This window comes from Lynx canadensis, chromosome E3 (genome assembly GCF_007474595.2).
Source record: "Lynx canadensis isolate LIC74 chromosome E3, mLynCan4.pri.v2, whole genome shotgun sequence".
NCBI lineage: Eukaryota > Metazoa > Chordata > Mammalia > Carnivora > Felidae > Lynx > Lynx canadensis.
Genome location: NC_044318.1, coordinates 35,890,436 through 36,114,156, shown reverse-complemented (window position 1 = coordinate 36,114,156; position 223,721 = coordinate 35,890,436). Strand labels below are relative to the sequence as shown.

Below are 223,721 nucleotides of genomic sequence, written 5' to 3'. Positions count from 1 at the left end.
GCGGGGACGCGGCGGACCTGGGCGCCCCCCAAACGGACGTGGCTCGGGGAGAGCCTCGCGCGCGCGCCGCTACCCCTGCGGCACTCGTCCCTCGGCCTAGCGACCCAGCATTTAAGGACGCCGGAGCCAGCCGGGCGCCAGGTCGCAGACTTCATAAACTGCGTGACCGGGAGGGGAGAGTTTGAAACCTGGCTCCGGAAAAGGCCAGGCCCCTGTCCAGCCCGTCTGGACTGCGCCTCATCCAAGCACTGCACACTCCTTGGGGCAACTAGACCAGGTCTTGCTCCCCAGTGCCGGATCCATACTCCCCACCACTTACTGGATGTCTCCACGGCGAGAACTAATTAATTCAGCGCTGCAGCGCGCCTCTCCTTCGCGTCCCCGCTCCTCCCTGATGGTCCTGGGAGGACCTTCTCTGCTTTAAGGACCAGGCACTCCTACACTAACCTGAGTCCTTCCCATGGCCTAACCAAGCCCCACCCGCCCCACCTACCCTGGGACGGTGACCCGGACCCTCCCGGAGGCTACCTCCTCGCCACGCCCATTCCCTCAGTCTCCTTTCTGCTCCCCTCCTAGTCTTTACTCTCTTTTCAACCGTTATTTTTCTGTGACTTCCGTGATCATCCTTGATCTTGCAAAAACACATGTCAGACGTTGCTTCTGCCTCTTCTCGACCCACAGAACCGTCTAAACTCCTTCACCTGACACCGAAGCCCCGGTGGCCTTTCCTCTTGTGTGTGTCCCAGCCCGAAGAGACATCTTCCTACAAACACCCTATTCCTACATCTGCTTCTAGAAGCCCTGCTTGAACCCCCATCAGAATCTTACTGCTCCCCCTACAGACCACACAAATTTTTATGGTGGCACTTAATTCACTATTGTTATGGAAAGAAATCACTTGTGTGATTACAGTATCACCTGTGTGCTTGGAGCAGAACACTGAAGTCATTTGAGGACACAAAAAGGGGAAAGGTGAATTCCAAACCTCCAAAATTCAGTGCCCACTTTTGGGATTAACACCGCAACTTCCTGATGAAGAATGGTTATGGAATTTCACCTTTGTGGCCCTTTCAACACTAATAAGAGGTCTGCGAGAGCAGGAGGGCCATAGGCATGGACGCAGTAATTTACTTGCCTTCCCCAAATGACTTTCAGATGATTAAATACAGAAGAAGGAATTAAAGAGCCAGATCCTTAATATTCACCTAAGTCTTGTGGTAGTTCAAACTGCTACCCTTGGAAGTCACAGGAGACGTTTGCCTTCTAATTTCATTTTCCGTTTTGCATTCCGTTGACAAGCTGCCCCACAGCCCTCCTCTTAATACAGTACCTGAGCAACTTAGATAGGAAAGGGGGCTTTTTACAACACCACCCCTTAGCGTTCTCTACCAGACAGGCTCTTGTGGGCAGGGTTACTGACCCCTCTCCACCCTCCTATGTGCCTTGAAAGCAGAGGGCTTTTTCCTCCAAAGAGTTTGAGTCCCGATTATTATAACAGACTGACAACATAAGTGGAGAGGTTGCAAGGGATATTAGGAAGTCCATGAGCTGGTCTGTAACTGAGATAGTAAGCCAAACTGCCCCAGAAACTTGTTTTCTTCCACAAAGTGAGTGCTATTTGGAGATTTCACTTTGCCTCAGTGTTGACAAACTGTGTGACCTACAGAGATTACTTAGCCTGTTGCCTTTATCAAAACTGCCTTTATGCTGGAGGCAAACTCACCCCAAATGCCCCACCTCCCAATTCAGATAAAGAACAGAAAGTGTCCCAGTGATACATTAGATTTTGTGAGAACCTCCAGACACTTAGGGAGCCTATAGCGGGTGCTGTAAATGCCCCACCAGATCCCCTTTATCCCGCTGATGCACCCCTTACCCTCCCAGCTGCTGAGTGTTAGCTGCTATTAAGTCACAGCTGCCCCTTCTCTCACCAGCTGTTCCTGGCTGAAGGGGGAGCTGCCTCATGGGCAAGTTGACTCTGCCTCCCACCCCCCCCCAACCTTGCAGCCTACACCGGTGGCCTACTGACAAAGAGGTCCTGAAAGGCCTTGCCTCAAGTTGTGACCCAACTAGCGGTGCAGCGCAGGCTCCAGAGGTCCAGTCGGATCAGAAAGAGTTCATCTTCCACTACATTCCTGCTTGACTCCTTCCCTGCCCTCTTCCTTCCCTTTCCCTCCAGAGCACACCCTTCATATAGTACGTGCATCTGAATTCTGTTTCAAGCCTGGCTTAAGATGGCAGGTACCAGGAAAGGTCCCAGAAAGCAGAGTCTAAGGATAAGATTCCAGGTGACAGGTGAGACACTGGTCGCCATGAAGCTGTATAAAAATCCCACCCAGGGGAAGATGGGATGGGAGGTGGATAGAAGGGCATAGGCTGGCCTATTCAATCTCCCTGGTGTTTGGGAATGTGGGGAAAATAGTCATTGAAAGAACTGTGAAATTCGATGACTGGTCCTTTAAAGAAGGAGCATGGCAAGTCCTGGGCAGTTAGTCATCAATATAAAGCAAAGCATAAAAGCCAGAGAGATGTTTTAATGCCTTGTCGCAACCATCATCAGCAGTCAGAGGACAGGCAGTCCTGAGGACCAGGCCCAGGGATCCACTTAGAAGAAGCAGAACTATAAAGTGATGGACTCGGAGGGGTGCCTGGGTGGCTCAGTTGGTTAAGCGTCCAAATCTTGATTTTGGCTCAGGTCGTGATTTCTCGGTTTCGTAAGTTTGAGCCCTGCTTCCGGTTCTGCACAAGCATCATGGAGCCTGCTTGGGTTCTCTCTCTCTGCCCCTTCCCACTCACACTGTCTCTGTCTCTCTCAAAATAAATAATTGAAACTTTAAAATTAAAAAAAAGAAAGAAGTGATTGACTTCTCAGCCATGGTCGGTCTCCAACACCAAAGTCAGGGCTCAGATAAAGAAGAGGTAGAACACCAAGACTAGGGACGATAAGTTAACCACAATGAACTTCAGATTGCTCTGAACCCTTTGGGCTTTCAGCAGCGGCCCAGCCCAGCCCCCCAACCTAAAGACGAGGCAGAAGCCTCAAATGAGACAAGTACTCTACAATACAGTGCTTTCTTTAGGATCTGCCCACAGGCCCCGTGGCCACCAGACCGTCACTAAGGTTAGGTCTCAGTATGGCCCGATTGGATAAATGTTAGGCCTACTTAGGGAGGAGAGGAATGATACATTGAAGTAGCCAGGGCCTGGCTGATATATACCAGCAGGACCGTAAGTAATCCTGTAAATGGATCTCAAGGGGCTCGATCAAGAGGAGGGGAGCGGTAATAAGGGATATAGAGGCACCCTCCCACAATACTGATCTAACACTTTGTCAAGGGCCTCCAGTGGCCAGTACTGATACACTGTATGCATAGTACTTGGCAAAAAGAAGTGAGCCACACTAAGTCATGACACACCAAGAGTTCCATGGAAGATAGTGGAAGAAGGGCTCAACAGGCCGAGGGAAGTGCACATCGGAGAATGGATACTACCAACTGACTATCCTACGAGCTGAAAAGGCCCAGGGGGCACTTTGCTTAACAAGGCCAAGGGGGTGGGGGCACCGTCAGCTTGAAGAAACTCAGTGGTGGCTATCATCTGTAGGCCAGAGGAGGGATAGGATCCTAGAATGTCAGAGGCTGAATGGCAGCACTTACCCCTCAGAATCGAGGTGGGCATGAGTGGGCAGCAGGATCAGAGTGGCAGATACGAGCATCTGACTCGCAGGGATCCACGGAGGAGGCTAACAGATCATGGGGCAAGGTAGATGGGCAGTCAACAAAGACATACTACCTGCAATCAAAGGATATATATATGTAAAATCTGGATGTGCAGAAGGCTGAGGTCACCTGACTTTCCCAGTGGAAAGTGAAAATCACCATTTGATAAAAAAGAAGCCAGATCCATAGAAGTGTATACAATAGTGATTCTCCAAATCCTTCACCAAAGAAGGATTTAATTGGGTTTAAAGGATTGATTGGCCATTTAACCGGGTAACCATACACTGGGAGAGAGGAATACCTGGATATTTCTAAGCTGTTGGTTTAGAGAGACAATGAGGACAGATGGGAACCCAAAGCACCCCCAAAGCTCCTTTTTTGCTAAGAGAGTAGTAACATGTGGGGACAAGACACACATTGGATCTGTGGGCCCCAGTGGTCATTTCCCAAGTTTCCAAACTTAACATCCGAATGGTCATACTTCCAGGTTGACAGAACCCTCACATTGCTTCCTTGACCTGTAGAGTAAGAGCCAGTCTAGCAGAAAAAGCAAGGTGGAAGCCTTCACCCTCTCTTTGCCCTCTCTGGCCAAAAGAATAACTCTTCAGGGAATGGCTGAGAATATTAGTGCTGTACCTTATGGATATAAAGGCTGCAGGGCTATTGGTCTTTGTCACATGCCCATTTAACTCACCAGTCTGGCCCCTGAAAAAAACTGGATGAATCAGGGAGGATGACAATCGACCACTGCGAGTGTAACTATCAAGGACTCATCTAGCACCAACTTAATTCCACCACCCAGGCCGCCCTGTCCCTGGGAACTCCACACCCACAATAGAATGGAGTACTTAGAATCTCTCAATCTTTGCCCTACGCCCCTCGGAACAAACAAAACCAGGCCCTTTACCTCTTACGGCTTTTACTCACCATCACTATGAACAAAGAGGAAATAAGATAAACATGAAAAAAATGGAGTAGTCATAAAGCACATTCAAAAGAAGTACCTACAGTATTTTGACACAAAAAGAAGAAAAGAAAGAGTGCTCAGATGACACCATCAATAGACTTGTCCCTGCAGCCTGGGCTGAGATACAGTCATCACAGAGTGCTGTTTGGGGACAGACAGACTAGATATAAATTCCGGCTCCAGCTTTTATTTATTAGTTGAGTTCTTTGGTCTTGCTTTGGACTCTCGTGAAATGAAAGGCTTGTTTAACTTATCAAAGCCGACTTTATCCTAATGGATAATTAACACCCCCTCCCCCCAACCCAACATAAGATATTAAAGCCCAAAAGTTTTCAAGAAAAGATACATTTGACTTTCTGAGGACCACAGTCTCCTATGAAGGAAATCTGAGACTATGACTCAACAAATCTTAGACCAGGTTTATTTTGAGGTTAATAGATCCCAAGTCACTCCTTTATGTATTGCCAAAATATTAATTTAGAACCCAGAATAAACCATGCACTGGAGATACTGTATCTACTTTCCAGAGGCCATTCTGTTTAGAATACAGAGTTATACATAATTAGTTACTCCACATTATGACAATGCTCTAAATTAAGAAGGTAAAGTTTAGAGGCATTGGGAATAACCCTCCCAGTAGATGACATTCAGGAAAAATTTTATGAAGGTGGTGACACTGAAAATGGGTCCTTGAGGGTTGAATAGAACTTTTTACAGGCAAAAAAGGGATAGGAAAAGGATGCCAGGATTTGGTCATGATCTCACAGTTCATGGGTTTGAGCCCTGCATCGGGCTCTGTGCTGACAGCTCAGAGCCTGGAGCCTGCTTTGGATTCTGTGTCACCCCCTCTCTCTCCCTCTCCCCCACTCTCTCTATCTCTAAATAAATGTAAAAAAAAAAATTTAAGAACTCTGTTGACCTTGGAAATGTGCACAAATGAACACTGATAATACAGTTGATAGCAAGGAGAAGGTTCAATGTGTAACTTGATTCAGCAGACTAGGGGTTTCAAAGGAGAAACTGAGTGGTCTAATCAGGTCTAACTGGCTGGTTGAGGCTATAAGGAAAAATCTCACTTCCTAGATTTACAATGGAAATAAACACCTGTCCAATTCATGAACATGAATGCATGTTATCCTAAACAATGATTAAACACAGTCCTGGAAGTTTGCCCCCCACCCAACAAACCCCACAAGATATTTCAATCAGAATGGAGAAGACGTATCTTCATCTGTATACCGCAACTTGAAAAAAAGAGAAAATATGTGAGCCCCCTGAAGAGTTTTCAGAAAACTGGCTGATTAAAACATGAATATAAAAAAATCAATTGAATGTGAATTTACTTAATGCCATGGAATTGTACACTTGAAAATGGTTAAAATGATGAATATTTTTCGTTTATTATTTATTTGGGGGGGAAGGAGGGGCAGAGAGAGAGTGAGAATGAGAATCCCAGGCAGGCTCCACACGCAGCTCCGCGGGCTTAGTGTGACTCATTTCCACAAGCCTGGCTGAAATCAAGAGTCGGATGCTTAACCGACTGAGCCACCCAGGCACCCTGATAAATTTTGTGTACCGTTTTACCACAGTAAAAAAGCCAACCGGAATCTATATACTAGCAATATCTAATTAGAAAAATAACAAACATAATCATGGGGTTAGGGTTAGGCTAAGGCTTTAAAATGCTAAGGAATAAATAATAAACTTGAAAAATGTGCAGGGCCTAAAACTTATGATCAAGGGTCCTAAAGAAAGATTTTCCGAATGAAAAGATTTTCTGAGTGTACTTCAGTTTTTAAAGATTATAAGTACAACATGACTAATCCCAAAGAATTCTTTCCAGAACTCAATAAGATATCTATAGTATGAAGATCAAAATAAATTTATTTTTTTAATTTTTTAATGTTTATTTATTTTTGAGAGAGAGTGTGACTGGGGGACGGGCGTAGTGAGAGGGAGACACAGAATCTGAAGCAGGCTCCAAGCTGTCAGCACAGAGCCCAAAAAGGGGCTCAAACCCACAAACCATGAGATCATGACCTGAGCTGAAGTCGGATGCTTAACCGACTGAGCCACCCAGGCGCCCCAAGATTAAGATCAATTTACAAATGCAGTTAGTCCTAAAAGGACTCCCGTGGCACTTACTAAGATGTTTCAATATGCATCTGTGCAATCAAGCCATTCATTAATAAACCCCAAACTTAACTGTATATAGCTCCTATCTCTTGAAACAGTTCACACTTGCATTCATGCAGCAAATACCCACCTAACATCTACTCTGGAAGTCAGGGAGAGAAATGATGTGTTAGTCCCTGCCCTCAGTGAACTTTAGGGTGTTTATATAAAGCAGCTGTCAGCAACAAGTCCCAAAACTGCAGGAAGGAAATGTGGGGGGGGGGGGAATAATAGGATTGGGGGGGGCAGATCAGTAGGAAAGGAAGTTCAGAGTGGGCTTACCTGCAGCCCACCGAGACTGAGCCCTGCAGATTGAGTGGCAACGTGCAAGGTGAAATTAGTGGGGGCAATTCAGAGCAGAGAGACTCAGAGACAGAGATGGGAAGAGCGAGTCGAGAGAGGTAAGGCAAGGAAAGGGCGTGGAGCCTGACGCAGGGCTCAATCTCATGACAGTGAGCTCATGACCTGAGTCGAAATCAAGAGTCGGACGCTTAACCTACTGAGTCACCCAGGTGCCCCGTATTTCTTATTTTTCTAATCCTAATTCTAACTCACCCTGGTGAGTATTTGAAGGAAACTTTGTCAGAACTCTCAGGAAAATTTCTCACCATACGGCTGAACTTGGCAAAAGATGCCCCAGGAAGAAGGCCAAAAGTTTCTCTGTTCGGAAGAATGACAATGTCTGATGACAGACTCAAGTCTCCACAGAGTTTACAAAAGACAATACTACTAGTTGTTAACCATTAACCAGAGGTTATTATGTGCCAGACATTACTTCTAAAGATTTACACATGTTGATTTATTCAATCCTTGCAACTACCCCATGAGGTAGGTATTATAAGCATTTCCATTTTATGGGTGAGTTAAGTGAGGCAAAGAGAGGTTAACTAACTGGTTCAAGGTCATACAAGCTAATAAATGGAAGAAACCACATTCTTTTTTTTAACATTTATTTATTTTTGAGACAGGGAGAGGCAGAGCACGAACAGGGGAGGGTCAGAGAGAGGGAGACACAGAATATGAAGCAGGCTGTGGGCTCTGAGCTGTCAGCACAGAGCCCCACGCGGGGCTAGAACTCACGGACCTTGAGATCATGACCTGAGCCCAAGTCGGCCGCTTAACCGACTGAGCCACCCAGGCGCCCCGGAATCCACATTCTTAAAGCTCCAAGCCGACTCTGTCCTGGAGAACTCTCTGTAATGATGATAAAATCCTGTGCTAACAGAGTGGCCACTGGTCACCGGCAGTCGTGGACTACTTGAAACGTGGCATGGTATGCCTAAGGAGGAACTAGATTCAAATTTTATTTAATTTTAACTAATTTAAAATTTTTAACATGTATTCATTTTTGAGAGACAGAGAAAGACAGAGTGCGAGCGGGGGAGGGGCAGAGAGAGAGGGAGACACAGAATCCCAAGCAGGCTCCAGGCTCCGAGCCGTCAGCACAGAGCCTGACATGGGGCTCGAACCTGATCCGGAGTCAGAGGCTCAACGGACTGAGCCACCCAGGTACCTCTAAGCATTCAACTCTTGAACTTGGCTCAGGTCATGATCTCACGGTTTGTGAGATCGAGCCCCGCGTCAGCTTGGGATTCTCTCCCTCTGTCTCTGCCCCTCCCTGACTCATGTGCACGTGCTCGCTCTCTCTCTCTCTCTCTCTCTCTCTCTCAAAATCAATAAATAAACATTAAAAAAAACATACTGCAAGAAACAACTTAAGTGAGAGAACGTCTAAGACCATGAAATACATACAGCTCAGATGAAGGGAAGGGAGAAATCTGGTAAGAATTACAAAATGTGGACATCAGGGAGGAGAGGCCCGGCAAATACATGAAATACAACACAGACCGACCCTGCCTGGGATCACGGATTTTTTTTCTAGTCTTCAACCTACTCTTGTGGGCTCTGAATAAGCAGTCGGGACTAATGCTATCCAATAAAATATAAAGTGAGCCACATATGTATTTCTAAATTTTCTAGTAGTCACATTTAAAAAGGGTGTTTTTTTTAAGTGAGATTAATTTTAATAATATATTTGATTTAATCCAAAACACTCCAAATATTATCATCTTAACATGTGGTATGAGCCACATTTCAGGTTGGCAGTGACTAGCCTAGTGGATAGTAAAGGTCTGTAGAATACTAATTATCAGTTTAAAAAAGAAACTATTCTACATCACCTAGTGGGCAGAAGTTCCATAAGGCACATTATCCAGCGATAAAAGCAAGCCGCGGAACTCTCCATATATAAGAAACCCCAAAACTCTCTAAGCACTATATCTCGAGTTTCCATGATATTCAATAACTTAACAGAAACTCCTTAGAGATGGCTCCATTGGAGACTATCATCATATTTATAGAGCGTACCCAGGAATTTTTACTTCATTGCTTTTTTTTAAAGTGTGGTAAAATACAACGTAAAACCTCTTATTTGGACCATTTTAAAGATTTTTTATTTTGAAGCAATCTCTCTCTACCCAACATGGACCTCAAACTCACAACCCCAAGGTCAAGAGTGGTACACTCCACCGATCGAGCCAGCCACGCGCCCCTCATTTTGACCATTTTAAAGTGTGCAATTTAGTGACATTAGGTACATTCACAATGTTATGCAACTACCAACACTTACTAGTTCCGGGATTTTTTTTCACTACCCTAAAGTGGAAACCTCCTGCACATTAAGCAGTCACTCCCTGTTTTCTCCATACACCAGCCCCTGGCAACCATTATATCTGGCTTCTCTTATATCTTCATCTCTTATATCTGGCTTCTTTCACATAGCATGTTTTCCAGGTCTGTGCACACTGTGGAATATATCAGTATTTCATTCCCTTTTATGACTGCATCACATTCCATTATACGGACACAACACATTTTATTCATCCGTTCTTCTGTTGATAGACATTTGGGCTCTTTCTGCCTTTTGGGCGTCATGAACAGAGCAGCTATGACCCTTGTGTACAAGTTTTAGTTTGAACACCCTTTTTCAATTCTTTCGGGTGTGTGTGTACCTAGGAGTGGAATCTCTGGGTCATGTGGCCAGATCTGTGTTTAACTTATTGAGGAACCATTACGCCATTTTCCACAGTGACTGCACCAGTTTATATTCCCACCTGCAGCGTTTGAGGGCTCTGATTTCTTTGCATCCTTGCCAACACGTGTTATTTTCTTTATGCTTTTCCTAGTGGGCGTGAAGTGGCATCTCGTTGTGGTTTTGTATTTCCCTAATGATGTCGAGCATCTTTTCACAGGCTCATGAGCCATTGCATATCACCTTTGAAGAAATGTAAATTCAAGCCATTTGTCTATTTTTAAATTGGGTTATTTGTCTTTTTATCGTTGACTTGTAAGAGTCCTTTAAGCTGGCTACTAGACTCTTTTCAGACATGATTTGGAAATATTTTCTCTCACTCTGGGGTGATTGCTTTACTCTCTTGATAGTGTCCTTTAATGCACAAAAGTTATAAAATTTGAATGAAATCCAGTTTATTTTTTCTTTCTTGTTTGTGCTTTCGGTGTGGATTTTTTTTTTATACTCCCTTTATAATATTAAGGGTGTTCCCTTCTATTGTTTGTCTGATGGGTGTTTTTATCATGACACGATTTTAGATTTTGTCAAATGTTTTTTCTATATGATTTAAGAGGATCAGGAGATTGGGATCTTTTCACCTTCCTTTTCTTAATGTGGTATATTGCACTGATTGATTTTTCCGCTTGCTGACCCACCCTTGCATTCCTGAGATAAATCCTACTCAGTCACAAGTTTAATCATTGTAACATACTGCTGGATTCGGTTTGCGAGTTTTCTGTTGAGAATTTTCCCATTTATAGTCATAATGGATATTGGTCTGCAGGGTTTTTGTTTTTTGTTTCTTTTAATGTTTATTTAGTTTTGAGAGACAGAGAGAAACAGAACCCAAGCTGGGGAGGGGCAGAGAGAGAGGGAGACACAGAATCCGAAGCAGGCTCCAGGCTCCGAGCTGTCAGCACAGAGCCCAACGCGGGGCTCAAACCCACAAACCAAGAGATCATGACCCGAGCCAAAGTCAGATGCTTAACCGACTGAGCCACCCAGGCACCCCTGCAGGGTTGTTTTTTTTTTTTTTTTAAGTCTGTTTATTTATTTTAGAGAGACAGAGTGTGAGCAGGGGAGGGGCAGAGAGAGAGAGAGAGGAGAGAGAGAATCCCAAGCAGACTATGCATGGGGTCAGCACAGAGCCTGATACAGGGCTTGAACTCATGAAACTGTGAGATTATGACCTAAACTGAAATCAAAAGTTGGATGCTTAACTGACTGAGTCACCCAGGTGCCCCCAGTCTGCGGTTTTCTTGTGATGTTTTTTCTGGCTTAAGTATCAGGATAATGTTGGCCTTGTAAAATGACACAGAAAGTGTTTTCTCCTTTTCTATTTTTTCAAAGAGTTTGAGAAGTATTGGTGTTAATTCTTCTATAAATATTTTGTAGAATTCAGTGGTGAGGCCATCTTGTCCTGGACTTTCTTTGTTAGAAGGTTTTGTTTTGTTTTAAAATTTTTCAAAGTTTATTTATCTTGAGAAAGAAAGAGCATGAGCTGGGGAGGGGAAGAGAGAGGGAGAGAGAGAATTCCAAGCAGGCTCCACACTGTCAGTGCAGAGCCTGACACAGGGCTCAATCTTACAAACCATGAAATCATGACCTGAGCCGAAACCAAGAGGCAGATGCTTAACCAACTGAGCCACCCAGGTGCCCCATGTTGGAAGGTTTTGGATTATTGATTCAACTTCCTAAATTGTTATATACCACATTAATAGAACCACATGATCTTGTCAATTAATATAGGAAAAGCCTTTGACAAAATCCAATAGTCTTTCATTATAAAAACACTCAACTCAGATTTTCTATTTCTTTTTGAGGCAGTTTTGGGAGGTTGTATGTTTCTAATAATTTGTCCATTTCATCCATTTATGTATTTCATTGGTGTATAATTATTCATAGTATTCTCTTAAAACACTTTTCTTTTGTAGGGTCAGTAGTAAGATCCCCATTTTCAATTCTGATTTTATTAATGAATTCTCTTTTTTTCCTTAATCTAACTAAAGGTTTGTCAGTTTTATGAATCTTTTCAAATAACCAAATTTGATTTTATTGATTTTCTCTATTGTTCTAGTCACAATTTCATTTATTTTCACTTCTACCATTATATGTTTCCTTCCTCTCCTAACTTTGGACTTAGTTTGTGCTTCTTTTTCTAGTTCCTTAAAGTATAAGCTATTAATTTGAGATCTATCTATCTATATATATATACACAAATATATATATATACTTGTATATATACTTGTATATATACATATATACTTGTATATATACTTGTATATATACATATATACTTGTGTATATATACTTGTATATATACATATATACTTGTGTATATATATATATATATATATATATATATATATATATACACATACAGCTTGTTTTGGTTTTGTTTTTTTTTTTTTTTTAGGGGTGCCTGGGTGGCTCAGTTGATCGAGTGTCTGACTTTGACTTTGGCTCATGTCATGATCTCACTCATTCTCTCTCTCTCTCTCTCTCTCTCTCTCTCCCCCCTCCCCTGCCCTCTCTCTCAAAAATAAAAAAACAAAATAAAATATATATATATTTTTTATTGTTAACATATAAATTTTAAAGTTAATTTATTTTGAGAGAGAGGGGGGAGGAGGGGCAGAGAGGGAGGGAGAGAGAGAATCCCAAGCAGGCTCCACACTGTCAGCACAGAGCCCAACGCAGGGTTCAAACTCATGAACCATGAGATCATGACCTGAGCCGAAATCAAGAGTTGGACGCTTAACCCACTGAACCACTCAGATGCCCCAAGACCTTTCTTTTAAATATAGACATTATAGCGCTAAGTTTCTTTTTCCATTGCATGTCATAAGTTCTGATTGTTTTTGTTCATCTCCCAGTATTTTCTTATTTATTTTGTGATTCCTTCTATGACAAAATTGTTGTTTAAAAATGTATTGTTCAGGGGTGCCTGGGTAGCTCAGGTGACTGAGTGTCCAACTCTTGAATTTGGCTCAGGTCATCATGACTCCGGGTCAGGGGATGGTGCCCCATGTGAAGCTCCACACTGAGTGTGAGTCTGCATGGGATTCTCTCTCTTTCTGCCTCAGGCCCTCTCCCCCGCTCACGCACTCTCTTTCTCTCAAAAGAAACAAGAATGTATTGGGGTGCCTGGGTGACTCAGTTGGTTAAGCGTGCAACTTCGGCTCAGGTCATGATCTCATGTGTGGGTTCGAGCACTGCATCGGGCTCTGTGCTGACAGCTCGGAGCCTGGAGCCTGCTTCAGATTCTGTGTCTCCCTCTCTTTCTGCTCCTCCCCCTCTCATGCTCTGTCTCTTTCTGTCTCAAAAATAAATGTAAACATTAAAAAAAAAGAAACAAGGGGCGCCTGGGTGGCGCAGTCGGTTAAGCGTCCGACTTCAGCCAGGTCACGATCTCGCGGTCCGTGAGTTCGAGCCCCGCATCGGGCTCTGGGCTGATGGCTCAGAGCCTGGAGCCTGTTTCCGGTTCTGTGTCTCCCTCTCTCTCTGCCCCTCCCCCATTCATGCTCTGTCTCTCTCTGTCCCAAAAATAAATAAACGTTGAAAAAAAAAATTTTTTTAAATAAAAAAAAAAAAAGAAAGAAAGAAACAAGAATGTGTTGTTTATAAATAAAATTTAAAAAATATATATATTTTTTAAAAAGGGCACCTGGCTGGCTCAGTAGGAAGAGCATGCAACTCTTTATCTTGCAGTCGTAAGTTCAAGCCCCATGTTGGGTGTAGAGATTAGTTTAAAAAAATGATAATAAATGAACTTAAAAATATATTTAAAAGAAATATTATTGTTTAACTTATATATTTTGTGAATGCTCTAGTTTTCCTTCCAGATTTCTTGTTTCATTCTATTGTGGTCAGAGAAGATATTTTGTGTGATTCCAGTTCTGTTAAATTTATTGTGACTTAACATATAGTCTGCCCTGGGGTGCCTGGGTGGCTCAGTTGGTTGAGTGTCCAACTTTTAATTTTAGTTCAGGTTGTAGCCTCACAGTTGTGAGATTGAGCCCCTTGTGTAGGGTTCCGCTCAGTGTGGAGCCTGCTTGAGATTCTCTCTCCCTTTCCCTCTGCCCCTCACTTGCTCATACTTTCTGAAAAAAAACAAAAACAAAAACAAAAACAAAAAACAAAAAACATACAGTCTGTCCTGGAGAATGCTGACTTATAGTGTTGTTCACTTCCTTTATTTTTCTGCTGATCTTGTTTAGTTACTTTATTCATTATTAAAAGTGAGGTATTTAAGTCTCCAAACTATTATTGTTGAACTGTCTATTTCTCCATTCAGTTCTGTCAACTTTTTCTTCATATATTTGGGGGCTCTATGAGGTATGTATATAATTCTTATATCTTCTCAATGAATTCATCCTTTTATCAATATATAATACCCCTCTTTGTCTCTTGTAACAATTTTGACTTAAAGTCTACTTTACGCGATATTAATATAACCACTCCAGCTCTCTTTTGGCTATTATTAGCATAGAATATCTTTTTCATTTTTTGAAAATTTGAAAGGTAGAGGGTGGAGTTTTGTTGTTTGTTGTGGTTTTGTTTAAAAAATTTTTTTAATGTTTTATTATTTATTTTTGAGAGAGAGAGAGACAGAGCATGAGCAGGGGAGGGGCAGAGAGAGAGAGGGAGACACAGGATCTGAAGGAGGCTCCAGGCTCTGACCTGTCAGCACCAAGCCTGACACAGGGCTTGAACCCCAAACTGTAGGATCATGACCTGAGCCAAAGTTGGACGCTTAATTGACTGACCCACCCAGGCTCCCCTGTTGTTGTTTTTTAAATACCTTCTGCCAATCTCTGCCTTTTAATTGGAGAGCTTAACCCATTACATTTATTTATTTATTTATTTATTTACTTACTTATTTATTTATTTATTTATTTTATTTATTTATTTGAAAGAGAGAGAGAGCAAGGGAGGTATAGAGGGAGATAAAGAGAGAATCTCAAGCAAGCTCCACACTGAGGGCATTGACCTGGGATTATGACTTAAGCTGAAATCAAGAGTCGGATCTTCAACTGACTGAGTCACTCATGCACCCCAAACCCATTACATTTAGAATAAGGAAGAACTTATTTCTGCCATTTTTTATGTGTTTTCTGAATCCCGCATCTTTGTTGTTCTTCAATTTCTCCATTCCTGCCTTCTTTTGTGTTTAACCGATTGTAGTGTTCTGCTTTGATTCCTTTCTCATTTCTTTTTCTCTGTCTATATTTGTTTACTTGTGCTCTTAGTGGTTACTTGGAGGACTACAATGAAAATCTTAAACTTGTAACACCTTAGTTTGAATTACTACCAGCTTAGTTTTAAAGTACACAACACATTTGTTCTTATATATTGCCATCCCTGACCCTTTACAGGCCTACTGTCACTGATTCCTCTTTATACATAGTTTTCATGTTAACATAGATTTATAAATATTGTTTTATGCATCTGTCTTTTAAATAACATAGGAAAATGGAGGAGTCACAAACCAAAATAACAATAATAGTGGCTTTTATATTTACCTATGTAGTCATCTTTACTAGTGTTGTTTATTTCTTTGTATAGGCTTCAGGTTACTATCTAGTATCCTTTCATTTTGGTCTGTAGCACTCCCTTTAGCATTTATTTTTTTTTTAATGTTTATTTATTTTTGAGAGACAGAGAGACAAAGTGTGAGCAGAGGAGGAGCAGAGTGAGAGGGAGACACAGAATCTGAAGCAGGCTCCATGCTCTGAGCTGTCAGCACAAGGCCCAATGTGAGACTCGAACTCACGAACCATGAGATCTTGACCTGAGTTGAAGTTGGATTGCTTAACCAACCGAGCCACCCAGGTGACTCAGCATTTCTTTTTTTTAAAGATTTTTAAATTATTTTTAAGTAACCTCTATACCCAACATGGGACTCAAACTTACAACACTGAGATCACGAGTCACATGCTTCACCAACTGAGTAAGCCAGGATCCCCTCCTTTAGTATTTCTTGCAGAGAAGGTCTACTAGTAACAAACTCCTTCAGCTTTTGTTTCTTTGGGAATGTCTTAATTTCTCCTTCATTCTTGAAGGATAGTTTTCCTAGGTATAGAATTCTTCGTTGACAGTTTTCTTTTTTCAGTACTTTAAATATGTCACTCCACTGCCTGCTGGCCTCCACAGCTTCTGATGAAAAATCTATTGTTAATATTGCTAAAGATCCTTTGTAGGTTACAAGTTGCTTCTCTCCCTGTTTTCAAAATTCTTTTCATCCTTGTTTGATTATCCTGTGTCTTGGTGTATACCAATCTGTGTTTATTCTACTTGAGTTCACTGAGTTTCTTAAATATGTAGATTACTGTCTTTTTTTCAGATTTGGTAAGTTTTCAATAATTTTTTCTTCAAATATTCTTCCTGCACCTTTCCTCTCTCTTTTCTCCTTCTGGGACTCTCATGATGTATATGTTAGTCTGCTTCACAGTGTTCCACAGGGTGTTTCTCTGTTCCTTTTTTGTTCATTGTTGTCTCTTTCTGTTTCTCAGATAGGAACACTTTGCCAGACCAATTTTCACATTTGCTGATTCTTCCATCTGCTCAAATCTGCTGACCCCTTCTGCAAATTTTTCATTTCAGCTATTGTACTTTTAATCTCTGAAATCTCTATTTTCTTCCACTTTATAATGTCTATCTCTTTATTGATATTCCATATTTATTAAGACATCATCCTCTTGGTTTTCTTCAGCTTTGTGTGTGTGTGTGTGTGTGTGTGTGTGTGTGTGGTAGTTTCCTTTAGCTCTTGGAGCATATTTAAGACAGCTGCTTTAAAGTCTGTGTTTTCTCAGGGACAGTTTCTGTTTGTGGTATTTTGATTGTATAATTTAAAAAATTTTAGTTTCCATCCCCATTCCTGGCACAGGGTTCCTAAAACTCTTGTAATTTTCTAATTGATAAGAGCAGTAGGAGCATCTTTTGTTCTAATGAGGTGACTCTGGATAGGCTCCTGGATAGCTCTGAAAGGGAGCTGGTCACCTGAAAAACCAGGCCATGATTAGAACCTCGGGACAGGGCTGAAAGTGGAGTTAATGATAGATCATGCCCATATGAGGAAGCCTCCCTAAAATCCCAATAGTATGGGGCTCGGAGAGCTTCCAGGCTGGTGATGAACACATGTAAGTACCAGGATGGAGATGCACCCTAACTCCATGGGGACAGAAGATCCTCTAGAGTTCACTCTATGCATTTCTCCATCTGGCTGTTCATCTGTGTCCCTTATTATATCATTCAATAAACTGGTAAGTACAAGTGTTTCCCTGAGTTCTATGATCTGCTCTAACAAATAATTGAATCCAAGGTAGGGGGGTCACAAGAACATCTGATTTGTAGCCAAGTTGGACAGAAGTTGTGAATAACCTGGGGACCTGCTATCTCCAGATAGACAGTGTCAGAATGGAGTTAAATTGTGGAACACCCAGGTAGTGTCACGGAATTGCCTGGTGTGAGAATAAACTCAGTACATCTGGTGTCAGAAGTGTTGTCAGTGTGGCCATTGTATGAGAGTAAAGGAGAAACACAGTAAAGGAGTGATATGGATTTCCCCTATCCACTGTTCATTTTTTTGGTCCTGGGAATGGCCCATACTTTCTTGTATGTTTGCATGCTTCTACTTTTTCATTAAAAATTGGATATGTTGGGTGCCTGAGTGGCTCAGTCGGTTAAGCGTCTGACTTTGGCTCAGGTCATGATCTCATGGTTTGTGAGTTCAAGCCCCATGTCGGGCTCTGGGCTGACAGCTCAGAGCCTGGAGCCCGCTTCTGATTCTGTGTCTCCCTCTGTCTGCCCCTCCGCTGCTTGCACTCTGTCTCTCGCATTGTCTCAAAAATAAATAAACATTAATTTTTTTTAAAAAAATTGGATATGTTGAGTATTGTTTTAAAAAAAAGAAAGAAAGAAAAGAAAGAACAAAAGGCTCCCTAGTTCCTTGCAGTTTGGCTCTGTGTTGGGGCATTCCTTCAACAATTAGCCAGGCTGTTTACAACTCTGCCTCGGCCTTCACATCCTGATTATGCAGAGTCTAATGACCAGCCAGCAGTGAAAGCTTATGATCTTCCCAGGTCTTTGCTGAGCATGCATCCTGCCCTGGCCATGCACATGGATTTCTAGGTTGCCCAGTATATGACAGAGTTTTTCAAAGCCCTTTTCCCCAAAGTTTCTCACTTTACAGCTTTTTCTCCCCAGCGTTGTCTATTGTTTATCTCAACAGTTATTTTTTGCCCCGTTGGTGGCTTGTCCATTTGGTTTTCATTCTTTTCCAGTAACATCCTCCATGTAGCCATGGCCATCTTTCCACCCTGAGAGAGTTTTAGTTTTAGATTGGGAAGAACAAAGGCATGTCCCTTGTGTCAGTCCTTCAGGGGACCCACAGGCAAGTCAAAAAAGACCAACAGAATTCCTTCAGATCAAGGTCTCCTGAAATCTTGGACTAGATGCGCACATTGGGAATGCTGGCTGCCTTCAAGACTGTTGCTGTGGTCTTGGATGGGGTAAGGCTAAGTTAGAAGGCCAGAACTGAATCCAAGACTGATTCAGTGGTCTTTCTCATGGTTAAGCATTTGCTTGGTGACTGTAAACCAGTGACTATCTTCCAGAGTTTTTATAAAGTTGATTCTGACAGTTTTTGCCAGGATTTTCAGTGTTTTAGGGAGAGACAGCCCCTGGAGGTCCCTACCCTACCATTTTTGCTGACATCACTCTTAATAGGTTTTTTTAATGTCAATTTTTTGCTTGGGCATAATATATAAGTGGTGTTACATATGGAAAATATGAGAAACGTGGTCACTGGGGGGGGTCTTCAGAGAGTTTGAGAAGCACTAATCCCCAGTCTCTTGGTTATTCTAATACTCCATTTCCCCCCACTTTCTTGGGAAAATGGTGAAAACTATATATCAAGGTGACTTTGCATTGTTCTGTCATCCACACAGATGTTGGAATTGAGAGCAATCAATTGAGGAGGAGGATGGACAAAACACAGTTGGAGACTGTGTCCTTCCCATGAACATAAGGAGATGACAAGGGAGTCAGAAGACAAAAGCAGACAAAAGAGCAGTGATGTATAATGGAATGAGCTTTCAAATTAAGGACGCAAAACACAAAGAACCATATAACATCTCAAATTTAAAATAATTTATATCTACCAGGAACAAAGCCATAATGTGTGTTATTGCCATAATGATTAAATGTGGTTCTTGTGTTTTGGACCAATAAAGAAACACAAGAATAAAATAAGATGAGAGAGAGAGAGAGAGAGAATCAATATAATCAATAGAAGCCTGGTCAGAGTATAAAAGATTGGCTGATTAAAAAAGATACATATGTAAGCCAACTGTTCTCCATGAATTAATAAGAACAACTTAGAGCATGTTATGAGCAGTGACTCTCATCACAGTAGCTGAAAACAAAATAGCAAATAATAAATAACAAATTGAAATAACTTACAGGATGTAAATGAAGAACATGATCAAACATAACCAAGGGAGACTTGCTAAATGGTGGTGTTCTAACTCAATATTGAACTGGTACCATGTGGTTGGATTATAACTGTGATGAGACTGATTGCAAACGGATTCTTCCTGGAACATAATACATTGCTTATAAACTAAATATATAAGACCTGTTTAAGAAAATATTTATTTTGAGATACAGCAAGAGCAGGAGAGGGACAGAGAGAAGGGGAGAGAGAGAATCCCAAGCAGGCTCCACACTGTCAGTGCAGAGTCTGATGTGGGGCTTGCACTCACGAACTGTGAGATCATGACCTGAGCTGAAACCAAGTCAGATACTTAACTGACCGAGCCACTGATGTGTCCCAATATATAATACCCTTTAATTGGGTTACAAGCGTAGTGTAATGAATTACAAGAGGATTCCTTCTGGAAGTTAGTGAGACTGTTGTAAATGTTGTCTAGGCAAGTAACACATTAAATTATGAGTACAGCTATGTACTCTGGCCTTCTCTTCCCTTTCCCTCAACAGCTCATTCTTCCATTCATTCATCAATTTTCCATTTGGGCGTGTCCCTTGAGCATGCAAGAGTGTGTATGATACAGAGAAAAATGAGGAGCCCAGAGATGTATTTGGGGAGGAAAGAAGTGGAATTTGCTTCAAAAAAGTAATATCTACAATAAAGTGTACTAAGGGCTCTCGGGGGTGGGTACAAGCACTAGGGAAGTACAGAGTGGGGGGCACTAACATAGGGAGATGACAGGAGAGCTGTGAGGGTGGTGCTCTGGGCTGAATTGTGTCCTCCCAAAATGTTGGTGCCCTGACTCCCACTGCCTAAGAATGGGATCTTGTTTGGAGACAGGGTCTTTATAGAAGTAATCGAGTTAAAAAAAAAAATGATGTCCTTGGGGTGCCTGGGTGGCTCAGTCAGTTGAAGGCCCGACTCCATGCTGGGCATAGAGCCTGCTTGAGATTCTCTCTCTATCCCTATCCCTGTGCCCTTCCCCTCCTCTTTCTCTCTCTCAAAAAAAAAAAATCTAAAAAAAAAAAAAATGAGGTCCTTAAAGAGGGCCTTAATCCAATGACAGTGTTCTTATTAGAAAGGGAAATTTGGACCCAGATGCACACATGCAGGGAGAACACCATGTGAAAGTGAAGGCAGGGATTGGGGTGATGCTTTTACAGGCCAAGGGAATGCCAGTGATGGCCAGCAGGCCACCAGAAGCCAGGAGAGGGGCATGGACTCAGACCCTCCCTCACAGTCACGGAGGAACCAACCCTGTTCACACTCTAATCTTGGACTTCCAGCATCCAGAACTGGGAGAAGATTCATTTCTGCTGTTTAAGTGTCCCAGGCTGTGGTGATATGTTATGGCAGCCCTAGCAAACTAATAAAGGGAAGGAGGTAGTATGTTATGTACAAATGCAACAGGTCACATTTCATTACAGACCTAAAGAATAATAGAAAATCAGGAAGCGTCTGGGTGGCTCAGTCAGCTGAGCATCTGACTTTGGCTCAGGTCATGATCTCACTGCTCGTGAGTTTGAGCCCTGCATCGGGCTCTGTGCTGACAGCTCACAGCTCGGAGCCTGGAGCCTACTTCAGATTCTGTCTCTGTCTCTCTGCCCCTCCCCTGCCCACATTCTGTGTGTGTGTCTCTCTCAAATACAAATAAATATTAAAAGAAAAAGAAAAAGAAAATCAGATGAAGCAGGGGCTGGGGCAGGGGAGTGTTCTGGGCAGAAGGAACCAGATTTGCACTTATTAATCTGTTTTTAAATTTTCTGTATCTTATGATGTCTTGACATTTTAACAAGCTTGCTGGCCAGCAGAGACTGTCCCTCCCAGGCCTTGGCTAGCCAGTTCTTAGAGATAGCAAAGGGCTCCATCAATCAGTATAAACCAACCAATCCCACGTATACAGACCCAGCCACCTCCATATCGAATGGTCACATACAAGCCAATATTTCCTTGCCCCTAAAATCATCCCAGGGCCAGGTGCCAAGCCAACCCTATAGCCCAAAGCCTGCTGGAATGATTCCAACTAGCCAATCCCAAGCCACTTACTCTAAATAGAGTGGAAACCCCAGTAAAAGTTCTGACTCAGGCTCTCCCCCTCACCCCTGTCTTCTGCCACCTGACCAAAACCTGGTGCTTCCCCTGTGGCCCTGCATGGTATGTGGTGACCCCCTCTCTGGAACCTGTGAGTAGAAGAGATTTCTTCCTTCCAAGTCTCAGGTTTTGTTTCCTCCTGTGGCTGCATGACTTACACCCAACATTCGTGTTCTTTGGTTTCAAGGACAGGTGCAGGGGTGGGGAGAGAACCGGGGAGAAGGAAAACATAAGGTCTAACTCACCTTGATGAATGAGGAAGATACAAAATTAAACACTTGGAGAAGAAATCTTTCTGCCTAGATTCTAATGGCGAAAGGCCAATGAGGAGATGCTACCATCAGGATCAGAATATCTGGCTTGAGGGACATCAGCCAGTGGTGGCAAGAAGGATCAGCCTCCTAGGAGCAAAGACGAAGACATTGTTAGGAACAGTTATTAATACTAGCAAACAGTTGAGAGTTTCCTGTGCCCCAGGCACCTCTTCTATATGATTTGTTAACTCATTTACAACACAACTATGAAGTAGGTATAATTAGCATTTCCATTTTACAGATTAGAAGTTAATTACTTTGCTCATGATCTCACAATTAGTGTCAGGACATATATTCCTCAGCGTTGAACTGTGTGTGCACAGATTTACTGTAAGACTGAAAACGGGGGCTTGCGATGGGGATTTTCTTAGGTGGGCAGGACAGCATATGCAAAGGCTGAAATGAAAGACAGCGAGGGAAGAGAGAGCTCAGAGTGTAGATGATCTTAAAGAGTTGTTGCAGCAAATCCACATCTCTCTCTGGAAAATATCTCAGCTTAGTACAAATAAGGAGGACTACAGAGGTTTTGCTGTTACCAGAGTGGTTTCTCTGATCTCAACGTTGGCCATCAGTGTCTGTGGTGAGATGACGTCTCCTGGGCATAACTGCTTATGGGGTAATAAGGTAATAAATACATTAGAGCTAATAAAAGAATATATTAATAGTATCACTATTGTGATATTATTGTATACCAGGTATATCTTCTATATAATCTATATGAACTACACATGCTAACTCATTAATTATATTCAAAAACACTTTGAGGAAGGGAGAATTAGATGTCCCTTTTATAGGTACCAAAAAACTAAAAGGAAATGGCTTTAAATCAAATAAAACCACCAGGAAAATAAATGGGGTGGAGAGTAGTCAGAAAGGGAGTATCATGGGCAATACATCTCCCATCACTGCTGGGAGATCTGAAAATATTCTTCATCTGTGTCCTGTTATAGAAGCTCTGTATGTTAGTACTTAAAATGCAAGAATAAACAAGTTCTTGAAGTCAAATCATTTACTGAAAAAAGCAAGTTTTAGAACAATACATACAACATGTGGTAAGAATCCCAAAACTAAAGTCCAAACTATTATATGCTTTCTATGGGAACATGTCTGTGCATGTAAATGAATAGAAAAAGATTTGGGCAAACAGGAAGTGAAAAGCACTTAATTCTCCAAAGGGGGAAGATGGGACAGAGTCTAGTCAAATGGAACGTGACTCACACGGAATGTTTTATATATATTTTCCCAGAAGGGTTTACCTATTCCTTGCGTAATGATATTAATAAACATTTTGTTTTGAGAAGGCATGTGTTTGACTCTAGAAAAGCGCACCCTTAAGGCATTAGTGAGCATAACAGAGAAAATGCTTTGAGGTAGTTATAAAAGATGATAAAAGGGGCGCCTTGGTGGCTGAGTGGGCTGGGCGTCCAACTCTTGAGTTTGGCTCAGGTCATGATCTCATGGTTTGTGGGGTCCAGCCCCGAGTCCCAAGTCGAGCTCTGTGCTGAGAGCACAGAGCCTGCTTGGGATTCTCTCTCCCCCTCTCTCTGCTCCTCCCCCACTTGGGCACTTGCATGCACACTCTCTCAGAATAAACATTAAAAAAAAAAGGTGATGTACAATAAAAAAATTTATTTCTGCACTGTAAAATTTGAGAGGTTGGTTCTAGGATTTCTGGCCAGCAAGTTTGATATGTTTGCTCCGGGAGGAGCTACTTTATACAGCTAGCAGTTATGAGTAGGTACTGAGTAATCTGAAGTTCCTTTTTATAAATATGTCCTTACACTTTCATGTTAAGAACTTATTGGAAGGAGTCATTCCAGACATTAAAATGTTTTAAGTGTTCATCTGAGCAATAAAATCGTTCATGTACGCGTTTAATTGCAGGGTCCTCTTTATGAGTTTGCACACAAGTGAGAAAAAATGATGGGTCAGACAGCAGAATTCTTGCACTATTAGGTGAGGAGAGGAGAGGGATGTTAAGAGGACCTGAGAAAGGTGAGTAGGAAAGAACCAGGTGAAATGGGGGCTGGGCAGGCAGTGTGGAACACAGGTGGAACAGCACAGGTCCGGCTGAGGGTTTGGAGGCCCAGTGGCTAACTCAGCTCAGAAAAATATCCCAGAGTAAGCCCGGATAAAAAAAGAAGACCAAAGGAGAGACTACTCCTTGGACTCAGAGTTTCCCTGGTGGGGAGTTTGGTACTGTTAATAACCCTGTTTTACACTCAGGAAAATGAGGTAGGAGGTTAAGTAACTAGGTTAACACATCAGTACAAATCTAGCCTTGCCAGAGATCCCCAAATATTTCCTACTGTAGCCTAATGACTCCCCCAACAGCTCTGAATAAGCTGACTGAGAGACACCATGAAACAAAATGAAAACAATGAAGAATAGACCTACTTCAAGGCAGAGGGCTCTCAAAGAACCAGAGAGAAAAGTGAGTCGCAGAACAATATGTAAAGTTGCACCTTGTGAGGCAATTAAAACAGAAACCCTAAATAATATGTATTTTCTCTGGGGTTATGTGTATGTACAAATAAGCATAAAAATATAGAGGCATCTGTGTGGCTCAGTGGGTTAAGCCTTGGATTCTTGGTTTCTGTTCAGGTTGTGATCTCACAGTTCCTTGGATTGACCCTCGAGTTGGGCTCTGTGTTAACTGCACAGAGCTTACTTGGGATTCTCTCTCCCTCTCCCTCTGCCCCTCCCCTGCTGGCGTGCACTCTCTCTCAAAATAAATAAATGAACTTAAAAAATATATGTGTATATATACATATAAATATATTTGTACAGCCTGGGGCGCCTGGCTTGCTCAACTGTGGAGTATGCGGCTCTGGGTTAGGGGTTGTGAGTTAGTGCCCCGTGTTGGGTGTAGAGATTACTTAAACATAAAAAAATCTTGGAATATCTACATACTGGAGTTACATAGACAGTATGTAAGCAAATATATTTATTGGGATTTGTGTGTATATAAATACAATCATATACACGTTTTATATGTATAAAATTATCTATATTTTATGCATTTACATACATGCATATGTATATATGTGTACACACATACACCCACGCATATATGCTTACATTATTACCTGGCGTTTATGTTTTACTGTCTTACAATATGGCATTTTACATACTGATCCCCAACTTGTTTATATATGTGCGTTTGATAATGAAATAAAAATCAGGACGCTCAATTTATAAATTGCTTACTTCAGGGGAGGGGAGAAAAACCGAGACTGGGTGTAATGGCCAGCCGGAACTCTAGACCTTCTCGAGGACCGCCGAGAGGGGCGGCCGGGAGCTCAGGTTGGGGACCCCCGGCCTTGGCAGGAACCCAGAGTCCATGCCCCTTGGGCCTCAACACGAGACCAGCCCACCAGAGCGCCTGCGCGTGGGTTGCGCCTCTGCAGAACGAGCCCATCCTTACCTCCCAGGAGAGGCGAAGGGCGGAGTCTGCGGAAGGGCCCGCCCCCGCCAGCGGCGCGCGGGAGGCCGGGCGGGTCTTCCGCCTTGCGTGGGGCTACTTCCGGATCCGGTGGCGAAAGGCGCGAGGTCCGAGTGCGGCGGCGCTGGGCTGGCGGGCTGGCGGGCTGGCGGGCTGGCGGGCTGGCGGGCTGGCGGGCTGGCGGGCTGGCGGGCTGGCGGGCTGGCGGGCTGGCGGGCTGGCGGGCTGGCTCTGGGCGGGCGGTGGTAGGAAGTAGCTCCCGGCCCCGGGGGGAAGGGCTGGGACCCCAGGCGTGTTGGCTAGGGGTCAAGTTGGCTCTTCTTGTGGAGGGAACGGCTTGTGGACCAAGAGCAGGGTGTTGGAAGATGTGTGTGCAGCACACCTCAGTTAACCGTTGAAAAGAAGCTGTAACCGTCAGAAAATCTTCTCACCTTAAAGCAGGAGAGTAAAGGATGTCAGAGGCAGACACTCCCAACAGGCTCAGAGTTACTCTGATTTGGAAGATGATACTTAGCGCACGGCAGCTAGAATCCAGTCTCCCAGGAGCCAAGACTAAAGGAGCAGACCTAATCAAAGAAAATAACGCTACTGGGTGATAAAGAGTTGGCCGAAAATATGTCAGTGGGTTTAGTTCTCACCGCGATCCCAGAAAGTTAGGTGGTAGCAGAATCTTCTTGACAAAGGAACTGGGGCACAGGTTAAATACTGTGTTTAAAATCACAGCTGGTAGCGGCAGAAGTCCCTGTAAACGTTGAAATGGATACAGATGTTGTTTTTCAAGTTGTCTGTATTATGGACATATTGGAGAGGCCTAATTCCCCTGCAGCTTGGAGGATGGCTCAATTAACCACGGACCATCCAGTTATGGAATACTGTTGTCCTAACGTGGGAAGTTCCCCCAGGACATATTTTGGAATGGAGAACAAAATGCACTTTGCAGAACAATATGTATTTCGTCATTGTTTTAGGCAAAACCAGCTCCTCAAAACAGTGCTGCTTTAGTGTGGTAGACATCAATGGTAAGCGAATAGAAGAAAAACTGAATAAGCTATACTAAACTGATACAGTGACCAGGGGAGGGAAGGGGGCAGGGATTTATGGGAGTTATGGTAAAATAGTAGTTTATTCTCTCTTCTGGTTTTTGGACAGGGATGTAGTCAGAAAAACATGTATATGTTCCTTATATAATAATTTTAAAGTGACTAAAAATTACTGTTTTTTAAATTTATTTATTTAGAAAGAGAGAGTGGGGGGAGAGGGGCAGAGGGAGAAAGAGAATCCCAAGCAGGCCCCACGCTCAGCGCAGAGCCAGACATGGGGCTCGACCCCATGACCCTAGGACCATGACCTGAGCTGATATCAAGAGTTGGGCGCTCAACCACCACTAAAAATTACGTTTTTTATCCTTTGAACGCCCAGTCCATTATACATGGCATTTGAATAATTTGGGCGATAAAATGCACCATTAAAGGGTGAAGAATTGGGGGTTATGAGAATATGAATATAAAAATATTCTTGGGGAATCCCCAAAAAGGACATTAAAAGACATTTGAAACAGTGCAGTATTTCATTGTTTAGTCTCAAGGAGCTTACAAAACTTTACACCTGTTCTAGGTCGACATTACGTAGCTTATTGGATGGAAACCAAAAGCTGTTAATATCTGCTTTTTCAAATACGCATCCTGATATTTTTAGTTGAAATATATTTTAAAAGTTTATTTATTTGTTTTGAGAGAGAGAGAGGGTGCCATGAGGCTCTGCACTGTCATCCTGGAGCCCAGTGTGGGGCTCGAACTCATGAACTGCAAGATCATGACCTGAGCTAAGTCATTGCTTAACAAGCTAAGCCACCTAGGCACCCTTCAGTTGAAATATTTTATAGCAGAACTTTATAAAATGGGGATTTTTTTACTTACAAAGTTATTCATTTTAATATTATGAATGATGTGCTAAAATCTTAACAGTTTCAGAAACCTTTTTAAAAAATTGTTAAAAAGAAAAAACCCATCTCTTGCACATTGCCCTGGGGCTGAGACCCCCAAACCAAAAGACATAAGTCCCAGGATTGAAATGGGATTTTCAATGGGAAATGGGATCCACTCTAATTGGCAATAACCACTTTAAGTTGCCATTGAAAATGTAGCAGTTGACGTGAGGAATGTAAGAACCAATTTTGATTTGAAGATCCCTAGGTTACTCACTTTATTTGGGAAAGTAAAGAAGAAAGTAGAAATAGATGTAGTCACCTGAAAAGTCCCCTTTTCTTTGGGACTTCTGTCAAGTGGTTGGAAAGATCCCAGTAAGTTAGAGTTCTAATCCTGATGACGTCACAACCGTTGCTTGGTAGCAAACCAGCTCAACAATTTTTTTAAGATTTTATTTTTAATCTCTATACCCAACATGGGACTCAAACTCACAACCCTAAGATGAAGAGTCACATGTTCTATGACTGAGCCAGTCAGGCACCCCAGATAAACAGAATTTTCAAGAGGTGTTAGTTTAGGGCATTCCTCACCCTGATAAGATGCTAGAAGTCTAGTTTAGCATATGTATTCGTTGTTGCTGTGTAACAAATTATCCCCATGAAAACATACATTTTTCCCCACTGTTTCTGAGGGTCAGGAATCTGAGAGCAGTGTAGTTTGGTAGTTCTGGCTCAGTCCTCTTTTGGGTTGCAGACAAGCAGTTGTCCTGGGCAGTAGTCACCTGCCATCTCAGGATGGCAGCATCCCAAGGCATCTGGCTTGCTCAGGTGGTGGAGCGTGCAACTCTTGATCTCGGGGTTGTGAGTTCGAATTCCATGTTGGGTATGGAGATTACTTAAAAATAGTCTTTAAGGGGCACCTGGGTGGCTCAGTCAGTTAAGCTTCTGACTCTTGATTTCAGCTTAGTTCATGATCTCACGGTTCGTGGGTTCGAGCCTCGCATCAGGCTCCTGTGGAGCCTGCTTGGGATCCTCTCCCTCTCTCTGTGAGCCTCCCCCTCTTTGGCCCCTCTACCCTCTCAAAATAAATAAGCAAACTTTTTTTAAAAGTCTGGGAAAAAAAAAAAAAGATGGCAGGAGCGCCTGGGTGGCTCAGTCGGTTAGGCGTCCAACTTTGGCTCAGGTCATGATCTCAAGTTTGTGGGTTCGAGCTCCGCGTTGGGCTCTGTGCTGTCAGTTCAGAGCCTGGAGCCTGTTTCAGATTCTGCGTCTCCCTCTCTGTCCCTCCCCCACTCACACTGTCTCTGTCTCTCAAAAAATGAATAAACGTTAAAAAATTAAAAAAAAACAAACAAAAAAAAACCGATGGCAGTGTCCCATCTACTGGGGATGAAGAATCTGCTCCAAGTGCACTTCTGTATTGCTGGAAGGCCTCAGTTCCTCATCAGTTGGGCCTCAGTATTATGGCTGGTCACAACATGCCAGCTTGTTTCCCCCGAGTGAGAGATGAAGGAGAGAGAGCAAGATGGAAGCCACAGTGTCTTTTAAACTAATGAAGTTTCATATCATCTATTCTCTGTGTGCTGGTGATCCTACAGACCGACCTTAGTACAATGTGAGAGGGAACTTGAAAAGAGTATGAAGACCAGGCAGCAGAGATCATTGGACGCCATCTTGAAGGGCAACTTCTATGGTGTGGGGCCATTTTCCTGAACTCTCACTCCCATTGATAATTACCAGATACCTACAGGGTGCCTAAAGCTATAATAGAAATAAAGGAATTAGAAACAATGTAGAAATTGGGAGAATACAACACTGGTACAATTTCCTTACCATCCGATGAATGAGTCCTCAGGGAAGAAGATAAAACGTATACGGCCACAGTTTTACACAGCATACTAAACTCAGTATTAGTTACCTTGTATAATATTCTGAAATCTCTCTCTGTTGATCCATCCAGCTGGTTTTAATTACCCACTATATAAATGAGATATTTCTACGTTTTCCATCTTATTACTCCCAAACATGTATGGAAATGCCATTAAGTTTTTACTATTGAGGTTTATAGTACCTGTGTTGGGTAACCATAATATATAACATGATGATTAATAAAGGCAGTAGTGGAGGCTTCCTCTGATGATCCTGATCCTCCTCCAATTGAGAGAACTGACTTTGAAGTTCATGTGGATATTGATGGGAAAGCTTCATTCACATTAGGGAGCTTGATCCTGGGATTGGTAGAGGAGGGACTGGGTTGGCAATTTGTGCACACACCTACGTACACAAGTGGACAAATACAGACAGACACACACCTACACTACCCAAAAGAGGAAGTTCTACTCTGGAATGTGAACTGTTTTGTTTCATGGTTTCTGGAATTGTTTTTCTAGTTTGGATTAAATTGAAAGATGCACATGACTCTAGTAGCAAAAAGCACTGATAGTCCATGGCATGACGTGGCAACAGAGATACACACAATATTGCCTTGCATTCTTGTAATCAACTTTGAGAAAACCCATCCTTGCCATGAAGAAGTTTCCATCTCTTTAGAGAGTTTGTCTTTGCTTCACTGTGAGGGAAAAGCCATAATGCACCTGCAGTATAGGTGGAGAAGGTGGATGAAGGGGCCAGCTATGCAGCCAATGGCCAACAATTGTTAAGTCACTGAGATTTCTGTCCTCCTTGTGTGACTCCATCACTGCTCTAGAGGCTGTAACCTCAAGAACAATTTCCACCTATGCTCTGGCACTCTCTCATGAATGCTTAAGTCATGGGTCTTACATTTCTGTTCATTCACCAGTGTCATCCCATAGTCTACTGTGAGAGTGGTCCAAGCAGAGACTGGCAAGGAAGGCTGGAGTAACTCTTGAAAGGCCTTGTAAGCCACGCAGAGGAGTCTGAATTTTGTTCTAAATGCATTGGAAGGGCTGACCCATCATAAGACCCAACTGGCCCTCCTGCTTTCATCTTCAGTTAACTACTTTCATTTTGAGAAATATCTTTTGGCCTGGTACTGGGCCTTAGTAGAGACTGAATGCTTAAGTATGGGCCATCACATTACCATGTAACCTAAGCTGCTTTTCATGAAATGGGTGTTACCTGACCCACTAAGCCACAAAGTTGGGTGTGTGCAGAAGCACTCCATCATCAAATGGAAGATCATGCCCAAGTAGGCCCTGAATGTACAGATTCCATGAAGAAATGGCTCGAATGCCCATGGCTTCCACTTTTGCTATAATACCTTCTCTCTGCAAGCCTGCATGTATGGCTTCATGGGGGTAGTTCTCTATGACCAGAGCTTATACAGAGAGAGGGAAGACTTGGCCTTTGTTTATAGATGGTTCTGCACAATAGGCAAAGTGGACAGCTGCAGCACCTTGAATCTAGTTGAATCATAGTAACAGTTTTGTAATATTCATTTGCATATGTAATATGTTTATTTCCCTATTGATGTAATAAATAAGGGAGTCCAAAAGGAATCCAGCCCCAGAGGAATCTCTTTTTGGGGTGACCAGAAGTGTTCTAAAATCAGATAGCGTTGGGGCACGTGGGTGGCTCAGTCCATTGAGAGTCTTACTCTTGATTTCGGCTCAGGCCATGATTTCACGGTTTGTGAGATTGAGCCCCGTGTCTGGCTGTGTGCTGACAGCACAGAGCATTCTTGGGATTCTTCCTCTCCCTCTCTCCCTCTACCCCTCCCCTACTGGTTCTCTCTCTCTCTCTCTCTCTCTCTCTCTCTCTCTCTCTCTCTCTCTCAAAATAAATAAATAAACATTAAAAAAATATCAGATAGTGGTGATGGTGGCCCAACTCTGTGTATCTAAAAACCAGTAATTTGTACATTTGAAAATAATTTTAGAATGAGTTTTATGGTGTATAAATGATCTCAATAAAGCTGTCATAAAAACATAGCAATGAAAGATGACGTGGGAAAAAATCCTGACCCCAGATACAGCAGGTTGTGTGGCCTTAGGTGAGGTATTTATTTGAAAAGCTCTCTTTGCATCTATGTTTGCAACTATAAAATAGGATAATTACAGCACTTAGCTTGTAAATTTGTAATGAGGATTGAGTGAGTTAATATTTGTGAAAGCACAGAACAGGGTGAAGGAGTGGAATTGACACAGTGCTCAGTAAACATTGCAATTATTATTATTATTATTATTATTATTTTAATGTTCACTTATTTTTGAGAGGGAGAGAGACAGAGGATGAGTGGGCAAGGAGTAGAGAGGGAGGGAGACACAGAATCTGAAGCAGGCTCCAGGGTCTGAGCTGTCAGCACAGAGCCCTACGCGGGGCTCGAACTCATGAACTGTAATATCATGACCTGAGCCAAAGTTGAATGCTTAACCGACTGAACCACCTAAGCGCCCCTGCAATTATTATTTTGTTACTACCATCAAAAAAATCTCTGCGACCTATGCTGTGTTGTTTTCAATGCTCATGAGAAGACATGTAGACATACACATATATACGTATCCTTGGGCACATCTGGAAGTGTCTAAAGAAAACCTCAATGGAGATTAAATTACTGGATCTTGGGTATGAGTCATTTGACTTTACTCAATATCACTAAATAGCTCTTTAGTGATGTATGATAGCTCCTTTTCCTCCACATCCCCAACCACACTTGGTATGAAAGACTAATTTTGCAAAAATGACACTTTGAAATGATATTTCATTGTTTAATTTGCCTTTACCTGCCCCTGGTGAAAGTTGTGTGTCTTTTTCTATGTTTATTGGCAATTTGGGTTCCTGTCCAGTTAATTGCATATTTAATATTGCATGTTCATATGCTATATCATGTTTCTATTTTTTAATTTATAGGCAGTCCAGATATATTCTGGACAGAATAAAGGTTGACCCTCATGTTTTAGATATGGACAAATGGATGGATTGTGTGCTACCTAAATGAATGAAGAGAGGTAGTGGGAAACAAATTTTAGGAGAAGTATCGAGAGTTTGCTTTCAGAAATTTGAGATGCTTTCGAGTCGTCCAAGAGAAAAAGTCTGTGCTGCAGAGATACATTTGGGAGTTGTCAGCACACAGATAGTATGCAAAGTGATAGCAATGCATGTGGTTATCTCCTGAGAGAATGTGGGGTGACATGACAAGAGCAGAATTATGCTTTTGGAGGGGGAGAGTCCAGAAACTGATACTGAGATCGAGGGCTAGTAAGATAGAGAAAAACTCGAATTTTTCTAGAAAAACTAGATATCATGGAAGATAAGAGAGGAATGTGCTCCTGCCTAACCCCCCATTTTTGTAATGGCTGCATCAGGTTTCATTGCAAGGGTGTACCATAACTGCTCTTCTTGGAATTTGGATTTATTCCAGTGCTTTTCTATTATAAACTACACTTTGATGAACACTCTTATAGATTTATCTTTTTTCACCACTCTGATTATTTCCTTTGTATATACTCCTGCATGTAGGTTTAAGAGTATGCCTATTTAAAACTTTTCACTTTAAGTTGAACATGGTCTTCTAGAAATGTTGCTTTCATTTATATTCCTACCTGAATGGGTTTGCTGTTTTCTCCATTCTGGTGGTGGTGGAAAGTGGCAAGAACTCAATATTGCATACCAACTTTTTGATTGGTTGTAAAGTGTGCCATTGTAAGTGACTCAATCAATTACAGTGTCTTCTAGTCTATAACTAGTGTTGTGATTATTAAAGTTTAGCTGGATCATTTTGCTCATTTTTAACCTGTTCCTTAGAATAAATTTCTGAAAGCAGAATTGATGAGTCTAAAGTATTTGTATTTTTAAATTTGTGGATACATGGATAAATCAACAGGGCATGGAAAGAGGCATCCCTAATCTTTGGTGGGAGTTATTTGGAGAACCATACCCAAATTGCTTCTATCAGGTTGAATGCATCCTGTATGACTTTGTAAGAAAACTGTGCTCAAAATTCTTAAGCAATACCACTTTTACACATTGCACTCGGGTTGAGACTCAAAATCTGAAAGGCTTTTTAACCAACTGCATAATCTGATCTGAGAGCCAAAAACAAAAATTATTTCCAGCAGCATTGTGTTGGCAACCAAGTCATCAGAGACATCTCCAGAGGGCAGAGGATTTTTGAAGCTAAAAGCTTCAAATCACAGTCAATGCAGTGTGGCCATGGGATCACTTGGAAAAGGCAGCCTCAGGTTTGAAAGTATTTCCGTTCAAAGTTCAGTCTCAAAAGCAGCGAAATTTTTGCTAGGTTGGATTCAGTTTGGCATTTCCCTTTTTTGTTGTTGGTCTAACGGTTGACCAAAAGAGATTCAGTTCTTGTTGAGATAGGTCTTGTAGATGCTTTTGATTTTTTTTTTTTAAACACATGACAAATAGTATTGCATCCGCATTAAGTATGTATTTGGATTAGAATCTGCAGACACAGGATTTTAACACTAGCATCCGAGTCTTGGCGTGAGATGTCAACACCCTGCCTTGTGTGCGGGTACTAAGGTCTCTAGGGCGGCCGGGAACACAGGTAGAGGACCCCGGCGTAGCGAGAATCCAGCGCCCACATCCTACAGACCTCCGCGCGAGGACCAGCTCACTAGAGCGCCTGCGCCGAACCAGCCCATCCTTTCCCCCTGGAAAAGGGGAAGGGCGGAGCCTGAGGTAGGGCCCGCCCGCGCTGGCGGCGCGCGGGAGGCCGGGGCGGGTCTTCCGTCTTGCGAGGGGCTACTTCCGGATCCGGTGGCGGGGGCTGGTGCGGAGCGAGGCGGTGTGGTGCTAGCTGGCTGGCGGGCGGGCTGGGTAGCTGCCCGCGCGCTGCGGGCGATGCTGGGAGGCGGCTCCGGGGCCCGGGAGCGCGAGGCGGAGGGCGACGGGGCGGAGGCTGTTCCTGCGCCGCCTGCCATTGAGTTCCCGGCCGACGGCTCGGATCCCAAGTATGATGGTGAGCGACCCGGAATGCTGCGGCGGCCCTCTTCTTGCACCCATCCACCTTCATTCCCGAGCGGGCAGGGCTGCTGCGAGCAGCCCCGAGCTTCGCCGCAGCCCTGGGGCGAATTCGGCTGGACCCCGGCCCAGCGACGGGGGGCGGCGGGCGGGCGGCATGGGTAAGGTAAACATTTATTGAAACGAGCGTCCGCGACCCACTGGTTTGTTTACGTTTCTGTTCCGTGGTTTCCTCTTTGCGGACTCGAAGTCCTTGGTAAGGCTTCGCTCAGGCTGCTTTCCAGCTCTCGAGCCCTGTGGTTTGGTCAGACGTTGAGAGTGAGCTTTGTAAACTACTAGACGGAGATTTTGCGGACCTTATACGCTTAACAGTTTGGGTTAAGCGTTTTAATTTGTAGTTTCTCACTGATAGGGGAGCTGAAGACTTATAGTGGGGCCGTATGGAAATCACCCTTTTCTGTTTAAAGAAAAACAATGCCTCAAGGTTTTTGGGGGGTGAAGGACCTTTGGTTACTAGGAGATACAGGGTTAAGCCAGGCAAGTCATGTTATAGTGAGAGGTACTTAAAACATTGACTCTAACCACTTCAGAGTATCCACTATTTTATTGAAAGTTCTTAGGGTCTTTAATTACTACCAGTCGTTTTGGCAGTTTTTAAAATTAAATTGTGCTATCAGGAATGAATACATTGATTCAGGGAGGTTTTTAGTTTACGGTAGTTAGGATGATTACAGGGAATACATGCTCAGTTTAAGCATGAAGCAAGTATTAACATGTTGCAGTGGATTTGAAGGTGCAAGTCAAGTTGAAAAGATTCATTTGTTTCTAAAGTCCTTCGAACTTCACCCAAATACTGTCTATAATTCTTGACCCTAATGGAGACAAAAGCAGACTGCGGTGGTAATTTTAGTAGGTCCTTGACAGAATAGTTTTAAGAGAACTATTTTGTAATGAACCGATTTTTTCACATGAAACCTGGTCTACTAAGGCAGCACAATATTAGGTGAAGTGTTATGTCGGAGGAAAAGTCCCAGCTGTAAACATGCAAGCCTGTGTTATCTGTAACATTGTGATAAGGTTTTCTGCAAAGGAGAGATTATTTTTGAAGGGAGTGATCTTAGATAAGCTTTGGAAAACTTCTACTAGGTTACTAACAGTACTGTTGTGTTTACATATTGCCTTTTCTTCCAAAGAGGCCCAGAATATCCAGACATAATTTATCATTTTACGTGAAAAGTAAGGTCTATGGAAAATAGTTTCATTTTTTAGTAGACTTAGAAACAGAACTGTTACAGAATTTCTTGAAGGTCGTCTATATGATGTGAGGTGGTCACTCTGCCAGTTGATGGTAGAGTCAGAAAATTCAGAACCTAGATGTAACTCTATAACCTGTGTTCTTCAGCCGTCTGTTATGTGGGGACCAACTTTGATCAGTTACTGTATGCCCCCCCCTCCCCTGCCCCAGCATGCCCTAGAAGGAGAGCAACAGTAAGCCCATTGTCAGACTCACTGGTTTTCTTCTTTCATCTGACACAAGTTTTCCAGAATTTTTGGCTCAGATTAATCCTCCAGGTTCCTCCTTCATTTAATAATGGACCATTTATTAAGATCATACTTGTCTGAGGAGCCTGAAGTAGGTGATCCTTTTTTCTGTTTGTCTACTCACCTCCTACTTGGCAGAATTCTAGAACTCTAATTTACCTAGGAGCTCATACTATTTCTTATTCTTTTTTATAAGAGGACCCGACCTCATCTTTCCTATTACCCACTTAGATCTTCCTCTTCTACTTAACCAGGATTGAAGCGGGAAGCATTCAGTGTCAGCCTTCATTGCCTTTCAGTTTTACTCCTTCCTGCGTCTGAGTATTTGTCCACTGGTCTTTTTTATAGTTGCTATTTTCTTGATTTAGTTCATTTGACTCCACTGATCATTTTTTTTTTTTGTTTTGCTTTTTTTCTTATTAAAAAGTAGAACTTGGGGCACCTGGGTGGCTCAGTTGGTTGAGCGTCTGACTTTGGCTCAGGTCGTGATCTCGTGGTTCATGAGTTTGAGCCCTGCGTAGGGCTCTGTGCTGACAGCTCAGAGCTTGGATCCTGCTTTGGATTCTGTGTCTACCTCCCTCTCTGCCCCTCCCCCGCTCACGTTCTCTCTCTGTCTCTCAAAAATGAATAAATGTTAAAAAAAAAAAAGTAGAATTTAATTATTGTAGAAAATAGGAAAGTATGAGTATAGAGAAGCAGAAAACTCTCCTAACCATCATTTCATCATTGTTGACAATTATAGAAAAATTATAGAAAAACCTAAAGAAGAAAATTTAAAAACCACAATCTGATCACCCAGAGATTACTGTTTACATTTTGGCAAAGCTAGAGACAATTTATTCGATGACTTACATTTAAAACTATTGTCGGTCGGCGCCTGGGTGGCTCAGTTGGTTTATTGTCCGACTCCTGATTTTGGCTCAGGTCATGATCTCAAGGTTCGTGGGATTGAGCCCTGTGTCAGGCTCTGTGCTGGGCATGGAGCATACCTAAGATTTCTCTCCCTCTGCCCCTCTCTTGTGTGCGTGTGCTGTCTCTCTCTCTCTCAAAAAGTATTGTCAAAGATCTCAAAATGGGTTAAAGATTTCTGAGTTTGTCCAAATAGATAAACATTTAGAGAAATAATTCAGAAAAATTTAAGGAAATCAAGGAAAAAGGAGAAAGTCATCTGTACTCTCATCCCAGAGAACTCACTGCTAACAATTTAGTGTGTTCGTTTGCAAATATTAATGAGGGCTACTGTAAGCCAGGTGGATTCCTAGATAGTAAGATCCTAGATACTAAGGATCAAACAGGCAGACTGTAAAACAGCGTGTTCATTGTAATTTCATTTCTTGTACAAATTCTATTGATGTATGGTTGAAAACAGAAGGGGCAGAGATTTTGTCTGTTTTGTTCTTTCTATTGTATATATATATTTATATAGCTATGAAATAAATGCATTTTTATTTTTTTTAATTTTTAATGTTTATTTCTGAGACAGAGACAGAGCATGAGTGGGGAGGGGCAGAGAGAGAGGGATACAGAATCCAAAGTGGGCTCCAGTCTCTGAGCTGTCAGCACAGAGCCCGATGTGAGGCTCGAACTCACAAACTGTGAGATCATGACCTGAGCTGAAGTCGGTCGCTCAACTGACTGAGCCACCCAGGCGCCCCGAAATAAATGCATTTTTAAATTATGATCGTAGTATGGTAAACCTTTTACATTCTGCTTTTTATCTTTTTTTTTTTTTTTTTTTGTAATGCTCATTTCTTAGAGCAGGGAAAGGGCAGAGAGTGGGAGGGAGAGAATCCCAACCAGGCTCCTTGCTGTCAGCACGGAGCCCGACTCTGGGTGCGATCTCACCAACCATGAGATGATGACCTGAACCGAAATCAAGAGTCGGACACTTAACCAACTGAGCCACCCAGGCGCCCAACAAAAGTCTTTATTGATACCTGATTATTTCCTTAGACTACATGTACAGAAGTAGGATTTGTTGGGTTAAAAAAATAGGTTAAAAAAAAAAAGTTTTGGTACATTTTGATAAAATGATGACCAGAGAGGTTGTGTTAGTTCCTATGGAGCTATCTTGTCTCACCTTCATTAGTATTAGTGTTTTATAGCTTGCTCCTTTGACTGGATAATGGAGTAATCATGATTATCTTTTTATACACCATCGTTTCCAACAGCTGCATAATATTGTTATATATATATAACTTACCTAGCAGGTTTTCAGTATTCTAAACAGTGGTATGCTAAACATCTTATATATTTGTTGTGCCTTGTTTACTTATTTTCTTGGTAGATATTTCCAAAAACTAGAAGCGTGAGGCCAAATGTTTGCACATTTTGAATTCTGTATTTATTGCCAGAAGTTGCAAGCACTTTTACCCCCTTGTGATTGAAAGTGTTTGCTTTTCTGTATCCATAACAATACCATGCTTTAAGTTTTTTTTAATGTTTGTTTATTTTTGAGAGAGAGAGAGAGCGAGCAAGCGAGCACAAGTGGGGGAGGGTCAGAGAGAGAGTGAGACACAGAATCTGAAGCAGGCTTCCGGGTCTGAGCTGTCAGCACAGAGCCTGATGCAGGGCTCTAACTCACAAACTGCGAGATCATGACCTGAGCTGAAGTTGGACGCTTAACCAACTGAGCCGCCCAGGCACCTCTTCAGACTTTAAAAATAGTTACCAATCTGATGGCAAATTCTGGTACCATAGTTATTTTAATATGTATGTCATTAGTTACTAGTTAGCTTAAACCTATTTGAATTTTATCCGTGCTTCATTTTCTTACTAGCTTATAAGAGCTTTATATAAATTTATTATCTTTTCTTTTTCTTGTCATCTATAGTACAGATCTGTGTATTGTATCTGAATGTGTTATTCAAGTTTTAACTTTAAGATGTCTTTACATAGAGAAGTTTTTACATGGGCACATTTTTCATTCTTTCCCCGCCCCCATACTTGGTTAAGTTTTCTTTTAAAACGAATAGCACATCTGTGTATGCCGCAGGTGTTCTTTTGGTCTCCTTACAAGTCAGAGAGGAGATTGGTGATGAAGTCTGGACTTGGACACTGACTTCTCAAGGACCTTAATAGATTATAGAGGAGGGCAGAATAGAATATTTGAAATGGGGAGGATTTTTAGCAGGTGTAGGATGTATGGTCTCTTTCTGCAGGGCATTTCCAATTGAATGGGTCCACAGCTCTTGAGGGTTTGAGAGGTCTCATCTTTTCTCTAACGGCCCCTCTTAGAGTTTTCACTCCCATTAACGCCTCCATCCTCCTTTTCCTGGTGTTGTATAGTTGGTCAATCCATTTCTTTCTTGACATTTCTGGGACCTGTTCTTTCCTCCATGTTTTTTCTTTCATTTACTCCTTTACTGGGCTCTTGACTGTTGCACGCCCCTTCCCGTCTACATATTGCGTGTTTCCAGAGCAGTTTCCTCAAACATTTTTCCTTCTGACTGCTTTTGGCCTGTTCAGTAACATATTAAATAAAGAGTAAGTGAGAACTTACAACCCTCAACTTCAAGTGCCAACTCGTGCATCTGCTTGGTCTTGTGTAGTGGAAATAGGATGGGCTTTGGGCCCCTGGGTGGCTCAGTCGGTTGAGCGTCCGACTCTTGGTTTCAGCTCAAGGTCATGATCTCACAGTTGGTGAATTCGAGCTCCGTGTTGGGCTCTGCGCTAAGACCATGGAGCCTGCTTGGGATTCTCTCTCTCTCTCTCTCTCTCTCTCTCTCTCTCTCTCTCTCTCTTTCTCTGCCCCTCACCTTCTCACTCGCTATCTCTCAAAATAAATGAACTTTAAAAAAAAAGAAAAGGGAAAGAGGATGGGCTTGGGAGTTATTCTGACGTGTCTGCTTATAAGTTCCTTAACCTCTGAGATCTGTAAAGTGAGAACGGTAACACTTCCTTCCCACTGTTTTGTGAGGATTGAATGAGCTTGTGCACATGAAACACCTGGTGTAGACGTAGTGCATGCCCCAGGTGGTTTCCGTCCTTTCTCCCTTGCCCTCTTTCTGCTGCCAAACTCCCTTCTTTATGCCTAGGCCTCGGCTGTCCTCTCGAAGGAAAGAAGCCATCTCGTTCCCTCTCGTTTGCTTGAGTGTTGAGTTCTTCACCTACCTATTTCTGCCTTTGCACACCTCATTACTACCAAACTCCCCACCCCCCGCCCCCCACCCCCCAACCCCCCAATGGCATCCTTCTGCTAGTCTTCCAACTTCCAGAATTCAGCTCAAAACTCAGTTCCGGTAAGTCTGTCTTGATTAACCCCACTGGGCATAACTATTGTGTTTTATTTCCTTAAATGTAAATAGTTTGTGTTGCATTAATTAGATTCTGCTGTTTTGTCATTTTGAGATAGTGTACTGTTAACATTTTTTCCTCTTTTAATTTTTAGAATCTGATGTTCCAGCAGAACTCCAAGTGTTAAAAGGACCCCTACAACAGCCGACTTTCCCTTTTGCGGTTGCAAACCAACTGTTGCTTGTTTCTTTGCTGGAACACTTGAGCCATGTGCATGAACCAAACCCTCTTCGTTCAAGACAGGTGTTTAAATGTTAGTAAATCTTGCTAAATAAGCCTTGCAGAAATACTATGTTGTTTGATGTTGTGGGTCTGAGAAGCAGCTGGTATATAAACATTTGAAATAGGTATTAATAGTTTCTATTTCTTGAATGTATTTTATATTCTTCTTTGGGTAATTGCTAATGAATATTGTCATTGAGGAGCCCAAAAGATTAATAACCATATGATCGTGTGTATTTAAACAAATGAAAGATAGTTTTTTTGTTTCTATAACATGTTCCTTCATATAATTTTTTTTTTTCAACGTTTTTTTATTTATTTTGGGACAGAGAGAGACAGAGCATGAACGGGGGAGGGGCAGAGAGAGAGGGAGACACAGAATCGGAAACAGGCTCCAGGCTCTGAGCCATCAGCCCAGAGCCCGACGCGGGGCTCGAACTCACGGAGCGCGAGATCGTGACCTGGCTGAAGTCGGACGCTTAACCGACTGCGCCACCCAGGCGCCCCATCATTCTGAAGTAGTTCTTAACCAGAGCCCTGGAAGAGCTGCATGCCGTGTTGTTGAACAGGAAACTGTTTTCCTCTACGTGCTGGATACTTCTGACACCCAGTGTGTGGGTGTTTTCCCGTGCTGACCAGTTCTCTGAAACCAGCTGGGTGTCCTACAATTCAATTCAGTTCTGATACTACTTGGAGTTATTGTCAGTTCCCACAGGTTAAGGGCTCAGTCCCAGACTGCCTTCATTTTGGATGCCAGTTGGCAAGTAGTGGGTCCCCAGTGTCCTCAGGTTACCCGTACTTGTGTCCAACTTGGCTCTAAATCGTTCACTATAAAGGGTCGACCTCTCAGGTTTGATAATTTGCTATAATGGCTCACAGTAGTCGGGGAGACACTTCTGCTTACTGGTTGATTATACAGTAGAGGGCATGATAACAATACAGGTGAACAGCCAGATGAAGAGGCACATAGGAAGAGGACCGGTAGGATCCAGCGTATGGGAGCCTCTTTCTCCATGGAGATGGGGTGCATCACTCTGCTGGTAGGTGGATATGTTCACCCAGAAGCTCCCCAGATCCCGTACCTGAGGGGTTTGTATGGAGGCTTCGTCATGGTGGCATGATCAATGAACTCAATCTCCTGCTCTTCTCTCCCTGGAGAATGGAGGGGTGGAGCTGAAAGTTCCAAGCTTCTAACCATGGCTTGGTCTTGGTGGTGACCATTCCCCATTTGAAGCTCTCTGGGGGACCCTCAGTCGTCTCATCAGCGTAACAAAGACACTCATCACTCTGGAGATTCCAAGGGTGTTAGAAGCTCTTGTGTCAGGAACTGAGGTCGAAGACCAAATATTAGAACAAAAGATGCTCCTCGCCCCCTCAGCACTTGGGAAATCACAAGAATTTTAGGAGCTGTGTGAATTTTAGGAGATAAGACCAAGCATGTTTCTTATTATACCACAGTGGTTGAAATGTTTATTTTTATTTCTGCCATAGGTTATGTGTATGAGAAATTTGAGCCCCCCCCCCAAAAAAAAATAAAAATAAAAAAAGAAACTTGAGCTCAGAAGTGAGCAGAATTACGGGTTATAATGTTTCTGGTCCAGCTCATTGAGAGCATTGTGGCCTCTTTAATAGCTCCAACCAGCCACAGATTCTGAGGATCTTTTCTACCGAAAAAGTCTAAGTCTTGTTTAGTGTTAGGAATCCTCAGACTTACAGATACCTTTATGCCGTCTTAGAATGGAATGTTCTTAGTTAAAGGCAGATTATTATTTTGATGAGCTCGGTGGGACATGAAAAATGTACGCATGTACACTTATTTTTTTGAATGAGTGGTGGGGAGATGGGTTATACAAAAGCACGTGTTCTGTAGGCTCCGGAACATTGGTAGCTGGGGATTATTGTATTGAGCTCATTGAATAGAAAAGCAGGTTATAACCACCTTTAAGTAGTAATATTGTTCCTAATTAAAGCAAATCTGAATCTTGCTGATTTTAAGATATTTTTGAATTCCTTTTTAGGTGACTGAACTTTTATTTTTATTTATTTATTATTTATTTATATATTTTTTTAATGTTTATTTTTGAGACAGAGAGAGACAGAGCATGAGTGGGGGAGGGGGGGAGAGAGAGAGAGAGAGAGAGAGAGAGAGAGAGAGAGAGAGAGAGACACACACACACACACAGGATCCGAAGCAGGCTCCAGGCTCCGAGCCGTCAGCACAGAGCCTGATGTGGGGCTTGAACTCACAAACCGTGAGATCATGACCTGAACCGAAGTCGGACGCTTAACCGACTGAGCCACCCAGGCACCCTCACTTCCCCAGGTGACTGAACTTTTAAATAAAACATATTTAAAATGTTTTTGATGTTATTCAGTTAGTTAATAATCTAATGAAATTACCCATATAGAAAGAATATTGTCTATGGGGTGTGTGTGTGTGTGTGTGTTTATGAAAAAATAAAAGCCAAGCACTTCTGTAGAAACTTCTTTTTCTGAGGAGCCTCGTATTGTGACTTCAGACTTGACTTTCCCCCTGGTATTTGGTCTTGATGCACATGTGCTCTTTGTGGGTTAGAGAGGGTCCATAATTGAGAACAACTTTTGTTCTAATAACGTTTTCACTTTGCCTCTGTTCGGACCTCATTGCCTGTCAGCAAAAGGAGATGTGATGTGTTTGAATGTCAGAAGACTAGTAAATTTACATTTGTTTCTTGCCTTTTTAAAAGTAGCTTTGGGGCGCCTGGGTGGCGCAGTCGGTTAAGTGTCCGACTTCAGCCAGGTCACGATCTCGCGGTCCGTGAGTTCGAGCCCCGTGTCGGGCTCTGGGCTGATGGCTCAGAGCCTGGAGCCCGTTTCCGATTCTGTGTCTCCCTCTCTCTCTGCCCCTCCCCCGTTCATGCTCTGTCTCTCTCTGTCCCAAAAATATATAAACGTTGAAAAAAAAAATTAAAAAACAAAAAAACAAAAAACAGCTTAGTACTTTACCAACCATCCAGGCATGGTAAACAAGCAAGTGCTCAGTATCTAATAAGCAAATGTAGATGTGTTCCTGATCAATGAGTGATGGTTGTTCCTTCTCTATTAGAGGCTCAATATCCAAATTGTAATATGTAGAAAGATAACTTTTTTCTTACAGAGGTTTTGTTTTTTTTTTTAAATAGAGGATATTATTACTCTTTAGTCTCCTTAAAATTGTCATCTTATTGATGGCCTTTCTAATAATAGTTTTCCATGTTCTTTGTAGTGCTTTGTCAGACCTTTATCAAAATGGGACTGCTGTCTTCTTTTACCTGTAGTGATGAGTTTAGCTCACTGAGACTACATCACAACAGAGCTATTACTCATTTGATGAGGTCCGCCAAAGAGAGAGTTCGTCAGGTAAGCACTGAAATACACTTCATATATGACAAAAACATTTTAATTTCAAGAGAACTGTATTGTAAAGCATTATGAAGTCCTGATTATAATACGGGTTTATGAAAACGTTAACCTTAATTTATCCAACAAATATTTATTGAGTGACTACTATGTGTTAGGCTGGGATTCAGGCAGCAAACCAAATAGACAAAAACACCTGCCCTCATGGAGCTTATGTTCTTTTTTTTCTTTTGAGATTATGTTCTGATGAGGGGCAGTCAGCAGCAGCAACATAAAAATGTATAAAAATAAATAGGGTGTTACATGGTGGTAAGTGTTAAGGAGAAACAAAGCAGTGAAAGGGCTTAGAAAATGTGAGTTATATACAGAGTGGCCAGTTATTTAGGTGAGGAGCCCAAGTTGAGTATGAGCCGTGCACCTGTCTGGGGGAAGAGTGTCCAGGCAGAGAAACATTGATTCCCGAGGTGGCAGTGTGCTTGGCTCACTGGCAGCCATGTGGCTGGAGTATAGGCAAGGGGAGAGTATGGAAGAGGTAGGGAAGGACGGCAGCAAGATGGACAGATGGAGTAGGATCTTGAGACCGTTTTAACATCTTTGGTTTTTTTACTCCGAGTAGAATGGGAAGCATTACAGGATTTTGAGCCAAGGAGTGACATGATCTGACTTTCGTTTTAATGGACGCCCCCCCCCCCCCGCCCCCAGCTGCCGTGTTGAGAATAAATGGAGGGAGGCAAGGGTAGAAGCAGGGAGACAGGTGGTCATACAGGGACAGGAAGTGATGGTGGCTTGGAATGGGTGGTAGCAGTGGAGATGTGAGAGGTGGTCTGTTTCTGCATGTATTTTGAAGGCAAAGCTAGAGTTATTTGCTGATAGAACTCCTTGGTCAGTTCTCAACTTTGGCAGTGGATGGCAAGACTATAGCTTTTTAAGTAGTGATCTTTTGGTTAAGAGAGAAGTGTTTTCAACCGTAAACCCCTAGGTGATATTGAAAACACCAGAGTGTTTTTCTTTTTTTTTTTTTTTCTTTTTTTTTTTTAAATTTTTTTTTTTTTTTTCAGCGTTTATTTATTTTTGGGACAGAGAGAGACAGAGCATGAACGGGGGAGGGGCAGAGAGAGGGAGACACAGAACCGGAAACAGGCTCCAGGCTCCGAGCCATCAGCCCAGAGCCTGACGCGGGGCTCGAACCCACGGACCGCGAGATCGTGACCTGGCTGAAGTCGGACGCTTAACCGACTGCGCCACCCAGGCGCCCCACCAGAGTGTTTTTCTTTCTTGGAATGTCGTTTGAGCATTTGAGACTGTTAATGTGAATCTCACATGAATTTTGTGAGATTCCTCATTCCATGAACTTTTCAAAATGCTTTTAAAAGCAATTTTCTAATTTTAGGATCCTTGTGAGGATAATTCTCATATCCAGAAGATCAGGTATGTGTTAAATACTTCTGTGATTGTGCAAAGAGTAAGCTCTCCAAAAGAAATTAAGAACTTATCCTGAATTAATCAGAAATTAGTTTGGGGATTAAAAATAATGTAGTTCGGGTAATTTATGAAAATTAAAATCTTTGTTCTGAGAAAATAGTTACTGCTCCAAGATTTGTATTACTTCTCATTCCCACTCCCTCTTTTGTCCCCCCTCCACTCCTTTTTCTGTGTGGATTCCATAAGCCCCACCCTTTATTGAGGGCACTGACACCCGGTCTCTGTCAGCAGAACAACATTGAATTTTGGTTGGGTGTAGGAAATGCTAGTTTAAAATCTGTAATTGGTCTCATTAAGAAATTTAAATAGGTTTGTTACTGAGCTCAGCTAATCAACTGCTGCTTGTTAGTTATCCTTAGGATTCCTGCTTTAAAACGTTGATAATTTCTAATTGGAATGCTAATTACTGGTAACATACTTGATTACTTGATTAATGATCCCTTTCCTGTCTTTATTTTTTCCCCACTCGCTGTCTGTATTACATGTTGATTTGCTTAGCAAATATTTTCTTCCTAGAGAATGAAAAGTGTCATTTTGGCTCATCTTTTCAAATCATCATAATTTAGTGATAAGTAAGGTTTGGTAGGTTAATAATACAATGAACGTGAAATATCCTAGATGCTTGAATCTCTCGTGTTTTGATATTGATTGGTTGTTTGTATTTTGCTTTTAGATCAAGGGAAGTAGCCTTCGAAGCACAGACTTCACGTTACCTAAATGAATTTGAAGAGCTTGCTGTCTTAGGAAAAGGTGGATACGGAAGAGTGTACAAGGTTGCTTCCCACATCCTTGTTTTGACCTCCTACTCTGAATAAGTGCATTTTGAGAAGTTGTTCTCGTGATTATTATTTAAAGCGCTCAAAGGAAATTCCTAGAAATCATGTAGGCTTACTCTTCGTTGAGATCTGTCATTTACGGGGAAGTCAGCAGGTTTTAACCTTTTCCTAACCATACTGGTGGTTTAGGCAGATTCCGGAAACTATTAATTTTCTTGAAAACGTATCATTGAAGAAAGTTGTGGTATTGTATTTTGGGCCTTACATAGTTTTTTTTGCTAACATTCCCATTTTTCAGACCTAGAGTCTCTAGGAGTTGGAGTCTCACTGCAGTTTGGAAGCTTCTAGTCTGGCTGGCTATGGCCGACTTCCCTGAACTCTTTACTATTAAAGAGGAGGCTTGTCTTTCGCTTAATTTTATCTCTCTAGCTAGTTTGGATCGTGAGCTCAGGTTACAATAACTTTCTCTGTTGGTATTTAATGGCACAATGTACTTTCTCTTTCCCTCTACTTTTTAGGTCAGGAATAAATTAGATGGTCAGTATTATGCAATTAAAAAAATCCTGATTAATGGTGCAACTAAAACAGATTGTATGAAGGTATGGTTTTTTAAGTGTATTTGTTTTGAATAGTTGAGTGTTTAAGTCCTTTTGAAAGAGTTATGTGTGTGTGTGTATTTGGCAAATACTAGATGATATGGGGGCTTTTGGGGGGGAGGGGTTTAAGTTATTTAAATTCCAGTTAACATGCAGTGTTATATTAGTACCATATAGTGGTTCCACAGTCCCATACATCACCTGGTGCTCATTAGGCTCTGATAGTTATTTATTTTTTATTAAAAAAATTTTTTTTAAATTAATACTAGGTGTTGTGGATTGCCGAATTTACTGAGTGGGTTACAGTAAAACAAACATCAAAACTAAATTTTTATTTGACTTAATTTTCTTTTAAGTTTATTTTGAGAGAGAGAGAGAGGAGAGAGAGAGAAAGTACGAGTGAGGGAAGGGCAGAGAGAGTGGGGGGAGAGAGAGAGAGAGAGAGAGAGAGAGAGAAAATCCCAAGCAGGCTCTGCACTGTCAGGGCAGAGCCCAGTGCAGGGCTCGATCTTACCAACTGTGAGACCATGACCTGAGCCCAAACTAAGAGTCAGACTCTCAACCGACTGAGCCACCCAGGTGTCCCTGACATAATTTTTTATAGACGCTCCTGATTGACCACATTTCAGGAGTGTTGCTGGGGAAATTAATTTTTAAAGTAAATCATTCATATACAGTATAGCTTGTTATGAAAATTTGAGTTCAGTTCAGGTTCTGGTCTTCCCCCGACATGTTGTATGGTCCTGGGCAAATGACATAGTCCTCTAAGCCACTTCTGTCTCCTGTCCTTGACGTAGTGACTGCAGTGGTTTTATTTACCTTCAGGGACTGGATTTACTCATAGCGTATGTGCTGCCGAAGCAAGCACTGGACTTACTGGTAGTAGTAAAATGAAAGAATGAATATAAATGGGCTCGGTAAAGTGTGAAGCACTCGGTACATGCACGTTATTTTGTCGCTGTAACAATTCCATTTGTCTCAATAATACTATGATTATCTTAACGTAGTTTAGATTTCCTGTTCAGATGGATTTCGGTTGTTTTGCTCTGAAACAAGTGGTATTTTGGTACGATGGACAGTTAGTCAGCTGTCCGTGAAAGCCAGATCTAAGTGTGTTTCCTCTGTAGGTACTGCGGGAAGTGAAGGTCCTGGCCGGCCTTCAGCATCCTAGTATAGTGGGCTACCACACTGCTTGGATAGAACATGTTCACGTGGCCCAAACACAAGGTAAGCAGGTACACACGATGTAGCTGAAGGGTTGGCAAACTTCGGCCCGTGGGCCAGACTCGGCCCACCCCCATTTTTGTGCATCCCCTGAGCGGAGGGTGTTTTCTTACATTTTTAAATAGTTTAAAAGCGATCAAAAGACGACTATTTTGTGAAAGTTACCTGAAATTCACATTTCACATCAATGAGCAAAGTTAGGTAGGCCACCGGCTCATTCATTTGTGTATTGTCTGTGGCTGCTTTTTTTTTTTTTTTTTTTTTTTTTTTTTTTTTTTTTTTCAACGTTTATTTTATTTTTGGGACAGAGAGAGACAGAGCATGAACGGGGGAGGGGCAGAGAGAGAGGGAGACACAGATTCGGAAACAGGCTCCAGGCTCTGAGCCATCAGCCCAGAGCCTGACGCGGGGCTCGAACTCCCGGACCGCGAGATCGTGACCTGGCTGAAGTCGGACGCTTAACCGACTGCGCCACCCAGGCGCCCCTGTCTGTGGCTGCTTTTGCACCACAACAGCAGAGCCCAGTAGTTGGGGCCGAGTCCTGGAAGACCCACAGAACCTACAGCAGTAACTCTCGGGTCTTCTGCAGGAAGTTTGCTCCCCGCTACCCCTTTTGGGCATAGTTGAATAGCTCTGTTTCTACAATTCCTAAAAAATGAGCCAGGCATTTGAATACGCTTATTATATTTTGCTAGAAGGTATTGACATTTTTAGACTTGTGGTCCCATTTGCTATTATTTTATTTATTAAAAAACTTTTTTTTTAATGTTTATTTGTTTTTGAGAGAGAGAGAGAGAGAGAGAGAGAGAGAGAGAGAGAGAGGGCAAGCAGGGGAGGGGCAGAGAGAGAGGGAGACACAGTATCTCAAGCAGGCTCCAGGGTCTGAGCTGTCAACACGGAGCTCTACATGGGGCTCGAACCCACGAGCTGCGAGATCATGATCTGAGCCGAAGTCGGACACGCAACCGACTGAGCCACCCAGGTGCCCCTCATTTGGTGTTATTTTAGCTCTGCCTTTGACTATGACTTAGAAAGCTAGGCTGCTTGAAGATATGTTTTTGTTTTTGTCTGACAGATAGAATTTCTATTCAGTTGCCATCTCTGGAAGTGATCTCCGACGAGGACGACGACAGGTGTGTGCACTGGTGTTTAGTTTGGCCGGTTAAGGTATAACCTGCCCTGGGTTGTCTGTCTTTTTCCTCATTTTCATTACAAAATGTTAAATTGTTTCCTCCTCTCAGCCATTTCTTGTCAGTGTTTTCAGTAAATGTTGCTCCTAGAGAGATTTGATGCCATTTGCTTCAGGAGTTTCCCAGTCAAGATTCTGAGGGCTTGAGGGGACAGCTGAGTTACTCTTTATCTTTTTTTTACGTTGGTTTTTAGCTTTACTGTTTTTTTTTTCCTTCCAGAAATCAATATGTTAAAACTGATGAAAGTAACAGCTCATCCATTATCTTCGCCGAGCTCACCTCAGAGAAAGAAAAGTCCTTAGAAGAATCTGGCATTGAAAATCAGAATAACAGATTGGTGAATTACACCACCAATGCAGTTACAAGAGACGCCAGTGAATTTGAATCATCCGGTTTACTCCAGGGAAATGGTTTGGCCGATTTGCCTTCCAGATCGATCGTCGAACATCAGCTGCCACTTAGGCATCATTCCGACTTAGAAGAGAATTTCGCATCCACTGAGGAATCTTCGGAAAACTTAAGTTTGTTGGGGCAGACGGGGGTAGGTAACTTTCCCAGAACCTACCGATAATTTGATGCTCACCCATAGCAATTATGTCAAGGACCGTGACTAGCTGTAGCCTCTCCCTGCCCCTGCTGACTGCTCACCTTGCCCTCCTCCGTCTCCCCTCTCGCCCTTCATCTGCTTTGGTCAGCCTCTCCCCTCCACGTTCCCCCGCCTGTGGCCCTTGTGTTGGGTCTTCCCTCCTTTGCTTAGTTAGCTCCTACCACTCCTTTTCTGGCCTTCTCTAGATCTTCTCATTTGTGCCCCCTGGAGCTGGAAGCATCATTCACACTTTTTGTGTTGTGTGTTAGCATCATGCTGTACACATATGTTTATGCATAAAGGTTTTCTGTATTTTGGAACGTGACTTTAGGAGAGAGGAGAGGAGAGATCCCCAAGTCCATTTTCAGGACACTTATTAGGGTCACACTTACATGTCAGTGAGACTCCTGCATACTCTCACTGGTGTTGAGAATTCGTATTTAAAAAAAAACAAAACAAATCTTAAACATTAACAGAATCTATATACAGTCCGCATGCTGGGATTACAGAGCTGTATGCCATCTGTATGTATGTAGAATTAATTCTCGTTGTCCAGGACCATGTGGCTCTGTGCATGTGCTTTTCACGAAACACAAAACTTTGAGCAGAGTCCTCCAAATCCAAAGGAGTTGCGTGTGAAGGACTGTTCATCAAAACCATTTTGGGGCGCCTGGGTGGCGCAGCCGGTTAGGCATCCGACATCAGCCAGGTCACGATCTCACGGTCCGTGAGTTCGAGCCCCGCGTTGGGCTCTGGGCTGATGGCTCAGAGCCTGGAGCCCGTTTCCGATTCTGTGTCTCCCTCTCTCTCTGCCCCTCCCCCGTTCATGCTCTGTCTCTCTCTGTCCCAAAAATAAATAAACGTTGAAAAAAAAATTAAAAAAAAAAAAAAAAACCATTTCATTTCCCTGTATTACATTTGGGGGATTTTCCTCGGCACCTAAATGGGCTCTAGGAAGCTTAATTTTTGCTTACCTTTTCCTTGAACAAGTTATTTATGGACCCGGTGAAGCCACCACAGTGCATATACCTTGAGGTATACAGAGAGTAGAATACCACACAGCCATTCTTTGACATGGTGTCTTAGCTTTGGAAACTGTTTGTGTTGTGAGCAGACCACATAGCCTCAGCCCCCGTGCCTCCGTGTCCCATTCAGGAGCTGCTCCCATTCTCCTACCGGGCCTACCCCTGCCCCCTTGGGTTATGACACACCGTTTTCGGTATTCCTTTATTTCTCTGTCTCCTTCACTAGACCCTGGGGCTTCTTGGGCAGACACGTGCTTGTCGTCTCTTTCCTGAGCACTTAGCCCCCGTGCTTGGCCTAGAGTAGGCAGGTGAGTATCTGTTGACTGAGTGATAGGAGCAAATCGTGCACAGGTGGGAGCCAGCTGTGTCGCCCCCCAGGTGCAGTACCACCTGATGCTGCACATCCAGATGCAGCTGTGCCAGCTCTCACTGTGGGACTGGATAGTCGAGAGAAACCAGCGGGGCCAGGAGTACGTGGACGAATCTGCATGTGAGTACCATATGTATCTGGAAACATTGGGCTGGGAAATCAAGACATGGGCGGTCTTCCACTGTAGGAACTACCTCCGTGTGCTTTAGGGGAACTACCTCCAGGTGCTTTAGGGGAAAAACATCACCTTTTTAACATAAAGAAACAATGGTGCTTATTTCAACATTTTTTAAGAATGGAGGTCTATAAAAAGAGAGACGTGGTTTGTTGATACCTAAGCAGTAATACGCTAGAATTCAGGTTAATGCTTTTGGGCAAAAAAGGTCTTTTAGAATTTTTGCAAGGAAATTTGAACATTTGTGTTATTTTTTGGAACATGACACTGTGATACTCTTGCAAAATTACACGCTTAAAGAAATCGTTACAGAAGGGTAGGGGGTGAAAAGTTTGTCTCTCTGAAGATCCAGATCCCCTTCCTTCCTCTGTAGTTAGATATCCTCTAGAAATACTCCGTCAGGTTAGTAATTTCTAAAATTACCATCACACTGGTTCTCAACTTGTGCCGCACATTAGAATCACCTAGGGAGCTTTCAAAAAGGTGTCGTTGATGAGAAAGAATAACTTTAAGGTGGAGTAAGCCAACCAACATGACTTTGGCTGGTGTTCAAGGTCAGCATCTGCAGTGAAAACTCCTATTCATAGTGTGTGCCCTTCAGAAGGGGTGATGAGAGGGGCATTGTGTGTCTGGAGTCTTTCTCCCCAAAACCCATAATGCCATCTAGTTGTAAGAAGACATCAAACAAATCTCTGTCTGAGCATGTTCTACGAAGTGTCTGACCAGTACTTCTCAAAACTGTCATGGTCGTCATAAATAGGAAAAGTCTAAGGAACTGTCACAGACCCGAGGAGCCTCGTGAGACATGACAACTAAATGTAATATGGTGTCCTGGACGGAGTCCTAGAACAGAGAAGGGACATTCAGTAAGAACTAAGGAAGTCTGAATAGTTTGTGGGCTTGTATCAGTATTTGTGCATTATTGTGACAAATGTACCATACTAATGTAGGTGTTATTAAAGGGAAACTGGGTGTGGGGTAAGTGGGAGCCATACTATCATCTCCATTTCTCTGTAGATCTAACATTGTTTTAACAAGTAAAGTCTGTTTTTTTAAAAAGGCTGTTGTCTGAGACCACACAGTAATTTTTACATAATTGGTATTGGGATAGGGTTTGGCCTTTGGTGTTTATTTGAAAATTCTCTTGTCGATTCTAATGTATATTCCGTTACCAAAATTGGGGACACAAGAGACTGGGTTTTAAGTAAAGCCTCAGCTAAATACTGAGTATTAATCATTTGCTGTTCACTCCTGATGACACTGTCACCCTTTATTTGGTCTAAAATACAGGTCATTTAACCCACCCAGAATCTTAGATTAGCTTCCAGTGAAGGCAGAAACATAATGCCTCCCTCAAACATTCGAACTCGACGGCAAACTCGACGTTCGCCGCTTCTTTGGTTTACCATGTAATCAGAACCTGGCACGCTTTTCTCAGTTCAGTCGTGGCAAGGAATAGGCAGGGCGTTTTCAGTGCCCTGTTGGGTTGTATCCGTTGCTGCACAGGCATCATAGTGCTATATGCAGATGTTTCTACAAGAAGAATGGCTTATTAAAGTCTGTATGGAGTTGTTGATCTTTCAACTTCCGTTTGGAAAATAAGTAAGGCGTCCCTCATGATGTATGGGATGTCTCCGATTTACACCATCCAGGACAGTAAGCTACCATCCAGGACAATGAAAACAGGGCAAGACCGTGTATGGTATAGCTAGCTAGCACGATACATATTTTTCTTCTAAAAATACTTTCAAATACAAAGGTTTTACTTTGTAGTACTCTGGCACCATGTGCGTTCCTTCCTGTCGCATGTAGTTTTACAGGAGCCATTCCCAACAGTCCAGAAGCGATAGACCCCGGTTTGTATCCTGCCTCTAGCACTCACTGGCCATAAGGCTTGGGTCAATTCAGGGGGCTGTTCTCTGCCTGTTTCCTCCCCTGTGAAATGTGGATCGGCCCATGTGATCGGGTTTGAGGAGTGAAGCAGTCGGTGTGAAGGGTGCGGTGCTGAGGGAACGGAAAGTGTTCTCCCTGGATCGGGCCCGTGTGCGGCACCGAACCCTCTAGCTGGGGCCCGAGATGGGCACCTCTTACCGACAGACCCAAGGAAGGTAGTTGTTCCAAGGCTGTGAAAGCCCCAAAGCCCTCCTTCATCCTTGCGGACAGGAGGTCGTGGCCTCGGTGTGAGGGGTGCTGGTAGTAGAGGTGCTTGTGAGTGGTACCCTTGTGTACACACCCACGCACACACCCACGCACACAGTGTTCTGTCTTCTCAAGCACTGGGCTAAGGACTTGAGCTTCCTGAGGTACATGCCAGCTGGTGCAAAAGGGGAGCGTGGGGTAGGTGAGCTGCGTAACGACGTAGGCTCATCCAGGAGAAGGGAGCCTGTCTCGTGTTGTGCTTGAAAGTAAGCAGTCTGTTTAAGGTTTACGGTGGCTGACAAGAGAAAAGCTATTAAGTTCTCATTACGGTATTCACCGAAATAGCTTAGCTGGAAAACTCCAGGATTTTTGTCTTTATCAATTTCTGTTTTAGTCCTACAGAACTTTCCCACCCTCTAAAGTTAGGTGTTGGGGCGCCTGGGTGGCGCAGTCGGTTAAGCGTCCGACTTCAGCCAGGTCACGATCTCGCGATCCGTGAGTTCGAGCCCCGTGTCGGGCTCTGGGCTGATGGCTCAGAGCCTGGAGCCTGTTTCCGATTCTGTGTCTCCCTCTCTCTCTGCCCCTCCCCCGTTCATGCTCTGTCTCTCTCTGTCCCAAAAATAAATAAACGTTGGAAAAAAAAAGAATATTTAAAGTTAGGTGTTATATCATCATGGTAATAGATGAATTATTTACTTTTCCCTATACTTCATTTTTCATTTGTTAGTCAATTTTGGAAACTGCAGCATTGCAAACGTCCACATAATGGAAGCTCACTCCTCAAGCTAGCCTAATGTATCTGGTTTTTTATTACATTATTTGTAACAGTGTCTCTAATCCGCAGTGGGTTTAGGACACCAAATTTATTAGCTGTGAGGGATGTCAGGGGTCGAAGAAGATTTAAACCTAACTTAATCTAGCCGCCTGATGCCTGAAGAATGGTTTGCAAGGTAATTAATACAGGGGCTCTTGAGTGAAATTAGTGACACCAATTCTATTCACTAGGGTGCTGGTTTGTGGTGGTTTCTGAGCCACCTGAGGAGCCCTTCTTGTCTAATTTCTAGCCATTTTGGAATGTTGATTTTGTTGAAAATCTGAATGATGTTAATGTGTTTAATGTATTTAGAACTATGTAACATTGAGATGGTAATGTAATGAGTAAAAAGACAATTAGAGAAATAAAACTTCCTCTTTTACTTGAAGGTCCCTATGTCATGGCCAGTGTTGCAACAAAAATTTTTCAAGAAGTGGTGGAAGGTGTGTTTTACATACACAACATGGGAATTGTACACAGAGATCTGAAGGTAAGTGGAGAGGCTGAGTCATTGAAAGCGGCAGTAATTTCGTATCAGGGAGGACGTGGCATTGGTTCTTTGAATTAGATGGAATTATGTATCCTCTTTCATTTATCTAGAGGATTGTCATTATTTTTATGTAAATCATCATCCTATAGGTCCCGAACTTTAGATTGAATTTAAAGGCAGTGATCTTTGGGCATTTGAAAATTCTCCCTGGAGGATTAGTACTGGTTTTCCAGGTAGTAAGTGTGCGGAGTACTAATATAATTGAGGACATTAAATGTATTTAATGCGGACAAAAATTCTCATAGATTATTGCAGCCTTAGAGGTAAAATCTGTTTCTATAATTGTGTATCTTCAAGGGAATTTAATATGGCCAATTTTTTTCTGCTGTTTAAAAAATCTATGCTTATCCTGATTTTTAATCACAACAGGCTATCAAGAAAGAACACGTTTACCTCTTTGGCAGAAGAGTTTTAAGTGGCTTATTTTTGAACAAAAAGTTAAATTGTGGAAAATGTATTTAAAAGAGTATTTGGGAACAAAAAAGTTAACGTGCAGATCATTTTATTTTTTGAAAAAGTTTAGGAACCAAACGGTTTGTACATCCGGGATGTGCAAGCTGATGGGTTCAGTGTTGCCCGGGTATGTGTTCTTAGCCAGAAACCGCGCGGTGAGTTACTGAAATTCCGTGGCCTGTGCCACTTGGGGGTGCTGTTTCAGGAGGTAAGCTAAGTCATGAAAGCCATATACAGAATGCCACATCTTCGCGGGGAGAAGTCGCTTCAAGTGCCCTTTGTACTTGTCACCATAAATATTCCTGAGGTTCCTTTTGCAGATGTCCTGTAGGGATAAGGGTCTTCGAGATAGCTTTATGAGGGTTTCCCTTAAGAGGTGGAATTCTGGCAGCGTGATTCCCGCAGGTAGAATTCCATGGTTATCGGTCAGTCTCAAAGGATAAGAGCGATGAAGTAGCCTGGCCAGGAGCTCCGTGTCCCTTACGTTGGAACTGCGCTGAAGATACATGTAGATGGGAGACTCCCCGTTTCTTGTTAATAGGTTGACATTTGCTTCAAATTCGAGCAAGAGATTGATAATTGCCTCTCTGCCTCCAAAACACGCCTCATGGATAGCCGTTTGACCTTCGTGGTCCCGGGCATTCACTTGGGCTCCGTGAATTAGCAGTAAACGGATGCAGTTCACGCCCGCGGCCAGCGTTCGGCCTGCTTTGCTCGACGCCGTGCACACCGCCAGCTTAAGGGCCGTGTTCCCAGTGGAGGAGATGACGCAGTTAACATCTGCTCCGCAGGCAATTAGTGTTTCCATCATCTCCTTGTTGAGCATGTCTGCAGCCGTGTGAAGGGGCGTCATGCTGGATTCATTAACGGCATTGATGTGGGCACCATTTTGGGCTAAAATGGAGAGCACTGGATAGGTCCCGTAGGTTATGGCCAGGTGGAGGGGAGAGTGTTTGCTGCTGTTGTCTACCCGAGCGTTGACTTGGGCTCCGTGTTCGCACAAAATGCGGAGACATGTTACGGCATTGTTCTGAATGTCTGTCAGGATCCTTTGTATTCTGTTCCCCGGTTTTGTCCACGTGGTAGAAGTGATCGGCCAGTGCAGCAGCATCAGGTGAAGTGTGGTCAGGCCTCTTGTGTCCCTAAAATAGTTATTCATCACAGATTATACTGTACCCACGAATGTCTGCGCTATATCCACAAGTATCTACACTGTATCCACGAATATCTATGCTGTATCAACGAATGTCTACGCTATATCCGTGAATACCTACATTGTATCTACACGAAGAATTAGTGCTCAAGAAGGGAATGTCTATTTGAAGTAATTCTCAACTACTTGGAAGAAGCGTTTGGAAATCTGCATGGCCGTTTAGTCCTCGGGGTATCACGGTGTTTTGGGGGGACAGGGTGCTGTGCGTCACAGCATTGGAGGGGCCTAGCTTCCTACAGCAGTTTCAGTTTTGTTACCCCTGCTGGGACTGGCCTCTCCGAGGCTGTATGTTAGTTAATCCTGTGCCCCAGGACCTCACACGGTGCTGTGGTTTAGCAGCCACGCGGGAGAGTTCCGTGGGCCTGGGTGTGACCTGGTCTTACCGCAGAGCTGAGCCGAACCGGGCCAGAACCCCCGCCGACGTGGCTCTTCGTGGCCCTGCATCTGCTCCCCGCGTGTGGGGAGGTGGAACAGAAGACGAGTCGAATCTGGAGACCCACAGCCCCCAGTTAGTGAAACCAGTTGGTCTTCACTCCCTGCGCCAACTCAGGTGCAGCCAGGGTTTTACAGCGGCCCCCGTGCGCCCCTCTGCTGAGGTCTCTCCGGGTGGCCTCCAAACTTGCTTTATTTGGCAGAGAAAAGGGGAGGCTTATTATGAATAGCTGACCGATCTGCTGAGATTTGGAAATGACTTTCCCGTTCGCGTGTATTTACGTAGCGTAAGGCCCCAGGCTAGGGAGGGATAGGGTAAAACAGTCTCTGCCCTTGCAGGCCTGACAGTCTGGCACGAAAGGCGTTTCAGTAGCTAGGCCAGAATTACCTGTGGGGAGAGTTCTAAGAGTTATGAGGGCCCACGGGGGCGGCCTGTGGTGGAAGGGTCGGAAAGGGTGCACCGAGGGGCCGCTGTGGAGGAGGGGGCGCGTTGGTGACGTCCAGTCGTGGAAGGACAGCGCGAGGGTCTGCAGAGCTGGGCAGGGGTGCGCAGGGGTGCGGGGGGAGCCACACAGGTTGGGGGGCTCTTCTGGAGCATAGTGAGGATTTGGGGCTTTACTTGGTTGTAATGTTATGGGGCCAAGAAGGTGTTGCTTCACTAGGTAGTATTTATCGGGCACTTAGTGCCTGGCATTGGTCTAGGTGGTGAAGACGGGTTGAGGAGCCACACAAGCTTCTCTTTTGTGAAGCGTACTTTCTAGGGGTGGGTGATAAAAAGAAAATCCGTTGTCTGTTTCTGTTTACTTATTTTTCACCCTAGCTTAGGGTGTTAAACTCCTTGAGGGCTGCAACCAGGACTTAACACATTTTCCACAGCATCATTGCTGAGCGCTTAATTCTCAGGATGCTTTCAGTGGGCTGCCTGGTGTGTATTCCTGCGTTTCGGCCAGTTTTTCAGAGGCTCTCATCTAGTCAGTAAGGAAACGGGCTCATTCGAGACCTAGGATTTTGTAGTCCATGACACCGAAGGATGGGTGAGTCCGGACGTGACCGGGAAGGGTAACCCAAGTCATGCGTCTCCTCACTTAGAAGTGATCCCCGTCGAGTTACCTTACTTCGGGGTCAGCGCCATGTTCTAGCAAACAGAGCAAACTTTGCGCCTTGCGGTGTTTGGCAGCCAGATGAATGGGGATGATGGACTGCGTCTGTTTCGGGGGAGAAACCGAAATACGTTACAAGGAGCCCTGTGCAGGGAGAAGTGGCCATTGTGTCAGCCTGCTGTTTTGGAGGAAATACATGTATTTAGTATCTCAGTTCGGTATTTTTTCTGGTATGTGCATGGAAATTTTCCTTCCTTTTGACTGTTTTAAAGGACCCCAAACCAGTGAGTTTCTTATTATAAAACCTGTGTTTTACATAAACGCAGATTTACCAAGGCAACAGAAATCACTTACTGAAAGCTTTGGAAGTTGATTCTTGTGGGGAGCTCACAGGGGAAAGTTAACGGTAACTGCTACTAAGTCACTTTGTCCTTAAATTAACCTGCAGGGTGATTCACAAGTGCGGTTTTGTGTTTTTTCCTACTTTGCCAGAGTTATAGTCTCAGGAGTAACACCCACATTTCCGGGGTCTCAGAGAGAAGGTAGCGTGTGTCCTGTGACTCGCCGAGCTGTTTATGCCGGTTCTTAAAATGCCAGTGGCTTCACAGTGTGACAGCAGGATGAGGGAAGAAGGTGGGGTAAGGGAGAGGGTGACTTTTTGAAAAAATAACTATAAAGGTAATTGTATAAAAATGTAGAAAATGATAAAGCACATGTAAAAAGGGGAAAAGTAATCCCTTCACACAGCTGTCATCACCACATCTGGGAGGATGGCATCAGCGTTGTGCCAACCAAATGCATTCTAGTCCTTTCGCGTGTCCGTGTGCGTGTGGTAACTGGTGGGGGGGGGGTGGCACGTCGACTTAGGAGGGCCTGCTCTGGCCATGCGGTGTGCTGGGGGTGACCCGTGGGGCTGCGGGTGTGGTGGGGCCTCGAGGAGCCCGCGCGAATTAGGTGGTGGGCCTTCAGAGAAGCATGTCTTTTCCCTACAGGTGGCTGAGCAGAAAGTGGGGGGGGGGGTGGTACCTGGTTCAGGAGGAGTCGGTAGCTGGTGGAGTTGGCCTGAATGGTCATGGGCTGGTTGACGGGGTGGCTTCTCAGGAGCACCCGGATGGCCGCACAGTCCTCCCTCATGATGGCCTCGTAGAGCCTGATGTGGAGGGCCGCGGCTGGGCCTTCTTCCAGGGGCTTGGCCCCGTCGGCCACCAGCTCCCTGCTGCCTCTCTTGGTTATGTTTCCCATGAGCAAAACTTCAAAGAGTAGGGACTTGGAAGTTCAGGGGACACTTGTGACAGAATTGGTCAGTTTTAGTCTCATTATGACCCCTTCAGTTCCATTCTAGAACTGTGAAGGCTTGTATCTGTGAACAAGGTTCACTTTTCTATCAGGCTCAACTTCTTAAAGCTTTGTTGTTAGGTCATACAGTGGCAGATAGAAACATGGTTTGGGGACTTTTTTCAGTCACAAAAACATAGCCAAATTATCATCGCGTACGTGAGATCATTTCTGCGTTATTCTCCATTCGGCGATAGTTAAAAAAAAAAAAAAAGAACAAAGCTAACATAGGAATTTATAGGTGCAAATAAAAAATTAAAATTATTACATTTAAAGTAAGAAAAGCCAACTTTTAACCTAAATACGTTTTTTGTTTTGAGTAGAAAGCCTCCTCCCCTCAGTGTGGGCGCAGGTCTGTGCTGGCACAGGACTAGTTCCATTGGGAGAAGTTTTGGGTCTGCACCAGTTGCTGAAATAGAGCTGAATGCGTCCCTTCACAGTCGCAGCCCTGGCTTAACAGAAAAGAATCATCCAGGAGCTTTTTACAAATATGAAAATGTTCTCATTAAAAAAAGAAATCTGGGGCGCCTGGGTGGCTCAATTGGTTGAGCGTCCGACTTCGGCTCAGGTCATGGTCTTGCGGTCTGTGAGTTCGAGCCCTGCATGGGGCTCTGTGCTGACAGCACGGAGTCTGCTTGGGATTCGTTCTCTCTCTTTCTCTCTCTGCCCCTCCCCTGCTTGCTCTTGCTCTCTCTCTGTCTCTCAAAATAAAAAAATAAACTTAAAAAGAAAATCAGTCTTTGGCTTGTTGGAGAAGATGATAGTTTTTAAAAGCTTCTCAGGGAATTCTGACGCTCGGCTGACCAGTTGTGAACAAAGTGTGCTCTGTGTTAGTGGTTCTCAAACTTGGAGTAACACGGGGACTTCTATTACTATTTTTTTGTTTATTTATTTTGAGAGAGTGTGGGGCGGGGGGAGGGGCAGAGAGAGCGAATCCCAAGCAGGCTCTGTGCTGCCAGCCTGGAGCCCAATGCAGGGCTTGAACTCATGAACCGTGAGATCATGACCTGAGCTGAAATCAAGAGATGGACACTCAACCAACTGAGCCACCAAGGCACCCCAACATGGAGAACTTTAAATAATACTGCTGCCTGCGTGCACCCCCAAGAATTCTGATTTTATTGGTCTGTGGAATTGCTTGGATATTGGGATTTTTTTTTAAAGCTCCTTGGTGATTCTAATGTGCACTTGAGTTTTAGAACCACTGCTCTAATTTTTCATTTTTGAGGGGCTCCCTGCTCCTGAGTTGAAAACTCTTAATGTCTATGCATTTTTACAATTTGTTTAAGAACACCAAGGAATTGTTCTGTTTGTTTACAGCCTAGAAATATTTTTCTTCATGGCCCTGATCAGCAAGTAAAAATAGGTGACTTTGGTCTGGCCTGCACAGACATCATTCAGAAGAACACAGACTGGATCGATAGAGATGGGAAGAGTAAGTTTATTTTGGTTGTGTTCTTTTCTTTCTATCTTTTTTTTTTTTTTTTTTTTTTTGGCATTAAGGAAAAAAGAGGCATGATTGAACTTGTGGATATATTTTTACAAATGTTAGAGATACAGTGCAGGTGGGGGAGGGGCAGAGAGAGGAGGAGACACAGAATCCAAAGCGGGCTCCAAGGCTCCGAGCTGTCAGCACAGAGCCCGACGCGGGGCTCGAGCCCACGAACCACGAGATCATGACCTGAGCCGAAGTCGGACACTTAACCGCCTGAGCCACCCAGGTGCCCCTGCGCTTAAAGAGAATCACAAAGACTTAATATAATAGCAAAAGTAAGATAAAAACAAAAAGCAACCATCGTTCCTTTGGGCGCTACAGTGCCCTGCTCCGAGTCCGTGTTCTTTAGTGTAGACGGTGTGAACTCTGCAGCGTTTAAATGTCTGGCTTTTCCGATCGTAGGAATGCCCACGCACACTTCCAGAGTGGGTACCTGTCTGTACGCCTCCCCTGAGCAGTTGGAAGGATCCGAGTATGATGCCAAGGTAGTATTCGCTGCCTTTCTCCCTTTTGTTAGACGGAGTCTGCGGTCGTGAGTAGCAGAAGCGCAGATAAATGCGATGGCCGCTCTCGTGCAGAGGAACCGGGGAGATAACTGAGCAGGGTACCTTGTCTGTTACATCAAACTGTCAGAACAGGAAACCTAGCTTTTCAGCAGAGTCTGACGGCACTGACTTTTAGGCTACTTTACCGCTTATAAATCCGTGGGTGTCATAAATTATTTTTGAAATGAGCCTTCCCTTTAGAATGTCACTGTTAACCTCAGGATGCTAGAATTCGTAGAAGCCTGTTTTAGCCTGCCTTCCTTCTGTTTTCTCAAAAAAATTCTAAATAACGCTACAGGGAACTGTGGTTCTTGATTCCCTTTGAAGTAGAATGAAGATACTGAAGGGTTTCAGTCCGTTTTGTTCCTCGAAGGAATGTCAAAGTAAATCCATTTCTCAGAATAACAGCCTAATAGATTTTCTTTCTTTTGATGAATCATTCAGCTTTTTAGGGACTAGGAGTAAACTGTCAGAAAAAACCATGGCTGTTCCTAAAATCCTATCTGGCAAAGACTTTTCTCTAGAAAAACTCTTTCAGGCAAAGTAACACGTTTCCTGCAGCCTGTTGGACTTCCCCAGAGTGCTTAACTATGTCTAGAGGCAGAGGGGGCACCACCGGCGCAGGCCGCAGGGACACTGTGACCCCGGTAGCTGGGACCAGCCCTCGTGGGCTCACGCCTCTCGCTCTGGCTGCTCCAAGCCTGGATTTGCAGGGAAGTGATAGAGTGGTGGTGACTGTGGGTGCTGGGGGTTACCCTGCCCCTCGCCCGGCTGTCCATCCTTTGTGCCCGTGGATGCCCCTTTTTGCCGTTTAGAGACAAGGATTGCGACAGTACCAGTCACCTCTCCCTCAGGGCCGTTGCTGCAGGTGGCAGACACATGCTGCTGTGAGGGGGGAGTCCGCCCACTAGGTTTCCTTCCTCGTGAGGTCTGTGAACCATCCTTCCTTACAAAGGATGGTGTACTGAAATGGAACGGATACTCTCTCCCTGTGTGTTTCACCACTAAATTCCCTTTCCTCTGCTTTCTCCAGTCAGATATGTATAGCTTGGGTGTGATCCTGCTGGAGCTCTTTCAGCCGTTCGGAACAGAAATGGAGCGAGTGCAAGTTTTAACAGGCTTAAGAACTGGTCAGATACCTGAATCCCTCAGTAAGAGGTGTCCTGTACAAGCCAAGTATATCCAGCTCTTAACTAGAAAGAACGCATCTCAGAGACCGTCTGCTGTTCAGCTGCTGCAAAGTGAACTTTTCCAAAATTCTGCAAACGTATGTATATATGTATTTTCTTCATTCTTTTTTTTTTTAAAGTAAACTCTGCCCAACGTGGAGACTCAAACTCACAACCCCAAGATGAAGAGTCATGCGCTCCACTCCACTGACTGAGCCAGTCAGGTGCCCCTTGTATATGGATTTTTTTTTTTTTTTTCCCAACGTTTATTTATTTTTGGGACAGAGAGAGACAGAGCATGAACGGGGGAGGGGCAGAGAGAGAGGGAGACACAACAGAATCGGAAACAGGCTCCAGGCTCCGAGCCATCAGCCCAGAGCCTGACGCGGGGCTCAAACTCCCGGACCGCGAGATCGTGACCTGGCTGAAGTCGGACGCTTAACAGACTGCGCCACCCAGGCGCCCCTGGATTTTTAATACTGGGGAAAATATGAAGCTTAAAATAGAATTTGAGTTGTGAATCTGATTTCACGAGGAACAGTTGAGCTTAGAATAAAGTTTGTGGGAGCCAGACATTTAAACTCCTTCCCAGAGTTCCCAGTAACACACTTTTCATAGTCCAAGAAGCGAGGTGACCACTGCCGACCGTCTACCGTAAACATGTAATTGTAGGCTGTGCTTTTTAGCCCCATCTTGCTAAGTCAGAAGGCTTTCTTTTTCTTTCCAACCCTGACGTATAACCTTTTCTAAATGATTATAACACACCTACTAGTAAAAAGGAGCACCTGGCAAAGGGTGAAAGCAGGAATTCGTGGGGGGAGGCGGAGGGACGGTGGCAGAGACCGCCTTAGCCCGTCTACGATCCTTCTGCATGCAGGTGTGTGTCTGGTTCTCAGTTTTGTGATCGCCCCAGGACACCCCCCTTCCTTTCCTCCTTCCAGACATGTTACAGAGCCAAGCACCGTCCCTGGTCTGCATGTACCGGAGAAACATCCGTTCTGTTTCTCTAGAAACTTTCTGAGGTTTAACGAAAGCTTGATTCAAAGATACATTCGCAGATCCTCTAGCGCTTTGCTCCTCCAGGTGTGGGGGAGGGCTGGTGAGAATGCACAGGGTCTTGGGCTCCACCCCAGACGTGCCGAGTCAGAATCCGCATTTAACAAGACACCCCGAGTGAGTTGCACACCCTGTGCTGGAGCAGTATTGCATTCACTGCCCTGGTCCTCACGGTGCAGTCTCCAGGCAAGCAGCATAAAATCCTCAGGAACCTGCTAGAATTCTCAGGCCCTCTCTGGTGCCCTGACCTAGTCCGAGAGAAGTCCCGGGGAGGGCGAGGGAGCAGCGGTCTGTGCTTAACACACACCTGAAGTGGCTCTGATGCACGCTAGTCTGGGAACTATTTGTGCCATCTGTTTAGTGAATCTGTTTCCTATTTAAGGCTTACTAATTTTCAAGTAAAACCGTGAATTTCACTGGCTTGAATGATAAACAGGTGGGTGTAGTACTTTGCCGAGTCTTTGAAAATAGCAGATGTGGTTATTAAATTTATCTCCTCCTCCCATTTAAGTCAGATATTAGATGGGGCGCCTGGGTGGCTCAGTCAGTTAAGCGTCTACCTTCAGCTCGGGTCATGATCTCACAGTTCGTGGGTTTGAGCCCCGCATCGGGCTCTGTGCTGACAGCTCAGAGCCTGGAATTCTTTATAATATAGCCTACACATGCCTATAGAGATAAAATTTGTACATACAGGCAGTCATTGCTTTGCGTGGTCATACAGACTAAAAATGACCATGCTGAGCTCAAACCATGCAAATGGATGTTAGTAGTCAGTGGGAAGTTACAGTTGTTCCGTGACCTTTAAAAATGTTTCTCAGAGAGGCACCCACATGGCCCAGTCTGTTAAGCATCTGACTTTGGCTCAGGTCATGATCTTGTGGTAAGTTTGAGCCCCGCATCCAGCTCTGTGCTGACAGCTCGGAGCCTGGAGCCTGCTTCAGATTCTGTGTCTCCCTCTCTCTCTGTCCCTCCCCTGCTCATGTTCTCTCACTCACTCTTTCTCAAAAATAGTAAAAAATTGTTTTTAAATAAAAATGTTTCTCCAAACATTAAAACTTGTCAGTTTCAGATGTACATGGAAACAAAGCCAGTTGTAAAACTAGTATTTAGTGCACTGTGATTAAGAAAGTGTTCAGGAGTGGCGTGAACAGCGCCTGCTGCCATCTCCTAAGTAGAATTTAGGATACAGAATGAACGTCTTTTCTATGCCTTGGTGCCTTGTATATTCCTTTTCTTTTTTTTCTTTAATATGTATGTATTTAAAAAAAATTTTTTTAATATTTATTTTTGAGAGAGACAGAGCACGAGGGGGGGCAGGGGCAGAGAGAGAGGGAGACACAGATTCCGAAGCAGGCTCTGAGCTGTGAGCTGTGAGCATAGAGCCCGATGCAGGGCTTGAACTCACAGACTGTGAGATCGTGACCTGAGCTGAAGTCGGACGCCTAACCGACTGAGCCATCCAGGTGCCCCAGTGTTTATGTATGTTTTTTTTTTTTTAAATTTTTTTTTTTTTTTTTTTTCAACGTTTATTTATTTTTGGGACAGAGACAGAGCATGAATGGGGGAGGGGCAGAGAGAGAGGGAGACACAGAATCGGAAACAGGCTCCAGGCTCTGAGCCATCAGCCCAAAGCCTGACGCGGGGCTCGAACTCACGGACCGCGAGATCGTGACCTGGCTGAAGTCGGACGCTCAACCGACTGCGCCACCCAGGCGCCCCAATATGTATGTTTGAAAGAGTGCACACACACAAGTGGGGAAGGAGCAGGGGGAGTTGGGGACAGAGTTTCTGAAGTGGGCTCTGTGCTGACAGCAGAGAGCCTGATGCTGGGCTTGAACTCGTGAACCGTGAGATCCTACCCAAGCTGAAGTCGGACGCTTAACCGACTGAGCCACCCAGGTGCCCCTAGCTGTACACTCCTAAGTTTGGATTGGCTCCCAACATTTTATCCTTTGCACTTCCAGTGTTGTGAAATATCTCCCAAGGGTTTTTCGGCATGAATTTTGCTGTTACTTTCCCTGGGACATCTTCGTCCTTTTCCTCGTTTACGTTAAGTCATCTTCCTGGGCCCTGGGGCTGCGCGTCGCGTCTGTCTGGTGGCGGCAGGAGCAGCAGCCCCACAGCCAGCTGTTTCTTCTCGAACGTCACTGAGGTGTGATATGGTTTCCCCTCCAGCATCATCGCTTCTCGTTAGCTTGGGGCACTCCTCTCTTGGTTGGCTGGTTCCGTTTTCAGTTTTTCATTTCATTTCATTTCTTTAAAAAGATCTTAATTTTTTTGAATGTTTACCTATTTTTGAGAGAGAGACAGACTGCAAGTGGGGGAAGGGCAGAGAGTGGGGGAGACACAGAATCTAAAGCAGGCTCCAGGCTCGGAGCTGTCAGCACAGAGCCTGATGCGGGACCGGACCCCATGAACTGTGAGATCATGACACAAGCTGAAGTCGGATGCTTAAACCAGCTGAGCCACCAGGGGACCCAGTTATTCATTTTTAAAGACTGTCTCATGGGTTTGTCACTGGGGACGAGTAGGCAACACAACCACACACATTGGCAGTACTGACGCAGTGAACCAAGCACTGACAGTCAGAGTGATGCTTGGCCCCTGGTCGTACATCGTGGACTGAGGTGCTGACAGTTGCGGTTACGCAACAGTGGGAACTTCCCCCTCGAACACGTTGCTGGGTGCCTGGCGCTGCTTCCCTAGCCTTGGTAACTGGAATTCAGGCCCACCGGAAGCATGCGGAGGGAGGAATGCCTGGATGTTTAAAATGGAGGAAGCCGTTTTAATGGAGCTTAGAATGTTCTTCTTACAGGTTAACCTCACTCTACAGATGAAAATAGTAGAGCAAGAAAAAGAAATTGAAGAACTGAAGAAGCAGCTGAGTCTCCTTTCTCAGGACAGAAGGGCTAAGGACGACACCAAGGACGGGAGTGTGCCTGTCTCGCCTTCATCAGGCTCTGTAAATGTGAACTTGGACTTCTAATCCTTCAGTCAACTGGAATGTAAATTTTTAGTCTTTATTAGGGTATGGATGGTATACTTGTATTTAGTGAACCTGTACAAGACTTATTAAAGTTGTAGAAGTTCCCCCAAACTGCTTTTCCTTAAGGCATTCTTCCACAAGCCAGCATTCTGGACTGAAGCCTTCTCTAAACTAAACCTATTTTCTTGCCCTTGTCCTTGTCTATGAGTTCCTGGTTTTTAATATCACGGTCTCTCCAGTCTCTGAAAGCAGAGATTTAGACACGGGCTCAATTTGTTCTCCTTTGAGCTCTGCCTGTCGACCACCAAGCCCTCCTCTGGAACCTTCTGCACAGATCTGGGTTTGTGCCTATCCCATCACTGCCCACGCCCAGGCCTGCACGCTCGCCGGACTTGATCTCTGCCGGTCTTCCTCCCCCTTCCGTGCCATTGCTGCCAGTTAATTACCAGGAAGACATCTGTGCAGATCACTCCCTGGCTCAGAAGCTCCTGCTGGCTGTCTGCTGCCTCTGAGATACAGCTTCAGCTTCTTGGCATTACAGTGTGCATCACCCAGCCTTTCTGTTCCCTTCACCTTCAGCTCGGCATCCTTCCAAAACCACGCCCTTCTTGAGCTTTGTGCCTCTTCCCCCAAATGATCTGAATGGTCTCACGGTAGCTCTGGGATGTGTGTTCCTGTTCTCCTCCCCGCCCTGTTCCCACGGGGCGCTCCTTTGCTCCCACAGGGCCGCCTCCCGGCCAACCTATGTTCCCCAAAGGCAGCCATGGGATGTGTTCACTGCATCCCAGAAACGTCTGCCACGTAGCCTGCAGCCATCCTGGTATATTGCACACAATGTTGCTGACTTTTAAATAAAAGGAAAACCATAAATTATGATACCTTTATTTATTCTAGACAACTGAGCTAAGCAGACTTTGATTTTAGTACAAGTCCTTTACCCCCAACAGGCAGGAAACAGCACCATTCATGAAGTCAGCCTTTTACAGGTACCGAAATTCACTGCAGGAGCTTGAGCGCAGTGTTGAAGGGGGCCAGGTTCTCACACGCCCTCATCCACTTCTGCACGTTGGCCGGCACTGTCATGCTGCCGCCTCCCGTCTGCTGGAGCACGGACCACAGCACCACATCTGCCACAGTGAGTTCATTCCCAACCAGCCAGGGGCTCTTGCCAAGAGCGGAGTTCATGGAGCGGAACACAGCGGCTTTTTCTTTACTGCTTCCCTCTTTTAGCTGAAAAACCGCTATATCTACCCAGCTATCTATGAGGGTTAAATTCACAGCATTCTGCTTCTGGCCAAACAGAGAGAACAGAAACCGGGCGATGTTCCCTTCTCCTTCGATGGGACACATCGTTTGGACGCTGAACTTCATCTGCGTCTTCGGCACTGAAGGGAGAAAAGCACACCATGTAATGGCCATGAGAGGAGCCCTCAGAAGGAAGTGCCTGAACGATGGGGAAGGGGATTTGCCAGTTGTGAACTGGTGGCAAGGGAAAGGGGTTTCAAGATCACGATTTTAGCCTGTCTCCAAAAAGTGCACTTTCCAAGAGAGTTTAAACCGGATGGGTAGAGAACGTAAACTCTGTTGAAAGAGTAAGCGTTTCTGGTATTTGATTATGATGGTTTTCAAGCTAGAAAGGCCCTCAGACCATCTACTCCAACCCCTGTGCCTAACAATTTGCAGGATGAGGACTGGTCACCAGGAGTCCCACGTGCCACGCTGGGAGCTCCGTCTACCTTCACGAGGGCTCCTTACGGGTTGCTGAGGCGGCGAGGGGGTTCTGGATGAACAGTGCTCACTCCACTACCATATAAACGTAACCAGGAGAGGGATACATCAGAGGGACGGCGAAGAAAGGACAGCCTGCCACCCTTTCCAGGCTATTTGAAAAGATAACACTGATGTCCCTGTAATACGTCTGGAAATGGGAGGTCAAGGTGGCCAAGACTGCCCTTTCTCTCCTGCTCTAGCTGGTCAGACAGGATCCTCCCTAAAACCGCTGTCAGAGACGCTAACCTTCCTAGAGGAAGGAGGACATCTTTGCCTCAAGGTTCATCTGTGCTCCTTTTCTAGAACTACCTGACATGCTTCCTAGACTTTGAGAGAATTTGACCTGATAGCAAGTCATGGTCCTGGCCCCTTAGGAAAGGCACGGTGCACGGCTCAGTCCAGGGCGCGTGAGCCCAGCCCAGGGCCGTCTGCTTACCATTCTTCCAAATTAGAGTAAAACCCAGCTGATACTCGTGACGGGGCTGTTTTTTGGTCTGGTCGCCAAAGCACTTGAGGAGGTTTTCTGGCACACTCTTAACTGCAGAGTGCGTGTGAACGGTGGACAGGACCCTGTAGTGGTCACACAGGAGCCTGTGCAGCACGAGCAGGGACAGGGGAGGGGAGGCAGGGTTTGCGTTGATCACGATGTCTTTCAGCGCCCCGTAATCCTGCGGGAGAAACCCAAACATGAGGAACGTTAACAGCAACTTGATTGTATGTAATTGTACCAGGAGCCGTTCTTAGGGCCTGACCAGGGTTATTTAACTGGGTCCTCGACGCCCACGAAGAAGGTCCTGCTCTCACCCCATCTCACAGCTGAGGAAGCTAGTTCTGGGGGGCAGATGACCCACCAGGCCCACAGCTCGGTAAGAAGTGGAGCAGGGACGGGAGCCGACTGCAGCCCCTTCACCTCTGCACTGCTGGCCCTCGACACCGTGAAATCAGGAAAACGACCCATGAAGAATGACACCACTGGGGCAGCAGGGTGGCTCTGCTGGTTGAGCACGTGGCTCATGATTTTGACTCAGGTTGTGATCTTGCAGTCGGTGGGACTGAGTCCCACATCAGGCTCTGCGCTGACTGTGCAGAGCCTGCTTGGGATTCCCTCTCTCCCTCTCTCTGCCCCTGCCCTGCCTGTGGGCGTGCTCTCAAAATAAATACAGGTAAAAAAAATAATGGCACTACTATTTGTTCCTAAGTTATTGAAGGAAAAAAAACCCCCACACACGCAATTACTCCATTTACTGAATCTTTCCAACACCAGACCGCCTGACAGGACAGTTTCTATGTCAATTTGTGTGTGAGTTACGTGTCAATAGCAAGTCCCCCGAAAAAGGGCACAGTTCCAAATGTCCTTGGTGACGGCAAGTGGGCAAAGTCTAAAAAACTAGGTGTTAACTGAAGTGCTATGAAGTGCTAAAATGTACTGCTTTTAGATGCAGACTTTATGCATTCATTTTAATTTTCTTTTTGAGAGAGAATGGGCACGTGTGCAGGAGGGGCAGAGACAGGGAGAGGGAATCCCAAGCAGGCTCCACACCCAGTGCCTTGGAGCCCTAAATGGGGCTCGATTTCATGATCGTGAGATCATGAGCTGAGCTGAAATCAAGGGTCAGAAGCTTAAGCAACTGAGCCACCCAGACGCCCCTCCCTCCTTTTTTATTTTAGAGAGAGTGGGCACAAGCAGGGCAGAGGGAGAGAGAGAGAGATTCTTAAGCAGGCTCCACACAGCACAGAGCCAAATGCAGGGCTCGATCCCATGACCCTGGGATCATAACCTGAGCCAAACTCAAAAGCTGCACACTCAACAGACTGAACCACCTAGGAGGCCCATGTTATAATGAATGAACTCTTACAACACTCTGGAGGCCAAGTTCCTCGGCTTTCTGTACATAGCCTGCCACAATCTGGCCAAGAGTCTTGCCCCTCCTGACCGAAGCCTGTCACGTCAACCTACGATGAATGCGCTGCAATTCTCTGAACAGCATCACTTGACGCTGTGCCTTCTGAGGTAACAAAATTCACCTTATGCACCATGTGCCCTGGGAAGCCTTCCCAGCACCCTGACGCACTGGCACAGCTGTGTGTGATCGCCCACTCATCAACCCGACTGGCTCCCTGAGGAGCCTGGCTGGGTCTCTGGGTGCTCAGTGCAGGCAGACATACCGGATGAGGAAAGAACCCGAGCGCAGAGGTCCTGAGTTACCGGGACGCGCTGCGACCACACCTTCACGTGTTCACGCTTCCCCGAGAGCTCCACGTCTATCACCGATTCCAGAGGACGGGATTAGCAGACGTTCTTGGGACACCCTTTTTGTGCCCTCAATAAACACCACTTTGAAATGAGATTCTTTCTCTGCGTATCAGACTGTCACCTAAGCTAGCTAAACCCTGCAGACTGATCACTAAAGGCGGTGCGCGCAACTTAATTCTAAGACCGCAAACTGAATGTAACAAAAGACACTTGACATGTGAGACTGTGGCTGGGCAGCCGACACTCTGAAGTCCAGGCTGCTGTCAGGGTCAGGATGGACTTACGTGAACCGGAGAAATGCTCAGGTGGCCTAAGGTCTGTTTCTCCAGGCTCGGAGGCTGTGAATGACACCCACCTCCGGCCTGCGTCACACGTGGCATGGAATGGCGGGAGCTGTGACCGGACTCCTTTCCTTGCCTAAGGATGTTCCCAGCTCTTCTCCACCGGGTCTGAGAAGTCAAGCAGCTTTAGTGCTTGCCCTGGCTTTGCTCATAGCTCACAAATCTTGTTTTGTGCACAGGCACAATCATTGAGGGGAGAAAAAAAAAAGAACATGCTCCTTGTACCCACCTCTGAGAACTAGAAAACCAAAGCTTGAATCACACGAGCACGACTTTCTGGCACTCAAAGCAGCCGAGCATGCTGATGTTCTTTAGCTCTCCAGGTGAACTTACCTTTCCGAGCACTGAGTTTAAGTCCAACGCGCTGGTCGAGAAAGCAGCAGGCTCGTCAGCTTGGATTATGTTGGTTACGTCCACGTCTGCGTCTGGTGTCTGAATCATCTTCGAGAGGCCGTCAACCGCAGCTTTCAATTCATAGAGACGTTTTAAAATATCATCTTGGCGGGACTCAAGGGCTTGCAGAGATGGGTCAGACTCTTCCTAAACAAACCAACATCAACACGTTCAGCTCCTCTAACGTCACAGCAGCATTTACATTTGATCCTTTGTCTTCTGCTGAGTTCCATGAATTCATCAATACCCCCCCACCTCTGAAAAGAATTAAAATGAAGTAGCAGAATCATCTCATTTTCCAATAGGTCCTGCAAATCGATCCACAAATGTTTCAAAACAAATAAAGAATGTGACTGAAAGCCATTCTGAAATTGTAGGACTATATTTCAGGTAATTTAAGAACAGAGGAGAATGATGGATGAACATAAATTTTATTTATTCTCAGTATCAAATTAGTTCAAAATACTTTGCTTCAACAAACAGAAAAAGATGGGGGGGGGGTGGCAATGAGAATGTAACTGAGAAATTTATACAAATAGAGAAAATGGAGAAGCAGGCTCAACACAAAGTGTCATTGGCTTGGAAAGGTATGTCCATGGAGTCAGATGATCTATTCCCCACATCGTTCTTAAGGCAATGCTGGCACTCTCTTAGAGTCATCCAGAACTTTTTCACACTAACATCCTTTACTCACTGAATCTTTGCATTTTTCTTGCCTGGTATAGTCACTGCTACACAGTGAGTAACCAATAACATTCACTGAGGAATAAATCTCAAACCTCTACAGGCTTACTTTAAAAAGCACTAACAATCCTCTCAATAAAGTCACATCGTACAACCTATTTCCAGATTCACGATCTCTCATAACGGATAATCCATTTTGAGCTGAGAGAAGAGTATGTTAAGCAAGAAGAAAATGCTCGTAACTAGAAAGAATAGTCAATACGGCAGTGACCTTGACATGACTGTAAACGTGCACTCACGATGCACTGTATTTTGTGTGCTGGTAAGCCTGATGTTCTCAGGAACTTTTCTTCCTCGCACAGCCACTCCTAACACTGCCCTCGCACAGATCTAGTTCATCACCAGGTGAGGTCCATTTCCTGGAGTTCATCGGCTTCTAAGCTTTCCTCAGCTGTCACTGCCCAAGTTGAAGACACCACTTTCACCTAGCCTGCTTCCACTGGTCACCTTGCTCCCATTGGGGTCACCCTTCCAATCCGTCCCTAACATGGCAGAGAGATTAAAACAAATGTTGATCCGGTCACCCCACCTCCATGTTAACCTCTTAGGCTCTTTGCCTAAAAAACAAAGCCCTTAAGAAATAGTCTGCATTGGAGCACCTGGGTGGGTCAGTCGGTTGAGCGTCCGACTCCAGCTCAGGTCATGGTCTCACGCTTCATGAGTTCGAGACCTGCATCAGTGAAGAGCCCACTTTGGAACCTCTGTCCCTCTCTCTCAAAAATACACATTAAGAAAGAAAGAGACAGAGAGAGAAAGCAAGCCAGCCAGCCAGCCTGTCTGACTTGTCCTCTGGGTACTTCTCACATATTGCTCCCCCTGGAGCCGTGCTCTACCTATGCTGCCCTTCGGGTCCCTAAAACACACCGTGTCCCCACCTACCACAGGGCTCCCTCTATCTGCAACACTCTCTCTTCTCCTAGACCTTAATCTGCACTTTCTCGCCTCCCCTAGCCTGCCACTCTGGTTTAAGCTCCAACAGCAAAGAAACGTAAGATAATTGGCTTGCGGGTGGAGCAAAGAAGAACAAAGACTTCAGTGTGCCAATTAAATAATTAGGGGCTGACTAGAAAGAAGTCTGAATTCAAGATGTGTGACAGGCACGGCAACTCCTGTGTAACGTCCTTGTGTTCTTCAATGATAGTCCTCGAGTGCTCTCCCAGTTTCTTTTAATCAGCCTTATTGGTGCACTGTGTGTGCACAATCGTGCTCCTTTCTACCTTTCTACACACGGCAGCAGGGTGTCCTTGACGAGCCAGGGCAGAGAAGCATCTATTGTGTTCACCGCGCCAGTCAACACACCGAAGACGGTCCGAAGACTGACTGGGAGCCCCACTCAGCTTGATTTCACGCCTCCTGGGGTGAGGAATGAGGAAGTGCTCACAGTCTGCTTTACCTATGCCATTTTGCTGGCCTGTGGCTTGTTTTCCCGCTCGGATTAGCCTGTGACTCGGCATGTTTATCCGTTTTATTTTAGATGTATTTTAGAAGCGGTTTATTCTTTGTGTTGCTCCCGTTTACCTTGGAGATGCTTGATTTCTAATTCTCTGTCTACACTGTTGTCCTGAGCTTAAGAAGTGGGGCTGGCTGGCTTCTAAGTTAGAGGTTCACAGTTAAAAGTCCAAGGAAGTTAAGCAGCACACCAAGAAGAAAAAAAAAAAAAAAAAGACTTGGTCTCAAATGAGACAGTGGCACTCCCAACTCTGGGTCTGGGTTTTGTTTTTAATTCCCTGCAACTGTCCTGTGTCCAGTGACGGGCATTGGATCATGGTGCTATTTCTGTCCTAGCTCCCTAGTGAGACAACTGTGTCACCATTTTCCAGCTAACCTAACCACCCGCCTTCCAATCTAGGCAGAAGACTATTAAAACAAATTGAAGGATAACTCTCCCCGGGAGAACAAAAGTTACCTGTTCACTCATCTTCAGTCAGAATGGAGGGAAGGTGTCTCCTGTTGGAAACCTAAGAAGTGTATCTGCGGCCCATAAAAAACAAAACAAAAAACACGAAAGACTTGGGCAGAGGCTTTGGAAAAGAGACGACGAGAATGGCCAGCCCTCAGGAAAAGGCGCTCCACTGATCCAGAAATCTGGAAAACCCGAACTGAAAGGACACCAGGCTCCCGCGGTCCACCCGCCCGCGCTGGGGAGGGTGCCAGCGCCAGGAGCTCGGTGCCCACCGCCGGGGCGCACACGCCGCTTAGGGAGGCGGTGCACCCGGTGCAGGTGCAGGCGGTCCAGTCCCAGGGCGAGCACGCACACCCCAGGCCTGCTCGCGCGCGACAGCGGCCGCTGCGGACCCGCTGCCCGCGATCCCGAGGCAAGCCTGCGGGAGGCGGCACGACAGCGACGCGGCGGCTTGGGGACGCAGGCTTAGGGCGCAGGGACCGCGGAAGTCGGCGCTGACAACGTTAACCAGGGTGGCGGGGACACCGGGGTTCGCCTAAGGATTCCTCAAAATTAACATTTACGTGCTCCTCACTTTGCTGTGGCCAAAATTTGGTAACAAAAAACCTTAAGTAGCCATAAGCGGGAAAAAGAGATACAAGAGGATTAGAGCTTTTAATAGACAAAAGCAGGTACAGAGAACTGGCGGGAGCGCGAAGCCGGGCCTCCACCACTCCCCACTGCAGCTTGTCGGATCTCAGGGCTCCAGCCGGAGGAGACCCGACCCTTAGCCCCTCACCCCCGACTGACCCGGCCAAGGCGCCTGCGCACTGGGCGGAAGACCCGGGGATGTGACTTCGCGCTTGCGCACTGCAAAAGGGTGGAAAACGTACGCACGGGGCGGGTGGGGGCGGGGAGGGACGCGCGCTCCTACCTGCACGTGGCCTGAGTCCGGCGCTGGACTGCCGGTTCTGCCGTGCACGTTGGGGAGCCGGTACATGCAGGTGGGAAGCTCTACACGGAGAGATGCGCTGCCCTCGTGATAGGGCTTTACCTGGTACATCGGCATCGTGGGAACCAAAGGACGGAAAGTGGCAGATGAGGGACACGAACGCTGAGAAACCGTCCGAGACGACGACAGACTGCGGCCACGTCCTTTCCGATCCGGCTGCGGCCTTTCGGGAAAGCGCAGTCCGTATGGTCTAATTGGCCCGCGCCCTCTTACGTCACGGCCTCGACCTTTTACACAACCAATCAGCAAGAAGGAGGTGTGGGAATCGTCGGCTGCCCTATCCGGAAGGGGCGGAGCACAGTGTCGGAAGCGGCCAATGGGCAGCCGGGAGGCCGAGCCTCCGTGGGAGCGGCGGCGGCGGGAACTGTCCCGAGTCCCGGAGGTGGGTCACACTCTGGATCCATGGAGCTAGCCGAAGGGCCAAGGTGAGAGGTGCTTGCAGTGTCCCCTCGCGGTCGCTCTCCCTGAGGTCCACGGCGTTCCAGATTCCTGGAATGGAATGGAAGGAGGACGCAGCGTTGGGCGAGCCGGCGCGGAGGCCCCGGAGCGGGCCCCCCTACCTGCTGCCCTTTGGGTTCGGCGGGAGCATCCGGTCGGCTCCCTGCAGACTCTGCTCGGACGCCGCCACACGTCCCTGGACTGGAAGCCGGAGCACGAAGTGCCTGGAGACTGAATTCATTTTTTCTCTGCCTGGTTTCTTTCTTTTCTTTTTTTGAAAATTGAGGTTATTTTGGGGAGGCTTCAAGGCAAATGCTAATTTGCATAGCCGCACCGTTTTTTGAAAATGCAGAACTTTTGTATCTCTTTGAGTATGTCATTGCTGGTTAGTAAACTGCATGCAGTTCAGAGCGGCGAATCTTCAGCTAGCACTGTTGAATTCAGTGTCAGCTTCCTGAACCCAGATTCGCGGTCTGTGTTTAAATGTTTCATCCCCAGTCCTCAAAATAAATATCAGAAGTGGACTTGTTAGCCTATGGTGTGTTGCCAAGTAAATAAGTTTAAGAGATACTTCTTTCCATTTTATATTGTCATCTGCAGTTTCCACATTTAAGAGAAACCTGAGCGAAATTTTTTTCAAGGTAGAATGAAGAGTAAAGATGTTTGTTCCCTTTATCTTATAAGAGTTTATCGAAGGTCTGCTGTGTGTTAGATGCTGTGGGAGAAGACCCAAAGATTTCTCTCCCATGGAGGCTTCTGGGTTCTGTTACATCCACATTATCAATTAAACTGCTTACAAGAAATTGCTAAATCAACGAACATAAGGAATACGTTCTTGGGATGACAGGAGTTTGCCAGGCAGAGGAGGAAGAGGGGAGCAGTCTAGACCAAAAGATTTGTATGTGTGTCTAAAACAGCTTGTGATATTCAGGAAACAGTTTGCTATTACTAGAATGTAAGGGAGTTAGTGAAGGGAGAGGATTGGAGAGAATGAGAGAAAAGTAGACTGGGGTCCAGTTAGAACGAGATTTTAAACTTAATATAGGAGACAGTGGGACGCTAGTAGATTTTTCAAAAAATTTTTTTCCTAAAGTTTATGTATTTTTTTTTTAGCACTCTGTATGCCCAAGGTGGGACTTGAACCCAGAACCACAAGATCAGAAGTCCCATGCACCTCCGACTGAGCCAGCCAGGTGCCCCAACAGTAGTAGATTTTTCAGCAGAGAAATTATTTGGCCAGATTAATGATTTTTAAACTGATGGTTTCATGGAAGGTGGATTGGAGTAGGGAGAAAGTGGAAACAGATTGGTTGGGAAACTCTTAAAGCAAGTATAGCAAGAACTTTGGGGGAGTCTTTACTACGGCAGCAGCAAGCAGCCTGGATTGGGAGTGGAGATTGAAAGGCTTCTTTGGGAGCAGTAATAGAACCAGTACCCAGTTTCTAAGATGGTTTTGATTTTAACATAAACGCTGTGTATTGCCCACCATACTTGTGGTTTTTCAAATCGTGTGAGAAATGTTGTTTTCACTTTTCGGAAGAAGATCCCATTGTTGCCAAAGATTATTGACCTGTAGCTTTAAGGGTACATGTGTCTCCTCTGTGTAGATCCTAGTATAATAAATTTCTAAATACCCATTACATTTGAAGTATCTATTCAGATTTTTTGACAAATGTGTAAGGATCGTAGAACAACGTTTATATTTAAGAATATGCTCAAGGGATATGTTAATATAATAAATGAACATGTTAGATACATTGATTATTAACAGAGATGAATCATTTCCCGCAGTTAAAACCAGGATGAAAATACATAAATGCATACTTGCTTTGTTTCTTGTAACTGGTGTCTTTAGTACAGAACTTGCTAAGGCCATCAAGCCTATCGATCGGAGGTCAGTCCATCAGATTTGTTCTGGACAAGTAGTACTGAGTCTAAGTACTGCTGTGAAGGAGTTGGTAGAAAATAGTGTGGATGCCGGTGCCACTAATATTGGTAAGTTTAGAAGAGTTTTAAGCCACAGGAAATAATCAGTTTATACTGTATTATTCAAGAAACATTTGTGATTGTAATAAGACAACCAGATGTTGATATACTGAGAAATTACTATGTTTTAAACTTAAATTTAGCATCTTTTATGTGCCTAGGTAGGTAGTAATAATAAAAGCAGTTAACTTTTATTGTGTTCTTACTAGTGCCACACAGCTGTTGCTAATCTGCCGAATAACCGTATGAGATAGGAATTTTTATCACTACTATATTCATTTTATAGAACAGAAAATGAAGTCACGGGAATTTACTTTGAGGTCATAGAGCTAGGAAAATGTGATTCCAGGAAGTCTGATTGCAGAGCCTTTTTTCCATAATGACTCTTGAAATTATCCTTTTGAAAGAAAGGTAGAAAGGAAGGAAAGAAAGAAAAGAGAAAACTATTTTATCTGGGTTAGTAAATTGCCAAGAAGTCCTTTTAAAGAAAATGAAATACACAAAATGACAGTAGTACATTTAAGTAAGTGTAATTATGACTCTAATTTGTATTACATAAGTTATAAGTAATGTGAGTATAAAGGCTTTTTTACATGGATCAAATAATTTGTTAAACTTTTTAGATCTAAGGCTCAAAGACTATGGGGTGGATCTCATTGAAGTTTCAGACAATGGATGTGGGGTAGAAGAAGAAAACTTTGAAGGCTTAAGTAAGTGGAGTTTTTCTAATCTTTTTTTTTTTTTTTTTTTTTTTTTTTTGTGTTTTACTTATGTTTTGAAAGAGAGACAGAGTACGAGTGAGGAGGGGCAGAGAGAGAGAGGGAGACACAGAATCAAAGCAGGCTCCTGGCTCCGAGCTGTCAGCACAGAGCCCGACGCAGGGCTCGAACTCACGAGATGTGAGATCATGACCTGAGCTGGAGTTTGATGCTTAACGGACAGGCACCCAGGTGCCTCTAGTCCTATTTTTAAATATTTGAGCAAAATGTTTCCAAACTTTGAGTAACACTGTCTTAGGAAACACAAAAACAGCTTTTTAAAACCAGTTGCTTTGGTAGGTGTGGTATTTACTCAGGGGTATATCCCTTGAAATATTTTTGGTCTTACTGTGTACCTCTCTTTCAGCTCTGAAACATCACACTTCTAAGATTCAAGACTTTGGTGACCTAACTCAGGTTGAAACTTTTGGCTTTCGGGGGGAAGCTCTGAGTTCACTTTGTGCACTGAGGTGATAACAATATTTTTATCCACTAACTTGACCCCTTACGAAAATCTCTCTGAACCTGAAAACGTGGGGTTAGAATCATTGTTGTTTATACTTCTCCATGCTGAGTGTCTCAACTTCAGACTTCCACATTTTTTTTTATCTTACTGCCAATCTAAGTGGTAATACTTCCGAAATGTAAGCAATGAAATGAAATAGTATTGTAAAAGAATTATTACCCTTGTTAAAGCAGTAACTTCTCAATTTTAAAATGGCACGTAGATAATAAGTTACAGATGTGTTGGTTTTGATTTATTTCAGTGTTTAGGAAAAAATTTAACCGAAATGCCTATCATATATAACAGAGTCTAGGTTTTTATGAATAATTACTTACGCATTGGAACTATAATATTTTTTGGATCCTTGTTAAAAGTTTTGTTAAACCAGTAGGAATAATACTGAGAAATAAATCTTTATTTGTTAATATGTAAGCTGTGAGACCTTTTATTTTGCCGCTTAACCATAAAAACAAGTATCAAAGCTTTCATCAAAACAAAGCATTTATAGAACTCTCTGTCTTACTATTAGGCGCCAAGATTTAGATTCTATGATGACCCCTCACCCATACAAACTTTCTCGATTATCTCAGAAGGATCAGCATTTTTTCAGGAGAGGTTTTAGAGAACAGAAGTGGGAGAATGAGCATGTGATGTCCAGCACCTGTCAGTGTCTGACCGTGTCGCACCTGCTCTCTCTCACAGCGATGTGACTATTTCTACCTGCCACGCATCCGCGAAGGTCGGGACTCGGCTTGTGTTTGATCACAATGGGAAAATCGTCCAGAAAACCCCCCACCCACGACCCAGAGGGACAACGGTCAGTGTGCAGCAGCTATTTTATACACTCCCTGTGCGCCATAAGGAGTTTCAAAGGAATATTAAAAAGGTACGTTAGGGGCATCTGGGTGGCTCAGTCGGTTAAGTGTCTGACTTGGGCTCAGGTCACAGTCTCGCGGTTCATGAGTTCGAGCCCCAAGTCAAGCTCTGTGCTGACAGCTTGGAGCCTGGAGCCTGCTTTGGATTCTGTGTCTCCCTGTCTCTCTGCCCCTCCCTTGTTCGTGCTCTCTTTCTCTCAAAGGTAGATGAACATTAAAAAAAGAAAAATGTACAGTAAATTCAGAACCCCAGCCTCTGAGAGCATTGATACACATGTAGTGAGAGATCTGCCGCACTAATGTGCACTGAAATTACCTCTTCAGATGATTCTCTTCCCTGAGTTTTTTGGGGCGTGCTTAGTTTGTCTTTTCCTGACCAAAGACTGAGCTTGAGGTTGAGGTATCCTCTCTTTTTTTCTTGGGGAAAAAAAAAAAAAAAGTCATTAAATCATATTTATTAGGTGTTCTAACATGGGAATGAATTCTTTAAGAAGTAACCTTTTTCATTCTGTCTGTAGTTTTTAATAAGATGTTTTTCTCGGTTTCCTGAAAAATGAAGTGTTACAACTTTTATGAATTTGAATGGAAATGAAATAAATATATCCATTGTGCTTAAAAAGCAGTTCTAGGGGCGCCTGGGTGGTTCAATGGGTTAGGCATCCGACTTCGGCTCAGGTCATGATCTCACAGCCCATAAATTCAAGGCCCATAAGTTTGAGCCCCGCGTCGGGCTCTGTGCCGACAGCTCAGAGCCTGGAGCCTACTGCGGATTCTGTGTGTCTGCCTCTCTCTGCCGCTCCCCCACTTGCTTGCTGTCTCGCTCTCTCTTTCAAAAATAAACAAACATCAAAAAGAAAGCAGTTCTAAACTGTGCATACGTGTATTTATGTGTGTCTGCGTATATACATGTAATCGTATAGTTTTGTAAAAGCAAAGCAGTTAGCCGAAATATGCATAGGAAGAAGGCTGGAAGGGAAGACATGTGATTGTTACCAGTGGTTATTGATGCATGTGCGATCACAGGTGCTTTTTGCTGTCTTCCTTGCACTTTTCTCTTTTGTGTGTCTATCTTTTTATAATCAAAGAGTTATTTAAATGGATGCAGCTAAACACTTTCTTGTACAGCAATTTGCACAAGTTACAGTGCAAATTTTACAAGAATGTATATTTACTGTGGATAAAACCATTTTTTCATTTTTATTTAAAAATTAAAAATTTTGGGGTGCCTGGGCGGTTCAGTTGTTTAAGCATCTGACTTTGGCTCAGGTCATGATCTCTCAGTTCATGAGTTCGAGCCCCACATCAGGCTCTGTGCTGACAGCTCAGAGCTTGGAGCCTGCTTCGGATTCTGTGTCTCCCTCTCTCTCTGCCCCTACCCCGCTCGTGCTCTCTTTCTCTCTCAAAAATAAATAAACATTAAAAAAATTTTAAAAACCAAAAAAAATTAAAATTTTTTTGTATAGAAAAAAATTATTATTCATTTTTTATGTCTCATGGTAAAAAAAAATCAGTGCCTCAAAAACTATAAGAATAAAGAACTTATACTTGCTGGAAAAGACCCTTGTTAATAGTGTGATATATGTGTTTCCAGGCTCCTTTTAATTTCATGTATTTACAAATCTTGAGAAAAAAAATTCAAGATAAATTAATATAATGAAATGAAACAATACAGAATATAAAGATGTAAGTAATACAGGATTATATGTAGTAGAAAGTTGAGATTGTGTCTGTCTGCCTCCCAGAGTTTGGTGTATATCCTTTAGACTGATATACAGGTGGAACCTTTATTCCATAGAATGGAGAATAAAATCCGATCTTTGATTTTCTTTTGTAAAGGTTTTTATTTATTTATTTTTTTAATGCATACGTTTTATTTTTTTTCTTAACAATTAGGATCACATTATACGTTACGGTTCTATAACTTGACCATTTCTATAGTATGTCGTAGGTATCTTCTTTGATCGTGTATCTTTTTTGGCTGACTCGTTACTTTATTCTCTATCATTCTGCCATTATATGGATATACCATAATTTATTAACTCCTTGTTGATGGTAGCTTAGGTTCTTTTTAATTTTTCACAATTACAGGGGCACCTGGGTGGCTTAGTCAGTTAAACGTCTGACTCTTGGTTTCAGCTCAGTTCATGATCTCACAGTTTGTGAGTTCAAGCCCTGCATTGGGCTCTGCACTGATGGTGTGGAGCCTGATTGGGATTTTCCCTCTCTCTCTCTCTCTCTCTCTCTCTCTCTCTCTCTTTCTTTCTCTCCTTCTCTTTCTCTCTCTCTCTCTCTCAAAAAATAAACATAAAAACATTTTTTAATGAGAGAAAAAACAGTTTGACCTAATTGACTCACTGTCTGATGAAATAACTTTTAAATAAACTTTTTTTCACAATTACAGATTGTTTCAGTGAACATTTTTGTAATATATCTTTGATTATTTGTGCCAGTCATTCTACAGGGATAAACTTATAAAGGAAGGATTACCAGGTCCAGTGGAATGCACTTTTTGGTTTTTATAGCAGTGGGCGTGGACATCGTGGACACAAGAGAAGTGTGGTTAGGAACCTAAGCCTCTTGAGCTCTCTCATACCACGTGTGAGGGTATACGTTGAATACAAAGGTATACATGCATAAAGGTATTCACAGCTCCTTCTGTAAGGAACAGTTTTTCTTCTTTGTGCGCCGATACGAGAACCTTGAGTTGGATGTTTTAACTTGAACCATGTAGTTTTTGTAGGATTAAAGTAACGTTGAGTCTTGTATTTGTGTTTTTTAAACAGGAGTATGCCAGAATGGTCCAGGTCTTACAAGCATACTGTATCATTGCAGCGGGCATCCGTGTGAGTTGCAGCAATCAGGTTGGACAAGGAAAACGCCAGCCTGTGGTTTGCACAAGCGGAAGCTCCAGCATAAAGGAAAATATTGGATCTGTGTTTGGGCAGAAACAGGTAGTGGTGGCCAGTTATTTAAAAAACATTTTATTCCTGTAGTAATTATGGCAGGTTTCTCTTGTCCTTTCCAAAGACGAGAGAAGGAAATCCAATAATTGATTTTTTTTTTTTTTTAGGATTTTTATTTTATTTTATTTTTTATTTTATTTTATTATTTTTTTTTTTAATTTTTTTTTTTCAACATTTTTTTATTTATTTTTGGGACAGAGAGAGACAGAGCATGAACGGGGGAGGGGCAGAGAGAGAGGGAGACACAGAATCGGAAACAGGCTCCAGGCTCTGAGCCATCAGCCCAGAGCCCGACACGGGGCTCGAACTCACAGACCGCGAGATCGTGACCTGGCTGAAGTCGGACGCTTAACCGACTGCGCCACCCAGGCGCCCCTTATTTTTTATTTTTTTAAAGAGAGAGAGAGACAGATGGGGGGCGGAGAGCAGAGGTAGAGAGAAAGAGACTCTTAAGCAGGCTCTACACTCAGCACTGAGCCTGACATGGGGCTCGATTCCACGGCCACGAGATCATGACCTGAGCTGAAATCAAGAGGGACGCTTAACTGACTGAACCACCCAGGCACCCCTAAAGATTTTTATTTTATTTTATTTTTTTTTATTTTTTTTAAATTTTTTTTTTTTCCACGTTTTTTTATTTTTGGGACAGAGAGAGACAGAGCATGAACGGGGGAGGGGCAGAGAGAGAGGGAGACACAGAATCGGAAACAGGCTCCAGGCTCTGAGCCATCAGCCCAGAGCCCGACGCGGGGCTCGAACTCACGGACCGCGAGATCGTGACCTGGCTGAAGTCGGACGCTTAACCGACTGCGCCACCCAGGCGCCCCTAAAGATTTTTATTTTTAAGGAAGCTTTATCCTCAACGTGGGACTCGAACTTAAAACCCTGAGATCAAGAGTCGACTGCTCTGTCGACTGAGCCAGCCAGGAGCCCCCAATAATTGATTTCTTAATTAGGTACTTACCACAAGAGTTAATGCTGAGAGCTGAAAGATTTTTTTTATTTTATTCTTCCAGAGAACAAAACCCTCCTTTTACTCTGCATCTGAAAAAGGGTGTTGTGGGCAATGTATTGATTATGGATAAGTATGCACTCAAGTGGTCCATCCTTCTGATAAAAAAATCAAAATTTCAGTTATGATAGCTGCCAGAATCAGCCACTGAGATTCCTTGTGCTCTTGCTCTGAGCGGCCTGACCAGGAAAAGCAAACACACAAAACCCTTCCTTTCTGAAATTAGGTTCATCCTAATTTTGTTAGGAATTAACTGTGAGTCTTGTCTCTTTTAGCTGCAAAGCCTCATTCCTTTTGTTCAGCTGCCCCCTAGTGACTCTGTGTGTGAAGAGTACGGGCTGAGCCACGGTGATGCTTTGCAGACTCTGTTTCGGTGAGTAGATTGCTGCCGGGAAAATTACAATCAGACATTTTGTCTGGGTTTGTATGTATGTATGTATGTATGTATTTGTTTTGAGAGAGAGATAGCACAAGCAGGGGAGGGGCAGAAAGAGAGAGAGAGAGAGAGGGAATCCCCAGCAGGCTCTGTGCTGTCAGCGCGAAGTCTGAAGCAGGGCTCGAACTCATGAACCCATGAGGATCACGACCTGAGCCGAAATCAAGAGTCAGACACTCAACCAACCGACTGAGCCACCCAGGTGCCCCTGGAGGCTTTTGTTTTTAAAGATCGTGATTTTAAGGTTTATAGTTTTTATATTCGTGGTAAAGTTATAGGCATTATTATTGCCGAGAAAGAGGATTTTTATAAAGGGGTCCGTTACTTAATTCGTTCAATATCCTGGGTCCCTGGTGCACTTGAGGGGATTTCCTATTTAATTCTTTGGTTTCCTATTTATTTCCTATTGAAACCTTTGTAGTAAGGAAACTGCTTAGTGACAAATTAAAATAATTTTTAATTTACGTATATGTTTTGCCTTATGGGGATTTGACAGAGCGGAATAGTGTTTCCTTTCATTCATGCCTTACCCAATATCTTGTCCACTGTCACTACTCTCAGGGTAAGAAAAATTGGCATTGCCCCTACTTGGGATTGGCCTTGTGATGGCCCACACCTGCTCACTGTCTACTTGCCCCTGGCTCACATGCAGAGATTCATTTCTTTTGTGTGCACACCATTCTTACAGAGTGCAGAGTGCACATACCCCGGGTAGATCACAGGCAGAGGGAGCACTGTAATTTTTTTTATTTTAGAGAGAAAGAGAGAGTGAGTGAGTTGGGGTGAGGGGCTGAGGGAGAGAGCGCAGCGCCCCAGCGCAGAGCCTGAGTCGGGGCTCCATCCCACAACCCTGGGATCATGACTGGACCTAAATCAAGAGTTGGGTGCTCAACTGACTGAGCCACCGGGTGCCCTGAGGAAGCTCTTTAACAATATCTTAGGAGATAAGAGTTTGCTGATGGAGAACAGATTGTCTTGTCTTGTCTTGTCTTTTTTTACTTTAAAAATTTTTTTGAAGTTTATTTAGAGTGACCAAGAAAGTGAATGGGGAAGGGGCAGAGAGAGAGACAGAGGGAGACATTGAATCCCAAGCAGGCTCCGCACTCAGTGCAGAGCCCGATGCAGGGCTTGAACCCACTAACCACGAGCTCTTGACCTGAGCTGAAATCAAGAGACGCTTAACCCACCGAGCCACCCAGGCGCCCCAAGGAGAACACATTCTAAAAGGGCAGGGAGTGCGGGCAGAAATCCTGAATACAAGTAGTTGAGCTCCCTGGGCAGCTGGTGGGGACAGCTTGAAGATTCTAGAATGTGAGTTTTGGGTGAGACTCCTTCCATGCATAGAGGCCAAGAATTTAATAGGACAAGTGAGAGAAGAGCTGAAGCAAATCTGTTTTGAACCCACTGCATTTCCTGTGGTGGATTCATTGACCGTAGGAGCTGTAGAACATGCCAGAAGGTCTGTGTCCTTTTTATGATTTATCAGAGTGGAACACGGACACACATCAACTGAAATGTTAATGCTTATCAGTGTGTGACCAGGGGTTATATTTTATTTCGTTTTTACTTTATGAATGTGCCCTCTGACATGTTACTGTTTCCATTCTGGAATCCTGTCCTTACCGTGTGAACATTGTACAGCATCTCTGGTTTCATTTCTCACTGTGCTCATGGTGTTGGAAGAAGCTCCACAGACAGACAGTTTTTCTTTGTCAATCGGCGGCCTTGTGACCCGGCAAAGGTATTTTTTTTTTTTTTATGGTTGTTTTTTGTTTTTTGGTTTTTTTTTTTTGAGAGAAACTGAGAGAACACAAACAGGGGAGCGACGGAGGGGGTGGAGAGAGAGAGAATCCCAGCAGGCTCAGCCCTTGTCAGCACAGAGCCTGATGCGAGGCTCAATCCCGCGTCTCTGGGATCATGACCTGAGCCAAAATCAAGAGTCAGACAGACGCTCAACTGACTAAGCCACCCAGGCGCCCCTAGACTGGTCATCTTGATAGGGTTTTAGTGTTTCGGTTTTGATTTTGCGTTTTCAGCAATATTGTACCTCAGTCATAGATTTTGTTTTCTTGTGGCACTTGAAAGTGACTTCTGTCTGTTGGATATGGTTCAGTATTGTGCATGGTGCAGTTTTATAGTTTATCTCCAACACTTTTAACAATGATATTACAGAATCACATAAATACATTTCTCTGTACGTTGGAGTGTGTTTAATGAGCATTTAAATTGCACCTGCAGCATGTTGGCACTGAAGTTAAAATAACATAATAAACAGATAAATAAATAGGCCGCACCTACATCTTTTGACATGTCTTCAAAAGCAGCTTTGGATTGGAAAAAGATTCAGGTTTAGGGATTGATGACTAAAAATATCCCTTTGAGGGGCATGAGGAAACTTTTTTGGGCAGTGGATAGATATATTGATTATCTTGATTATAATCTTACTGATCTTGATTGTAAACTTGTCAAACTGTATAGTTTATTTTTTAAACATTTTTTTAAGTGTTTATTTATTTTTGAGAGAGAGAGGGAGACAGCGTGTGCATGCAAGTCAGGGAGGGGCAGAGAAAGAGGGAGAGAGAGGATCTGAAGCCAGCTTCATGCTGATAGCAGTGAGCCTGATGCGGGGCTTGAACTCACCAACTCTGAGATCGTGACCTGGGCCGAAGTCGGATGCTTAACCGACTGAGCCACCCAGGCACCCCTCAAACTGTATACTTTAAATACATGTAGTTTATTGCAGGCCCCGCTCTACCTCAGTCCATCTGTTAAGATATAGCCGTGTAGTGGCTGATTAGAGCAGCGTGTTGGGGGACAGACAGGAATGTTTGTTCTTTTTTAACCTTTGTTTTGTACGTAGGTTTCCAGACTTGTGAACGAGGTCTATCATATGTATAATCGCCATCAGTATCCATTTGTTGTTCTTAACATTTCTGTTGATTCAGGTAAGTTCCACTGAGCTTTCCGTCACGTTGGTGACTTACCCCTAAAAGAAAAAAATGAAATCATAAAGCCATGATATGACCAGAAAGGATTTTTGTGGCAACAATTAATGGCAGTGTATTTTTTGTTTACAGACTTTTAATTATATTGTATAGACTTTTATTTTTTATAGAGGCTTTCTTGCTTTCTGCTTGAGACCAGGTTAATGCTATTATTACAAAAATAGGACTTTTTCATGGCACATAAGGGAGAAAGCAAACCAAATGTTCCCCCTGATTTTAAAAATAATGCTATTTTTCTTCTGATTGGGAAAATTCTGGTTTATTGTTATCTAGGATTTTTTCCTAGGTACTTAGAAATATGTGCACGCCTTAAAATACATAATGCTATATATATATATCCCTACTCATATCCTTTATAAAAGGGAGAAAATAACTTTGGGTAAGTTTGTATCAAGCTCTTTATCCTTTGACATAAGTGTTTTTTTTTCCCATGTCCTAAAAATTATTCAGAAACATGATTTTAACAGCTGTACTCATTATATTCCAAGGTACAGATGTATCTTAAACTTTTTAAATTCTTAGCCTTGATTTAGCTGTCTTCAGTTTTTAGAAATTTAAATACTATCCTTATATTAAATTGTTACCTATATCATTGGTAATTTCCTTAAGATACATTCCTAGTACTAGAATTAGTGTGTCCATGACTAGGATCGGGCTGTACTCATTTACACATCTAGAGCCGTGTATTGGGTAGTGTCATTTTGAACCAAACTCAGCGGGCGATACTAGAAGGACCTTATTTTGGTGTGCGGTCTTCTATCCTATGTTTTCATGTGTTTATTTGCTCTTTCTTTATTTTTGCAAATTAACTGTTCAGATACTTGCATATTCTATCCGTCTAATAAACGGTTCATCTTTTCCTTGTTTCTCTGAAAGTGCTGGTTTTACAGTTTATGAATATTAGTCTGGACACTGCAGTGTTTTTAACAGTACTTTTGGTAAGTGCAAGAGAATAAAATAGATGGGGAAATTTCTGTTAAAGGTGATTTTAAACATAAGTGTCTTTTTTTTTTTTTTTTTGGTCTTAGAATGTGTTGACGTCAATGTTACTCCCGATAAAAGGCAAATTTTACTGCAAGAGGAGAAGCTTTTGTTGGCAGTTTTAAAAACATCTTTGACAGGAATGTTTGATGGTGATCTCAACAAACTTAATGTCAGTCAGCAGCCGTTGTTGGGTATTGAAGGTAAGAAAATACACAGGTGTATGGACAGCTTCTGAAACTCACTATCCTTTTTTTTTTTTTAATTTTTTTAAATTTTTAAAAATTTTTTTAAATTTTTTATTTAATTTTTATTTAGAAGAGAGAATCTCAGGCAGGGTCTGCACTGATAGCATGAAGCCCAATGTGGGGCTCCATCTCATGAACCGTGAGATCATGACCTGAGCTGAATTCAAGATTCGGACACTCAAACGACTGAGCCGCCCAGGCGCCCCCAAAATCTCTGAGAGGATGTGTCACAGTAGGCAGTGTGGAGCTGCAGATGTCAGCAAATCGGGTAACAAGAGAAATGGAAGGCACATTTGGCACATCCAGGGATGTGTTCTTACCAGGACTCAACCGTTTTCCTTTAATAAACACAGGTGATGGCTGCAAACCTTTTGTTAATTTCCAGAGTTCTGAAAAAGTCGATTCTGACCATTTTTGCCCATTTTCCTCATTTCTTTACGGAGTGGGGAATTTCTGGGGGCCCTCGCACTGCCATTTTCCCACCCGTCACCCCTGTGCCTTCTTCGCTGAGTGACATATGGGAATGAGCGTCACCACAAAGCTGATTCAGGATGTGTAGTAGTGACAGGTACAGTCATTATTTTATTGCCTGGCCCTACGTGATCAGATATTTAAGTGGTTTTCTTTTTTTTTATCCAAACCAAGAGCAGCTGGGACATCTGGGAGGGGGCCCAGCGTTGAGCTCCAGCCGCCTTCTTTGGCAGAGGGAAGAGTTGGCCATTACCCCCGCCCCCCATGACCACATCTCCTTGGGGTGCACACTCTCTTCTGTCGGCCAGCCTGCCCTGATCTCCATGTCTGTATGTGCAGAGATGGTGGGCGCCCATCAGTGTGTCTTCCGAGGGGGGAAGACCAGAGCTGCTGAAGAAGCTGAAACTAGAGTGTGGCAGAAGGCTAAGGTGACAGACGGGTGTGGCTCCCAGTGAGAGGAGAGGTTGTGGGATGACTTTGTGAGCTGAGGGTGCGAGGAGGAGCTGGAAGGGGCTTGGCAGGGGGCGGGGGTGGGGGGGGTTGTTGGCAGGGATCCTGAGCCGCTCTGTTCTAACGTTCCTTACACCCCAGGGGCGGGGAGAGGTCGATTTGGAAGAGAGCAAGCAGGCTCTGGTTTTGATAATCAGGGCATAAGGTGGAGGCGAAGCTCCCGAGGGGTGGAGTGGAACAGGAGCGCAGAAATCTGGGCAGTAGAGTGGCAGAGCTTCGCTTTGGACGCGGTGGGCGCCCGTGAGCCCTGGCCGTCCTCGGCGTGGGGTGGCGTGGATGTGGATGTGCGCGGGGATGGAGTGGAGGCTGCTCCGCTGTATATACATCTCTGTGGAGGGGGCCACTCACAGACACGCTTCGCCAGACGCTACCCTCTAAGGAGAAACTGCTCAAAATACCGGTGCATCTCGAAGCCCAGTTGAACCGATGCCCCTTTCGGCCATTGTATTGAAAACAAACAAACACGAGTGTATCAGCCCTGAGGTCAAGAGATGGCAGCCGTAGAACCACCCTGCTACCCCTTCTGCTTGCGCCGACCCCCCGTGGTAACCATCTTCCTCACTTCTGACACCACAGATTCATTTTATCTGCTTTTAATTTCTGCTTTTTTGCGTCTTCTTTCTCTCATTACCTTGTGGGGTCTGTCCATGTCACATGGCAACTCATTCATTCGTTCTCGTTGCTGTGTGGCATTCCGTTGTAGTTCTTTTTTTTTTTTAATTTTTTAATTTTTATTTTTGAGACAGAGAGAGAGCGTGAACAGGGGAGGGTCAGAGAAAGAGGGAGACACAGAATCCGAAACAGGCTCCAGGCTCTGAGCTGTCAGCACAGAGCCCGACACGGGGCTTGAACTCACGGACCGCGAGATCATGACCTGGGCCGAAGTCGGACGCTCAACCGACTGAGCCACCCAGGCGCCCCTCCGTTGTAGTTCTTAGCGGCATGATTTCTTTGTGGACGGTTGGGTTGTTATGGCCAGAGCGGCCGTGGACACCCCCGTCTGTGGCTCTGGCGGGTGTGGGTGTGCCAGGAGCGCAATGCCAGGCCACAGGCCTCCACCTGCAGATGCGTCGTGTTTAGATTTAGGAGCTACTCCCAGAAGGTTTCGCAAAGCGACTGTACCGATTTCACTACCACCAGCAGTATTTACACCTTCCTTTTAAGCCTCATCTTTGCGAACTTTTGTCGATTGTTAAATTTTTGCCCATTCTGGTGATCGTACAGTAACATTAAAGTGTGGTTTCAATTTGTATGTCCCTTACGATTAACCATTGTTGTACGTTCTGTTAGCCATCTCTGGATCCCTACTTTTGTAAAACGTATCCTCTTTTTAAAAAAAAAATTTTTTAACGTTTGTTTATTTTTGAGAGAGAGAGAGAACGACAGAGCACGAGTGAGGGAGGGGCAGAGAGAGAGAGGGAGACACAGAATCCAAAGCAGGCTCCAGGCTCTGAGCTGTCAGCACAGAGACCAACACGGGGCTTGAACTCATGAACCACGAGATCATGCCCTGAGCCGATGTCGGCCGCCTAACTGACTGAGCCCCCCAGGTGCCCCCAGAAATACCCTCTTTCTCCACTTCAGTGCAGCCCCTGATACTCTCCTCTGCTCCTGTCTACTCAGGTAACTTAATAAAAAAGCATTCGGCAGAAATGGAGAAGCCCGTGCCAGAAAAGCAGGATGATCCCGCTTCGTTAAGGACTGGAGGAGAAGCGAAGAGGGCAGTGACCATTTTCAGACTGAGAGAGACCTTTTCTCTTCGGCACACGACAGAGACCAGGTCTCAGGGCCCGAACACCACCGAACCGAGACGGATTTCTCCGAGACAGAAGAGACGCGTCCAGTGTTCTGGAGCTCCAGACTCCCCGTGTTTCCAGAAGTGCGCCTTGGGCACAGGCTCGTCCGGCCCTGGCGGGGAGGCGATGCGTTCGCGCGGGGGCCCCTGTGACCGCAGGGACGGAGCGGAGACGGAGCAGGACTCGGGGCACAGCCGCACTTGGGCCGGCCCGTGGGAAGGGCCCGGCACCCCGGCAACGGGCGGTCGGTCCGGTGGTGTCTGTGCAGCGAACTCCCCTGAGGACAGGTTTTCACAAGGAAACGAGGAAGCTTCTGAGAAGTTGCCTGAACTTGACCGTCGCCCTGCAGACACGGAGCGCGGTTCCAATCACGAGGACGGTGGACGTCAACATAGGGTCTCGCCTCCGCCCGTAGATGCATCCTCCCCAAGCACACGGCGTTTCAAAAAAGACGGCATTCCTTTGAATCCTGACGTCCCCCAAGGGTTGGTGACTGCGCAGAACACGTCAGCGTCTCAGGTCGACGTGGCTGTTAAAATCAGTAAGAAAGTAGTGCCCCTGGCCTTTTCCATGCGGTCTTTAGCGACACGAATAAAGCAGTTACGTCACCAAGAAAGGCCACAAGAAGGCGAACAGAATTACAGGAAGTTCAGGGCAAAGATCTGCCCCGGAGAAAACCAAGCCGCCGAAGATGAACTGAGAAAGGAGATAAGGTAACGTTCTTTCATAGGATGAGCTGCCGGGAGGGGACGAGGCTGGTCCTTCCAGGCCCTGGTTTTGCTCCTCTGGCTGTCAGGACGGTCCTCCCTGGGGGCCTTCTCTGCACCACAGACGTGACGTCTCCTGATGTCACACTTTCCCAAGCTTCTGTCTCCCCCTCTCCCGGCCCCCCTTTCTCTCTGCCTTCTCTGTGCTCCTCGAAGATTCTAATTTGGGAGTCTGTTTCCACTCACCGGATTGCTCATTAGCCCTACCGGTGCATCCTTGGTGATGCTGTTTCCACTCACTACGTTTTCATTGCCCCTCATATGCATCAAATTAACTTTCTTTAAAGAGGTCTTTCTCGGTGAAACCTTTCAAGAATTGTTTCCTTAGATTTTCTTAGCACATCCTGTCCATTTAGTTCAAATTAATCAGGGCCTCCTCAACCCCAATCTCATTCCTCTTCCCCAAGGTTTCACAGTGACTCCTCCCTGCACTGAATCCATGGAGGTTTTAGTGGACATTACTATTTCCCATGATTCATTAAAAAAAATTTTTTTTAATGTTTATTTATTTTTGAGAGAGAGAGACACAGAGTACGAGCAGGGGAGGGCCAGAGAGGGGGGCACAGAATCTGAAGCAGGCTCCAGGCTCCGAGCTGTCAGCGCAGAGCCCGACATGGGGCTCAAACCCACGAACCGTGAGATAGTGACCTGAGCTGAAGTTGGATGTTTAACTGACTGAGCCACCTAGGGACCCCTCCCATGATTCATTTTAATGCATATTAGGAAAAATTATTATTTATTATCAAACTTGTGATTTCCAGAAGATTGTGTAGGGTAAGGTTAAGGAAAAAAGAGAGTCAGTTTCAAGAAAACTGTTAATACTGATAACAGAAAACACTGGTCACCACCACTTTCTTGACAGTAATCACGTACAACATTGTAACTTCTAAAAACGATGACTTCTCTTGAAATATTTAACTTTGACTTTTTTTTTTTTAATTTTTTTAATGTTTATTCATTTTTGAGGGACAGAGACAGAGCATGAGCGGGGAAGGGGCAGAGAGAGGGAGACACAGAATCTGAAACAGGCTCCAGGCTCTGAGCTGTCAGCACAGAGCCTGACACAGGGCTCGAACTCAGTTTGCGAGATCCTGACCTGAGCCGAAGTCGAGGCTCAACCGACTGAGCCACCCAGGCGCCCCTTAACTTTGATCTTTTTAAAGCATTGTATATGTTTTGTCTCAGTAGATACTGAAATGTGCTGTGTCCTATACACAGAGCACCAGTAATTACGTTGAAATTTTATGGCACTTTTGGTTTGGACTGCACAGGCTTTGCCTGATTTTGATAATCAGTTCTTCAACAGCAAGCGTTACGTTAGATAATTCCCGTGATATTCATGGTGCCTAACATTGGGAAAGGTTTTTAGGAAATAGTTCATTTATTTATTTTTTCCAAAAGTTTACTTATTTTGAGAGACAGAGAAAGAGAGCACAAGCAGGGGAGGAGCAGAGAGAGAGAGAGAGAGAGTCCCAAGCACTGATGGTGTGGTGCCTGTTGCGGGGCCTGAAGATCATGACCTGAATCAAAAATCACTAGTTGGATGCTCAACTGACTGAGCCACTCAGGCACCATAGGAAATAGTTCCTTTAAATTGTGTGTGATTAAGGGGGGGTGAACATCTTTGGGTGGGGTCTGGGGCCTGTGAACGCTCAGGGACACAGTGAAGAGCTGGGCTCCTGGCTTACATGCACGATCATGGAACACGTGCTTGGTGGAGAAAGACCTGTAAGGTGCCCAAAAGGCAAAGTAATTATGCTTTCTCTTTGGGTTCTTTTTTTTTTTTTTGAGAGAGAGAGAGAGAGAGTGCACACATGAACGGAGGGTGGGGAGGGGGCAGAAAGAGAGAACGAGATAGAATTCCAAGCAGGCTCCAGGCTCAGCACAGAGTCTGACTCGGGGCTCGATCTCACAGACCGTCAGATCATGACCTGAGCTGATCAGTAGTCGGACGCTCAACCGACTGAGCCCCCCCAGGCATCTGACCCTGGATGCTTTTAGCCTTCTCAGTGAGTGAAATCAACTGTAATTTTTAAAAGCAGTGATTTTAATTCAACAAATATTCATCGATCCCATGTTATGGTAGTTCTTGAATTTGGGGAACACAAAAGAACCGCTTAGGATGCTTGTTCAGAAAGCGGAACCCGTGGTCAGCCTCTGGAGATTCTATTTCAGTAGATGCGGTAGATCGTGGGTGTGGAGCCCAGGAATCTGTGTTTTTGCCAGGTACCCCAAATGCTCCCTTTGAGAAACGCTGATCTACAGTGGGCCTGGCATTGGCATCTGGCCTTCGGTGCACGGCTGCTGAAACGCCTTTCGTTCTGAGCTGTCCTGCCGATGATTTTCCCAAGACATGTCCGGAGCGGAAGATGAGGCAGTGATTGAAATACTGTGGTAGCATTTACCAGCTTTTGTGTTTCTATTTTGAGTTATAACCAAAGAGAGCAAGTCGTACAGTTTTGTTTCTTCTTCATTGTTTGAGCCTGATGCTACTTTTTAAGTTTACGGTGGGAGATACACCTGCAGAGACAGAATGCCTGTGTCTTCAGGCCGGTGCAAGTTCTTCCCACGGGGACTCTATCTGGGGAACCAGAGCCAGGGACTTGGTGTTGGTGCTGCTTACAGGTGTGTTGCGTCTCAGTTGGAATCCACTGTAGGCTCCTTACTTTGCAATCTCTGAGGCTGGACCATGTGAGCATCTCTACTGGTGCACTTCTAGACTTTGTCAGTAGGGGGCGGTAGAGGGACGCCGCGAGAAAGCACCGGAGCCCGGCCTCTCCTTCCTTTTGGCTACCCTGGTCTTTTCCTCCTACAAGGCAGCTGCCAGCAGGAGGCCCAGCATTGCTCACTCTGTTTGCTACCCCTGTGTTTCTTAGCTAACTAGTTAATTACCTTCTACTAGTTTACCATACCTGGTTATGAATTTCCTCTGTTCAAATCGCTGGTGTGGTTTTTGTGTCTTGATTGGACTCTGACACGAAATTACTACCAGGGAATGGTCCCAGGAGACTCATCCTCACAGACAGGGTTTGGGGATTCGTTTGGTCCTGACCTTGGACTTGAGCTCAGTGTGAGCTCCTTGCCAACAGGAAATGGGAGCTTAGTAATCCATGGCACACGGAGGTGTCGCTGTCAGACCATCACCCGAGGTTGACTGTGGCAGAGCTCCAAGCAAAGCAAGTCCCACGGGAGCCCAGGTGGGTGCTGTGGTGTGGAAGGGATCTTCCTCGCTGCTCTGGAGCACTCGTGGAAAGAAAGAACCGTCTCAGGTCTCAGCTCGAGTCCCGTCTGAGCACCACAGGGCTGATCCTCATGAAAACCCATTTTCACAAAATTTGGTTGTGTGGGGTACAGAATGGCAATGTCGTTTTCTCACGTGAAGATCTGTGGCGGTATCTGTCTTGTCTGCACTGACGCACGTAGTCATGAATGGAATTGGATTTTGAAGCCACCCACCAAAGGACCCATCTGTGAGCTTGGCAGATGTTAGAAGGATTGATACCCAGGATTAGTGAAAAGGCACTTTTACACACTTAACAAATCTAGGGATTTATCGTACAGAAATACCCCCAGAATAGAGTGGATTTCTGTCCATGAACGTTTGCTGCAGCGTCGTTTGCGTTACTCAAAATGAAAACACCCGAAAGTCGTTCAGTAGAGGCTTTGTCGGACAGGTTATGGTACGTGCTCGCAGTGAGCTCCCGTACGGCCACTAGAAAGAATGAAGGAGATCTACATGAATGGGTCTGAAAAAGCACTGAAGATGCCTTGTTAAGGGAGGGGCGTAGAACAGCCTGAAGAATTATGATTCCATTTTTGGGTTTTTTTGTTTTTTTTTAATATTTATAATGAGAGAGAGATAGAGAGCAAGCGGGAGAGGGGCAGAGGGAGGGAGACCCAGAATGCCAAAGCAGGCCCCACAATGTCAGCGCAGAGCCCGATGCGGGTCTTGAACTCACGAACCCTGAGATCATGACCTGAGCCGAAATCAAGAGTTGGACGCTTAAGTGACCCAGCCACCCAGGCACGCCCAGTTTTTTTTGTTTTGTTTTTAATATGTAAACAAAGGTCGGGGAACATATACACCAAATGAACAGTAGTTACTGATGCCATCTCTGGGGAGCTGGATGAACGAATGAATAACTAATGTTACCTTTAAAAGCGGAATCATTAGGGGCTTTCTCTAGTTTATGTTTCTGTATTGTTCATTTTCCTGTTACAGTCTCTTTTATAATCAGAAAAGTAATCTTTTAAAAATCACGATGTCTCATAACGAACATTTTCCACATGCAGTAAAACGATGTTTGCAGACATGGAGATCATTGGTCAGTTTAACCTGGGATTTATAATCACCAAACTCAATGCAGATATCTTCATAGTGGACCAGCATGCCACGGATGAGAAGTACAACTTTGAGATGCTCCAGCAGCACACGGCCCTCCAGGGTCAAAGGCTTATCACGTAAGTTCTTTCTGGTGTTCAGAATCTTCCGTGTTCTTGCACCCCTAAAGCTTAAGACCCGAGAGCGTATACGTACGTGTGTGTGTGTGTGTGTGTGTGTGTGTGTGTGTGTGTCTCTTTTTTAGCCACAAGCGTCCCTGTGGCCGATTTTTATGCTTGTCACACAGCAGTCGTAACTGCCATCTCTTGAGTGCTTACTCTGTGCCAGGCACTGTTGAAACCATTGACACGCGTTAATTCATTTAGTCTTCCCCAACCTACAAAGTGGCTGCTGTTACCATCAGTACTTCACAGGTGATAAAATGGAGGCTCCCGGACGCAGAGGTTAGGTGACTTTCCCAAGTTCACACAGCTAATGTTCTTTATTTATCAAGCCCTTTACCTCTTCGGTTGGCCAGAAAATCTGACGAAGGCCAGTTTATAGTACGTAACGTGTCTGTTTATAGCACATAGAACTTAGGTGTGCAGAAGGGGGGCGCTGCCTGTGTGTCTGTCCTCAGCTAGCATAGATCAAGTTCAGTGATTAGTCACCACAGAGCTTGGTATTTGTCTCTCCTTTGCTAACGCCTGTTTTAGGCTGACCGCTTTACAAGGTGGTGGGATGGTGTATCATGCAGACCAGAAGTCTTTTCTTAAGCCAAGTGATAGGAAGAGGTCATGGATTTTCATTTGGGAAGTTCAGCGACATAGAGAAATACACTGAGATCCCAGTAGGAGTAAATCCTGGCACGAACAAACAGTCACTCAGCTGGGAGAAAGCACCGAGTTTACGGAGTAGTCTCTTTCCTATGGAATGGTTGAATTCACTTACTTTCAGTAGGTATTAATGGTAATGGAAAAGACATTTATTTTTTAGTTTTTTTAATGTTTATTTTTGAGAGAGAGAGAGAGACAGAACGTGAGTGGGGAAGGGCAGAGAGAGAGGGAGACACAGAATCCGAAGCAGGCTCCAGGCTCCGAGCTGCCGGCACAGAGCCCAAGGTGGGGCTCGACCTCATGAACTGTGAATTCATGACCTGAGCCGAAGTCGGACACTTGACCGACTGAGCCACGCAGGTGCCCAGTGTAAAGACATTTAATAAGCTACTTTCTCATACTGGATTCTTCCTGCCTCTTTCACAGAGGTCTTTTATTTTTTAGCCATTTTGCATAAATAGGGTCTCGCTTGTGACATTTCAGGTTGCCCCAGGTAGTCACAGATCACTTGGGGTCCCAGGTGGCCCATGCTCCAAGGATAAAGACCACAGGTCCTTCCTTTCCTACCAGGCCCTGCGTGGTCTGGCCCTCCCTAGGTCCTTCCTCTTGGTTCTCCATGCTTGAGCCACCTGGCCATCTCCTTCTCAGGCCGTTGACAGACCTGATGAATTCCTACCTGGTCATTAAGGAGAATGAAGTAGATCTTTTGTATGTGGCTCTGGGAACATCAGTGGGCCATCCTCGGGCCTTTGCACAGACTTGTCCCTGCCTAGAATGCTTGTCCCTGTGCTCACCCATCCATCCATTGGCTGATAACGGGCGCTCACCCCAGCTCTCAGCTCAGAGGTCCCTTCCTCAGAGACACCGTCCTTGACTCTTATCTCCAGGCCCATCTGACTTGCTCTGGCTCTTGTGGTGCTGGGCGCCTCTGCCTCCTGATTGGCAGTGTACTTTGTCATTACAGTTTGTGTGACTGCCTGTTCAGTGTCCTTCTTCCCCACTGGTCTCTTACTCCATGCCCGTCCTTTCTCCTGCCCTTATCAGTTCCGACTGATTAAGCACTCGCTGAACCAGGAGGACCGGTGGACAGATTGCTACGTGGACAGATGGCGCGGTCAATGATGCAGGCTCGGAAGGGGCGGGATAGCAAAACAGATGCTCTGTGTTCTGCTTTCCGATGCCTGTGATGACCCAGCCGAGCTTTTCACATGGTCTGTGTCGCAGGAAGGAAAAATAGCGTTTTTGTGTTGTATTGTTGTCTTTAAGGAGTGGATTGAGAGAAACATGGGGTCACTGGGATGGGGTGGCAGGCTGAGGAAAAGCCAGCTGCTTTGGTGGTCATTTGAACTTAAAAAAAAAAAAGAAGAAGAAAATTAACGGGAAATTCTCAGGCAGTTACGTGACAGGAAAGGCACACGGCTGAACAAAGCGTTGTCACTTACCTGGCTTTTTGAAAGGAATTCAAAGAAGCACGTATTGGCTTTGTTTCATTTCTGCTTTACGGCTAAATGTTTGACTTCGAGACTGGGTTTGAATCTCTTCTCTGTTTTTTCAGACCCCAGACTCTCAACTTAACTGCTGTCAATGAAGCTATCCTAATAGAAAATCTGGAAATATTCAGAAAGAATGGCTTCGATTTTGTTATCGACGAAGGGGGTGAGTGACGACGATGACGGGATTGTCCTGTCAGAGCCGGGAACAGTCTTTGAGGTGCCCTAGATAAGTATATTTTATCAGGGATGGACACGGTTCCCCCAGAAAGGATTTTGCCTCTGCCCTGTGTTTCAGTGTTTGTTACACACAGGCGTCAAATGAAACGTACTTTTTGAATCGTGGACTCTTCTCCGAATTTTATTCTTCCAGCTCCAGTCACTGAAAGGGCGAAGTTGATTTCCTTGCCAACCAGTAAAAACTGGACCTTCGGACCTCAGGACATCGATGAACTGATCTTCATGCTCAGTGACAGCCCTGGGGTCATGTGTCGGCCTTCCCGCGTCAGACAGATGTTTGCCTCCAGAGCCTGTCGAAAGTCTGTAAGTAAACAGCGCTCTTCTTCCGGGGCCCGGAGGGTCTGTTCGGGCTGGTGGTGGCACGAGTTCTCAGGCCAGCTGCTGACCAGGCAGCGCCGTCGACTGTGGCCGAGACTGCCACGGGTCATCGTGTGTAATACGGCCACATCCTACTCTGCCAGTGTGATGTGCGAGCTGAGTGCGTCTGCCTTATCTCTGGCCTCTAACCCGTAATCGCTGTGACGTTTCACCGCCGCCGCTCAGCCTGTCCTGGAGGTGGTGGCGGTGATGGGTCATCAGCCTGATGTCAGAGTGAAGCAGGTGCGTCTGGATCACCTGACCCCTGGGAGCAGCCGGGATGCCCTTCCTTCATCAGGGGCTCCACCCAGGTGCCGCCCAGGACACAGAGGGGACAAGGCAGATGAGGTCCCCCCCTCTTTGCGGAGTTTAAGGTTTCGTGGGGAGGAAGAGACTTAAGCCCAAGTAGTAACTTCTGATACCAGTAGGCCCAGAAAAGAAGTTAAAACAGTATGGGGACAGGGAGTGGCCTCGGCTCCCGGTCGAGCAGCTGAGATTGGGAGGCAGGGAAGGGCCATGTGAGGAGGACGCATCTGGGCTGACGCCTGGAAGGGGCATGGGGCCCCTCAGGGAAGAGCTCTCCTAGTAGAAGAAACAGCAGGTGCACAGATGGGGCGGGGGGGGAGCATGTGAGCCAAGCCAGAGGCGGCCTGTCCTGGAGGGGGTCCCGGATGTGAGCCGAGCAGCGTCGGGACCCACACGGGGTCTTGCGATCCCGGTGGGGACCGGGGAGCTCGTGCGGAGGGCTGGAAGGGCTGAGGCGCAGGCTGTCGTGGGGGCGCCCGAACTTCTGGAACAAGGCGGCGGGGAAGCAGCAGCTTGCTCGCAGTTGGGGGGGTGGGAGGCATAAAAGCTGATTTGGACGTGTGGTATTTGAGGCCCCATGAGGCTGTAAGTGCAGGTGTCTGGAAGATGGTCAGGTTAATGAATCCGAGCTTGGGGAAATGTCAGTCGGGGAGCAAAGTTCAGGGGCACCGTGCAGCCTGGGGATTGGATGAAGTTCGGGGAGGGGTGAGGGGAGGATCTGAGTTCCGGCCACGGGTATTTCTTCCGTGAAGACAGTGTTGGTGCCCCCACCCCGGGGTCGGTGAGCAAGAGGCAGGGCAGACTGGCCTGGGCTGGTGGCCAGGCGGTTTAGAGTGTCCTGCCTTAAGGTGCCACACAGACCCGGGGAGCCACAGGCCGCCCTGCCCTCCCCACTCTGGCGGGGCCGCTGCACTGTGGCTCTTTCTTTTCCCGTCAGCACAGCTGCCGACCGTTGTGGGTGATCCTCTGCCGCACCCCGCGGGCCTGTGCCCTGCCAGCCCCTCAGCCCCGTCTGCTCGCTTGGCTCCTGCCACACGGCCACGGCCACGTCCCCAGCCGCACCAGCCTTCCTCCCACCCGAAGCCCTTTGCGCTTGCCCGCCTCGCATGCCGCCTTCACACACCCGCCCGACTCCCTCCAGCTCTGGGCTCTCCCAGGTCCCCCACGGAAGTGGGCTCTCCCGGGCGCCATCCCCCCGCCCCCCCCCCCAGGTGACACCTGTTTCTCTGTTGACTTGTCTGGGGTCTGTCCGCCCCAGTGAGGTGGAGCGCCCCACGCATGCTGCCTCTGGGGCTGTGCGTGGCACGAGGAAGAAGGAAGGTGACACACGTCTCAGGCTTGTCATCTCACACCACCTCTCCTGGTTTCTTAGGGGCGCTGATTTCTAGTGCTTGCTGGGGGGCCCGCTCATCTCCACGGAGAGTTCAGCTAGAGATGAGCTGAGTGCTGTTTCATCAAGAGGAGGCAGGGACAGGAGCCTGAAGGGAGGGCGAGTGAGATGGGCAGTATCTGGGGAGGGAGGACCCGGGCACAGGGCATGGCCAGCACCAAGGTCCCAAGGTAGGTGCTTGTGTAGTGCACCTGTGCGCGAGGAAAGGGGTAGGTGCCTTGGCTGTCTGGGTGGCTCAGTCAGTTGGTTAAGCGTCCGCCTTCAGCTGAGGTCATGATCTCACAGTTTGTGGGTTCGAGCCCCATGTCAGGCTCTGTGCTGACAGCTCAGAGCCTGGAGCCTGCTTCAGATTCTGTGTCTCCCTCTCTCTCTGCCCCTCCCCTGCTCGCACTGTCTCTCTCTCTCCTCTCAAAAATAAAATAGAAACATTAAAAAAATTAAAAAAGGAAAGGGGGTGCCGGTGTGCTGGAGAGGGTCAGAGAGGGATGTGCTCTAGCAGATGCAGGCACAAGGCCAATGAGGGGCCAAATCTGCCGATGCACGTGGGCTTTTACCCAGGTGAGCAGCGAGCGCTGGCAATGTGATCTGACAGCTTTTGAAAGGAATCACTGGCTGCCGAGTGGAGAACAGGTGGAGGGGGAAAGCGGGGAGGTCTTCAGAGGCCTTGTGGTTGCCAAGGTGACAGGTCTGGGTGGCGGGAGGGCCGCTGAGACTGGTTGCATCCTGGACAGGTGTGGTCAGTGTCTGTAACAGAGGTGTGTTGCCGTAAAGGAGCCACGGAAGGGCTGGATTTCACAAAGCGGAGGGGGGCTGAGATATCAGTGGGTAGGGTTCCTCGGAGGAAGATTTTTCAGGGACCGCTGTTTTGAGTAGTCATCGTGTCCATCCTCGTTGCAGAGAAAAATGTTGCTGGAGAGGTGCTCTTGTACCCAAAGCCATAAAACGCGGAACCGTTGTGTCTCCTACTCAGGTGATGATTGGAACCGCCCTAAACACAAGTGAGATGAAGAAACTGATCACCCACATGGGTGAGATGGACCATCCCTGGAACTGTCCCCACGGAAGGCCGACCATGAGACACATTGCCAACCTGGATTTCATTTCTCAAAAGTGACGACATCTCTCGCTTTCTAGAATAGTACGTTTTATTGCACATTTTTCCTTTTCAAAAGCAGGGTTTTAACGAGTCAGCTTGTTGCCAAATAAACCTGTTTAAAAAAAAAAAGAAAATGACCAGATCCACTAGAAATGATCTTGAGAACCTTGTCAAACCACGCGGAGCAGTGCTTGCACCGGCTTTTGTCCCGCACCAGAGTGTGTGTGCGCACGTACAGGCAAGAAGAGCATGTCTTACAGAAACAGGAAGAACGCTTCGAAAGCCACCTGGGCCTCTGCTGCTGTGGCCTGAGGTATTTTAGTCAGCAACTTTCAGCCCGTAGTATGATTAAATTCATAATGGTTTAATTTCATAAAATTACGGTCCTTTTGGGTTCGGGGTTGTCCACCCGAATGCACATTAAATTAAAAAACAACAAAAAACAAAAAACAAAAAAACCCAAGAGAGATTCTCTGCCCAGCTGGAGGAAAATGGCCAAGTGGGGCCTGGGGTCACTATTTTTAAATGTTCCCCGGCAAACGTTCATAGGCAAGGGGAAATAAAAGATTGACTTTTCTGTAACTTTAATGCTGTGATGTGGTTTTTTGGGGTGGGAATCGCAAGATGTTCCCGTTACTGGTCCTGAGAGCAGAAGCCCTGTTGTCAGATAACTTTTCGTGGAATCTCGTCCTGCCGGAGATGAAAGCAAGCCCCTGTGGACCCAGACGGCTGTGGGCTGTACAGTGACCAGTGTGGCCTCCCCGCCCCCCTCAGCTTCTATTTGCAAACTTAGAATTCCTTAGACGTATTGAAATAATCGAGTAATTATTGTCCTAAGTGCCTATGCTGTGGTGCCCTCCTACAGGATCTCATTTAATAGTTGCAGGAACTCTACAAATGGGGGTCTTAGACAACCCCCCTTCCCCGACCGCTGTGTCCTAATCCGAGAGCCCTCAAATACGTGACCCAAGTGGCCAGAGGGGCTCTGAAGATGTGGTTGACCGGAGGGTCATGAAGCGGGGCACGATCCTGCATTGGCCGGGTGGGCCCAATCTACCCCGTGACTTAAAAATTGGAGAACCTTTCTCAGCTGATACCGAGGATGTAGGAAGGCCGCGTCGAGAAACTGGAAAAACAAAGAGATTCTCCTCTGGAGCCACCGAAGGAATCAGTCCTGCTGGACTCCTAACTTAAAATCGTAAGATGATAAACTCGTGTTGTTTTAAGCCACTAAGTTTGGAGTAATTTGTTTACGGCAGTGGAAGCCGCCTGGATTCCTGTGTTATGGTGAAGATAAGCGCTGCGAGGCCACGCGGCAATTAACAGAGCTGGGAAAACCTGCGTCAGGTGCGTCCAGCTCCAGGTTGCCACCTGGACTTCTGGACCAGAGGGGCCGAGCCTTGTGGCTCAGCGGCTTCTCGGCCTGCGGTCCCTTTAAGGGCGGGGCGGGGCCTGTGGTTGCCTGGAGACCAGCCTCGGTCGGGACGCGGTCGGGACGCTCCGCAGTCGCCGCACCTTCTCTGCCTCCTCCTGGCTGCGCCCCTCCGGAGACCGGAGCCGGGTGGGCGCCCCGCCGGTGGTCCTGCGTGCGCCGTGGCCGACTTCCCGGTGAGGTCCGGCTCTTCCTCCGCCGGGCGGACGCGGCCCCCAGGACCTGAGCAGGTGCGGTGGGCAGGAGTTGCGGGGAGCCCCAAGCTCAGAGAGTGCGCGTCCCTTTTGTGCTGCCTCAGGAAGGAATAAATCGCCAGGGTAAAAGGGCCTCAAGCCAGGGGGACCAGAATATAAACAAAAGTTACTGGGAAACAGGCCTCAAGGAAGGAGATGGGCCTTAGTTGTAGAGAAGATTTCACCCAGAGACCGCAAACCTATCTGTAGCAAAGGCTCACCTGGGCTTCCCTGGGCTAAGGGCTGGAGGGAGTAATGGGGTTTGAAGGGCAAGAAAAGCGGGATCATGTTGGTGAGAGCAAAGCCTAGGGGTGTCGATGACTGGCAGGTGGGGTGTCCAGAGGATGCCATCCAAGCAGAGGGTGTGGGGGTGTCCCCTTGGACCCCTCAGGGTGTGAGGAGGGACCAGACCTTGCCCTGCACCCCAGGACTCATCTGTGTATATTGTTTGTTGCACTGGGATGTTTTCAATGAGGCCAGTTTGGGAGGCCATGAAAACTGTGGCTTTGGGGAACTGCCCGTCAGCTCCGTGACCTTGGGCAAACGTCACACGGCTCCTTTTCTGGCACGGGAGGCACTCAGTCTGGCATATGGAGTGGGCAGCCCAAGATTTCAAGTTCAAACACAGGGAAGTGACACAATAATCACAACATCATTGATAGTGTGCTGTATCCCACACTTCAGAGGTTTTCTGTGCATCATTTCATATAATTCTTACAAATGAGTCAAGGCCCTGTTTTTTCTGTTTGGTATCTGAAGCAGATGGAGTTTAACCTGCTTAAGGACACACAGCTGGTGAGGGGCAGTGCAGGAACCTGAACACAGCTCTTGAGCACTTTACCATGCAGATATAGATATAGATATAGATATAGATACAGATATTAGTTTACCTATTTTTTTTTTTAATTTTTTTTTTCAACGTTTATTTATTTTTCGGACAGAGAGAGACAGAGCATGAACGGGGGAGGGGCAGAGAGAGAGGGAGACACAGAATCTGAAACAGGCTCCAGGCTCTGAGCCATCAGCCCAGAGCCTGACGCGGGGCTCGAACTCCCGGACCGCGAGATCGTGACCTGGCTGAAGTCGGATGCTTAACCGACTGCGCCACCCAGGCGCCCCTAGTTTACCTATTTTTTTGAGAGAGGGAGAGAATCCCAAGCAGGGTCCCCAACTATCAGCACAGAGCCAGACGTGGGGCTCGAACCCATGAACCACAAGGTCATGACCCAAGCAGAAATCAAGAGTCAGATACTTAACTGATTGAGCCACCCAATCGCCCCTCCATGCAGACGTATTAAGAGATGGGCTTTCAAAGTAGGAATTGCCGGCATGTCAGACATTAAGGGTTAAGTAGCCATTTTTTAATGTATCGGGTTCCCTTCTTGCTGGAACACTACTTGAAAAGAAATGGTAGGCAGTGTTTCTAGTTTTTAAAAATTTTAGGAATGGGGTGCCTGGGTGGCTCAGTCAAACGACCGACTTCGGCTCTGATCATGATCTCGCAGTTCGTGGGTTCCAGCCCTGAGTCGGGCTCTGTGCTGACAGCTCAGAGCCTGGTGCCTGCTTCGGATTCTGTGTCTCCCTGTCTCTCTGCCTCTCCCCTGCTCAGGCTCTGTTTCTCTCTCTCTCTCTCTCTCTCTCAAATACATAAACATTAAAAATAAAACAAAAAAAATTTAGGAACAACCAATGCGATATTTTTATAAACTGGTGATACTTGATAATCATAATTTTTCAAGCTTTAAAGAGGAGAATGATAATGACATTGGGTTGTAAAGCTAAAATTTTAGCTACGGATGAAACCCGCAAGTATGTAGAGCTACGATTTTTCTTTTTCAGATAAAACCGATCAACACTTTGAAACAAACAGCTCCCAACCGAAGGAATCATTTGATACTTACATATATAAAGTAAACTTTAGGACTTCTAAAGACAATGGTGAAAGAAAAGAAAAGAGCGGACAAACGGGCGGATAAGTTTTCCCGCTCTCCCTCCACTGATAATCCAGACTTTTCCACACCAGACAGCAACGCTGCTAGACAAGAACTGTCCCCCAGGGCTGCCCCACCGTTGGAAACTCATCTCAGTGAATCAGGGCTCAGAAAAGAGTCCAATGACGATGCCCAGCTGAATGAAGACGCCACTCAGTACGAAGAGCCCATTCTCACCAAACTCATAGTTGAAAGGTGAATTTGATGGGTTGCGTCTTCCGTGTTCCCCTTTCTAGTGCTTTCATGCTCTGTTCTCTCTCTCTCTCTGCAATCTCTTATTGTGGCTTTCCCTGTCACTCCCCTAGGTGACTGTAAAAGTCTGTGTCTTCAGCCCTGGTCTCTCTCCTGGAGTTTTAGATTCAAATTTATAACTCCCTCCTGAACATCATCCAACCCGACTTCAAGCCCCCTGTGTCCAAAAGCAAAGACTGCAGGACTTGAAATAAGATCTGGACCGGAGTCCTGGCTCCATGACATCAACCCCATCCTTGAACCTTTCTGAGCCCCAGATTCTTCACTGGGAAAAACACACCCCATAGATGGTTCCTCTGGGTGCTGCCATGCCCCCCCCTCCCCCCCAGCCCTGGGCTTCTCCATTGGTGCCTATTTCTTTTTCTTTTTCTTTTTTTAAAATTTTTTATGTTTGTTTATTTCTGAGCCAGAGACAGAGCATGAGTGGGGGAAGGGCAGAGAGAGGGAGACACAGAATCCGAAGCAGGCTCCAGGCTCCAAGCTGTCAGCACAGAGCCCGACTTGGGGCTCGAACTCACAAACCGTGAGATCATGACCTGAGCTGAAGTCGGTCACTCGACTGACTGACCCACCCAGGCGCCCCATCCGTTGGTCCCTATTTCTGTACGGGCACCACCATTTCCCTCCCTAGTGGGGCTGCCCTCCTCCTGCCCTGCCCTTTTGTATTTCTTTTTCCTCTGTCCTTCTCTCATTAACCCCTTTCTCTCTGCTTAGCTTCTTCATTCCCTCTTGACTGGGCTATTGGACTCACTTCCTAAATATTTCCCTGCTTCTAGGCTCTTCCAGGCCTCCTGTATGGATTTGCCCTCCTAATTGTTTACATACGTCACTCCCGGGATTAGTTACTTGTCTGTGTAACAAGTCACCCCAGGGCATGGTGATTAAAACAAATATCTCACATAGTTTATGGGGGTCAAAAATCTGGGAGCAGCTTAGCTGGATGGTATTGGGTTAGGATCTCTGGAGGTCCAGCCAAGATGTGAGTCTAGACTGCCATCATCTGAAGGCTTGGCTGGCTGCACAGTCGGCTTTCAAAGGGGCTCCCTGGCAGGAGGCCTCAGTTCCTCATCACACAGCAGTATGTGCTTTGGTGTCCCCACCACCTAGCAGCTGGCTTCCCCAGAGAGTAATCCAAGAGAGAGCTAGGGCAGAAGCCATGTGTCTTTTAGGACCTGCTCTGTCATCACCCTCTGCCCTTTCTTTCTTTCTTTCTTTAAAATTTTTAATGTTTGTTTATTTTTGAGAGAGAGACAGAGCGCAAGCCAGGGAGGGGCAGAGAGAGAGGGAGACACAGAATCAGAAGCAGGCTCCAGCTTCTGAGCCATCAGCATAGAGACTGACATGGGGCTCGGACTCACAGACCTCGAGACCATGACCTGAGCTGAAGTTTAACCAACTGAGCCACCCAGGCGCCCATACCTCTGTCATTTCTGCAATACCCTAGTGGTCTCACAGGTCAGCCCTCTTCAGTGTGAGAGAGGATTCCACGAGGCTTTGACTCCTAGGAGGTGGGAATTGCTCTGGGGCCATTTTGAGGCTGGCTGCCACATTCTTAAAAACTTTTGATTTCTTAACATTGTCTACAGACTAAAACCCCTGAGCCTGATACTCTGACCACAGCCTGCCTCTCTCCTCTCAAACTCAAGAGCCCAGTTAGACTTTCCCCCACAATCTCATTTTTATCTTTGCTTGCAAAGATGGCTTTGCTTCGTTTCTGAATGGTCAAATTCCAACATACTCTTCTGGTCCAAATCTTTCCTATTGATTCTTCCCAATAGGAAGTCATTTTGCTCAAAACTTTTTTTATCATGCTTATCACTTTCTATCATGTTTTGCTATATACATAGTATGTACTACTTTCTATTACATACATATGTAATATGGATGAATTACCATAATTTGTTTCCAAGTTTCAACTTCTCTGTCAGGTGGAAAATTCTGTCCTAGCACAGACACGCCCAGAGTATCAAACACCAGACCTTAGGCATAGGGGATGCTCAGTCAAGATTTACGGTTTGAATGATTATCAGTGGCCATTTTTCTTTTCATTTCTTTTTATTTTTTTCTAAATATTGATTGTTTTGGGGGAGAGCGCAAACGGGGGAGGGGCAGAGAGAGGGGGACAGAGGATCCAAAGTGGGCTCCGCGCTGACAGGCAGACAGCAGAGAGCCCGATGTGGGGCTCGAACTCACGAACCATGAGATCGTGACCTGAGCCAAAGTCGGACACCTAACCGACTGAGCCACCCAGGCACCCCAGCTTTTCATTTCTTAATTGAAACCATCTGTCATCACACAACACTATTGCAATACCACTGGCGGTGTTCCCTATGCTGTACCCTTTATTCCCCGGGACTTACTTCACAACTGGAAGCCTACCTCTCCCTCTCCCCCTCGCCCATTTGGCCGGTCCCCCCACCCTCTTGTGCTCTGGCATCCACCAGCTCTCTGTATTTATGGGTCTGTTTTTGCACTTTGTTTGTTTTTTAGATTCCACATATAAGTGCAATTGTATGATATTTGTCTCTCTGACTTATTTCATGTATAATCCTCTCTAGCTCCATCCATATTGTTGCAAAAGGCAAGATCTCATTCTCTTTTGTAGCCGAGTAATCTTCCAGTGCCTATATATACACCACATCTTTTTTCTCCGTTCATCCATGGACGTACGCTTGGGCTGCTTCCAAATCTTGGCTGTTATACACGATGCCGCCATACACAGGGGTGCATTTATGTTTTTGAATTCGTGTTTTCATTTTCTTTGGGCAAATACCCGATGGGGGGATTACTGGATCATATGGTTTTTTTATTTTCAATTTTTTGAGGTACCTTCATATGGTTTTCCAGAGTGGCTGTACCAATTTACATTCCCACCAACAGTGCATGAGCGTTCCTTTCTCTCCACGTCCTCGCCAACACTTATTTCTTGCCTTTTTAAGTCTAGCCCTTCTAACAGGTGTGAGGTCATATCTCATTATGGTTTTGATTCGCATTTCCCTCATGGCGAGTGATGTTGAGCATCTATTGATGCGTCTCTTGGCTTCCTGTGTATCTTCTTTGGAAAAAATGTGTATTCGGGTCCCCTGCCCATTTTTTAATTGGATCATTTGTATCTTGGTGTTGAGTTGTATAAGTCTTTTATATATTTTATGCATTAACCCCTTATTGGACATATCCTTTGCAAATATCTTCTCCTATTCAAGAGGTTGCCTTGTTTTGTTGGTGGTTTCCTTTGCTATGCAAAACCTTTCACGTGGATGTAGTCCCAATAATTTATTTCTGCTTCTGTTTTCCTTGCTGAGGAATCATATCTAGAAAAATGTTGTTACAGCTGATGTCAGAGAAATTACTGCCTATGTTTTATTCTAGGCGTTTTATGCTTTCTGGTCTCACAGTTAGATCTTTAATCCATTAAAAAAATTTTTTTAATGTTTGTTTACTTTTGAGAGAGAGAGACACACAGAGTGTGAGCGGGGGAGGGGTAGAGAGAAAGGGAGACACAGAAACCCAAGCAGGCTCCAGGCTCTGAGCTGTCAGCACAGAGCCTGACGTGGGGCTTGAACTCACGATCCTCAAGATCATGACCTGAGCTGAAGTCGGATGCTTAAATGACTGAGCCACCCGGGTGCCCCAGATTTGTAATCCATTTTGAGTCTTGTTTTGTACATGGTATGAGAAAGTGGTCTCAATTCACTCTTTGGCATGTATCTGTCCAGTTTTCCCGCCACCATCTACTGAGAGGCTGTCTTTCCCCCTTTGTGTATTCTTGCCTCCTTTGTTGTAGATTAACTGACCATGGAAGTGTGGCTTTAATGGACTGTCTGTTCTGTTCCATAGATCTATATGTCTATTCTTCTCCCAGTACCATACTCTTTCGATAACTACAGCTTTGTAGTAGATCTTGAAATCTGGGATTGTGATGCCTCCAGCTTTATTTCTGTTCTCCAAGATGGCTATTCAGGGGCGTTTGTGGTTCCATACAAATCTTAGTGTTATTTGTTCTAGTCCTGTGAAAAATGCTGTTGGCATTCTGATAGGGATTTCATTGAATCTGTAGATTGCTTTGGGTAGGATGGACATCTTAACAATATTAATTCTTAATCCACGAGCATGGAATATCGTTTCATTCGTGTTGCCTTCAGTTTCTTTCATCTGTGTTTTATAGTTTTCAGAGTGTAGGTCAGGTCTTTCACCACCTGGGTTAAATTTGTTCCTAGGTATTTTATTGTTTTTGATGCAATCGTAAATGGAATTGTTTTCTTAATTTCTCTCTTATTTTGTTAGTGTATTAATGTATTCCATGTATTTCTGTATTAGCATATAGAAGTGCAACCGAGGGGCGCCTGGATGGTTCCGTTGGTTAAGTGTCTGATTTTTGATTTTGGCTCAGGTCGTGATCCCAGGGTCATAGGATTGAGCTCTCTGCACTGAGCATGGAGCCTGCTTCACATTCTCTCTCCCTCTCTCTCTGCCCCTCCCCTGCTCGCATTCTCTCTCTCTTCTCCCTGTCTTTCTCTCTCTCAAAATAAACAAAAAGATTTTTAAAAATTATTATCATAAAAGACACATAACGTAGAACTTCCTATTTTAACCATTTTAAGTGTACAATTCAGGGGCACTAAGTACCCTCATCCTGTTGTACAACCATCACCACTATCAATTTCCAGAACTTTTTCATCATCCCAGACCGAAACTGCCCAGAATAAACCCTCACCTCCCATCTCTGCCCCTTTTCACTATTTCCTCCTGGCTGTTGGCTCTCCCTACAAGCTCTTCTCCACACAGTGGCCATCCAGATGCTCTTTTTATGACATAAATCTGACCGTGGCCAGCTCCCCTCTTAGAACCTTCTCCTGATTCCTCCTAGAGGAACCCCACCCCCCACCCCAGCGTCTGTCTCCTCTCCTCTTCTCTTTCTCTCTCTTTCCTGTTCTCCAGCTGGGCTGCCCTCCTTTCTGTTGGCTGAACTTGAGCTGTTGGCTCCTTCTTGCCACAGGGCCTTTGCACTTGCTGCATCCTCTTCCCAGAGTTCTTCTTAAGGCTGTTTGTTTTATGACCTGCACATCTCACTACAACTTCTGTGTCCTTCAAGAGGCCCTGACCGCCTGTACACAGCAGCCGCCTCCCCCTTATTCTCAGCGTCATTCCCCAATCATGTCTGTCATAAAAATTGAACATGATCTGGAATCCTCTCGTTTGTTTGTTTCCTCTTTGCTGCCTGTCTCTCCGCAGTCAACTAGGGTCACCCGAGGGCAGGAACTTTCCAGTCTTGTTCACAGTGGCCCTCGGGGAACATATGTTGAATGAACGAATGTGAAATATTGTTTGTACTTCTTCATTGATGTTAATTATGACTTTAACCCACCATCGCTTGTGGTTGCTCACACCACTCATTACCTTGAGCTTTATTTCTTTGCAGCTATGAAGGGGAAAAAGTCCATGGACTGTATGAGGGAGAAGGCTTTGCGGTCTTTCAAGGAGGCTGTACCTACCACGTGAGTTACACGTCTCGGGGATGGGCAGGGAGGGGAGGACGGTGAGAATATTCTGGGAGAGTCTGAGATTTGTATCTCCAGAAAAGTCTGTTGAGTCTTCAAAAGAAATTGAAAGTACTTACTGCTGATTTGACTTTGAACCCAGTTACCTATTTTAAGGTAAAACCATGGATCCACACCTCAGAAGTCATCGTTTTAGATTGTTTTCTTTTCCTGATTTTTAAAAAATGTTTATGTTAGAGAGAGAGAGACAGAGCACGAGCAGGGGAGGGGCAGAGAGAGAGGGAGACACAGAATCTGAAGCAGGGTCCAGGCTCTGAGCTGTCAGCACAGGGCCCAACGTGGGGCTCGAACTCGTGAACCACAAGATCATGACCTCAGCCGAAGTCGGATGCTTAACCGACGGCGCCCCCCCTTTTCCTGATTTTCATTTATTGTCCAAACAACCTGAAGGCGACTGGAGCAAATAGCCAAGAGTAAAATCCCAGTGTTGTCAGCCCTTTGCCATTAAATGCTTTGGACACGCCGTGTCCCTTTAATTCCTCGAATGGATGTGTCAGCATTTATAGGGCCTACTGATTTCGCAGATAACATCTTGAAACTTTTTTCACTTATGAATAATTTGCTGCCTTGCTGCATGCTTTTCGTAACTTAAATATTTTGCGGCAAAATATACATAAAACCTACCACTGTAACCATTTTTGAGTGTACAGTCAGGGGCATTAAGCACAGGACCCTCCCCAGCCTCCGCCTCCAGAAACCTTCATCCTCCCAAACCGAGACTCTGGCCCCAGTTAAACACCAGCCACCCCCGTGTCTTCCTCCGTAATATTTAAAATGCTGCATAGCTCTCTGATTTACTGTTCATGACTACACCATAATTACTAGATCACTTTTGAAGTGTTTTCATTTTTTTCCCCATCATTAGCAATGGCACAGTAGATCATTCAGATTATCAAAGAAACGTGTGCTTTTTAAAAAAAATATAATTTACCAGGGCGCCTGGGTGGCTCAGTCGGTTAAGCGTCCGACTTCAGCTCAGGTCATGATCTCGCCATCCATGAGTTCAAGCCCCGCATCGGGCTCTGTGCTGACAGCTCGGAGCCTGGAGCCTGCTTCGGGTTCTGTGTCCCCCTCTCTCTGACCCTCCCCCGTTCATGCTCTTTCTCTGTCTCAAAAATAAATAAAAATTTAATTTAAAAAATAAATAATAAATAAAAATAAAAAATATAATTTATTGTCAAATTGGCTTCCATACAACACCCAGTGCTCATCCCAACAGGTGCCCTCCTCCATGCCCATCACTCACTTTCCCCTCTCCCCCCCACTCCCCCATCAGCCCTCAGTTCTCTGTATTTAAAAGCCTCTTAGGGTTTGCCTCTCTCCCTCTCTGTAACTATTTTTCCCCTCCCCCGTCCCATGTTCTTCCGTTAAGTTTCTCAAGTTCCGCATATGAGTGAACACATAAGGTATCTGTCCTTCTCTGACTTATTTTGCTCAGCATGATACCTTCCAGTTCCATCCAGGTTGCTGCAAATGGCAGGATTTCGTTATTTCTCGTTGCCAAGTAGTATTCCATTGTATCTATAAACCACATCTTCTTTATCCATTCATCAGTTGATGGACATTTAGGCTCTTTCCATAATTTGGCTATTGTTGAAAGCGCTGCTATAAACATTGGGGCAGAAACGTGTGTTTTCAATAAGAACAAATTTTTTTTTTCAATGTTTATTTATTTTTGGGACAGAGAGAGACAGAGCATGAACGCGGGAGGGGCAGAGAGAGAGGGAGACACAGAATCGGAAACAGGCTCCAGGCTCTGAGCCGTCAGCCCAGTGCCCGACGCGGGGCTCGAACTCACGGACCGCGAGATCGTGACCTGGCTGAAGTCGGATGCTCAACCGACTGCGCCACCCAGGCGCCCCAAGAACAAATTTTTGTGGTTGGGGTCAGAAAGCATGGGTTTCAGTCCCCTGATTTTTTCCCCCCACTAAACATACAACATGTTCTTCTTCCTGCATCATGTAAACTCTTAAAAACGCCATGATGGGGCGCCTGGGTGGCGCAGTCGGTTAAGCGTCCGACTTCGGCCAGGTCACGATCTCGCGGTCCGTGAGTTCGAGCCCCGCGTCGGGCTCTGGGCTGATGGCTCGGAGCCTGGAGCCTGTTTCCGATTCTGTGTCTCCCTCTCTCTCTGTCCCTCCCCTGTTCATGCTCTGTCTCTCTCTGTCCCAAAAATAAATAAAAATGTAAAAAAAAAAACAACAAAAAAAAAAAAACGCCATGAGCGTGGCTGAATACTAGTCATGAATGTGGCCGTCCCGTCTGGCCTCGGCCAGTTTTGGAATCAGCTGTTGCGTTCATGCTGATCAGTCTCCTTTCACCAATTGGGGCGCTAAGTGCACTGCTGTGTGAATAGGACTGAATGTGGAGGCTGCTTGAGATCCTCTCTCTTCCCCCACCCCCTGCCTGCCTCTCTCCCCTGCCTGGTGCTCACTCTAAAATAAAAAAAAATTAAAAAATCAACCAGCGACACCCAGTTCTCGATTACACAAGATCGACCCCTCCCAGGCTGCTGAGGACACAGTATCAGCTCCTATTACCCCAGAGGGTCTTGTCTCCGGTGGCCTTCGGTCCACAGTGACCCGGTAGCTCCAGCCTGGCCCAGTGGCCTTGCCTTAACTGTTGATGTGGGGGCAAATACCCCTCCATTTCTGAGATCTCCTCCCCACCACTGCCTGTGCTTGCTGGGTAAACTTTCTGTATTTTCCTCAGACTCAAATTATTTTGATTAAAAATAATCATCTGTTGGGGCGCCTGGGTGGCTCAGTCAGTTAAGCATCTGACTTTGGCTCAGGTCATGATCTCCCGGTTCATGAGTTCAAGCCCTGAGTCAGACTCTGTGCTGACAGCTTGGAGCCTGGAGGCTGCTTCGGATTCTGTGTCTCCCTCTCTCTCTGCCCCTCTCCTACTTGTGCTCTGTCTCTGTCTCTGTCTGTCTCTCTCTCTCAAAAGTGAATAAATGTTAAAAAAAAAATTTGTTTTAAATAATCATCATTCGGCTCTCCTTTAAATTGCAAGAGCAGCAGACCCAGCAGAATGACTCTACTGTGGCCCCAGGCCCCGAGTCAGACCGTGGGTATGTCACATGTTTAGATCACAATCCCCTAAAGATAGACAATAAAGCCAAACATTTCATGGAACATTTGCCCTTACCATGTAGACACAGCATGATCTTTTCTAGTGTAGTTTGTTAATTAAAGCACCAGTTGTTGCGACCGTAATTGATTCCATAATACAAACAACAGCCGGCCTGCGGCTGGAAAGCCCCTGGTTGCCCCGTGGTTTTCCTCAATGCCAGCCTGTCTCCTGTGAGCCCAGGCTAACCTGGACGCCTAACAAAATGTGTCTTCTTGCCAGTGAGTTAGGGCCGTGGTTCCTGAGTGCCATCCTGGGGACCAGCAGCATTACCTGGGTATTTTTTTTTTTTTTCAAAATGCTCATTCTTGGGCAACAGCCCAGACCTGATGAATTAGAATCTCCAGGGTGGGCCCAGCAATCCCCAGGTGATTTCTGAAGCATGCAAGAGTCTGAGAACCACTGAATTAGGGCACTGTTACATATTCCTCCTTCGCCCACTGACTCTAACAAGGTGATTCTAAGGAACAACTAGGAATACTTTTTTTTTCTGAGTTTATTATATACTTATTTTGAGAGACACAGAGAGAGAGAGTATGCACAAGCTGGGGAGGGGCAGAGAGAGAGAATCCCAAGCAGGTTCCGTGCTATCAGCACAGAGCCAGACGTGGGACTCGATCCCACAATCCGTGAGATCATGATCTGAGCTGAGATCTAGAGTCAGACGCTTAATGACTGAGCCCCCCAGGCGGCCCAAACTGGGAGTACTTTTCAGCCTCGTTTTCCCTGATTACATTTAGGCATTCAGGCGTGCGAAGTTTTCGGTGACTAGTTCCTATGTGTTAACAACAGACACTAAATATAAGTGGACCCTCCTGACAACTGTATATTGTCTACATAGAGGAATATTCAGGGGGCACGGGCGCACCCATACGGATAAGTCCCAGTAAGTGGAAAACAGACGAGCGTGAAATTTACAAATGGGGTACTTTCTAACATCCAGATAACGGTTTTAACCAGGTCTACCTAGTTTAAATAATTTTTAAAAAAATCCTTAAACTTTGAAATGCAAAACCAAAAGCATATGAATTCTTTTAGACTGTGGAATTTTTACCTAGCTTAATTAGGAGAGGAAGACACAGACCGAACTTAAAACTCACGTTTAAGTGTCACACAGGACTGCTTGGTGTAGGTTTTGGGGAATTTGGATAAGCGTATTCATGCAGATGGAAGTGGGATGGGGCGCCTGGGTGGCTCAGTCGGTTAAACGTCCAACTTCGGCTCAGGCTGTGATCTCACGGTTCATGAGTTTGAGCACCACATCAGGCTCTGTGCTGACAGCTCGGAGCCTGGAGCCTGATTCGGATTCTGTGTCTCCCTCTCTTTGTGACCCTCCCCCCTCAAAGATGAATAAACAGTTTAAAAAATTAAAAAAAAAAAAGAAAGTGGGATAAGGCTCCATTCTGAGAACTAAAACCAGCTGTTACGTAGAATCAATGGTCCTAAGGGTTTGTTGTTGTTCTGTTTTAAAGGGTATGTTTTCAGAAGGACTTATGCACGGACAAGGGACTTATGTTTGGGCCGATGGACTGAAATATGAGGTAAAGTATGTCCTGTGTTATAGTTTTCCACTGTAATTAACACAATGTAACGGTCAGCTTCCCACAATCAAACATACTACTTTCACAAGAGTAATGCAGCTCACGGATCTAAAAAAGTCCACAGAACCCAGGCGCCTGGGCGACTCAGTAGCTTAAGCATCTGACTCTTGATTTCAGCTCAGGTCACGATCTCGCGGTTCATGAGATTGAGCCCTGAGTTGGGCTCAGAGCCTCCTTGAGATTCTGTCTCTCCCTCTCTCTCTGCCTCTCCCCTACTCTCTCTCTCTCTCTCTCAAAATAAAAAAAAATAAACTTAAAAAAAAAAAAAAGACCCCAGAACCAAAGAATACAGGTGAAAAGTAACTTGTTAACTGCACGGGACCCTCTGGCAAGCAGTACTCGTTCATCCTTACACTCTAGATGTCTCCTGGGCGGGCACAGCACCCGTGCATTTATTTGGCCTGTCTTACTCTTCACAAACACAAGTATAGTTTATTGCACACTCTCTTCTGTCCCTTTAGTCTTTGGAGCTCACATCATAGCCGTTCATCCAGACCCACCTAGTTTCATTGGCTGCTTTTATTCTATGATGTGGGTTTCACTTAACCCATCTTGCCGGTTTAAAGGGAGTTGTATTTTTTAAATCGATTGCTAGAAGGCTGTTCTCAAACTCGCAATTGCAGGGTTGCTAGTGATGGGGTTTATAAGTGGTAGTGATGACCTTTAAAACCTATGCACATATGCTCATATTCAAATAGCAGCCAGGTGAGGGAAGCAGAGACAAGTGCCGGCCAGGTGGGCAGTTCACTGGGCCTGAGAGCGGGAGACAAGCCACAGAGGTGGAGGGGCCCCTGAAGATCTGGTGGTTTGGGGCCAGCCTTTCCAGGGACATTCTTCCGCTGCAACACCCTGGCTTCTAGCCTGTGGCCCTTGGTTTATCGTCTCTGGAAGTTCGAAGGCGGGACTCCTAGGAGGCACAGACCCTCCCACGCCAGCCTAGACAGGAGGGTTTATGGGTGGGATTTGGGCTGTCACAGAAGTATCTTCAGGGAGGTCAGCTGGCCTCATGGGATCTGGCCGGCTATCAGGCCAGGCTGCCCTGTCCTCTTTTCTCCATTGGCTGGCCGCCTCCAGCCAGGTCTCCTTCCTGAGAGAGAACCCAGTGGCTCAGGGCTGTGGTGCATGGAACCGCGTGCTGCCCACTCAGCTGACGTCCTGGCCCCAAGCAAAGCGGATTCTCTGGAAGTCACCCACAGGGCGGGCGGTTGGCTGGTGTGCTACAGAGTATTTTGATGGACCACAGGCAGAAAGAAGGGTTGCCGTGAGTTGATCACTAAGCCGGGCTAACCACCAGAGTCCCCTGGAGAGAACACGGGATCCCAGGGCATCGGGCCTCCTTCGAGGTGGGTTCCAAGACTCTAAAGTTCCCGAGGCCGGGATCGCAAACCACCACTGTTCCACGTCACCTGTTTGCTTCTTGGAGCCTTCTCTGCACTCAGCTCTTTTATCCTGCTGGTGCTTCTGCCCAGGAGAGGGGAGGTGAGAGAGGATGGAGTGTGTAGAGAAGGAGGGAGGAGGGTGGAGGCTGGGGGGGGGGGGCGGATACTCCACTGTTTCCGTGGAGGAGAGACAGGAATAGTATCCAGTAGTCAAGGAGGCATCTCAGTCTGCCCATAGGAGAGGGGTCTCTCTACTGCCTTCTTTCTCTCACTCTCAGGGTCGTTTTGCCCTAGGGGGAGTTTGTGAAGAACATGCCCATGAAGCATGGCGTGTACACGTGGCCGGATGGCAGCACCTATGAAGGAGAAGTGATACACGGCGTGAGGCACGGATTTGGTATGTTCGTATGTGGCACGCACCCCGTGTCCTACATCGGCCAGTGGTGTCACGGCAAGAGACACGGGAAGGTGGGTGAGGCAGCCACTTGACTCCCGTCCATAGATAGGATGAACAAATAGAGGTGTGGGAGGTAGGGGGCTGTCCTACAACTATGGTCCCTTCTTGTTTACTGACGTGAAATCCACATCACACGAAACTCACCATTTCAGAGTCTGCACTTCAGCGGCATTCAGTGCATTCTCAGTGCTGTGAGACTACCACCTCTGTCTAGTCCCAGAACATTTTCATCCACCCTCCAAAGTACAGCCCTGTACCCACCAGGCAGTTATTTCCCCCCCCCCCCGGACCCCCCGTGGCCACCATTCTGCTTCCTGTCTCTATGGGTTTACCTACTCTGGATGTTTCAAGTGAATGGAACCCTATGTCATGTGGCCTTTTGGATCTGGCTTTTTTTATTCAGCATCATGTTTTGAGATCCATCCATGTTGTAGGTACTTAATTCTTTTTTGTGGCTAATAGTCCACCATATGGATGGACCACATTTTGTTTATCTGTTCATCCATTGATGGGCACTTGGGCTCTTTCCATCTTTTGGCTTCTGTGAATAGCACCACTATGAACGCGTGTGTAAGGATTATTTGGGTCCTTGTCTTCAGTTCTCTGGCGTATAAACCTAGGAGTGGAATATGGTAACTCGATGTTTAACGCTTTGAGGAACCTCCCGACTGTTTTCCACAGCATCTGGCCCAATTTACATTCTCACCACTACCACAGGTGATACTTTTAAGCAAGGTTGCTGTTTCTGGCACTATTTGTTTTTGTATCGGATGATAAAATACCGCAGCAGTGTTTTCATAAAATGTTATAAGAAAAGAAACAGTCTACCATTATAATCATCATTCGACTCGAATATAGACAATTCTGTCCATTGGCTTCCCTTCCTTTCCCTTCCCTTGTTCAGCTCATAGTGGATCAATTCAGACTGGGGGTGGTGGCAGCTTCTAGACAACGGCCCCTGGATGGCTGCACGAAGGAACAAGCCAGCGTGGTAATGGAGAAGAAGATAGAAAAATCACACACTCACACACACACACACACACACACACACACACACACACACACAAAGAAATAAACCACCGAATAAAGAAGCAACCTGAGGCCATTCAGTGAAGGTCCTCATACGTGCATGGTGACTAGTACTATTCGTCAGAGGAGTCACTGAAGAAAGGTTACACCATGTTCACTTAAACTTGGAGGCAGTCTTGGGGTGCCTGGGTGGCTCAGCCAGTTAAGCGTCTGACTTTGGCTCAGGTCACGATCTCATGGTTCATGAGTTTGAGCCCCGAGTTGGGCTCTCTGCTGACGGCTCAGAGCCTGGAGCCTGTTTTGGATTCTGTGTCTCCCTCTCTCTCTGCCCCTCCCCTGCTCCTGCTCTGTCTCTCTCTGTCTCTCAAAAATAAATAAATGTTAAACTCGGAGGAAGTCAAATAAGGTGACAAATGGGTAAAACGAAAGTGGTTTAGGTACATAAAAGGGACTGGCCTTCAGTTACACAGAAGGTGCTACTACTCGGTTTAGGTAACAACACAACGGGATTGTTCAGGTACTTACTTGACTCACAGTTATCGAATATAATATATATAATATAATGATTAGCCCTAATGTGACGCCTCATTATTAAGGAGTCATTGATTGGTGGCATCTCTTTCTTACTTGGTGGATACTTCACCATTTTCTCGATTACAAGACAGAAACATATCATGGATTAAATGTCTTGCCTTCATAGGACATTGACTTCCACATAGTTCGGACTCCTTTAATTTATCTTTGCCTTTAATAAACATTTGCTGTATGACTTGCTTTGTTAAAATGATATTATTTGTTTTAGGGCTCTATTTATTACAATCAAGAAGGTACCTCTTGGTACGAGGGGGACTGGGTATACAACATCAAAAACGGCTGGGGGATAAGGTGGTAGGTATTACCACGGCCGCTCTGGGGGGGGGGTGGGGGGAAAGGGTGTGGGGCCCAAATGATTTTCACTTAGGTGCTTAAAGATAAGGTGCAGAGGGGCACCTGGGTGGCTCAGTTGATTAAGCATCCAACTCTTGATTTTGGCTCAGGTCATGATCTCAAGGTTCGTGGGTTCGAGCCTCGTATTGGACTCCATGCTGACAGCACAGAGCCTGCTTGGGATTCTCTCTCCCTCTCTCTTCCCCTCCCTGCTTGTTCTCTCTCTTCTCTTTCTCAAAATAAATAAACTTTGAAAAAAAAGATAAGGTGCAGAAATTTCGGAGAACACATTTTCTATATAAGCAGGGCGGAATATTTAAATTCACCCCAATGGAATCTCCATAGTGATGAAAATATTCTACAGAAAATTTAAAGGAACGTTATATTAAATGAGATCTAATGATACAACCGTACTTTATCACATGTAGAAACTTTGTTCTCTCGTTCATGGATATCTCGTATGTTTTCAGAAGACTCTTGACATGTTTGCTTGATTTTAGATCGAGCTGATGGAGTCATATATTTTAAGGATTGAAATATTTGGGGGCGAGGGGTGCATGGGTGGCTCAGTCAGTTAAGCATCTGACTTCATCTCAGGTCATGATCTCATGGTTCGTGGGTTCAAGCCCCACATTAGGCTCTGTGCTGACAGCTCAGAGCCAGGATCCTGCTTTGGATTCATTCTCTCTCTCTCTCTCTCTCTCTCTCTCTCTCTCTCTCTCTCTCTCTCTCTCTCCCCCTCTCCTATTTGCACTCTGTTTCTCTGTCTCTCAAAAATAAATGTTAAAAAACATTTTTTAACAAAAAAAAGGGAGCAAAAATGTTAACTAATCATACTACTATACGGAGTTGTTTTTAAAAGATTTAAAATCCCTGCTCTTATCCTCCTTATCACCTTAATTAAATGATCAGAGGATTTAATAAAGTGGGTTGTCTTATCCCTAAGATGATGATTTTTACTGCCTGTCCATTTGAGGAGACTGTATGGGCACAAGGGTTGGATTTCTTCAAAGGTGTTTAGAGAAAAAATTTAAGGGACAGTCTTCTTAGGGGCGCCTGGGTGGCTCAGTTGGTTTAGCATCAGACTTCGGCTCAGGTCATGATCTCGAGGTTCATGAATTTGAGCCCGACGTCGGGCTCTGTGCTGACAGCTCGGAGCCTGGAGCCTGCCTCGGATTCTGTGTCTCCCTCTCTCTCTGACCCTCCCCTGCTTGAGCTCTGTCTCTTTCTGTTTCAGAAAAATAGGTAAACATTTTAAAAAATGTAAAAGAAAGTCTTCCTAAAGATCAGTGTTGTATATAAAATAACCGATTGTTTTTCATTTTTCTCGGTCCCAGTTACAAGTCTGGAAACATATATGAAGGTCAGTGGGAGGACAACGTGCGTCACGGGGAAGGCAGGATGAGGTGGCTGACGACCAACGACGAGTACACGGGGCAGTGGGAGAAGGGCGTCCAGGTACGGCGCCCGTGGGTGTGACCCGAATGCGCCCAGACGGGGACGCTGCTGATGCCCTGCACACGCGTCACTTGGTATATCATCCGGTCACCTGAAACTTCAGCACTGCTAAATTTAGAAACCCAAAGTATGATTTGCTGGTCCAGACCATCTTTTTTTAGTGCCATTTTATTATTTAGGTTTCTCCAAAGGTCTTACACACGGGTGAGCAACAAAATGGTTTTTTTTTTAATATTTATTTTGAGAGGGAAAGAGTGTGTGAGTCGCGGGGGGAGCAGAGAAAGAGAGGCAGAGAGAGAACCCCAAGCAGCCTCCACATGGTCCGTGCAGTTTGTGGGCTCGGCCCCACAAGCCACGAGATCGTGACCTGAGCCAAAACCAAGAGTCGGACCCTGAACCTACTGATCTACCTAGGCGCCCCCAAGCAAGCAGATCTCAATTCCCATGGCTCGTGTGTAGACCAAGACTATTATCTATGCCTTAGGAGCTGTGTATTTCCCGCACAGAAAAGAAAGGCTTCATACGGTTAGTTTTATATGGTTTATACAAGCTTGGGTTTTCTGATAATATCTGCATATTAATCTGGTAATTAGGGGCCTTGCTGAACTCCCATAATAGTTCTGGTCAGTATCTTGTAGGTTCTTTGGGATTTTTTAATATAGACAATCCCGAGCACGGGTGCAGGGGCAGACGGCCTCGCATTGGGCCTGAGCCTAGTGGGAAAGCATTCAGTCTTTCATCACGGGCGATGTTTGCTGTGGGTTTTTCGGGGATGCTCTTTATCAGGAAGAGCCATCATTTATTAGGAGGAAGCGCTCTAATTCTTCATTTGCTTACGGTTTTTATCATGAATGGGTGTGAAGTTTGTCCAGTGCTTGTCTGCCTCCAGTGGGAGGATCTGTGTGGTTTTTCTTCTCTAGTCTGTCGATCATGTTGAATTACATTGATTTATCTTCTTAAAAAAATTATTTTACTATTATTTTACTATTAAACTAAAATTATTAAGTTTTTAATTTTAATTCCAGTTAACGTACAGTATTGTATTAGTTTCAGGTGTGCAATTTAGTGATTCAACACTTGTATACATCACCCTGTGCTCATCATGACAAGTGCCTTCATCCCAGCACCTGTTTCTTCCACCCTCCTGCCCACCTCCCCTCTGGCAACCATCACTTTGTTCTCTGTAGTTAAGAGTCTGTTTCCTGCCTCGACTCTCTCTCGCTCTCTCTCCGTTTTTTTCCCTTTTCTTGTTTTGCTTCTTAACTTTGCTTGTATTTGTCTTTCTCTGACTCGTTTTGTTTAGCATTAGCGTCTCTAGCTCCATCCATGTCGTTGCAAATGGCCACATAATCTTTTCGATGGCTGAGTAATATTCCATTGTGCGTGTGTGTGCGCGCTCGCATGTGTGCGTGTACCACATCTTCTTTACCCATTCATCAGTCAGCGGACACAGCTCCTTCCATATCTGGGCTGTTGAAAATAATGCTGCTATAAACATGGCGGTGCATGTATCTCTCAATTAGTGTTTTTCTATTCTTTGGGTAAATAGTAGTGTGATTGCTGGATTCTAAGGTAGTTCTACTTTCAGTGTTTTGAGGAACCTCCATACTGTTCTCCACAGTGCCTGCACCAGTTTGCATTCCCACCAACAGTGCAAGAGGGTTCCCTTTTCTCCACATCCTCACCAACACCTGTTGTTTCTTGTGGTGTCGATTTTAGCCATTCTGACAGGTGTGAGGTGATACCTCATCATCGTTTTGATTTGCATTTCCCTGACGATGAGTGATCACGAGTATCTTTTCACGTGTCTCTTGGCCATCTGTATATCTTCTTTGGAGAAATGTCTGTTCGTGTCTTTTGCCCATTTTTTAATTGGATTGTTTTTTGGGTGTTGAGATTTCTGAGTTCTGTATATATTTTGGATTCTAGCGCTTTATTGGATATGTTATTTGCAGACATCTTCTCCCATTCCGTTGGTTGCATTTTGGTTTTGTTGATTGTTTCCTTCACTGTGCAGAAGCTTTTTGTCTTGATGAGGTCCCAATAGTTTATTTTTGCCTTTGTTTCTCTTGCTTCAGGAGACAGATCTAGAAAAAAACTGCTACAGCCGATGTCAGAGAAATTGCTGCATATGCTCTTTTCTAGGATTTTTATGGTTTCAGGTCTCACATTTAGGTCCTTAGTCCATTTTGAATTTTTTTCTCTATGTAGTGTAAGAAAGTGGTCCAGTTTCATTCTTTTGTATGTGCCTCTCCAGTTTTTCCATTAGCATATGTTGAAAAGACAGTCTTTTCTTTAAAAATAGTTATTTTTTTAAGTTTATTTTTTGAGACAGCACAAGTGGGGAAGGGGGGGGAGAGAGAGAGAGAGAGAGAGAGAGAGAGAGAGAGAGAGAGAATGAGAATGAGAGAGAGAATGAGAGTATGTCAAGCAGGCTCCATGCTGCCAGGGCAGAGCCCAATATGGGACTCAGACTCAGGAAACTGTGAGATCATGACCTGAGCTGAAACCGAGTCAGGTGTTTAACCAACTGAGCCACCCAGGTGCCCCTGTGTTGTTGTTGTTGTTGTTGTTGTTGTTGTTGTTGTTTAGTTTTTTTATTTCTTTTGAGAGAGACAGAATGTGAGCAGGAGAGGGGCAGAAAGACAGGGAGACATCCAAGCAGGCTCTGTGCACGGTTGGCACAGAGCCCGATGCAGAGCTCGAACTCACGAAACTGTGAGATCATACCTGAGCCGAAATCAAGAGTTGGACAGTCAACTGACTGAACCACCCAGGTGCCCTGAGACTGTCTTTTTCCCATTGGATACTCTTTCCTGCTTTGTCGAAGATTAATTGCCCGTATAATTGTGGTTTTATTTCTGGATTTTCTGTTCTGTTCTATTGATTTATGTGTCTATTTTTGTGCCGATATCATACTGTTTTAATTACTACAGCTTTGTAATAGAACTTGAAGTCCAGAGTCATGATGCCTCCAGTTTTGCTTTTCTTTTTCAAGATTGCTTTGGCTATTTGGGGTCTTTTGTGGTTCCATACAGATTTTAGGATTGTTTTTTTCTAATTCTGTGAGAAAAGCTGATGATACTTTGATAGAGTTTGTGTTAAATCTGTGGATTGCTGTGGGTAGTATAGACATTTTAACAGTATTTGTTCTTCTAATCCATGAGTATGGAGTGTCTTTTCATTTCTTTGTGTCTTCTTCAGTTTCTTTCATCAGTGTTTTATAGTTTTCAGAGTATAGGTCTTTCACCTTTTTGATTAGTTTCATTCCTAGGTATCTTATTATTTTTGGGTGCAATTGTTAATGGGTTTTCTTAGTTTCTGTTTCTGCTGTTTCCTTATTGATCTATAGAAATCCAACAGATTTCTGTATGTTGCTTTTGTATCCTGTAACCTTACCGGATTCGTTGTTCAGTTCTAGTAGTATTTTGGTGGAGTCTTACAGGTTTTCTATACTGAATATCATGTCATCTGCAAATAGTGAAAGTTTGGCTGCTTCTTTGCTGACTCGGGTGCCTTTTATTTCTTTTTGTTGTCTGATTGCTGTGAGTAGGACTTCTAGTACTATGTTGAATAACAATGGTGAGAATGGATATTTTTTGTCTTGCTCCTGATCATGTTGGAAAAGCTCTCAGTTTTTCCCCATTGAGGATGGTATTAGCTGTGGGTTTTTCATATGTGGCCTTTATTACATTGGGGTATGTTCTAAATCTCCTTTGTTGAGGGTGTTTATCATTGAATGGATGTTGTACTTTGTCAAATGCCTTTTCTGCCTCTATTGAAATGATCATGTGGTTCTTGTCCTTTCTCCTATCGATGTGATGTGTCACATTGATTGATTAGTGAATATTGAACCACCCTCATAACCCAGGAATAAATACCACTTGATTGTGGTGAATGATTTTTTTTTAATGTATTGTTGGATTTGGTTTGCTAGTATTTTATTAAGAATTTTTGCATCCATGTTCCTCAGAGATACTGGCCTGTGGTTCTCTCTTTTTTTTAACATTTATTTTTTATTTTAGAGGGGGAGGGGATGGGCAGAGGGGGAGAGAGAGAGAAAGAGAGACAGAGAGAGAATATGAATATGAATGAATGAATCTTAAGCAGGTTCCATGCTAAGAATGGAGCCCAGTATGGAGCTCAATCCCACTACCCTGGGATCGTGACCTGAGCCGAAATCAGGAGCCAGATGCAACTGACTGAGCCACCCAGGCACCCCTCTGGTTCTCTTTGTTAGTGGATGTTTTATCTGGTTTTGGTATTAGGGTAATACTGGCCTCATAGAATTAATTTGGAAGTTTTCCTTTTCTATGTTTTGGAATAGTTTGAGAAGAATAGGCATTAACTCTTCTTTAAATGTTTGGTAGAATCTGGTCCTGGACTTCTGTTTGTTGGGAGGTTTTTTTTGTTTTTTGTTTTTTTGTTTTTTTTTTACTGAGTCAATTTCTTTGCTGGTTATTGGTCTATTCAAATGTTCTATTTCCTCCTATTTTGGTTTTGATAGTTTATATGTTTCTAGGAATGTATCCATTTCTTCCGGGTTGTTCCACTTCGTTAGCCTATAGTTTTTCATAACATACTCTTAGGATTGTTCATATTTTTGAGGTGTTGGTTGTTATTTCTCCTCTCTCATTTGTGATTTTATTTGTTCGAGGCTTTTCTCTTTTTTTCTTGATAATTCTGGCTGGAAGTTTATCAATTTTGTTGATTGTTTTTCAAAGAACTAGCTCCTGGTTTCATTGATCTGTTCTATTATTATTTTTAGTTTCTATATCATTTATTTTTGCTCTAACCTTTATCATTTCCTTCCTTCTGCTGATTTTAAGTTTTGTCTGTTGTTCTTTTTCTAGCTCCTTTAGGTGCAAATTTAGGTTGTTTATTTAAGATTTTTCTGGCTTCTTGAGGTAGGCCTATATTGCTGTATACTTTCTTCTTAGGTCTGCTTTTGCTGCATCCCAAAGGTTTTGAGCCATCGTGTTTTCATTTTCATTTATTTCCATGTACTTTTTAATTTCTTCTTTGAGTTACTGGTTAACCCATTCATGCTTCAGTAGGATGTTCTTTAACTTCCATGTATTTGTGGTCTTTCCAATTTTTTTTCTTGGGGTTGACTTCTAGTTTCATAACATTGTGGTCATATGCATGGTATGATTTCAATCTTCTTGAATTTGTTGAGGTTTGTTTTGTGGGCTAATACATGATCCATTCTGGAGAATGTTCCATGTGCACTCAAAAGAGTATTCTACTGTTTTACAATGGAATGTTCTGAATGTATCTGTTAAGTCCATCTGGTTCAGCATGTCATTCAAAGCCATTATTTCCTTGTTGATTCTGTTTAGATGATCTGTCCATTGATGTCAGTGGGGTGTTAAAGTCCCCTGCTATTATTGTATTATTATCAATTAGTTCCTTTATGTTTGTTATTAACTGTTTTATGTATTTGGGTGCTTGCATGTTGGGTGCATAAATATTTACAATTGTTAGATCTTGTTGGATTGTCCTCTTTATGATGATACAGTATCCTCCTTTGTCTTTTGCTACAGTCTTTGTTTTATTTTTATTTTTTTAAGTGTTTGTATTTTTGAGAGAGAGAGAGCAGGGAAGGGGCAGAGAGAGAGGGAGACACAGAATCCAAAGAAGGCTCCAGGTCCTAAGCTGTCAGCACAGAGCCTGATGTGGGGCTCAGACTCACAAGCTGTGAGATCATGACCTGAGCAGAAGTCAGATGCTTAACCGACTAAGCCACCCAGGTGCCCCCACAGTCTTTTTTTTTAAGTCTATTTTATCTGATGTAAGTATTGTTACTCTGGCTTTCTTTTGCCATCAATTTGCGTGATAGATGTTTCTCCATCCCCTCACTTTCAATACTTTGATTGATTTTCAGATGTTGAATGAACCTTGTATTCCAGTGATATCAACCTGACGTGACCATGATTATATTATCCTTTTTATATGTTGCTAGATTCAATGTCCTAATACTTTGTTGAAAATTTTTGTGTCTATGATCATGAGAGATTTTGATCTTTAGTATTCTTTCCATTTAATATCTTTGCCAGATTTTAGTAACCAGGGTAATCGTGCCACATAAAATGAGTTGGAAAGTGTTCTTTTTAATTTCCTGAGTTTGTAGAATTGGTATTCTCTCTTGTGGAGCCATTTACCTGAAGATGCCAGTGAAGATTTCTGGGACTGGAGCTATCTTTGTGACAAGATTAACAATAAGTTAACTGTATATTAACTATAAAATAATACTTAAAAATAGATAATGCACTATTCAGGTTATCTGTTTCTTCTTGAGTAAATTTTGGAAGTTTGTGTTATTGAAGGAATTTGTCCATTTCATAGAAATTTATTAGCATATGGCTGTGCATAATATTCTCTTGTTATTCTTTTAATCCATATTATAGGAGATCTATAGTGATGTTCCCTGTTTCTTCTGGTATCAGTACTTTGTGTTTTCTCTTTTTTCTTCAGTCCTGGCTAGAGATGTAGCCATGTCATGAAAATTCTGTAAGAGCCAGTTTTCGTGCTATTTATTTTCTCTTGATGGTTTTGAGTTTTTAATTTGATACCTGCTCTTTGTTATTATTTTCCTTCTACGTGCTTCAGGTTTACTATGCTCTTCTCCTGAGTTGTACTATGGAAGTTTTATTGATTTGAGACATTCTTCTTTTCTAATACAAACATTTAATACTAAAATTTTTTCTCCTAACACTGTTTATCTGTATTCCATTAATTCTGATATGCTTTTAACTTTTGTTCAGTTCAAATATTTTCTAACTTCCCCTATGACTTCCTCTTTTGAATATAAATTATTTGATGTATATTGCTTAATTTCCAAATGTTTGGAGACTTTTTCCAGATTTCTTTCTGTTGTTGATTTTTTGTTTAATTCTATTGTGATCAGAGAACATACTTTGTGTTCTTTACACACTTATTACATTTCTTTTAAATATGTTGTGGTTTATTTTATGGCCCAGAATATGGTCTTTTTCAGTGAATGTTATGTGCATTTCTGCTTTTGTTGAATGGAGTATTCTGTAGATGCCAATTAGATCAAGTTGGTTGGTAGTGTTGTTCTTTATCACATTTCTTCTATAGCACATTACTCTCTTCTGTCTACTTTTTCTACCCATTTCTCAGAGGAGAGTGTTGAAGTGTCCAAAAATAATTGTAGATTTGTCTATTTCTTCCAAATCTATCAATTTTTGTTTATATATTTAAGGCTCTGTTGTTACGTGTAGGATTGTTATGTCTTCTTGGTGAGTTGACCCTTTTTATCATGTTGTAATGTCCCTCTTTAGCCCTGATAATTTCTATTCCTCTGAAGTCTTTTCTGATAGGAATAAAGCTACCCCAGGTTTCTTTTTAGTTTTTAATTGTGGTAAAACACACATAACATAAAATTTACCATCTTAACCATTCTTAAGTGTCCAATTCAGGGGCATTAAGCACTTTCACACTGTTGTGAATCACCTCCATCCATCTCCAGAACTCTTCATCTTCCCAAACTGAGACTCTGTCCCCATTAAACACTCACTCCCCGTAACCCCTTCCCCCACCCCCGCCACTGGCTTATATCATTTAGCATAATGTCTTCAACAGACACAATGGGATGAATGAATAAACAAGTGGATGATGATAAAAACATACAATGGAATATAATTTAGTCTTTAAAAGGCAGGACATTCTATGAGGTGCCTGGGTGGCTCAGTCAGTTAAGTGTCTGACTTCGGCTCAGGTCATGATCTCGCTGTTCGCGGGTTCGAGCCCTGCGTCGGGCTCTGTGCTGACAGCTCAGAGCCTGGAGCCTGCTTCGGATTATGTGTCTCCTTCTCTCTCTGCCCGTCCCCTGCTCGCACTCTGTCTCTCAAAAAGAAATAAATGTAAATTAAAAATTTTTTTAAAAGAAGGACATTCTGACGCATACTATAAGATGGATGAAACTTGGAGACATTATGCTTAAGTGAAATAAGCCAGTTGCAAAAGGACAAATACTATATAATTCCACTTATATGAGGTACCTAAAGGAGTCAGATTCAAAGGGACCAAAAATAGATGGTGGGTGACAGAGGCAGGGGGTTCTTTGTCCCTTCAAATGAGTTATTGTTATGATCTATTATCTGAATTTTAAATGGATTCAGGTAAAAAGAGAAAATATTTTGGGCATTCCTCATGGAAATTTGCTTTCCTTTCAGAATGGCTTTGGAACACATTCATGGTTTCTAAAGAGAATCCCCAACTCCCAGTACCCTTTGAGAAATGAATACATAGGAGAGTTTGTAAATGGATACCGTCATGGCCATGGAAAATTTTACTATGCCAGCGGAGCCATGTATGAGGGACAATGGGTCTCCAATAAAAAACACGGCATGGTGAGTGCAGATATGTGAAGAGTACATTTTAAAGAGTTTGTAAAGCAACTAAATTACAGTACAAGGAGTGTCATTCTCTGGTAAAGTGCATCATCCGTTTTCGCATAGGATAGCCTACTTAATAGTCTTATTAAGATAACTATACAAATTTTAGAATAATTTCCAACATATCATCAATATCTAAAAGTGTATTTAGAAGTTATTTAGTTGGTTTATGTTATGTACATATGTGTGAGGGTGGTTTTGGTCACAAGTAACGGAATACCTAGCTTAATAATCTGTAAGTGTTAAGGAATGAGTGGATTTGGGGGCACCTGGGGGGCTCCGTCGGTTAAGCGTCCGACCCTTGGTTTCGGCTCAGGTCATGATCTCACGGTTCGTGGCATGGAGCCCTACCTCGGGCTCTGCGCTGATGGTGTGGAGCCTGCTTGGGATTCTCTCTCTCCCTCTCCCCCTCCCCCATGCTCATGCACGCTCTCTCTCTTTCAAAATAAATATATTTTTTTAAAAAAGGAGTGGGTTGCAAGGTTGCTTTGATCCAGCAACTCAGCGATGTTGAGGGTGTTCTTCCTCTCCCCAGGAGACGTCTCCTGCCATGCTGTCAGCTTCACTCTTACGCTGCCCCTCCCTCATGACCATAAGTTGCTGTGGCTCCAGGCTTCATATCCACATACACACTAAGTAGAAGGAGAGAAGAAACTCTTTCCCAGGAAGCTTTCCACAGATGTCTTTAGTTTGGCTGAGCTGACTTGGGTCATGTGCTTACCTCTCAATCAGACTGACTATTGGCCTTGGTTGGACAGATCCCAAGAGAGCCCCTCTTTGGTGATAGACACTCTGCTGGTCACTAGCATGGTTTGATAAGATACCTTCTGTGACCTAGGGGTAATTGGAGAGAGCTCTTGGGACAGATGGGAAAGGAAGAGAAGGAAGAGAGAGGACTTACAGTGATGTGAGACTCTAAGAGCCTGATTCTATGTGGGCTAAGTACATATTAAAAAAAATTTTTTTTAATATTTATTTATTTTTGAAAGAGAGAGAGACAGAGTGTGAGAGGGGAAGGGGCAGAGAGAAAGGGAGACACAGAATCCGAAGCAGGCTCCAGGCTCTGAGCTGTCAACACAGAGCCTGATGCGGGGCTCGAACACACAGACCGTGAGATCATGACCTGAGCCGAAGTCAGAAGCTGACTGGGCCACCCAGGTACCCTGGGCTAAGGGCATATCTTAAAAACAAACAAAAAACTCCAAACCTTTGAAAAAGATACAGACGCACATTACCAGTGGTTTTCCTGAACTGTCAATCTCTCTGTCTGCAGGGCCGATTAACGTTCAAGAATGGGCGTGTGTATGATGGCCCATTTTCTAACGACCACATAGTGGAGTTTCCAAATCTTGAAGTTGAGTTCTTAAGTCACCTGGATGGGTCTTCAGAATCTTCCTTCAGGAGCTGGTGCCAGGGATCCTCCATCGGTGCTGGTAGGGGTGTTCTCCTGTCAGCTGCACACAAATTAACCTGTATTATCTACGGAATCCACTCATCAAAATACACCCACTACTTTAGAAAACAAGTTTCGGGGCGCCTGGGTGGCTCAGTCGGTTGAGCATCCGACTTCGGCTCAGGTCATGATCTCACGGTCCGTGAGTTTGAGCCCCGTGTCGGGCTCTGTGCCGACAGCTCAGAGCCTGGAGCCTGTTTCAGATTTTGTGTCTCCCTCTCTCTCTGACCCTCCCCCGTTCATGCTCTGTTTCTGTCTCAAAAACTAAATAAATATTAAAAAAAAAAAAATTAAAAAAAAAAAAAAAGAAAGAAAACAGAAGTTTCCTGAGAGAAACTGCTTTCTTTAAAAAAATTTTTTTGGGGGCGCCTGGGTGGCTCAGTTGGTTAAGCGGCCGACTTCGGCTCAGGTCATGATCTCACGGTCTGTGAGTTTGAGCCCCGCGTCGGGCTCTGTGCTGACAGCTCAGAGCCTGGAGCCTGCTTCGGATTCTGTGTCTCCCTCTCTCTTAAAAAAATTTTTTTAAGTATTTTTTTACATTTATTTATTTTTGAGAGACAGAGAGAGACAGAGTGTGAGCAGGGGAGGACAGAGAGAGGAGACACAGAATCCCAAGCAGGCACCAGGCTCTGAGTTGTCAGCACAGAGCCTGACACGGGGCTCAAACCCATGAACCATGAGATCATGACCTGAACTGAAGTCAGATGCTCAACCGACTGAGCCACCCAGACACCCCAAAACTGTTTTCTTAATAGGTTTTTTGAATACTCTTGTATCCTACTTTGATGGAAAATCTTTTTTTTTTTTAATTTTTTTTAATATTTAAGAGAGCAGATGTGTGAGTAGGGGGGAGGGGCAGAAGGAGAGAGAATATTAAGCAGGCTCCACGCTCAGTGTGAACCCTGACACAGGGCTCGATCCCATGACCCTGAGATCATGACCCGAGCCGAAGTCAAGAGTCAGATGCTCAATTGACTGACGCACCCAGGTGCCCGGGTGGAAAATCATTTTGACATAACATTGAAAAAAATTTTTTTAACTTCCAAAATCATTTTATTTTTTTCCAAAAGCATTTTAATTTACTAGTTGAAATAACATTGAAAACTTTTAACCTTGCTTTTCACAATTATCCCCTCTGTCTGCCTTTATTTGCTAGAAATTATCAGAAAGCTTGATGGCAGTGAAAGTAATTCTGTGTTAGGGTCGAGCATTGAGCTGAATCTAAGTTTTTTGCTGAATATGTACCCCAAGGAACACCAAGCAGAGGAAAAGAAGCAGGTAAAAGCCTTTTGTATTGTTATGCATTTACGTTTTAGGTTTAAATATTAATAGTCTCCAGAGTCTTGGAAACATACAGCTGACGGTGGATCTCCTGTGTCGAGTGTCTTTTACAGGCCTGATAGATGCTTCATGTACCGTCCCATTTAATTTGCACGGCAAACTTAGTGAACAGGCTTTGTGAGAAAACAGAAGGCCAGATAGAGGGACTCAGCGAGTTAACTACTGCCTCAGAGCCCACAAGGCTAAAGTTAACCCTCACCCCCAGCTTGGTCTGAAGGCCAAGGCTGTGGCCACCCCACTCCGCAGGACATGAATTCTGCTGTGCGTCATTATGGGCTGCTGGGATTCAAAAGAACTCGAAACCCTTAGAAATCATTACAACTCTAGAAATCCATAGAGCCAGAGAAAATTCTGTGTGCGCAGACCTCATTTGATTAACATCTGGAAAATCACATCCACCAAATGACATGTTAGCATCGTGATTCCTGCTTTGGCTGGGGCTTGGTATGAGTCTTCCATGAAACCATGGATGAAGATGTTTGCAACACGCGCACCACTGGTGCCTCGAAATTGCAAGGCATCCTTGCCCCTTTGCCCTGCCTCGTTCTGGCCTCCTCTGGTCCCGGTTCTGTGGGTCTCAAAGTGGTGACCACTCCCATCCTCCTTTCTTCTCCCAGCCAGCATCGTAATTCGGTCTCCTGGTATTACTCGCTTCATCTGCTGTCAGGCTGTCATTAAAAACAAGAACTTCTGTGACTTTCTCGAGTTACAAAAATGGTACACAACACCTGTAGAAAATTTAGAAAATGCAGATAAGGAAAAGTAAAACAGAATCTTCACCCAGACAAATGTGGTGACCACCTTTCCAGTTTTGTTCTGAGCAAACATAACTAGAATTGGGAGAATTCTGCTCCTGTAATGTCTGCTCATGTGTATTTAATAATAGCCATTCAATGTTCTCCTACAATATCATTTTTAGATGAATAAACATCCATTGATACACCCAAAAAGGAGAGATTTTCTTATATTATTTTTTTTTGTTTTATGTACATATCATTTACTTTCCACTTGGAGTTCTTTCCATGTCAACACAGGTAGGTCTTTTAAAAATTACAGATTTGGGGTTGCCTGGGTGGCTTAGTCACTTAAGCTCCCGACTTCGACTCAGGTCATGATGTCACAATCTGTGAGCTCAAGCCCCACATCAGGCTCTGTGCTGACAGCTCAGAGCCTGGAGCCTGCTTTGGATTCTGTATCTCTCTCTCCCTCTCTGCCCCTCCCTTGCTCATACTCTGTCTCTGTCTCTCTCTCAAAAATAAGTAAACATTAATTGAAAAAAATATGGATTTAAAGTCTATCTTACCTTATAATTACAAAAGAAGTATCAGATCTAGAAAGTGAAAAAATTCTGTAACTCAGTTCTTAGAAATGCCTCCAAAAGTGTTTTCTTATAGTTTTTTTGTTTTGTTTTTTTTTTTTTTTATTTTAGAGAGTGTGAGCGGGGGAGGGGGTTGGAGGGAGAGGGAGGGAGAGAATCTTAGGCTCCCTGCCCAGCGTAGATTGCCAATGGGGCTTGAACCCAAAGCCACAAGATCATGACCTGAGCCAAAACCAAGACTTGGATGCTTAACTGACTGAGCCACCCGGTCTCTCCTGATAACAGCACATTTTTTAATGTTATTCAGAAATTGCATTTTATTGACCTGGGGATGAGGAGGGAAAATACAACATTTGCTGAGCCCTTATAGTGGTCAACGGTAAATGCTATTACTTCACTTGTATTATCTCATTTAATTTATAAAGCAGGTGTTGTCTCTCTTTTGTTCTTATTAGGTAAGATTAAGACGTGCATGGCTTTCTCTCTGTAGGTGGAATATGCTGTCTTAAGAAATATTACAGAATTAAGAAGAATCTATAGCTTCTACAGCAGCCTAGGGTGTGATCGCTCTCTGGATAACACCTTTCTGATGACAAAGCTTCACTTCTGGAGGTTTCTAAAAGATTGCAAATTTCATCACCATAATATAACTCTTGCTGATATGGACAGGGTATTAAGCGGTGAGTGTCCCGGTCCTTCAGGTCTTTTGGGTTAAAGATTGGTGTGACATGTCTCCGTGAAACCAGTCAGGAAATGTGGAGGGAGTGACGAAGGCAAATCCCGGGAGAGACGTTCCAGAAATCAACACACCGTCTTCTCAAGGTGCTTAAAATGTACCTGAGACACTCTCGTGAAATAATGGCAACAGTAAAAGACCATCTACAGCAGGGCCTGTGAGCCAAGGCCAGCCCCCTGCCTGTTCTTATAAATAAAGTTTTATTGGAACACAGCCATGTCCATTTCCTCAGGCACTGTCTGTGGCTGTTTTTGCCCTGTCATGTCAGAACTGAGGGGTTGTGGCCCACAAAGCCTAAAGATATTTACTGTGTGTCTCTTGGCAGAAAAGTTTGCCTCAGAGGATCTATAGTTTAAAACAACCCAGTAAATTGTGAGGTCCGAAGCAGAGAGGATCAGGGAGGGCCAGTAGCCGAGAAAACACTTGAGGTGGGCTTGGGCTTGATTTCAAATTAGAAAGTTCATGGCAATAGATTTAACAACTTTGAAGGTTCTATTCCTTTCAGCCGGATTCTGGGAAGCAGGCCTTGACAACCTCAAATTATCTACTGGGAAAACAAAATATCAGGACTGATACTTATTTACTTGAAATGTAAGTGTCGGACACAGATTTTGAGTCCATTTAGAGTCAGAGTCGCCATTAGAATCAAACGTGGCTCAGACCACGCTGAACTCCGAAAGATACTGGGACAAGGTCTCTTGCAACTTTCCTGATAAGTGACTAGGTCTTTCGTGCGGTACTTAAGTTTTAGGTGGGTGCGTTTACGCTGTTCATAGTATTCACTATGAGAAAAGGTACTCTGTCACACTCACTTCTTTGACTTGTATACCAGGAGCAAATAAAATAGAAGGTTTTAGAAAATACGAGGCGTCAAGAATGCAGTCTTGACATTTGCAACCAACACGGATGGACCTTGAGGGTGTTATGCTAAGTGAAATAAGACAGAGACAAATAGCATAGGATCTTGCTTGTATGTCAAATCTGAAAAAACAAAGAAGGGGCACCTGGGTGACCCAGTGGTTTAAGCATCCACCTCTTGATTCCGGGTCAGGTCATGATCTCATGGTTCGTGGGACCGAGTTCCTCGTTGGGCTCTGTGCGGACAGCTCAGATCTGGCTTGGGATTCTCCCTCTCCCTCTCTTTCTCTCTGCTCCTCTTCCACTTGAAGCTCTCTCAAAGTAAATAATGAAATATTAAAAATAATTAAATAAAAATTAAAGAACAAAGAAACAAGCTCACAGATACAGAGAACAGAGTAGTGGTTGCCAGAGGGGAGGGATCGAAGAGATGGGTGAAGGGGGTCAAAAGGTATAAACTTCCAGCGACAAAATAAGTAAGTCATGGGGATGTAACGTGCGGCATGGTGACTATAGTTAAAAATGACGGTTATTTAAAAGTTGCTAAGAAGGTCAATCTTAAAAGTCCTCACCGCCAGAATAAAGGAGAAATTTTTGTAACTACGTAGGCGAAGGGTGTCAACCAGTCTTACTGTGGTGGTCATGTTGCAGCACCTAGTGAATGGCGTCGTACACGGGAAACTAATGCAACGTTATATGTCAGTTCTACCTCGATTAAAAACAAAGTACTAGGCATCCTTTCCAATTTCCTTTATTGTAGCCAATAATGACATTCCGGTTGAAGAAATTCATTCTCCATTTACAACAATACTTTTGAGAACATTTCTGAATTATCTCCTGCAATTGGCTTACCACATCCATCACAAAGAATTCCAGTAAGTACCACTTCTGAAGCTCGGAGAGGGCAGGGGAGCTCAGTCCTGAGCTACAGTGGTGCCCACTTTTCTTTGACGTGCGTGACTACTTTTACATACTCCCGAAGGGAAGGGCCAGAAACAAAAGCGTTTCACAAATATTAACCACAAAACCATCGGATGCCAGATTACACTTCTGAAGCCCCTTCCGAGGTGAGTCGTGTTTCAATGTTGAAACTTGCTCTCAGGGTTTTGATCGGAAATAGTCAACACTAGTCCTTCCTCAGGCCCGAATTTCCCCATCTTTCTCAGATGGGGAATAATAAATTGATTGATCCCGTCAGAGAAAATTGATCCCCTGTCTTTTTTTATTTGGAAATAAGTTTTCCAGGAGTGTTGCCATGTTAGTACTTGAGTTCCTACACACCCTTCACTCAGCTGCCCTTAATGACATCGTACATGACCACGATGCACCTGTGGAAGTTAAGAAATTAACATTGGTATAATACCATTAACTAAGTCATGGACACTATTAGGGTTTCCCGGGTTTTCCCAATAATGTCCCTTTTCTGATCCACGTTCTTTGCATTTAGTTGTCTCCTATCTCCTTAGTCCCTACAACCTGTGATAATTTCTCAGACTTTGTCTTTTATGGCCTTCACGCTTTGGAAAACTCTTGGTCAGTTATCTTGTAAAATGTTCCTTGATTTTGGTCTGCTGATATATTTTTCATCATTGCACTGAGGCTTGGGTTTGGGGCAAGAACGGCACGGAGGTGAAATGCCCTTGGCAGCCCATCACATCAGGGGGACGTGGTGTTGATCTGTCTTGGTACTGGTGACGTTAGTCCCGATCACTCAGTGAAGGTGGCGGGAGGCACGACGGTCTACCATAAACCTACTGTGTCTCCCCTTCTGTACCCTTGTGGTTCGAAGCAAATGACTAAATCCACCCCACACTCAGGGAGAGAGGAATTAGGTTGTACCTGCTGGACAGAGAGGTGACTAGATCTTTCTCGTCAGAAACAGAAGCCCATCACTCTTTCTGTGTTTTACGAAACTGATGACTGAGAACATTCACCCAAATGCCGGCCGCGTAAAAGGTAAATACAAAACCAGCAGCATTATATTGACTGTCACTTCTTTTTCCAAAATGTAGCTTTGTAATCCTTTTTTGACGGTTTATCGTTGCATTATGTTTTTAGGCAATTTATTCAGTGGGCAACAGCGGACGCTCTATTCCATCAGCCACATCAACAAGAGCTGGGAGATTTACACGGTTTACTGCAGACCGCACGCGGCTCCTCCCCACGAGCCGTCCATGAAGGTGCGACACTTCCTCTGGATGTTGAAAGTAAGCGCTCGTGACCGAGACTGGTTTCACATATATATATATTTTTTAATTTTTGTTTAACGTTTTTATTTATTTTTGAGACAGAGAGAGGCAGAGCATGAACAGGGGAGGGGCAGAGAGAGAGGGAGACACAGAATCGGAAACAGGCTCCAGGCTCTGAGCTGTCAGCACAGAGCCCGATGCGGGGCTCGAACTCACGGACCGCGAGATCATGACCTGAGCCGAAGTCCGACGCTCCACTGACTGAGCCACGCAGGCGCCCCAAGACTGGTTTCATATTAACAGGCATTTGGGTTTTCATTAAAGAAAGGCAACGTGTTCTAGCAACGACACACACATCGTGAGATCCAGGTTGGGTTTCCATAGCCAACGAATGTTTACTGGGCCTCTTTCGGCAGAAGCGAGTAATTCCGGGGTCTGGGAACACTGGCCCCACGTGCTTCCTTCCCAGTGAGGGAAGGACCCAGGCGACGGGGCCACAGTGTCTTTGCTAACGCAGACCTTGCCGTGTAAGAGAAGACGGGGTGGGAAGGGACGCCAGTGTCATTGACAAAAATTATTATTCATCAGAAAGTAACTTAAAGAAGTTATTAGTTTAAAAGTTAGCGAGAACACCTAGTTTAACAGTATTCTCATGCCAACTTTTGGTAGTTTTTGTTTGAATTCACGCCTGTGGGAAGTTAAATGATAAAACGGGAAGGGTCGAATACTAACAGGGAATAGGGAAAAGTCTAACGGTGTCGTATGTATACGAAAAACTGACAGCAGCCTGGTGTCTAATACAGGAAAACAGCTTTTGGGAATAGGTGAGCTTTGGGGGGTATCGTACCAGCTGTTCGTTCACTCCCCCCTTTCTTCATGGCCCCTTACTGAAGACACGAGGTCAGCTGTCCCTCTGGATTGGTCACACATCCGCTTCGGGCTGGCTGCATCCTATCAGAGTTGATTACCCTGTTCCACTTTTCCCCGTCTTTCCACTAAAGCAGGACAGTTAGAGGCTTGTATGGATTCGGGTTTTTTCTTGCCCGGACAAAAGCCACAGGTGGTTCTGTGTACTTCCTGTCACCTTGCCTCAGGAATGTTCCCTTTTAGCGATGTTCAGATGGACCAGTGGTGTCAGCACGATCCTTCCATTAAAACCTAGGAGCCTCGGGGCGCCTGGGTGGCTCAGTCTGTTAAGCGTCCGACTTCAGCCTAGGTCATGATCTCGTGGTTCATGAGTTCAAGCCCCGCGTGGGGCCCTGTGCTGACAGCTCAGAACCTGGAGCCTGCTTTTGAGTATGTGTCTCCCTCACACTCTGTTTCTCTCTCTCAAAGATAAATAAACATTAAAAAAAAAAAAGAATGTGGAACCTGGTTTGCATGGTGCTTAGGACGGAGTGGAGGGAGGGCCAGCATGGAGCCAGGCCTTATGAAGTGCACGTTCTCCTAATCCTGAAAAGCAGCACTGACCTTAGTGAAAATGGTGTTTTCTGGGCTGAATGCTCTCTGGTTCAGTATCTCAGAAAGCAAACCTGTTTTCAGCTTTGACGCGGATAGGGCCTTCACCTAGACTTTCAGCGAGACTTCGTGTGTTCAGCCCTACCTGGAGTGTTACTTCCAGAGGGGTCTCCGTCCTGAGTGCCCACGGCATCCTGGGTTCCTCGGTCCCCCGTCCAGCATTTCCCCACCTGTGTAGCTGGGTTGATATCTCATGTCCGGATCATCATACCCTCCATCCTGTGTTTATGGTTTTTTTTTTTTTTTTTTAAGTTTATTTATTTATTTTGAGAGAGACAGAGACAGTGCAAGTCGGGGAGGGGCAGAGAGAAAGGGAGAGAGAGAATCCCGAGCAGGCTCTGCGCTGTCAGCACTGGGTTTGATCCCTCGAACGGTGAGGTCATGACCTCAGCCAAGATCAAGAGTCGAACACTTAACCAACTGTGCTACCTGGGCACCCCTGTGTTTATGCTTCTAAAAACACTTTCCTTGCAGAGGGATTAGGGTAGGTCTAGAGAGGTAAATATCAATGTTAATCTAGAATGCTTTTCAAAAGGGTCGGTTTCAAAGATACTCATTTCTAGAACACCTCCTTAAAATGTTATATGGATATAAATTGACGTTAAAAATATGTAACTATCAGGGTGCCTGGGTGGCTCAGTCAGTTAAGGGTCTGACTTCGGCTCAGGTCATGATCTCACGGTCTGTGTGTTCGAGCCCCGCGTCAGGCTCTGTGCCGACAGCTCAGAGCCTGGAGCCTGCTTCAGATTCCGTGTCTCCCTCTCTCTGTCCCTTCCCCGTTCATGCTCTGTCTCTCTCTGTCTGTCTCTCAATAATAAATAAACGTTAAAAAAAATTTTTTTTAAATATGTAACTGTCTGTAATTATAGGCAATTATAGTTGAATTGGTTGTTTCTTTTACAGGACTTTAAAATGATAAATAAAGAATTGACACCAGCCAAATTTGTGGAGGTCATCGCAGAGGATAATCCTTTCATGCATGATGGCATTGACAGCAACTTTGAACTTGAGGTTTGTCAAGAGGTGTCACAAATAGAGCAGATACAATCCAAGAACAAGATTAGACTGAAAGGCATTCTGACCCCAATATGTAAATATGTGTAGGGCTCTACACATGTGTATATATACATACATGTATGTATATCCATGTGTATCTATGTAGCTATATCTCCTTGATTATATTAGAAAACTAGAGTTAATATAAAAAAGAATATTTCAGATATCAGGAAGTGAAATCAAAAGAATATAAAACTATAGTTGATCCTTGAACAGCACCAGAGTTGGGGATGCTGACACCCCCACGCAGTCAGAAATTCGGGGATGACTTCAGACTCCCCCAGAACTTAACCTGCCTGCCGTGGACTGGAAACCTTACCGATCACATACACAGGCGATTAATACATATTTTGTATTATACACTGTATTCTTACAATAAAGTAAGCCAGAGAAAAGAAAACGCTAAGAAAATCAAGGAAGAGAGAATACATTTTACACCGCTGTCCTGTATGTGTCGGAAAAGATGTATATGTAAGCGGTCCCACGGGGTTCAAACCTGTGTTGTTCAAGGGTCAGCTGTACGATGCTGTTTCTTGGAGAATTTAGCGATTTAATACACGTGTATGTTTCTCTGGCGGGCCATGTGTCTCCTCCAGTGAATTAGGTGTATCTTTGGTTTTCAGCGCTCCTTGCCGAGGGGCAAGTCTCCCTCCCCAGGCTCGGTCTTTGCTTCTGCAAACGGACGTGGGGCAACTAGTTGATGTGTTTTCGGTATACGCCATACCTCCCGCCAGGAGTGTCTACTCCTTGCATTTGTGTCTCGTGGACACGTCCTAAAAGTGGGGTCCGTGTGGCTCCCTCCACTCGGCTGTAACCATTTGTGTTCAGGTCACCAGGGTCCCCACGATGGCCCGCCTAGGGGTCCTGCCCAGTACACCAGTCCGTGGCCCTGCCATGGCCCCCCAAACGCGGTCTCTCCCACCTCCAGCACGTTCTTCCCTCCATGTCCCAGGTCTTCCCCTTCCCTCACCGCCGGCTCCTTTCCAGCTTCTTCGCAGGTTCCTCCTCTTCTGCCACACTCAAGTCCGAGTGCCCTGGACTCAGTCCGGGGTCCTCTCATCTCATGATCTTAAGTGCCACCTTTCTGAAGACAAGGCCACCGTTGGTGTCTCCAACCCAAACCACGCTCCCTAGCCCCAGACGGCCTGAGTCGGAGTGGCCCCTCACGCTCCCCACAGCCCAGAATGTCCCACACCCCAAACGTGTGACCTCCGTCTTCCGCCAGCGTACCTCAGCCTCCCGTGAGTGGGGCGCTGATGGCCTCAGCCCTTCCGTTGTCAGGGCATTGTCACAACGACTCCTTCCTCTCCTACCCCACATTCACATCTTCAGGAGATCCACCTGAAGAATGGATCCAGAATGTGGCACCTTCCGCGCCGGCTGAACCACCGACGGTCCCCTGGAAAGCTGCAGTGGCTCCTAACTCATCTTTTGCGTTTGTCTCTTACCTTCCTACCTCCCGGGGCAGCAATCAGGTCACGTCCCTCCTCTGCTCACACCCCCAGGCTTCCCATCTTACGCGGAGTAAAGGCCTCAAGACGCTGATGGCCCCATCTTTCTGAGTCCTTGTCTGACCGCTGAGTCCCAGCTGCCTCCGTGCTGTCCCCTGAACACACCTGTCAGGCTCCTACCTCAGAACGTTTGAACTTGCTAACCCCCACCCCACCGTTTCGGGGGGGCTTGAATCACAGGAAAGTACTGCCTGCAGTTCTGAAAGCGAGTCATCAGAAATAAGGTAGAGCTGGTTCCGTCTAGGGCTGTGGGAAAGGCCTCTCCCCTTGGCTCGTAGACGGCCATCTTCTCCCCGTGTCTCTTCACGTTGTCTTCCCGCTATGGGTCTGTGTCGGTGTCCAAATCTCCCTCTTATAAGGACAGTGGCCATGCTGGATTGGGTCCCCCACCCTCATGATCTCATTTTAACTTGATCTGTAAAGACATCATCACCAGGGATGCTTAGGTGGCTTAGTCGGTTGAGCGTCCAACTTCGGCTCAGGTCTTGATCTCATGGCTTGTGGGTTTGAGCCCCATGTCAGGCTCTGTGCTGACGGCTCAGAGCCTGGAGCCTGCTTCGGATTCTGTGTCTCCCTCTCTCTCTGCCCCTCCCCTGCTCGTACTCTGTCTCTCTCAAAAATAAACATAAATTTTTTTTGATAAAAATAAAAATTTTAAAAAGGCATTATTACCAAGTAAGGTCACATTCTGAGGTTTTGGGGGTTAGGACTCCCCTCTCTTTTTTTGGGAGACACAGTTCAGCCCAAAAGAGTCTTCCCTCTCACCTCCCCCTCCCCATTCCTTGAAATTCATGTCCTCTTATGTGTAAAATACACTCACCACATCCCAGCATCTCCAGAGGGCTTTGTCATTCCAGCATCAATGCTGTGTGAACCTCTCACCTGCCTCTGTGTTACTTCTACCTTGTGATGCTTGTGAGTTGCCTTCGGATCTTATCCAACCTGTGAGAATAACTTCATCTTGAACAAAATCTTTAGGCTGTTTTCTACAAACTGACAAGCAAACACATAAGCCGGGACCCACGGAGTTGGCTAGAATTGCAAATCTAAGGCAAGATTTTATCTGCCTGTCTGATGTTTTACGGAACAGCCAGGTGGCATGGTGTTGTCTTCAGAGTTTGCTCTCTGCTGGGAAAGATGTGGGAGTAGCATGAGCAGAACAGCTAATAAGAACGCAAACCCCTTCTTGTAGGTCCTGTTTCCAAGGTGGATGTTTGGTGTCACCTCAAGACCGGTGACAGTAGGTGCCTGGGTAGGGCAAGGACCTGCTGGCCTGTGCTTTTGCTTAACAGTTACAGGGGCGCCTGGGTGGCTCAGTCAGTTAAGCGTCCGACTTCGGCTCAAGTCGTGAACTTGCAGTTCGTGAGTTCGAGCCCCGCGTCAGGCTCTGTGCTGACAGCTCGGAGCCTGGAGCCTGCTTTGGATTCTGTGTGTGTGTCTCTCTCTGCCCCTCCCCTACTTGTGACCACTCTCTGAAAAATAAGTAAACATTAAAAAAAAAAAAAAATAACAGCTACAAATCCCAGCCACTAATGATTCAGCACTTGAGACAGGCCCTTCATGCCGATTATCTCCTCCGATCCTTGCGACAAAGCATATGGTATCGACCCCGTCTTCTAGGTGAAGAGACTGAAGCTGAGTGAGGTTCAGCAACTCAGCAAAATGGTAGAGCCTCTGCAAGGGGGTTGACATGTTGGTAGGACACTTGGGGAATTTGGCAGGTGGTGAGCAGGGGCAAGGTAGGGAGGGTCACAGGAAGAGTCAAATTAGGGCACAAGAGACTAAAAGTGTCCAGCCCTTGAACTAAGCAGATGTCTCATTTACCAGCCTGACCCATCCTTGGGCGGGGTGTCAGCACACTCTTGGCCTAGGGGGCACTGCTGCTGAGCCTGGCGCCTCTGTTCAAATGAGCGGACCTGTTCCGGGTCAGACTCAAAGGGCCCTGGGTTCAGGACCAGCAGACATGACCGGTGGACGATCAGAGTCCAAGCAAGCCGTCCCCGCAGGCAGGTGCTGCCCAGGTGGGGGCAGGCCCGGGTGTCAGGTGCACACACAGCAGGGGTGGGTGTGGCTGCCAAGTGGGTTACACCTGCCCTTGTCACTTCGGTTCCCAGATGCCACTTCCCTCAATTTTTGTTCAAGAAAAAAGGAACCCTTTTGAAAATGACTGTCCTCGGGGCACCAGGGCGGCTTAGTCAGTTGAGCATCCAACTGTGGCTCAGGTGATGACCTCACAGTTGATGGGTTCAAGCCCCACGTCAGGCTCTGTGCTGACAGCTCGGCGCCTGGAGCCTGCTTGGTATTCTGTGTCTCCCTCTCTCCTTGTCCCTCCCTCACTCATGCTCTGTCTCTCAAAAATGAATAAATGTTAAAAAATAAAGAAAATGTCCTCGATGAGTGAATATAAAATAAAATGTTTCTAATAGAAAAGTGACTTAACAAATCTACCGATAGAACACACAGTCTTTTACTTTTAAATTTAAATTTAATTTATTTTTGAATGAGACAGAGCACCAGCAGGGGAGGGACAGAGTGAGAGGGAGACACAGAATCCGAAGCAGCTCCAGGCTCTGAGCTGTCAGCACAGAGCCCGATGTGGGGCTCGAACTCAGGAACCGTGAGATCATGACCTGAGCCAAAGTTGGATGCTTAACTGACTGAGCCACCCAGGCGTCCCGTGCATAGCCTTTTAAATCGCATAGTTTTTATTTCCATTCGGTGTGCACCCACGACACTTGAGCGCTGAATGAAGTGGCTTTCTCTGGAGACAGAAGCCAACAGCCAGATGGATCACTGGTCCACCTCAGGGTGGGTCAGAATGAGTGAGACCCTTTGTATGTTCTTATATTTCAGCTGGTCTTCCTGGAGTTCTTTGAAGCTCTCTTAAGCTTTGCACTCATCTCTGTTACTGACCAAATGATTAAATCCTACTTGAATTTTCTGAATGACGACTTGCCTGGAAACAAACATGAAAGCCCCCGTCAGGTAATAATAGTTTAGAATCTACAGTGCGAGGAATGGTTTCATTCCGGAATGGCTAAAGTGCCATCAAAACTATCTTGGGCTTTTGTAACCTTTCAGGAAATAACGTTAAGACTGAAGAGAAGACTTAAGACCCCCTTTCACATTTTGAAAGAATGTGTATTGCCTTTTTCTTTAAGTTAGGGAAAAACGTGTTCCCTGGTCGTGATCCAGGGGCGTAGGCTCCTAGCCACATTAGTGGAGATGTCCTACAAGAAGGTCAGCGTGGCCAATAAAACACTGGGCAGACCAGGAGGCTTAGAACGCCTGAGGTATTTTGTTATGAAATGTGTTGTTATGCAGTCTGGCATTTACAAGAGTGGAGAGCCTGTCCCAGAGTGAAGTCGCTAAGAAATATCTCCTGAGTGTGCACGAGATACCAGGTGGGTCCCTGAGGATGGGGCCAGCTCACACGTCAGGCCTGCTGGACAGGAGACTCGACTGCAAGACCTCAGCGGATCAGGGCAGCTCCAGCAACCTACTGAAGGGTCCAGTGGCTGGGGCAGATTGACACAGACTGGTTTTGGGTGGGGGTGTCAGGCCAAGTAGGCTTAGAGGGTTTCTGATTTTCGAGCCGTTCATTTGGACCCACAGGGAGAATCTTGGGGGCCAGTGGAACCTCACAGCTAGGTAACTCTTCAGAGCCACATGTACAAGATCATTGTTTGTCGTGTAAAGGGTGACTTCTCAGAAATCCCCTGATGTATCTCGGACTCCTCGTGTGCTAAGAGCTTACTCCATGTTCCACTCCACCTCACAGTCCATCCCACCAAGTAGATATTCCTCCTCCGGCTTGAGGATATGACTGATGGCATCTCCAGATCATCTGGGAGCCTTGTCATGGTCCACAGTCTGAGTCTGGGGCTCTGCTCTGAGGGAAACAAACATCCACCTTAGTTTCGTCCATGATTTCATGGATGGCATCACTCGCACTCCAGTAAACGAGTGCGAACACTGGTCTAGGGATCGTCCTCAGAAACCATCTGGTCACGTTCACTTCTGGTCTTCAATAAGTCATTCCAAATGTCCAACAAGTTAAATCCTATTATGTCCGCACGATGGAGTATAACTCAGCGATGAAATAACTCATGATAGAGGATACAACAAGGATGAATCAAAATTATGCTGGGTGAAAGAAGCCAAACCAAAAAAAAGGTACATCCTGTTGTGATTCCAATTACAGAAAATTCTAGAAAGTGCAAAGTAATCCATAGGGACAGCAGATCGGTGACGATGAGGGAAGGGGGGTTGGATTCCTAAGGGGCACAGGACACTTGCGGGTGATGGGATATGTTCACTGTGTTGGCTGAGGGGAGCGTTTCACAGGTGGTAGACATGTCAAAAATCATCAAGTAGTACACTGTGGGTGTCACTGACCTGTAAACTATACTTTGTTAAAATCACGTGCGTGTCTCCACGGCAACCAAAAATCCTCTTATGTGTTTGTCCTTGCTCAGAACATCCAGCACAGGAGTTCAAGTGTAGGAACAAGCCAGGAATCTGATCTGCAGGACAGCAGCACCAAGTCCTCTTCAAGCAAGCTAGGACTCATGCTTGACCTCAGCAAAATGAGGAGATCAGAGGTTTGTTGTTGTTGTCTTAGTTTTCTTTTAAGTGTTTATTTTTGACAGAGAGAGAGCGAAAAGGGGAGGAGCAGAGAGACAGGGAGACACAGAATCCGAAGCAGGCTCCAGGCTCTGAGCTGTCAGCACAGAGCCCAATGTGGGGCTGGAACCCACGAACTGTGGGATCATGACCTGAGCCAAAGTCGGACGCTTAACTGACTGAGCCACCCAGGTGCCCCCAGAGGTTCATATTTACAACCAACCTCATAACAATGGTTACCTGCTTGCAGTATCAGTATCAGTAAGCTTCATGTGCCTCCTGTGTGACGAGCACTCTCTGTGCACTGGTGATCTGCTGGGAAGCGAGAGCCTGAACTCTCGTAGACTTGCCATTCCAGCAAGTGGAGGGAGACAAGTGAGCGGTAGTTATGGCCAAGGCTCCTGGGGTATTTACCAGGTGTGCTCACTTCCCAGTCTGAGCTCAATTAATACTCCCAACCCCCATCGGGTACTCTTACTATCTCTGGGAGGGAGCCCCGGTGCTGGAAGGTTAGGTAACCCGCCCACAGCCACGGAACCAGTAGGGAGTGCAGCTGGGAGTCTTTATGCAGGCAGTCCGCCTCCAGAATGTGCACCCAGGACCACAGTGCTACACTTCCTCACATGAGGCGTGAGCGATGTGGTGGAGATTGAGTGACACGGAGAGGCGGTGACGGGTCTTCTGATGAAGCGACATTTGAGCACGCAACGAGGAAGTGAGGAAGCAAAGCATGTGATCATTGGGAGGAAGACTGGTCTGGGTGGAGGCCCCAAGGTGGAAGCATATTTGGGTTTTTGAAAGGAAAGTGTAGCAGTCAGTGCAGCTGCACGGGAGGGGTCCGGGCACGTGAGCTCAGCGAGGCAGCAGGCTGGACCAGGAGGGCACTGGCCGTCGTGAGGACCCGGCTTTCATTCTGAGCGGGACGGGAGGGCCCCGGGGCACAGGATCAGTAGGCCCGCCGGGGCTTCACTGTTGAGGAAACAGTAAGGAAGCTCTTGGAATTATGTGCAGGCCTGTGGAAGGCTGTGAAGTCTGAGAGGGAGAGATGACGAAAGACAGAATGATTCAAAGCTTTTTGGCCCAAAGGACTGGGAGATGTGGTTGCCATTTGCCATGAAGGACAAGGCTGGGGCGGTTTGGGGGCAAAATTAGGGCACTGGTTTTGGACACGTTGGCTTAAGGTGCCGGAGCAGACGTCCAAGTGGTACAGATGGAGACACAAGTCCGGAGTTCAAGGGCCAGATCTATGTGGAGGCAGACATGTGGGTGTGAACAGCATATATATATATATATATATATATATATATATAGTAACTAACATCGTCAATGTCTGAACATAGGTACAGTTAACGGTACATAGTAAACCCCTTCCCAACAGACCCAGGGAAGACTTTGAAGTCTGGTTTCTTAGGAAGAACTTTTTAATGGATACAATAAATCTGTTATTCATTTCCTTAATTGTATAAGTAGCAATGTTTTATGCACGTTAAAATTAGAAATAGCCTATTTTTTTTAAGTTTGTTTATTTTGAGAGAGACAGAGACAGTGTGAGTAGGGGAGGGTCAGAGAGAGGAGAGAGAGAATCCCAAGCAGGTTCCGCACCATCAGTGCACAGCCCAATATGGGGCTCAAACTCACGAAACCGTGAGATCATGACCTGAGCCGCAACTGAGAGTTGGATGCTTAACCGACTGAGCCACCCGAGTGCCCCAGAAATAGTTTTGTTAGTTTAAAAAGAATGGCTTTGTTAATAACTTTCTAATTACTTATAATGCAGAAAATTAGTTTGGGCCCACAATGATGCAGAAATCATATTTTGCTTTATGATTTTTTGTTTTTATGTAAAAGCCCAAGATCAGGAAGTCTCTGAGTGATGAAACAATTTCCAAATTGAATTTTAAATCTCCAGGAAAAGGCCTAACCTTTTTTCTACCTCAAAATGGTGAGTAGTTTCGTTATTGAACTCTAATGTTTGCAAACTGTCACTCGTAAATGATATAAAGTTGATAAAAACATACAAGCATCTTTTTAGAATGTAATTAGGCTGCCAGGGCTACTTCCAGTCCTGACACCTGCTTAACAAAGTTTACTTTCAAGGCCTGATCTTGTTGAGTTTTTTCTGTTTGCCTTTATATTTTTTTCCTGTGTGACTGAGATGTGATTTACGATGCTGCCGAAATTTCAGGTATACGGTATAACGATTTGACACACATATATTGGGAAATGATCGCCAAAGTACGTTTTGTTAACATCTGTCACCTCGTGTGGATAACTGATAAAAAGAAAAAAAAAATTTTTTTCCTTGTGATGAGAATTCTTGGGATCTACTCTCTTAACAGTTTTCTTCTGTATCATATGGCAGGGCTGACTATAGTTGTCATGATGTATATCACGTCTTAGTACTTACCTTTCAACCGGAAGTTGACTGCCTTTTGACCACCTTCATCCAATCCTCCTTACCCCCATCCCCAGCCTCTGGTAGCCACAAGTCTGGTCTCTTTTTCGATGAGTTTCTTGTTTTGTTTTTAATTCTATGGGTAAGTAGGAGCATACAGCATTTGTCTTTCTCTCTGGCTGGCTTATTTCACTGAGCATAATGCCCTCAAGGTCCATCCAGGTTGTTACAAATGGCGGGGTTTCCTCCTTTTTAACGAATGAATAAAATTCCATTGTGTCTATTACCACAGCTTCTTTATCCGTTTTTCCACCGGACACCTGGACACTTCGGTTGTTCCCATGTCTTGGCTATTGCAAATGAGGCCGCAGTGAGCATGGGGGCGCAGACATCTCTTCCACATAGTGTCTTCCTTTGGCTATATTCCCAGGAGCGGAATTGTGGGGTTATGTGGTACTTCTGTTTTGAATTTTATGAGGAACCTCCATATGGTTTTCCCCCGTGATTCTACCAATTTACATTCCCTCCAACAGTGTACGAGGGTTCCGCTCTCTCCCCGTCCTCGCCAGCATGTGTTACCTCTGGTCTCTTCGATGCTAGCCATTCTAACAGGTGTGAGGTGACTTCTCACTGTGGTTTTGACTTGCATTTCCCTGATGATGAGTGACGTTGGGCACTTTTTCATGTACCTGTTGGCCACTCCTACATCTTCTTTGGAAAAATGTCTATTCAGATGCTTCATCTATTTTTTTTTCTGTTGAGTTGTAGGAGTTCTTTATATATTTTGGATTCGAAGCCCCTATCAGATATATGGTTTGCAAGTATTTTTTTTCCTACTGCATAGGTTTCCTTTTCATTTTGTGCATTAGCTGAGTTTGATGTCATCCTAGTGGTCTATTTCTCATTATGTTGCCTGTACTTTAGGCATCATATCCAAGAAGTCCTTGCCAAGACCCATGTCAAGGAACTTTTTTCCCTGTGTTTTCTTCTGGCAGTTTTATGGTTTCTAATCTTATATTTAAATTTTTAAATAATTTTTAAAAATTTAGTTTATGGGGCGCCTGGGTGGCTCAGTTGGTTGGGCATCCGACTTCGGCTCAGGTCATGATCTCACGGTCTGTGAGTTTGAGCCCCACATCGGGCTCTGGGCTGACAGCTCAGAGCCTGGAGCCTGTTTTGGATTCTGTGTCTCCCTCTCTCTCTGACCCTCCCCTGCTCATGCTCTGTCTCTCTCTGTCTCAAAAATAAATAAACGTTAAAAAAAATTAAAAATTTAGTTTCATTCTTTGTATGTAAATGTCCAATTTTCCCAGCACCACTTATTGAAGAGACTATCTTCTCTTCATTGAACATTCTTGGCTTCCTTGTCAAGTACTGACTCTACATACTGGTTTATTTCTGGGCTCTTGATTCTCATCCATTGGTCTATGTGTCTGTTTATATGCCAGTACCATACTATTACGATTACTATACTGTATAGCATAGCTTCAAATCAGGAAGTATGATGCCTCCTGCCTAGTTTTTCTTTCTTGGGATTGCTTCGGCATCTCTTGTGGTTCCAAATACATTTTAGAGCTAATCATGGTCCATGGGTTTGAGCCCCATGTCAGGCTCTGTGCTGACAGCTCAGAGCCTGAAGTCTGCTTCGGATTCTGTCTCCCTGTCTCTCTCTGCTCTCGCCCGCTCATGCTCTGTCTCTCAAAATAATAAACATTAAAAAATTTAAATTTTAGGGCTATTTTTTCTACTGCTGTTAAAAATGCCATTGGAATCTTGATAGGGATTGCACTGAATCTATAGATGACTTTTGGTAGTATTGACATCTTAACAGTATTAATTTTTCCAGTCCATGAATGTGGGATACATTTCCATTTATCTTTGTCTTCAGTTTCCTTCACCAGTCTCAAAGTACTCAGAGATCTTTGACCTCTTGGCTAAATTTATTCCTAAGTATTTTATTGTTTTTGATGGTATTGTAAATGGGATCATTTTCTTTCTTTTCCTGACAATTCATTGTTAGTGTATAGCAACCCTATTGATTTTTGTATGTTAATTTTATATCCTGCTACTTTACTGGATTCATTGATGAGACCTATCAGTTTTTTGGTAGAGTATTTAGGATTTTCTATGTATAAAATCATATCATCTGTAAACAGAGACAATTTTACCTCTTCCTTTTGTATCATGATACTTCAAAATTCTTTTTCTTGCCTAATTGCTCTGGCTAGTACCTTTCAGTATTATGTTGAATAAAAATGGTGAGAGTGGGCATCCTTCTCTTGTTTCTGATCTTAGAGGAAAAGTTTTCGATCTTTGACCCTTGATTATGACGTTAACTGATGGCTTGTAATATATGTTGAGGTTCATTCCTTCTGTATCTAATTGTTCAGAGTTTTTATCATGGGGGTGCATGGGTGGCTCAGTTAAGCGTCTGACTTCAGCTCAGGTCACGATCTCATGGTTCATGAGTTCAAAACCTGCATTGGGCTCTGTGCTCACAGCTCAGAGCCTGGAGCCTGCTTCAGATTCCATGTCTCCCCCTCTCTCTGTCCCTCCCCGCTTGTACTCTGTCTCTCTGCCTCTCTCTCAAAAGTAAATAAACATTGAGTTTTTATCATGAATGGATGTAGAATTTTGTCAAATGCTCTTTCTGTGTTTACTGAGATGGTCAGATAATTTTTTTTCTTTCATTCTATCAATGTGATGTATCACATTTTCATGTTTTTTTCATATGTTTTTCATATGTTGAACCATCCTTGCATCCCAGGGATAAATCCTAGTTGGCCATGGTGAATGATGCTTTTAATGCGCTGAATTCAGTGTGCTAGTATTTTATTGAATATTTTTGTGCTTATATTCATCAGGGATACGGACCTGTAATTTTCTGGTAGTGTCGTTTTCTGGCTTCAGCATCAGTTTAAGGCTGACTGTAAAATGAGCTTGGGGATGTTCCCTCCTCTTCAGTTTTTGGGAAGAGTTTGAGAAGGATTGGCATTAATTGTTTTTCAAATATTTGGCAAAGTTCAACAGTGAAGCTATCTGGTCCTGGGCTTTTCTTTGCTGGGAGATTTTTGGTTACTAATCAACCTTACTGGTAATTGGTCTGTTCAGATTTTCTATTTCTTCTTGAATTTGGTGTTGGTAGGTTGTATGTGCCTAAGAATTTCTCAATTTCTTCTAGTTTGTCCAATTTGTTGGTGTATAATTATTCATAGTAGCCTCTTATGATCTTTATATTTCTGTGGTATTAGTTGTAATGTTTGTTTTCATTTATAATTTTGTTGATTTGGTTCCTCTTTTTTCCTTGGTTAGTCTAGCTAAAGATTTGTCAATTTTATTTTTTCAAAGAACCAACTCTTAGTTCAGTTAGTTTATTTGAATTCTTTCTTGTTTTTTTTTTTTTTTTTTTTAACGTTTATTTATTTTTGGGACAGAGAGAGACAGAGCATGAACGGGGGAGGGGCAGAGAGAGAGGGAGACACAGAATCAGAAACAGGCTCCAGGCTCTGAGCCATCAGCCCAGAGCCCGACGCGGGGCTCGAACTCACGGACCGTGAGATCGTGACCTGGCTGAAGTCGGACGCTTAACCGACTGCGCCACCCAGGCGCCCCAAATTCTTTCTTGTTTTTTAACGTAGGTGTTTATTGCTATGAACTTCTTTCTTAGAACTCCTTTTGCCGCATCCTATAAGTTTTGGTATATTGTGTTTCTATTTTCATCTATCTCAAGATACTTTAAAATTTCCCCTTTGATTTTTGGATCCATCGGTTGTTCAGGAGAGTGTTAATTTCCATGTGTTTGTGAATTTCTAGTATTCCTCCTGTTACTGATTCCTAGTTTCATATCACTGTGATCAGAGAAGATACTTGGTATGATTTTAATCTTCTTGAATTTGCTAGGACTTGTTTTGTGGCCTAACATATGGTCTATGCTAGAAAATTTTCCATGTGTGCTTAAGAAGAATGTTTATTCTGCTGCTGTCAGAATGTTCTATAAATATCTGTTAGGTCCAATATGGTCTATAGTGTTGATCAAATTTGCTGTCTACTTATTGATTATCTGTCTGGATCACCTATCCACCATTGAGAGTGGGGTATTAAAGTCTCCAACTATTTTTGTATTGCGTATTTCTTCTTTTTGCTCTGTTTTTGTTTTATTTAGGTGCTCTGAAGTTGGGAGTGTAAATACAATTATTATGTCTTCTTGATGGATTGACAGCTTTATCATTATATAACGACCTTCCCTGTCCCTTTTTACCATTTTTATTTTAATTTTTTAAAGTTTATTTTTTTGAGAGAGAGAGGGAGAGAGACAGTGCAAGCAGGGGAAGGGCAAAGAAAGGGAGACGGTCAATCTCAAGCAGGCTCCGCACTGTCCGCGCAGAGCCTGACTTGGAGCTCAAACTCACCAACCATGAGATCATGACCTGAGCTGAAGTCAGGAGTTGGACACTTAACCAACTGAACTATCCAGGCACTCATCTTGTTACCATTTTTATATTTGAGTCTGTTACCTGTCTTTTTGGTGGTGTTGTTACCATTTGCTTGAACTATCCTTTCTACGCCTTCACTCTCAGTCTGTGTGTGTGTCTTTAAGGGTAAAGTGAGCTCTTACAGGCAACTTATCGTTGGATTGTGTCTTTTTATCCATTTAGCTATTCTGTGCTTTTGATTGGAGAATTTAATCTATTTACCCTTAATTATTGATAGGTAAGGACTTCCTGCTCTTTTGCTAATTGTTTTCTGATTGTTTCAAAGAACTGCTGTTCCTTGTTTTTTATCCTGCTGTGCCTTTTTCATGTTTTTGTCTTTGGTATTAGTACACTCTTAAAAAAAATTTTTTTAATGTTCATTTTTTTTGAGAGACAGTGCGAGCAGGGGAGGGGCAGAAAGAGAGGGAGACACAGAATCCAAAGCAGGCTCCAGGATCCGAGCTGTCAGCACAGAGCCTGATGCGGGGCTCGAACTCATGAACCACGAGCTCATGACCTGACCCGAATTCAGATGCTTAAACAACGCCTCCCAGTATGCTCTTTTTAAAATCACATTCTTCTGTGTTATTACTATAGATTTTCCCCCTTGTGGTTACCATAAGGCTCACAGAAAATGTCTTTAAATTATAACACCCTATTTTAAACTGATCACTTCATTAGAATTCCTAAACTTTACACTTTTACTTCTTCTCCCCCTCACATTTTAAGTTACTGATATGACTTACCATTTACATATTTTTAATATTGTGTAACTAATAACATGTTATTGTAATTATGGTTATTTTTATTATGTTTTTAAACTTTTGAACTAGAGTTTCAGTGAATTATGCACCATCATTACCATATTACAGAATCGAAGTGTTCACCATTAGCAGTGGGTTTAACACCACCTTCTTGTTTTTATGATGTAAATTAGTGTCATTGAATTTCCACTCAAAGCACTCTCCTTAGTATTTTTAAAAAAAGTTTACATCCAAATTAGCATCTAGTGCAACAATGATTTCAGGAGTAGATTCCTTAGTGCCCCTTCCCCATTTAGCCCATCTCCCCTCCAGTAACCCTCAGATTGTTCTCCATATTTACGAGTCTCTTCTGTTTTGTCCCCCTCCCTGTTTTTATATTATTTTTGTTGCCCTTCCCTTAGGTTCATCTGTTTTGTCTCCTAGAGTCCTCATATGAGTGAAGTCATATGATTTTTGTCTTTCTCTGACTAATTTCACTTAGCATGATACCCTCCAGTTTTCATCCACATAGTGGCAAATGGCAAGATTTCATTCTTTTTGACTGCCGAGTAATACTCCATTGTACGTGTATACCAAATCTTCTTTATCCATTCAACCATCGATGGACATTTGGGCTCTTTCCATACTTTGGTTATTGTCAATAGTGCTGCTATAAACATTGGGGTTTATGTGCCCTTTGAATCAGCATTTTCATATCCTTTGGGCAAATACCTGGTAGTGCACTTGCTGGGTCATAGGGTAGTTCTATTTTTAGTGTTTTGAGGAACCTCCATGCTGTTTTCCAGAGTGGCCGCATCAGCTTGCGTTCCCATCCTTAGCATTTCCTATAAGGCAGGCTTAGTGGTGATGAACTCCCTCAGCTTTTGTTTGCCCAGAAAAGTCTGTCCCTCTCCTTCATTTCTGAAGGACAACTCTGCTGGGTAGAATTCTTGGCTGACCATTTTTTGTTTCCGTATTTGCATAGTTCATTCCATTTCCTCGTGACCTGAAAAGTTTCTGTTGAAAAATCAGCCACTTGTCATACAGGGGATCCCTTATCTGTAACTTCACACTTGCTCTCAAAATTCTTTGACTTTTGATGATTATAGTGTACATCAGTGTAGCCCCAGGGGGGCTAAACCTATTTGGGGTCTTTGGTCCTTTTCTCTCCTTAGGTTTGGGAAGTTTCCAGCCATTTATTGCTTTAAATCCACTTTCTACCCCTTTCTCTTCTCTTTCTGGAATCCCCATAATGGGAATACTGTTTCTTTTGTGACCCATAAGTCCCATCATCTTTCTTCACCTTTTTTTCTGTTTGCTCTTCTAACTTCAAATGCCCTGTCTTCTGGGTCACTGATTTTTCTGCATGATCAAGTCTGCTTTCAAAGCCTACTATTAAAAAAATAGTAATAGGGACACTTTAGTGGCTCGGTCGGTTGAGTGTCCAACTTCGACTCAGGTCATGATTTCACAGTTCATGGGTTCGAGCCTCACATGAGACTTGCTGCTGTCAGCGTGGAGCCCACTTCAGATCCTCTGTCTCCCTCTCTCTCTGCCCCTCCTCTGCTCACACTCTCTCTCAAAAATAAACATTAAGAAATAGTAATAAAAAATAAAGCTCACTAATGAATTCTTCAGTTGTAGTTTTCAGCTCTAGGATTTCTGGTTTTGCGTTTTTTGATGGCTTCTTTGTTGGACTTGTTTTGTTCTTTCACTGTTTTCTCAATTTTGTGTAGTTGTGCATTCTTTGTAGTTCACTGAACTTCTTCAAGAGGATCATTCTGAATGCTTCAACAGTTCATGGATCTCCATTTCTTTAGGGTCAGCTATCAGAGCTTTATTAGATCTAATTAGCTCTACCGCCCTTTGGTGGTGTCTTATTTACCCGATTTTTCACGATCCTTGATTCCTTACTTTGGTATCTGTGCATTTGAGCAAGCGGTTTCCTCTTTCAGACCCTACAGGTTCGCGTTAGCAGACAGTGGCTCCCCCATCAGCTCGGTTTGGGCGTCGGGATGTGTCTGCTGGTACTTTCCGGGCAGGTGGGCTTGTTATCGGGTCTGTTTTGTGGTGAGGCCAGTGCCCGAGCTCTGAGGTAGGCCGGGGGGAGGGTGAGTGAGAACTGACTGAGAACAGTTTCGGGCAGGACTGGTGGCGTGGTTTCCTGGCCAAGTGAGGCTATAGGATAGGCTTTCCGGTTGTCTGGGTGTTCTGGTCAGGCTTACCAGCTGGTTGGGATTGGGGAGTATACTCAGCTGTAGGCGGAACTATGAATTAGCTTCCCTACCCTGGCGGGGAAGCAGGACGGGGCCCAGGGTCTGCATGGCTTGTTGTTTGGGTACCTGAATCAGGCAAGCACGTACAGTGAATTCCCTGGCCAGGCAGGTTACTCGTTTTTCTCTGTAGACACGGAAAGTCCTAGGCTGTGCTCTCTGTTCAATTGCAGATCTGCTGGGTGGGCTAAAGACTGCTTCCTCCCACCCCCACTCCACCTCATTGCTGGACACAGTGTTATCAATTAGTTTCCTCGGTTGAGTGGAGAGGGAAAACTGCCCCAAGGCGGGCAAGGCTATTCTCTCGTGACCTTGGCTCAAGCCAACCCGTGCTCCCATGTTCCCTGGATTAGCTCTGCAGACTCCCTGCCCTGCTCAGAGTCTGCTCAAGTGTGGCTGGGCTACGCGGCTTTCCAGGTGTTCTGGCCAGGCTTTCTGGCTGCGCGGGGCTGGGAGCTTTACTCAGGCCCTGGGTGGGGCTGTGATCAGCTCCTCTGCTCGGGCAGAGCGGTGGAACCCTCCGTACGTGGCTCTGCCTGCCGTACTTTCTGCTTGAGTGTTGCTGGCCTGTGCCAGCGGGAAGGCAGGTGTCCTTGCCTTCCTGGTCAGATGGGGGCGGTTGCTGTAAGGGAGGCTCTGACGCCACCGCTCCCCTGCCTGGGCCGGGGGCCGACCAGGCTCCAGGGCTGGCGCAGCTCTTCATTTGAGAACATGAATCAGGCTGACCTGTACCCCACGGAGTTTCCCCGTCAGACTTCACCGTCGACTTGGTTCTGTAGGGGGGCAAAGACGCTGTCTGGGGACGGCCACTCGGGTGTTGTGGGTAGGGACTGTCTGCCAAGATCTCAGTGCTGTTTCAAGCCCCTCATCCTTCTGTCACAATCAAATCCTCCCGCCGCCCTCCCCTGCCGCCCTGATTCCCTAGCAATTCCATGGGGTGAGACTGGAGCAGGGCTCCCCAAGAAATGACCCACAGTGTTGGGGGAGTTGGATGCCTACCCTGGACTCTCTTTTCCCACTGGAGGAAGCACAGGCTCAGGGGAGGCCTCTCAGTTTGACGCTGTGCCAGCCTCCAGGGCGGGGGCTGGGGGTGGAGTGTGGTCGGCATGTAGCCATCCCTCTTACCCTTCCAGGGCTGTTTTGCTCTTTGTGGTGCAGGGGTGCTCCAGCTTCACCCCTGTATTTGAGGGTTCTCTCGGCGGAGTCTTGTCCATGAGTAGTTGGTGGTTCTTCTTTTGGAAGGGGAGTGAAGTCGGAGAATGACCTATGTCACCATCTGGGTGACGTCACTTCTCTTGGAGTTGACTTTTATTTATTTTTAAATGTTTATTTATTTGAGAGAGAGCGAGCGAGCGGAGGAGGGGCGGAGAGAGAGGGAGACACAGAATCTGAAGCAGCTCCAGGCTCTGAGCTGTCAGCACAGAGCCCGATGGGGGCTCGAACTCGAGAACAGTGAGATCATGACCTGAGCCACCCAGGCAGCCCTGGAGTGGCCTTTTAGAAGCAGGATCTTACCAAGTTGCATCAGTCTGTCAGGACGGTGGTTCCTCCACATGGGCCCTGCACGTCCACATCTCGAGCCTGATGCTGCTGACTACATCCTTCTACGGTTGAGTTCTCTCGCGCGAGTCTCATGCACTTTTTCTTAAACTGAAGTATAATTACCACAGTATTAGCTTCAGGTGTACAATATGATTCAATAATTGTATACATTACTCTGTGCTCATGAGGATGAGTGTACCCTTGAACCCACTTTTTAAACTTTCACCCATCCGCCCACTTGCCTTTCCGGCAACGACCAATTCTTTGTATTCGAGTTTGTCTCTTTTTTCCTTACTCGTTTGTTTTGTTTCTTAAATTCCACATGTGAGTAAAATCAAATTGTATTTGTCTGACTTTGCTTAACAGTCTACCCTCACAGTCATCCACGTTGTTGTAAATGGCAAGATCTCATTTTTTTTACAGCCGAGTAATATTCCACTGCATGTATATACGTGTATAAATATGTGTATATACATACATACTTGTGTATAAACATTTATACGAACACAGCTTTATGCATTCACCTATGGATGGACATTTGGGTTGCTTTCCTACGTTGGCTATTGTAAATACTGCTGCGATAAACATAGTGCGTATGTTTTTTCAAAGTAGCGTTTTCATTTTCTTTGGATACATACCCAGTAGCAGAACTCCTGGATCATATGGTAATTTCAATGTTTTGAGAGACCTCCATCCTATTCTCCAGAGTGGCTGCACCAGTTGGCATTCCCACCACCAGGGTACAAGTGCTCCTTTTCCTCCACATCCCTGCCAACACTTGTGTTTTTGACTTTAGCCATTCTGACAAGTGTAGGTGATATCTCCCTGTGGTTTGATTTCCATTTCGGATGATCAGTGATGTTCACCTTTTCTTTCTTTTTTTTTTATTTAAAAATTTTTTAATGTTTATTTTTGAGAGAGAGAGAGAGACAGAGTGTGAGTTGGGGAGGAGGAGAGCGAGAGAGAGACAGAATCCAAAGCAGGGTCCAGGCTCTGAGCTGTCGGCACAGAGTCCGACGCGGGGCTCGAACCCACTAACTGTGTGAGATCATGACCTGAGCCGAAGTCGGACACTTAACCGACTGACCCACCTAGGCTCCCCTCATCTTTTCATTTGTCTGTTGGCCATCTGTATAATGTCTTTGGAAAAATGTGTATGCAGGTCCTCTGCCTGTTTCTCAATAGGATTATTTGTTTCTGGTGTTGTTTATATATTTTGGATATTAGTCCCTTATCAGATATATCATTTCCAAAAATCTCCCATTTGTAGACTGCCTTTCTGTCTTGGTGGTTTCCTTCACAGTGCAAAGGCTTTTTATTTTGGCATAGTCTCAATAGCCTATTTTTGCTTCCTTTTCTCTTGCCTGAGGAGACACATCTAGAAAAATGCTGCTAGGGCTGATGTCAGAGAAAATACTGCACATGTTTTCTTCTAGGAGTTTTCTGGTTAAGTCTTTAACCCATTTTATTTTTGTGTATAGTGTGAGATGGTTTTTAAAGATGCTCAAGTTAAAAACAATGAAACTCTGAATTGGTGCCTCATATTCCTTATATATTTTTTACATTAAAAGAATTAAATCCAAGTTAACATAGTGTAATAATAATTTCAGGAATAGAATTTAGTGATTCATCAATTACATATACCACTCAGTGCTCAGCCCAACAAGTGTCCTCCTTAATGCCCCTCACCCCTTTAGCCCTTTCCCCCACCCAACACCTCACCAGCAACCCTCAGTTTTCTGTATTTAATAAGAATCTTTTATGGTTTGTCTCCCTGTTTTTATATTAATTTTGCTTCCCTTCCCTTATGTTCATCTGTTTTTTTTTATCTTAAATTCCACACGAGTGAAATCATATATTTGTCTTTCTCTAATTTTGCTTAGCATAATACCCTCTAGTTCCATCCATGTGGTTGTAGATGGCAAGATGTCATTCTTTATGATCGCTGAGTAACATTCTATTGTACATAGATACGAAATCTTCTTTATCCGTTCATTAGTCGATGGACATTTGGGTTCTTTCCATACTTTGGCTATTGTCAATAGCGCTGCTATAAACATTGGGGTATATGTGCCTCTTTGAATCAGCATTTTCGTATCCTTTTGGGCAAATACCTGGTAGTGCAATTGCTGGGTCATAGGGTAGTTCTATTTTTAGTTTTTTGAGGGACATCCATACTGTTTTCCAGAGTGGCTGCACCAGTTTGCATTCCCACCAACAGTGCAAAAGAGATCCTCTTTCTCCACATCCTCACCAACATCTGTTGTTGCCTGAGTCGTTAATTTTAGTCATTCTGACAGGTGTGGGGTGGTATTTTTTTTTTTTAATGTTTATTTATTTTGAGAGAGAGAGAGAGAGAGAGTGTGAGCAGGGGAGAGGCAGCGAGACAGAATCAGAAACAGGCTCCAGGCTCTGAGCTGTCAGCACAGAGCTGGATGCCAGGCTTGAACTCATGGACCCCAATATCATAACCTGAGCTGAAGATGGATGCTTAACCAACTGAGACACCCAGGCATCCCTCTCATTGTGGTTTTGATTTGTATTTCCCTGATGATGAGTGATGTTGAGCATCTTTTCATGTGTCTGTTTGCCATCTGGATGTCCTCTTTGGAAAAGTGTCTGTTCATGTCTTTTGCCCATTTCTTCACTGGATTTTTTTTTGGGGGTGGGGGTGTTGAGTTTGATATACTCTTTATAGATTTTGGATACTAACCCTTTATCTGATATGTCATTTGCAAATATCTTCTTCCATTTTGTTGGTTGCCTTTTACTTTTGCTGAGTGTTTCCTGTGCTGTGCAGAAGGTTTTTATCTTGATGAGGTCCCAATGGATCATTTTTGCTTTTGTTTCCCTTGCCTCTGGAGACCCATCAAGTAAGAAGTTGCTGCATTTGAGGTCAAAGAGGTTGTTGCCCATTTTATTTTGATGGCTTCCTGTCTTATGTTTAGGTCTTTTGTCCTTTTGATTTTTAGGTATGGTGCTGTCCAATTTTCCCAACCATTTGCTTGAAGAGAGTGGTCTTTTTTCCACTGGATATTCTTCCCTGCTTTGTCAAAGATTAGTTGGCCATTCCTCCTAATGTTCTCTCTTTTCCTGGTAAAATACTTCTAGCATTCTATCTGCTGCCTCCTCTTCTCCAACTCCCAAGTGATTACTCGGCCCTGTTCACACTGGCTTCCAACTTAACCTCTCTCCTTTTGCTGGGGTAGTCCAATGCTACTGTACTCTTCCTATTAAAGAAGGGTCAAGTGTGTGTAGTTAAAAAAAAAGTAAAGTATTATACAACCCCTTCAACATTAAAAGCAAAATCAAAGTGGGGCGCCTCCGTTGGTTGAGCATCTGGATTTTGGCTCAGGTCATGAACCCAGGGTTGTGGATTGAGCCCAATGTTGGGTTCTGTGCTGAGCGTGGAGCCTGCTTAAGATTCTCTTTCTAACATGAAAAGCAAAAACACAATGACAACAAAAAGCCCAACTAAATATGAGGTCCCCTATTCAAAATAATTCTCAGAGAAAAATGAAATTACATTTCTGAAAATAATTAGAAAATTGAAATAATGTAAACATTCCCTAAGAGACATGGTTAAACTATAACCCAAGAAAATGTATAGTATTAATATGTTTTCGCTATTAAGAAAACCTAAACATTCAGCCCAAAAGGGTAGAAGGGAGGAGTAATAAGATACAGGAGAGCATCAGGGGGCGCCTGGGTGGCTCAGTTGGTCGAGTGTCCAACTTCCGCTCAGGTCACCATCTCGAATTTCTTGGGTTCGAGCCCCATATCGGGCTGTGTGCTGATGGCTCGGAGCCTGGAGCCTGCTTGGGATTCTGTGTCTCCCTCTCTGCCCCTCCCCCACTCATGTTCTGTCTCAAAAATAAACATTAAAAAAATAAATAAGTAAATAAAAATGAGAGCATCAAGGTGCCTGGGTGGCTCATTCAGTTAAGCAACCGACTCTTGTTTTCGGCTCAGGTCCTGGTCTCGCAGTTGGTGGGACTGAGCCCTGCGACAGACTTTGCACTGACAGCATGAAGCCTGCTTGGGACTCTTTCTCTTCCTATCTCTCTGCCCCTCTCCACTCTATGCTTTCTCTCTCTCTCAAAAATAAATAAACCTTAAAAAATGCAAGGAGAGCAGGAGGAAGGCATTACCCAAAAAATTCACAAGTTATACATAACAAAAATATTAAAATTACATGAAGAACCAGCTTTCGGAATGATCAGTTTTAGTGAGAAGACAGAGGTCTGTGATCCTAATGCAGAGTGAAAGTGAGAGAACACATAAAGTCTCAGAAGGAAAAAGTACCCACAGACAAGATTTTTTCAAGTATAGGAAAAAATATGCCCTATACATCTCTAAGCTAATAAATCTGAAAAATTTGGGGGCGCCTGGGTGGCTCAGTTGGTTAAGCATCTGACTTTGGCTCAGGTCACGATCTCATGGTCCGTGAGTTCGAGCCCTGCGTCGGGCTCTGTGCTGACAGCTCAGAGCCTGGAGCCTGTTTCGGATTCTGTGTCTCCTCTCTCTGCTCCTCCCCCACTCATGCTCTGCCTCTTTCCTTCAAAAATAAAAATATTTTTAAAAAAATGTAATAAATTTGAAAATTTTGAGTTATTTTCTCGGTTAATAACAAAAATAGACTCGGGATAATACAGAAAACCTGAATGATCATGGGGGAAAAACTGTCCAAAAATTACTCTCCTAAATTGAATTTTATGATAAAAAAATTTAAGAAAGTACCAATATAAGAATTATTCTTATATTCTTATTTTTAAAACTCCAAAGCATAAAAAACCCTTTCAATTCATTTAACAAAATCTGTATAACCCAAGACCTGAAAATCTAGTAAGAAAAAATGAAAGTGACAGATTCCCGTTTATCCCTTGGGAAAGAGTCGGGGGAGGTGCGCATGAAAACCAGCGGAGCGGGAAGGTCAGGGACTTGGTTATAATCTCTGAATTCCCAGAGCCTAAATAGTGCCATGTTGATGAAACCTAGACATTACTAATTCAAAAGTTCCTTTTAATCCACAGGCTCTTTCTTCTGCGTGATCCACTCTGTGGGTGATGCTCTACTGTGCTTCCATTTCATGCAGCCCCACGATTTGTTTGGTTGTGATTTTCCACGTCCTTTTCATAAACTGCTTTTGTTCGTATGCTGTTTTCCTGATTTCACTGCACCGTCTTTCCGTGTGAGCTTGTAGCTCCCGGAGTGTCCATCCAATGGCTATCGTAAACGTTCAGGTCAGTCTGGGGCTGGTTACTGGAAGACCGTGACCCGTGATGGCGTCACGTTTCCTAGACAGTTCGTGTTCCTTGAAGCCTTGTGTTTCTGTCTTTGCATCTCAGGAATCAGTCACCCCCTAGTGTCTACTAAGAGTATTTTCCATCAGCCTTGCTAGGGGTTGAGGCTTTGTCAGACCACCTAAGGACACACCTGCTCCACCTTCCTTGGTCTCTCTTGTGGCAGAATTCAGAAGGCCTCCTGTGTTCTCATGATCCTGCAACGTACCAGGCCGAGTGCTGGCAGCCTCCCTCTTGCTTTTCCAAAGCCGGTGCTAACACGCAGGTTTGGGGTCTTTCCCTGGCCCACGTTCTGTGAGTGCTCCCCAGCTCACTGTCACTACTGGTATGTGGGTGGCGTGTGTGGAGTGTGGGAGGTGGCGCCAATGACCTTGCTTTCTTCGCGCATTTGTTCTTGGATGTTCCGCACGAACGGCAGCATAGGTCTTTTGCATCTGGCTTCTTTCACTTATTTTGGGATTCATTCACGTTGTAACGTTTATTTTGTTCCTTTGTATAGCTGAGTAGCGTCTCATTGTCTGAATAAACCACATTTTATCTGTTCATCAGTTGACAGACAGTTGGGCTAACATGAAGAGTGAAAAGGACAAGGCTCGGAGGACATATTTTCACTTTTCTTGGATAGCTAGCTAGCAGTGGAATTGTGTCATATGCTAAGTATATGCTTAACGTTTAAAATAAATTGGGGCGCCTGGGTGGCTCTGTCAGTTGCACGTCCAACTCTTGATTTCTGCTCAGGTCATGTCACTGTTGTGGGATAGAGCTCTGCCTCAGGCTCTGTGCTGGAGGCTTGGGACTCCCTCCCGCTCTATCCCTCCCCTGCTTGCTGTCTCCTAAAATAAATACACATTTAAAATAAACAGCCAGGCTGTTTTCCTAAATTGGCTGTGCCGTTCTCTATGCCACCAGCCATCTAGGAGGACCTTTCTCTATGTCCCCTCCAACACTTAGTGGTGTCTTTAAATTTTTTCATTGAATTGTGCCACTGAGGCCAAAGATAGGAGCTATTTTTGTCACCTGGATACAAGTCATTGTTTCATCTGGTAGGTTTTGCACTTGATCTTAGCCAAAAGGCCGAGAAGCGATCATCTGGTAGGTTTTCCAGGTATTTTCTCCCAGTGTGTGGCCTCTTATTCCGTAATTATTTGCCTGTGGAAAAGCCACAGCCTATCACTGTGCGCTTACTTGTCCCAACGCGTCTGTGAGGAGGGTACCCCACGGTTCCGTTATTGCAGATGAGGGAGCTTGGGCACAACTAGTAAGGGGCAGAGCCGAGCCTGACTCTGACTGGTCTGGTCTTGTCCGTGCTCTGAACTGCTGTGCTCTGCTGCTGAAGCCAGAGGCCGTGCAAGCCCCTTGACGTGGTGCCCAGAGTCTGGACCCGGCTCAACAATCACAGTGAGTCGCTCTTCATCAGTTACCTCCACGCCCAGCACTCCCCCACGCCTTGGCACGCCGCGGGTTACGCGGATGTTCGAGAACCTAGGAACTCGGGAAGCGCAGATGAAGGCTTCCCTTGGTCTTTGTAAGACCTGGCTGTGGTATAAAGTCTCTTCCTGTCAGCGTCCCACTCCGTGCCCTCCACGTGGCTCTTGGGACAGGAGGGTGAATTGCTGACAGGCCCTACCTTTCCGTCATACCTGTCCCCACCTGCCTCACCCCTGCCCGCCCTCACACAGCACAGAAACCCAAGCTATAGACACAGTCTAAAATACTTGCTGTCTTGAGAGATCCCGGAGTTTCCTGATATTGTAAAACTACCCAAAGCCTGATCTTTCCAGAATCAACTATGAAACACATTCCAAAGTAGACATCTGTTGGTCCCACTGGATGGGAAGCAACTCCTATGAAGTCAGTCATTTTACCCACGTTCTTATTCAATTCGGAGTTAAAAATCCTTTATTTTCTCAGTGAAAATTGCCTTTAAAGACAATGGATGCAAAAACAGAGGGTTTTTTTTCCCTGTGAAACATGGAAAATGCAAATTTTCCATAGTTTTAATTAAAAATTTTTTTTTTCCATAGTTTTAATTTTAGAAAACCAAAATACTTATACCATTTACAGAAAAATACCAGGAGACTCAAAATGTCGATGATCAAAGCTCTGGTCTACTGCCCCCCGCCTTGTTTCAGGTTGTCAGTAAAAATTTTATGGTTCCCTCCCAAGGTTGTGGGGAGCACAGCATCACCCCATCGTCCGGGCCATGAGGACACTTAGCCCTTGTAGGAAGTGGAAGACCTGGAATTGTATCCGTGCTGATTTTTTCTATTTTTGCTTTTTGAGTTTTTTTGTTTTTGTTTTTTGTTTTTTTGAGAAAGTGAGCACGAGTTGGGGAAGGGCAGAGGGAGAGAGAGAGAGTCCCAAGCGGACTCCGCTCAGTGCAGAGCCTGACTCGGAGCTCGATCCCACAACCGTGAGACCACAACCTGAGCGCAAACCAAGAGTGGGCCGCTTAACCGCCTGAGCCACCCAGGTGCCCTTCATGCTGATTTCAGTTAAACTTTCTTCCAGAGAGAAAAGAGAAATCTAAGGACGAACAAAAGGAAAAACTCACCGTCTGGATCACGAGTATGTATATCTTTTTTGTGAACATGCTTTTCCACGCACACAAACGTGTAGAAGCCCTCAAGGAGAAAGTCAGCAAAGACCGGCTACAGGACGCGGCCACGGCCCATCGGCGGAGGCTGGAAAACGAAGAGCTGGAAGCCAGGTGACCTACCAGAGCCCTTCAGCCCCCCTCCTGCAGGAGCCTCCCTTGCCTTGCCTTCCCGTCTTTACACGTGTGTGGCTTCCCGAGGGAGGCAGCTCTTCCCCTGGCACCGAGAACATGGGACGGCAGGGAAGGGTCCTGCTTGCGGCCATTGGCTCACTTGGGGGGTGAGGATGCCTGGGCCCCAAGGCTCCCACGGAGCGCAGAGGCCCACGGGGCTAGGCTGCCGGGTTCAGATCCCAACCCTACCCCTTGACACGTAGGTGGCCCCGGGCAGGGCCCGTCACCATGCCTCAGTTTCCCCATCTGTAAGTGGACACGAACCCCCATAGGGCTGTGGTAAGGATTTAGTGAGCCGATGCTGTAAAGTGTCAAGAACAGTGCCTGGCACGTGGTAAGCAACCCCTACCTGTTGTTTGGCTACCTTTCTAGAACCACGGTCGAGAACCGTACAGTCATGTCTGTCCAGGGTGCTGAAGCCTGCTCTTTGCAAAGCATGCCTTGAGCCTGTTGGTAAAGAAAGCATTAAACTATACTTCAGGGCAAAGACCCCGAGATTTTTAAAGGCCACGTACTAGCGGCTAAGTTGCTACAGAGGAAAGGGGTTCAGAAGTCTGTTCGGCTGTGTGAAAATGTCATTCCGGACTGTCTGGGTATGGCATCACTTTCTATTTCAGGCAAAGTGATGAGAGTTTACAGTTTTGCTTGCAAAAACTGTTGAAATCTAGGTGTGGCCTACTTTACACCAAATATAGCATAAAACAGGTTTTGAGATTGCAAAATAAAAAGTAAATAAGGCTACCTTCCTGGGTTTGCTTCTTGCCCTAGGCTGAATAGCTTGAGAGAGGAAGAGACCAAAAAACAAGACTCTGAGGTGGACATCACTGTGATCAAGGAGCCGGTCGACGCCCCGTCCTCCAGTTTCACATCGAGCCCCCCTAAAGAGGACACCGTGGTGTCCCAATCCAGCAAGCCCGTCACAAGCAAGAAGAAGAGAAAGTAACAGTTACTGGGTTTGTAAACGAACCCCAAGAACGAGATGTAAAAGCTTAGAACCAAAGCTCTGTAACACGTTTCCTAATAAAATTGTGTTGTACCTCGTTTTAGTGTTTTTGAAATAACTGCCTGGGCCCACTGCAATTCAGGTTTCTTACACAGTTAAATCACGGACATGCCTGAAAACAGAGCTGAATGAAAATACACACATGGGTATTAAATGAGCATGCGTTCAATGTATTTTTTTTTAATCCAAGTACGGTATCAGTGATGAAATTTAGAATCTGATAAAACATCGGAAGACAGGTGGTAGTGTACAAATTTAAACATTTCTTCAGGCCCCCTGCCAAGCCCGGACCACCCCCCCCGCCCCCCGCTTTGCCCCTGTAAGTGACCCACGTGCAAGTCCTACCTGTCCTCACGTGCGGCCTCTTCTCCGGCCCCGTGCCTTCCCCAGCACTGCAGACACCGCAGGGACGAAACACCAAGACAGAAAAGCTGACGAACAGGTGTGCTCAGCACTAAGTGAAACTTTATGTCTCAGACACTGTTATACTAATGATTTGTGTTAAATATAAGAGTGACCACCCGAAGCATAAAAATACACTCTACGGCTTCCAAACTAGCAGAGGGAAGGAAACAATCGTTCAACATGAAGCTGGGGAAATGGGAAAACAACAAAGAGGCTGGGAACCGAAATCGCCAGAGATGGTGGGACAGTGCCAATATACCTCCCCAGAGCGAGCAGGTTCCCTTCCCAATCCCCAAGCCCCCATATCATTAGCTGGGTTCAAAATAGAAACTCATCTCGGGGCACTTGGGTGGCTCAGTTGAGTAAGCATTTGACTTCGGCTCAGGTCATGATCCCACAGCTCATGAGTTCAAGCCCCACATCAGGCCTGCTTCGGATTCTGTCTCTCTCTGCCCCTCCCCTGCTCAAGCTCTCTTATAAATAAACATTTAAACAAAAACAAAAAACCAAAATAGAAACTCATTTCAATGTTATTCTTTATAAGAAAACCCTCTTGGAGCACCTGGGTCCTTGGTTAAGCATCCCAACTCCATCTTGGCTCACGGTTCATGGGTTCGAGCCATGCATGGGGCTCCATGTTGACAGTGCGGAGCCTGCTTGGGATTCTGTCTCTCCCTCTCTGCCCCTCCCCTGTTCTCTCTCAAAATGAACAAACAACAAAGGATAAAAATAGAGATGGAAAAAGATGGACCAGGAAAATCTAATCAAAATGACTGGAATCGTGAGCAATATTAAGAACAGAATTTAAAGGAAACATCTGAATAGGGATAAAACTAGAAATAATGATAAAAGGACCAACAACAAAAAGACGCAGGATTCCTCAGCATCTTACATACTAGCCTTGCAAAAAGCTAAAGGATTACAGAGAAGAAACAGATCAAAAAGACAGTTATTTAGGGGGGATATAGATATTTTTAGCAAGCAAACTAAAAAGTTTGAACACACAAGAATGCAACAGAGGATAAACACGGACTATGTTTTATGGCCAAAAGTACAACTTTGAAGGATGCATTTCCAGATGATGATGTAATTATGCTGCAATTACTAAGTCAGCAACGAACACTCAACACAGGAAGCCTGTCGCTGGAAACTAATAAAACACAACCTCAAGTAGCTCATGGGATAAGAGTGATTCGTGATTTCATAACCGAAACCGTACATTACGTAAGACACGAGAGCGACAAGAGTACTCCAGGTGGACGAGAAGCCATCCGTCCTCCGCCCTGACAGCGGGCTCATGCGGGCTGCCTGAGGGCCAACAGTGAGGAGCCCCGCCTGGAGCTGGGGTGGTACGTTTTCCCAGACCGTGCCTGGCTAGCTTCCGCCCAAACTGGGATGTCGAGACTACCAACAGTAGGTTAACTTAGGTAAAACCCAGGGGTGCCTGGGTGGTTTAGTCAGTTAAGCGTCCGACTTTGGTTCAGGTCATGACCTCACGGTTCATGAGTTCAAGCCCTGCATCAGGCTCTCTGCCTGACAGCTCAGAGCCTGGAGCGAGTATTTTAAAAATTAATTAAAAAACCCTTGGCTCAGAGCTTGGCATAGTGCAGGGCAAGAAATAGGATCTCTGGGGGCACCTGGCTGGCTCAGTTGGTTAAGCTTCCGACTTCAGCTCAGTCATGATCTCACAGTTCGTGAGTTCGAGCCCCACGTCGGGCTCTGTGCTGACAGCTTGGAGCCTGGAGCCTGCTTCGGATTCTGTGTCTTCCCTCTCTCTCTGCCCCTCCCCAGCTGGTGCTCTGTCGCTAAGATAAACAAACATTAAAAAAATTTTTTTTAAATTAAATCCAGCCAGACTACATCTCAGCTGTGAAGACACAGGCAGTTGTGACCCCTCAGGGTTCTACAGGACACGTGCAGAACGCTTTATGTTTAGACCATGGCTGGGGCACTTTCGTGAAGTTCTATTATACGTGGTCTAAAAATCACATCAGTTCTCAAGAGAAAAACCAAGGTCTAGCAATTACTTTGGGCAAATGCCTCAGAGTTCGCCCCTGCAGGTCTAGTGACCGTGAGGGGGGGTGGGGGGGAGAGGGGCGAATTCTGGGAGCTCTCGCAGCTCTAGAAAATCCCCAAGGATGAGCCACAGCCAGCGCCCACTGGGCGGAGCGGTCTACAAACAACAGGCGCGAGACTCCAAGCAAAACCAGAATTTTAAAAACCTTAACAATTTATTAGTCTTATTTCCCAGTAAAATATTCACATAATGTCAAAAGAATGGAATGATGGGAGATGTAGCCGACTACCTTTAATTATTTCCACATAAATATGTAAAATCTAAAAACCCCAGGGGATCATCAGACTGAGTAGAAATTTGATTCTTCAAAGCAAGTATTGCTTTACTATTGTCATTAATTCAGTCAATAATATGACCGAGAACCTGCAGTGGTAAACAGAATGCCTGCTGAGTTGTTTTTTTAAAAGATGTCCCGGCGAGCCGTTATCCGTCAATCCAGGAAGAATATGTTATTGAACTGCGTCGCACAAAGTTTCTTCACCTCTTCTGCAAAAGACAGAAACAGGGAGTGAGAAACAGAGGTTTTCACTGGAAAGGTTCTATGACACAGACTGGTCCCTTAAACTCTTCTGGAATACAGCTGCCAGCAAATGGCCGCATTTGCAGACCTTCTGTCTCAGGCCTGGGCAAGAAACGTTCACGAGTCAAGACAATGGGGAAAAAAAGCCTACTGTCCCTGGGACCTCAGTGTCGTGTCACAGCCACAGGCCACTCCTCCGGGCCCGGGAAGTGCACGCCCAGCCCCGCAAGCGCCTGAGACACCCACAGGCTGGGGGCTGCAGCCCAAGTCTAAAATGTTGGGTGCCATGCCCCAGAAACCCTAGCTGCCACCCGGGCCGTAGTTCAAGTGCTCCGCGGAGGCGGCGCCATCGTGACGCCACTCAATTCCCACTGCACCCGGGGCCGCGTTTCCTGCGGTTTCTAACGCGCACGAGTCTCACTAGAGGCACCGATGGGAGAGACGAACCGTGTCCCAGCAGACACGTGCGGAGAACGAAACCTCAAACCTCACTGTGGTCCATGCGGCGCTCTCCCAAACGTCCCACTCCTTGCTCCAGGCCGTATGCGGTGCAGCAAGGGAGCAGAGGCCGTGAAGGGGACACGGTCCCCCCTCCGCCAGCGCAAAGAGCTGTGAGGATCAGCCAAGGCCGGTGCTGGAACAATGCGCGCACGGGGGCCTGGAAGCTGCCAGTGAACCGGCCCGCCCTGCCACGGGGTGGGTCTTCGTCACCGGGGATCAGAGTGGACATCTGTATACACACTGTATGAAGCCACAGGATTTTTTTTTCTTTTAGCATTACAGAAAATCATTTCCTTTGGCCGGTGCCAAGTTTCCGAAACACAGGGACATTTTCCACAGGAAACGTGAAAACTTTTTCAAGGAACTTTTTCAAGGAACTGTGCTTCTGGAGAACACAGGATGGACCAAAGGACGGTTTCCTTTGACATCAACAGCCGTGTCTCCTCTCTAGCGGGTTTCCGACCACAGTGAAAGGACAGACAGCAGCGAAGTTCTGCACCACGCCCGGCTTCTATTTACCATTTACTTCGATCAGGTTTGCATTTTTTTGATTCAGGATAACATACAGCTCCCGCTGGTCAGACTTCTTCCCGACCACCCAGTAGTCGCTCATTGCTTTTACGATGATCTCCTCGTCTTCATCCACTCTGCAAGACAAGGGTTCCAACAGGCAACAGTGTGTTAGCTGTTTAGCTGCAGCGTGAGCGACACACACTCTCACATGAGAAACCGGAAACTAGGGGTGCCTGGGTGGCTTAGTTCACGGAGCGTCGACTCTTGATTTTGGATCAGGTCATGATCTCACGGTATGGTTTGTGAGACCGAGCCCCGCATCAGTCTCTGTGCTCTCGGCTGATTCTCTCTCTCAAACATTAAAAAACTAAAGCAAAAACCTTTGAAGAAAAACAAAAGAAACCAGAAACTAGCCATCTGAAAAGTCTGGGGAGTCCCGTGCAAGTGGCCAGTGACCCGGGGGCCTCCTCTACTCTGTTCGCAAGTGGGGCCCTCTGCAGTGACTCTGGGCCGCTCGGCTTCGATGAGGATTCCTTCAGCGCCTCTTCTCCCGTTAGAAAGAGGACACCTCGGGGCACCTGGGTGGCTCAGTCGGTTAAGCGTCTGACTTCGACTCAGGTCATGATCTCACGGTCCGTGAGTTCGAGCTCCGCGCCGGGCTCTGTGCTGACAGCTCAGAGCCTGGAGCCTGCTTCAGATTCTGTGTCTCCCTCTCTCTCTGACCCTCCCCCGTTCATGCTCTGTCTCTGTCTCAAAAATAAACGTTAAAAAAAAAAAAAATTAAAAAAAAAAAAAAAAGGGGGGGGGGGACACCTAATCTGAGAAGTCCGAATTCGAGAAGTTGTTCGAATTACCTGGTAAAGTCACTGTTGATGTCACCCAGAATCTTCATCAAATCCGGATGCACGGATGTGAGTGACACACTAGGGGTTTTCCTCATGTGAATTGTACTTTTCTCTGCTAAATTCATATGGTTGAAGTAGATAAACTTAAACTGGGGCTCTTTCTCAGACCTGTGAAAACATGTCATCAAAATGGTAACATTCTCAAAGAATAATTCTCCAAACAATACAACCACATTGTTAAAACCTTAAATCCATGTAGCTACGTAAGGCCTTATATTTTCGACGTCTGGGCCTTCAAATCAAGAATCTCAGTGAAGACGTAACAGGCTCTTCATTCCCTAGTAACTTATTTGAGATCCATGAGGTATTCAATAGGATGGAATTTTCCAGAAAGCTGAAGCTTAGCTTTTGAAAAACCAGTACTATAACCACTTTGCAATAACAGTGCTTTGGAAATGGCAATCGCTTGATTATTTGCTGCATTTTGAATTTTTGGAAATAAATGCAAACTCAATACAGGCCATCTGTCTTCCAGCAGAGGGGTCAGCAAACAGATTAGTGGCCCTGGGACCAAATGTGGCCTTTTTTTTTTTTAAATCAAGTTTTATTGCAACGTGGCCATCCCCGTATGTTCGGGTATTGTCTATGGCCACTTTCTGCAACATATACAGCCGAAAGAATCTGAAATATGTATTATTTGGCCCTGTGCAGAAGTTGTTTGCTGACCCGTTTTAGGAGAGTGACAGCTCATTTATCTCCATCCTGGGGGATGAACGTGCCGTGCCCCCTGTGTTTAATCCGCCACAGAACTGCAGTTGGCTAGTCTGAGTCACAAAGCTCTCATCACCCTAAATGGAGACCATTCTGAGGCGTTTGAGGCGCTTCTGCTGAACAGTGATGAATATTTTCATTGGAATACATCTTATTATTTGGAATGGCTGGACAATGCTACTCCGCCGCCTCCCGGGTCAGAGGCCGGACCCCTCGGGGAACCACTCCGATGGCCAGGCCACAGCTCCCGGGGCCTCCCGCCCTCCCTCTCACTGCACCCTTACTTAAGTGACACTCGGGGGTCTGGGGACAGCCTGAGCAGCCCTGCCACTGGAGGGGGCTCAGAAGCCTTCTCTGCTTACTTCAGGGTTAGCAGCCATGTTCTGGTGGGCTGAGGGTGCCGGAAATCCGACCTCCGGAAAAGTGGGTTACTACTGTAATACTTTACATCTAGGCAAAGAAAGAATGTGGATGGCTTAGTTTCCAGGAAAATGAAAAGAGAATTCTTACAAAACCAGAATATGTTTTCAGTAGGCCCCTAAAACTAAGAACAGCAAGTATAACCCCAAGAAAAACTGGAAAGATGAAACATTTAAGATGCTTGGCCAGAGCTGTGAATTTAGTTGTCTGAGTAGACAAACTTCCACCCAACCCTGATCGGGCCTGCAGTTCCGGTCTTCTAACCCCAAAACCCTCTCTGTGGCCTCCCTCTTACCCTCATTCAGAATGTGTAAAATGCCTTCTTAGAAGATCTAAATTATTTCTTTGGTACCCCTCATGGAGATTTACATTAGCAAATGTTGATCAGTGGTTAAGACAGGGGCCAATGTGGCCTCTTTCCACCGCCTTCCACGAGGAGAACACAGAGAAACAGAAAAACTGCTACTTGCCCTTTCACTATTAACTTGCACCGCTGAAGAAGGAGAGGCCCACTCACAGTGAAAACAGGACAATGTCCACCCTACAGGCTTCTTAGCTACATCCAAAGCACCATGTGACCAACGGTGAGCTGGTTTGGAAGGAGCAGCCACGGTCAGCTGGTATCTTTTCCCAAGAGCTAACACGGACGCCCCTTAAACACCCAAAGCACGTTTCCCCCTAAACACAGAAACACAAATTTCTTGCCGCCTTAAAAAAGAACACGCTGCATACGGTTAATGACATCAATGTAAAACACACTGAACCCGGGGAAATACTACAGAATTCTTGCTGACGGTTTGTTAGGAGGTTAGGCTGACAAGACGGGAGCACAGTAATGACAGCCTCAAAGAACACGGGAAGGTGGGGCCTGTCTTAAGTGGTTATATTCTACGCTGAGTGTCCGCCAATTGTTTTTAAAAAGATTTTCTGGGGGCGCCTGGGTGGCGCAGTCGGTTAAGCGTCCGACTTCAGCCAGGTCACGATCTCGCGGTCCGGGAGTTCGAGCCCCGCGTCGGGCTCTGGGCTGATGGCTCGGAGCCTGGAGCCTGTTTCTGATTCTGTGTCTCCCTCTCTCTCTGCCCCTCCCCCGTTCATGCTCTGTCTCTCTCTGTCCCAAAAATAAATAAACGTTGAAAAAAAAAAATTTAAAAAGATTTTCTGGGGGCGCCTGGGTGGCGCAGTCGGTTAAGTGTCCGACTTCAGCCAGGTCACGATCTCGCTGTCCGTGAGTTCGAGCCCCGCGTCGGGCTCTGGGCTGATGGCTCAGAGCCTGGAGCCTGTTTCCGATTCTGTGTCTCCCTCTCTCTCTGCCCCTCCCCCGTTCATGCTCTGTCTCTCTCTGTCCCAAAAATAAATAAACGTTGAAAAAAAAGAAAATTAAAAAAAAAAAAAGATTTTCTGTTTTCTGTCTGCCCTCGGCCCCTTTCTTCTACTACTGGTAGAAAACCCAAGTAGCTGTGATTGGCAGGGTCACAGGGACGTTTCCCATGAGTGAACGGCGTCAGTTTTAGGAGGCGTTTAAGGACCAGGTACGTGAACACCTAGCCAAACCTCAGAGGCGTGCCAGGGAAGGTCACTGCAGGCTCTGAACCAAGGGAGGAGGTCAGCAGATGTCCAGCAGGTGTTTGACCACTTGCAGCGTTTCCCTGGGGACGTCAACGGCTGGCTGGGGCCCCAAGACCATCTGGTGGCTTGACCTGTTCTGGGCCTCGTTCCAGGCAACTAAGGTTTGCCAGACGCACGGTTTCTAAGTGAGGATGGCCATTCCACACTTAACAAACCAAACAAAAAGGGAACATTCCGAATTGACCGATATGGATATTGTAAGAAGGAAAACTGGTCTTCATGTGGGAGTTACATGTTACAGCTATTGCTCCTCTGCGTGTCCAGGGGGATTAGGAAGGGAGGCACAGCTGAGCCCTTGGACTATGCCCGTGAACCACGCCTTGGAAGGAAGGCTTCCCTGCCCGCGCTCCCCTGGCACCACCTCTGCACGCCCGCCAGGCCAACCCACCGCCCTCGCCTTCTTCCTGCCTGGCATCCCATCCTGGGTCTCATCGTTACCAACGCTCAGTCCACGGTTGCACTCCTCACTTCTTGTAGAAAGCCTAACGTCCTCACCTCCGGAGCAACTGGGTTGAGTTCCCCCCCACAAATTCATTCAAAAAGACTGATGAAAAGGATTATAAAAATTGCCCACAGCTATGAGGGCAGCCTTTTTAAAGTAGGCTTTGCGCTCAGTGCAGAGCCCACCGTGGGGCTTGAAATCACGACCCTGAGATCAAGAGTTGGAAGCTTACCTGACTGCACCATCCAGGTGGCCCAAGGGTCTCCTTTCCTAATACCTCTGTACTTCGCCCTCCTCACACCTTTTCAAATTCAGTATCACAACTAGCCAGTGAAGAGACATATGCAAAATAGAAACGAACATCTCAGACTCAACAAAGTCTCAATTTGGGGGAAAACTTCTTAAGTTAGAGCGCTGCCTCTAGTCCTTAAAAATTCCAGGTGAAATGGATGAAAGACCTAAATGTGAGACAGAAAACCATCAAAACCCTAGAGGAGAAAACAGGCGACAACCTCTCTGACCTCAGCCGCAGCAATTTTTTGCTTGACACATCTCCAAAGGCAAGGGAATTAAAAGCAAAAATGAACTACTGGGACTTCATCAAGATAAAAAGCTTCTGCAATGCAAAGGGAACAATCAACAAAACTAAAAGGCAACTAACGGAACGGGAAAAGATATTTGCAAATGACATTTGGAACAAAGGGCTAGTATCCAAAATCTATCAAGAGCCCACCAAACTCCATACCCGAAAAACAAATAATCCAGTGAAGAAATGGGCAGAAAACATGAATAGACACTTCTCTAAAGAAGACATCCGGGGGGCGCCTGGGTGGCGCAGTCGGTTAAGCGTCCGACTTCAGCCAGGTCACGATCTCGCGGTCCGTGAGTTCGAGCCCCGCGTCGGGCTCTGGGCTGATGGCTCAGAGCCTGGAGCCTGTTTCCGATTCTGTGTCTCCCTCTCTCTCTGCCCCTCCCCCGTTCATGCTCTGTCTCTCTCTGTCCCAAAAATAAATAAAAACTTTAAAAAAAAAAAAAAAAAAGAAGACATCCGGATGGCCAACAGGCACATGAAAAGATGCTCAACGTCACTCCTCATCAGGGAAATACAAATCAAAACCACACTGAGATACCACCTCACGCCAGTCAGAGTGGCTAAAATGAACAAATCAGGAGACTATAGATGCTGGCGAGGATGTGGAGAAACGGGGACCCTCTTGCACTGCTGGTGGGAATGCAAACTGGTGCAGCCACTCTGGAGAATAGTGTGGAGGTTCCTCAAAAAAATAAAAATAGATCTACCCTATGACCCAGCAATAGCGCTACTGGGAATTTACCCAAGGGACACAGGAGTGCTGATGCACAGGGCCACATGTACCCCAATGTTTACAGCAGCACTTTCAACAATAGCCAAATTATGGAAAGAGCCTAAATGTAAATGTCCCTTGACTGATGAATAGATGAATAAGATGTGGTTTATATACATTATGCATGTTTATATATACAGTGGAATACTACTTGGCAATGAGAAAGCATGAAATCCTGCCATTTGTAGCAACGTGGATGGAACTGGAAGGTATTATGCTGAGTGAAATTAAGTCCATCAGAGAAAGATACTGTATGTTTTCACTCACACGTGGATCCTGAGAAACTTAACAGAAGACCATGGGGGATGGGAATGGGGAAAAATAGTTATAAACAGAGAGGGAAGAAGGCAAACCATCAAAGACTCTTAAATACAGAAAACAAACTGAGGGTAGACAGCAGGGAGGGGGGAATGGGTGATGGGCACTGAGGAGGGCACCTGCTGGGATGAGCACTGGGTGCTGTATGGGAAGCGATGAACCACGGGAATCTACTCCCAAAACCAAGAGCACACTGTACACGCTGTATGTTAGCCAATTTCATAATAAACTATATTTCTAAAAAATTCCAGGTGAATTAGATGGATACACAGAAGATAAAACCACAAAAGTCCCTGAGATAAAAATGGCACATTCTTAGGCTACTGGGGTGGAAAATCACAAGCATGACCGTGAAAACAGAAACCTAGAGGGAACGACTAATAAAAATGACTACGTATAAACCCCAAACATATTATAACAAACAGTAAAACCAAAGTTAGAAAAACACATATGATATGACCGAAGGGTATTACGTTAAGAGCACTGACGTAGAAGAAAGGATACGAAGCACTTCAGTGGGAAGAGCCAATGGACCCAGACTGGCAATTTGTGGAAGAGACAGAACCACCAACCTCGGCGTCACCTATCAGGCATCAAGACATGACACGGAGAACTAGGGCTGTAGCCCCTGTGGGAGGGGACTCACACTGTCACTATGCATTCCCTGTGCCCCAGACCTCCACTCCAGGGACAGGTCCTAAGAGGATGGGTAGATGTCTGCACCAGACTGTTTAATGCAGAACCATGTTAATGCTAACAGCCAGAGGCAGACTGCCCGTCGACTGGAAAAGCGACTACACAGACAGAATGCAAACAAACTATCCAAGTAAGTACCGTGAAGCCACGGAGCAGAATAGGCAGATCCGTATTTGTTGGTTTAAAATGATGTTCATGCCACGTAGTTTTTAAAAGCTACAGATTTACAGCATGATCTATTTTTAAAAACCCATCAGTAAAGGGGCATCTGGGTGGCTCAGTCAGTTGAGCGTCCAACTCTTGGTTTCGGCTCAGGTCATGATCTCGTGGTTTGTGGGATCGAGCCCCCCTTTGGGCTCTGAGCCGACAGCATGGAGCCTGCTTGGGATTCTCTCTCTCAAAATAAATAAACAAACATTTTTAAAAAACCCATCAGTGAAGAACACTATATATACACCACTGTTTACGTACGTGTATGTACAAGTCTAAAAAGATACAATATTTACACTTTTGAATTTAAAAATAAGGACACGGGGCGCCTGGGTGGCTCAGTCAGTTGAGCGTCCGACTTCAGCTCAGGTCATGATCTCACAGTCCGTGAGTTCGAGACCCGCGTCGGGCTCTGTGCTGACAGCTCAGAGCCTGGAGCCTGCTTCAGATTCTGCGTCTTCCTCTCCCTCTGCCCCTCCCCTGCTCACGCTCTGTCTCTGTCTCTCAATAATAAATAAATGTTAAAAAATAAATAAATAAAATAAAAATAAGGACATAAATTACTCTCAAAAAAAGAAAAGGTTTAAAATAATTGAACTCTAAGTCCTTGAGTAGAAAAAAGTTGAGGCATCATACAATAGAAACCAAAGACCAAACAAACCCACTTCATGCCATTCTGTAAAGGGGTGACCTCAATTTCACAAGGAACATTAAAAGCCGTAGCTTACGTGTAGGGATTCGACATTAAATATTACGCCCTGAGCTGGCCCTACGGGTGCTGTCCAGTGGGGGTGGGGCTGAGACAACAGGCGGGCACGGAGGCCCTGGCGCTGACCCGTCCTGCCGAGCGCAGCAGCCCCCCACCTCTCAGCAACTGTCTGGAGGGGCCGACGTGGGGGTCTCTTGCCTCCCTCAGGCCTCCCTCCCATTTCTCTGGGACGTGTCTCCCAGGTCCTGGGACTGGCATGTAAAACGGTTTGATCTGGGTCAGGAGGATTTCCAGGAGAAAAGCACAGTATCTTTTGTACTCAAAAGCATTTCCCTCTAGTCAGCTGATACTTATGGTTTGGCAAGTGAGAGCCGCTTACATATAAAATCTCAGATGCATCCTTAAGGTCAACTTAAAAAAAAATTTTTTTTTTTTACGCTTATTTTTGAGAGAGAGAGAGGGAGAGCACAAGCAGGGGAGGCGAAGAGAGAGGGAGACAGAGAATCTGAAGCGGGTTCTGCGCTGACAGCAGAGAGCCCAATGCAGGGCTCAAACTTAGGAACCCGGGAGTCAAGAGATCACGACCTGAGCCGAAGTCGGACGCTTAGCCAACTGAGCCACCCAGGTGCCCCAAAATCAACTTTCAAAGTCAAAAACAATACGCCTCTGAGTCCCTGTGCTTCAGCACACCCTTAAATTGTATGCTTTACCGTCAAGTCTTCCAGGCGCCCCACCTTTCAGGGACTGCTGAGGCTACACAGTGGTTCTGGTAACTGTCAGAAACCGTCCTCCGTGACAGACGGAGCTGTGCCAAACCATACACGGCAAAGTGTTAACCGTGGAATCTACGTGGGGGGCTGTGTGTTCACGGAGTCATTTTTCCACCTTCCTGTATCTGGAAATTTTCCTAATAAAATATCAGAGAGAAAACTGTTTCTAATGAAAATAGATAAATAGATAATATCCAAGGCCCTGTCCTTTCTTGAAACTGTATCAATTTGGGGAAAAAAATCTTCCTTCCTTCAGCCCTTAAAAATTCCAGGTGAATTAAAGATTGAAACACAGAAGATAAAACCATGAAAGTTCTGGAGATAAAAGTGGCAGTTTTTTGGGTTTTTTTAGTTTATGTTTTAAGAGAGAGCAAGAGAGGGCAGAGAGAGAGGGAGAGGGGGAGGGAGGGAGAGGGAGGGAGGGAGAGGGAGGAAGGAAGGGAGGAAGAGAGAGAGAGAGAGAGAGAGAGAGAGAGAGAGAGAGAGAGAGAGAGAATCCCAAGCAGGCTCCACACTGTCAGCATACAGCCCCCATGTGGGGCTCAAATTCATCAACCATAAGATCGTGACTTGAGCTGAAATCAAAAGTTGGACTCTTAACCAACTGAGCCACCCAGGTGCCCCCCACAAATGGCATGTTTTTACAATACTGGGGTGGAAAGCCTCAGATATGACACTCAAGACAGAAATCTAATGGAAATGACTAGTAAAATGGACTACATATAAATCTCCAATTGTATATTATAAAACCCAGCAAAACCAAAGTTAAAAAAGGGAAAAATGGGTGTGATTTCCGTACAACCCCGAGGGCGGTGGGACAGAAGGTGCCTGACGGCAGGACCACCTCCCACGTCTGTCGCCGAGTTACTGGACATACGGCACGTGGGAAGCACAGGCAGACGTGCCCAGCAGTGTCCCCGGGTCTTGGGGAAGCAGGGAGCTTCACTTTCCCTCGCCCCACTCAACGGTTCGTCCTCGCACGGTACCAAACAGATCTGACTCCTGCTTCCTTCAGAAAAGACCATCTGGCAGTTTCGTGGTGAAAACCTTAGACGACGAAGCAGCACTGAAAGACGGAGCGGGCAGGTGCGCTCACTTCTCGGCTTTATCTTTTCTCACGCCCAGTAAGCTGCGGCCGGGAACAATCCACACACAGACACGCAGCCCACGCACACCTCCACCTGCACCCTGCCTGGGACCTCTCCACAGGCTGGTGCTTACGTAAGACCACACCCAGCAGGAGATCACCGTAAACACAGGTTATACGTAAATTCACATGTTAGTAACTTCTCAAAATACGGACACCCATATGAAGAGGGCTTTTATTTCTCAAAGTACTTCCCCTGTGCTCACTTCATCTTTCCAGCAATCTGACCTTACACTAAGAGAGGAGGAGGAGGTTCAAGGACTCTCCAGTGTTCTCAGAACCAACGAGAGTTTAACGTGAGTCTCCCGATACTCGAGCGAGGGCCCTGCAAGGCACGAGACTCAGGCCCAGCGCCCTAAGGGCCCACATCACACCTACCTTCACCCCACACATTTCTGCACAAGAGGCAAAGTGCTTTCTGTCCCCAAGAGGCAGAACCCTGCTGGTTACCACTGCCAGTGTGAATTTCACAACTGGGCTGGTCAAGGGGGATGTGAGGGGTCCTCACGAGGTCCAGCCCACAGGCACAGCCAACACACCAAACCCCGTAGTTTACGCCACAGTCAGGGGAAAGTTGAGGGAACGTGTCCACAGAAGACTCAGCCCCACCCCCCATCGTGGAGGAGGAAAACTCAGGAACAGTTCTCCAGGAAGCTTTTCAGACAGGAGTGAACCACACATTTTTTCTCTGGATTCAGAAAAAACACCGTTGATAATACCATCCATATTCTTATATAAAAACTACCCTTATTCTTCCCAAACCAGTTAAGTGCTAGAAAGTAAACACGAAGCAAAGTACAAACCCAGACATTCTTTTGTTGATGTTAAACTGCTCACAAATGTCAGATGCCAGCACTGTGAGCTGGGGCCCAACAATGCTGTCCAGTCTTCGGCAAAAATCCAACGTGGGCTGTACAGAGGCTAACGAGTAATTTAGAAAATAGTGTTATAATTCTTTGCGTTGAAAAGGTCAATATTCATCTAACTGTCTTAATTATAGTATTCCAATGAATATGTTTCTGATCTGGAAAATCAAACAATTAAATGACTGGATCCCCCCCCCCCCAAACAAGAGAAAAAGAACAGTCAAAATCAGTTATACTTAAGGAGAGAAAGAGTCAAAGACTTGTCTCACTGTGAGTATCGATTTAAGCACACCCTGTGGGGCTGGCTGTAAATGGGTGGCCTACCCCAAGTAGGCCTAAGAAGGTCAAATAAACACGACGTGGCTCTCACAGGCCAGGTGCCGTCTGGTGCTTTGCCAACATTACCTCATTGAATCCCCAAAGCCCCCTTTGCAAAAGGTCCTCTTGTGACATTTCACAGGCAGGGAGGCACAGAAAGGTGCCCAGGGCCAGCTGTTAGGAAGCAGGGAGGCTAGGATGTTAAATATATGAATGAGAGCTCATCACCACGGCAGAGATCGCAGAGGTGAGCCATGCTCACAAGGGCCTCTGTGACGGCATGGTTATTGTTTAGGAAGAGGACACGGCAAATTGTAAAGAGAAAAGGCTTATCTACTCAGGCTCAAGTCAGATACAGGTGGGTACCTACCATCAATCATAAAGCACACGGCTGCACTCATGGCCTGGGAAGAGAAAACAAGCCAAAGATTACAAAATGGCACCAAAAAGGACTCTGATAACCAAACGCAGTGGCCCTGCCTGAATTTGCAATTAAATCACCTTTTTTCTTTCTTTTTTTTTTTTTTTTTTGGTCAACTGGAGAAATGTGGACACGGAGTGCCTATCGGGGATGCTAAGGAAGTGTCGTTGATTCTGTCAGCTGTGCTGGTGGTTAGGTGTGGTTATGTGAAAAGAGACGCCTTTATTAGAGCCAACTGAAGCCTTTATGAGTGAAATGACATGATCTAACATGCTCTAGCAAAAAACACACAGAGGAAACAGATGAGAGATTAGCATGCCATTCATTCAATTAAGCTGTGTGATGGGCGCCTGGGGATTCATTATTCCAGTGTCTCTCTATTTTTGCGTATGTTTGAAAATTTTCACGAACAGTTAAAAAACCCCTAGCAGGGGCGCCTGGGTGGCGCAGTCGGTTAAGCGTCCGACTTCAGCCAGGTCACGATCTCGCGGTCCGCGAGTTCGAGCCCCGCGTCGGGCTCTGGGCTGATGGCTCAGAGCCTGGAGCCTGCTTCCGATTCTGTGTCTCCCTCTCTCTCTGCCCCTCCCCCGTTCATGCTCTGTCTCTCTCTGTCTCAAAAATAAATAAAACGTTAAAAAAAAAAATTAAAAAAAAAAAAAAAACCCTAGCAAATGAATGTCTCCTTGTCTCCCTTCTGATCACAGCAAACGTTACAGTTACGACGTTGGCTACAGGAGCCAGACCAGGAATCAACCCAAAATGTTTCCATTTCTCAGTATACAGTGTATACACAGTACACAGAACCTACGGCTTCATGGGAAAAAGCCACAGAGATCCTCCGGAGGCCCGCTCCTCCAGGCAGCCACTTCTGACCGTTTTACATACCAAGGCTCTACCACTGTGACCTTCAGATGCCACACTGATTCCCTACTCGTACCATGACACAAGTGACCCTTCATCAGCCTTCCTCTTCTTCCCTGTCGTTCGGAGCCACTCCAGTTTGTCCACTGGCCACCTTACGGTCCCAAATGGCCCACTTCTCACACCACAGCTCCAGGTATGAGCTCCTAGATTGCCATTTATCATTTTAAAAATTCATTTGGGGCGGGGGGATGGGCATGAGCCGGGGAGGGGCAGAAAAAGAGGGACAATCCCAAGCAGGATTCATGTTGCCAGCACAGAGCCTGACACGGGACTCAATCTCATGAACCATTAGATCATGACCTGAGCCGAAGTCTGATACTTAACCGACTGAGCCACCCAGGCGCCTGGATTGCTGCTTTTTAAACGAGGACACTTAACCTTCCCCCGTCTCTGCACCCCTCTCCACATCCACTTCCCCACCTCCAGCAGCTGTGACTTTATTTTCACACACTCACACTTGAGAACGTCTGCACTACTTTGTAACTGAATCACAATTATCACCTGCCTATAAACAGGCTGCAAAACTGGGGGCTCACAGGCGAGTTCCATCCAACGGGTGTTTCTTCCTGGGTAATTCTGACTTCGATGCCAACTAGTTTTCTACCAAAATTCCACCATCCAGCCTCTCCTGAAACATCAGCCAACCTGGGACCACTAGCTGTGCATTTCCAAAGTGCTACCCAGCGGACGTGAGTGGCCGCTGGCCTCCTTGCGACACGTACGACTCTGTTTCACAGAACCCTCCATCCTGAAGCCCCGTTCGCTTCAGGGCTAATGGAACCCATCTGCAGGGTCCCTGCGGGGATGCGCATGTGTGACCCCTCATGGGCCGACTTTTTAAAAGTGCCTTTCAAGACTCCGTTTAAAAACCTGAACTCTGACTACACAGAAAAGCACAGAGAATGGCACGATGAACCCAACAGACCATCACTTTCCCAACAACTGTCAGCTGACGGACTGTCCTGCCCACCCTCCCCGCCTGCCACGTATTCATCTCAGACACCACATCAGTTACTCCAGACACAGACCAGTAGGTATCTACAGAGGACCAGGACTCGGGAGCACATCCAAAATGGCGGCATGAGGAGGTCCACACTCTCTCTTCAAACACCATAATTGGAGGAAATTATAAAACACAGTAATTTAAATTTCCAGAGGGAAACTGTTCTAAGGGCAAACGGCAAATGGAGGTCTGCTTCTTCAAGAAAATCTACTGAGTCCGAGTATTAACTTCAGAGCCATCAACACATATACTAAAAAGAAGAAAGATATCAAATCAAGAACTTCAACTTCCATCCTCAGATTTTGGAAAAAAGAAGAGCAAAGTAAACCTAAAGCAAGCAGAAGAAGAGAATGAAGATTAGAGCAGAAATAAATGAAATAGAGAATAGAAAAATAATAGGCAAAATACCAAAAGTTGGTTTTCTGAAAAGATGAGCAAAACTGAAAAACCTTCAGCTAGATCAGCTAGACCAAGTGAAAAGGTGTAAACCACTAAACGAGCAATTGAAGAGGGGACATCACTACCGACTTATAGGGGAAAATAAGATTTTTAAGGCTTTAAAACTATGAAACATTCTATGTGAACCAACTGAAAAACAAGCAACATGAACAGATTCCTAGTAGGACATAAGCAACTGAAACAGACTCAAGAAGAAAGACAATAAAACCTGTAACAAGTACAGAGGCTAATAATTTTAAAACTTCCAACAAAGAAAAGCCCAGATGTAGATGGTCTACCGTGACCAAATACTCAAAGAACCAACAGTAGTTTTTCACAAAGTCTTCCAAAAAACAGGAGAGGAGGAAACACTTCCCAGCTTATCCGGAGGCCAATTCTACCCTGATAGCAAGCAAAGCCAGACGATGATTCAAAAGGAAAGAAAAACCACAGGCCAACATCCCTTCGGGCCCTGAGCCCACCCGGCATCAGTGGACCTCTGGAGGCCAGTGACTCTGGCGGTCAGCTGAATATGCGTGGCCAACGCCCATTAAACACTCTGGACATCGAGGCCCATCAAGCTTCCCTGGATGACAATTCTGCACACACATCACACGTCACCGCTGGCAGTAACAGGCCCTGCGCTATCTGCACGGTTCCACCGCGAGAGGACAACTGGAAGCTTGCGCCCAGTGCCTCCTGGATCCTGCCCCGTGTGCCTCTTCCCCGGGCTGTCCTTCACCCATACTCCTTTGCTGTCATTAACTTTAACTGGGAGTGCACCGGCCACTCCGGGTACTATGAGTGCCTCTAGCGAACTCCTGGCCTGACGGCGGTCCTGGGGGCTCCTGAGCCAGCAGTGTGTGTCCCAAGTGAGGGTGGTCCTGGGGACCCCTGCACTGTGCGGTTAGAAACGACTGAACTGAATACATTAAAGAGGCAAACTATATGGTATGTGAACTACAACTTGATAAAGCTGTTTTGAGGAAAAGAGAACACCGTGAAGTAACTGTGATGTCCTCTCACCACATTTAAAATTCTATCTATTGATTTGACTCTAAAAATGGAAATCCAATAAGAGACTGTACCAGGGTATTTCTTCCATTAGGGTTCAAAGTCATTACCCCGAGTCACTCAGAGGAGAACGATTTTAAGTGTGACAGAGAGGCGGGCCCTTCCCTACCCTCGTATGCCACACTTCACTTCGGTTCATTTTCAGACACATCTGTTTGTTTGTCTTCCCTGGAATTCTCTCCTTCTGGGCCCCTCCTTATGACACCCAACACTTAATCAAATCTCTTAGTCCTGCTAGGTCATGAACTCAACACCTTTTTGTTCTGGAGCCCCTGTACCCAGGACAGAGCCCCCTTTCCTCTGACTGAAGGACACATGGGGTAACCTTCCTGAAACTTTGCATGTTTAAGAACATCCTTCGGGGCGCCTGGGTGGCGCAGTCGGTTGGGCGTCCGACTTCAGCCAGGTCACGATCTCGCGGTCCGTGAGTTCGAGCCCCACGTCAGGCTCTGGGCTGATGGCTCAGAGCCTGGAGCCTGTTTCGGATTCTGTGTCTCCCTCTCTCTCTGCCCCTCCCCCGTTCATGCTCTCTCTCTGTCCCAAAAATAAATAAAAACGTTGGAAAAAAAAATTTAAAAAAAAAGAACATCCTTCTTTGATGTCACTCGTGATGGATAGTTTGGCTCAGCAAAGAATTCTACACTGAAAACCATTTTCTCTCAGAACTTCTCAAATGACCTGATTTTCCTTCTGGAAGCTTCTAGGATCTTTATACTTCTGAAACTGCCCATTGTATGGGTAGAAATATGTCTTTTTGGTTCACCGTGGAAGACATTCAGTGGGCCTTTTCGGTCCAGCAAATGTGTACCTCTTAAGCAAGAGGTGTCCCCATAATCACTCTGCTGCTCTCCTCTCCTCCACATTGTGAATCACATGTTGAAATCCTCCTCTCCCATTGTTCTTCCGTATTTTCATCTCATATCCTTTCATCTCATGCTCCAGGCAAGACAATTCATCTTTAACCCTTACAATGAAGTTCTGTCAAAAATTATAATTTTGGGGGACAGGGGCTGAAAAGGTTGTTGTTTAATGGGTACAGAATTTGTGTTGAAGGAAAGTTCCGGAAACGGTGATGATGGCTGCACAACAGCGTGAATGTAGTGACGTCACTGAGCTGTACACTTAAAGATGGTTAAAACGGCGGAGTACCTGGGTAGCCGAGTCGGTTAAGTGTCCGACTACTGATTTCGGCTGAGGTCATGATCTCACAAGTTTGAGACCAAGCCCCACATCAGGCTCCGTGCTAAGCATGGAGACTGCCTGGCATTCTCTCTCTCCCTCTCTCTCTCTCTCTGCCCCTCCCCGGCTCACACTTTCTCTCTCAAAATAGACATTAAAAGGAAGAGGGTTAAAATGGCAAATTTCATGCCACGTCCATCTTACTCCAGTCAATACGCTTAGGAACTGTATTTTCAGTCAAGCCTAGCTCACGCTCGTTCACGCTCACCCGGACTCTTGTGTGTCTTCCTGGTTCTAGTTTATAGATACACTTCTCTAATCTCTGGACGCAAACTTTTTCAAGTTCTCTCTGTTCCCAGAGTCATTTTTGTTTCTCTCAGACCCAGTTTTGTTTTTCCAAACATGCTGAAGGATGAGGGAGTGTGTGGCCAAGCAGGGAGGGGGGCTTTGCTCTGGGGACAGGACGAGGGCAGCAGTCACACGGGTGCCTGGGGACGCCACATGCTCCCAGGTGCTCACACCCACACCGGCCGCTCTAGGGCTCCCTGGATCGTTCTTCTTTAAAAGGACCCTCGACTTTCGCCCGGGGATAGGTGTCAGCTGCCTGTGTGCAAGCACAGGAAAAGGGGTGGCCGGCCGATTTATATACATTTCACCTACTCCCCTTCTTTCCAAGCTCACGTCCCCCTCCCGACTCCTCAGATGTCCCCCCAAGCCGGGAGCTCCTCTGGGCTTCTGGGGGGCGGGTGGGCTCTTGCCCGAGCGCACTCCTCCACTCATGTCCTCGGCCAGACTTCCTCCACCAGCATCACACTTACACCCCCTTTCTGCCTTCCAGGGAGAGACAGCCCCCTCGTGCTCTGACGTGCACTCCTCCCTGCGCTCTTACAACATCATTTCTAGGCCTTTACAAGTTGAAACATAATTGTACTCTCAGGTGGAGAAGAAGATAAACATACATGCTTAGCTTTCTTTCTTGAACCAAAACCACCTTTAAAAAAATCCAGCCTCTGGGGCACCTGGGTGGCTCAGTCGGTTAAGCGTCCGACTTCGGCTCAGGTCACGATCTCGCGGTCTGTGGGTTCGAGCCCCGCGTCGGGCTCTGTGCTGACTGCTCAGAGCCTGGAGCCTGTTTCGGATTCTGTGTCTCCCTCTCTCTGCGACCCTCCCCCATTCACGCTCTGTCTCTGTCTCAAAAATAAATAAAATAAACTTTAAAAAAATCCAGCTTCTAACAATGGGGCACCTGGGTGGCTCAGCTGGTTAAGCTTCCGACTCTTGATTTCAGCTCAGGTCATGATCTTGCGGTTCGTCAGTTCGAGCCCTGCATCGTGCTCTGCGTTGACAGGACAGAGCGAGCCTGCTGGGGAATTCTCTTTCTCCCCCTCTCTCTTAGCCCTCCCCCGCTCTCTCGCGTGCGCTTGCTCTCTTTCTCTCGCTCTCTCTCATAACAAAGAAATGAACTTGAAAAAAACAAAAAAACAACCTAACAAGATGATACCCTGAAACAAACGGACACTAAGGTTATAGAATCAGCAAGTCCTCGGCTTTCAAATCCACAAAAGCAGAATTCACTGAGGTGTAGCCAGGCCCACACCAGAAGGCACCGGACTACGAGGTAACACAACCTTCGGTGGCCTCTGGTTTGTGAGCACCCGGGACTTCAAACCCTGGTGAGTCAGAACAGTATTTGAATACAGATACAGTATCTGTCACTCTGATTCTTTCGCTAATAACAAAAGTACTGAAAAGGAGCTGAAAACCAGCCCACTGTTCCAGAGGAGCACTCACTGTGAGTCATACGGTGATTAGAACTCTCAACTTTTGTTCCGAGAAACAACGAAGAGGTACGTACATGCACACACTTGTGTACACACGCAAGAAGGATTTACTTTTCGCGTTAATCTGCGACACTGGAGGGAAAAACAGTTGTTACCTTATAAACAATTAGATGCAGGGCTTCATACGTGTCGTCCGTATTTACAAAAATCTTGGGGAATCTGCATTTTGCTTCTGGATCATTTAGGTTCAAGGGTCCAGTAAGAAATCTGCAAAGTAAGCATGGAAATGACTCCATTCAATTAGGCAAAGTACAAACAGGAATATATTCCTACTTAATATATATTCATTTTGGGGGGAAGACACCAAGTCAGAATACGATAAAGTTTTAACTCACTGGAGACATCAATTTCCTTTGCTGATTATTGCCAATAAACAGCACAAAGGTAATTCAGTGTTGATGATTTTATCTTTACCAAAAGAGATCATAAAATCTAATACTGTTTTTCAGAGAACACAAGTTTTACCTTCCATAATGTTGAAGATTTCCTGGCATCTCTGCCCTTATTGGAGAATCTCTTCCCGCCAACTGTAAACAAATACAATGTTTAGAAATGACTTCTTAGATATTCCTACTTTTAAAGCTTTGAAAACAGCACTCATATCTACTAGTTGGCTCCAGACCATTTTTCTGTATCATTCTCTCCTCTTATCCCACCAAAAAGAGAGAGGAAGGATTACAGAGGGAAAGAAGGCACTGATATGAAGCAGAACCATCATAACTTGATCATAACCTCAACTCCATACACTGACTTAATTCCTTTTATGCCAATAACCAGAATCTCCCACGGGGTTAACAGATGCTAGGCGATGACCACCTCATAGGATCCCTAGAGAGAACACACTCTTCCTATCTCCTGGTCGTGGAAACTCAAGTTAGTACACGTTCACCAACGCACACAGGTCCTACGTGGCAGAGCCAGGCATTGACCGCAAGCCTCTGTGACATCAAAGCCCCTGCCTCGGCCAGGACGTCACGCCCCCTCGTGGATCTGGATGTGGAGCATGGAGCACACTCCTGACATTCTTTCTCTGAAGGTGTACTGCTTTCGACACACATAGGAAAAGGAAAAAAATTCCAAGTCGTGTTAGCTAAAACCTGTTACTCTAAAAAGTTTTGACATTCTTTCAGTCTATATAAAGTTTTAGCATAGAGGTCCCCTCCCCAAAGATTGAAAAACATTCTAAATGCAACAGTAAAAACATAGCTCCAACTCTCCCACGTGCAGTGGTCATGAGACAAGACCTCATGCATCCACACTGACGTTGCCACGTTGTATACTGTGGCTTCCTATTTTGTAAGCCTGGCTCCTTGGACTTATCATCAAGCACCAAACAGAGTTCCCTGTTGCAGCAGTGGCATGGTCACACGTGGAAAAGCCTCCCGACGGTGTGCATGTAAGCACGTAATTTAGCATCAGGCAGACCCTGAGATCAAGTCCTGGCCCTGCCACTTCCTAGCTAGTGACCCCGGGCACATCACCGAAGCCCCCTCAGCCGGAGTATCCGACATGTAAGATGGGCCTCAGGACGCCAGGAGATCGTTCACGTTTGCTGGTCGCTCGGTCCGGTGTCTGGTATGTGGTACGTTCTCAAGAAACACGAGTCACTGCACTCAAACCACCTGGAAAGGGACTAAGTACAGGACTAGGTCCTTCTCGGAACCTTCCTTTCAATTTCTTTTTCTTTTCCTTTTTTTCTTAAGCAAGCTTCACAACACGGGGCTAGAACTCACGACTCTGAGATCGAGACCTGAGCGGATATTGAGTGGGACGCTGAACCGACTGAGCCCCCCGGGGGCCTATCAATTTCCTACCAAAGTCATTTTCTTCCTGTTGTTTAACTCACAGTCTTAAACAGAGGGAGGGCAAGGAGAGGGCAAGCACATATATGCACCTGAGCCAAAATGGTTTCTGGGCTTCAAGTATTTTTCATCTTCAACCCGAGGAGAGCTGCAGAAGGGCACTCTGGGGAGAAGGCTGCAGCATTACTTACTGGTCTCTGCATAAAACTGGGAAGTACGGCACCACAGTGGAGAAGCCAGGCAGGCAACAGAACATCCACTCAATGACACCTCACGTTTGTAATGACAAGGCTACAGGATTAACCTTTGTTCTGTCAGAGATCCTGGGCGTTTTCAAGTTCCCAGAACCCTACCTAAAATCCCAGCTTTTCCTCTGCTAGATGAATTGCTCCTCTTGAGAACAGACCTTTCTACTGCATTTGAACCTAACAAAACCAAGAGGTGGCATATGTGGTTTTCTGGGCTAATGAAAACACAACCAAATACTTATCATACCAGCAACGTAAAATACAGATCAGAACTGCCCCACCCACCACCGCGTTACTCCGCCCTCCTCCCCAGCCCCCCAGCCCCCCAGCCCGGGCGCGCAGGTGTGCGGGGGTGTGTGCGTGTGTATACATACAGGATACACACACATAGAGACGGAGGTGGGTTGGGGGGGGCAGGGGAGAGAGACTAGTACCCGGCCATACCTCAGGTTCAATATGCCTTGGAAATAGAGATGTGGTGAGGTATTTGTATAAAATTCTCATGTCATCTTGCTCTAACCCACTCCTGAAACATCAGAAAAGCACGGTGTTAAAAGCCTGGAACTGGTCTTCCGTCTTCCCATGGCTCTGATTGTAACAGAGCTCCTCTTTTCCTCGTTTCCATTTTATCAAGATGCCGTCTCTTTGTCAAGTTCCAGAAGGGAATGGATTCAACTAGTCTGGCACCGGCAGTTATCCTGACCTGGCGAAGGCTACTATTGTGCCATCTTGTACTCTACGTGCCATTTTAACAAAAAGCCACCAGTCTGATTTGATGGGACTTGATTCTCTCCTTGAATCCCATGGAGGATTCTTCAGGGAGCATTAACGACCACAACGCTCCACTTTGGGCCGCCGATTTCCCTCCGCTTCTAGGCCGTGCGGAAATGCATATGCCATCGCCCGGCCTCCCGGCAAATACTGGCACGCTGTAGACGGGGGATGTGCTCCCGCCGGGTCTCAGAAACATACGAGGATTTTAATTCTATGATTTCCGTGTAGGCAGAAAGGAGCAAGAGAAAGAGAGAAACTTTCAGGCAGATCTCATCTGACATGAGGCGAGAATAAGCATGTGGAAACGGGTGCGGAGACACTAGCAGGCATCAGACCCTATCTGAAATCATGTGTCTAGGTAGGGGTATAAACAGACGATGAGGAGTCTGTCTGGGTTTTTTTCTCTTCAAGAGAACAGGAAAAAAAAAATAAAATCCTTCGCTAAGATCCAACTCTATATAAATCAAGCCTCTACAGCACATTCCAGAGGCTTGCTCTGCTTTTCCCAGAAAGACCATCTGTTAGAAAAATCTGGCTTGTCCTGGCAAATACATGCTGTTCCCTTACTGAGACTGTTCCGAGGCTGTCTCACCTTTTCCTCTTCCTATGCCACCCTCTTCTTTCCAGGTTCAATTTTCACAAGGTCTGGTCCACAGCTGAAAGTGTAAGGGGGTTCTGGCCCCTTAACCAGGTTTGTTCTGTTTTCCACCAAGCAGAACCTTTAAGGTTTGTCCTAGGACAACCCTAACTCTCCAACTCTCACGCAGCCAAACGAGGCAGACCAAATTTCCAAATCAAACGTGTGAAGTCACCTACTCTTTCGTTTTGCAGAAAAAAAAAAAAAAACTCAGGTAAGGAGAGAGAAAGAGAAAAAGGAAAACAAAACAGATTCTGGATGTTACTATCCTTTCAAGACAGGAGTCAGAAGTACTGGTGGGGCAGGGTCGTCGACGGTCAAGTAGAAGAGATCATCACGTGAAGTACTACGTTCTGGGCCATTTCTAGCACTGCCAGTAACAGCAGCTACTGGGCCCATCTGGCCACTGAACACTTGAAATGTGGCTGGTTGCGATAAGTGCTAAAACACAAGCTAGAGTTTTAAGATTTAGCACCAAAAAAAAAAAAAAGTCATTAATAATTTATGTTTTCGGGGCGCCTGGGTGGCGCAGTCGGTTAAGCGTCCGACTTCAGCCAGGTCACGATCTCGCGGTCCGGGAGTTCGAGCCCCGCGTCGGGCTCTGGGCTGATGGCTCAGAGCCTGGAGCATGTTTCCGATTCTGTGTCTCCCTCTCTCTCTGCCCCTCCCCCGTTCATGCTCTGTCTCTCTCTGTCCCAAAAAATAAATAAACGTTGAAAAAAAAAATTAAAATAAATAATTTATGTTTTTACAAGCTGAAATAAATAACCTTAGAAATACTGGGCTAAAATATTAATTTCACCAGTCTTTTTTCTTTTTTTCTTTCAACATAGCTACGGGGAAACTTAAAATAATACACGTGGCTTGACCCCTATTCATTCTGGATGGTGCTATTCTAGACCACAGGGCGCAAAGTAGAAAAAACCCTGTAAGAAGAAATGGAAGAAAACACTACTTAACTGCTTCCTACGTGTGCCACGTTAGGGCTTGGTTTTTATCACTTAAGACTCAATGCTAGGCACTAAATACTTCGGTGGTGGTTTTCTGGATTGAAAACTTAAAAAGAAAAATACTAAGCTGCAGCCAGCTGTCCCAAGCACAAAACCCGAAGCAGACAATTCCTGCTTTGCCTGCACTAAGGCCTGCCCTAGTGGTAGGATCTCCGTTAGCAACCCTCTCTCCAGTGTTTGCCACCCAGCCCTTCTTCTGCTCCCCTAAGAAATAAAACGCAACATACAAATACAGATACAAAAATAAATGAAGCAATAATGCATTATAATTATAGAGGATGTTACTACTGGGGAACAGTTTTTAGGAAAAAAAATAAGAGTTAAAAAAAAATCAAAAAGTTCCTTCCTTAACACAAGTAAGCAAACAGATAATACATAAAGCAAAAAACTCCTGCACTGGCAGGTCCAAATGATTCAGGATTCTATCAATGGCTCACATCAAACAGGAAACAGACCGCTCATGTTCAGACGTAAAGGTGTTCCTTCAAAGTCTCTCAAATATAGTTATTTAATATGAATAATTAAAAAAAATTAAAGTCTGTTTATTTTGAGAGAGAGACAAAGAGAACATGAGTGGGAGAGGATCAAAGAGAGAGAGGGAGAGAGAGAATCCCAAGCAGGCTCAATGCTGTCAGCAATGAGCCCAACACAGGGCTTGATCTCACGAACCGTGAGATCATGACCTGAGCCAAAATCAAGAGGTGGACGCTTAACCGACTGAGCCACTCAGGCATCCCATTATAATTTTTTTTTCTTAAAAAAAACCCAAACACAACAAACAAAAAAACACAAACTTTTCTTCAGCTTAAATGTCAACTGATCTACTTGTGTGCAATGCAAAATCCTTTCCATCAGGATCAGTTTAGTCTACGATACGGACTACATTACTGTCGCGTATTAAATGTAAAATAATCTAGTCCAGATTATGCTCAACTTTGATTAACTTAAGTATCTAAATCAGTTATTCATAAAAGCATTAACCTCTGGAAACTAAATCCATTCACTAAAAAGAAAATACTCTCAAAAAATAGGCCAAGGGGGGGTGCCTGGGTGGCTCAGTTGGTCAGACAACCAACTTCAGCTAGGGTCATGATCTTGCAGTTTTTGAATTAGAGCCCCATGTCAGGCTCTGTGCTGACAGCTCAGAGCCTGGAGCCTAATTCAGATTCTGTGTCTCCCCCTCTCTCTACCCCTCCCCTGCTCACACTCTGGGTCTCTCTGTCTCTCAATAATAAATACACGTTAAAAAAATCTTTTTTAATAAAAAAAAAAAAAACAGGCCAAGAAAAAGCAAAATAAAACAAAACAGGCCAAGAACTCTGGACAAGAAAGCCAAATGACCTCCTACCAAAGAGCAGTAATGTCGAATGCTATCATAGCCCCTGTAAAACCAAATCCATCCATGAAATGCAACACAGTTCAAAACAGAAGAGATTTTCTACTAACCATTTGCTTTGAGCTCACAACTAACATTTACTGAGCACATACAGTGTACCAGGTTCTGGCCATGTCCTGGAACAGACAGATATTTCTACCCTCAATCAGTTAATTTCAAAACAATACAGTAAGTAGCAAACCAAAACCATCAATACATTAAAAAAATCATATGCCACGATCAAATGGGATTTATTCTCAGAACGCAAGGGTGGTTCGATGTTCACGAAACAATCAATGTGATGCAGCACATCAATAAGAGAAAGGATAAAACCCATATAATCATTTCAATAGATGCAAAAAAAAAAAAAATCGACAAAGTACAATATCCATTCATGACAAAAACCCTCTGCAAAGTAGGCCTAGAAGGAATATACCTCAACATAATAAAGGCCATGTATGAAAAACTCACAGCAAACACCACACTTAAAGGGGAGACATTGAGGGCTTTTCCCCGAAGATCAGGACCAAGACAAGGATGCCTATCCTCACCACTTTTACTCAACATCGAACTAGAAGTCCTAGCCACAGTAATCAGACAACAGAAAAAATAAAAAGGCATCCAAATTGGTAAGGAGGAAGTAAAACTGTCACTATTTGCAAATGACATGATACTCTGTATAAAAACCTCTAAAGACTCCACCAAAAAACTGCTAGAACCGACAAATAAATTCAGTAAAGTTGCATACAAAATCAATGCACACAAATCTGTTGCATTTCCATACACTAGTAACGAAGCAGAAGGTGAAATGAAGAAAACAATCCTATTTACACTGCACTAAAAATAATAAAATATTTAGGAATAAACTTAACCAAAGAGGTGAAAGACCTGTACTATGAAAACTATAAAACACTGATGAAAGAAATTCAAGACAACACAAATAGACATTTTGAAGAATATCGTTAAAAGGTCTACCCTACCTTAAAGCAATTTACACACTGAATGCAACCTCTGTGAAAATACCAACAGTATTTTTCACAGAACTGTAACAATCCTAAAATCTGTATGCAATCACAGAAAACCTTGAATAGCCAAAGCAATCTTGAAAAAACTAATTCCAGATTTCCAATTACATTATAAAGCAGTAATTAAGACAGTATGGTACTGGCATAAAAACAGACAAATGGTGCTGGGAGAAGTGGACAGCAACATGCAGAAGAATGAAACTAGACCACTTTTTACACCATTCACAAAAATGAACTTAAAATAGATAAAGGACCTGAATGTGAGACAGGAAACCATCAAAACCCTAGAGGAGAAAGCAGGAAAAAACCTGACCTCAGACGCAGCAATTTCTTACTTGACACATCTCCAAAGGCAAGGGAATTAAAAGCAAAAACGAAATATTGGGACCTCATCAAGATAAAAAACTTCTGCACTGCAAAGGAAACAATCAACAAAACTAAAAGGCAACCAATGGAATGGGAAAATATATTTGCAAATGACATATCGGACAAAGGACTAGTATCCACAATCTGTAAAGAACTCACCAAACTTCTCACCTGAAAAACAAATAATCCAGTGAAGAAGTGGGCAGAAAACATGAATAGACACTTCTCTAAAGAAGACATCCGGATGGCCAACAGGCACATGAAAAGATGCTCAATGTCGCTCCTCATCAGGGAAATACAAATCAAAACCACACTGAGATACCACCTCACGCCAGTCAGAGTGGCTAAAATGAACAAATCAGGAGACTATAGATGCTGGCGACGAAGTGGAGAAACGGGAACCCTTTTGCACTGCTGGTGGGAATGCAAACTGGTTCAGCTGCTCTGGAAGACAGTGTGGAGGTTCCTCAAAAAATTAAAAATAGATCTACCCTATGACCCAGCAATAGCACTGCTAGGAATTTACCCAAGGGATACAGGAGTGCTGATGTACAGGGGCACTGGTACTCCAATGTTTATAGCAGCACTTTCAACAATAGCCAAATTATGGAAAGAGCCTAAATGTCTGTCAACTGACGAATGGATAAAGAAGATGTGGTTTATATATACAATGGAATGCTACTTGGCAACGAGAAAGAAGGAAATCTGGCCATTTGTAGCAACGTGGATGGAACTGGAGAGTATTATGCTAAGTGAAATAAGCCATACAGAGAAAGACAGATACCATATGGTTTCACTCTTATGTGGATCCTGAGAAACTTAGCAGAAGACCATAGGGGAGGGGAAGGAAAACAAAAGTTAGAGAGGGAGAGAACCAAACCATATGACACTCTTAAAAACTGAGAATAAACTGAGGGTTGATCGGGGGTGGGAGGGCGGGGAGGGTGGGTGATGGGCATTGAGGAGGGCACCTGTTGGGATGAGCACTGGGTGTTGTATGGAGACCAATTTGACAACAAATTTCATATTAAAAAAAAAACAGACATACAGATCAATGGAATAGAATAGAAAACTCCAAAATAAACCCACGATTATACAGTCAATTAATCTTTGACAAAGGACGAATGAATATCCAACGGGGAAAAGTCTCTTCAACAAATGGGTATTGGAAAAACTGGACAGCGACATGCAGAAGAATGAAACCGGACCACATTCTCACACCATACACAAAAATAAACTCAAAATGGATTAAAGACCTAAATGTGAGACCTGAAACCATAAAAATCCTTGAGGGGAGCACAGGCAGTAACGTCTCTGACATCGGCTGTACCAACATTTTTCTAGTTATGTCTCCCGAGGCAAGAGAAATAAAAAAATAAACCATCTAGGACTCATCAAAATAGTTTCTGCACAGCAAAGGAAACAATCAACAAAACTGAAAGGCAAACTGGAATGGTAGAAGATACTTGCAAATCCAATAAAGGGTTAATATCCAAAATAAATAAAGAACTGATACAACTCAACACCCAAAGAACAAATAACCCAATCAAAAAATGGGCAGAAGACACGGATAGACATTTCACCAAAGACATCCAGATGCTCAACAGACACCTGAAAAGATGCTCATCATCACTCATCATGAGGGAAATGCGCACCAAACTACAATGGGAGATCACCTCATTCCTGTCAGAATGACTAAATTCGACATTCGACAACCCAAGACACAACAGCTATTGGTGAGGATGTGGAGAAAGGGGAACTTTCTTCCACTGTTGGCTGGAATGCAAACTGGTACAGCCACTGTGGAAAATATTATCAAGATTCCTCTGAGTGGAAACCAGTATGGAGGTTCCTCAAAATATTGAAAATAGAACCGCCCTATGTTCCAGCAACTACACTACTGGGTATTTGCCCAAAATATACAAAAACACTAATTCAAAGGGATACATGCACCCCTATGTTTATGGCAGCATTATTCTCAACAGTCAAACTACAGAGGCAACCCAAGTGCCCATAAATAGAGAAAAGGATCAAGAAGATGTGGTGTACCCTTGTTAAGATGAACACAGGGTGTTATACGTAAGTGATGAATCATGGAAATCTACCCTCAAAACCGAGAGCACACCGTACATGCTGTATGTTAGCCAATTTGACAATAAGTTACATTAAAAAAAAAGATATGGTGTATATATACAATGAAACATTATTCAGCCATGAAAAAATGAGATACTCCCGTCTGCAGCAATATCAATAGAGTGTAATGCTAAGTGAAATAAGTCAGAGAAAGACAAATACCATAGGACTTCACTCATATGTGGAGTTTAAGAAACTAATGAGCAAAAGATAAAAAAAAAGAGAGAGAGAGAGAGAGAGAGAAACAAACCAAAAAACAGACTCTCAACTATAGAGAACAAACTGATGGTTCCCAAAGGGGAGGCAGGTGGGGGTAGGCAGGAATAGGGGTGTAGGGATTAAACAGTATACTTATGATGAAAAAACAAAACATTAAACACAGCAACACCACCACTGGGCTCCACTTGACAAAACAAACCATTCAAAACTAAAAAACATATGTATATCTACGGTAAGCAATAAGAGCAAATACATATTCTGCTCACGAAATACGAAATACTTCATAGGTATTTTCATACACTAGCTTTGTGATTAACAGCCGCTTCTCAAAATGTGCTGTTTTTCTTGAAGCTCCTTCTTGTGGTGACTGTCTGGGACCAGCTCTGTCTGCCCTGCCAGCATATTAGGGTGGGACCACAAGCAGCTCTGTATGACCACCAGAGCTGGGCACTGCTTAACCCCAGGGGGTGTCGGGACATCCTTCACAAAGACAAAGATACCAAGAGGATCCCAGGAGCTGGGTAACATTTAGCTGTGAGCTTAGGCTTCTGGAACTCGGCCAGGCTTGCTCGTCAGGCTGGCCCCACAGCCTCTCAACAGGAGCTACTGACCTTGAGGGGATCCTCTTGCTCTAGGCCTGAACCCTTTCTCACCTCCCGAGCTCATACCCACGTCAGGCCTTCTGCTGTGCCTGGCGACTGGAATCTGAGCTGCCCTTCCTCTGCCAAGGGCACCAAGGCTACGGACTGCTGTTCAATTCCAGCTTGTCCCTCAATCTCGTCACCGTGGCCGTGTGCACCCTTCCCAGCATCTCCCTGTTAATTTCTGCCTTTGGAAAGCTACTCCCTCTCCAGACCTGACGCCCTCCAACCCCATGTAAGTAACTCCCCTTCACCTTCTCACGGCAGCATTAAGAATTTCATTTCACTACTACAGCATGCATATCATAAAAAGCACCTAGAACAGGGCCAGCTAATACAGCATCAGGTTCCCTGCTAAATAATTTGTTAAACAAAAAAAAAGAGGCCTTTTCATCTGGAATTTGTTGTTTTCGTAGGAGAAAACAAACTCTACATCAAAACTCATCAATGTGTTTAATAAACAATGTGTTTAACTTCTTTCAGTCAATTTCTCTTCCTAAAATGAGGCTACAAGACCTTGGCAGGGAGAGGACGGGTTTCGGGGAACCGTGGAAAGTTTCAGGGAACCGTTACTGCCCTGTTAGCTGAACTCAGGTTTAGCGCTCAAACGTGGCCGCAGCCCTAACTGAAGAAAGCGGGGTATTAGTACAAGCAAACACGAAAACTGAATGCGTGCGAGCACCCGAAGAGCTCCCGGACCCCAGCAGCCCATCTCAGACTCAGATGAACAGCCGGCTCCACACCCCCTGCAGGTCTATGCAGTCGCATGCACGTTGGCGTGGCTTTGCTGGAGCTGTCTGGCCGCAGCTGAAAGCATTAGTTGCAGTTTATCTTTTCTTCTCCAGGATTAACATTCTCAAAGAAATTATGTTTTTGTTCTCACTACAGGTTGCACAGTTTGTTGCTAGTGGGTAACTTCCTGGTTTTATAACACATTTAACTTCTCGGATATTTTTTTTTTTCCATCTAGCTTCTTTAAAACAAAGTCTGAAAAGTATGCTTTCCACATTTACTATACGGTTTCTTTAAAGACGTTTTTGGAAGAACACCAAAATAAAAACGGGCTTCTTAAACTCAGCTCGGCAGAAACGTTTTCTCCACCTTGCATGGCGCCAGTTTTAAGCTCCCCTACTTGGTCGTTTTAACCCAAATCACCCTACTTTTGGTTTAAGTCATCACTGCTTTATTTTGACAGGATCTATAAAGACGCTTCCCACCTTGCCCTTGCCCCCTTGCTATCTGTTCCAGTCCAACAGCCTGCTATCAACCCAGTCACTGTGGTTTTTATGATCCTCAAAGATTTTCTTCTTTTACAGGCCAAGCCTCGGGAGCATACATACCAGATCAGCTGATCGTTATAGAGGAAGGCGGTGTATTTGACTATACTCAGGCTTTCCTCCATTCTATTAATAAAGGATTGGATTTTCAAATAAGTCATTTTATCCAAGGGGAAGAAGCTGATTCCACCAAAAATGTCGAGAAGATCACATGACTGCAAATGCAACGTTTGCAAGTACTGTAGGAAAAAAAAAAAGGCCTTAAACTTAGAGTACACGGAATAGAGCACTGACAGTTCAGGGTAATTAGTCAATTTATGATACGATTACGTACTACTGCGCCGAGAAGACGAGTAAGGGGGTGAGCCACAGCTAACTAGATGTGCAGTCAGTACCAATTTCACGACATTAAGCTCAAACATAACTAGTTAATGTTTGTTCAGGATTATGTCTTGTCTCTTTGAAGCGCTAACTCCTTACGCTAGCGCTCCTCAAGTTATATCAACCTTATTAGGGATGTCAACAGTGACGTCGCGGACAGACACTGCCACCTCCTACCAAAATAACGTTGAAAGGACAGGTAGTCAATTGTTGATGGACAGGAGGGTAAAGAAGGCAAGAACAGGAATCAGGAGGCAGCAGGAGGGTAAATAATTATGGTCAGTAAAGTGAAGAAACAGGGGCGCCTGGGTGGCTCAGTCGATTAAGCGGCTGACTTCGGCTTAGGTCATGATCTCATGGTCCGGGAGTTCAAGCCCGGCGTCGGGCTCTGTCCTGGCAGCTCAGAGCCTGGAGCCTGCTTCAGACTCTGTGTCTCCCTCTCTCTGCCCCTCCCCTGCTCACACGCGTGCGCTCTCTCTCTCTAAAATAAACAAATGTAAAAAAAAAAAAAACAGATCAAAGATAATTTAGGGAAAAAACCTGAGAATTATTCCACTAAAATAAACTGATTTTTACCAGAGGTAGAGTATATAAAATGTAACTTACTGTAAAACAGAGTGGCAACTATTTAGGGACACTCATTCATCATTTGGGAGGGAAAAATCACATTAAAAACCACTATGGGGGGGGGGCGCCTGGGTGGCTCAGTCAGTTAAGCATCTGGCTCTTGTTTTTTGGCTCAGGTCACGATCTCACGGTTCATGTGTTCAAGCCCCACATGGCGCTCTGTGCTGACAGTGCAGAGCCTGCTTGGGTTTCGCTTTCTCCCTCTCTGTCCCTCCCTGCCTCACGCTCTCTCTGAAAATTAATAAACTTAAAAAAAATAATAATAACCACTAATGGGATAAAGTCTGTGTCATAGCCAAAAATTTTACCTGAGTCAACACAGATTACTACTCACTAAACAGAATATTGTTTCATCAATCCACAAGAATGTACAACTCAGGCAAAGAGTTTAAATTCTGCTAATTAACCAATCACCATGCAGTAAGCCCACACTGGCCAACCCAGGCAGAGCAAGGATGAAGTCACAGTGCACACAAGTGGCAGGATGCTCTGATCCCGCACAGAGGTGACAGAGAGATGCAAGACTGCACATCTAAAAAGTTTCCTCATTGGTCTGGTTTTGCCACTAACGATCTTAGGCTCTCTGCCACTTTCAAGTCCTAAGTTTTTTTTGTCAATGAGTAATGAACTTATGTATGTGTATTTCTAAGGGTCTGTTTGAAGACTACTAAGATTATAAATAAAATTCCAAGTACTTACCCGATGGAAGAATTTCTCTAATCTTTCTTTTAGGAGCTTGACACCTCCATCTTCCATGGCTCTCAGAAAAGTACCATTAAAAAGCTAATGATGTAAAAGATTTTTTAAGAAGTCAATTTCTTATGCCCTTCAATTTCCCAAGGTAACAAATTCTTCTTTTCCTTTTACATTGACTAATTCGGCTTATTTAATCCCCCCCCCCCCATCCCGTTCTTTTTAAAAGGGGAAAACATGTACAGGAGAAAGCCTGAGTTATAAAATAAATCACAAAAAATCAACACACTATTAAGTGATATCATTTCCATGTTATCACCTAATCATTTAGGACATTTTTTTTTTTTTTAACCTCAACTCATACTTAAGTTTCACTTTACATAAATACTATCACCAGAATGTCTCTTCCTCAAGAACATGGAGTTTCTTGTTTACCAATGGGGACACGTTCCTAGCACAAGGCTGGGAATAAAGAAAGACTGACTACTCAATGAATAAGTGTATGCATAAACCTCAACCCTGTTTGAAAGGCCCCATTGTTTCCTCCCCTAAAACAGACACATAGTCACCAGGCAGTCATCTAAAGAATTAAGATTTTTAAACAATCCCTGGAAACAGGTAACTGGCTAGACTCCATTCAGAAAGAGCATCGTGCTTACCTTGTACATGCTGTAGCACTGTTGTAGCACCGAACTATAAACCTTGTCCTGCAAACAAAGACATAGATGTCAATTTTAGGGGAAAAAAAGTCCGCTGTGTAACAAATGTACAAAGACTCTTGGCAAAGCAATACAATGCTTACAGACTCAGTCCCACAACAGTTGTGTGCTGAAAATAAAAGGTATTTAAATTCAGTTATGAAGCAGTAATTTTAGGAGGGCCTTGAACATATGACTAGGAGGCACTGGTGAGACGGGATGTACATTTTTATAAAATTGTGCTAATGTAAGCGATAAACATAAAGCTTCACTATGAGTATCCTGGGAAGCTTCCGTAAAAGTGACCCGGCTTAAATCTGACCAAGTCACTCAACATATTCAGTAATAAACTTTCAAAAAATAAGAAATAAAAGAGGACACGTTACCAGCAACTCCTCCTCTTGATATTCAACAATTGGTTTCCCATCTTTACTTTGCTTTTCAATTATAGGATTCCGAACAACCTATGCAATTTTGATAAAACGAAGTTACACAATGAACCAATCATATACATTTTTAATCTTCCCTTAAGTTAAAAAATTTGAGCAGGTCACAATACCAGAAACACACCTTCCGAAAACAGCCCCAAGAACAAATACACTGAATAGAAGTCTGACTTTAAAACGGCAACCCACCCTACTGTAATCCTACTTTGCAGCAGCTAGAGGACTTTCCTCAAGTCCTAAGAGTAAAGCAAAGATCACCCATAACTTCACCGCACAAATTCAAAGAGATCAAAGAGATATACTGTGTATGTAAATACCATGACCATCCAGAAATTTTCTTCTGGCTCATTGAAGAACTGTCTGTTCTTCTGCGTATGTAAAGATTTTGCAGGTTTTGATGGACTAAAGGTCCTAAAAAGATTAATAAAAAAAGGATAATTGGGGACAGGTCTCCAAGTCGTAGAAGTTGTAAGAACCCGCTAAGCTCTGCAAAAGCACTTTAAAAGGTATTACCTGGTAAACTGTACAATAGCTTCACATAATCCGACGTTTCTAATTTTTTCATTCTTTTCTACTTCGTTTGGGTAATAAAACAAAATTTTATTTTCCTCCTAAAGTATGAAGAGACAGAATCGCCACATTAGTATCAGCATGTTTCCCATCTCAGCTGTTGAAAAAGCTGTTCAAAGTCAACGTCTGACGTCACACGTGCTAACAAAAAACCAAAACAAAAACCCTGTTCACTGAATCCAGAATTATCTTTTCCTCACTGTGTAAATAACGCTCATGAGCCTGGAAGGCAATTGTGATAATCAGTAAGTCGCATGTCATCTGAAGGAGCACTCAGGCAATTATTCTGAAAACTCGATCTTACGGTTTCTTGCCTCCTGCTCATTTGTAAACCAACGATTGTAAGAAATGAGCGTGTGCGCACGTGCGCAGACGTACGCCTCCAGGCGAGTCAAACTCAGCAGGTTCACGGGCACTGAGACTGACAGCCTTTAAGGCTACCGTGATTTTGCTGCCAGCGGAACCGGACATCCTTGGAGGAAGTCACCGTCCCCACCTATAAAATAAACAAAACCCACCCCTGGAATTTATGTATCAATTCGGAAAAGAACTTTCCAAGGGGAAAGAACTTTCCAAGGGCCCTCCAAGCCTGCGTTATTTTCGGGTTTACAAGTCCACCACTCTCGATCCACGCTTCGGGGGGGGTGGGTAACAAAAACATTAGCTCAATTTTAGTCACCCAGGAATGATGCAAAAATCAGAGCCTCAACCCGTGTGGAGTGACGAGCTTGCTGAAGCTTCATTCGACACACGGGCTTAGATCCAGGACTCGGAAGAGACCCTGCCGGCGTGGTCCGGCCCCCGTTTACTCCCCGGCTCGGGCGTACACTTGGCACAAAAGCAGCCTCAATAAAAGCCGCTCCAGGAGCGCGGTGACAGGTGCCGGCCGGGGTCGCCTCCCGGGCGCGCCCCTCGGCTCCCGGGGCCGCCGCCGGCCTGCCGCCCCCGCCCTCGGGCCCTCCTCCGGCCGCCGGCTGACACCGGCGCGCGGTCCGGCTCCGCGTACCTCGCCCTCACGCGGCCCGAAGCGCGGGTTGTAGATGAAGAAGCTCAGCAGCGCCGGCGGGAACTGCTTCTCCTGGGCCGCCCCGGCCCCGGCCCCGGCCGCCGCTGCCGCCATCCCGGCCCGGCCCCCCAGCCTCGGGAGCCTCCCTCTGCCCGCCCAGCGACAGCCGCCCCGAGGAGACCGCACTTCCGCCTTGCTCGCGGCCGCCCCGGAAGTGGTCGCCGCCGGCCCGGAAAAAGAACCCGCCGCCCAACGGCCCCTTCTGGCGAGCGCCCGCGAGGGTTGGTTCCCCCTTGTTTGCTGGGCAGGTGTTTCTCTTTTTCTGAGTTAAGATGAAGGCGAAACTGTTTGCGCCCAGATGTCTGCCCTGGCGGAAGGCGAGTGCCACGTAGTTGAAGAAAAAATAGAACCGGCATAGTTTTCTAGGAGTAGGTGAAGGCGCAAAGGAAGCTTCTGCGGTGAAAGAAACACGTGTAGGGGCGGACGGGCATTCAGCTGGGGCGACTGGCCCACTTCCATCATCTACCGGGTCCGTCCTGGCATTTCTGGGTTTTCTTAATCCCCGTTTGAGAGACCGCAGGTGACCGCTGGATCAAACCAACCCGACGGGGTTTGCGCCTCACCCCAATTCCCCAGGCTCAGGCTTGGGAGATTGCGCGCAGATGTGAAGGCGCCGGGCTCCGCGAGGCGTAGTGTGCGCGGTCCGAGCAGGACCAGAACGCGGCCTTCTCCGCGGAGTGCCTGATCCCGGACCTTGGCCAACAGGGTATCGTCCTGCCTTAGCTTTGAGGACTCCCCTGCTTTTGAGCTCTGCACTGGGACATGATTGGAACAGCTCGTTATTTCTAGCTTCTGGCATTTGGAGTTCAAACCCGCGCAGCGGACCGCTTTGCAAGTTCAAGACGACCTTGCTTTAAGGTCGTTTCATTTGTCACAGATGAAGTTTAGAAACGGGACCTCTTATTCAGTCTGGAAGAATAGATCTTCATGTTTAGGAGCGAGATGCATCGGAATTTGGACATGAGATAGATCTGGGTACTTAATCCTAGCCCCGTCGCTCGCAGGGTGTGAAACCTTGGACCGATCGATCACCTAGCCTTTCTCCAGACTCTAGTTCGTATTTGTAAAATGTCTAACGGGGCGCCTGGGTGGCACAGTCCGTTGAGCACCGGGACTCTTGATTTCGCTCAGGTCATGATCACAGGGTCCGGGGATGGAGCCCCGTGTGGGGCTCGCTGCTGAGTGTGGAGACTGCTTAAGATGCGCCCTCTCTCACTCTCTCTGCCCCTCCCTTGCTCGCTCACGCTTTTTAAAAAATAATTACAAAATAAAATGACTGATAGTAAATGCTTAACTGATAGGAATTTTGCTTTGAGAAGTCAGTGCGACTATGGATTTGCCAATAGTACTCAGCACTTCATCATTATTCAACAAAATGGTTATCATTACTTGCTCTTGAAAGACTTTCCCAACTAGCTTACTCCAGTGGATGAAATTCTCCATTAGATAATAGTGTTTTGGTACTAAAGCAATAATTTATGAGTATTTGATAGTAGAACCCCCTTCCTCCCTCCTTTTGTCCCCCCCCCCCCCCCCCAGTCTCTGGGGACTTCTAATACATAAAATAGATGCAGGGCTTCCATGGTTGAATGAGAGCCCCAGGGGTATGACTGAGGCCTAAAAGCACCTTTTTTTCTACTTGCTTCCCATCATTCCCATCTCCCTTAGAGACCCTAAAGCACCTGCCTAGGTCCCTGCGACTTGAGGAATACTTTGAATACTCCAGGTGAAAGAAGTCCCTCCTTTGTCTCTGAGTACATACTTCTGGGAAAAGTAGTAGAAAGAGCCCAGGGCTTAAGTTGGAAGCCCTGAATTTTAGTTCTGGGTTTCGCCATTTCCCAGTTGAATGACCTTTGACTCATCACTTAACTTCTTTAATCTCCGTTTCCTCCTTGGCAAAATAAGGTCGGTACCTGCCTCACAGGGTTACTGCAGAATAACACTGGATGATACAAATGAGAACACCTTGTAAAGTACAAAGTACTATATAAATGTGGTACGAGGGCACTTAACAGTGTTAGTCAAGCTTTCTTCCCAGCACACTTCCTTGTATGCTTTGCCTCCTCTGCACACATTCAACTAATTGAAATAATTGCCACGGGAAAGAAAGGAATCAAAACCAAAAGGAAACCAACAAAACTCCAGAAATCAAAGTGCTTTCTCAGTTTCAAAAGGCAAAGGAGCAAAACAGCGTAGACATTGGCAGCCCCCTCTCTCACTGTCGGAGGGCAGACCTGGGTGCCGGGGGGGGGGGGGGGTGGAATGGGGAGGATGGACACCTAGGTATGTTTGGAGACCGCAGAGTGGAGAGGGTGTGTCCTTGCTTCCTTGTGAAGCCTGGAGGTAGCAAGCCTTGTAGTTTCCCTCTGCATCAAGCATGGTGCTGCGGCTGTACCATATCCTCATAAGCGTCCAGGCAGTAGGCTGTACTTGGTGCAGGATATACCCAAATACTAATATACAGAATCCAGAGAAAGCCAGACCCGAGAGGCCTTAAGGTCAGGACCAAGTGGAAGTAGCTGTGGCCTTGAGGGGTAGGTCAAGTGGACCTAGAGGGGTAGGTCAAGGCCACAAGACTAGAGAGGAACGAGGAGGACTTAGTGGTCGAAGGGAGAGAAGGAGGCCAAACTGCCTGACTTAATTCTGGATTATTCTATCACCTGCACGATGGGGAGTCCAAACTAAGTTCAGTTACAGAAATAGAAGATTACATCTTTTGGGGGCACCTGGGTGGCTCAGTCAGTTAAGCATCCGACTTCGGCTCAGGTCATGATCTCACAGTTCGTGAGTTCAAGCCCCACATCGGGCTCTGTGCTGACAGCTTTGAGCCTGGAGCCTGCTCCGGATTCTGTGTCTCCCTCTCTCTGCCCCTCCCCAGCTCATTCATTCTCTCTCTCTCTCTCTCAAATAAACATTAAAAAGATTAGACCTTTTGCACAAATAATTGGGGAACTCACAGAGAGGAACCCACACAGAGGCCCCTGAACGTCTCTCCTCCCACTACACTGAATATACAGCTACACAGAGCAATTCCTTCTGAGAGAAGAAACCCAGTAACCAGCTGAGTGACTCCCACACACCAGTCGAAAGAGGAAATATCCAAGTCAAAATGGGTAGGAAAGGCTGAGACACACTCTCGCCAGCTACAACCCCCACCCCGGCACAGTTCAGACGGAACCCTCAACTCCTAGCCTCTTCCTGGGTTTGGACTACACATTTAGCACCCCAACTTTATGACTCCCATCTGCAGCCCTACCCCCAAAACATCTAACTTTGAAAGCCCATGCTGTTACTAGACCCACAGGACTATAAGAAACAAAGAAGCAGATCTTAATGAGCCCCTGAGCACTCACCAAGGCTATCCCCCCCAAAGCTCAGTGCAGGGGGAGCAGGCAAAATGCCTATCAGTCTTTTCCCTGGAAGGGATTTGACTGTTACTTTGCAAGCTGCTGCCTGAGGGTCTGGCTTCTAATTTAGCACACATGTAGGGGCTGGCTGCAATCCTTCCTGGAGCCCAAAATAGCTGGTTGGTAACACACCGGATTTCTCCCTCTGGTTCACTTCAAGAATAAAACCACGTCTCCCGGTATCTCTCTGGAAGGAGCTTATCCACACATATGGTGCCCCAACATTTACAGGCACTCCCCAAGAGCTAGGCCCCCAAATTACCTGGTTCTGGTAGCCAACAGACACATGAGCCCCACAGCACCATAGCAAACGTAGGCCAAGGGCGCCCTCCAGTGGCTATACTCCTGGGCTCGGCTCAGAGAGAGAGCTGGTTCCTCTGGATGAATTCCACTGCCGTCTTTGAGTTCACTCATCCCCCCTCCAGAGGATCAAGAAGGAAAGATCGGACATAAAGCACAAGTTAAAGCAAATGTCTCCAACAAACTTTTATAGAACATGCCACCCAAGAGCAGAATTCTCATTCTTCGCAAGCCCACACATTTTCTAACATGATAGATCACGTTAGAGCACAAACCAAGTTTTCTTTTTAATGTTTATTTTGAGCGAGAGAGAGACAGAGAGGCACACACAGAGGAGAGACAAAGAGAGAGGGAGAGAGAGACAGTCCTAAGCAGGCCACATGCTGTCAGCACAGAGCCCAAGTTGGGGCTCAACCTCACAAACCTCGGGATCATGACCTGACCCAAAATCAAGACTCGGATGCTTAACCAACTGAGCCACCCAGGCACCCCAGAGCACAAAACAAATCTTAACAAAATTAAAAAGGTTGAAATCCTATCAAGCATCTTCTCTGACCACAAAGGACATTGAAAGGAGAAATCAGCTACAAGAAGACTGGAAAATTCCCAAATAGGTGATTAAACAACATGCTCCTGAGGAACCACTGGGTCAAAGGAGAAATAAAAATGGAAATAAAGGGACGCCTGGGTGGCTAAGTCAGTTAAGCATCCAACTTCGGCTCAGGTCATGATCTCACAGTTCATGGGTTTGAGCCCCGTGTCGGGCTCTGTGCTGACAGCTCAGAGCCTGGAGCCTGCTTTGGATTCTGTCTCCTTCTCTCTCTGCCCCTCCCCACTCATGCTCTGTCTCTCAAAAATAAATAAATGAAAAAAAAAAAAAAAGAAATCGAAAAGTTGCTAGAAACGTATAACCTAAGACTAAATGATGAAGAAATAGCAAATCTGAACAGACCAATTAGAGAATTTAAACTGTATTCCAAAATTTGTTTCAAATGATTTTAAAAAGCTGTAGTAATAAAAACAGTCTAGTATTGGCATAAAACAGACACATGGATCAAATGGAACAGAACAGAGAGCCCAGACATAAACCCATATATGGTCAATTAATTTGCAGCAAAGGAGCCAGGAATATACGATGGGGATAGTACAGTCTCTCCAGTAAACAGTGATGGGGAAGCAGGACAGCCCCACACAAAAGAATTAAGCTAGATCTATTTTATATCAGACACAAAAATCAACTCAAAATGGGTTAAAACTTGAATGCAAAATTAAAGACTTAACTTGGATGTAAAGACTGAAACAGTAAAACTCCTAGAAGAAAAACAGGTTAAGCTCCTTGACATTGGTCTCAGCAATGATTTTTTAGATTTGACACCGAAAGCAAAAGCAACCAGAGCAAAAGCAAACAAGTGGAGAAAATACCTGCAAACCGCATATCTGATAAGGGTGAATCTGAAAAATATCAAGGAACTCATGCAACTCAATAGAAAAAGACTCAAACAACCCAATTGAAAAATGGGCCAAGACATGTGTCCAAATAGACATTTGTCCAAATAGACATTTGTCCAAAGAAAAAGGTCAAAGGTACGTGAAAACATGCACGACATCAGTAATCAATCATCAGGCAAATGCAAATCCAAACCGCAAAGAGATGTCACCTCACTCTGTTAGGTCAGTTTTTCTTTTCTTTTCCTTTTTTATTTTTTTTTAATGTTTATTTATTTTTGATAGAGAGAGAGAGACCATGAGCAGGGGAGGGGCAGAGAGAGAGGGAGACACAGAATCTGAAACAGGCTCCAGGCTCTGAGCTGTCAGCGCAGAGCCCCACGTGGGGGACTCACGGACAGTGAGATCATGACCTGAGCTGAAGTCAGACGCTCAACCGACTGAGCCACCCAGGCACCCCAAGGTCGGTTTTTCTAAAGGACAAAAAATTTAAAAAAAGCTGTCCAGAACACGGAGAAAAGAGAACCCTTGTACACTGATGATGGGAATGTAAATTGGTGCAGCCACTATGGAAAACAGTTTGGAGGGTACTGGGAAAAATTAAAAATAGAACTACCATATGAACCAGCGATCCCACTTCTGGGAACATATCCAGGGGAAATGAAATCCTTATCTAGAGATCGCTACACTCCGTCTTCATTGTGACATTATTCTCAATAGCCAAGGTAGAGAAACAACCCAACGGAAGAATGAATAGACAAAATGTGGCACAGGTGTATACGATAGAACATTATTCCACCGTGAGAAAGAAAGGAAATCCTGTGGTTTAGGACAACATGGACGAACCAGAAGGACATGATGCTAAGTGAAATAAACCAAATACTGCATGCCATCGTTTACATATGGAATCTTAGAAAACAAACAAAACCTCATAGAAAGGGCGTAGAACGGTGGTAGCCAGGGATTAGGGAGCGAGGGACAAGGGGAGAGGCTGCTAAAGTGTTCAGACTTTGAGCTGAAGTATACAGAAGACCCGTCCTGCCTCTGTAATAGCTCTCTCGGCAAAACCAACCCAGAACACTCTTTTTGGGTTTCCCCTTTCTTTGTCAAAGCGAAAGCGACTTTGGCTTTCTTTCACTTAGTGAAACCACATACTAATGCAGGTCTTATTGTAAAAGGGAGGCGGCGTAACTTGAACTTTTGAGGAGCAGGAACTACCTGTATAGGCCTGTCTCTTCTACAGGTGCTAGCGAGAGCCGGTTAAACAGTCTCTGTAAGGCGACTGCCTCGGTGGATCCTGAAGTTTGGAGTCTGCAGCCAGGAAGCTGGGTAGGGAGAATGGGGGAGAGCGAGGACAAGCTGGCCCCCGAGAGAACAGACTGGAACTTGCATCAGTCTCTCCCTGCCTCCGGCTCTGATGCCCGGCGGGTGGGGGGGCTCCTCCAGGAAAAGCTGGTAAAGTTTGTCACAGCAGGAAAGACACACCCGGAGCTGGGAGCTAAAGGAAGACCCCACACCACGGAGAGGAGCCAGCGGATAAATGACCACCCGTGCTGACTTCTGGAGCCTAAATACCATGGCTGCCTCTTCGCTTGAAAAAGCGAGGGAGGGGGGAGGCGCACAGGCGGATCATGTTGTCGCGTATTCCCATCTTCATGTTTGAAATATTTCACAATTTAAAAATAATTTAAGGATGTGAATCCATTTATTTACCTTCATTGTAGCACTCCTAGGGATTCAGCATCTACTCCTTACCGGGAAAAGCGGACTCTCTTTGAAGCCAGTTTAAACCTCACGTAAGAAGAGTAATCCTCCCAGTGACTAAGTTAACAGGCCAGGTGGAAACTAGCCTGGCGATTCCAATTTCATCGGTTGTCTTAAGTGTTTGCAAAGTAATACTATGCCTTCACATTAGCAGGAGAGATATAAGATAGGTTTTTGCTTGAAAATGGATTCCCGAGTACTCATTACACAAAAGCAAACTGCATCATCACACAGAATGAACTCTGTGCTTTGCAAACCTGAACAAACAGACGACGCCTTCACATCCTTGCTGTTTTCCTATGCTTTGTTTCTGAGCTGGGGATAACTTTGGTGAAAACCTGTATACTTAAAAATTAACGTATTTTGTAATGTCCAGATGCTGCAGCAAAACACCCAATAATCTTTGAAGTGTTTTGGCAATTCTTATTGTTAGCCTCAACAATGAAGCACATTCAGGGGACTGGCTTTCAGATCATGTTCCATTAAATGATAAACTACGCCACCAAACTGTAAGTCAAAATTACAGTTAAAAGTAGTCCAAATTAGGGGCGCCTGGGTGGCGCAGTCGGTTAAGCGTCCGACTTCAGCCAGGTCACGATCTCGCGGTCCGTGGGTTTGAGCCCCGCGTCGGGCTCTGGGCTGATGGCTCAGAGACTGGAGCCTGTTTCCAATTCTGTGTCTCCCTCTCTCTCTGCCCCTCCCCCGTTCATGCTCTGTCTCTCTCTGTCCCAAAAATAAATAAAAAATAAACGTTGAAAAAAAAAAAAAAGTAGTCCAAATTAGGGGCACCTGGGCGGCTCAGCCAGTTGGGTGACTGCCTTTGGCCATCTGGAGGTTCGTGAGTTCAAGCCCCGCATCAGGCTCTGTGCTGACAGCTTGGAGCCTGGAGCCTGGAGACTGCTTCGGATTCTGTCTCCCTCTCTCTCTGCCCCTCCCCCACTCATGCTCTGTCTCTGTCTCTCAAAAATGAGTAAACATAAAAAAAAAAATAGTCCAAATTAAAACCACTTTCACAGCCCTGTTTTAGAAGCAATTAGGAAAAACAGTCTTCTGTAACCTATCATGCACTCATTTCAAAGTCGAAATACATCATCCTACTACTCTCTTGAGGTAGGTTGGTGGTCATCTGCAAATTAGTTAAAAATCGAGAAAGCAAGCACAAAAATAAAGTTTTTTACGTACTTGTCAATTTCTTTTCTGGATTGTTACAATTTTAGGATTTTTTTTCCACTTTTGATTCGACTCCGGGTATGCTATATTTAAAATCTTTCCTCAGTATGTAAAAATACAAATGAGTCCAAAGGAATGAGTAGAAATTTCAGGAACAGAATAGTATGCAGGGCTTTCATTCATTCGCGTGTGGGGTACATCTTTGGCGTGAAAGTTTTTTAAAATCAAAATTTGTTACTTTGGCTCAGTGACAAAAATTGGGTGAATTCTACATCTGTTTTTCATTTCTCTAGTTACTATGCTCCGTTTCTTAAAAGGCTTCAGTCTTATCGCATTGTTGTATAATCCTTCCAGCTGGAGATAACCAGTGTTAACATTTCGTTATGTACCGTTTCTCTCTTCTTTGGTGAGGTGCATATTAAATATGACTCATTTTAAAATGAATTGCTTTGGGGGTGCCTGGTGGCTCAGTCAGTTGGGCGTCTGACTTCGGCTCAGGTCACGATCTCACAGTTTGTGGGTTCGAGCCCCGCATCAGGCTCCGTGCTGACAGCTCAGAGCCTGGAGCCTGCTTCCGATTCTGTGTCTCTCTGTTTCCCTCTCTCTCTCTGCCCCTCTCCCCCCCACCTCTCTCTCTCTCTCTCAAAAATAAATAAAAATTAAAAAAAAATTTTAACTCAGAAAATAAAAATCACTAATTAACAAATACATTCAAATGCCCAGACTTGTTACCTGAATTCAGAGATGGAGTTCCTCCTCCCAACAATGTAATTAATCAAAATCCAAACAACATAATTAAAAATTGATATGAGTAAAGACAAGATTGTTTTATTTAAGCATCCCACCCAACACTTTTTGGTTGTTAAATACAGAGAGATGGCTCCTTATGATTGCTGCTTATCATCTATTTGATGGCGACTCTGAAATTAAGCTCCTAAAACTGAGTTGGAACAAGGGAAGAGCAATGTATCTGCATTGGGCAAGCATAATTGGACTTGTCACTTTGAAACAGTTGAATGAATAAAATTCATGAATAACCAACCATAATTCTATCCGTGGAAAATGTGTGGCAATTTTCCTTCCGTAGACATCCGTCTTCTGAGGATCTTCCCCAAGGCAGGATATCATCATGACCCAGTGCACAGTGGCCCCTGGGTGCTCCATATAACCCCTCCAGTCATTATCCCTAGACAGACACCCTCCTGAGGGAGAGAAAAGAAATAAGAGAAACACAGGATCTTCACCCAGATTAGGGCGATGTTGCCTTCGCAGCTCCAGCGGGTGATGGATTGCTTAGTCAGCTAATAGCTCATAACCTTTATTTTAAAGCATCATCATGTACCTGGCTTCTCGGAGGCGTATGGTGGCCAGAGCCTCCTGGAAGAGTGTCGCAGGCTCACTCTGAGGTATTTAGAGTTGTAGCTGGGATAGAGAACCATTAGCTGGGAAAAGTTAATGGAGCCAAGTGAAATAAAAGAAGGTGTCGCATGGAGAAGAAGGCACCATGTGGATCGTTTGAAGAATCAAAGCTCCGAGGTTTATCAGTATTGGTCGAAAAGGCCCTCTTGATGTCTCTCTTTTGAGCGATTCCCCGATGCACCTGGGCGACATTTGCACACACGGAGGGGAAGCTGAGGTGGGGAGAGCCTCACCCGCCAGATTCCTGCCGGGAAGGCTGGGGCGTGAAGAGGGAACAGGAGTGCCATTTAAGGGCTTTGTCCCTCAAGATACCACCTCTAATATTCCTTGATTGTTCTTCCAATTGATGCACTTTGAAATCTCTGATGTTCCCTTTAGCCTCAGTCTAACGCAGCGCTATAGAAATCACGTGCTTGTGCCGGTTGAATTTTTTTCCGAATGCATATGAAAATAAATACGTAGTTATGAAAATACAAATGTTGACCCCTGGCCCCCTCAAGTCACCTAGAAGCCCCCTCGTATACACCTCACACTTTGAAAAGCTGCCCTAACGTGGCCCTTGAAAAAACGGATTCAAAACTCGCTAAGCTACGTGGTGTGATGGAAGCAATCCAGGAGAGCCCAGGGCCTCATGAGCTTGGGGGGTGCAGTGAAAAGTGGGAGCCTTTCAGCAGGCTCCCAGGAAAACGCCTCAGCTCCCCCGTCTTGAAGTCCTCAGCTCCCAGGGTCAGCCAGGAAAGTAGTGACTGCGAAAGACAAGGAGCAGGTGGCAGGGGGCTGGGTCAGAGCGGGCGGGTCTCAGATACCTTGCTTTTCTAAGAACAAACAAACAGACAAAGGTAGGCTTGAAAACGGGTCTGCTTGTGCCCACCGGCTCAGCAAGTCTCCTTGGCTTTGGGGCCACTGCAGTCGCACAATGGTTTTCTGTCCTGTCCCATTTGCTTTTAAGGCTGTCTTATGGTGATCTAACACCCAGCAGCAGAAAACACATAAGCAAGAGTGATTTTACGCTCTTTATAAATCTCTTCATATTAATTTCAGACTCTGATAACTCCCTGACCCAAATCCTGCCCTGACAGTGCCATTTGTGACTCCCCCCACCCCCGCCACCCAACCTGTTTTCTCTGATGGCTGGTACACTCCATTGTGACTTGCTGAGGGCTTGATGGGACCAGAAATCTTTCTAAAAGCCTCGGTCCCCAGATTGTTTTCATCCCCCTACCTTGCTGAGAAAAAACAAAAAAATAAAACAAAACAAAACAAAAAAACAAACAAAAAAACCCACCACACACACACACACACCCACACATCAGCAGATGATGAGAAACGTATCTTTATTGGGTGAATTTTAAAGGCATCGTCTGCCAAGGGCCTTACAGGAGTCATCAGGGCGTACTGACCACCGAAAATTCACGAGTGACTGCCTTGTTACCTCGCTAAAACAGGGGGCAAATTGGAGAAGCACATCCGGGGGAATGAATACATAAATTAGGGGCAGGTAGTGGGTTTCCCATTTCTAGGGGCTTTGGAGGCCTTCTGGCTGATTGTCTCTATCTCCACAGCCTGCGGCTTTTAAGAATGCACCATTTCCTGGAATTCTAGAACAGAAGAGGGTGAGAAAACGTCAGTGGAGATGGCTTGGTATTTTACAGACAGGCCGTGTGGCCAGTGAGAGCTCAGAAGAGGAGGTTGTCAGATGGTGGGCTTGGCACCCCACTCAAGGGCACAAAAGGAGGGGGAAAAACGTGTCACTGACTGCAGGTGCAGGAGGTCTAGAGCGTCCCATCTTCCTGCATAATCTAACAAACATCTTTAGCTCTGTAGCAGAGCCCCTTGTATGAGAACTTGTCAGCCCAGGGGCACCTGGGTGGCTCAGCCGATTAAACATCCGACTCTTGATTTTGGCTCAGGTCATGATCTCACGGTTTCACGGGTTCGAGTCCCACATCCTGCTCTGAGCTGACAGTGTGGAGCCTGCTTGAGATTCTCCCTCTCTCTCTGCCCCTCCCATGCTTGTGCTGGCTTTGTCTCTCTCAAAATAAATAAGTGAACTTGAAAAAAAAAAAAGAGTTTGTCAGCCCAGCCATTTCTCTCTGACGATGCATGGATTTGGTATAATGGCCTGTCACAATCTGGGGCCGCTCAACTTTCTGTCTGGCTACTTTAAGATAGAGAAGGAGGGTTTTCTTCCTTTTCTTCCTCCTTTCTGCAGACATAGGAAGCAATTCACAGAGTGGGCCTTTGAACTCCCTTTTCTCCCTTTTCTCTGTTGAACCCTAACCTTACCCTCAAGAGCTTAGGTTACTAAAAGAAAGACGACAATGATGATGGTAACAATAATGATGAGTCGCTGCTACTGGTTGGAGTCGAAAACCGGAGATTTGCTTTATAGTTCTTGGTACGCTTCGCCTATTTGGAATTTTTCCGTGGTTAGATTTAAATAAATCCACCTTCTTTTACCTAAACTCTTGTTCTGAACTATCTATAGAAGCTACATTAACTCCTGCATAGTAAGTTATAGTGGTATCATTTGGACAGGTTTTTAAAATGAGAATCCAAAGTGGCAGTTTTTAATTTCCAATTAGTACCACCATAAAGACCAGGCATAAATCCTCCCGAGTTGGCATGCACAGTGTAGCTAAGAAGCGTGTAAGCAACATGACTGAATCGGATTAAAATAATCCTCCAGCCATGTAGTTATCCTAAACTCTGAATATAGGGCTCTGCACACAGAAGACCCCGTACATGACGTTTGATCTATTCTCTAATATTGTCCGCTTGGGCTACTGTCCAAGAAAATGTGTTTGTTTAACCCCTTGAAAGCTAAGAGGCTTTCCTGTGCAAGTCAATAGACATTTTGGGGGCGCCTGGGTGGCTCAGTCGGTTAAGCGTCCGACGTCAGCTCAGGTCATGATCTCGGGGTTTGTGAGTCCGAGCCCCGCGTCAGGCTCTGTGCTGACGGCTCGGAGCCTGGAGCCTGTTTTGGATTCTGTGTCTCCCCCTCTGCCCCTCCCATGCTCATGCTCTTTCTCTGTCTCTTAATAATAACAACATTAAAACTAAATAAACATTAAAAAAATAGACATTTTGACATGAGACACACTTGAGAATGTCAATCCTTCCCTTATTCAGAGGGGCTCAAATCCCAGCAGTGGCAATTCCTTAAATTATTTCCAATTTGCATCGGGCATCTTGCAAATCATTAGCCAGGCAATAGCTAGTCCCCTGGTCAAGTGAAGGCTATTTTTTGGGTCATAGACAGTGAGTGACTCACAGGACCAGCTTCTACGATACATCCCCAGGCATCACGCTAGTCTCTACATATATCATTTGTATCCTCGCATTAGGCCCATTTTACAGATGACAAGACTGAAGTGCAGCAAGGTTAAGAAAGAGAGATTTTAACTAACCACATCTGCCCGATCTCATGGCCCAATCCCCCGGGTTGCTTCAGGAGCTAAGTTCTTTTGTGCCGTGTACAGGTGTGAACGTACCATCAGCCCCGATTTTCCCGTCACCATCATTATCCGCAGCCGCCATCAAGGACTTGGTTTCTGACTCTGTCAGCTCTCTAGCGCTGCTCTCAAACTTCTGGAGGAAAAACCTGCAGGGCAATAAAGATTATGGAACTTTTCTGAAAGACCACACACGTCTGTGCTAACCCTCTCTTTTCCTCTTGAAGCCAATCATCCGTTCCCAGCAACTGCGATATTCAAAGGTCTTTGCAAGCCAAACTCGCCTTCCTTGTAGAAACGAACAGTGGGCATTTTGTTTTTAAAAGTCTTTCTTTCTTCTTCTTCTTCTTCTTTCCAGGGGCGCCTGGGGGGCTCAGTCGGTTAAGCATCTGACTCTTGATTTCGGCTCAGGTCACAGTCTCATGGGTTCATGAGTTCGAGCCCCTCGTTGGGTTGTGTGTTGACAGTATGGAGCTCGCTTGGGGTTCTCTCTCCCTCCCTCTTTCTCTGCCCCTCCCCTGCACACACACACACACACACACACACACACACACACCACTCTCTCTCTCTCTCTCTCTCTCTTTAGGACAAAACTTACTTAAGCTCTTCTTCATCCAGATACCCACTCTGGTCATTGTCTATGAACCGAAAAACATCCTTCACCTGACTGGCCGACATCTTGGAGAGGCCCGATGTCTGGAAGAATTTTTGGGGTTCAAAAGTATCTGGGTCTGAAGAACAGAGAGAGGGTTATTCTCAGGCTCACCGGATCACCTTCTGTATCGGGGCCAAGGTGCTGAAAACATAGGTCATCAAAAACCCTTCTCGGGCCATCATTGAGCTACAAGGATGCTCTGCTCTCCACTTTTACCAAAAGACAAAGCCTATGTTAACTGACTAGAATTTAAATAAAGACTTGGAACAAACAAATAGATAAAAAAAAAAAAAAAAAACAAAGACAAAGAGGGGGCTATGACTGGTGCAAGATTTCGAGGCAGCCAAGACTGGGCAGCTTGGTGATGGCATCTCCTGTGTCCCTCCCCACCTTACCTGTCCACTTGCTTTTACCCATCTCTTGTCCCTCTCCTCTGGGCCGCCCCCCCCCCCCCTTTCTACAGGCTGTGTGGCCAAGAGTCACTGGTCTAACTGGTGGGGTGAAACGCAGTCACTGGGTTCCAACAGGCATCCACAGGCTTCTTCTTTTTTTTTTTTTTTCACTTTTAGTACATTCCTTTGGCCTTACGGAAATGTAACCATATGCTCAGCTCTCATATCTCTATAATTTTAGTTCTTTGGTTGAGGACCGTTTTATTCTCTGATCCCACGAATTTTCAAATGTTCACATTTTTAATTTCCGTGGTTTTGCTGGAGGTGTGACTACGTGGGAAATACGCACCCCTGCCTCACTCTCCTTTTACCTTGGCACTCCTGCAGGGCTGCGGCAATGTCGTCAGCACTCAGGACGTCTGTGATGCTCATTTTCCACCTGTTCACACAGAACACATGAGATGTGGTAAATGGCAAGCGGGAACACGCACGTCCAGGAGCACGACCCCTTCCCAGGCCCCTGAAACTGTCTTTGTGGGGAAGGTTTAAAATGTGATAAGCGTGCCGTTGTATTAAGTGATGGGACAGAACACCCCCATAAAAACCATAAGCGGGAAGGATCCCAGCCCCCTTTGTCTCCGTGCCTTCTCCTGAATGTTCTTCAAAGACAAAATTTTAAAAAATACAACTTAAAGCATGACTCGATCCCGTTTTCTTGTAAAAACTGTGTTTGCGCAATCAACCATTCATGTAGCCGTCTACAAAACGCTCAGAAATAAATCACGTTACAAAGGCAGTGGCAGTTTCCTAGACCAGCCTGAAAATACAGGGCTACCAATTCCTCTCACAGCTTGGCCTCCTTGGAGACCTTTGGTGGAAAAGATGCTATCTATCCCGAAGGATGCGAATCAGAGTCACGAAAAAGCCAACTGCCAGAGGTCAAAATCCTTCCAGGAGTCAAGCCCACGGGGAAAGAGACATCTGAGCACAGCCTGCACCAGCCTAATAGGAACGCATTAGGAAAGAAAAGTCTGGGGTCTCGAAGGTCCACCAGCTACTTACCGTTTTAGACTTTCCCCCAAGAAGAATCAGGGAAAAGAGTGGAAGGAGCAAAAAACAATGTGCTTTTGCTGCCTTACTGACCTATCTTATATAGGATCGAAAAAGTGATAGTAAGAACCTCTTAGATTTCCTTTTCAAGGATCAAGTAGAGGTAGCTCAAATGTCTTGCCTTACTAATTAAACCTCTTTTTTTTTCTATTTATATCACAAGGGAATGTGGGTGGGAACAGCCAATATTGAAGAACAAACCTCAACAAACCTTAACTAGGGTTTCAGTTCTGCAAACGAACCCCACTGGCGGTGTGGAGAAGACGCCAGAAGCCTGGCAAAGAGGACACAGTGGCTGAAACGAGGTGAACGCAAACGGAGGCGCTCTGTAAACTGGAAAGGGTTCCTCAGGTGACAGTGGCTGCCGTTTGAGGCAGGTCTGCTCTTAACCTCTGAGGCTGTGGACGTGCGAGGCTGACTTCGGTCCGGGGTTGACCCCAAGTCAGGGTCAGATGGACACGGTAGACTCGTCCATCACAGCAAATGGCACTGGATGGACGACTTTCCAAAGAAGTCTTGACTCTGATATTTCCCAGCTCTCTCCTACATCGCACACACTAAAAAGGCAAAATGGAGGAAAGCACCCAACCATTCCCAAACCCCAGATCTAAAATTGCAGGAAAAACGGGGCATTTGAGACCTCCCTCAAGGTTTTTTTGCTTTTGGGTTGTTTTGTTTTTTTTTTTAATGTTTATTTTATTTTTGAGAGAGAGGGACAGAGCATGAGCAGGGGAGGGGCAGAGAGAGAGAGGGAGACACAGAATCTGAAGCAGGCTCCAGGCTCTGAGCTGTCAGCACAGAGCCTGACGTGGGGCTCGAACTCACGAACCATGAGATCGTGGCCTGAGCCAAAGTCGGACACTCAACAGACTGAGCCACCCAGGCGCCCCTGCTTTTTGTTTTTTGTTTGTTTTTTTGTTTTTAGCTTTTAGCAAATATTTGTTGAATCCCTATGTAGCCAGCACTGTGTTACACTCTTTTCTTTAATCGTGGTAAAAAATACGTAATATAATATTTGCCCTTTGAGCTGTTTTTAAGGATACGTACGGTAGAGTAGTGTTAACTATATGCTCATGGTTGTACAAGAGATCTCTAGAACTTTTTCCTCCTGTAAAACTGACCTCTATGCCCATTGAACAAGAACTCCCCCTTCCCCCTCCCAACACCCTGGCAACCACCGTTCTCCTTCCTGTTTCTGGGAGTTAGACTACTTTAGACACCTCTTGTAAGTGGGATCTTGCCTCATTTGTCTTTTTGTGACTGGCTTATTTCCTTAGCATAATATCCTCGAGTTTCATCCATGGGTTCATCCCTGTAGTGACATATGACAGGATTTCCTTATGTTTTAAGGCTGAATTCAAATTTAAAAAAAATTTTTTTTTTAATATGTATTCATTTTGGAGAACAGAGAGAGACAGAGTGTGAGCGGGGGAGGGGCAGAGAGAGAGGGAGACACAGAATCCGAAGCAGGCTCCAGGCTCCAAGCTGTCAGCACAGAGCCCGAGGTGGGGCTCGAACCCACAAACCGTGAGATCGTGACCTGAGCCGAAGTTGGGCACTCAACCGACTGAGCCACCCAGGCGCCCCTGAATTCAAGTTTTTTTAAAGTCAAAAACCAATCCCATGTTGCAATCAGAAATAGTCAGTGGCTTCGAAGAAGACAATTCAGGATCGTTAGACTCTTCCCTGGGAAATACCGTCAGGATAGTCACCTTTAGTTTGTCCCCAAATATACCCCCCTACGTACTCCCAGCATTGCTGGTGTCGTCAATGAGAACTTTCTCTCAGGAACACCCACAGCATTTCTTAAATTACCAAACATCAAGTCGGCACTATTTCTGTCTTGCCCACATGATATGCCCCAATGCCTGGTACAGTCCCTGACCTAGTTAGGTGCTCAGTAATTATTTGATGAATGGATAAATGAAATCGGCAAAAAAGAGCTTGAAAACAGGATTACCAGCCAGCATCAACTTGCCCAGCCCTAAGAAAGCAGTTTCTGAAAATCAGTCTCAAGAATGTAGGTTGCTGACATTAAGTTGCCATAGAAACTCGCTGAGTCGTTTCTTTCCGTGGAAGGGCTTACAATTGTCCATAGAGATAAAAAAAATTTTTTTAAATCTTCCCATTTAAATGAAAATACCATATAGGTTAAACCAAGACACTTTAGATTTTCATGCTACTTTTCTGATAGGGAGTAAAGATAACAAAGACCCAGTAAACATATCCTCTGAATCAACGAGGCAGCCATGATTATATGTGAATTCCAGTGTGTGCAATCTGGGGGTCAAAACGTTCGTTCATGCAAAAGAACAAATATTGTATGGCTCCCTTTTTATGAAGTCCCTCGAGTCATTAAATACACAGGGACAGAAAGAATGGTGGGTACCAGAGAGTGAGGGAGAGGGGAGAGGGGGTAGATGTTTAATGGGGGCAGAGTTTGGGGGCACCTGGGTGGCTCAGTTGGTTGAGTGTCTGACTCTTGGTTTTAGCTCAGGTCATGATCATGCAGTTCGTCAGGGTGAAGGTCTGTGTTTGCTCAACTCTGTATCCCCAGTGTGGATGCAAGTGAAGACCAACCAAATGAGAACAGGCAAAGGCTATTAATCCAGAGCCTCCCCGAGCAAGGGAGTGAGCCCTTGAATTCGGCAGAGACTCAAAGGCAGGCAGAGGAGCGGGAAAGCTTTATAGCGGAAAAAAGAGAGGGTTCACATATGTCCTGAGAGGAGGCCGTTGGCCTGGGAAAGCTGACCATCCTATGTGACGGTGTGAGGGGACATACTTGGCTTCCTCTGGTCGGTCCTCAGTTGGAAGCAAAAATTAAAACGAAGGAAGCTGGGGGCGCCCGGGTAGCTCAGTCGGTTAAGTGTCTGACTCTTGGTTTCAGCCCAGGTCACAATCCCACGGTTCATGAGTTGGTTCATGAGTTCAAGCCCCGTGTTGGGCTCTGCACTGACAGCGTGGAGCCTGCTTGGGGATCTGGCTCCCTGTCTCTCTCTGCCCCTCCCCCCCTCAAAATAAATTTTAAAAAAATAAATAAAAATAATACAACCTACTCTATAGGATTAATGACAGGGAATACAGGTGAAGCACTTGACATTGGGCCAGGCACAGAGTTAGCCAACAATAAGTGGTGGCCATTGTTGCTGTTATTTGCTTTTCAGCCTTTTCAAAACAGAGATATTCTGGGTAAAGCTCATCTAAGGTGCTAGAAGGGACAGTAGTTACCCTTGAGGGGAGGGCAGGGACTGGGGGTGAGGAGGTTCTGCTGTGTTGATATCGTTTTATTTATTTATTGTTAAGTTTATTGATTTGATTTATTTTGAGAGAGAGAGTGGGGGGGAGGGCAGAGAAAGAGAGAGAGAGAGAGAGAGAGAGAGAGAGAGAGAGAGAATCCCAAGCAGGCTGCCAGTGCAGAGCCCAATGCAGGGACCGAACTCACGAACCATGAGATCACGACCTGAGCCAAAGTCCGATGCTTATCCGACCGAGCCCCCCAGGTGCCCTGGTGCTGGTTACATTTTTATGAAAATTTAGCATTTTCTGTGTGGGTGTTTTACTTCCACAGAAAGTTGACTTAAAACAAATTTTTTTAATGTTTATTTTATATTTTTTGAGAGAGACAGAGAGACAGAGTGAGGGAGGGAGGGGCAGAGAGAGAGAGGCAGGCACAGATCCGAAGCAGGTTCCAGGCTCTGAGCTGTCAGCACAGACTCCGACGTGGGGCTCAAACTCATGAACCGTGAGATCATGACTTGAGCCAAAGTTGGACGCTTAATTGATTGAGTCACCAGGCGCCCCAAAAGTTGACTTTTAATAAATGGTTGAGCGTGGAAGAGTGGAGGGTCCTGCTCTGTGACCATGGCCCTTAAGTGTGGCGGGTGAAGGCTGTGGGACCAGGCATTGGCCAGCTGTGACCTCTCTCTGTCCTTTGGGCTGATTGATCACAGGGCTTTCGGGACATCAGTGAGTGAGGCCCAGACACTCAGCTGTGGTGACTCCTGTGTCCATAGCAGGGCTGAGAAAGAGAAGCTTAACAGGAACCATTAGGTGACTGTGTCCTGTGACTGAGGGAAATGACCTCACAACTCAGAAAGAGAAGCCATTCTGGCCCTAAGGGGATCAGACTCTGCCACCCCAAAATATGCCCCTTGAACTATTTTGAGCCGAAGGCAGTTGAGGAACAATGAACACAAGAGGAGGTCTCTGATCTCTGCTTATCTGTCTAAAAGTAGGGCATAAATTTCCTGAGAGGAAAGTTCCTTCCCTGTACCAGGAATGGAGAGCAACCCATCTCTGGGGATGGAAAGTTGATACTGGGAGAAGTCTACATAAACAGACGTTTCTAAAATACCCCTTCTCTTCCGTTAGTCCCCCATGTATTTCCTAGTCACTTCCCCATGGTTTATCACTCCCGGGAGCCCGAATCCCCTTTCCTTGGTTTAGCCACTTCTCCAAAATTTATCGCTCCAAAATATATAAGCTCCTAGGTCTAGTTGTCCTTTTGAGTTTCGCTTCTTTCCTGCAAACACCATGTAAGTAAAATCATACTGTGCCTTTTTTTTTTTCCTGTTAATCTGTCTTTCGTTGGTTTAATTAGCATGTCCCAGTACCAGAACCTAAGAGATCAGAGGGAAAGTTTCTTCCTCCCCTACAGCCCCATCACAGAGAGGCCTCCCTGTCTACCCATCAGTCTCATCACCTTGTGATTTTTCTCCAGAGCACTTACCATGATCTAGTTTCTTTTGCTTGCTCAGTGTCCATCTCCTCCCCAAAAACAGAAGCTCCTGGAAGGTAGAGAC

General features: G+C 45.1%; 7 protein-coding genes across 15 annotated transcripts; 3 read left to right on the top strand and 4 right to left on the bottom strand.

Annotated features, from left to right (window-relative positions):
• The first annotated feature begins 33,922 nt into the window (after positions 1-33,922).
• EIF2AK1 (eukaryotic translation initiation factor 2 alpha kinase 1) lies at positions 33,923-66,444 on the top strand. Of its 2 annotated transcripts, XM_030300105.1 has the most exons (15): positions 33,923-34,099; positions 40,034-40,192; positions 43,406-43,539; positions 44,930-44,967; positions 45,695-45,794; positions 46,316-46,396; positions 47,521-47,620; positions 48,693-48,750; positions 49,027-49,348; positions 50,797-50,908; positions 54,306-54,406; positions 60,320-60,434; positions 60,897-60,979; positions 62,073-62,306; positions 66,080-66,444. In XM_030300105.1, exons 1-15 carry the CDS (start codon positions 33,982-33,984, stop codon positions 66,248-66,250), a joined length of 1,926 nt encoding a protein of 641 aa, XP_030155965.1. In that variant the 5' UTR covers positions 33,923-33,981; the 3' UTR covers positions 66,251-66,444. The 2 variants fall into 2 exon arrangements, with proteins under 2 accessions (XP_030155965.1, XP_030155966.1); XM_030300106.1 differs by lacking the exon at positions 33,923-34,099 and having other exon boundaries at positions 40,108-40,182.
• Positions 55,080-58,906, bottom strand: ANKRD61 (ankyrin repeat domain 61). Its single transcript, XM_030301526.1, has 3 exons — positions 58,691-58,906; positions 57,675-57,769; positions 55,080-56,061 (listed from the first exon to the last, which is right to left on the bottom strand). Exons 1-3 carry the CDS (start codon positions 58,904-58,906, stop codon positions 55,080-55,082), a joined length of 1,293 nt encoding a protein of 430 aa, XP_030157386.1.
• Positions 66,445-67,120: 676 nt separating the features above from the next.
• AIMP2 (aminoacyl tRNA synthetase complex interacting multifunctional protein 2) lies at positions 67,121-74,809 on the bottom strand. 3 transcript variants are annotated; one of them, XM_030300107.2, is made up of 4 exons: positions 74,569-74,809; positions 70,949-71,155; positions 68,457-68,688; positions 67,121-67,635 (listed from the first exon to the last, which is right to left on the bottom strand). In XM_030300107.2, exons 1-4 carry the CDS (start codon positions 74,701-74,703, stop codon positions 67,247-67,249), a joined length of 963 nt encoding a protein of 320 aa, XP_030155967.1. In that variant the 5' UTR covers positions 74,704-74,809; the 3' UTR covers positions 67,121-67,246. The 3 variants fall into 3 exon arrangements, with proteins under 3 accessions (XP_030155967.1, XP_030155968.1, XP_030155969.1); XM_030300108.2 differs by having other exon boundaries at positions 74,689-74,809; XM_030300109.1 differs by lacking the exon at positions 74,569-74,809 and adding an exon at positions 73,659-73,917.
• Positions 74,810-74,863: 54 nt separating this feature from the next.
• Positions 74,864-102,021, top strand: PMS2 (PMS1 homolog 2, mismatch repair system component). Of its 4 annotated transcripts, XM_030300097.2 has the most exons (15): positions 74,864-75,071; positions 76,940-77,079; positions 77,694-77,780; positions 78,196-78,298; positions 79,036-79,219; positions 81,992-82,159; positions 83,459-83,556; positions 85,261-85,360; positions 86,480-86,564; positions 87,653-87,808; positions 90,458-91,343; positions 95,691-95,858; positions 98,110-98,210; positions 98,418-98,587; positions 101,308-102,021. In XM_030300097.2, the coding sequence occupies exons 1-15, from the start codon at positions 75,049-75,051 to the stop codon at positions 101,449-101,451; spliced, it is 2,613 nt and encodes an 870-aa protein (XP_030155957.1). In that variant the 5' UTR covers positions 74,864-75,048; the 3' UTR covers positions 101,452-102,021. The 4 variants fall into 4 exon arrangements, with proteins under 4 accessions (XP_030155957.1, XP_030155958.1, XP_030155959.1 ...); XM_030300096.2 differs by lacking the exon at positions 74,864-75,071 and having other exon boundaries at positions 75,087-77,079; XM_030300098.2 differs by lacking the exons at positions 76,940-77,079; positions 77,694-77,780; positions 78,196-78,298.
• A 996-nt stretch (positions 102,022-103,017) lies between these two features.
• On the top strand, positions 103,018-166,453 carry LOC115503749 (radial spoke head 10 homolog B-like). 2 transcript variants are annotated; one of them, XM_030300101.1, is made up of 20 exons: positions 103,018-103,095; positions 104,938-105,284; positions 110,761-110,836; positions 115,507-115,575; positions 117,309-117,482; positions 119,303-119,388; positions 120,765-120,885; positions 129,087-129,263; positions 130,582-130,741; positions 131,918-132,039; positions 133,911-134,100; positions 135,775-135,889; positions 136,891-136,970; positions 137,073-137,221; positions 139,625-139,732; positions 144,142-144,273; positions 145,767-145,892; positions 147,763-147,856; positions 165,154-165,352; positions 166,181-166,453. In XM_030300101.1, the coding sequence occupies exons 2-20, from the start codon at positions 105,034-105,036 to the stop codon at positions 166,353-166,355; spliced, it is 2,604 nt and encodes an 867-aa protein (XP_030155961.1). In that variant the 5' UTR covers positions 103,018-103,095; positions 104,938-105,033; the 3' UTR covers positions 166,356-166,453. The 2 variants fall into 2 exon arrangements, with proteins under 2 accessions (XP_030155961.1, XP_030155963.1); XM_030300103.1 differs by lacking the exons at positions 119,303-119,388; positions 120,765-120,885.
• A 2,579-nt stretch (positions 166,454-169,032) lies between these two features.
• On the bottom strand, positions 169,033-203,870 carry CCZ1 (CCZ1 homolog, vacuolar protein trafficking and biogenesis associated). 2 transcript variants are annotated; one of them, XM_030300602.1, is made up of 15 exons: positions 203,742-203,870; positions 202,679-202,776; positions 202,483-202,576; positions 202,106-202,183; positions 201,681-201,728; positions 201,028-201,111; positions 199,384-199,559; positions 190,308-190,389; positions 188,279-188,340; positions 187,909-188,020; positions 181,304-181,337; positions 180,553-180,670; positions 171,286-171,444; positions 170,438-170,565; positions 169,033-169,383 (listed from the first exon to the last, which is right to left on the bottom strand). In XM_030300602.1, exons 1-15 carry the CDS (start codon positions 203,853-203,855, stop codon positions 169,328-169,330), a joined length of 1,443 nt encoding a protein of 480 aa, XP_030156462.1. In that variant the 5' UTR covers positions 203,856-203,870; the 3' UTR covers positions 169,033-169,327. The 2 variants fall into 2 exon arrangements, with proteins under 2 accessions (XP_030156462.1, XP_030156463.1); XM_030300603.1 differs by lacking the exon at positions 203,742-203,870 and adding an exon at positions 203,040-203,075.
• An 11,009-nt stretch (positions 203,871-214,879) lies between these two features.
• Positions 214,880-218,241, bottom strand: OCM2 (oncomodulin 2). Its single transcript, XM_030301667.1, has 4 exons — positions 218,181-218,241; positions 217,361-217,493; positions 216,802-216,911; positions 214,880-214,905 (listed from the first exon to the last, which is right to left on the bottom strand). The coding sequence occupies exons 1-4, from the start codon at positions 218,239-218,241 to the stop codon at positions 214,880-214,882; spliced, it is 330 nt and encodes a 109-aa protein (XP_030157527.1).
• Between the last annotated feature and the right edge of the window lie 5,480 nt (positions 218,242-223,721).

Coding starts and splice junctions, on each gene's coding strand:
- EIF2AK1 (XM_030300105.1), top strand. CDS start 33,982: ATGCTGGGAGGCGGCTCCGGGGCCCGGGAGCGCGAGGCGGAGGGCGAC. Junction 46,397..47,520: donor CTAAAACAGATTGTATGAAG/GTATGGTTTTTT, acceptor TTTCCTCTGTAG/GTACTGCGGGAAGTGAAGGT. Junction 48,751..49,026: donor TCCGACGAGGACGACGACAG/GTGTGTGCACTG, acceptor TTTTCCTTCCAG/AAATCAATATGTTAAAACTG.
- ANKRD61 (XM_030301526.1), bottom strand. CDS start 58,906: ATGGGAAACATAACCAAGAGAGGCAGCAGGGAGCTGGTGGCCGACGGG. Junction 57,770..58,690: donor ACCGACTCCTCCTGAACCAG/GTACCACCCCCC, acceptor CCCCCGAAACAG/ACGCAGTCCATCATCCCCAT. Junction 56,062..57,674: donor GGCGCTGACCCCGAAGTAAG/GTAACTCGACGG, acceptor TAACTATTTTAG/GGACACAAGAGGCCTGACCA.
- AIMP2 (XM_030300107.2), bottom strand. CDS start 74,703: ATGCCGATGTACCAGGTAAAGCCCTATCACGAGGGCAGCGCATCTCTC. Junction 71,156..74,568: donor CGGACTCAGGCCACGTGCAG/GTAGGAGCGCGC, acceptor TGGTTTGTTTAG/GAAGAGTCTGACCCATCTCT. Junction 67,636..68,456: donor TACTCTAATTTGGAAGAATG/GTAAGCAGACGG, acceptor TTCTCCCTTCAG/TGCCGAAGACGCAGATGAAG.
- PMS2 (XM_030300096.2), top strand. CDS start 76,824: ATGAACATGTTAGATACATTGATTATTAACAGAGATGAATCATTTCCC. Junction 78,299..79,035: donor AGTTCACTTTGTGCACTGAG/GTGATAACAATA, acceptor TCTCTCTCACAG/CGATGTGACTATTTCTACCT. Junction 91,344..95,690: donor GAACTGAGAAAGGAGATAAG/GTAACGTTCTTT, acceptor TTCCACATGCAG/TAAAACGATGTTTGCAGACA.
- LOC115503749 (XM_030300101.1), top strand. CDS start 105,034: ATGGTGAAAGAAAAGAAAAGAGCGGACAAACGGGCGGATAAGTTTTCC. Junction 134,101..135,774: donor TATGGACAGGGTATTAAGCG/GTGAGTGTCCCG, acceptor CCTTTATTGTAG/CCAATAATGACATTCCGGTT. Junction 145,893..147,762: donor GCAAAATGAGGAGATCAGAG/GTTTGTTGTTGT, acceptor TTTATGTAAAAG/CCCAAGATCAGGAAGTCTCT.
- CCZ1 (XM_030300602.1), bottom strand. CDS start 203,855: ATGGCGGCAGCGGCGGCCGGGGCCGGGGCCGGGGCGGCCCAGGAGAAG. Junction 188,341..190,307: donor CAAGGCATATTGAACCTGAG/GTATGGCCGGGT, acceptor ATTTGTTTACAG/TTGGCGGGAAGAGATTCTCC. Junction 180,671..181,303: donor CGTGTGCTTTATGATTGATG/GTAGGTACCCAC, acceptor ATTACTCGTTAG/CCTCTGTACAGCCCACGTTG.
- OCM2 (XM_030301667.1), bottom strand. CDS start 218,241: ATGAGCATCACAGACGTCCTGAGTGCTGACGACATTGCCGCAGCCCTG. Junction 217,494..218,180: donor AGCCCTGCAGGAGTGCCAAG/GTAAAAGGAGAG, acceptor TCTGTTCTTCAG/ACCCAGATACTTTTGAACCC. Junction 214,906..216,801: donor CGGGAAAATCGGGGCTGATG/GTACGTTCACAC, acceptor CTTCTGTTCTAG/AATTCCAGGAAATGGTGCAT.